Source organism: Xyrauchen texanus, chromosome 20 (genome assembly GCF_025860055.1).
Source record: "Xyrauchen texanus isolate HMW12.3.18 chromosome 20, RBS_HiC_50CHRs, whole genome shotgun sequence".
Taxonomy (NCBI): domain Eukaryota; kingdom Metazoa; phylum Chordata; class Actinopteri; order Cypriniformes; family Catostomidae; genus Xyrauchen; species Xyrauchen texanus.
This window is the reverse complement of record NC_068295.1, coordinates 27,089,666-27,334,912: the sequence shown is the minus strand read 5'-3', so window position 1 is coordinate 27,334,912 and position 245,247 is coordinate 27,089,666. Positions and strand designations below refer to the sequence as shown.

Below are 245,247 nucleotides of genomic sequence, written 5' to 3'. Positions count from 1 at the left end.
TATGACATCATATTTTTAAACTGTTAAATTATCAGGAACTATGTGTTTTTTCTTCTTCTTCTGGAATGTAGTGGACTAAAAAGTAAAAGTTTATACCTGGAGTGGTGGTGGTGTAGTGGTCTAAGCACATAACTGGTAATCTGGTAATCAGAAGGACGCTGGTTCGAACACCACAGCCACCACCATTGTGTCCTTGAGCAAGGCACTTAACTCAAGGTTGCTCCAGGTGGATTGTCCCTGTAATAAGGGCTCTGTAAGTCGCTTTGGATAAAAGCGTCTGCCAAATGCATAAATGTAAATGTAAATACCAAACTTAAAATACTAATATAATTATGATGAATTACATATACTTGAAAATTTTATTTAAATTCAATTATGGAGTAAAATGAGCCTGATTTATTGTCTGTCCACCAACGTTTTTCCTCATAAAAGCTAAACAATGATCCCATAATATTTTCGAATTTCAGTTTTTATTTTAAAATTTTATATGAAAATTTGACAAATGTAAATGGCATCATTCACATTTAAAAATCCATGGAATGCTCTACTGTTCCTGAAAGCAAAACATTTTCTGCTTGAAAGCTCATCTTTTCTGACTTTTTCTGACAATAACACATGCACAAACTTAGCTCTCTCTAAGCTGTCCCCACTGCAAGTCAGGATATAACTGTGTTCATTCAAATAAACAAATCTGACTTGTTCTTCTGTGGAAATCAATGAGCATTAAATGCCAGGCAGAGGCAGAGGTGCCCTAGTGCATGCTCCTGAAAGAGGCCGCATGGCATCATTAAATGAATTTTTCTGGCTGAACTGCTTCTGAGAAATACTGTACTCTGAGGAATGGGACACAAGAATGAAGGGTTCACGTCATGATGCTCTGTTCCTATAGGGGTCTCCTTGACGTAGTTGCAAATATACAGTATAGCATTCCTACAAGTATGAAAACTCACACACAATATATTATGCATGCAAGAATGCTTATTGAACTTTGAATACTCTAAAAGCAAAAGATGTGAGAGAACATATGAGAGTTTTCCATTAAAACTCATTGCGTTCTGATAGTAAATAGTACTATTGATAACCACTAGATGGTGCTAAAAGTATCTGAAATGAAAAATAAACTCCTCAAGTGGTCTATGGATTGACTGCATCATGTAAAGACATAAAATTGAGAGATTAGGTTAAGTGGAGCCAGTGGGTAAGTTGAGCTACCCCCTGTCTATAAAACTGAACTTAAAAGAAATTATAAAAATATTTTAGTTTTTAGGAAGTGTCAATCATATCTACCTCTCTGATTGAAAGGAGCCCATAGGAAAGGAAATTGTTATGCTAAAATAGATGTTTATGCATGCCAAATAACATTTTTATTACAGTAGTTTAATGATTGTTTTGGCATTACCATGTAAATGACCATAGTCAATCATATTATTATATATTACTTTTATACATGCTTAATTTCTAAAATAAATAAATACATTTAGAAATAGGCCTATATGGAAAAAATATGGAAATGTAATTTGCATGTAGTACTTCATAACTGATATATATTTTTTATAAAGCATAAACATTTAACTAAAAACAAAATGCCTTTATTTCATTTAGTATGTTAAAGGAACATTTTCTACATTATAGTTAAAATGAGTTTTGTCAAACCTATTTTACCCTGATCAAAACTTATGTGACATATATATTGCTGGCTGGTAAACATATGTTATACCATGTAAGTGATTCAGCCAAAGGTTATACTTGAATTATTTAACAAGAAATGTATTTTTATGGATATCCTTAAGAAAATATTAATAATAACTAAAACAAAATATTTGGTATGGAACAATGTATTATTAAATCATTGTAAATTATTTATTAGTAATTATGTTCATATTTTTACATGAAAATTTAATTATGCATATGTTTTAGATCATATAGCCTATGTTGGTTTATATGCAGGGGTTTGTAGGACCATATTCTGGTTTATCACATGGGCACTTGAACAGTAAGGGAATCTCTCTGTACAGCTGGGGCAGTTCCTATTATCTCTCCACCACCCTGCATGTGTCCTTTGCTGCTTGTCAGAGATAAAAATAAAAAAATGACCAGAATGTCAGTTAGAAATTAATAGACATCTCTGAGAGACAGCTGTCAGATGAGAGTGATTTAAGGGATTACACAGGGCAACAGTCTGACATAAATGTAGGCCATATATGAATATTGTGTATATTTTGCATATGCGCATGTGTAAATATAGAAATAAAAATGTTCAGAACAATAACATTTTCCTTAATAGGTTTTATGCTCTTTAAATGTATTAGAAATATATGGCCAGATGTACATGTCCTTATTTCTTCAAGTCCTGTAAGCCTACATTGCACATTTAACCTATAATAATTAGATTTATTTAGTTGTGTGGTAAAAAAAATAACAGATTTAAAAACTGCACGATTGTTTGTTGATCAAATCATATTATTAATGTAATGAACTTATTACTTTATACTTATTACTTATTACTTTAACGCATAAGTAGAAATGTCATGCTCTTTAAATATTAATTAAAGGTGAATGTTAAATGTTTTGTGTTTGCTTTTTTTTGTATCTGTTCTACAATCTGGATCAATCAAAGACCTATCATGAATGTGAAAGAACAATTTAGAACTTACCCTCATGTCCTCAAAATTCTTTTGTCTGTCCTATGGCACTGTATTGAGTGGTATATTTTAAAGCATAAAATTTGTAGTCAGAGGTTAAACTGCTCACCAAATTTTTATATTTACCCCATGAGTCAAGTGCTATAAAATAATTATCATTTGTAAAGCTTCTGACATTAAGGTAAATGCTCAAGTAATTTGCCTATTGTGGTGCTTGACCTTTTTCCAGTAGGCCTACTCTGTAACAATTTCCAACAATCTACTCAATCTGATCTCCAGGTCATGGCATTTAACGACACCTGAAGTCTTAATTAGTCCATTTTCAATTATTTGTAAGAGTGTGAAACTAATTTGACAGTGTTATCACAAAGGCAGGTGTAACGTTTGAAGGAAGTCATGAGAGCGGGATCTAGATGCAGCTTGACTTTAATAACAAATAAATAAAATACAAAAACAGGGAAAACACTGGAACAGGGTAAGACTAGGAACTGGAAAATAAAACAAACGTTACAAACAAGATAGCAACCGGAACATAAACTGGAGAAATTATATACACAAGGCATTATATACACAAGGATTAATGAGGTAATGAAAAACAGGTGAGAACAATTGGGAACAGCTGGCAGCGATGAGGGCAGTGAATTATGGGGAATGTAGTTCGGGAAAAACAGAAGACAGAGGCTAAACAACAGTGAATCATGACAGAACCCCCCTCAAATGGGCGGCTCCTGATGCCCAAGGAAGGCTGATTGGGGATGAAGGGCTAAGATGGAACCAGAGATCAAAGAGGCCAGAGCAGATCAGGTGGATGGTCAGGAGATCAAGGAGAAGAGAACAGATCAGGCAGACAGTCAGGAGACCAAGGAGACCAGAGCAGATCAGGCGGATGACCAGGAGACCCAGGAGACCAGAACAGATCAGACGGATGGCCAGGAGACTAGAGCAGGTAGATGGCCAGGAGACCAGAGCAGATCAGGCGGATGGCCAGTAGACCAGAGCAGATCAGGTGGACAGCTGGGAGACCAGAGTGGATCAGGTGGATGGCTAGAATACCAGAGTGGATCAGGTGGATGGCTAGGAGACCAGAGCAGATCAGGTGGATGGATAGGAGACCAAGGAGTCCAGAGCAGATCAGGTGGATGGCCAGGAGACCAAGGAGACCAATGCAGATCAGGCGGATGGCCAGTAGACCAGAGCAGATCAGGTGGACGGCTAGGAGGCCAGAGTAGATCAGGTGGATGACTAGGAGACCAGAGTAGATCAGGTGGATGGCTAGGAGACCAAGGAGTCCAGAGCAAATCAGGTGGATTGCCAGGAGACCAAGGAGACCAGTGCAGAACAGACTGTTGGCCTGGAGACCCAGGAGACCAGAACAGATCAGGCGGACGGCCAGAAGATCAAGGAGACCAAAGCACATCAGGCAGATTTCCAGGAGACCAAGAAGACCAGAGCAGATCAGGCGGATGGCCAGGATACCAAGGACACAATAGCATATCAGGTGGATATCCAGGAGGCCTGGGAAGTGGCCACGGACTAGGGACTAGGTCTAGAGGCCTGGGAGGCAGCTGCAGACTTGTGACTGGAACCGTGGAAGACTCTGGGGGAGGAGCCGTGGAAGACTCTGTGGGCAGAGCCGTGGGAAGCTCATGGGGCGGAGCTGTAGAAGGCTCAAGGGGCGGAGCTGTGGAAGGCAGAGCTGTTGGAAGCTTGAGGGGCGGAGACATGGAAGGTGGAGACGTGGAAGGCTCAAGGGGTGGAGACATGGAAGACAGAGAAGTGGGAGTCTAGAGGGGCAAAGCCGTGGAAGGTCGAGGAGTGGAGATGTGTAAGGCAGAGCCGTGGGAGGTACGAGGAGAGGAGCCGTGGAAGATGGAGCCATGGGAGGCTCGTGGGGCCAAGCCGTGGAAGGCAGAGCCATGGGGGGCTCAAGGGGCGAAGCCTTGGAAGGTGGAGCTGTGGAAGGCTCGAGTCTAAGAGTCCTGGATGACTGGGGAATTACCTCCTTGGTCGTGAGCATGGGCAGAAACTTGGGAACATCCTCTATGTTCGTGAGCACTGGTAGAGACTCGGGAATGACCTTTGTGGTCATGAACATGGGCAGAGACTTGAGAGCGACCTCCGTGCTCATGAGTACTGGCTGAAACTAGGGAATGACCTCCGTGGTCATAAACACTGGCAGAGACTCTGGAACAACCTCTGTGGTTGTGAACATGTGCAGAGACTCGGGAAGACCTCCGTGGTCGTGAACATGGGCAGAGACTTGGGAAAGACCACTGTGGTCGTGAACATGGACAGAGACTTGGGAACAACCTCTATGGTCGTGAACATGAGCAGAGACTTGGGAACGACTGATTGGTTATGACATGCATGGAGCAGACTCAGGCATGGCTGTGACCTGGCGTGGAGCAGACACAGGCATGGCTTTGACCTGGCGTGGATCAGACTCAGGCTGTGACTTGGCGTGGAGCAGACTCAGGCATGGCTGTGACATGGCATGGAGCAGAATCAGGCATGGCTGTGACCTGGCGTGGAGCAGACTCAGGCATGGCTGTGACCTGTCGTGGAGCAGACTCAGGCATGACTGTGAACTGGCATGGAGCAGACTCAGGCATGGCTGTGACCTGGCATGGAGCAGGCTCAGGCTGTGACCTGGCATGGAGCAGACTCAGGCATGGCTTTGACATGGCATGGAGCAGACTCAGGCATGAATGTGACCTGGCGTGGAGTAGACTCAGGCATTGCTGTGACCTGGCGTGGAGCAGACTCAGGCTGTGACCTGGCATGGAGCAGATTCAGACTGTGACCTGGTGTGGAGCAGACTCAGGCATGGCTGTGACATGGCATGGAGCAGAATCAGGCATGGCTGTGACCTGTCGTGGAGCAGACTCAGGCATAGCTGTAACCTGGCATGGAGCAGACTCAGGCTGTGACCTGGCATGGAGCAGATTCAGGCTGTGACCTGGCATGGAGCAGACTCAGGCATGGCTGTGACATGGCATGGAGCAGAATCAGGCATGGCTGTGACCTGGCGTGGAGCAGACTCAGGCATGGCTGTGACCTGTCGTGGAGCAGACTCAGGCATGACTGTGAACTGGCATGGAGCAGACTCAGGCATGGCTGTGACCTGGCGTGGAGCAGACTCAGGCTGTGACCTGGCCTGGAGCAGACTCAGTTATGGCTGTGACCTGGCGTGGAGCAGACTCAGGCATGGCTGTGACCTGGCGTGGAGCAGACTCAGGCATGGCTGTGACCTGGCGTGGAGCAGACTCAGGCATGGCTGTGATCTGGCATGGAGCAGACTATTAACTCAGCTCTACTGACGTGTTTTATCCCTCAAGGATCGATTCTTGCTCCAATTCTGTTCTCCCTGTAAATGTTGCCACTGAGGTCAATTTTTAAGGAACATAATATTTCATATCATTGTTATACTGATGACACCAAAATTAGTGTCATCAGTACTTAAGCTGAACAAACAGGTTAATCATGTTGTTAAGTCTATTGTTTCCCATCATAGATCACTGGCCAAAGTAAAACCCTTTCTTTCATTTACAAACCTGGAAAAGGCTATCCATGATGTGATTACGACTAGGATCGATTACTGTAACGCCATATACAGGGGAATCAGCCAAGCATCTCTTTCCCGCCTACAGACGGTGCAAAATGCATCTGCTAGGTTTTTAACTGGAGTTAGGAAACTGGAACGCAGTACACCAGTTTTAATATCATTGCATTGGCTGCCAGTTCATCAATTAATTGACTTTAAGATCCTACTTCTGGTTTATAAATCTTTAAATTTTTTAGCACCAGGTTATATATCAGAACTACTTTTATGGTTGGGTGTTCGCTGTCCTTTTCTGCATATCGTGGTCCCATTTTGTGGTCCATTCTGCCCATTTCGCAGCCGACAAACCGGCCCACTCGGGTTTCCAGATGGCTGGTCCTCCCCTGATTGCCTCCAAATTTCGTCAGTCCACCGGGAACAATGGAGCTGAATCTCCCGGTATGCCAGATTACCAGTCTAGCCATGAAGGGAGCGTATCCCCATAGATACTTTGCCAGATTAAGGGAAGAAAAATGGTTAATACACAATATTACACATACACATTTTTACAGTTACACATGTCATATATGCAACCTTAAAGATAAACTTTTCTCAGTTTTGTTACACACACACACACACACACGTTAGTGCGGCCATACTTATGATGACTCTCCATAGACATAATGAGTTTTATACTGTACGATAGATAGATTCTATGAGTATGTTTTTTAAGCTATTTGAATTATGGGGACACTAGAAATGTCCTCATTTATTAAGCCACAATGTTAAGCCACATTTAAAACATAGTACCCTTGTAATTATCAGATTGCAACCTGAAAAAATGTCCTCGTAAACCACCCAAACCCACCCACACACTCTCTCAATCTCGCTCTCTCTCTTTCACTCACACACACACACACACACACACACACTCTCAGAAGTCCAGTCAAGAATTCAAGAATTTCCATATCAACCTAGAGTAGCTACTAGAAAAGTTTCGGGGAAAAAGCATCTCATAATCGATCTCTCAGCCCCCCACAAAGGATCTCATCCGAGCTTCAACAGTCTCATCTCTATTAACGAATAGTTCCTCCGCTATCACAATGTTGATTAAGCAATTTTATTGATCAAAACAGTAAGTAGGGAGGTGTGGCTTGATAAAGTCAACATAACATTGGCATTCAAAATGATGCCCCTGCAACCTGACTGCTGGCACCTCTTCATCATCCGCTGTGTTTACTATATGTACTATTCTATTTAGAATATGTTCTGTTCTGATTTTCAGCAAATGCAACCTTTGGAAATGTATGTATGTATTGACTGATTTTAATATGTGGAGAGAAATAAATACTTTCATCAGTGTGCAGTACTGGACATGTGTGTTGTGTTTGGTCAATATATTCATGCACTTTACTCTAACAATAACTCTGAAAAAATCAAACCCATATCATATATCATGAAAGGAGAAGTGTTTTAGATTGTAACTGGTTCAAACAGAATCAGATCTTATGAAACATGTGTGTGCCATACAGTGTCAAAATTGGGGTTTATACAGTTTTACCAATTATTTACACGCGTTTGCTGAATCTCTAGCAAAAGAAAACACTGCATTCAAAACTATTTTATCTCTTTCCAAAATTATTTTACTATTTTTTTGGCATCAAAATGACACACACTGATATGAAGATTCCATCAGTAGGTTTATCCCTTTTGCATTGTTAGAGTTACATTGTAGCCGGTTGTAAAAGATTATTATAGTAATGTATACCTACTCAAATATACATAAATAAACACATAAATGTAAAACAGTAACAAAAACATTGTTAATTATTTCCAAAATGCAGTATTTTTGAACACTTGTGTTTCGTATGTAACACTTTCCATTCCCAACAGGAAAAACATTCAGTAAGATAAAGGGGTTTCTGTACGAAAAAAAAAATGAAAGTGGTTCATTCTTTCAAAACTCTAAACACAAAAACACATGCAAAATGTAAAAAAAAAGAAATTAGGCTGCATCTTGCCTCCTATTTTGGTCACAGCACCTCATCTACATCACAAGCAATGTTCTTCCTTGCTAACAGTGGGTAAAGAATCTTTTGGAGTGACGAATCCAGCTGCCGAAAGCCCCCACATCAACTTCACCACATTGCCTGGAGATGAGGCGCGCGTGCGAGGGGATGGTGGTCATACACCTTCCATTGCTATGCCAAAAAAAAAACAACTCTTCAATTGGGTTTAGGAATGGGTAATATGGTCGGAGGTATAGAACAATAAATTGTGGGTGGTCGATGAACCAGTTGCGGACCAGAGCAGCCCAGTGGAAACTCACGTTGTCCCAGATGACAACATACCTGGGCTGCTGTGGTTCACCCCTCTGCTTGGCTGGAATTAGGATGCCATGTAGTGTGACCAGGAATGTGATGAGAAGGGCGGTGTTGTAGGGACCATGGTTGGGATGGTGATGGAGGATGCCTTGCTGGATAATGGCTGCGCATATGGTGATATTTCCTCCACGCTGTCCAGGGACAGCCACAATGGCACGTTGGCCAATAAAGTTCCGTCCCCATCCCTTTCTTTTGGCTAGGTTGAAGCCACCCTCATCAATGTAAATATAAACGTTCTAAATTGCAGTGGCCAAGACTCTCTGAAACAGACAACAAGACAATGTGAAATAGACCTAAAGCATTCAATATGGTGAGGCACAATACACTGGATTACAGTTCTGTAATGTGTCTAGACAGTGCTAATAGGATAGTCAATTCACAGTACAGCACTTACTTGACAGCACGTCTGGGAGCCGGCGAGCAAGTTTTCTCTCTCTCTCTCTCTCTCTCTCTCTCTCAGTGTGTCTCTGCTCACCATTTCACTATCCCCACGCCTCCCCTCGTCTCTCCCCCAGGTTCACCGGAGGTGGGGTAGAGATTAGCATCCATTGGTATTAGCTGCACTTCTCTTGCTTTGTTTAAATCTTATCTCTCTGATCGCACTCAGTTCGTTAAATTGAAAAAGTTTTGTTCTCCAGTTACTACTGGTGTTCCACAGGGATCTGTCTTGGGCCCTTTATTATTTATAAAATATCTTCTACCTATTGGCTATATTTTTAGGAAATTTGGAATCCACTTTCTCTGCTATGCAGATGACACCCAGCTCTATCTGTCCACCAAAACAAGTTCTTCTCTCCCACCGTCTTCCCTTCATAACTTTTTACTTAAAATGCAATCATGGTTTTCTTGTAATTCTCTCAAACTCAATAGTAATAAAACTGAGGTTCTTCTTGTAGGTACTGAGTCTACTTCCCTGTTTGAAAGTTAAGAGTCTGGGTGTCATTCTGGATAGCACTCTTTCTTTTGAAGCACATGTAAATAATATTACCCGGTCTGCTTATTTCCATTTGCGGAACATAAACCCTCTTCGCCCCTCCCTCTCAATTCACAGCACTGCCACTCTCGTACATGGTCACGTCCCGCTTGGATTATTATAATTCCCTTCTATTTGGTCTACCACAAAAACTTCAGCATAAATTACAGCTGGTACAAAACTCAATGCACAGATTATTTCACAAACTTCTAACTCTGTCCATATAACTCCTATTCTTCAACAACTTCACTGGCTCCCTGTTAATCTTCGTATTGATTACAAGATTCTGTTATTGAGCTTCAAGGCTCTTCATTTTCTAGCACCTTCCTATCTTCTCGATCTTCTTCATGTATATTCTCCTACCCACACTCTTAGATTCTGTTCCTCTCTCTCTCTTGTGATACCTTCGGTTCATCTGACTTCTATGGGGTCCAGATCTTTTAGCAGTGCTGCTCAACGACCACTGTGATCGTCTTTCCACTTTCAGGTCCCTCCTCAAAACCCACCTTTTTAAATGAGCTTACTACAAATAACTCTTTTTATGATGGTATATATTCCTATGATAATGCACATTTTTATATGTGATTTTAGGTTTTTTATCTTTTATGTTTTCTTATTGTAAACATGATTATATCTGTAAGGTGTCCTTGAGAGTCTTGGAAGGCGCCTATAAATAAATAAAAAAATATTATTATTTTTATTATTATTAAGACATCCTCATTTCTCCTTGCCTAGAGGACAACTCACCTGACATAACAGTGTATAAGCAGAAGGATGGCTCTTTAATGCTTTTAGTGTCATCCAGTTATATTCAGACTACAGCTAAAATTATGAGATCACATATATCTTGGTTTATATTGTTGGTTTAGTAGTAAATCATCAAATCAAGGAAGGCACTTAACCCTCAACTGACCCACAGACAAAATTCCCACAATGATTTTTCTTTAATGCTTTGGAACTGACATGCATAACAAAATCCTCCAGAGAAGTTATTCATGTATGTAAACAGCTGAAGTTGTCACAACTAGGCTATATTATGGCTAAGATTACCACTATCCACCCAGATGCTGTTACCAATACATCACTAATCCATAATTGATAGGGACATGTATCTAAAAGATATGCCTTGCTGTCAGCAATAAACTCTGAAATTAGTTTTAAAATTCATAAATTAACAAATTTACATTTAAAGCATACAGTGTCACGAATAATAAAATTACCTTCAGATGTATTTCAGTAGCCTTTAAACACTTTCTCCAAAGTCTGCTCAATTCCATGACCATTGAAACACTGAAGAAAGCTAAGGGGCTGAAACATTTGCTTGCTAGTCTGTTTTTTAACGTTGCGGTACTTTTTTCAAATAACATTTTTTTTGGACTTTTTTTCAGGCTGATTAAGGCCATTTCTGAGCCCCGTTTCTGGTGTGTGTGTGCACGTTTATGTTGAGCTGAAAAGCTACCAGTTTGTGTTATACTGAAAAGTATAAAAAATAAAAAGCTTACGTTGGATTGTTCACCTGGCCCCCGCTTCCTCCTTCAGTAGAGAACTAGTGATCTGTCACAATTATCTTAAAATGTACCTATATTTACATAAACCACAAAAAATAAACAATAAATAAACTAAAAATTAACAATTTATTAAAAATATTTTACCAATAAATAACTATAACAATAAACACCTAAATATTATTTTTGTAATAAAATAAAATAAAAACTGACCTTGCTTTGCAGGGTGTCAGGGGCCCCAAGCGGCCACTTCTACAGCTTATTTCTGCCCTGAAGCTGATTCTAATCAATCCCAGTTGCAGACAGCAACTTTTGTGATTTGTGATTCAAAAATGAAACTTTGGACCTTCATGTAGATAATATTAACTAACACGCAGAGCATTATGCAAGGTATACAAATAATGACAAGACATTAGCTTTGAAGCCAAAATCATTCTGAAATGCAAAGTCTGATTGTCTGATCCAACACAAATGTATTTAATTCTCGGCCTTGATAGGAGACCAGCCTTTTCTTTTATTGAAAAACCTTAAGCAATCAAACAAAAGACATCCATATTACACAATGTATATGGTCCATGGTTAATGATATAATAAAATAAGGATTTCTTTACATTTCTCAACATATTTAAATAAACTATTTAAACTATAAAAGGTTTATGTTACCCAAATTTGTGTAGACGAAATTTACAATGCATATGTATAGTTTTATGTTTATGGAATTTAATGGAATAATAAATGACTAGAAACTATTTTGTAACCATTTATATGAGACACAATACACAAAAATAAAATCTTATAATAAAATATTTAAGTACGGTATAGATTTTCCATATATATATATATATATATATATATGAAATTTACCAAATGAAATAAAAAGGGACCAGCCACTGTTATCGGCCAATGATGTAAATTGTAGAAGCACTGGCTCCTCCCATCACAGAGAAGCCTAACGCGCGGCCGTCAATGGCAATGAGTTGTGCACGTCACCTGTCTCTAACATGTAGCGAGGAACGCAAACACGGCTCGAATTTCTCCTCAGATTTGGCCCTTTTACCCAACAATCGGATCTCACTTATCTTTTCATTGAGCCGAATTGAAACGGGATGTCAAAAATGTTCGCTAAAGCTCGCAAACCCAACCGAGAGCCATTGAGGGCAGAAGTGACCGTATGAATTAAACGGCATTAGCTAGCCATATAGCTGGGGTTACCTTCGAAACGAGCTAATATCATCCACGGTCAAAATATTTAGACGTTCAGCGATTGGCCTCTCTATAAGAAAGCCAAACCCGACAGTCGCCTGGAACGTGGCGTATTCTGGAGGACAAATTTCAACCTGAGAATCGTAAGTAACACCACATTTATCAGACTAACTAACTAGCAAGTTAGCGTTATCTGCCGGGCTGGACGTGTTTTGTTTTCCACAGCACCGAGGGCCAGTCAGCCTGCAGCTAGAAGTCTTAAAATCTTGTCAGCTGCCTAACTTGATAGCATTTTTGATAGCATCATAAGCCTTCTTGTGAACATTTCAATCATGCAAATTATGCCCAAAATACTAGCTGTCTAGTAGCTCACTAGGTTTTGAGACTGAGCCAATCATTCCCACAGTAAACACTAACCAAGACAAAACAGTCCTCTCATTTAATTGCACATGCGCAATATTTGTTATTTTTATCATTGTAAAATCTACACCAAAATCTGCAACCAGTGGATGAAACGGTCCATGTTAGGTGAATTAGTCGAATAATCAAACAGAAACATCACTATCATTCTGCTCCCACAGTGCACAGTCATAGCACCAGCTTAGAGATGAACAGATTCCTGATTCCGATACCTGAACTCTCTGTATCGGCTTATCCCGATCCGATACCAGTGTTTTTTCCTTAATCTTTTTTTTAAGAGTATCTAGGCAATACCTCACTGAGTGCATTTAAATACACATTAGAAGTTTGATTTCAGTCAACTTAAACAATAATTTGTCTTTTTAAAATGTCATGTAAACTGTTTAGTCTGACTGTAATCATACCAGTCCGTTTTTTGCTAAATGTAACTAACAGACATAGATAATGTGATTGTAGCTCAGGTTCGTCCAGCATGTATCAAGTTAATCGGACCACAATTGTTTTTGCCGTTGTGTGTATGCTCCAAAATATAGGTACTGCATGAAGTGTACACCGCATTGACTTCTATAATCCACACAGAGCCGAGCCATCGCTATTATAATCAAAACCAGCGGGCTGGCCCAGTCAATGTGGCATTCCTCTGTTACCTCCATACCCAGCATGGCCTTTAATTCTTCCCAAACCACTTCTTTTTTTTGCTTGGGTAATTCTAACAAAACACAAAGCAGGGAAGAAGAGCAACAACATGGGTAACATGGTGAATGCTAGAAATATTGTTTTTGGAGAAATCAGGGTCTTTAAAGACCAAAGCATACTTTAGTTGTCCGTGTTGCTGATCGTTCCGCACACGGTTTGCGTGACGCAAATTGCCTGATCAGCACGGAAATAAAAAACTCTAACATAAAATTGGGATTGAATGATTAATCAAAATAAAATTAAAATCTCAATATATGTTGAGTTGCAAGTTAATTAAATAGCAAAGCTCTGTTCTCTGTACACATACTCTAAGCACGCATGAGGCTAATGGGATGAACATGTTAAAATGGCATTGCTCTAGGTTAACTAATAGCACATTTTCTGTTTCCAAAAAATAGTGAAAAGTGGTCTTGGACCCCATCACGTACAGGACAATAACAGGTACTACTTAAAGAGATGCAATGTATAGGTTATGTGAATTTTTTTTTTTTTTAAATATATATATTACTATAGTTCTCATAGTTCAGTGTTTCCCCTTGGATTCCCCTTTCAGCAGCAGGGCCGTTGCGCGCGCGTCCACAAGCCCACAACGCCGGACCCATATTAACGCATATTGGTCGAGGAATAGCTTACAACAGTGGTGTCAAACTCAATTTCAGCTTAGGCCACATCAGGGTTTATTTGTGCCCTAAAAGGGCCCATTGAAAACATGGCACCAGCACCTGCTTTGGTAGCACTAGGACTGTCACGATTATGACCGTTGCCCGATCTGGTTAAAATAGTCAGTATCGGGGCTGATACCGATCCAGGTATCGGATGTGCATCCTGCTTGATCTGTGGTATGGGTGCTTAGCCACAAAATTCACTCTAGCTTGGGAATGTTCAGGTTACATAATTTTGTCTAATTTCCCAAGACCTCATATGTTTAATTGTGGGAGTGCATGCCACATCTGGTTATATCTGAATGTCTTAAACTGCTTTGTTTTTTGTGAGGAGTAAGTTGCCAAGCATTTTGATGGTAAACATTTAGATATTATAAAGACATGTGGCAATGTCTGTCCTTCCAAATATTATTGAATTGAACTTAATCTTTTATTTCCAATTTTTCTGCTATTGACTGATCCCACAACTAGTCCCAACGCTTACGAAGCCTTAGGTTGCCTTGAAATCAGGAACAAATAAATTGTGCAAAAGACTCTGTGCTTGAAAATAGTGTTGTGGCAAAAAATTATCAACCAACCATTATCACTGCGTAAGAGACACTCTGACTCAAACAGTCTTTTAAAATGATTTATTCTTGCAAGAAGGACCCGGTCATTACACAGGAGTTAATCTGTGCCATGAGTGGGACCCAGAAAGGGAGGGCTGACTTGTATTTTATACTCTTTTTTTTTTTTCCCAAGGTTTTCTGACAGAAGCAGATCCTCCCCCTCTGCATCCCTCAGACACAGAGGCATTCCCCTGTATTGACTATTACTGATCAATGAGTATCAAAATTTGTACAACAATAGCTTGAGGGCTTGTGCAGCTTGGATGTATTTAAAGGGACATGGTCATGCTATCAAACTATTTTTAAATTATGTTTTGATTAAAAGTCTATTTGTTTTACTTAGTTGTAATGTTATAATGATTTTACTAAGTCCCTATATGATATGTGCCAAATGTATTGTTTTCCATCTTCATGAAACCGCAAGTGAAAGTTAATTCTGTTGAACCTGGAAAACGCGTCTTGAAACCGAACTCAACACTCAACAACCAGACCCTAGTCATAAAACTGATTTTAATTTAAAAAAGTGAAATCTCAGATTATTAGAAAAATGAATTCTCTTGCAATCGATAACCTACCAACTGAGTTCTGGGAACACAAACATTTTAAACTTGAGTCTGTAACTGAACATGCACCACTGGAACCCATAATAAAAACTGTATTATGGCCAAGGTTAGCATGCTAGTATTGTCTTAGATGCCCAGAACAAAATATGGGGTCCAGTAGAAATGGCAAGTAATTTTTTTATTCATTTTGTTTATGAGAAAAATTGTTTGTCCATGCTCTTGATAAATGGACATACATGCCTTTCATCAGACAAAGATATACTAAATAAAGTATACAGTAAAGATATACTAAAGCCAAGCGCACACTACAACACTGATCTCAGACTGGATGTATCAACCACACACCATTCGTCTCCTAATGAATCTACGATCCAGAAATTCATTCATAAACTTAACACTCGCATAGCAACAGGAGAATTTATTTGTGATTGTGATGTCAACAAACAATTTGAAAGACGATATTGCGCCCATTTATAATGATTTGATTAGCACAGAATGCGGGAAAAAAAACACTGAAAATAATGAGACAGCGGTTCGGGAGATGCGGGTGATGTTTTTATTTTCTAATAATTGTTTGTCTGCTGTTTCCCAATGTCTTTCACTCCTTGTGCTCTCTAGTATTTCTTTGGCTGTTGCTCATTGCAGGTCTCTTGCTCGTCTGCACGAGAGCTCACTCCTTACGATGATGACTCGTTAGAAATATTTCAATCAGGGGATACTTCTTGCAGAGCAAACAGGTGGAAAAGCACATATGAGATGCTTGATAGATTTTTTTTAAATAATAATCCTGCTATTTGTGCTGCTTTACCATCACCTGTGGTGAGGAAAGGAGAAGCTGACATCTGCACTCTCACAGAAGCAGCAACATCTAGTTATAGTTAAAATGAAAAATTAGAAGGCTTGAGATAGACTAATTAATAATTTAATACTAATAATTAAAAATGATTAACAATGCTTTAAACATTTAAAAGTTAATTCATATAATCAATTGAATTATTTAATTTCTTGTGTATTTTCTTGTGGTCAGTGTTTGTCACTTTATTTCACAATACTGCCATATAAAGGCTGTAAATACACAGTACTCCAACAAAACAGCTACTTGATTTAAGTGTCGATGTTTTAGTTTCAGAAATGTCCACAAAACTGGGTTATAGTTGAGCCAGAGCTGTTCATGTGTTTAGCCTTTGCACAGCCGAATAATCGATAAGAAGAGATGTTGATGTATCAGGAATCGATTTGGAATTCGAACGTGTCTCCCAGAATCGTATTGAATTAGGAATAATCAGGATAACTTCCACTCTACAAGTTACAGGATAAAATATTGCAGTCCTGTAGGCTTTCATGAAGAACTTGGACCTGGTCAGTGTGAATGTAGAGAGTGATGTGATGCAACGCAACAAAGGCAGTATGAAACTCAGCTGCCGCCTCAACCTTAGTGCCTTCAACCTCAAGACTTCCTAGTTGAGCTTGGACTATTTACAGTCTCTGAACAATTTTGTGTTTGTTTGAAATAGGCCAATTACAAGTCAGACAAGATACTAATAGAAAACAGATGACAGCCTGTTATATTAATGGACCGGAAATGCCGTAATAGGCATGATTATGTTAGGAATCAATTAAGCATGTGAATACATTTATAATAGCATATTGTTTAATTGCTGATGATAGTTTGCAAAACTTTCATTGAAGTGGCTTTATTAACCGAATACTAGTTTGCCATATAAGCAACATGTGTTAAGCTGGCTCTACACTAGCTGATTTTTCCAAGAATTTTCAGGTGTTAGCTTTATTAACATAATCACTGGCTAGGCAGAGGGAGACAGAGGGTGCTTCTCAATCAGTTCCCTAGTTCAGTAGTCAGGGCACTGATCAGTGAGTCAGCCATTCACAGTCTCATTTGCAAAATTGTTCCAGTGCACCTGAAATCCCACAATGCACCATAAAAACCAGGGAGCTTTGTTGTTCACCATGTTCCCTTACTGGAATTGTTGCCATGTCTCAAGTGGTTAGATGACGAGCACAAGTGTAAAACTATGAAGTCCAAGCCTTTTTTCCTCTTTAAAAAAAGATGCTGTTTGTAATGTCTTCCATTCATAATTACCATGAAAGTGAAACAATCTTTTAAATATTTGAGTTTTAAAAGGTTTAATATACACTTCTATATATTTTTATTTCTTTATATATGCCATTTATCTGTTATAACACTGTATGTTTGAATATCTTCAAGGAAAATAAACGAGATTGTCATTTATACAGCGATGGTGCTGATAACAGCTGCACTTCAATGCGCAAGCTCGTTAAAGTGTCGCAGGTAATTCAGTCACCAGCGACATAAGTGTCCCAATGTTCAGTGGATCAGTACCCTTACCAGTGCCCGAATTCGTTGTTACAATACTGATCTATGATGTAGGGAGCTAGGAAGCTGATTGAAACACAGGAAGAGTGTCCTTTAACATCTCTCAGCAGGAGGTGTTAATCACTTGACCGTCACGACTCCCTGCTGAGTTAATGACTTCAAACACTAAAAAAAACACATTTGTTTAAAAAAAAAAAAAAATCACTCTTTCACTGAGAAGAACTGACAAGATGACAAGGTTATTGGAACTTTTTTTTTTTATCACACTCTGCTGCATATCATCACAAACCCTGATTAAAATCCATAGTGAAAAATAATGCAGAAGCAACAAATGACTGATGAAAATAAAATTGACCGACTCAACTACAGTTTTGGTGGATTTTAAAATATAACCTTGCAACATTGGAACTATTTTAGCCCCTGTTTTGGAGCAATCAAGCAAGCTTCAGGTCTGAAAATGCCCCCAAATCACTATTGCAATTGCAATTTGGCAAGCTTCATTGGACAGGGATCAGAGAGAGATATTTGAGTTGAGTCATTATGTGCGTCACCCCTCCACAATTTTTAATCGGCAAGTGTGTCATACCTCTGACTGAAGAGAGCGAGATTTCAGCAAAACAGTCTGCATGTGTGACACTCTTGGCCAAAACTAGTTGTTTTGAGTCCGCTAATGTAGAGCCAGCTTTAGTGAAGGTATGAGAAATGTAACCAATACCTTGCACTTAAAAAATGCTAGATATATGCCATGATAGCAGGTGCTTCAAGATGCAATTTTAACAAAGATCTTTTAACTTCACAGGGTGTCTAAAAAAACATAGCACTTCAGTCTGAGACACTGAGGGAAAAAAATTAAAAATACGAGATGCAGCACAATGGTAAAAGTCCATCTATTGCAACACTAAAATGTGTTCAATGTGAACGACCCCATATCTATCGAAAAAATGCTGAGTAGATTGTTCTGCATTCTGGACAACACTCCTCCCACCCCAAAATGTAGTTTTGTCCACGGGATCTTGGATACTTTGAGAATATGAAAGAGTCAGTTCAGGTCTGTTGCTATTAGATAATAGATTTTGTCGGTGCTTAATTTGCAACATACAGTACAACTCTTTCCTTCACTGTCTTTGCCTGCCTGTGAATCAACCAATAATACAGCTGCTCCTGTGTATTGACATAAGGACGTTTGTGTCTCATTTGGGTTCAGTAAGTAAGGCCAGTGCAGCAGTTAAACCACAACTCACTGCCTAGTTTAGGGGATCTGACATTTTGATATACTGGCCTTTAAGAGTTCACGTAAGGAGCACTTGGTGTGCGTGGATCTTAGCAATGCAAGTTCACACATCATTGTATTGCTTTCACACTGCACTTCAGCTGCTCCTTTTGTTTAAATTTAATCAATGAACTTTGGTTGCAGTGTTAGTTTTGTTTGACAGCTATCTTGCAGCACTTGCAATTCCAAGAGACTGATCACAGGAAAGATGCACTGAAGTGCCCTGTTGAAGCTCTCTGTTGCCATAGAAACCACTCTTAGCTGCCACTCCAGGCACTGTAGGCATGGAAACGGGAACATTTGACAGTGGTCCAATGGTTAAATCATTTCAGTGCCATAGATATCAGGAGCATGTTGAACTCCTCTTCGTTTCATTGGAATGTGGAAATCTTGTACGAGCAACCTGTGTAGTCTGGATGTGTAACTGTTGAATGCAAGCCAGGTCATGTAAGTATAATTTTTATGGCCATAAAATGACTCCTGGAAATGCAATATAATAATAGAATTCCTGGAGTTAGTGTAGGACTGTTGTCAGGTTTTAGACTAGTGCTTGCTTGATAAGAGACATTTGAAATAAAAATGTGCTCTGGGTGACAGCTTGGACTGCAGCCGACTCTTAGCAACACACCACTGAAGCAATGTCTACATTCAGAGCTAGAAAGAAGTTTTAAACGGTTGAGAAGTGGTATGCTGTTTGCAAACATTCAGACACCAGCACGCCACTGGTGAAGGCGTTTAGAAGAGCATTTAAAAATGAGATTTCCAAGATCACATCTAAAACATTAACTAATGCAACATTAAAACATGTTATCAGTGACTACATGCCTCATTTTATCAGAATTCAAATTAAATCTGTAAAATATGCTGTTTTTATCACTTGATAATGATTTAAAATTATATAGGCCTAGCCTATATGCAGTATATAATGTGTTATGTCATGTTTACATTCTGTATTCATGACGCTAATCTGTTAAAACGCTATGTGACCATAATATACAAAAGGTTAAACAAATCAATATAGTGCCATAGTACTACACAGCTTTATTATACCGATGGTACTACAGTGTTTTTTTTTATTAATTATAGTTGTATGTCTGTACTCAATGCTTATGTAGTGAGATGCTGATAAGAGAGCAAGGCATAGTCAAGACACAACCGCCAATGACCTTCACCTCTGGGTTCTGTTAGTATTCCGATTTAGATTTTTTTATTTAAAAACTATATTAATATATATATATATATATATATATATATATATATATATATATATATATATATATATATATATATATATATAAATTCATTTTTCTCAGAAAGTTATGTCTAATGTCACATTTGTGTCTGAAATTAATAACATATATTACCATCGGCTATTACTATTATCATAATAATTTTGCAACAACAAATTTACGCTAAAGAGTAAACTTGTTCAAGAACCATTTCTGGGGCTGTACTGAATTATGATACGCATGACAATTCACATGTAGTCCTATGACATTGCATGTTATTTGCATATGCATCCTGAGAGAGTCTGAGCAGCATTCTCATAGACAACAATTTTCTTACAAACCACTCCCAGATGACTGACAGAAAAAAGTTAGAACTCACCATTTGCATGTGTTCCAAAGCGCAAATGAACTTCTGACCAAAAAAGCAAATCAGACACGTGCATCGCCGGGATGTCTTTCATCTTTTCTCGTTTCCTCAAGCACATTTCTTTGTGGGTAGCGGCATTTCTTGTCGAGAGTGGCGAGTAAATGTGCAAAATTGCCCGCCACTGTGCATGTTAAATTTTAAATATTGCAGGGGCACGAAATGTAGTTCACGGCATCCAACAGTTCGATAATCCTTTTTAAAGCTAAACTATTTATTAAAGCGATGTCAGACAGAAGTTGCAGAATGACTTCTGACATACTCTGCACAACACCTCTCAAATAAATGTCTGGATTATGAATAATAACAGGAACATTTATCATAGCAGAGGATTTTGACATCTGACAGTGAACAAACAGCAATTGATGGCTGGAGCAGCGGTGCATTAAAGAACTAAATGTAAAGAATCAAAGAGACAAAACTTCTCAGTGAGAACCTGTCAATGTGGAACTCTGCACAAATACAAATAAAAAATATTTTTGTTCATCAGGGAGACTATTTTAAAATTAGTTGGCTCAAGAATCATGATTTTCTCCTGACTCATATCCTCCTATCTGTCTGCCATAACACTCATGTAAGCCATTTAAATGTCTATCACCCAACACTAATCTCTGCTCATGATCTTACAATTTTCACAAATTTCATAATAAAATATATACCTTATATATTTGTATTATATCTTTCGATTAGCATTGAGTGGTTGTAACAGCTTTTGTTTTTACTGATCTCATGTGGATTCCATTTATAGAATGAAGCAGAAAACATGATTTTTATAAAGTATGCAGCCTAAAGCAAATGACAGTACAGATGATCTTCAATAGATCACTGGAGCAGTGTGAAGTTCCCTTCTGCTTCAAATGCTCCATCATCTTTCCGGTCCCCAAAACAAAATCACAGGACTTAATATCTATGCTCCTGTAAGCGTCTGTGGTCGTAGTCATTTGAGAGATTGGTTTTGGCCTACCTGAAGGACATTACTGGACCCCTGCTAGACCCTCTTCAGTTTGCTTTCAGTACCATCATGCCTGATCTTCTCTCAACCAAACTGACCCAGCTCTCTGTGCCAACCACAGTCTGTTGGTGGATCAACAGCTTCAAGCCACAGTCCAAATCAATGAGATCAAATATTTTTATTTAATAAATATTTTAGTGAACATGAACTGAAGCTCCTGACCTGTAATGGCATGATTTTTGGCACTGCTCTGCTGCCAAAAAATTGGCTGATTAGATAATCGCATAGATGATTGTTGGTGCCAGACAGGCTGGTTTGAGTATTTCTGTAACTGCTGATCTCCTGGGATTTTCACACACAGCAGTCTCTAGAATTACTCCAAATGGTGCCAAAAACAAAAAACATCCAGTGAGTGGCAGTTCTGTGGGCGGGAATGCCAGACTGGTTTGAACTGACAAGGTCTACGGTAACTCAGATAACCGCTCTGTACTATTGTGATGAGAAGAATAGCATCTCGGAATGCTATTCTGAGATGCGGGTTAGCACTGTTTTGGCGGCATGAGGAGGAACTACACAATATTAGGGAGGTGGTTTTAATGTTGTGGCTGATCGGTGTATATTATTTAGTGTTTATACAACATAGTATTACTCGATTGGCATTGCCTTTCATATTCGCAAATTTTAATTTAAAAAAATTATTGTACAACAGTCCCTTTTTACTGTAATGCACTGTAACAAGAATCATTGAAAACAATGGGAATAATCAAATAGACATTTCTGGATGTATTACAGTAATCTGAATTGAGGGTAAAATGTCCTTAAGTGTCCTGAAGATAATGTCAAATAAAGATAAAGGCCAAAAACTTATTGGAGGTAAATATATGGTTTAATTTCTTATGCAACACGTTTTATAGTGATTTTGGGTTAAAAATGACCAGGACATGAGAATTACCCAAGAGAGTGAGTAAATAAATACATCATTTTCATTTTTGGCTGATCTATCCTTTTTAAAATTAAAGTTAATTGGAAACTTTTTTTTTCTGTATAGACTGAAGATATCATGATTCATAATGGTGAGGGAATCGTGGGTGATGTGGATGAAAGTCAATGCAATTCGATGAGGACCAGGCTCTATAAATTCTAATGTTTTTTTTTCTTTTGTTAGGTCCCAATATTGAAACACTCTTCAAATGTGTAGTCCACTTCCTGTCTCTACTGGATCTTTTATTTGTTGTTTTAGTGCTTTGGCACACTGTGCCCTCTGCATCCACACACATTTATAGGCAATGAGTAATTATCTGGGCTTTTTTATTTTACTGTGATGCTAAACAGAAATCATGATCAAGGCACAGGTGCTTGAGCTGTTTCCAGCGAAACTGTAGCATTTATATAAGAGTGGGCAAGGATGCCAATTTTTAAGCAATGGTGTATACATTACAGCTGTACAGATAGCATTCAAATATTTTTTATGTATATGTTAAAGTTACACGTGAGCGCTCATGATAAATATGGCCCTGGCTTTAGGTGCTTTAGAGGTCTGAGGAACTGCAACTTCCCATTGATGAAAACTGAGAGGTGGACTATTCGCTGAATGCTGTGGATCTTGTTAAATGTATGGGGGGTTGTATGCAATCCTATCTGGTTTTATTTATAGAGCAATAGGCGTGAGGTGTGGCAAGCTCAGATGCTCAGACATGCTGTTCAGTGACATCATAGCATACCACATGACTGGATTGCAGCTTGCTGAGCAATAGCGGGGTATTCATGGTACAAACTAGGGTCCCTCTATGTGTCATCTAGACCCTTTTGCACCATGTAAGGTCCACATGTAATAGAATAATTCTTCATCAACTTTTAGTGAAATCCTGTAAACACTTTCTTAAATATGAAGTCCATTCCCTCATTTCATAAAAAAAAAAAAAATATCCTTTTCAGCTCCTTTAAATTGGTTCACTTTAAGGTGAAAACACTCATAGAATTGAACTTGTGCATTTTTATCTGTTGACCGGTTGTCAGAGCTTTCTCAGGTGTATACACAACCATAAAGGGCATAATTTTTGGTCTCACTAGCTTTTCTACATTCTGCCTTTGTGTTAAGGCCCTGACACATCAAACAAATGGTCGTTCGTTGGCCAATGTCGGACCATCTTTGAGAGTCTCCCGGGCTAGTTTTTGCGGTGTGTTCCACACCGTCGGCTGAAGTTGGTCCCCGTCTGCTTTTTTCGGCCGATTGAGCATGTTGAATTGGGGCAGAGCTCATCGGTGTGTCGGATCATTCTGACCTGTTCATCTTACCAAACCTGTGCGCAAGAAGTAAAACGGAAGTGATGAAGCAAGCAAACAACAAAGTCAAGTGGGAACACACAGAAGGCTCTTCTCATTTCTCTACATTTCTCATTCCAATATGCAAATATTTTTTATAATGCGGCAAGTGAAGACTAATTAATCAGCATGATTCAGGAGAGGCCAGCTCTGTATGACATTAAGGAAAAAAGTTGTCAACTGTGTGGTGAAAGCTGAACTCTGTCATGAGATCGAAAAAAACTTGTCATCAGGTAAGATTGACTTTTTTGCCACTGAGAACTTTAGCAGAAACTTGTTTGTGTTATTATTTGATTTTACAGAACAGGCAATATTATGTGCTAGCATCAAGAATCCATCTTGTTAAAAACAGTACAGCAAAAATAAAAAAAATTTTGGCATTTCAAATAGACGTGAAATTGACATACTAACTAGGCATAATGCTTTTTACTAAATTTTGCTTTGTCTCTCAGAGAAAGAGCTCAAGAAGAGGTGGTATTCATCCTTTTCATGGTGAATTTATTTCTTTAAGAAACCTTCAGCTGATTGTGATTCCTATTCACCCTCAGATGGCAACAACACTGATACTTGGACCAGCACCCATGAAGAGCCCAGCTTCTTTGAGGCTGAGCCATGGACCAGTACTCCCCTAGCTGAATCCACCATCTGTGGAGCAGAGTCCACAGCGCTGAGAGAGGAGCCTTTGCCAAGTACCTTCAGACAGTCAACTACTCCAAGGCCTAAGGAGAAGCACAGAAGGAAGATGCTGGATGAATCCTCCAGTGAGGAGGTAACCCTGGAAAAGTTAGCATCACAGGAAAACCCCAATGATGCCATCTCTGCCTATTGCAAAAACCTTGAGCACAAAATGCGGAAATTGCCCCCACATTTCCAGATTGAGGTTGACAACTGCATTTTCAAGTATTCAGTTTGCCAGAACCATGCATTAGAATGGACAGTTTACACACCTGTAATGTTTTTTGGCAAAAGAAATTGGTAAGCAGATGTGCATATTGTATTGTAAATATTTCATGCACCCTTGTATTTTATATAATATTTCTATAATTAATTTTTTTATATATATCATTGCCTATTGTACTGCACATTGGGAAAATAAAACATTTTGACTTTGGGTAAAAGAAACTTGCACTCATTTATTTTTCAAAAAGGATCTCACAACTATATATTGGAAGTTTTATGACCGTAGTCATAAAACTGAAACTAAGGCCAAGTACTGGAAACGAACAAGTTTGTCAGTGTACTATATTCACACTTTTCCTATACTATGCATACATCTGCACATGCTATATTTTGCCCAACTGTAAGGGCACTGCACCAATGTCTGAATTAAAGTACTGGCATAGTTTATCCCTGAACTGTTTGGCTTGTGTTGTACTGTTGGTTGTGTGTGGCAGGGAGGCCTGCTGTAGGTCAGGGTCTTGTCTCCAACTTCCTGGGACAGTGTCATGATCTGGTCCTTCCTGGTGTTTCCCATCCAAGAGCACCCATGCAGTTTGGGACTTCCACTGAGCCTGGAACCCAATGGCTACTTGCTGCCACTCTTCCATTGTGTCTAGATACTGAAAAACAAGAAAATAAAATGTAAAACAAAAGCTAGTTTCATATGTCAGACCCTTTAACTCGTAGTCATTTGGTCATGTTTCACTGCCCGAATGCGTACAAACTACACTATAAACATCAGACTATAAAAAACATTTATAAAACTGATATAACATGCTTACCTTCAGGTATTTCTCTTTAAGACCTGGTAGATTTCTTCACAAGTTTCAGGAATTCCCTTACAGAGATACAATCCTGGTAGTTTGTGTTTTGCTTCTGGATGATTGGACTGATAAGTTCCTTCAGCATGTGGAACTGAACAGGAAAAAGCAGAGCGGAATTTTTTAAATCTGAGGTTTCAGTTAACTCCAGCTCTCGACACCGGTTCGGGAAAGCCCCTTGAGCCTGTCTTTGGAGTATCCACGATTTCACCCATTTAGTGCGGTGTCTCCATACCAAGGGCCAGTGCCATTTGCAACTTATATATCATAAATCTGTCTGTGGTGAGTGAGATTTGTGTGAAAATGGTGAGCAAGCACTGCTTTGGTTATGTTTTGTATCCCAGCAGTCACTAGCTCTTCCGGTTTCCCGTTTTAAGTAAGGAATACAGACTACTGCCACTTGCTGGTACCAAAAGTAATTTCCTCTCATGCAGGCACAGAACGGACATGCAAGTTGGCCGTCAGGTGTCGTCTTTGCAGTGTGTTCAAGAGCTAATTTTTGACCTAGACACAGGTGACGTAAGCTGACCCCACCGTCTGCTTTAGTGGGCACTAGTTCTTTGACGTCGGTTTGGGGTGTCACAGTCTTTAGAAGCCAAGAAATTAGGCAGCATTAATCTTCTTTTTATTGATCTACTGTAACTGATTTAATACTCCTTGTATCTGGATTATACTTGGATTAGATGACTAAATTTAATTATGGTTTGTTACATTGTTTCCCAGAAAGCCACTGGTAAAATGTCCATTATACAACTCTGCACAGTCTATTCTTGGGTGTTGGTTATGTTCTTATTGGGGCATGTTAGCCAAAGCAGCTTACTGCTCTTCTGAATGAGGTTTGTAATCTATCAGCATTTACAGGGTCCGTCTGTTGACCATTACATACAGTACTGGCATAATTGTGAAGTTCATTTGATTACATTTGACTTGAATACTAAGTATTTTGGTTGCTTTGCAAAACAGTAGTCAAATTGTCACCATTATGGTGTGATACTTTATCCTGTTTCATTTAAAATGGACCTAGAATTGGTATTCATATACTAAACTGTGGACAAAAAGAACTGTCATGTGATCTGCTCTGAGAGTCTGACCTCCTTTCACTGTTGGCTGACTGCAAGCTGTAGGTTTCAGAACTCTGCAAGCACTGTTGGATTAAACCTGTGTTACTGACGTCACATGTGCCATGAGGAAATGGTGTCACTTTTAGTCAACCCTGTAAAAAGATCCTCCATTTGTCTCCTTTGCATTGAATCTCGATATTATCTTAACATGTGAATTTGAGGTGCATGGCAGCATTCTGGATAATGCCATGCTTTTTTTTGATTGGCCTAGATTATCATCTGAGTAGAACTCTGTTAACTAGTTTTGCAAACTTTCAGTATTGAGGAAAAAAAAAAAGTAATGTCATATCACAATTGAATGTGTTCGTGGATGCGTGTCTTAGGGTGCTTTCACACTAGCACTTTTGGTGCACACCCGGGTTCGAATTACATCAAAGTTTGATTATTTTGGGTGATACATTTTTTTTCAAAGTCCAAATAAATCCCCTTCTGAGAGCAGTTCACATTCTTCACATCTCTTGTAAAAAGCTCAAGGCAGACAAATGCTAACATTTATCACATCATTGCACATTCAATGCATCAATGGTAGACAAACTCGTGTTATTCTGTACTGTACATGTACAGTTTTGTGGTAAATCTGAAGAGTTGAATACTTTGATAACACTGGTAAGCTGATGTGTTTTTGAGTTGTTACATAGTGGTAACAGGTGCTTGTACACATGTTGATGATGGAATCGGACCATGGTTCGGACCCAAATAATATGATGTGTACAGAGACTTTCGGGGCGAAGAGGAGGGGGAGGAAATAAAGTCCAAGCAATCGAACCAAGTGTGAAATCACCCTTAGGGATATATGGATGCTAAGCACAGCCCTAGAATATAGGAAAACAGAAAATACACCACACAATAAATAGGAGTTAAAATAAGAGATGCTCCAACATGGAGCACAATACCACCTGCCTGCTTCCTGGGTGCAGAATGATGTGCTTCTTTGTAACAGGAGTGCTTGGAGTCATTTCAAAAGCGCATATCTGTAAGATTATTATGTGTGCACAACATGTAGTTCACAGCATCCAACAGTTTTTTTTTTTCTTCAACCATTTTTTAAAGCAGAACGTTGTCTGTCAGACACCTCACCATAAAGAGTTGGCAACAGACTTCATGGTCGATCTTTTTTTTTTTTTCTGCACACAGAGAATCACGCATGCTCAGCCCTTGAAGCATACAGTGCCTCTGGAGGGTGAGTTGTTGGCATTTCTTAGCATTTGCAAATTTGAACTTTCAGACATGCTGTAATTAAGATGAATATGCTGTGTATGAATATTAAGTTGCCCATTTTCCAGAGTCATTACGGTAGCAATTCTTACTCACTGCACAGTGAGCACGGAGAGGATAAAGATAATGCAAACGGGTATACAAAATGAATTAAACAACAAATAAACAAGCAAATACAAATTTGAGTATATGTGATGTAACGTGAGTCGTGACTATCAGACAGTGTGTGTGGAACGATCATGAGCGCTTCTCATACACGCTCTTTGTGTCAATTAAACATGCGCCCTCTGATGGTGCTCTCAATATCTCCTCAAATACAAACTGATATTAATGATTTCTTATCTGAGCAGTTTTGGAGCGTGTAATGGATATATCTTATTTTTGAATGTGTCTCTGCTGTGTGTGATGTTCTCATTGTACTTTAAAAAATCTGTATGACATGTCTTTTATTTTATACTGCCTCACTCTTAAAATCTGCCTATTAAACATTGCTCAGCTCTGTATGAGTATCCTGACCAGCTCAACATTAGGGATGTGTGGAATAACTAATTTCACAGATGTTTAAACTAAAATTTTGGAATTGACTAGTCTAAAAAGTAAAAAAATCTCAGAACACAGTAAAAAAAAAAAACATTGTGTTTATGTGGCCCATTTAAAATACTTATTCTATTCCTACAGCCAAATTTGACTGTAAATCTCAGTCTCCGCTTTCTTTTATTATGGTTATATTTTTTACTTTTTGCTTAGTTTTTTTGTATGATTAATGTTTTCTTGTTGTTACAAAACCCTAACCAGGAACTGTGGCTGCAAATGCCTTTGACATGAAGCCTGTATGTGCAGCATAGGCTGCTTGAAATTGTAGCAATGTTTCTGCATTGTCCCTGTTCAATAAACTAATAAATAAAATAAAAAAAAATAAAAAAATAAGCTGAAAAGGGGCAATTATCTGCAACATGCTTGCCTTGCATTATGATAATTATACATTAAATATAGAGCATGATACTCAATCATTGAATCGACGTTAGAGAATGAAGGCATATTTATTGAAAACAATTAAATTAATAATTGTGGACCAATAGAGCAACCCAAATAGCCTGTTCTAAATGGAAGTCACAAAGTAAAAGTTACTTAGCATATTAAAACAGTCAAGACATTGTTGAAAATATTTAACAGGTAAGCAAAATTGAAGAGAGAAATAAATGTGCATAAAAGTTGTGCCCATTTCACAACATGCATTAACCTATGACAGCTGTTCAGTTAAGAATGATGACCAATAACGGTTAAGGTGTAAAAAAACAAAAAAGAAATTGCTAGGATTGAAAAAATAGGCCTGTGAGAAATGTACAATAAACCTAATGTATTTTTCTAAACATTATTTGAATAAAAGATAGTTTAACCAATTAAGCAGTCAGCATATCGTTGAAAATACCCTTCTTGATCAGCAGAGTAATCAAAACATTTCACACCTAGCCTAAAATTTTCTGCATACATTTTTGATGAGCAAAATTTACGTCAACATGGTTTGGTGAAAGACGGGACCTGACATACCTGAGGTGATTATCCTATACTTGAAGAAGCCTGCCCAGCGGGAAAATAACTTGCAAGCATGCACAGATTTAGAGAAGACTCAAATGTGAAAACATCCATTGCCAACGTTTTGGAAATATGCTTTCTGCACCACCACGGATGCGATTTCTGTAGCTAATTTGCTCATCTTGCAAAAGGATATTTTTCTGCGCATGCCACGAGTGAGAGAGGGGAAAAAACATACACAGCCTATATTATTAATTATATTAAAAATATGTAACATTAACATGCCAGTAATTTAAGCGCAGCCTTATTTTATAATATAAAACCAAACGTAAATGTGAAATAATGGAAAAATATTGACCGACACGTAATTCCAGTGTGGATTAGCAGCATAAACACCGTTCAGTCAACTAGTCTCGCACATCCCTTCTCAAAATAGCATCTCTGGCTCAACCAATGTTGTGAGTTTGAGGTTGGACAATCTGTTTGGTCGACCAGAGAGGGGGAGTGATTAAGAATTTGTTTGAAAATGGTCAATATTTGTTTTTTAGAGTGCAACAGTGTCCGCCCACTTTTTTAGCCATCTTGATTTCTGTAAGTATTTTTACCATAATTTTTTTTCCCAAATGGATTCCAAGTATTTGTAAATCGGACAAAAAGACAAGCACTCAAGACTGTGTAGTTCATTCCCTCATTAAATTCGGTTAGTACAATCACATGAGGCATTGCGAATGGCGGAAATACATTAACTACTGATTTTAAAAGTTGTTGATTACTTTGTTTAGAAAATATTTTTTATTTAGTAGTTTGAGTGTAGGGAGACTGACTCTATTGCGTCATGGGAGTGTGCAGTTTCGTTTGGTATGATCTGTTGTCTGCAATTATCTGATTGGTGGATCTTTCTGTTGGATCATGGAAGTGTGGTTCTGCACTAGGAATTCCACCATTTAACTTTTTTGAATTGTTGAAACAAATCAGTGATTGCTTCAATAGAAGCTTATATTTCTATGTTATCATTAAAGGGGTCATGACATGGTTTTTTTATTGTATTATTATGTTCCCTTAGGTGCAATTATAGTATTAATATATTTTTTTAAGAAAAACTTTTAAAATCTAGTGATTTATGACCTTTTCCCACCCTGTTTCTCATCCTCTGATTCAAACAGTCTGTTTTGGGGGCGTTTTCCATTTAAGACTTCAGTGTTAACGCCCACTGTTATGATTGGCTAGCGTCAGTGCCTATGTATCAATTATTGACGCCCCCAGCCAGAACAATATGCAAGTAAACTAAGTAAAAACACTGTGATTATTCATAATGAATGAAATTGCGCTTTAAAAAGTAGTTTAAAGTTTAAAATAGATTAGGCCTACTTACAGTTTGCGTCGTCGTTGTTCCCAGAATAGTCGGCACGGACTTATCTTTGAGCAACAGTTTTCTGGCAAAGAAAGCATCATATTGAGATTTGTTCTCAAAACAGTCATCCTTAAAATGTACAGAACAAACGCTTAAGTTAACACTGCCGTGACTGGAGCGTCCGCAAAAAATAAACTGCATCCATTTTTCCCTGGCGTCTGGATCTTTCGGCAGCTTATTCAGAGGTTTTGTTTGACCACAGCCAGGAACAGCACATCTGTGTGGCATCGTAATTTTCCTGTGCACAAGTAGTCTCTGTCAGAGCTCGCTGTCCATCGACTGAACACTTGTGAGGCGCACGGCGATACTGAAATGAGCGTAGCTGTCTTGCGCTTAAAGCGTGAGTTATCTTGTGCTGGAGGCGGTCATATGCAAACGCTGTTACGTCACTTCTAACCGACACGTCACTTCTAACCATGAATCCAGAACGAGCTGTATTTTGAGCTTGATTAAATAAATGATTCGTTTAGAATGGGGAGGACGTCTTAAAATATTAAACTTGCAGGACGTTTTAATGATACAAAGACCTCTTATATACCAAAAGATCAAGGCAAATTTGGTTTCTCGTGTCATGACCCCTTTAATAATAATTTCGCACATTGGAAAAATGAATAGGGTTTTCACATCCGGAACCAGACTATTGCGTTGTATTCCATTTGGCGGCACAAATTATACACCTCACCTTTAGATGGTTGTTTCTTTGTCTCCATATACAGTGGCCTGAGCCATGGGGGCATTTTTGGACAAGCCCAAAACGGAGAAGCACAATGCTCATGGGGAAGGGAACGGCCTGCGTTTTGGCATCAGCAGCATGCAGGGCTGGAGAGTGGAGATGGAGGATGCGCACACTGCATTTGTAGGCCTGCCACATGGTCTGGATGACTGGTCCTTCTTCGCCGTCTATGACGGTCATGCCGGCTCACGTGTTGCTAACTACTGCTCCAAGCACCTGTTGGAAAATATCATTGCCGCAGGGTCGGCAGATGAACTACGGAGGGCTGGAGCTCCAGCACCCGAGACGGCAACAATAGAGGCAGTGAAAAGGGGGATCCGCACTGGCTTCCTGAGGATCGATGAGCACATGCGCAGCTTTACTGATCTGCGGAATGGCATGGACCGCAGCGGCTCCACCGCAGTAGCTGTGCTGCTTTCTCCAGAACATCTCTATTTCATTAACTGCGGGGACTCACGGGCCCTTCTCTGCCGCAATGCGAACATCTGCTTCTCCACAATGGACCACAAGCCCTGTGACCCACGGGAGAAAGAACGCATCCAGAACGCTGGTGGCTCGGTGATGATTCAGAGGGTGAATGGGTCGCTGGCTGTATCCAGAGCACTAGGTGATTATGACTACAAGTGTGTAGAGGGCAAAGGCCCTACAGAGCAGCTTGTATCACCAGAGCCTGAAGTATTCGAGATTGCTCGGTCAGACGTGGAGGATGAATTTGTGGTGCTGGCATGCGATGGTATCTGGGATGTGATGAGCAATGAGGAGCTGTGTGCCTTTGTGCGATCGAGGCTGGAGGTGATTGATGACCTGGAGAGTGTGTGCAATGAGGTTGTTGATACTTGTCTACATAAGGTACAGTTTCTTACTCTCTTATTAATTCACTTGTGTGACAGTTGTGCTGGAATATAAGCATCTATGCATTATTTCTAGGTGAGATTATTTTCTGTTTTCTTCCTGTTTCCCCCCTTTAGGGAAGTCGAGATAATATGAGTATTGTATTAGTCTGTTTGCAAAGTGCACCCCAGGTGTCAGAGGAGGCGGTAAAGAGAGATGCTGATTTGGACAATTACCTTGAGTCACGTGTAGAAGGTGAGAAATAGAACTGGTTCTGTTCCTGTGACGCACATGCACACGTGCAAATATACTGATACCTAGTTTGTTCACAATGGGTTGGTAAGCATTAATGCAATGACATGCTACAGGTGTGAATTAAATTGAGTTATAAACATCAGGGTTGTGGGAAATCTATGGTATATTTAACCCTATGGTTTTTATAGCCCTAGCCTGGACACATACATAAATTCTGGACTGCCTAATCTTATAAAAATGATGTGAATGGGGGGACATTTTTCAAAATGACATTACTTTGTTCATTACAGTCATCACTGCAGTTTGTTGGGGTTTTTTTATCCTCTGTGTGGCGCTAAAAGAGAGGTAAATGGTCTTCCACACAAATTAGGTTTTTAAAGGATAATGTTCTATGGAGTTTTAAATCAATAATGCCTACCTCTCTCTTCCTTAAACCTATACCTATCTAATATTGTCATAAAAAGCTAATGAGATGAAAAATGCAAGTGTTGAAGTGACCACTAAAATTTGTGGTGCTTCAATTACACTTTTTATTAGCTCACGTGTCATCTCGCATGCATCTCTGGACACATACCACGATCCTTCGCATTGTAGCACTTTCAGTGGAGCTATTGCGCAACTTGACCAAGCTTGAATTAGGGCTGTGCAATATATATTGAATATTCATGATATTACTGCGATTTTTGCTAGCGATATAAAATTTAACAATATTGTTAAGTATTGCAATGATTTTAATGTGATTTTTATTGTGCCGCTATGTTTTCTAATGAGTGCGTAATTAGACTAATTTCAGTATCCTTCATGGCTGCACAATTAAAGAAATAACACCATATTTGCTAAGTGGTCTTATTTGATTATTAAACTGCAAACTCTGCAATTAGCAATTTATTGGGCAGAACAATGTAGATGTGTAGAGATGCATACTTTCAACTGTAATGGCAAATCCCGCCAAGCTGCATCATGACGCACATGCCCAGCCCTCTAATTAGAGTGTGTGAATGTCAATTGAAGTGGTCCGCGAATGATTTGGTGAATAAAACTGAACAAATAGTTAAATATTTTGTTATTCTTAAAAATCCTAATTTTCCAGTTATGTAATTACACCTGTGATATCTTAAAGTGTATAACTTGATTTTTGAGGAGTCTCAGTAGCCTGTCAATAGCTTGAGACTTTTTCATTTTCTTTCAGTCTCCTTTTCCGCAAGCCTTCATTTCTCTGTATTGGATATTTGAATATACTCTGGCAAATGCTTGTTAGTTTTATTTGTGGCGTTTTCTGGGAAATGTAAACCTGTGGCCCTAAGCATTGGGCAAAGGTTGAAGTAACGTAATGCTTGGCTGGGTGCTGAGAGGGCCTGAGGGAGATGTCACCAGAGCAGACTGCTGCTCTGGTGAGGAATGTCCTGGCTGAACATCTAAATGGCAACAGGCCCAGATCGACCCAGAACAGCCCAACTGGGCCACAGACTTTCCTTCTAGAGTCTCGTACTCTCTTGTCTCTATATGTTTTTGTGCCACTATTACCTTAACTCCCATTTTCCTGTTGACACAAATGTTTTTCTCTATCGCTCTTTTTAAAATGATATGAATTAACACCAGTGAGCTACGCTAGTATTCGCAAAGCATTGCTTTAACGCTTTTCTCAATATCGTCTATAGATGTTTGGAGTAATATAAAGTCCTCTTTAAGACAGGAGTTCATATATACCCAAGTCTTGACTGGACCATTGAAATAAATATTTAACAGGCTTTAACCTTTGGTTTATCCTTTCTGTTTTCTCATCAGAAATCATGGCGAAAGCAGGGCAAGAAGGCGTGCCTGAGCTGGCACATGTAATGAGCAGCCTTTCCCAAGAGAGTATCCCTAACCTTCCACCAGGGGGTGGCCTTGCCAGCAAGTAAGAAAATGTCATAATTAAAAGCCACATGGAGGTTTACACCTGCATTGACACATTTGTAGGTAGATGTGTCATGGTGGTAGAAGCTTAATTGTTAAGGATCTAGAATGCAAACTCAAAGTTTCAGGTTCAATCCCAAGTAGGCCCAAAAACAAGAACAGAATAGCTCTATAACCTGTACGCCCTTGAGCAAGGCACTTTAAGCCAGTTTTCTCACAATTAGAATTAAATGTATCAGCTGGTTGGCATTAATTTACCGGTTCATGGGTAGTACACACCCACTATATAGACAAATTTACATTCTTTTTTTTTAAATCTCATCTTGACCTGTAATCTCCCTGCTCTGTGCAGTGTTTGCTACACAGTAACAGGGTGACTGGAAAAGGGCAGTCATGTCCAATTTAGTTTATTTACATATTCATGGGACAAAATAGTGTGACTTTTTGTCATTCTTGTATATATTTTATTCAGTTGCTAGAAAAATTATGTGAACCCGTTGGAATTACATGCATTTATGTAAAGTGTCTTAAACCTCGTTTGATCTTCATTTAAGTTGCAATAATGTATAAATACAATCTGTTTTAATCAAATGATTGTATTGCTATTGTACGTAATGAATACATTATTCAAACATTCACAGTGTTGGTTGGAAAAAGTATGTGAATCCCTAGGCTAATGACATCAACAAAAGCTAATTAGAGTCAGGTGTTGGCAAACCTGGCATCCTGTTAATGAAATTAGATACCAGGAGTGGGTTAGATCTACTTTAACTTATAAAAAGCACTCAAACATTTTAAGTTTGCTTTTAAGAAACATCTACTGACGTGGAACATGCCACGCAAAAAAGAGATTTTAGAAGACCTATGATAAAATTTTTTTGCTTTGCATAAAGCTGGGAAGGGTTAAAAATATATCTCGAAGAGCTTCGATATTCATCTGTCCACAGTTAGACAAATTGTCTATAAATGGAGACAATTGCAGCTACTCTCATTAGAAGTGGCCGTCCAGCCATGATGAATCAAAGGGCACACCGCTGAATGCTCAATGAGGTAAAAAAAAAAAAAAAAACCTAGAGTGACAGCTAAAGATTTTAAGGAATCATTGGAACTGGTTAACATCTCTGTACATGAGTCTACTATACGGAAGACATTAAACAGACATGGTGTCCATGGCAGGACTTCATAAAGGAAGCTGCTGCTTTCCAACAAAAAACATTGCTGCACACCTGAAGTTTGCCAAAGACCAACTTGACACTGTACAATGCTACTGGGAAAATGTTTTGTGGACTGATGAAACTCTGGTTGAATTGTTTGAGAAGATCACACAGCACTACGTATGGCTTAAAAACAGTGCAACGTACCACCATGAAAACATAATCCCAATGGTGATGTACTTTGGAGGGAGCATCATGATTTGGGGCTGCTTTGGGGCCTTGACCGCTTGCAATCATCGAGGGAAAATGAATTCCCAAGTTTATCCTACAGGATAATGTCAGGGTGGCTGTGCACTATCTGAAGCTCAGTAGAAGTTGGGTGATTCATCAGGCCAATGTCCCTTAACATTGAAGATGATCCATTACAGAATGGCTTCAAAAAAAGAAAATCCACGTTTTGGAGTGGCCCAGTCAGAGCCCAGACCGTAACCCAATAGTGATGCTGTGGTAGACATCCTAGATTATTGATGAGCTGAAGAAGTTCTGTAAGCAAGAATGGTCAAACTCCTTTTGAACGTTGTGCAGGTCTTATCCGCAGCTATTATAATTGTTTGTGTGTAGTTTGCTTAAGCATGTTGTGATTGTCTATACTTGTGACTTTGATGAAGATGAGCTCACATTTTATGGCCAATTAATGCAAAAAACAGCTTATTACAAAGGGTTCACATACTTTTTTCTTGCACTGTATAAGAGGGAGGAGGGCTATAATGACTTAAACATCATGTCCTGGAAATTTGTGTTGACGTGTGGTGAGCAGGGCATGGCCAAGTGGAGAGAGGAGAGAGAGACAGGCTCGCCGGCCCCCGAACATGCCGCCAAATGGTCCTCAGCCTGCTGCACTGCCTCCGTCAGCTACGCCGGGTGATGACACTGGACACACTCAGCTGTCATTTTTGTTTGCTGGCTGATGAACTGTTACTGCACCACCGGATCGATATTCTCCTCAGCGTCGCTGATGAAGGCGGGCTTGTCAACCCCTCTCTCTGTTCGCTCTCTCTCTCCCCTCGCTCCACTCAGCAACGCCCTGCTCGCCACAAAGTGTTTTAATTTTCTAATACAGTTTGACTGTTTTCTGAAATTGCAGGCACAGTGTTATTGAAACAGTGTATAACCGGTTGAAACCCCAAAGAGAAGAGGATGGTGTAAGTATGAAAGTCCTAGAACCTCCCAGACTGATGGCAGACGTATAGTTGCCTTGATCCTCACCTTACTCACTTAGAGTATTTGTTCTCTCCACCCCACAACCCTGATTAATTTGTTTATTTACTGCTGAAAGTAAAACATCCTGCGTTAAACTCAGCAGCTGTAATGAGGTCATTCAAATGGTCCCAAAGCACAGTTGTTAAAATCACATAAGTACTTGAAATTCATCCCATCAAGGTGGTAAACTTAGTTTTATCAGTGTGCAAGCAGGTGAAGAATGTTAAGTTAATTGTTACCAAACAAGTACTTTTTTTAAATAGCTTATAATAAAGCAACAAGCCACAAGAAGTGAGTGGTGTGCATTGATTTTACAATGAGAAAAGTGTCTTCTTGGGCACAATGAGGGAAGCATGAAGCGTTACCATTGTAAAATCACTAACACACATCTTGATTTTACAAAATGGCTGCAATTTATTAAAGGAATAGTTCCCCAAAAAAGAAAACTCTCTCATATTTTACTCCTCATCCAATCCCAGATGTGTATGACTTCAGCAGAACACAAAGATTTTTTGAACTAGGTGTGTGTGTAAGAAATAGATCAATATTTAATACGTCTTTGAAAAATAAATTTCGGCCAGCTGAGGTGTGATTTTTAGTAAAAAAAAGTTTTAAATATTTAGCTATTTCTTATACACACCTAGTGTTTCACTTCAGAAGACGTTAATTAATCATATTAAGTCATATGGATTGCTTTTATCCTGCCTTGTATATGCTTTTTGGAGCTTACATTTTTGGCACCCATTCACTTGCATTGTATGGATCTACAGAGCTGAAATATGTATCCAAAAATCTTTTGTGTTCTGCTGAAGAAAGACAGTAATACACATCTTGGATGGAATGAGGGTGAGTAAATCATGAGAGAATTATCATTGTTGGGTAAACTGTTTAATAATCAGAATAAACAATTAGCCAAGTAATATAGTTCATTACTTGGTCTGCACAAGATAGGCTAATGTAGAAACTTGGTGCATTAAAGGAATACGGCACTAAAATTGCTTACAGTAATGTCGCCCTAAACTCGTATTACTTTTTTTTAGTTTATTTGCAATGTAATGAAAGTGAATAGTGACTTCCATCTGTCAAGATTCAAAGGGCAAAAAGCACCATAAAACCACACTAATTCACCTTTTTTGTTCCCCTTAAGAAAGTCATATGGTTCTGTAATGACATAGGGGTGAGTAAAGAATTAAATAATTTTAATTTTTAGGTGAAATATTCCTTTAATGTACAGTGTGTAGATACAGGTGTGCATTTATTGGAGTTTTATGACAACTTCGAACTCTTTATAACAGTTTTTTTAGTGTTCAGCCATGCCCGTCTCATGATGATGAATATGTCACTACTCAATGTGTGGTCCGGAGAAATTTCACAGTGCATTGCATGTTGGAAAGCCTGCAGTTGTATACCTTCCTTGTCATTGCACCTCTGAACATGAAAGTTTGTGTGTGCGGCAAACACCTCAGGAGAATGTATCGGAGGTAGTTTTGGTGTGTTTTAATTAGTATGGCACATTCTTAATTGTTGGTCTGGACACTAGTTGGACATAGCTGGACTTTTGATCCATGTGTTTCCCTCTCCCCAATTGGACATCCAAGATATCTGATGTGTGTGAGATATAGATCACATTTTTCTTTGGACTGTCCGCAATGCTGAAGATGATGTTTTGTTGATTTGTTTTGAGAAGTAGACTAGATATTTGTGTTTCTCTGTGATAGCCAGTGTTAATGTGTACTAGCAGTCTAAGCTTTATAATCTGTCTACCCCTACCTTTTGTCAATTAATTCATTTTATATTAGAAATTTGTAATGTTTTGTAATGGCTGTGGTAATTGGCTACAGTATTGTTGATTTACCTAAGACAGGCAGTGATCAGCATGTGCAGGTATACTGTTGAGGTCAATGCATGTAGCACTCAAACATAAAAGACGGTATTCTCATTAAGAACACGTTCGCTTAAATAATTCAAAACACATAAAAAGTATAAATGCACATTACTAGAACTAATTATGTATGTGTGTTCACCCTTTGATTAATGCAGCCCAGCTGTTTCATTTGGTAAGTTGATACTCATGTTTTCTGCAGAAAGAACGAATTTTGTGCATCTGAACATAGTGTAAACAAAATGACACTTAATCAACCTAAATGTACTTATGAATCTTATAAATGCATAAAAGGTTGATGGAATTTTCCATTTATCTGTTGGATGAATTGCTGGCTTGTTTTATGCACAGTTTTGTATTTTAGACATAACCTGTTAAATATAATTCAAGCCCAGTAGATTATTCACTACTGTATTCATGTTTTATATTACCAAAGCTACAGTGTTGCGGTCAATGAATGCAGATGGCTTGTTTAACTTGGATTTAATTATACGTCCTATGTGTGTAGGACACTATGAAATGGCTTTCCAAGATGCTTCTTTGAATAAATAAATTATACTTTGGATCGGGAACCGAAATATTATCCAGTGTCTGAATCTAGGAGCAAAAATATTTCTTTGAGCCAATGAAAACTTAATTGCAACATTTTACAGAACCTTGCACATTGATGCTTTGCAGATGCATTTTTTTCTTGTGAAGTATATGAGGGTAAACATGTCTCCAGAAAAGTGAGAGGAGGAAGCAACATCACAGTGGTGTTATTGAGAAGAAACCTCATAATTATAGTGGAAAAATGATCCTATTTACTTTTGCACTCAAAATCATGTCTGGGTTTTATAAAGCACATGTAAAGGGACAGTTCACCCAAAATGTTTCTAATTCTATCATTTACTCACTCATGTTATTCCAAACCCATATAACTTTCTTCTGTGGAACACAAAAAAGAGATGATGGCCTCAGGCACCATTTACTTTCAAAGAAAAAAGTGCAGTGAAGGCTGATAAACTAAATAATTCAAATAATATTTTAGTTTAAATTATTTTAGGTAGGGGGAAAATCATCAGAAGACATCTGATTTTTTTAAATGTCTACAAGAGGGCACAACTAATCAATATAGACCAGTTATACCACTGTGCTGTGACGATCATATTATTGCAAAGAGCATATTTGGCTGTTAACAAATGGCCATACATTTTAAAGTTTTATTTAGCCAGTTAATTTTCTCAAATATTAAATTTTATGTAACTTTTTTCTCCCCAATTTGGCATGCCCAATTTCCAATGTGCTCTAGTTCCTCGTGGTGGGGCAGTGACTCGCCTCGATTTGGGTGGTGGAGGATGAATCTCATGGTGCATTCAGACCAGAGGCGTGGAGAGTATCAAATCGACCGGAAGTCATTCATTTTCTATGGCAGCCAGTGTCTCTCGGTGGCAAGAAGTGCTGCAGCGCGTCTTGGGCGGTGTGGGCATCAGAGGAAAGTTAAAGTGCGGGCAACGTTATGGTAATGAGCTTTGACGCGGTTCGGCGGCAACCTATTGGAATATAGAAGTGCTCCACTCTAGCAAAGAACACAACAGTGTAAACATGGTTCCCACCAAACATTATTTCCGAAGACAAAATGGGGGAGAAACTGATTATTTCAGTGGCGGGTTTTCCCTTAATACATGATATGTCCCTGTTTGCTTACAGGGATATAAATAAAAAAAATAAAAAAATGATGCATGGACAAAGGTGTCTGAAATTGTTGGTGTGCCAGGTGAGAAGTGGATATTATGGTTTCTATAATAATATATTAAAAGATTTATTTATTTTTTGCGGCCCCTTTAAATATAGTTTACAAAACCAAACATTCTGAACGAACGTTGCCGCCTATCTCAACTACGTCAGAGCGTCCACGAATCTTCCATAGCGTTGTTGGTAGGGCAGCGTGAATTTTGACGTTCTCGCCGCCTCTGGTCTGAACGCACGGTCAGTTGCTTCCGCATCTTAGACAGTCAGCCCGCGCATCTTGCCATGCGGCTTGCTGAGCGCAGAGACCTAGCGCGTGTGGAGGTTCACGCTGTTCACTGCATCCATGCACAACTCACCACGAGCCCCACCGAGAGCAAGAACAACTTTATAGCGACCACGGGTAAGGTAACCGATGTGACTACCCATCCTAGCAACCGGGACAACTGGTTTCTTTGGAAGCCTGGCTGGAGTCACTCAGCATGCCCTGGATTCAAACTCACAATTCCAAGGGTGTTAGTGTCTTACTGAGCTACCCAGGCCCCAATATTGTCAAATCATCAGTGCTTTGCACAACTCTAAAATTCAACTGCTTAATGTGCATTTTTTTTTTATCTTAAATTCGAAAAATATTCCAATTTTAAATTGTATTTAGAGAAACTTTTAATACAGGTTTGGAACAATCAAAGGGTAAGTAAATTATGAGTTATCTATCCAATTAATGCTTTGATTTTGCAGTATAGAATTTATATAATCACAGGTACTCCATTCATATAAATAAAAAGAATGACAATTCTAGTTTTGAAAGGTCATGTAATGGCTATCTATAATGTACCAAGAAATGCTGATTTTATACCTTATTCTCTCTCTCTCTCTCTCTCTCTCTCTCTCTCTGTCTGTGTGTGTGTGTGCGTGCAGAGTGGTGCTGACCTTGAGGACCCATGGTAGTTGTCGCACCTAAGGGAAGAGTCCTTTTCTACACAAGACCTCGGTCATGTTTCTGCCGTTCCAATGAAACCAAGAGACTCAATGGACAGTCTTTCAAGAGTCACATCACAAGGGACAAACAGTACAACCAAAAGCATAACAAACATTTTTTTGCCAGTACATGAGGGAAAGAATAGAGTTCCAGTTTTAAAAACTCACAAAATGAATAACAAAATACACATCATACAATAAAAAAAAATCTTACTTTTTTCGTGGTGGCTGTGGGTGTTCATTTTGAAACCGAGGATGTTATTTTGCGTGATGGACACATGTACGTGCTGTGGTGCCCTTCCCATTTGGCTGCTAATTGGTATGACTTTTGCCCTGAGTTCAGGATACAGTGCATAAACTTGGCTATGTAAGACCATTGCAGCTCCCTGGTACAAGGATACGGATCATCTCTGGGTTTAAATAATGACATATTTGACTCATGAATGCATGTGGAACATGTTATAAGGATTGCTTGAAACTTGTTGGATTTTTGCACCTTTCTCCCCAGCCCCATGTGCGCTGACAGACCTTTAGGTAAAATCTTGGACTGAACTCTTCTTCATTTTGCAGGTGATCACTTGATTGGTTTTCGAAAGCTTTTTAATCCTGCTGTTTCAGAGAATATAGAATATATAAAGATTAATATATATAAATTCATATACATATATATTTTTTATTTTTTCAAGTTAGATGTTCTTTGTGGCTTAACGTTTGAGAAGCAATAGAGTTGTGTTGGTGGTGACCTGTGAGTGTGCCACATTGTGTGAATTTTAGACACTGAGATTGTTCAAGTTATGTACTTATGTAACCTAGCCACCCAGGAATTGTTGGTGTTTTTGGCTAAAAGGGATTGTAACTACCCACCAAAGCAATGCAGCTTTTCTCAGCTCCCCTGTGTATTATATCTCTCAATCTACTTATTATCAGCCTTCACTTCCACAATGTAGATATGCAGATTTTAACTTGCAGCAAACTTTTTTTTGTCACAGACTTGGAATAAAGTGGGATATACAGTTCTACTGGTGGATCTCTAGTTGTGTGTGACTAAGAAACCCAAACAAAACTCTTGGTTCAGTATCTTTTAAAGATTTGATGGCCCTAACCTGGCAAACTGTTTTTATTCAGGTGGACCTTGGTGCCCTTAATATCAGAGGTTATGTGAAACCAGCTAATCAAAGTCCATTTTCAATCAGTGAACAGATGGCGCAGGGTGGCTCAATGGTTGGCACTGTCGCCTCACAGTAAGAAGGGTTTGAATCCTGGCTCAACTGGGCCTTTCTGTGTGGAGTTTGCATTTTCACCCCGTGTTTGTGTGGGTTTCCTCAGGGTGCTCCGGTTTCCCCCACAAGTCCAAAACATGCAGATTAGGTTAATTTGAGACTCTAAAATTGCCCCGTAGGTGTGAGTGAGAGTCCCCCAGCCACTGGTTGCAGCAGGAAGGGCATCTTGCATAAAACCTGTGCCAAGTAAAAAATGTGGATCACGGATGGTCTGCTGTGGCGACCTCTAACGGGAGCAGCCGAAAGAAGATGCATCAGTGTGAACACACATTGGATGTACCATTTAAGGCTCAAATATATTTTATATAAGTAAATGAGTGCAATGCTCTCTACACTTATATAAATGCTTAACTATTAATGTCACAGAACAAGGCATAGTATTTGCATTTTTGAGATGCAGTAAGGAAAAGTAAAAAAATGTTCTGCTGTGTCTGTAACAAAGAATGAATTGTGTCATTCAAGTGGCCAAAACTTTTAGAAACAGAAGAGTTGTGAGTTTAAATAAAACTTGTCAGCTGATAAATGAAAGGCATGCTTATAAGACTAATATAGGTTTGTCAGCCATTTTGCCAAACATATTTGTTTATGCAAGTTTGTTCAGGTCCATAGAACACTGCTCCACTGTGTTCGTGGCTTTTTAAATAGTGGTGGGGATTTTGACTCATTGCTCATTTTGATTTAATTCACGATTTGTTTACTGATGTTTTCTGGTGATTGCATATTTTCGTGGTTAGGTAATGACAAATGAATGTCTTATGAGTGAGTCATTCCATCATTGACTCATTTGAGTTGTTCACCACCGAAACAATGCAAGTGAATTAGAAAGATTCTGGTGGAGAAGAACAGCACAAATAACTTGCCAATTCTTTCTCTGAAACGCAAGTTATTTGCTGGTATTATGATTAAAGGGATAATTCACACAAAAATAAAAATTCTCTCATCATTTACTCATTCTCATGCCATCCCAGATTGTATATGGAAGCATATAAAGGTACCATAAAAGTAATCTAGACTCCAGTGGTTATATCTATGTCTTCAGAAACAGTATGATAGGTGTGGGTGAGAAACACTTAAGTTATATTTATTTACCATTAAAAATTCTCCTTCTGAAAAATCTAACTATTTGCTTACATGACTGTCAGAGAATATGCAATTTCTCTCCGACTTTTCTCTTTTTCCACCCGGTTGTGGTACAATTCAGAGGAAACATCAAATAGGCACTGGTGCTCCTGCCAATTTTCTACAAATTCTCCCTAAATTTCTTCGGTCCAATGAGACTTTTTTGATACTGCAGCCAATGCTAGTTGATGTTATGTTGCAGGTACATCAGGACTCCTCCCACTGATCTAGGATAGAATCTAGTATAGGCCTATAGAGTATAAATGATAGCTGCACCAATGCGTGGAGGTGTGGGCGGTTGTGGGTGTGTGAGGGATGGAGAGTGAATTGCCGTTGTGTACTATGGACTTGTGAAGTCTCTATTTAACAGGGCTCTGTGTTGGTTCTCACAAGAGTCGTTACTGTCCTCAGGGATTTATTGAAGCAGATAACATAGGCTACAACAAAACAACTCTGGTCAACAACTGCTAAATGAGTTCAATCAAAATCACAGACATTGACACAATGGAGCTGCAAGACGGCGTCCAGAACAATGCCTTTCAAGAGGATGATGATGAGAAAGATACATCTGGTGCATCAAATTCTCGAGAGCACGACACCACAAGCATCTCCGTTAGAGAGAGGCTGGAAGAGAGCGCGTACACTCAAATCAAACCGTATGCTGGGATGCCCAAGGAAGTGTTGAAGTTATACTCAAGCCAAGCTTGCTACCGGGTACCTCGTGAGATTTTGTTCTGGCTGGTCATTGCATGCACCCTGGCCCTTATCGCCGTGACCATTGCGATCGTGGCAATGTCACCCCGATGCCTTAGCTGGTGGCAACTGTCTCCAGTCTATCAGGTTTACCCGCGATCATTCAAGGATTCAAACGCCGATGGCGTTGGAGACCTTAAAGGTAATTGTTGACCCTTCTGTAGGTATCAATAAAGTGTTCCTATGAAATATTGCACAGTTATTACTCTCATTGCTACAGTATTGTGTTGAATTGCTTATTTTGCAGTACCATTTGCACCACTACACGTTGATGTGAAAATGAAGCACTGTTTAAATAAATATGTGCACATTTTATATGCAACATTAGGCCCCAAAATAGATTTTATTTATTTTTAATTTTTTGCAGATTTAAAAAAAGGTTTTTATCTTAACCCTTTCATGTTTCATACATTTAATAATACTATGGGTCACTTTACAATAAGGTTCCATTTGTTGACATTAGTTAATGCATTAGGTATCATGAAATAAAAATTAACAATATCTTTTTTTACATCTGTTTATCTTTGTTAATGTTATTTAATAAAAATAAAATCGTTCATTGTTAGTTCATGTTAGTTCATACTGCATTAATGTTAGCATATACAACTTTTTATTTAAAAATGTTCTTAGAATTACTATAAAACAGAGAGGACCCCTCTAGACCCTCAAGACTGAGTGTGAGATTTAAGAAAAAAATCCAACATTTTTATATTTTAATTAAAAGGCACAAGTTGTTCGGGACTGTAGGTTCTGCCTTAAAATTCAAGTTGCCTTGAAAAAGAAATCTCTCTTAGAATAGCTGTAAGTTCACTGCTGCTGTAGTCTAGTTCTCTTTGCAAAGCAGGTGTATTGATGGCCAGGACAGTCATGCAAAAAGCCATGCTTTTCCCTCATAATGGCTCTGTATAGCACCATAGTTTCATGCAAGAGTAAGAAGTTTAATTGCTCTTACATAATGCTCAAAATTGAGTCTACATATGCCATAAAGTATACCAAACTGACTTTACAACAATGCAAACAGGGTCATTATTGTTTTACTTTGAAACATATTCAAACAAAGCAAACATCGTGGAAGATAAGACGGCTTATCTTACGTGAAACATGCTAATTACTTCAGTGACCCTTGAAAATGACAGGAATATTAACATCAAAGATTAAAATGATTATTACAATTGAGTTGTAAGGATACATTAGAAGAATGTTGAACATCTCAGTACAGATCAAAGGTACAGCACTGTGCAGATAGCAATTCTATAATTCAAAACATTTTGTCATGTTTGACCTCAGGAATCAAGGAGAAACTGAGTCATTTCGAGTACTTGAACATTAAAGCAATCTGGATAAGCCCTTTTTACAAGTCTCCTATGAGGGACTTTGGATATGACGTGGAGGACTTCAGGCAAGTTGACCCTCTCTTTGGAACCATGGAAGACTTTGAAGACCTCTTGGAAAGCATGCATGGCAAAGGTGGGAGTGAATTATAATTATAGCCTAGATGTAAAAGGTTAAAAAGTTATCAAGTTCACTTGTTGTTGTAAAGCTTCAGTCATAACTTTTGCTGTGTTTATTGCTGTGGTAAAGTGCAGAGTCTGCAGACTATGGGAGTAATTTAAGCATGTTATGGGCTTCATGAGTAACACAATGTTCAATGAATAACAATTTCAAACTTATGACATCAATCAATTACAATGTGAAATCAATCAGTATACAGTTTTGGGGTTTCATAACAGCATATAACCTGATTCTCTGGCTCAGGTCTAAAGCTGATCATGGACTACATCCCTAATCATACCAGCGACAAGCACATCTGGTTTCAACTTAGTCGGAATGGCACTGAGCCCTACAAAGACTACTATATCTGGGTTAACTGCACAAATGACAAACCTCCTAACAACTGGGTATGAATGTCCATCTTTAGATTACAAACAAATCTGAATAGTGACAGCTGTCATTAAATGAGAACATCTTTATGAGTTTATTTGCACGATCTTTAAGAGCTATCCAGAATGTTTGTCCAAGCACCAAGCTTTGCTATATGGGTATTTTCTTTGTTAGAATTAAGACTGAAATAATGGAAATTAAAGTGATTGCACAACTTAATTGCATAATAGTGGCAATAGATGGATGACAATAGTGTCACTTGTGTTTGATGTGTTTCATCAGGTAAGTGTATTTGGGAATTCCTCCTGGGAGTATGACGAAATGAGAAAACAGTGCTATTTCCACCAGTTCCTCAAGGAACAGCCAGACCTCAACTACCGTAACCCCCTAGTTATACAGGAGATGACGGTAAGACAGACATAAAGGAATCCTAAAGACTTTTTCACAAAAGCAGTGGTTTTCAACTAATTTTGTTTCAGGACCCAGATTTTATATCTGACATCATGTGGCAACCCAACACCGCACCAAAATTGTTTATCGTACAAAAGTAAACAAACATGAGCTTAAAATTAAACTTTGAAAAATGTATTAAAATTACCATGATCTGCAAAGGCCAAAAAACATGCAATCTACAATTGTGCAATATGCAAATCAGGAAAATAATGTTGAAAAGTGTTTATTTCACATGTATTGATAACAAATAGTTTAACCGTTATCAGTTAAATCTGGTTAATCAGTAGTTTAACCTTTAGTTAAGCAACCATTTGTTAAACTAATTAGCTATATATTCAGTAACAAATCTTGTTGTTTATAATTACAAAAAAATTTGTCTGAAACGTTTTTTTTTTTTGCATAATAGCAGGACCTATTAGTCTACATAATGTGTTTATAAAGGAGTATTAACCTAAGGTATTTAACAAAAAGGCTATTCATCTAGACCTTTGAATACATCTGCAATTCACTGTACCATATCATGTTTCACTACAAACGTGGGCCCTCTTTTATTTTTGTGTCTCTGTAATAGGATATAATCCATTTCTGGCTGCAGAAGGGGGTGGATGGGTTCCGCATGGATGCTGTGAAACACATGCTTGAAGCCACACATTTGAGAAACGAACCCCAGGTTGATCCAGACCAAGATCCAGTATGTAAAATAATGTTCTACTGTATAAACCAAAGTCATTTATGTGATGCAACAGGAATATGTCTCACTGATTAAGTGGTAGATCTGAAATTTTTATTTTTTTCTGCCCCATCAAGAAACATACATGCTGAGGAATTTACACTCTTAGCAATTCATTGTTTGCTATATTAAAGCACTTCTGTAAAAATCCAAAAATATTCTCACAAAGTGTTCAGGGGTTGTGCCATTGTCAGAAGCAGCTTTGTTGTCACAATGTCATCTGAAGATTACTTGTGTATATTTCTCTGGATTTATTGTCAAGTCATTCCAATTATCCCAATTCATGACAATTAAAAACCACCAAAGGCCTAGAGAAGGCATGACTGATTGGCATGACTCAATGGTCTTAGCCATCATCTTTAATGCCTTTTTCCTGTTACTCCTGCACTTGTTAGCGCCAATGCAGAGGAATGTTCAAAACAAGTTCAGATCTAACAATACCATCTGTAGCATGCTGTCCATTATCATGACATCCCTTAGAATGGTAGTCAATGGGGCAAGTCATTCTGGTAGGTATAAAAAGCAGAAATGTGCTGCTCAAATTCTTCTTAAAGTGTTTATATTAATTTGTCCATACAGAAATGTGTGTTATGTGTGCTGTAAAGTTGTCTCTTTAGATGTGGGACTACTTTTCTAAGCTGATGAACTTTCTAGTTCTAGTTTTACAAACGTAATTCCTGTTGGTGGTGTTTTCTCCTTGTAAACAGTCCCTTTCTTTCTTTAATGTACGTATCATGCAAAGCCACAGGGTTTTTTTGGCTTTACATGGTCATGACATGAGTTGAAAGATTGAATATACATTTGCACAGACAAGATCAGTAGTGATTTTGTAACACTAGTATCATCTTAACACTAATTCTGTGGCTGTACCTTCAAGACCTATTTTAATGTTTATTTCTGTATTATTCCTTCTGATGTTCTTCAGTCAGCTGTAGACACAGAGTTTGAGCTGTACCATGACTACACCTACTCTCAACTCGGGCTACATGAGATCCTGACAAACTGGAGGGTAGAGATGGATACCTACAGCAGAGAGCCTGGCCGTCACAGGTATCCTTAATACCTCTAATTTGTCCAAAAACAACCATGTTTCTCTCTTGTAAATGGCTCTTTGGTGTTTTCTCTCTTTGTCCTAATCCAAATCAGGTTCATGGTAATGGAGAGTTATGACTATGAAGAAATACAAAAAACCATGAGGTACTATGGCACACGATATGCCACAGAGAGCGACTTCCCCTTTAACTTCTATCTGCTATATCTTCCTGAAGACTTGTCTGGAAATAAAGCCAAAGAACTGGTTGATTTTTGGATGTCAAACATGCCAGAGGGAAAATGGCCAAACTGGGTGGTGAGTGACCAGATGTCTGCTTGTTATTTAAGCATCACATCATTTTACTTATTAACTTTAAAAGTGAAGTGTGTGGTTTCTGTGTAACTATCAGTGCCAAATGTAATTTCAGTCTGTTTGCTTGGGTTTGAGTGACCCAACTGGGCCAGCCATAAAAACATTGGCTCAACCAATGCTCTAAATTTGGGGTGGGATTCCTGTTTAACCAAACAATGGAATACAAGGGGTGATTGAAAAAAGTCATACTTTTCAAAATCGCTAAACAGGGACAACAATTTCTAAAACTCCTTGATATTTTTATACATTTGAAATGTGTAAATCTTAAAATGAATTAATTAAATAATTAATGCAGACAATTGTTTCACCCCTCACATAGTCTTATCTGTGTTTTGTTTTTGTATTTTCTGAATTTTTTAGCTTTGAAGTACCAGCATTACAGCTCAAGTAACAAAACTCCTATTAGTTTACGTTTCCATGATAAGTAGTAGATTTCAAAGTACATTTTTCTTATGTTATTTATGATTCTGGTTGAGAGCACAGAGCACGTCTGTTGACATTTTGCCTACACACATACAGTGCATGGCTGCGTGTGCTGCAAGCGGGCGAGCAAGAGAGAGAGAGAGAGAGATTTTTTGTATTTTTTAAAGACTGCACAGGGTAGGGTGTTTCTCAAACGGAAGGCTGCAGCCTAGTAAGGCTGTGTCCTTCCTAGACCAGTCCTTCTGTGGCTGTAGGCTAGACTCCTCCTCAGCACTCAATGCTAGAATGAGACGATGATATCAAACCATAAGATTAGAACAATGTGATATTTTACTTTGTTTAGAAAACACATATACTTCAGAAAATGAGAAATATGTCCTTAATCCCTTTATTATTTTAGCAAAATGTTTTATTCACAAAGCTAGTCACTCAAAAAAAACTTAATATAATAAATTTTGCAATACTTATCTTAAAATGTATATATAACCCTTTCAAATATGAAAATAAAAACAGAAGCCTAGACTTGTAAAAACTATAAAACTTTTAAAGCTTTTCAAATTCATGTAATTGCCCTTTTCTTTATTATTTTATTTATTTGTTTGCGCTTTGTATCTTCTAATTTGTTGTATTGCCTAAACTACTGCTTTTTTTATTTTTCTACATATTGTCTTGGTGCAAATGTGAATAAAAACTTGAAGAGAGAAAGAAAAAATTAAGCAGCGTCATAAAGGTTTCTGCCACAGCAGTCACACAACTCGTTTTCTACCCTTTTTAAAAATAATTTGGAACATTTGCAAAGGATTGTGGGTGACTGAATGCCACAAAGGATACACCCAATGCATCCTCCAAAATATGGCAAAGAAGGCTGTGAAATGAGGCTGCATTCCAAGTGTCCTCACAATTGACACGGCCTTTGATGTTGCTTGATGACGTCGCAGCCGAGATATCCTGCCTAATGAGGCTGCAGCCAAGCACCCTTAGTCTGCCGCTCTGTCAGAATAACCATGTAAGGACACGTGAACACGAAGAGTATCAAATACATAGAATGCATGACAGTCCTAACTGCACGTCAATATGAAGAATCCAAATCCTGGATATTTATAGCCAATTTTTAAATCCTCAGAGGCTTTTTTCAGGTCCAAAATAGAGGATATGTCCTGTAAAAAGAGGACGTATGGTCACCCTAATAAAGTAACATCCACAAAACCTTGTAAAGACCTTCAAAACGGATTGAACTTACAGTTTTTCTACAGCAGACGATCAAAATGGGCCAAAAAAATGCTTGTTTATTCAATCTCTAACTGTCAAAAATGTAAATGTAAATTAAACCAATAAGGGCCTTTAATCTGCTTTAAGTTTGCTCTCGCTCTCTCTTTGTCTATCTGAAGTTTTATCTGACTATCTATGTGAAAGTATGTCTGATTAGCTAGCTAGCTGTTTGCAAAGACTTTCTAGTAAGTCAGTCCACTAACAGCTTTGGAATGGCAGCTATCTTTTTATGTAAACAAGCGGCATACAAGAGCCTATCTCCAAAAAGCTTGGTCAAGATTACAATCAAAGAATATATTGCAGCAGTAAAATCAGACAATATTGGTATCATAAATTGTGCATCTTTACATCAGATTACACAAAAATATACACACAATTGTCCGGGTTTACATGGCTAATGCACATACTTGAGTTGATTGCAGGTGATATTTGTATCTAAAATGTGATTGCCTCTTTTACCTGTAAGGCGGGACTTCCTTTTCTACATCCATTGACCAATGGGCTTTCCAATTTCTACTATTCATTTTAATTGAATTGGCTCATCTCTGCAAAATAGTCTCTGCTGTTTGTCTTACTATGTTTGTATAGCTATCAAGCTTAAAACTTTTAAAACTAGTTTTAAACTTTCAGACAAGGCTTTGTCAAGCCAAGATCATGTAACCTACATGTATCTTGTTATTTAAAAAATGTTGTATAGTGCCACTCGTGTTATAGAAATGAAAGGTTTTACACCTATAAAACAAATATAAGGTTTGTTACATGTGGAGAGCAGAATTTGCTCACAGTATAATCTCCTATATTTACTAAACCCAGTTGTTTGTATGTATTTATAGGTGGGAAACCACGATAAGCCACGCATAGGCTCAAGTGCTGGTACGGAATATACATGTGCTATAAACATGCTGTTGTTAACGCTTCCTGGAACTCCCACAACATACTATGGAGAAGAGATTGGCATGAAGAATGTAAATGTATCTGTCATTCAGGATCCTTTTGGAAAGTTCAATCCAGTAAGTGAAAGAAAATGACAGTTTTTTTTATTTTAAAAAGTAATTAGCTGCAACATATAAAATATTATCACATTTGTACAATGATAATATTTTAACTACCTAGAACAACAGTCGGGACCCACAGCGTACTCCAATGCAATGGAGTGATAAACTCAATGCTGGCTTTAGTGAAAATGAAACTGGCACATGGCTTGACATCGCTCCAGACTACACAGCTGTCAACGTGGAGGTACATCACTTCCAAAATTGTGTTACAAGAAATTATAGCCCTGTTTACAACTGGCATAAACAACTAATGCTATACCATCCTTTTTGCTCCAGGTTCTACAGGCCGATCCCAATTCCATAATTTCACAATATCGTACTCTGAGTTTGCTCAGAGGGGCTGAGCTTGCCCTGAACCGAGGCTGGTTCTGCTACATCCGGAGTGATGCTAATGTATTCATTTATTTGCGTGAGATGGATGGATACAAGAAAGCCTTCTTGGTTGTTCTAAACTTTGGCAAGGATACTGAGACAGACCTGTCTTCGGTTAGTGAGCTGCCAGATGTTCTTACTGTGCATTTAAGTACAATACCGATTAGCCAGAAGACTTTCTCCAAATCCAGAATTCCAACATCTAAAGGACAAGGATTGCTCCTGGAATATTCCACCAATAGCCGATTCCATCCTAACCATGCATCCGAGTGTTATGTTTCTGAGAAAGCCTGCTACATGGATGTACTAGATATTCTGTACAAGTGCTAAAGATACTTTAAGTTTTTTATCAGTCAGGTTTCTTTCTTAAATAAACATCATCTATAAAAAAAACAACAAATAACATGTTTCGTTTATATAAAAATACAAACTTTTTATCTGGTATTTTCAGCACAAACAAATACACTCTGTTTCAGTTTAGGGGTTAATGGGACTTGCAAGTCAGATCATTTGAACTTCCCTTTTGTCTCTGTTGAGATTTTCAGTGGTCTAGTCCAAGTTCTGTGTAAAGAAATGCCATCTGTTGGGTAGTCTAAAAAAGAGAAGGGAAAGGAAAGTTTTATATAATGTAATGATCATTATATAACCTGCAAAAATAAACCATTACATGACACTGTAAACACGTAAGCCATTTCTTAGGACAACTAACAGCATTCTAACCAGAGAAGACTTCAATCCACATGGTATAAGTTAATATACAGTATAACACTAAACAGCAATTTAATTTCACTGCTGCCAAGATGCATACAGGACAGATTAGTGTTTACACCTCAAATCGATGTGGACACATGCATTTTTCACCACATTTCTACGTGGATTCTGCAATCCTGAAATGCATATTAATACCAGGTGGGAACAGGGCCATAAAGACAAACTCTGAGCACTGAGTTGTCAAACAAACAGCTGCAAAATATTGCCCTCAACTGACAACTGTTATAAGCAACATGTCATAAAAATGGCATTAAGCCTCAATAATTCGCTGCAACTACAATACTACGATGTGCAAAATGTTTGATAGGCAGAAATGTCAGAGACTGCAACCCACGGACACATATTTGATTGCTGTTTAAAGAGTCTAAAGCTGTCACAGAGACAGGTGAGAAATCTCAGAACATTTATTCATTAATATCTTTCAAGGAGTAGGACATTTATTTTTCCATACCCATGAAAAAAAAAGTTCCCGAATTCTGTATTTGGCGCATTAAGCTACAGTGGATGAAGTTAAAAAATTCCATCTAGTGTATGTTTACTAAGTAAAATGTGTTCAGTGTGAACAGTCCATAGTTTGTCGTAGTTCTAAATGGATTGGATAGGTAAGACTACACTAGACTGACAATATCCAAAAATAATCTGGTACACTGGCTCTCCATCATAACGCCTGCACTTTCAAGTCAATGCTCTTGAAACAGAGTGGCTGATGAGAGGCTGCCAGGTTGGCCCACTCCTTTGCCTGGCTGGCTTATTTTTCCACAGCGATGGGATCTCTCTGAAGTGAAGCTGAGTGCAAAAATCATATACCTAATCCTTAAAACTCAGTCATCTGCCTCTTATCTGCAGCTCGGTCGCCGATGTCTCTCTCTACCCCTCTCCTTCTCTGAGCCACATGTTTCACAAGCCTTCTCCTGACCTTTGCTCAGCCTTGTGTATTGTTTCTTATCTCTCTGCCTGGTACAATATCTCATAAACATGTTAATCGTCCAAGTTGGCAGCATTTCTGATCAGCATTTTATCTCTCAGAGAGGAAAGGGAGAGATTAGGAGAATTGTTTTTTTCGCTCGGTGTATCTGTGTGTGGTGTTAGCATAGGTGTGCGTGAGCTTGTGACTTAGCTTTGCATGTGTCTCTGTGTGTATCATAAAGATAATTGATGGCACACAGATGGAGAGGGATTCTGCCTAAGGGAGTCTGGACTAAGAAGTGCTGACAGCATATCTCACGGAGCAGCTCACACACAAGGTGACCTCAGGTTGGTACGGAGTGGAATCTTTCCACAAATCACCTGTTTCCAGATCAGTGCACTGTTCTCCTGAGGAGCGTGTAAGTGCTTCTGCTGAGCCCAGGGGTATATTTGAGAGTCTGGATTACAGACTGTTTGGTTTATTTCAATCATACTTAACTTATTTCCCTTCTTGGTTTAATAGCATAATGTTTTGATAACAGTCTTCAATCCTTGAGCTAATGATATTTCCAGATTCCAGTAGTAATACATTTAGTGTTACCAATTTGTCCCTTTAATTTCATTTAAATAGCTCAGCAAAAAAAAATAAAATAAAAAATAAGGCATAAGCAATAAGTCACATGAGGTTGTGCTCTACAATGATTTTACCACAATGAGAAGCACAATGCCCTAAAACCACACCCAAAAATAAAACGTCTGTCATAATTTACTCACCTTCATGTATTTCCAAACCCCACTTATTTATGTTTACTGGACTTTGTATGATGTTAATTGATAAAATAAAACTAGTTATGGCAATATTTTTGAAGACATCCTCACTAAGCAACATTCTTCACAAGTGCAAAATGCCCCGATAATATGATATTTTCAAGGCAATTTTAAAGTAATATAATAGAATGTATTCTGATATATTTTTATGTTTATTTGACATATATCAAAGAGAGGATGCAGCATATATAGAAAATGATTCATTACTTCCAAACTAAAATTTCATGACACAATTCTGGTTGTCAAACACATATTGAGCTACACATAACACATAAGCTACACATACACTGGTGGCCAAAAGTTTGGAATAATGTACAGATTTTGCTCTTATGGAAAGAAATTGGTACTTTTACTCACCAAAGGGACATTCAACTGAACACAATGTATAGTTAGGTCATTAATTACGGGAAAAAGCTCAATGGGTTTAAGATCCAGAACACTCATTTCCAATTATCCGTTGTTCAATCTGTTTCTTTGCCCACTCTAACCTTTTCTTTTAGATTTTCTGTTTCAAAAGTGGCTTTTCCTTTCCCATTCTTCCCATAAGGCTGCACCCCTGAGTCTTCTCTTTACTGTTGTACATGAAACTGGTGTTGAGCAGGTAGAATTCAATGAAGCTGTCAGCTGAGGACATGTGAGGTGTCTATTTCTCAAACTTGTGACTCTGATGTACATATCCTTTTGTTCAGTTGTACATCTGGGCCTTCCACATCTCTTTCTGTCCTTGTTAGAGCCAGTTGTGCTTTGTCTTTGAAGACTGTAGTGTACACCTTTGTATGAAACCTTCATTTATTTATTTTTTTTGGCAATTTCAAGCCTTGTCTAGCCTTCATTCCTCAAAATAATCATTGACTGACAAGTTTTTTTCTAGAAAAAGTTGTTTCTTTTTGCCATTTTTGACCTAATATTGACCAGAAGACATGACAGTCTGTTGCATACTGTGGTAACTCAAAAACAAACACAAAGACCATGTTAAGCTTCCTTTAACGAACCACATAGCTTTCAACTGTATTTGATTTTCTAGAACCAAATAAGGAATTTAGCATGATTACACAAGGATAAGGTGTTGGAGTGATGGCTGCTGGAAATGGGGCCTGTCTAGATTTGAACAAAAATGACTTTTTCAAATAGTGATGGTGCTGGGGTTTTTTTTTTTTACATCAGTAATGCCCTGACTGTACTTTTTATTCAATATTTATTATTTTTAATTATTATCTATATCTTGTTGCTGTTTTGTATTGTTGTGCACTGGAAGCTCCTGTCACCCAGACAAATTCCTTGTATGTGTTTCTGATTATACATTGTGATCAGTTGAATGACACTTTGGTGAAGTACCAATTTCCTTCCGAAACAGCTAAATCTGTACATTATTCCAAACTATTGGCAGCCAGTGTAATTTTACAAAATGTACATAATTTCAGCAGTACTCCCAAATGACAATATCCAAATCATAAGGTTCATGTGTTTTTTTTTTTATTGTTTACTTTCACATTGCTTCCTCATCAAATAGCAATGTCAAATGTAAATCAAGTCAATGACTGACACATCAGAGCCACCTTGAGTAAGAAATAGCATGTATAATATGTATGTGTACACATATGGAATACTGATTATATCATACACCATCATTGATAATTTGTTGTCACAGAGAAAATCAACATGATATAGCAGTGATTTGTATGATATATTCACTAATTTCTCTTGTAATAAACAAAGAAATATATATCCTGTTATAGTAAACTTATATAGATATGAAATCATCATAAAAATATGATTAATGGAAGTGAAGAAAAAACAAAAACAATATTACATACAGAATTTAGGGTCTTTAATGATCCTATACACTTTTATTAACTAAGCAGTTCTAAAAAAAAAAAAAAAAATGTTTTACAATTTTTCTTTTTTTTACACTATGCAGAAGAGAAAGGTTGAGGAATAAAGAGCTGTGGTCATAACTTAAAAAAATTGATGAGGTACAGGGGGTGGAATGAGGTCCCGACTCCCGAGGTATTTTTATGTGAGAGCAGGCCGTCTTTTTGGTCTGTTCAAATCATTTTACCAAATGGCAGATCCCGTTTAATATTAAAAAACTAATAAGGCTCTCGAAGTTGTGCACATTAAAGTGAATTTATGCATTCTGCTTTGTGTTGTACACTTCTCATGACTTACTGCTCTCATAAAATAGCCCTTATTTTTCATGTTCAACTAAAGTGAAGATAACAAATGAAGCTAAGTGTGGCTAATCTACACTCATCATTAACACTGACACAATTGGTATATGTTTGTATGGCCTTCCTCAGTCTTTCCACATACTTCAGCACCCCTGATAAAGGAACTCTCCGGTCCTCCGAGTATGCTGTGATCATCATAGATGGGTAAAGCTGGAAGAAAAAACAATTGTTATTTAGCCCCTGAATTATAACACACATAGTGTATGTGACGTTTGAGTGATTTACCTGTGTTATGTACTAATGTTGAGACAGGGACAGTAGGAGGCAATGTTGTCCCTGTTTTCTGGGCTTATAAGGGGGTAACTCTCCTATATAGTAAGCGGTAGGGATGGATCTTGCATAGTGCCAAGCATCCAGAAAAGGTGCCTGCCAAGAAAATAAAACTATAGGCTGAGAGGTTCAGAGAACATTGGATAGTGTTTATTTTTTCATGGTTTTCAAAGATGAGGGCATGGGTCTAATTTGACTAGCTTTTACCAACACATTAATTTGCGCCAAATAACCAGTGTTTTACTGAAAACCCAGCCTTTGAAGTCAACTACTAAAGGTGTGGCAAGAGTTTTCTCCTCCTGATAATATTTTTATTTTGCCATCTTAACAATGCAGATTTATATGGTTAGTTGCATTTTATTATTTGAATTTGACATAGTTATTTCCCTGCTTTCTGCAGATCTGACCATTTCTGTGTTGTGACCCATCAGTTGAGAACCACTACTGTATGATTTATTAAGAGATCCAACTGTAAAATTACAGCTCTTAGAAGCTGTGGGTTTTGGTTGCACAGCGCCCCTGCTAGGACAGCACCAGCACTGCAAGCTGTGAGAGCAGTTAGCACATTGAGATGGGATGAGAACGCTAACACATAACTTTCTCCAGGTAATATACAGTAGTCATTCTTGGTATTAATATTCAAGGACTACAACATTAAGGACCAAACATTTCCTTTTACTGCACATACCTATAAAGAAGGGTGTTGTGAGTTGTCGTTCAGTACCTGCTGTGGCAGTAGGCCAGAGCCCAGCCGTCCTCCAGCAGCAGTCTCTTCTCAGCACTTGAGGTCAACACCATGATCTCCATATACACGCAGAAGCAACAGGGCCTTACTTAGACCAGCTAATGCAGGTATGTGGAGGACAGTCAAAGGCACTATTGTACCATCCTAAAAACAAAGACTTTGCCATATTAAAGATGCTATAATCTACATTTTTGTAGCATTTTATTACTTATAATCTTAGTCAAAGTTTCTTGCAACAAAGGCAGATGTTTCCAACTCGTTCTTTAAGGGAGAATGCTTGTGGGTTTGGGGATTGACAACAGAGAGATAAATGGTGGGCAGCAGACAATCTCTGTGAGCTGAAGACAAGCCAAAGTTGTGACGTGGCTGTGAAAGTTGACACATGTAATAACAATTAAACAGGCTGTTTTTGTAACCTTTCGGTCCCCACAGTACCTTTAAAACGTCTATATATATCTGTTATGAGTGGCTTTGTGTACTGGTGAAATTTAAACTGCTGACTAATGACATTGATTGGACAAGTTCCTGAATACCGAATAGGTGCTGATATGTGAAAGTGGGAGGTAATATGTTAATGAACTCATGGTTGACATCAATGCAAAGACTTGACCCAATTATGCAACTTTTTTCATACATAAATGGGTTGAGTGGATTTAAAGGGATAGTTCACCCAAAAATGGAAATTCACTTATAATTTACTCACACTCATGCCATCCCAGATTTGTATGACTTTCTTCTGCTAAACACAAACAGAGATTTTTAGAAGAATATCTCAGCTTTGTAGGTCCATCATTGTATGTGATTGATGAGCAGAACTTTGAAGGTTCAAAAAGCACAAAGGCAGCACAAAAATAATCCATACATTTCAAGTGGTTAAATCCATATTTTCAGAAATGATATGATGTGTGGGTGAAAAATAAATCTATATTTAAATTAAATCAGTAGGCGACATGCACAAACAATGCGAATTGCCAAAAACAAAAAGAAGAATGTGAAAGTGGAGATTTATTGTAAAAAAGGACTTAAATATTGATCTTTTTCTCACCCAGACCTATTATATTGGATTACTTTTAGGCTGCCTTTATGCTCTTTTTGAACATTCAAAGTTCTGGCCACCATTCACTTGCATTGTACAGACCTACAGAGCTGAAATATCTTCAGCAGAAGAAAGAAAGTCATACACATTTGGGATGGCATGAGGGTGAGTAAATGATGAGAATTTGACATTTTATTATACACAAATATATACATATATATATTTAATAAAATGTAAAATTCTCTCATCATTTACTATATATATCTATCTATCTATCTATCTATCTATCTATCTATCTATCTATCATATCTATCTATCTATCTATCTATCTATCTATCTATCTATCTACAAGTAAAATCCTGTTTTCCATGATGCCTTTTCCATCATATAGACTCAGTAGTGCACATGTGATGGCTATTCTGAGCCCTTATACCTGCATGTGAGAGTGTTATGTGCTTAATAGCAGTGGGGAAAGAGTACAGATTGTTTTTTTATTTAAGTAAAAGTACTGCTACTGAAGAAATAATTCACTTTTTATTTATTATTAGAATTATTATGACTCAATTAAGAGTAAATAAGTAGTTTACCGAAAAACTACTGAAGTAATTACGTTACAAGCTACTTTATGAACATTATATTATATATAGTATATATGCTTCCATTTTAGTTCTTAAAAGAAACATATGCTTCCTTTCACCAATGATGCATTAAATTGATCAAAAATACTCTCAAAATCATTAATTGCAAATATTATTAAAGTTTGAAATAATTGTTTTAAGTAATATTTATAAATTGTATTAATTTATTTTACCCATGATGGCAAACATATACTGTATCACCTATTCCTTACAAAAGCATTCTAAAGTGCTAATTTGATACTCAATATGTTCTTATTATTAGAATTTAAAATGGTTGCACTACCATGCGGAGTTCACAATACAGTGAATTTGCTGAGTTTTTACAAGTTGATTTACACTTACAAGTAAAATTTTGGGTCTAAAAATTGGCAAAAATAAACACATTTCTCCCAAAATTCTATTTTCTCCTGAAGTCTATTGTTTTAGAGAGATGAAGGCTATTCCTAGCATTACTGTTTTGAAAACGAATCTCTAACCCAGATAGAGATTGAAGTGGATGGCCAGATGCACAACAAAAAGACAAGTAAATCCCAGTCTCTAGTTTTGGGGATGGGCTAGCAAGTAATGGGCGTTTTGGTCATTTTGTCTACTCCAATACTCAGACTAAGTACTCATCAAGTCCTCGAGGGGCAAAGACATGTACATAACTGTATATATAGTAACATGTCTGACAAACGTATTTGGCTGATGCATTGTGTCTTGTTGTTCCAGTGTATCCTATATTTATTATTATAGGCTGTTAAGAAATAATCTGTTACAAAATGTACAAATGATTGCAAAATCAAACTATAATGTCTCATATTTTGTCATAATGTGAAGATTCGCTGCCCAACTCAATGAAGAATGGGCACAATGCGAGTCTGTCTGTTCTTCCTTCAGGGTACCGTGGTAATCTTAGTGAGCAAGCACCAGTTTTTTTAGTGATTGTCTGAACCGTCTATTTTCAAATAGCAGGAGATGCCATAACCATTGCGTTTTTAATATGCGTGTTAAGTTGAAGTTCCGTTTTAAAGGTGCTGCATTCTGTTCCATTTAGCTGCACTCTGTCTAGCGGTTTCAAACACTCGCCTGCTCTATATGCGTAGCTTCAGCATGTTGAGTCCACTGCCACACGCCTGGTGTTTGTGTGTGTCTCCCCAAGTGCTCGCTTCTGTGGGGAAAGCAGCGATGCTCTGTATTGTTGCAGTGATGATTCATGGAGGGTTCCATTCAACTGGAACCCCCTGTTGTGCTGGGGAAAGTGCAAGTGAAGGACACTTTATGTCAGACTTCTAACTTGGAAACTCATGCAGAAATCTTCAACTCCCATTTGTCGAAATGCAGGTGAGTGTGTAACGTCACGCAAACATTTTGGCACCCAGGACAGGGAGGTATGCAGTCAGTGACAAACATTCACATTTATGAAATAATATCCATTAATGAGTCAAAGTTCTTATATTAAATGATAATAAAACGTGTTTAGCAAACTTTTTGCAAAGACAGGTGTCGTATATCAGTTTGGTTGCTATGAGATGTTTCTGACAATCAATGTACCTCTAAAAATCACAAAGTAGTCAATCTCAAAATAAAAAATAAGCTCCCTCTTTGACACGTTTGTGTTTAGTTACCAGATAATTGTCACTGAATTTAGAATTAAGTGAAAAGTCACATCATGCGTGATATCACCATCGATCATCGTTTTCATGATCGATCATTGCTGCCACGTCTGAGTACCCGAGTACTCGTGCCCATCCCTAAACTAGCAGCTTCTAAATGCCAAAGACCTGCATTGCTTCAAGAGGATTCTTGGACAAACAGAACATTTTAAGAATACAATTATTTAAATAGAATAACCATTTGTAACACTCTAAATGTCTCTAAATCGTCTCGAAACTACATAATGTGCATTGTGAATGAAACACATTCCTATTTCAGGTTTATTCTCATTCACGTATGTCCAGGTATTCTGGCTATTAAGTTAACATACTATATAAACAAATCTAATGCAATATCATAGAGGAGGAAATGTATCCTCTATTATATTGCAGCAATTATCCAGATATGGAATGAGATTATTAAGCAAACTGTTATCAACTCCTACATGCCAACTGAATAAAGGCAAAAATAAACATTTTACATAGTGTTTCTTGAGAGATATGATTGATTCAAACACTAAAAGTGTCTGTTCTGTATATGTAATACAGTTGTAATAATAAAGTCTTAATTAACATTATGGTTATTTAACATATTGAGATATTATTATTAAATAAATTGTAGCATGTGGTTACATTATATTTTGTGACTTCTCATACCTTCTTTATATAACATTCATCCCTTGCACACTTTTAGCCTCTAGCAGGTGAGACAGGGCAAGTAAATACAGTACAGCACCGTGAGGGAGTGTTACCTGCTAGAACAGTTTATTTTGAACGAGAGGGGTGAACGGTTATGGAATTTAACGTGGGAGCACAATATCGAACTGATGCAGATTTATAGAAGAGAGAGCCCTGTCTGTGCGCTCGATGGTGCGTGGAACTGGACGGCGGGAAAAAAATGATGTTCAGTGAAAAGTCAAAAGAAGATTGCAATGTATGTAATTGTAACTATTCATTAATGTCACATTTCATCAGTTTATTGATACAAATATTAAAACTGTATCTGAATATTAAAAAAACTGAAAAATTCAGTACAAAGGCAATTTGATTTTAGGGCATTTTTAGTCACTTAACCCCTTTTCATTTCTGACTCTGCCATTACATTGCAGGTTCAACAATTAGTAACTTACCTCTGCATTTTCAGGTACATTAACAAATCTCTCATGAACCGAATGCAATAATTTTTTTTAAATGCTCCTCTTGACTTCTGAGTTTCCATAGTTGGGCATTAGAGAGCTCCACTTTAGTCTTTGAGGATCCCTGTAAGAATGCATAGAAGTCCATTATGTAAATGACTGCTTATCATGTTTCAGAAACTTTTTAGATACATTTTAAACAGATAGTTCACCCAAAAAGGGAAAAAAAATCTCTCATGTTTACTCACTCTCGTGCCATCCCAGATGTGTATGCCTTTCTTTCTTCTGCTGAACACAAAGATTTTTAGAAGACTATCTCCACTCTATAGGTCCATACGATGCAAGTGAATGGTGACCAGACCTTTGAAGCACCAAAAATCACATAAAGGCAATATAAAAGTGATCCATATGACTCCAGTGGTTAAATTCCTGCCATCAGAAGTGATACAATAGATATGGGAGAGAAACAGATCAATATGTATGTCCTTTTTTAAAAATTATTTTACTATTTGCCACATTCACTTTAAAATTCTGAAAGTGGGATTTATTTGTTCATTTATTGATCTGTTTCTTACCTAAAATGTCTGCATCGCTTCAGAAGACATATATTTAACCACTGGAGTCATATGGATAACTTGTATGCTGCCTTTATATGATTTTTGGAGCTTCAAAGTTCTGGTCACAATACATTTGCATTGTATGGACATACAGAGCTGAGAAATTTTTCTAAAAAGCTTCATTTGCACTCTGCAGAAGAAAGTCATACACATCTAGGATGGCATTAAAGTGAGTTAACGATGAGTGAATATTCATTTTTGAGTGAACAATCCCTTTAACTCTGTAGACCTAGGTTTTCTAGTATAAACACAAAAATAGTAACAAAATACGTTATGCACGTTTTGTAAAATAAATAACTAAAAAATCCAAAGGACTGATGCTGACAACACACAAATGCATTGATTCAATGCATCCAGAGTCACTGGTCGTTAAGCCTTCTTAGCCGTTATTTTTGAACTATCATATACAGTATTTCTGCATCCTATTCTTAACTTTGATTGTAACACTACTTTTGTAAGTAACATAATGCTCAAAGCAACTCAGAAGATTAGAATGTGTAACTATGCAATTCATCTTACACCAGTGTAAAGCCGAAAATGATAATCAATACATGAACTCCGGTGTACAATGCGTGAAACAGACCGTGACAGCAGACATGAGGTGTTCAGATTTATTTAATGCAGCAGGACTTCACTGTCTGCTCAGATTCTGTTTATGAATGAATGACATACCAACTGTTGCCTTAAATGTTACAATATCGCTCTATATAACTGTGACAAAATATTGAAACTTACTTCCTATTCTTATGTTTAGTAAGAAGAATTGCCGCGCATTGACATTTACAGAGTGGCGCGAGAATATGACATCTAGTTCAGGCACAATCAATCGAGTGAGAAATCATAGATGATAGCCGAAAGAGCGGAATGTTCGATGATCCTCTCAGTGTATTACATTTGCTTTACTCCTGCAGCCGGGGGATGTGGTGTACGGAAGTAGCATGGAATTGAATTATTACTAAGCAACAGAGACCGTCGCATACCGGCGAATTGGTAAAAACGGCATTAAATGGAAAGATCGAGTCTAGCCACATCCAGAGAACAAATGCCAAACAAGCCTTAGCTTTGAGTCTTCAGGGCATCGATTTAGTTATACGGTGATACGTTATAGTTTTTTTTTTATTTTTTTACATTGAATAGGATTGAAGCAAGCTGCTCTGGCATGAATAAATGTAAAGATCCCCCGACAGAAATGCACGCGAATAATCAGCAAAATCACGATTCTGACTGTGGAACTGATGTCGCGCGGGCACGGTGGGCACTTCTGCGACAGGTGAGGGGTCAAATGCGTCTTCAGTGAGACCCTTTGCGCTGCTGTTTACATGTCATTTGGTGTAGATACTAGTTAATGTATTGATATAGTCTGCATTGATAACGCTATATCATTATGAATGCACATAGGTGGAAGTGTCTTACTGGTCTCTCACAATTCAGGTTCTGAAACAGAAGCAGTTGGACAGTTCTGATGTTCAGCAGGTGTCAGTGCGAAGATTCTCCTCCTTTGACCTGTTCTCCAGAAGCAGGGTCAATCCCACAGACACAGATGACCCATCTGACGAGCAGTGGGTGGAGTACAAAAGTGCCATCTTTCCCCAGTACAGTGCCTTACTTAGGTAAGAAAAAGTGTAGATTACTGTAGATTAGAACAATCTTAGTTTTGAAGGATTATTTTGGGTTCAATACAAGTTAAGCTTAATTGATAGTATTTGTGGTATAATATTGATTACCACAAACATTCATGTTGACTTGCCCCTCCTTTTCTTTAAAAAAAAAAAAAAGCACAAATCTGGGTTCCAGTGAGGCACTTACAATGAATGGGGCCAATCTGTAAACAATTAAATACTTTCTTCAAATATATATCCACAAGACGTAAACAATATGCATTTTAACGTGTTTTTAGTGTCATAAAATCGCTAACTAACCTTTTCGGTGTAAAGTTCTAGCCATTTTTACAACTTTTTTGCCATCACAATGTAATGCCAACAAACCCTAAAATGACTGAAAAAACTTACGATTTAAACTTTTCAGCACAAATAATAAATGATTTGTAACAGAATAGTTAATGTAATTAATTGCTTTTGTAAAACAATAAGCTTTACATTTCTCTCTTTAAGGCCTCCAAAAATTGGCCCATTCACTTTCATTGTAAGTACCTCAATGTAACCTCTATAAAACGTATTGTGAACACATACTTTGCAAACACATTACCACATTCAGGCAATTGGGAAACTGTTAAATTAGCCTTCTGAACAGAATCTTCCACAGTCAAAAAAATAAACAAAGTATTCTCAACAGCCCTATTACCAAAGAGCCAACAAAATCAGACAGAACGAAATCAGCATAATGGACAGCTCTATTTTCTGGTCGCTGAACAGATAACCCTCGATGGTCAAATAACTAAGCTGGAAACATGTTCATTAACAGCCGCAGGCTACTAACATTATATCATTTAATAAGAGCTAATTCAACTTTGAAAACATCAACATCAGACATCAAACAATGTCAGCTATGGACAGCGCTGTTTTGTCACAGTATCAAATGATAAAAATCACTTCCATATAGGCCTATGTTAAGCAAAAAAAAAAAAAAAAGATAAGAAAAAAATCTGATTGCTGATTTTGCCTCTTCATTTTCCTCACCCCTACATCAGTGGGAACAATGTGTCCAAGTTTTTGATGTTCACCTGCAGCCTTGATCGGTATTTGCTTTTAAGGGAAAACCCGCACTCACATAAGTAAGTGGAGGTGAAGGGGATGAGAACTTTCATAGCCTTTCGAGAGAGGTTAGGAAACTCAGTCCTATACATAAAGCAATGCGTTATGATGCTTCAGTCGCATTAATATTAAAAGAGCTAAAAGTCTGGATTAGTCTCTTTTGTGTTTGCAATTCTTTCAGCTTTCTGTCAAAAAATTTAAGTGGCTTGACCACCAGACTAGAGCCACCTGCCTCATATTGTGTAGGTCCCCCTCATGCCGCCAAAACAGCACCAACCCGCATCTCAGAATAGCATTCTGAGATTATGTTCTTCTCTCCACAATTGTAGAGGGGGGTTATCTGAGTTACTGTAGACTTTGTCAGTTCAAACCAGTCTGGCCATTTTCGTTGACCTCTCTCATCAACAAGACGTTTCCGTCCACAGAACTGCAGCTCACTGGATGTTTTTGACACCATTCTGATTAAATTCTAGAGACTGTTGTATGTGAGTATTTCTGTAACTGCTGATCTCCTGGGATTTTCACACACAACAGTCTCTAGAATTTACTCTGAATGCTGCCAAAAACAAAAAACATCCAGTGAGTGGCAGTTCTGTGGACAGAAATGCCTTTTTGATGAGAGAGGTCAACAGAGAATGGCCAGACTGGTTAGAACTGACAAAGATACTCAGATAACCACTCTGTACAGTCTATGTCAACTGTTGATCACACTTTTGTAGCAAGCATTCATATTTGTATCAGTGTCTTTAGCCTCAGTATACTGTATTTGCAATCTATATCATGCTTATTAATGCATTTCAGAGACAATCTTGGCCCCATTAGAGTGGATGAGGTGCTCAACAGCTTTGACAACACAGGAAATGTCTGTAAGTACCTTTTCTGTTTTTCTTTTTTTAGATACTTATTGCACTCCCTCCCTGTTAATTCTGAAACTGCTCACATAGAGGTGATGATGTTCATTTTACATAGAAGGCTTTCACTGTATGTTTTCACATTTCACATGTTAAACCGAACATCTCCTATGTCAGACAAAGGAGATTAGATCTAGCTGCAGCTCCATGAAACACCAGAGACAGGCACACTTGAGCCTCTTAAACACCTTATTATAAGCACTTTATTAACTTGCTGTGTAAGAGATCAAATGAGTGGTCCATGAAGAGTATGTTCTGATTATGTCTAAACTAATATACCGTATCATATGTCATATCCATGGTTTGGATAATAAGTAATTTATTAATCATGTAAAATTGTCTTCCTTCATTTCCTTGTGTTTTCTTAAAACTTTTATTATGAAATAACTTTGGGCAAATGTGTGGACTGTTCATACCCTGTAATTAATGTACATTGTTGGTTACACTTCTCTCAGTGTTATAACACTGTTTTCTTGCAATTCTTATAATACTGTTTATTCTCTGCATTACATTTTTGTCAAAAAGACCCACCAAATATACTTTACTGGTACTATTATTGGCTAAATAATAGACACTAAAGCCCCATTTCCACCTGGTATTACTATGGGTCTTGTGTGATCCGATCACATGTGGTCAGGTGAGACACATGACTGTTTACACCTGGTCATATAAATGCGTCTCCAGTGACCACTTGTGTGCAGATTCGGAGGGGAGGGTCCCTGATTCATAAAGACATACTACATCAATCACTATGTCAGTGTGATACTGCATGATATTAAAGCACAACAATGTCAGAAAAGACAAAGAAAGTGGCAAAAAACAGCACACTGTTTCTCCCAGATGTGGTTGAAATTGAATCTAAGTACAAACACAACTTGTCAAGCAGAATTATCTGTTATTTTAGTGGATTTTCCAGTATTAACAGAGCTTCAGGTGTTCGTGCTTGTCATCCGTGTTGCTATTAGACACACTAAAGGAGATCGGTGAAGCTCTCGTGTATGTATCTGCTTTTTAAAATTTTCCGATCTAACTGTTTTTTCCTTTTAAAGTCCCTCGTAAACGGCAAAGTTAAAATTCTCGTTTTAGCGCAGCGGTTGATGGACAGGTGAGGTGCGGTTCTTCACTGCTTCCAGGACATAAACAGGACAGATTAGCGTTAACACCACAAATGCAATGTGGTCACATGCGTTTTTTTACCACATTTGTATGTGGTTTCTGTGATATGATAACAAAACTGTTTAAACCCCGTTTAAAGCTGTATTTAGGGCTGACCACATGTGATCGGATCACCCGAAACACATCTTAATACCAGGTGGAAACAAGGCCTTACACATTGTCATGATAAGGTAATTGCGTTGTTGTATGTAGTTTGTCTAGTCTAGTTACTGCTCTTTATGCAACAACTAGTTCTAGTCCGGTCCGATCTGATTGGACAAGCAGTGTTCTAAGAGTGCTGAAATTTCAGATAACAACATTGTATGGCTTCACCGTTTTTATTGCTATGCTTGACTGTGTTTGTACCTTTCCAGTCAGACGGTCAGTCTGTGACACACATTGATTGATCCTGTTTTGAGTTTGTTCAGAATAATTTTTTATTAGCAGAGTAAACATATACAAAATAACTGGTCATATTATTTTATTCTTTATAGAACTGTTGTATAAAAGCAATATCATATTAGATAAGATACTGATTTTACAATATCATACTATATATAGATAGATATTGCTTTATTATGTCTAGGATGGAAGAATGGCTCATTGTTTTAACTTTAAAAAATGTCTGAAAGTTTCTGATGCAGATTACAGTATGTGTTTTGATAACGGAAGGAGCCCGGCCCTGTGCTGGATTTCAGGACCTTGTTGGCTGATATGTTTTTAAATATTTGGTTCTTTTACTGGATTAGTGAAAAGGGTCAGCATGGCTCTCTTCAGCGGTAGGGTCAGCACTTCTCCTTTCATGTGTTCCTCTCAACCACCCTTAATTGATCTTCTGCATTGGTAAGCCCAAACATCTCCCCTTATGTCCTTGTTTGCTCAGCTGGGAAGGCTCATTGTCTGAAAATGGGGGATGCCCCTTTTAATACCTACCCCACATACCCAGTTTAAAATCCCAGTCTAAGGATTTGACAAGCTGAAAAGTCTCTATGTCCTCTGAGGCGCTGAACGAAGATTAGCTATCCAAATGTATGGATTACGGTGATCCAACTTGTCAGAGTTTGGAAGGGTCGATGCTGCTGTGGGTTTAAGTGCTGTTGTTTCCAGCAGGGATCAAGAGGGACACTAAAGGTCTTATCTGAACATGCTGGATGGACATGAAGAGGTTTAGAGAGGCTTGTTGACCACTGGTTTAGATTCAAACATCAGGTCTTCCACTGTCATGTATTTGGGACATATATTTGTTAATAATAATTATTTTTTTTAAAATGATGTTGCAATCCCAAATCAATATAATTTATCTAAACATCCGGTTACACATTTTTTTATGGAGGACCAAGTCTGCCAATATGAAAAATATATAAACAAATAAGATATTTGCAAATAAATGCAAAACATAAATTAATTCATAAATTAATTATTTTTCAAATGTGAGTATTTATAATTGTATTTCTTTATTTGTGTATTTATTAGGGATGCACCGAAATTTCGGCCGCCGAAAATTTTCGGCCAAAAATGGCACTTTCGGTTTTCGGGCGAAAGACAAAAAAAGGCCGAAAATATGAGCAGAAAATATATACCTCCTCGCCTCACCCCGCCCCTCGGTGCTCTGATTTCAATCTGGATCGACGTAGCCCTTATCACGGCGCTACCAAACAAAGGCCGATCGTGTCAGCGGTGTGGAAATTCTTCAGAGTTTCTGATAAGGACATCACATTTGCGATTCTGTTTGTTCAGAAGAACTTTCAAGAGATATATATACAGAGTACAGCAAGAGATTCTACAGGAAAGCGCCCCGATCCACAGCAGTGCCGCAACTAGCGCAGTTACACCACAACTTGAGACGTATCTAGCTGAACTACGCCAGAAGCGGCAATCCCCTTGACTACTGGCGCATAAACAAAGACCGCTTTCCTTTGCTTGCGCGGATTGCGCACAGGTATTTGTCTGCCCAAGCACCAGCACAGAGAGTGAGAGTCTATTCAGTGCAGCATCTCATATTCTTGATGAGCTTTCTGACAGGAGAGACTGTCAGAAAGTTTAGCAACTTTTGTTCTTGAAGAGAAACCTGTCGCTTGTACTTAAATAGAAAGCGGTCCAATTTGATGTGTATAGCAATTACATTACACTTGTTCTTCACTTGAGGATACATCTGTCGTTTACAGTTGCGGTTGGATTTAGTTCAATTACTGCTGTTTTGCACTGTTGTTTTGCACAATAATTTTCACTTAAAGTGCACATACGTTTACATAAACAGAATAGAGCACTGATCTATATATATAATTATATATTATAGTTATATATAGATCAGTGGAATAGAGGCCCTCTGACATTCTGTGTTCTGCCTTTTGTTTTAATTAAAATTACTGTTGCATATTTAAACTTTTTGACAGATGTTAGCTAAGTTCATTGCTTGACTGTTGTTTTGCATATAATAGTTTTCTAAAACTTTATTTGGAGAATTGTTAATAAAATCTGTAAAATTAGATTTTTACAGAACTGAAAGAAGAAGAATATTTAATATAGTTTTAATATATTTTTTGTCCAATTTTGGTGTTACTTTCAATAAAAGTGTGATTTATTTTATTGGTTTGTAGTTTTTCAATTCAGATTAATTAAATTCATGAAATTAATGAAAAAGTATAAAATTAATACAATTATACACAACATGTATTTATTTCTACATACATTTATCTAAATGTGTATACATTTCCACATTTATTTATTTTCACCTTTATTTATTTCATTTCTTTGTCTGTATTTTAATGAAGGGGTGTGTTTTCCACTTCAGGCGTAGCATTCGAGTTCTTAGTGATCCAGAGTGAAGTTTGGAGGTCCCAGTGACAACTTGTGGTTAAACAAATTAAATATGAGTCTACAGACTTAAAATATAGCCATAGATGGGTGTTGATGTGCATTTAGAAGTTGTAAAATATTCCTATGAACACATAAAGTCAAGTCAGTTTTATTTGTATAGTGCCTTTCACAACACACATCATTTCAAAGTAGCTTTACAGAAGATCAGTCATTAACAGAAGATAAAACTATAATGTCGATGAGTCATCATTGTGTAATTAGATAAAATACGATTGTGAAGTGTGTTTAAAAATAAGTAATTAATCATAATTGTATTATAACCCCAGTGAGCAAGCCGAAGGTGACTGTGGCAAGGAACACAAAACTCCATAAGATGTTGGTTAATGGGAGAAAAATAACCTTGGGTGAAACCAGGCTCTCTGTGGGGGCCAGTTCCCCTCTGGCTAACATCATGAATATAATGCCAATATTACTTATGTATAGTGCAAGTCATGGTTTAAAATGATTAAACTAAGTAAGTGTTAAGGGACAGTGTTTAAAAAAGATTTTGTATGAAATGTAAGATTAATGACCAATGTCTTTGAAGTCCATCCTGGATTAACTGCAGAAGTTCACATAGATGTAATTGTCCTTGTTTATTTGCTGATGAAGGCTTTTGTTGGCAATTGATAGTCTATGTATTCCATTTCAAGAGTGTAGTCCATCAATAGACCGAGGTGATGCAGGCAGAGATTAGTGAGGTGCATCGCAGTTCAACCTGGCCAGTAATTTCGTTGAGGTCCAAGGTTCAGACTATGGCATATGATGTATCCCGTTGAAGTTGGCATCAGTTCATCCTCTGAAGTCCATCATAATAGACTGAAGTGATGTTTGGTTGGCACCGGTTGCATTTAGTCATCATCACACAGCGACACATAGCAGTGGAGTCCAACACAAAGCAGGAATGGAGCTGGATCCAGCCAGTTCTGGTGACGTCAGGATAGGAGTCCTGAGGTTGAGACTGGGAAACAAATAAAATAATATAAGCATATATGCCATTACATTTTTTGCAGAGTTATAGATCATGATCAATGTTTCTGGTTCCGGCAGACCAAACTAAAGCAGCCTTATTGTGGGTTGAAGGATAAATTAGGTGTATGCCTGGCTAAATAGATGAGTCTTTAGTCTAGACTTAAACTTAGGGAGTGTGTCTGCATCTCGAACAGTGTTAGGGAGACTATTCCATAGTTTAGGAGACAAATATGAAAAGGATCTACCTCCTTTTGTGGATTTTGATATTCTAGGAACTATTAACAGGCTAGAATTTTGCGATCATAATGAAAGTGGTGGAATATAGCGTGGTAGAAGGTCACTTAAGTACTGCAGAGCTAGACCATTCAAAGCTTTGTATGTAGTTAACAGAATTTTTTAATGAATACAAAAGTTAACAGGTAGCCAAAGTAACAATGATAAAACGGGGCTAATAGGATCATATTTCTTGGTTCTCGTTAACATTCTGGCTGCTGCATTTTTAACAAATTGAAGTTTATTTATTGATCTTGCTGGACATCCTCCCAGTAATGCATTACAATAATATAGTCTTGAGGTCATGAATGAATGAATTTGTTGCTGATGCCGAAAAACTGAGAGCATGTGTCGTAATTTAGCAATATCTCTTAGGTGGAAGAATGCTGTTCTACAAACATTGGTAATTTGATTTTCAAAGGACAGATTGGTATCAAATATAACACCTAAGTTCTTTGCTGTTGAAGATGATGTAACAGTACATCCATCGAGAGTCAAATGATATTTTAGCAGCTTATTTTTTTAGTACCTCTGATTTGTCGGAATTGAGTAGAAGGAAATTTCTGGCCATCCAATCTTTTATTTCATTGATACACTCTGCTAATTTGGAGAATGGTGAAATCTCATCAGGTTTTGAAGAAATATAAAGTTTGGTATCGTCGACATAGCAGTGGAAACTTATTCCACGATTCCTGATAATATCTCCCAGGGGATGCATGTACAAGGAGAAAATCAGAGGCGCTAGAATTGATCCTGTGGCACTCCATTACCAATGGTCTGCTAAACAGGACATAAACCATGCTAATGCAACTCCACAAATGCCAACATAATTCTCTAGCCTATTCAAGAGAATGTTGTGATCTATCGTGTCGAATGCAGCACTAAGATCTAAAAGCACTAGAAGTGAAATGCAGCTGCGATCAGATGATGAGAGCAAGTCATTTGTAACTCTGATAAGTGCAGTCTCTGTACTGTTATGAGGCCTAAATCCTGACTGAAATTCTTCATATATACTATTTCTCTGTAGAAATGAACATATTTGGGAGGATACTACCTTTTCTAGTATTTTCGACATAAACGGGAGATTTGAAATTGTCTATAATTAGCCAGTTCTCCAGGATCAAGTTGTGGCTTCTTAATAAGCGTTTGATAACTGCCATTTTAAAGTTTCTTGGGACATGTCCTAAGGATACCGAGAAGTTAATAATATTAAAAAGAGGTTCTGAAATTGCAGGAGATAACTCTTTTAAGAGCTTAGTTGGTATTGGATCTAACAAACATGTTGTGGCTTTTGATGTTTCGCTAAGTTTTGTTAGCGCTTCATGACCTATGACAGTGAAGAATTGAAGTTGCATATGAGGAAAATTATTAGACACTGTTTTCTAAGGTGCTATGACAGATGATTGCATAATTACAATTTTATTTCTGATTATTTCATTTTTATCTGTAAAGAAATCCATGACGTTATTACTCTTGTGCTGTGATGTAATATCTGGTTCTGTTGAGGCTTTATTCCTAACCAATTTAGCCACAGTACTGAATAAACACCTAGGAATATTGTGATTGTTTACTAAAATATGCTGACCTTTCAGCTTTTAGTTTGTACTTTTTAGTCTGTAGCTACAGACACTATCCTTCCATGCACCACGAAATACTTCTAATTTTGCATTCTTCCACATGCGCACCATTTTCTGAGCTGCTCTCTTGAGAGCATGAGTGTGATCATTGTACCATGGTGCAGGGCTTATTTCTTTAATTTTCTTTACTCGAAGGGGGGCGACACTATCAAGAGTGCTAGAGAAGACTGCATTTATATTTTTTGTTATTTCATCAAGTTCTTCTGGGCTTTGAGGTTTATTGAGTGTATGAGATAGATCTGGAAGTTTATTAGTGAAGCTATCTTTAGTGTTCGAAAGAATAGTTCTACCTGAACGATAGCATGGTGTAGATTGAGTAACATTAGCTGATCGCAGCATACAAAAGACGAGGTAATGTTCCAAGATGTCATCGCTCTGCTGCAGAATTTCTGTATTATCAACATCAACTCCATATGAAAGAATTAAATGATGAGTTGGTCCTGTTACATTTTGTCTGACTCCAAGAGAGTTGAGAATATCGCTAAATACTAATCCCAATGTGTCATTTTCATTATCTTTGTGAATGTTGAAGTCACCAACAATTAAAGCTACAGTAACTACAATATCTGATAAAAAATTTACAAATTCACGAAGGAAATCAGAATAAGGCCCGGGTGATCTATACACTGTAGCAAGGGTAAAAGACGACATAATTTTTTTATTTATATCTGACTGTGTCACATTAAGCATTATTAGTTCAAAAGGCTTACATTTAAATTATATACATTTAATTAATTAAGTGTGTGAAATAGGGAATGAATGATCTCTGTTGAATGAATATTCAATATTATATGCTTATGTAATTTTATATCACTGTAACTGTATGTACCTAGAGAGACCATACCTGTACAGACTTCAAATTTTTTAAATGTCCGGTATTCCACTGAAAATCTTGGCAGACAATCTGAATATAAACAGCAACTTGAACAGGTCTGATAACAGACACATTTACATTGACAAAAAGCATGATGTGCATGTGAAATTATCTGGTATTAATCATATTTAATGCAAACGTGCCAGGTGATGGTAATAAGAGCTTGTGTTTATTCATGGTTGATGCGTATAAATAGTAGAACAAGGTAGTTGCCTAGGGCGGCAGCTCAAAATTCATTTAAAATTATCACTGCCAGATCAACACGCAATTAACCCTTTTCTATCCAAACTACTCCCCTGTCTACCCAGTACCCGCCCTCTATGATTACTTTCAGTACATGGTCAAAAAAATCATCAAATGTTTAAAAACATGTGGAAATAAATACATGTGGAAATAATTAAGTGTATCAATACTAATTTATGTCACATTTGAAAATAATTTTTAAATTGAATTTCTATGAACACTTTCATTTTTTACATTTATTTGCATATTTATTTATTTATTATTTTGGCAGGCAAGGTCCTCAATGGTTTTAGACTCCAGCACAGACATTAACTGAAGGCCAAACCCATACATGTTGACCACACTCAACCGGTGCTCTCAAATTTGAAAACTGAACCATATCAGAACCCACAATCCCTTACTCTTTTTTTGCATAGTCAAAATGCAAAAAAAATTAAATAAAATATTAATGGCACAAAACTAGGATTAATTTTCTATATGCGAAAAATTATTATATTTGTTTCCATTTTTTTTGGGAGTAAAATTGGACCAGGATATTTTCTTGACAGGTTTTGTGAGAATCATCCTCTTAATCATTTTTGGTATTAGTACAGTATTCTTCGCATGTCCAGCTAGTGTCTTCATGTCCTGCGTTTGTGTGTGGATTTAAAAAAAAAAATCTTCAGAGGGGTCACATGACAATCTGTATGAACTAATTATTACTAACACAGTGTTTCCCAACCTTTTTTCAGAATTTCAGATTTCAATTTAAAAGAAATTCGATGGCATACCACTATCCGACATAGGCTAACCATCATCAATATTTATCCTTTTCAAAAACTTGTCCATGTTTTCTGTCCGTCTTAGTAGCATGTTTACTTGTAATATTTGAAATTTGGTTATGCAGTAAATAAAAAACAACAAAAAACAAATCGCATACGTAGGCTACGCTGTGTGAGTTCACAGGTGGCAAGAGTGCTAAATGGGTAATGAAAAAACAAAAAATTTATTATTTTCTAATTTGTAGATTTGTTCTTGCTATGCCACAACAAATTACAGGTATGCAAACTCATGAGGGGCACAAAAGGTAAGACAATCACTGGTCCACAAACATTTTCAGAGTCAGAGTCAGTGAATCATTTTAAGTTGTTCATGACCGAAATCTATAGTCTCATTCAGTCTGAGCATTATTTTTCATTAAAAAAAAAAGCCATAATAGTCTAAGTTTCAATAACGTCCTTACCTTTTCCTTTATTTAAACATGAATGGCTACAAATCTACTGACTTCAGTATAAGAATTATAAACACAAAGCAGATCTGTGGTATAATTTTCCTACAGTAGCCTATTTAAACTGCTAATCATGACTTTAATCAGAAAAGACCATAATAATAGACAAATAATAATAATTTTGAGTTTCAATAATGTTCTTTCGTCATTGTAAAGTGCATTTCACATGAGTCAAGTCAAGTCAAGTGGTTTTTATTGTCGTTCAACCATATACAGTTAGTACAGTACAAAGCGAAACAAGACAATGTTCATCCAGGACCATTGTGCTACATAAAACAACATAGGACACACACAGAACCACATGAGACTACACAGACTAAATAATATTTCTACATAATATTTCTATATAAAGTGCACGTGCAAACGTGTGCAAGAAGTATTGGAAAGTACAATACATTATTAAAAGGAACAGGACAATAGACACAGTAAGAGACAGTGCAGCACCGAACCAGTACACATTTGTAATCGAGTAATGCAAAAAGATGACACTTTCTAAAATGCTAAATAGTGTTCTATGGACATAGCTGTTATTGAGGTAGCAGCCAGGTATAAAGTGACAATGAATTAAAGTGCAACTCTGGACATGTGCAAAAGTTGGATGTGTACAGGGGTGTATGTGTCAGTCCAGTCTCTGAGTGTTGAGGAGTCTGATGCTTGGGGGAAGAAGCTGTTACACAGTCTGGCCGTGAGGGCCCGAATGCTTCGGTACCTTTTGCCAGATGGCAGAAGGGAGAAGGGTTTGTGTGAGGGGTGTGTGCTTGTTGCTTTGTGGATGCAGCGTTTTGTGTAAATGTCTTTGATGGAGGGAAGAGAGACCCCGATGATCTTCTCAGCTGTCCTCACTATCCTCTGCAGGGCTTTGCTGTCCGTAACGGTGCAATTCCCAAACCAGTCAGTGATGCAGCTGCTCAGGATGCTCTCAATAGTCCCTCTATATAATGTAGTGAGGATGGGGGTGGAAGATGTGATTTTCTCAGCCTTTGAAGAAAGTAGAGAAGCTGCTGGGCTTTCTTGGTAATAGAGCTGGTGTTGAGGGACCAGGTGAGGTTCTCCGCCAGGTAAACACAAAGGAATTTGGTGCTCTTTACAATCTCCACAGAGGAGCCGTCGATGTTCAGCGGAGAGTGGTCACTCTGTGCTCTCCTAAAGTCAACAACCATCTCTTTTGTTTTGTCCACATTCAGAGACAGGTTGTTGGCTCTACACCAGTCCGTTAGTCGCTGCACCTCCTCTATGTATGCTGACTCGTCGTTCTTGCTGATGAGATACACCACGGTTGTGTCATCAGGCGACGCAGAGGACTGGAGGCCTGGTCTCCGCAGCAAGCCGAGGTCACATAGCTTCTCCTGCAGATAATCATGCAGCTTGGTTGTTGCATGATTCTTATATTTTAGCAGTGTCTGGCGATGGTGAACACGAACACCGGTTGCTCCGATGTCCATGTGCCGTAAAAGTCGGCTAAGTAACAAAAATAGCACCATTTTGGATCCGGAGTGGCCGCTGCGTGCTACTGCGCCACCATCTGGGATCTAAAATCCAAGATATATAGTCGAGGCGTCAACGCTCCATTCAACACCAGAGTCAAGCGCCACATTGCCCTCCACATGACAAGTTGCAGAAAGTGTCACAGAGCGGCGATTTTACGAGTTTGCCACTTAAAAATGTGGGAGGTGTGCACAATAATCATTGAAAACATGTATTTGGAAGACAGAAAAAAAGCTTGCAGTTGCTTTTAACGCAGAAAGTAATAAAATGACTCGTTTATTATTAGGTCGAAGCTTTTTCTTGGTGAATTTAAATTAGTTTAATAACTGGGGTCTCTGATATTTGTGAACGATAAGGTAATAATTAATTAAAAGAAATTATGAGACATTCAATGTCTCTTCACAAATTTTTACCGTTTTTAAATATTTCTTGTTGCGTAGTACTCTCAAAGACATTATTGGTGAAGCAGAAACGTGTGTGAAAAACACTTTGGTGTAATGTTACGTCACTTCATAGACTTCAATGTGTTCTGTAGCGCTGACGCAAGTCATATGAAAGACCGTTAATGCATATAAATATCAGTCACTTTTGCACATTAATAATTGTTCTTCACAATCACAAAAGTGACAGATTATGGTTTCAAAATGGTGAATTTCCCCGAAAGGTGTGGTGTTTGGATCCCTGAAATAATTTTTTTTGTTCATACATTTATTTGTTGTGTGGAATTTTTCCACAGCACACCTGACAATCACACTAGTGTGCCATGGCACAGTGGTTGGGAAACACTGTACTAACAGACAGTGCTAAGCCCCAGCAGGGATTCTACAGAATGCCCCATCAATATAGTTATCATGAATCCATGTGTGATGTTGACTTTTAGAGCATTTTCAACATTTAATGAGTGTTATTAGAGTGTGTGTTTCTTTCCTTTCATTTGCATCATGTGTTTATTTGTGTGTGTCCAATGGTCTCCACTCACATCCCTGTCTGTCCTACCCCCTGCTTGGGCAATTATGCAGATTGAGAGACCCGGTATAATAATTGCTCAGATTTGAGGCTGCCCAGTGAGGCCTTGGTAGGCCTGTGGAGGTCAGAGGTCTGCCTCTCCATCTCTGCTTTATTTTGCTCTCCTGTGTTGGTGAGTTAATTAACACGGCTCTCAGACTGTTTACAGGACTAGTCTCAAGCCTTAATTACTTCAAAACGGCCTGTTGAACATGTGCCCCTTTAAAACACAAAAACCCAGCTTACCATACTAGCTATCTTCAAAACGAGTGCCATTTGTGCCCCTCATATGCATGTGTAAAAAAGATTACTTTAAATATTGATAACTTTTCCATATGGTAATATGGATTTTTTTTCTAAATGGCTAAAGTGGTAAGGCTCGTCACCTGGTTCACAATGATATTTAACACCTGTCTCTCGTTATAGTGACGGTGGAGGGACACTTAAGAACCACACCCCCCATGCCACATACATGAACAACATTTGTATTATTTTATTTTTATATGTAATTGCTTGTTTTGATTATTGGGGGTTTACCTCCCCCTCATTCCCCCTGGAATCTACGCCCTTGAATTCATGTCTTTTCAAGTGACGATTACTTTGGGTGAAAAACAGGTAAAAACATTTAGCTTGAGATGGCTAAATGCAACTTGACGTATTATTTATCTTTTATCTTTTTATTTTTTTGTAAGATTTCTAAAACCTTACAAAAAATTTAATGAAAGTGATCTTTATCAAACTGTTAATGGACCCATTTCATAGAATGGTCTCCAATCAATAGTGTCTGAAAAGCCATGAACTACTTTTATGATAAAGCTACCTATAGGAAATATTGTCTATGTTTGAGTGACCCAGAAGTGACCGTAACTCTGAGCTGAATGATAAATGACTGACCCAGATTAAAGTCATTATATGAAGCAGTATTATGCGATAAAACAGGAATGTCCTTTTGTTGGCTTTGTGCAAAATGTCATTATAGAATGATTTTCTTTTCAATGTAAGCATTACAGAAGTATAAAAGTGAATGTTTTTAATCACGGCCACAGGGATCAGCAGTGGGGCTAGCTGTATTGAAGCTGAGGGTGTGATAAGGATGTGATAAAGGGAACCCTGAAGGAAAAAATTTACAATTCTTGATTTTGCGGGGACATTGCGCTGAGGTAATGCCATAGTAATTACCAACATACCTTAGCCACCACATAACACTTTTTCTTTTGTTGCAAAGGTCCCTTCTAGTCTGGAATTATAGTGTGAATGAAGAGAAAGCAATAATACCCTAGAAATTCACTCACCAGACTTGTGTAATTATTAGAATTTTTCTCGCCATTTTTTTTTAAGTTTTCTTATAATTCCTCAGGCATTACATTTTTAACTTGGCATTCACTTACCTCTGAACTAACCAGCCTCAAAAGCAAAGCTAGGTTTTTAAAAGGTTAAGTCTTGATTTTTTATTTCATCTTGTGTAGGGGTTTGCACAAACTCCTAAACTCATCTTATGATTTTATAATGCAATAAGCCAGGAAATGTTGTTCATTACAGCAATTTTACCACAACTGTATTGGCACGATGCAAAGCAGAGTGGCTAAAACCCCAATAATCACTGTAAAATCAATGTAACGCATGGCTTTGTGCTTTTATAAAACAGCGGCAATATCAGTATGAGAAATGAGACAAATGAGTGTTTAAGGCTGTTGATTTAATGTGTTATATCAGTGCTTATAAATAGTTATTATGTATAATGTTTGTTATTATGTGTAGAAACTACAGTCATTCAATAATTTTTGTGGTTAATCTTTTTATTTATTTGTAAAGGTTAATTTTTAAAAAGTAATTAGTCTATATTTATAAAAGCTATGGATGTTATGTATTAAGTATTATGGTACAGTGATGGTACCAGATGGTAATACTATGGTATTTGGAGGATTACTATAGTCATGTTCAAAGATGCTTACATGATACTCCATACTTCAAAGAATACCCTAGAACCACGACGGTACATGTAAAAAAATTAAATAAAAAACATGGAAGTACAATGATAAGTGTACTTACAAAAATCAGTACAATTGTACTTTTAGGCACTTTTTTTTTAGTGTAGAGAAGAACAGTTTGTCCACTGGCCTTTGTACTTATGTGAAACAGAGTGTAATAGAGAGAATATGTGTTGAATGTGCATCCATTGGACATGTACATAAAGTGTTTAATGCTGTGTAGTTAATTTGTCTCCCATTTCCCCTTGTTTACCAGAGTGCACTTCTCTGCCATCCTACCCCCCCCCCCAATGTACGTGATGATGTTTTAAAACAAATAGAGCATTTATCTGATTAACGTCTTGGTAGAGAACAAGGCACGTGAATGGCCATCTCTTACTCAAGAGCTGGGGCAGCACTCCAAAAAAACCTGTGTGTGTTGGTCTGTTTTTGTGTTTGTCTGTGTGTGCTGTCTGAATGTATGTTTGTCTGCAAAGCACTTAATGTATTGACTCTCACACACTTATTTTTGTATGTACTGTCTCTTGGTTTGTGTGTGTCACATAATTAACAGAACAATGGGCCTCTGTTTTTTAGATTTTTTTCAAATGTCTTTTATTTAAGGTACACAAAAACCCTGTGACACATGAATTTACCAACATTTATTCTAAATTCTGCAGTATATAAATTCTATATTAGGAGTCTTCATATTCTATTTATTATATTATTAGTCTTTTATATTAGGGTCTGCTAATTATTGTTTGATCTCAAACAAAGTTTTGAAATGAAAAAAGAAAATGTGGTTTACATAACAAAACTATGTAAAGTTAACTACAACCAAAGCTAAAGTTAAGAAGTTTAGCTAAATGCTTTACCCACCAACATTTAAATGTAGAAAGTTAAATTTTAAATGTAATAGTTAAAGTAAATTACTTTGCATGTTAAAGATAATAAAAGATTAATTTATTGGCTTTGCAATGTAAGCATTATTAAAAAGTATATCAATGCATTAATATGGCAATATTCGCATGCTATTATAGACCATGGCCCGTATTCACAAAACATCAATAAAAGTAGCTCCAAAGTGGAAATTTAGGAGCAACTCTTGAAAATGATGGGTGTGTAACTCTAAGAGTAATTAATGAAGCATTTTAATGCTAAAATTAGACCCTAAAGCCATGACAGTTTCCTAAAAGAGTGACTCATAAACGATTCGAAGCATGCATACTGTCGAAAATCCAAATTAAAAACAGAATTTTACAACATTATTATGACATTGACAGTTTACAAAGGTATCGCCTGATTCACAATTGAGTCAATGTATTTAAATAATATAATATTATAATATTTTAAATATTATAATGTTGACATTGACCTTTAAAAAAAGGTATCGCCTGAACCGCAAGGGTGTTTTCATTATTGTAAACTTTGTTAGAGATGCAGTTACCTCTCCCGTAAACTGAAACAACCCAATTACACTGAAAATAAAAGTTTTGACAACTCTGCACTCCCCGGCCACATAAAATAAAACGTTTCGATTACGTATGTAACCTCGGTTCTCTAAAATGAAGGGAACGAGACATTGCTTCATGCTGACGCAAATGGGAAATCCTTTTCAGATGACCTAGTTGAAACCCTTCTACAATACCGGCAATCCTAATATTGGCTGTGGTGATTAAGCCCTGCCGTTTTAGGCATGAATCTGTCTGGTATATAAGCTGGCCGTGCAAACATCATTCCTCAGAATTTTCTGACTGAGGGACAAAGAGCGCATCGCTTGCACCTCAAAAAGTCTGTAGTGCAGCCATCTTATGCAATGTCTCGTTCCCTTCATCTCAGAGAACCAAGGTTACATACGTAAGCAAGACATTCCCTTACTATTCAGTTGACTCGGCATGTGTCCTGCAGACGTATGTGGGAAAAGGAGTCCCATCGTGCCGCACTATACGACATAACCCTCCCAGAGAGGGATACTGTAGCATAATATTCCAAAGAACATGTCGCCTCAGTCCTGCATGACGGCAACCGACATGAGTATGCCGAAAGTGAATATCCCTCCTTGTGAGCCAGGAGGGGAACACTTAGAATGTATACATGAACTATAGTCATATAGTAAGAATGAACCCCTTCAGGAACCCAGTTGGGAAGGAAGTTTTATTAATAATGAAAAATTCTAACGGTCTAAATGCAGACATTTGTGTAAATTGACGGGGGAGCCCGTACTTAATAAGGGCAGAAATAATGTTCGGCCAAGAAATAGAAAGCGCTCTAGACAGAGAGGACTTGCAAAGAGAGAGACGTTACGTCTAGGTTGTAAAACCTTGCGAATGTGTTTTGAAAAGATCAACCTGCTGCAAAACATATTTTTTGTAAGGACACACCATTCATCCATGCCCATGAAGAGGCCATGCTTCTAGTTGAGTGTGCTCTAGCCTGTAAAATGTTGTTCATAACTGACTGGGTCAGTTCTGGGACGTTTTGTGTGCTCTGTCCAGGGGCCACACATGCAGGTTCCACAGCTTGGGCTGGGGATGCCAGATAGTGCCCTGCGCTTGAAAGAGTAGATCCATCCTCAGTGGTATTTGCCATGCTTTTTGAATCCGCTTCAGTGGAAGTGTTCTCCCACTATTGAACTGAGACAAACACTGGAGAATGGCCTGAACTCGCTCACTTGTGAGATGCACACACTTGCACATGTAGTCAAGACGGACTCCCAAAAAGGAGATTTATTGGCTGGAGGGGATCGTGCTCTTCGCCCAGCTGACATTGAGGCCCAGGTTGTTCAGATGGTGGAGCAATAAGTCCATGAGCTAGAATAACAGAGCCTCTGATTGGGCCAGTAATAGCCAATCATCGAGGTAGTTCAAAATGCACATGCAGCTCAGTTTCAGAGGGGTGAGTACCGCATTGATGCACTTTGTGAACATGTGTGGAGCTAGGGACAGATCATAGGGTATTACAGTTCTAAACAATCTCTATCGCATTTTCTGTGAGGAGATTGTGAATTTTCTCCACACCGCACCATCACACCTCATTAAAATGGGACTGTGGATGACAGGACACCATTGGTGAAATATGACCCAATTAGCATTCCATATTTTAGAGTGTAGCATTGCATTTCTAAACAATTCCTAGAGAGAAGATTTATTTCAAACTGAATCGTGTAGCTGCGTGGACTGTCACACATCCGCAGATTGGCATAATGGGCACTACGGTTCGCTCGCTGGATGAGACCGAGCGCCGTTCATCACTGGGAGGGAAGATTAATTTCAAACTGGGAGTTGGCCGGTGTACGAACTGAATTGTTTAGACCCCCACACATCTGTGGAGCGGGATAACTGGCACGTCAGATTGCTCACTATATGAGACTAAGACTCGCCACCTGGAAGTGGTTCTGCATAGTACTCATCATTTTAGGAGGGAATCACTTGACAACATTGGACCATTCACAGTCTCTGATGCTGCAAGTAACATGGCATCATCTTCATCGTCAGAACCACCAAACGTTACAAGGTTTCACACTCCAACGGAGGACCTGAGATTGTCTCGCATATAATATTTAGGCGAAGCCGCTTCAAGAGAATATTGAGGGGCTCACAGGGCTTGCGCTAGCATGAGATTCACCTCTGATTCATCTAGCTCAGCCTCTCGGCCCCACTGTGCCCCCTTGTGTGATCCCTCGGGAGTCACAGAAAAGGCAAGTGGGAGAGATATATATATACATACACACACAATATCAACAATAAGTTTATAAGGATACAAAACTCCTGCCGAAGCGCTGCAGGGACACAGGATTCTGAAGCGGCCTGTTTACCAGCGAAGCGTCGAGTGGCGAGGCGGTGTGAATGTTCGCTGGACCACTGCAGGGGAGTGGAGAATCTTCTCGTTACCATTAAGATCCCGCCTGCGGACTCATGCATGTTGACAGTGAAGTTGTAGAGGGCTTCTAGACAAGAGAGATGCTCGCAGTCTTGAAGGAAGAAAATTCTGAGGAATGGTGTTTGCTCACCCGCTTAGATAGCTTCACGCCTAAAAAGGATTTTACATATGTGTCAACATGATGCAATGTCGAATGAACTGAATTGTTTAGGAACAGTGTAACGTGAATGTTTTGGGGAGAAAAACTCTCACTATTTGGAGAATCTTTGAGAATACTGGCCCAGGCTTCAAATGTAAAACTCAATATTGATATAAAATTCAACAAGGGGTCCGAGGTCTGTCTCTCTATTATATCACAATTTATGCTATTTACAAATGATAATAATATTAATAAAAATATTACATGTGTCTTGGCTAATGCAGTCAGAAGTCAGAACCCTTATTGTTTTAACTTGGCATCACAGATAGCATACATTATTTGTACATATCTGCCTATGTCAAATCAAACAACTTTGATTACTGTAAAGGTCAGTTCTATAAGGTTAAAGACATAGTGAACAGTGATGAGTCGCTCTCAGTGTCTCAGTGACAGCTGATCGGATGGTTTTGGATCCTGAACCCCCCCGCCCCAGCTGGTCACAGTGCAGCCTGCCTTTTGTATTTGCCCAGTCAGCCTGAAAGCTGGGGGCCGGTATTGCATGGAGGGAGAGCCAGTGTGGAGAAAGGGAGTGAAGAAAAGAAGTAATTACGTTCAGTCATTGAGTTCTGAAGATCTCCCCCAGGTTCATTACGGGGACCCTGCACTGGCGACAAAACGTCGGCCATTTGGAGCGAAAGGAGCAGAAATGTTTTGGAGGAATATGACACTTCCAGATCTCTCTGCCAGCAAGAGAAGCAAGATTAAGGAGCCCTGCTTTTGGGTCTTGGCATAGAGGAGTTGCTTGAAAAGGGCTGATTGCTTGGCTTGCCCATTGTCTGCACTTTTTCATATGCACCACAATCCGCTTCAAATCATTGGCTTTTCAGGACAGGATAGAGAATCCACATTTTGCTTATTGTCCACTCTTATCTTTCGTTTCAAAATACTCACGTAGTAGTATTTTCAGCATGATCTCATGAAAGCTACGTGAATTTGGCGAACATCATGTAGTTCATTACAGCTATTGCTGCAGTTCCAATGTGAAATGTCTACAATGTCCTGTTTTTTCAAACAGATGAGGATTTGATTGTTAATACTATATAGTGTTTTAAATCAACAAAACCTAGGTACCTCCCTACCCTAATCTTTAAACCAATCCCAACCGATAATGTCATAAAAAGCAAATGTGACCTGAAAAACAGATGAGCCTTTTAAACTCCTTAGACCCTGGCGTGACTGCTATGTGCATTTTACATTGATTTGTAACTTGTTGCTCATAATAAACAAACAAATAAATAAATCAATAATCAAATACAAATCTTAAAGATTGATGTCCACAAACTGTATGTGGACAGTGGGACTAAGTTGTGAATTTTAAATAATACCAAGCTATAGAAAGTCTGATTTTATTATAAAATTTGTATGTTTCCAGGAGTGTTGTTTATTCATGTTTTCGAGACATTATAGACATTACATAATACAATTAGCATAATTAATCCTGATTCAAAGGAATGGCCAACATCATCCAGTTACTACCAACTATGTTAAAATAAATTATACATTATAAATTCTGAATCTATGTACTAATTATTATGAGTTGTCCTATGTCTGCCAAAAATATTGTGTGATCCAAACATCATTTGCAGCCTGAAACTGAACTTTTGGTAGAAAGTTTGGAATGAAAGCACTTAGCTGCATAGAGAGCTATAGGATGCTCCCTGTTTAGTGATTGACTTAACCTCCAGTGTGCTGTCTGTCTGCACTGGTCTCTGAACAGTTTGAAATGTACATTATTTTCATCCAAACTCCATATAAAGACTCTAAAACCAGTATGTTTTAGCTTTTGCATGAACGCATTGATTCTTCTCAGTGTGATAATGTACAGTAAATATAGGATTTATGTGGAGAAAATGTGCTTAAGTACACATTAGTGTACATTGTTTTTAGCAGCGTGGTGTTTCCAGATGTAGTTTTGTTGGCGTTTCTCCCAGAGATAAACTCGGCGCCATGTCGTTTGGTCACATAACAAAGTTAAACCCTTTACTGACAGCACAGAGTCTCCTGAACTGAGATCAGTCAGTTTAAATGAATTTAAATAATGTGTTGCATATAACGAAGCCAAAATACAACATCCATGCATCAACAAAACCTACCTCCCTACCGTGAACCTTAAACCTAAACTTTACTGATAGTGTCATAAAAGCAAATCTGAGATGAAAAAGCAATTGCTGAAGCAACCACGTTATGTCGTGGTGCTTTTATGACACATTTGGCTAGCATGTCGACTTGCATGCTCTTCTGGACTCTTGCCCCGGTCCTTTGCACTACTGTGCAACTTGATGGCACTTAAAATGTATCACCTTACAAGTCATGCACTATAGTAAAAGTGGTTTGATGTCATAAGCTAGCATTGTGTGAGAAACAGTCATTGTTGTTGCAGCGCTTTTAGTGTTTATTCCACCAGAAAACTTCAACATGCCATGTATCGTCCAGCCTAGTTGTGAATGAAAGCTGTGAATGGATATTAAATACTGGGTTAGCCACTGAGTCTTACTCCATTTCTACCTTCTCACCCATAGAGTAGGCAGCCCTGAGCGGCCCACCGCTTTTCCAGCAGGTTGGTTCCTGTCTGATAGTCTTAGTGGAGCCATGAGGGGACATAATCTTCACCATAAAGAAGTCATTTATTAGTCCCAGCCCAGGGGTTCATGCTTCACAAAACGTATTGAGGAAAGGCTGACCAATCAGGAAACAGAGTTAGGGGAGTGAGGTGGGGGTGATGTTACTCGATGTTTCACCCACCTCTCCCTGCCCATCCGGCCCGTAGGATTATGGGGGACTGATGTAGTGCCGGTCCAGTGACCAGATGATGCCAAGCCTCCCCACTGAGCTTTTTAGGTGTGTGTCTGTAAAGCACATAGACCCAAGGAGCACGCATCAGTGCCTTAAAGGGATAATTTGCCTAAAAAGGAAAATCATAATTTACTCACCCTTATGTCGTTCCAAACCTTTCTTCAGTTTTTTCAAAAGGCAGAATGGCAGCCTCAGTCACCATTTATTTTCAATGTATGGAAAAAGATACTATGAAAGTAAGTAGTTACATAGGCTGTCATTCTGCGTAAAATCCTATTGTCTCTTATGGAGGAAAGAAAGTCATACGGGTTTGGAACAACATGAGGGTGAGTAAATAGCAGCAGAATTGTCGTTTTTAGCTTTTAAAGGCATTGCAAATTATACACAAAAGTGTATAACTGAATATTTCATTAGCAAATGTACTCATACATGCAAGTAGTGGGCTCATTTGTGCATCTTCACATATCTGACCACTGTTTGAGAGATGCGCTATTGTTTTATTTCCACTTGCTTGTAAGTACACCAGTTAAAGAGCCTGCCAACACCTACAATCACATCACTCTCTATATAACAGTTTGATATTAAACACAAAGATGCACACAATGATACTTATACACACACACCCACATTCCCTCGAAACAATCCAGTCGATGCTTTTTCGCTGCTTTGCCGAGTGGCTTTTTACAACTGTTCCACAATGGAGAAGCTAATTACTGTAGATTTAGAGAGCTGGTTAATTGATCGTGCTAGCGTCCTAATTGCATCTCTCTTACCTGGGGCCTCTGAAATGGCAGTGAATGCCTCTCAAATGACCTCTGTGTTTTGACACAGTGAGAAAAACACATTGCTGAAACTCTTCACAGGGATACTTGTTAAGAGAAGGCATGTTTATTGTGATGTTTTTGGGATTAGCTGTTTTTAAAACTCTTAGCGTGATGGTTATATTTCAGTCGCTCTCACTGCCTCCACCGTTTAAAAAATAAATACAAAATTCTCCTCAGTTTGTGTTAGCGACCTAACATGTGTCCATGTGGGGGCACTCTCATACTTTTCAAAACAGTTTGACTCGTTTGTTTTTTCTTATCTAGCAAATTTCTCTCACGCCAGCCCTTAATGTTCCCCTGTTATTCTTTCAATTTTTTAAAGGTCTAAAACACCCACATAAAACTTTATGCATCCCTTTTTATTTTCCCTCACTTTCTAGAAGTTCTTGTTGTTGTATTTTACAATAAACAAGTGAGTTAGTGTGGCTACACTGATGCTTAATTTAATTTGTGATAAAGATATTAATTGAAAAGTGTCACATTACATTTAGTGAAGAGCTAATTCAGTCTGTCTGAACTCTGAACTTGATATGTCACTCACTCACTCACTCACTCTCAATTTAACACACACACACCCTGATGATGTGTTGTCGCTCTCGCTGAGAGTGTGAGCTGAAACCCATAGTGTGCACCAAAGTGGGGCATCACTAATCAATGGGAATCATTTAAGTCCATTCTCTCCTCGGACACAAAACCCAGCGTTTTAGTAATCAATTCAAAACAAGTGTCATTGGCTTTTCCAGTCTGCAGTGAACATAACTATAGGAGTGTTTGTGTGTCGGGTTAATGTATTTTGTAAGTACGCGTACGGATGCAACTGAGCTTGAACTCAGTAGGGGTGTGTATGTATAAGTGCGAGTGTGTACATCTTTCGCCTTTTTTTCTCTTCAGTTAAATGCCGTGTACGTTTGTGTGTACTCTTGTGTGTACACAAGAGCTCTGCATCAGATTGAATTAGCCAGTATTGTCCTGTTCACTAAAAGGGGGCTATGCTATTAGCAACCTTTCTAAGGACCACCACATCCTACACCAGGCAATCAGATCACTCGAGAGCCTCTTTCCCCTGCCGTGACCTGGACTCCGGGCCTGCGTCTGGTAAAGACCGTTTCTCTAATGTCCCTCACCAGCTTCTTCGAAGCCCCCACTAGCCATTGGCAAGCCCCCTGCATCCTTCACCCTCACACAGGGGAAGAAAGACAAGGTCATGCACATGGAGAAATAAAGGAGAAATGATTCCCATTCAATTGAGGTGAAGCATTCCATTTAGCAGCTAGCCCCAGGCTGCCACCGAGAGAGAGCTCTAACTGGTCAGTGCATGCACCATGCACATTGCCCAACTGTGGGTGTACGTTATTTAGAGAGAGTGAATGCATGGCTTTGACAGGCTATTACTGTAAATAATGAAGAGATGGGCTGCAGATATGAAGCAATCAGACACAGGTTTGTGGCCATAAGAGAGAAAGTGAGAGGTTGTGGCACAGAAGGAGTGTTTTATTGTTCTCTCTACTGCCAGTGCCTGCATGATGTAAGATGCTTTCTTTTACACCATCTGTTATTGATGGACTTTTTTGATGTTGCCATTAGTGGCCTAGAACCCTTACAAAAGGTACAAAGGCAAATATATCATGGTACAGTGATGGTGTCTGATGGTAATATCATGGAATGCACATAATATTATGCACAGTAATACATTGATATTTGATAACTATCAAAAATCCCCTCAAGAAAACCATGTTTACTGTACATGACAAATGAAAGTTTTCTCCAATTTGAACATACATTTTTTACAGACATGCACACATTGAACAAACTGCCAGAAAGCTGGTAAAATTGTTTATGTGCAACATGATATGCAAAAAATCAAGGTGTGCCAATTTGCTTTTGTTTAAACCTTGATAAAAGAAAACCATTTACATGACATTTACATTATCAATTTGTCGGCTTATTGAGCTTAATCTTTGTAAGATTGTGCATGTAAAAATGTATTTTTTTATTCAACACAACACACAAATTAACAAGAAATAGCAGCATATACAAGAGACCATTGACACATATATATACACACACACACACATTATATAGAAAAAAGAACATGCCAGACGGGCTGGTTTGATTATTTCTGTAACCACTGATCTCCTGGGATTTTCAAACACAACAGTCTCTAGAATTTACTCAGAATGGGGCCAAAAAACATAATGAGTGGCATTTCTGTGACAGAAATGCCTTGTAGATGAGAGAGGTTAACAGAGAATGCCCAGACTGGTTCGAACTGACAAAGTCTACGATAACTCCGATAATAACTCTGTACAATTGTGGTAAGAAAAATAGCATTCTGAGATGCGGGTTGGCGTTGTTTTGGCGGCACGAGTGGGACCTACACAATATTAGGCAGGTGGTTTTAATGTATTATATATATGTACACACACACACACACACACACATACATATACAGTGCATCCGAAAAGTATTCACAGCGCTTCACTATTTCCACATTTTGTTCCAAAATGGATTCAGTTCATTATTTTCCTAAATATTCTACACACAATACCCCATAATGACAACGTGAAAGAAGTTTGTTGAAATCTTTGCAAATTTATTTTAAAAAAAATCACATGTACATAAGTATTCACAGCCTTTACTCAATAGTTTGTTGAAGCATCTTTGGCACCAATTACGGCCTCAAGTCTTTTTGTGTATGATGCTACAAGCTTGGCACACCTATTTTTGGGCAGTTTCTCACATGCTTCTTTGCAGGACCTCTCAAACTCTATCAAGTTGGATAGGGAGCATTGGTGCACAGCCATTTTCAGATCTCTCCAGAGATGTTCAATCGGGTTCAAGTCTGCGCTCTGGCTGGGCCACTCTAGGACATTCACAGAGTTGTCCCGTAGCCACTCCTTTGTTATCTTTGCTGTGTGCTAAGGGTCGTTGTCCTGTTGGAAGATGAACCTTCACCTGGAGCAGGTTTTCATCAAGGATGTCTCTGTACATTACTGCATTCATCTTTCCCTCGATCCTGACTAGTCTCCCAGTTCCTTCCACTGAAAAACATCCCCACAGCATGATGCTGCCACCACCATGCTTCACTGTAGGGATGGTATTGGCCAGGTGATGAGGTTTCCTCCAGACATGACGCTTGCCATTCAGGCCAAAGAGATCAATCTTTGTTTCATCAGACCAGAGAATTTTGTTTCTGGTGCCTTTTGGAAAACTCCAGGCATTCTGTCATGTGCCTTTTACTGAGGAGTGGCTTCCGTCTGGCCACTCTACCATACAGACCTGATTGGTGGAGTGCTGCAGAGATGGTTGTTCTTCTGGAAGTTTCTCCTCTCGCCACTGAGAAACGCTGGAGCTCTGTCAGAGTGACCATCGGGTTCTTGGTCACCTCCCTGAACTTCGTCCTTCTCACCCGATCGCTCAGTTTGGCCGAGCGGCCAGCTCTAGGAAGAGTCCCAGTGGTTCCAAACTTCTTCCATTTATGGATGATGGAGGCCACTGTGCTCATTGGGACCTTCAATGCTGCAGAAATTTTTATGTACCCTTCCCCAGATCTGTGCTTCGATACAATCCTGTCTCGGAGGTCTACAGACAATTCCTTGGACTTCATGGCTCGGTTTGTGCTCTGACATGCACTGTTAACTGTGGAACCTTATATAGACAGGTGTGTGCCTGTCCAAATCATGTCCAATCAACTGAATTTACCACAGGTGGACTTCAATCAAGTTGTAGAAACATCTCAAGGATTATTAGTGGAAACAGGATGCACCCAAGCTCAATTTTGAGTGTCATGGCAAAGGCTGTGAATACTTATGTACATGAAGATATCAAACAAACTTCTTTCACGTTGTCATTATGGGGTATTGTTTGTAGAATTTGTGGGAAAATAATGAATTTAATAAATTTTCGAATAAGGCTGTAACATCACAAAATGTGGAAAAAGTGAATACTTTCCGGATGCACTGTATATATATATACATATATCTACTATTTACTATACTATCACTATTTCTATTTCTATATACTGTAAGGTTGCTCCGATATACAAATTTTGGCTTCAGTACGATATCAGCCCTAGTACCCTGTATTGATACTCACTCGAAAAACTCACTCTATTTCTTTTTTTTTAATTACACAGAATATTATTGACAAAAAGAACTTCATAAAGTCTAAAGATAAAAATGATACTATTTCTGTTTTATATATTTTCTTTCAATTCACTTTTTTATTGATTTCTAAATATGTAACAAAATAAAAAACACAACATATATACACTCACCTAAAGGATTATTAGGAACACCATACTAATACTGTGTTTGACCCCCTTTCGCCTTCAGAACTGCCTTAATTCTACGTGGCATTGATTCAACAAGGTGCTGAAAGCATTCTTTAGAAATGTTGGCTCATATTGATAGGATAGCATCTTGCAGTTGATGGAGATTTGTGGGATGCACATCCAGGGCACGAAGCTCCCGTTCCACCACATCCCAAAGATGCTCTATTGGGTTGAGATCTGGTGACTGTGGGGGCCATTTTAGTACAATGAACTCATTGTCATGTTCAAGAAACCAATTTGAAATTATTCGAGCTTTGTGACATGGTGCATTATCCTGCTGGAAGTAACCATCAGAGGATGGGTACATGGTGGCCATAAAGGGATGGACATGGTCAGAAACAATGCTCAGGTAGGCCGTGGCATTAAACGATGCCCAATTGGCACTAAGGGGCCTAAAGTGTGCCAAGAAAACATCTCCCACACCATTACACCACCACCAGCCTGCACAGTGGTAACAAGGCATGATGGATCAATGTTCTCATTCTGTTTACGCCAAATTCTGACCCTACCATCTGAATGTCTCAACAGAAATCGAGACTCATCAGACCAGGCAACATTTTTCCAGTCTTCAACTGTCCAATTTTGGTGAGCTCTTGCAAATTTTAGCCTCTTTTTCCTATTTGTAGTGGAGATGAGTGGTACCCGGTGGGGTCTTCCGCTGTTGTAGCCCATCCGCCTCAAGGCTGTGCGTGTTGTGGCTTCACAAATGCTTTGCTGCATACCTCGGTTGTAATGAGTGGTTATTTCAGGCAAAGTTGCTCTTCTATCAGCTTGAATCAGTCAGCCCATTCTCCTCTGACCTCTAGCATCAACAAGGCATTTTCGCCCACAGGACTGCCACATACTGGATGTTTTTCCCTTTTCACACCATTCTTTGTAAACCCTAGAAATGGTTGTGCGTGAAAATCCAAGTAACTGAGCAGATTGTGAAATACTCAGACCGGCCCGTCTGGCACCAACAACCATGCCACGCTCAAAATTGCTTAAATCACCTTTCTTTCCCATTCTGACATTCAGTTTGGAGTTCAGGAGATTGTCTTGACCAGGACCACACCCCTAAATGCATTGAAGCAACTGCCATGTGATTGGTTGATTAGATAATTGCATTAATGAGAAATTGAACACATGTTCCTAATAATCCTTTAGGTGAGTGTATGTACCCTGTATCAACATTTAACCCTCAGGCGCCGGCGCGTCCTGCTGGATATTTTCGCCATTACATCATTTTTGGGTATACAGATATCATTAGAAACTATAAAGGGTCTACTTTTATTTGTGTACACTCACAATAACAACAAAATCTTATTTTAAAATAAAATAAAAAGGGTGAGCTGTAAGCAGTCTCTGGGTTTGCGAGCATATATCTGAAACACGTCACAAAAAAGAACTGAAACTCTGCGAATACTTATCACACAAACATGAAACATATGTCTAAAGAAAGCTTAAAATGTCTACTTTTAAATAAAACTATTCAAATTGAAAACAAATATTCTCCTGCAATGTAATCTGTATGAAACAAAGTGAAACTATGAAACTTGCTCAGCGAATTATCTCTAATGTGTTCACACCCACCAGCAGAGTGCGCCATTCATACGGTAATGTGCTGAGACGATCAAATCAAATGGTACACGCCCCCGACTGTGCCTTAAAAACAAAGTCATTCACTTTTCTGCGTGTTTGAAAGACAGCACGATAAACAAGCAAGAAAACTCCTGGATAGTGATGAAGAGTGGGACTCCGATGAGCATTTGTATTTTGAAGAGAGACATGATCCAGCTGAGGATACAATTTCGGACGAGTAAGTCATTTAGTTTTCATTAGTTGACATGCTATTTTATATAAACATGTTCATATTTTACTAGTGGGACTGTTTCCAGACTTGCCAGCCAGGATTCAGAGTATTGAAATTTGAAATATGTCCTAATAGGCAAGTTTTAGTTACATTTAAATGTTGTTTCTGCTAAAGCAGGTATTTAAATTGTATGCTGTATGATATAAATATGATATGTAATATGATATACAAATAATATGAATTATTATATGATTTTTATGCTTATATTTTAACTAGTGTTTATGCTGCCTCATTATCATCAGCAAAGCTTGTGCTTTTAAATATGTGTTCAGGTTAATGAGTAAAATGCCCTTTAAAAATGCCCATATTAGAAAATCAGCATATTATTATGATTTCTGAAGGATCATGTGACACTGAAGACTGCAGTAATGATGCTGAAAATTCAGCTTTGATCACAAATGCATTTTACAAATATATTCAAATAGGAAACTGTTCAAAATAGACAAATAGTTCAAAATATCACTGTTTTTACTGTATTTTGGATCAAATAAATGCAGCCTTGGTGAACAGAAGAGAGTCTAAAATTAAGTCTTTATGTAAAGAAAATGTATAGTCAGATTACTTTTTTTAACTTAAAACTTGATTTTGATCATTAAGTCTCCTCACATTCATTCTCTTTCTGTCACATTCCTCATTGGTAGGCCTAGGGGAGGGGTCTTTTGTCTCCTCAGGTGTGACAATCAATATTCATCCCATTCGCCTCCTCGCATATGACCTTTCTAACACTAAAAGTGTCTTACAAAAGTTTAATTACTCTATTGTTTTGTATGAATGAGTGATCAGGATGGTTTTCACATCATTTTGTAGCAAAAATCCTGGCTACAAGATCCAGTTCTCAAAAGACAAATATTTAGTATGTGTTATATGGCCTTATTTCAATGACTTAAAATTTTTGTTTTTTCAAAAACCATGCATAAACGTTATTTTCTCAAAAATATACACATGTTGCTCACATATTATTTTAGCCCAGTTTGTGCTGATTACAGTGTTATCAGACTTTAGCCATTAATGTGTTTTTAAGCAACTGAAAAATGCACAAATGTCAAGGCATGTCAAAACTTCTTCAGGGCCCAAAACACCCTCAGATCCCAGAGGGTCAAATATTAGTCAAAAACAACCTTTTCCACTGAATTTCTGCTAAGACAATAATGACTATTCCTAATTTATATTTACTCTGTTTAAGACATTTGAATTGTAGATGTTTACTTATCAATGTAATGACTCCCCTGCTCTTAATTGAGCCATCACTAAAGAAAACATGTCCACCCCATATCTTCCCAAATTTTTCAGCTTCCTACAGGGAAAGATGTGTTTCTTGAAGACACGCTATATCATATTTCTTACTTTTAAGAAAATAAATAACCTTCATTCTTTTTATAGGATGCCACAACCCATTCACATTCCACGTGGAGAGAGACAATCTACTAATTTTAACATTTGACCTTTTGACATATTAGAAAAAATAAATTGTGTGTCAAAAATAAAATTATAAAAACCACATTCCAAAATTAGTGCCACAGTCAGACCCCGAACTTCCCCCCAAACCAAATATTACCAAAAAAATATAAATGTGCGCATTAACCTCATGCATGACTGTGCCAACCACCGTCCATCCATCTAAATGCAAACAGTCCATATACGCCTACGAGAGTCCGGAAGTCCGGTGTTCCTGTACAAATTTTGTGAGACAGAATTACATAACAGAAAATAATCTACAAAACAAACTCCAGCCAACAGGCAGAATAAACACAAATAATGTGTAGATTCATTCACAAAACTGTCTTGAAGGTGTGTTCCTCCACAAAAAAATTTCCAGCCGTTAACAGAACCAGCAAAAAAATTATAATAAAGCCATTCATTTTCCTCAGACACTCCATCCAATAGGAGGCATAAGCACAAAGAACGAGCAGATTCATCCACAACAGTCCCGGAGGAATGTTATTCCACATAACAATCTCCAGTTGTTAGCCAGAACCAGCACATAAAGAAACCAAAAAGGCAACCAGCTTCCTCAGATGGTCAAGTGTATGTTCAGTAAGTCAGTTCACTTGGAGGCACGTGAGAAACACACCATGACTTATGACTCAGTCCATTGATTTTTTGAAAGACATCGCTTGTGGTGGGCATGTAAATATTTTGTGGCCATCCTTAGTATCTATTCTCAATTTGGCCAGGAACATCAGTGCAAAAGCAAACCTTCGTTGATGCAAAAGTTTCTTGAAGGAGTGTCATTCCATAAAACATACTCCAGCTGCCAGGCGGAACCAAAACAAAAAGAAACAAAAAGGCTCCCAGCTACCTCAGATTGTAGAGTGTATGCTCCAGTTCACTTTGGGGCCACATGAAAATCACCAATTGGTTTACTCACCCAATTGTCTCTATGGAAACATCAGTGCAAAAGCGATCTTCCGTTGATGTAATAGTTTCTTGTATTCCTTGAATAGATCACGTTTCTCTCTTGTCAAATTTACAAAGTCTGGGAACAAGAAAATGCTGTGATTCTTTCAAGAAAGCTTTTCTTTGCTCCTCGCCTCGCACAGCACAAGATATTTATTGGATGATCTCAGAAATTTGGCCAGAATTGATCGGGATCTGTCTCCCTCCGATCTGCCTATGCTTATTGCCTGTTATGTCGAGCAGACTCGGGAAGAACTCGATTAGGAATTTCACCATATCTCGACCTTCTTCATGCTCAGGAATTCCAACAACTTGGACATTGTTTCGCCGGTTACGATTCTCAATGTCTTCCAGTTTTTCCAAACCATGTTCCAAATCTACTTAGTTCGCTAACGGATTAACATACAAATTCCCACTCCAATGACTCTAGATAATCGATCCGTCTCTCGACGTCACCGATTCTTGTAACCAACTCCAAGAATTTTGTTTCCATTGCAGTAATTAATCTACATATTACAGCAAGACCCTCTATGTCAGCAATAACTTTCGTCAGCATCACAGACATGCTTGCCAGTTGGCGTTGAATTTCTCCCGCTGCACTGTCCAAACCAAGTCCCTTGTCTGCTGCCTTGTCAGAAGTTTCAGCTTGAGCATGTAAGTGTCTTTTAATATCCTGAGGATTTTGAATTCTTTGCCATGTTGACTTCAAAGAACAGATATGTAGCAGATTGTATTGAATGTCACCGGTTTATGACATAAAAATAATTCAAAACTAGCAATGTGCGCAGAGCTCGCCGTTTACATGTCCTACTCTCACATGGCGTCACGTGACTCAGCTAAATATTTTAATTAAATGTTATGATCAAATTGTATTTAATCAAATACATACTGTACAGCTTTGATCAAATAAAAATATTATAATTTATAAATAATTATTTTTGGTAAAAAGATGCACAACAGAGCATTACAGTATTCATGAAAACATTAAATGAAAACAATCTGATTACCTGAGGATGCCATGGCTGAATCATGCTGATATTCATTACTGGTATTCAGCTTTTGTGATATTGCTTACAGATAATAGTACTAATAATATGACCATTTAGTATTATATTATTGTTATTGTGAGTATTATTGCTGCTACTTTGAATATTACACTTTTATACAGTAGTAATATTTTGTTGTTTTCAATCGCATCCAGTTAAATAAAGCTCTCATTTAAGCAGGACTTTTATTTTGAAAGACATTTTAAGTTCTTCCTGTTTCTGAAGGGTTTGTTATATCAAACTTCTGCGATTCGTGAGTTGAAATCTCTGTTGCAAAAGGTCATTTGAGAGTTCACAGCTGATTTAACATTAAATACACTGCTCTGTGGCTCTGCAAATGGATACTATTGCACACGTTGCATGAAAATCAAGCTGTAGTAGTGTGTGTTGCATGTGTGTGTGTGTGTTTGCACATGCCTGTGTGCCTGTATGTGTGAAGGAGATGACAGAGCGGAGCCTCTCATTCATTCTGTGGCACACAGTGCATGTGACTATATTATTTAATTAAATGACATCCTTTTGCTGTTACCTGATCACACTTGGCCATATTGAGACTTTTTTTATAATTATTTTCAAATAGTTTTTAATTTCATCTCAAACCTCTCACATTACATTACATGTTGCTAATGGCTGCATACTTTAATATGGTACCAAAATTAACAACAAGTTTTTATATCAAATATAATATCTTATTTTATTCTTTTGATTTTGGGGTAAAATATGTCATGGGTGTGTTCTTGACAGGTCTTGACTTTAGGAATTGTATATAAAAATATTAAAATGAAGAGAATGAGCTGGCTGAAGGGAGATAATGAAGATGTATGAGGGGAAGATGAGAGTAATATATCTCTTTAATCTCTTGTATATGCAACACTGCTTCTCGTCTGTATAAATAGAATTGCTTTATTAATATTTATAGAGATGGACAGTGAGAGACAGGCACAGTGAGAGGTTGAGAGATACGTACACAGTATTGGACACACACACACACACACACACACACACACACACACAGGGTCAGTAATAACAGCGGGCAGGCTCCATTACTCCCACAGTCGGAGTGTTAAGTGCTGTCTTGGTGTCAGTGGAGGATCAATGGCCAGTACTGTGTTGCAGTCAACGCAGCCCTGCCAAACAGCCCCAGGGTCAGAGGTCACTCAGCCAGACTGTCCAGAGGGCGTGGCGGCCCTTAGGGGGTGGCAACACCACAGCGGCCCATCGATACCCAGGCGGGGCAACAGAGGGCTAATGCCCTGCTGATGGAGGAGCTCCCTGCCCCCAGGGACCATTAGAGAGACACACACATACACACACACACACACACACACACACACACACACACACACACACACACACACACACACACACACACACACACACACGCATGTCACGATGCATTTACACCTTACAGTCCTTTTATAGTGGCATACGTGCCATTGCACATTAAAAAAAGTGACGAAGCACACGATCACTCGAGTACTGAATATGTCACCATCAAAGATTTGTGCAGTGTATTAATTTACCTTACAGTCTGTCTCAGTGACAAGTACATTACAGATACTCACATATATTGATCAGAAGCCCATGAACACAGACATACCCAATCATTCCCTCAACATCGCACATTTATATAGACGTATGATCAATTATGATGTCTCACACACTTACCCTTAATATTAAACACAAATAGGGGCAGTGTGGCTTTATATTAAGACATTGTAACTAGGACTTATGATGTAACACATTCATTCGGTGCGATTAAATTTATGCAATTAATTATGTCCCCAGACCCTAATAAGATATATACCATATATTTGAGCAATTCAAGCTATATCAGCTCAAGCTTATCTCAAGGCATGTTTCAAACTTAATTTAACTTTACACAGAGACCTTAAAATGATACGTGTATGAACGCAACGCAACCAAGGTGCTCCAAAAGTGTCTGTCTGTCGCAGGTGTACATTGACACATCCTTAAACAAGCCCTTTTAATAAATCTCGAACTGACTGACAAATTCAGTTGCAAAATGGATTGCTTTGAGTTTGAACTGTAGGCCAATAATAGGCTTATGTTTAATAATTTGGAAATAAACAATATATTTAATTCTAAAGCCTTGTTTTGTATTGTATTTTTTTTATGCTTTACTTGTGTGCCAAAATAATTTAATGCATTTAAATGATCAGTATTTTTTATATATATTTTATTTATAATTTAAATATAACTATTTATTATTATTAAGTCATTATATATTGAATTATTGTTATTTGAGGTGCTTTCTCAGCAAATATTTATGTATGCGATTAGTTACAATTAATTAGATTAATTAATTGGCATACTAAGTAATTTATTCGATTAATAATTTTAATTGATTGACAACCCAAATTTTAACAGATACTTCTGAAATCTGAGATCGCCTAAATAAGGGATTCAAAATCTGATTTAAACAAGGACATAAACAGAAAGTTTAAGTATTTTTAAAAAAGGGAAATTTTAGGAATTGAAATAAAGATACCAATTTTCAGATTCTGCACTTAGATTTCGATTTCACTAATCAAAGTTATTAGAGTCCTTTCCAGCTCGATGTTATTAAAGCAAAAATGGGGTCATAAAAAAACTTTGAAATTGTTAAATTCATGTTCCGTTTTCAGTTACACTTTCCCCTAAATTGCTGATAATGTTATTTGTAATGGAAAAAATCTGTCAATGTAATACAGTAAATCGGAAATATGAAAAATAACCATTTTCACCAGTGATCTCAGACTTTTAATCCCCTGTATGTCTTCCCCTTTGACAGTAACACGATAAATTATGCTTACTTTTTCACACTTTGCACTGACATTACTTTGAATTTGCTTATGAAATTGATATTTAATCTGAGGGATTTTGTGCAAGCTGTCTCTTTCTTTACACCTTTATCTCACACTAAAACTGACCAGCATTACAGTGAGATTTGATCTAATCCCAACCATAAGAGCGTTTTCGTTTGAGTGTTTTTACTTGGGTGAAAAGAATAGCTCCTGGTCAATATAGAGACTCCAGTTGTTCTCCTGGAGGTCATTTTTGCTGCTAGAGATGTAATGGCACTCTAGTGTTTCATCTCCACTCTCAGCCTCCACCTACCCACAATCGAGTGACCCCTTCCACTCTACCTCATCTACTTCTGTCATCTCTTTCTCTCTATTTTATATTTCAGGTAGCATTTTATTACTTTACTGCACTTTCTGGTGATGACCTTGGGCTCGAAATCTTCAAAATCGCTTGGATTGCTCTCTTTTTAAAGGACACAAACATGCGTAGAATAACAGGTTTTGTATGTGCTTAGGTCTAATGTTGTAGATATATTTTGGTCAGGAATCTACTAGATACAGGAAAACATGATTTTATATGCAGCTAGGTTGTTTTTACATGTTGATTGATGGTGAGTTTTTATGTTTTATCCAATTTTTATGAAACACACATCTCTGTAGGCCACTGAAGCTTCATGATGAGAGAAATACTTAAAGGTTGTGAGTTCAAGTCCTAGTAATGATAAAATCACTCTCTACTGCCATTTACCCTGAGAGCAAATCTCTTAACCCCTATCTGTGCCTGTGGGATTACAGTATGGCTAAACTTGTACTCATGTACCTCTATTTGAATGAATGTCATGTGTCTATGTGGTTGTACTCATTGTAAATGTTTTGTGAAAAAGAGATTTGACTGTCCTCGTCTAATAAACCATTTGATATTTTGTGTATTCCATACAGGCTATTTTATTTTTGTTCTTTTGAATTCTAATCATCAAAAATAGTCAAATATGGGAACAAAAGATACAGTTTTGGTGCATTTACATATTTGTGAGTGGTGAAAGCAATCAACGTTGAGTAGGACTGGAGCTGACAGAGATCTGTTTTAAACAATCACAGTTTTTGGCATGTCTTAAAGGTTTGCTGTGTGGAGTTATATGTGTGAATGAGGGAGATACTGGCCTCAGTTTGTCAAAATGCCTAACTTAAAGTATTAAACTTCAGAACCTAACTCGTCCTGCATTATTTATTGTACAAATATGAATGATTCTTCAAATTGTATGGCTTGTTTAGGATATTTTTATCTGGAAGGTGATAAAATGAGTGGAAAGGATTCAAGCAATATTTGAGGAAGAGAATATCATAGAAACTTGAGGGTGGGTCATTAAGTTACTGCTTAGCAACCACCTAACAATCTTTTTATTTATTTATTTTTTTTGGAGCCAATGGCCCAGCAGTAGCACACATGTTGGTGCTCACTTGGGTTTGAGTTCAGTCTTCAACATGTACCCATCCCATTTCCACTTTTTCTCCCCCCAATAGTTACTGACAATCAACAGTGAGCAAAAGTCAATTGCAGTTTACACTACAATCTGTTGTACATTTCAATATGGCAAAAAGTCATAGACATTATCTTGCTTACAATACTTCAATTTATTTCTATAGTGATATACAATAATGCACAAAATCCACAAACTGATTTTTCTACAGCTGTTTGATGGTGAATATTCCTGCCCTTCAAAAGCACTTCACATACAGCATACTCACTGATTGTCCTCTTAAGGCCTCTGTAGTGAGAGCCCATTCAGTCTAGTACATAAACAAATCAATCAACAGATACTCTGTGTGTGTGTGTGTGTGTGTGTGTGTGTGTGTGTGTGTGTGTGTGTGTGTGTGTGTGTGTGTGTGTGTGTGTGTGTGTGTGTGTGTGTGAGCGCGCTTGTGCGAGTGCCTGATGCTATTGCAGATGTTTACACAATGCAAAGCAATAGTACTTAATACACATACTGTACATGTGCTCCTAAATATCGATATAAGTGATACTCAACTAAGGATCTGAGTCTAAATAGTCATTGCTGTAAACACTATACAGGTTTCCTACCAACTAATTGTGCAATATATACAAGTATGCTATGAAAACTGAGCATCCTTGACATCCAAGACACAACAAGATATTGAACTTCAGTAACAAGTTCAAATTTATCTTTTGGGACAAAGAGGAAGGATTTTGGTTTTCATTAAACTTTTGAAAAAATGACAAAGGCTTTTTTTGAAGACGGGGTTACTGCGAGACTTTATTTTTACAGACTGACCCTCAGCCACTGTTCGACTCTTTGTTTTGTCGTTTATTTTGAAATCTGACAGGATTTTGGTTATGTTGTGAAGCTGAGGTGGGTTTCCTGTGTGAGGACTGAGTTTAGACAAACAGCCTGTTCCCCATCCGCTTCAACACAACCGCTGTGAATCTGAGACTCACTTGTTTCACATAATACATCAGAATCCTCTGTAATGGTTTATTATCTTTATGTATCCAAAAAAACTGTAGCAGTTCATTTAAATGTTAATTGGGTGCATCAATTCAAAACAAAAAAATAAAAAGCAGAAGGTTGTAAATAAAAAAACTAAACATGGACAAGAAGCTATGAGCTATGAAACAGATCTGCATTATATATATATATATATATATATATATATATATATATATATATATATATATATATATATATATATATATATATATATATATATATATAATATAATATAATGCAAATCTGATTCATAGTTCATAGCTTCTTGTCCATGTTATATATATATATATATATATATATATATATATATATATATGTCTTTATATAATATAATATAATATTTCTACACTTTAAAATAAAACTCACTGGCTGTTCATTTCTCCAGTTTGGCTGTTTGCTGTACTCTGTCTCACCTGTAGGTGGCAGCAGCTGCAACATTTTAATTAAACAGAAAATAGAAAAATGTACCCAAAAACAGAGTGCAGAAAAGAGGGCAGCTATTTTCTTGCTTCAGTTTCCTTTTTGAAAGTCTCTGGCTACTCTTTTTTTTTTTTTTCTCTCTCTGTGGCCTAACATCATCATCTGGTAACTTGAGATCAGGACCGTTTGTGAAGCCATTTCCTTTACGTGAATGTGAATAAAAGTGGTTTTCTAGGGAACTTGCCTAATCTTACTTTATTTTACAGTTGCCTAATTATTCAGCCATTCCTAAAATTGACTTTCTGTTGTTGATCATAGTCAGTCTGAGAATTGTTAGATTTCTGAAGTGAAGCGTGTTAATATTTTTAAAACCAACTGGAGGGGAAGGGAGGAAGAAATGGAGTGAATGGATTGCATTAGTCCTCTTCTACTAGAATTAACTTGACCGAATGATACACAAGAGGGCCTGTTACAATCATCAGGTCCTTTTCTGCATACTTGGACTGTAGTATTTATGTATGTGTGTGTGCTTACCTGATTGTTTGTTTGTTTATGTCCATGCAGTCTTAAATATGGCACTTTGACTCATGACAGCCTTAAAGATTCCATTTAAGAACAAGCCCTGTAGCGTCTCTCTCTCTCTCTCTCTCTCTCTCTCTCTCTCTCCTCTCTTTCTAACACACACACACACATACACCTTTGTTTTTTTCTCCCCTTGTAAATTTCATTGGCAACGTGAGTAAATTATTTTAATTGGAAGTCAGAGTAAGTATTAATCTAGGTAATGAATGGTGCTATTTGTTTAGCAATAAAAAAAAAACAAAACACATAGCTTTTTCGTCTTAATGCTGTCTGTTCCACCATATTTTTTATGTTGGGTTTTTAATAGCAAATTTATTTCTAAGTTAAAGTGTGGGGACAATTTTAGTCAGGGATTAAATTTAGGTAATGTGAAAAGCAGTTATTTATGAAGCGGGTGGGAGTTGTTGAACAATCTTTATAGAGTGTGTAATTAGGTTTTATAATTGAAATGCCATTTATCAAACAAGTGAATTAGTTTTTACAGTAAAAAAAAAAAGGGAAGTGAATGTTCATATAAAGCTTTGAATGCATCTGACAAAACAAAGGCTTTTGGCAAATCTTAGATAAAACGGGGTGGACATTAACAATACCATTATCTGGCCATTCTGAAAATGGATTTTGGAAGTAATATTGGTATTTTTTCATCACTTTTAGAAGATAATCATATTATGTGTATATATAGACATATTTATATCTATCTATCTATCTATCTATCTATCTATCTATATATATATATATATATATATATATATATATATATATATATATATATATATATATATATATATATATATTTTAAACATGGATTGGACTGCGTACTAATGCCATACAATTATGCAAATGCAAAGGGGCACCACAACTGTACAGCAGTTACGTGCACAGCCTGTCAGCCGGGGATTGTGCTGCAGCGCGTGCTCTTAAAGGCAGCTCTGCTTAAATCTCCCCTCGACCAAAAGTGTACCTTCAGATTTTTGAAGGGCACCTTTAGATTTGTGAACGAAAGGGGCAGGGGCTTGCACCACTGTAGCCCCCATTCTGTGCACATCATTGCCACACACACACACACACACACACACACACACATTTCAGGAATGAACCTCAGGATAGATAAATGAAAATAGTGCTATTGTAATTCGTTAGATGCTTGGGACAAGATAATCCTGAACAGATGATCATTTTGCTGGCAAATTTGATTGATAGAGAGAGAGAGAGAGAGAGAGAGAGAGAGAGAGAGAAGGTGGCTTGGGATTTTCAGGAAGATTTAAAAGCCACATCTGTAGACTGGAGACTACATGTCATCTCTCTGCTGTCGCTACACTCTCTCCATCTCCCCCATTTCTTGTTACCTGTCATACCCCTCTTCCCCTGTCTCATGACCCCCCCCGCCCGCCCTCGGTACCCTTTTACTTGTTTCATTTTCACTCATCCTCTTCTTTTTGCTCTTTCTTTTTCTCTCCCAAGAGTGTTGGCAGTATAATCCTCAGCCTCAGACCGTGTTGCCACAGAAACATCAATAATATTCCTGCTCAACAACATCTTAGTGCATTAAAGTGGTCATATGGAGTATACCTCTTTCCCTCACCCTCTCTAACCCTCTGGCGCTCTTATTTTTGTTCTCTTTCTCTTTCCCTGTAATGCATTTCCTGTAAATCCTGGGCAAAAATAGCATAGTGCATGTGTACTCAGAAATGAAAATGAGACTGAAGGATTGTTTGCGTATTCCTTTCCCCATGCCTGTCTTATCGTACCCTTAATTATCCAGAGACATCAGGTTTAAGCTGAAGTGTGTTTGTGCCACTAGTTTTAACAAACAGAATTTCAAAAATAACCACTGTTTTTAAATGGGTTCCCTGAGCACTCTTGTCTTCCATTGTTTGGTCAACAGATAGTTCCATTGGGTGCACCAATATTGCTTTTTGCAGGTTGGTTGTGCCACTCAAACAACAGAGCAATGTTTTGATAATGCTACAGAGCCAAAAACAAAACAGTGTTTGTTTTTTCTGGAAACTTTTCAGGGAAATCAACCCACATGCATATTTATGTTGTCTCTGCATATTAAGCTGGGATAGAAGAAATTAATTTAACAGAAAACATTACACAACAAGACAAGACATGGACAGATTTTCACACCCAATTTATCTCAGGAAGCTAATTCAGTTTAATTTAATAGAGAGTCTCCTTTTCAGAAATAAAGTGATTCTAGTGCAAAGTAGATTTCTTGGTGGACTGCAACTTAGACCTACAAAGTAAGTTTATACTAAGATTTGCTTCAAAGACATTCACTAATAAATGCTTACAAGTTCTGTATTTATGGGTGCAGAAAACAACAGGTGCGTACAAACATATATTTGTTCTTACCTTTATTCTAATGTTTAGGAATTGTGTGTATTCTTCTCTTTTACATCATTTTGTTGCTCTAAACTAAGTTAAACTTATTGTTGGGTCACTTAGTAATTCCATTTTATATAACAAAAACATATAAAAACATTTAGTTTTAACTCATTCCATGTATTTGCTGTATGTTTTGGGAGTTATATATGGTTTTACTTGGTTCTAAATGTTATAATTTAGGATAAATTGCAGTGTGAATGTTTAAATAAATCATGATTTCTGTGTGAAAACGTTCACACACAGGTTTTATGCACAAAAACTTAATGTATGCATGGTTAGTGAATGAGGCCCATTGTAGGCGTATGGGGATATGTTAGGAATATCACACTACCATGCTGCTCTTACTACAGAATTTTGGTAGTATGGAGTATGTATTATAAGTATTTTGGTCTTATTTTCTGGTAAAAAATATCTAAACATCTTTAAAAGAAGAAGAAAACATATGAGCATAGGGCTGGGCGATAAAACGCTATCAATATTTATCGTGATAAAAAACGCATGATATCTACGATAAGATTGAGTAATTTTCGATATTTAGCCTGTGTTCTACATCTAGTGTTGCTAAAAACACTAGCAGTTTGGCTTTCTTGTCGTATGTTTCCACTGGCGCTGCTGAGCTAATGTGAGCGAACGCTTTCAGTTCCTTCCTATATAAGCCGAGTGTCAAGCTGGCAAGGTGGATTGTAAAACTGACAGTAGCACCGGGCAAGCGGTTCCCTAGCGTTGGGAGTGGCTGTGTGCGGATTTCTTCCGCTTCAGTGGAAACACAGCCTCGGACTGTATGAAGTTGCTATTGCCCCCGTTCTGGATCCGGACCCCAGATTGATTCCATCTTGACTCCAAGACATGACGATGGTTACGCCCTCTCATCGTCTCTAGTGAGCAGCGCTACAAAACAATAGTTCCGGTTACATTATATCTGATCTTTCTGTGCTGTATTCTTGAATATTTTTCTCTAGCACTGAAACACGCTTCACTGATGCCCTGTCCCTGGCCGCATCTGCATCCTCTTTTCCCCACATGTGAGTAAACATGAGGTGCGTGTTTCCAGAGCGCCTTTGGACCCTAATGTTTTTTTATTTCTAAATTTAGTTTTATTAATCAGAATGTTCCAAGCCTTTAATAATAAACAAATAGATTTCAGTTCTAATTTTGTGAAATTATTCAGCTGTCATCATCTCTGACAAGGATGAAAGACAAAACAATTACTAGTTTGTAGCCTAGTCTTTCTCACATCTCTGACAAGGATGAAAGACAAAACAATTACTAGTTTTTAGCCTGGTCTTTCTCACTTTAATGAAAATAGAAAAATGGTCCATTCAGACTTTTACATTTTCAAAAGTTTCTCTCTGGAGATATCCCTGAACCCCCATACGGTATCATTCCTCAGTCACAAGGGCTTCTATGCCCCCATACTTGGATATCTGTATGTAAAGAAATATATATTTATACATACTTTCATTATGATTCAAAATGAACAGATCATCTTATAACATTCATATCCAACATTTTTACTCCAAAACAAGACAAAAATATGATTTTTTGTAACGTATGCATATTTTCTGTGTGCATGGAATTCCTAGACAACCTACCACATTTGTCCAAATGTGTGGTATACTCCACAGTGGGGGTCGGGAACCTTTTTTCACTAAGGAGCCAATATTTAAATTTTTGGTTGATGCATTTTTTAAAAAGAGCCATAGCACAAACAAATAATTTACTATTATAAAATAAAATGTTTATATTGCCCATAGACTACTCAAAAACAAACAAATATGCAAACATTAATAGGTAACATGTTACAGTGTGGAATTGAGTGCAAGTGTTTGTGCGGGTCTCCATAAAATTGCTTCATTTTACAATTGTTCATGAAAAATGTAACTTCCCTTTTGGGCTGGATGATATGTCAAAAATATTTGAATGATAATCACATTTAAAACGTTCAACTTTTTTTTGTTTCAACTTGCACGTAAAAAACATTCATAAAATCGCTCGTAGAAAATGCTCTTAACAGCTAAGATCAGTAGTTATTGGCAAGCAATGCCCGGAACTCTATGCATGTGCGTGTCTTGGAGAAGCGCGTTCATTACACTTGTGAATAGCGGAGCTCACTGTGCACATATAAAATCAGATGCGCATCTGCGGCTTTTGTTTCGTCTGGTCTTTAAAATATAATCACGTTTCGTCAAACGCATGTCTTTGTGTCTAATTTCGTGTAATATATCACTCCGAGAAGTCTTACAGGTCGCCTTCCACAGTGGCTGGTAGATCAGCAAAATACTTTGCATGAAAAATCTGCATTTGGCGGGTGTTCATTTCAAACCTTGTTCACAAGGAGTAGGCTGTACAACAAATTCGGAAGAAAGGAAATCAAAACAGTGTCATTGACTTCAAGCTTTGCAATTGCAAAAGCACCCACACTTTCTGCTGGAAAATTATCTCTAGAAAGTTTTAAACGATCATGTGTTGATGAATTGTGAGACACCTGGCGAGCCACTTGATTTTTAACAAAGAGCCACTTGTGGCTTGCGAGTTTTCAACCCTTGCTCCAGTGTATACTTCATGGAATACTGTATCCCACAATGCAAATCATGCAACCTTCCAATTCCAGTGTTATAGGCAGGGACTGAAAATGTTCAAAGGAATGAATACAAAAAAACAAAATGGAATGAAATGAAATGTTTTGCCGAACATTAATCAAAAACGGGAACTAAGTCCCTTTCAGTTGTTCCGGAGTGAAAACTTTATTTTTATTTTTTGGTAACCGGTTAATAACTGGTTAATTTCATGCAGGTAATCTGTTTTTTATGAAAACAAAGTCTACATTTATTATTACATTAAACTTTCAGAATTACACCACTTCCGGTTGACTAAAAAGGAAACTGCTGCATTACGCATTTCTTTTGCCTTAATGCATGTTGTGGATGTAGCCTTCCTTTACATGCTGAAGGCCTTTTTAACAACTGTATATAATTACTACATATACATGCACGGTTAATCCAAATATGTAAGGCAAATATTGAGCTAAAAACTTCTCAGATTTTTCCAAGACTGAATTATTTTTAGATATGATGCATTAATACAGATTTGATTCTGCTGGGTTCTGACTGAGAAGCAGATCTGTTATAAAAAAACAAAACAAATTAAAATGAAATAATTAAATAAGGATTAAAAAATTATTGTTTAAAAAAAAAATTTGGCCTGCATTAGTCCAAACATGCCCTAGCAGTGTGTGCATGCATGCAGTAGAGAGAGATTTTAGCTATTAATTGAATTGAGATGGCCACTACTGTACTTTGGCTACTGTATACATTGCTTGTTATGATTTCTATGATTCCCCACATGGGAACATTTTTTAAAACCTTATTTTGTTCCCTTATTTTCAGTGTTTTTCCAGACCAGGTCTCTTTTGTTTCTTGAGAGATCTGGTAAAACTGGTGCATCACCCACCCTTAGCACAAAGTCCTGTCATTTAAAAAAAGAACTGTATTAATAGTTCTTTAATTTCACTGGTTACTAATTAGCAAGGATCTTCATGCAGTGGAGGCAGCAGAACGTTGGAACTGGAACTGGAACAAATTTGTTTTGTTTCTGCTCAGAACGAACAGAAATTAAAAACATTTAGTTTTTAGTCCCTGTTTACGAGTAGATTGTAAGCATGATCAAACAGGATTTTTACACATCAGTCTCTTGACTCAAAGCTAAAAGTTAAAATTACTCCAAAAACTTTTGTGTGTGTGTGTGTGCCTATACACACCATATCACACAAGTCAGCCTTATTGGAGCACTGTTATAGTAACTACAGTATCCTCAGACACATTGGCCTGTTCAATCATGCCTTTGTCTCTGCGTGGGGTGAATTGTGTGTGTTCCCTCTCACAACAATTTCACTATTTACACCCTGGAATTCAGGATATACTTGAGGATCACGCACATTTGTTGTCCTACTCAGACTCTAAATCACCATTCACAGAAATCCACACACACCCTCCCTCCAGATCACTCCTCTTCAACATTCAGCACCAAGAGAGTATGTGTTTGCATAACATTTGTCTGGAAAGCGCACACACACACACACACACACACAGTTGGGGGTATGTTCAGGCTGGATATATCATCAACACAGCAGCCAAATTATTCTGATTGACCGTCTGATTTCCTGATAGAAGGGCTTCAGTCATTAACAGAGGCAGGGGTCCCGCACTTCTGTTTCAACTTTAATCAAATGATTTGATTTTGCCTTTTATTATCTCTCCCGAGTTCTAAAATATCACCGGTGGTGGGCTTTTCAGCTGCTGATGAGACCAGCCCCTCTGTGTTAGTCTGTAGGAAGTGCAGAAGAGGGGGTCCAGAGTGCACTTTGACTGTAGCATGAACCTACTGAAGCCTCAGATCCCCCTGGACCAAACACTGTCTGTATATTTACTAGGGCTGGGCGATAGGATGATGTAATCGGATGTCGACGATGTCTTACAAAGATGCCAATTGCGAACAGATGATTATCGACAATATCGGGAAATGGCAAAACCATGGATCTGGGAAGTCGGCAAATATATTAAACTGTGGCCAGGGTGTGAAACTAGCACCCGCCTCCCGCAAAATACGACAAGGCTGAATCCAGTTCACAAGCTCCTCGTCCAAATGTTTTTCATACGCGGGTAATTATCCTCATCTGCACGCAATAGGCGGGCGACCTGTAAGACGTCTCGGAGTGACACATCACACATGACAAGAAATTATGTTAGTCAAAAAGACACGCTTGAAGAAACGCACTTTATTATATTTTGAAGAACAGACAACAGAAAAGCCGTCAATACTTGTGTCTGGTTCGCTGTTTGTTCAGAGGCGTGCAGCACAAGGCATGGAATCAGCATATGTAAAGAGTTTTCACTATTTTTTCTGTTTCATTCATCTGAAAACTGTTTGCAAGATTAATATCATCTATGAGAATGCTGCAAATAATCTCCGATCATCTCAAGAGGTGCTGTGAGTTTAGCTCACTTTATTTCCACATGGGTAACATGCACTGTGAATGCAACTCTGCTGGTTCATTATATGTCTTTGTATTAAATAAACAAAGAACAAAGTGATTATATCATGAAGTAATGCAAGACACGTTCACACACAGTTCGGTTATGTATTTAACTGAACTGACACCTGTAAATAGTTTTAGCACCCATAACCGCATTGTCAGCAAATTGTCAGTTTGTGGACAGAACAGGACAATTGTCTGTCATGTCATAAAATGTGGTGAAGTGACTCACCTCGATCCGGGTGGCTGAAGACCAATCTCAGTTGCCTCCGAGTCTGAGACCGTCAATCCGTGCATCTTATCACATGGCTAGTTGAGCGAGTTACTGCAGAGACATATCGCTTGTGGAGGCTTCATGCTATTCTCCGTGGCATCCACGCTCAACTCACCACCCGCCCCACCAAGAGCAAGAACCACATTATAGCGGCCACGATGAGGTTACCCCATGTGACTCTACCCTCCCTAGCAAACAGGCTAATTTGGTTGCTTTGGAGACCTGGCTGGAGTCTCTCAGCATGCCCTGGATTCAGACTCGAACTTCAGGGGTGGTAGTCAGTGTCTTTACTCGCTGAGCTACCCAGGCCCCCTTGGGTGCTTGTTTAAGCTTTCAAGTGAGTCACTATCAACTGCCATTCTATTGAATAGATGGACCGGGATATTCAAATACTTCTTTTGTGTTCTACATAACAGCATAATGCAGGTTTAGTTGACAAAACTCACTATGAGTGTCAAAATTCCCAGGAAGGTTAGTTAGCATCTAAATTCACTTGGCCTTCGATATTTCCTTATCATGGCACTAAACCAGCTCAGCTGGTAAGAGTTGCCTGCGTGGCATAATAAAACATACAGCAGAATACAAGCAAGAAAAGGTTAAATGGACACTCCCACACTTGCAGCAAACACACTGTCATCATCTTGCATTTTTTCATATTTACTGTGTAAAGCCAAGCACCGTGGCGAGCATCGACTCTTTGCGAGTGTCTTCAAATGCCAAAAATCTTCCCTGCATTCTAGTCTTTTCTAGTCATCTCCAAGCAATTTTAAGTTATTTTCTTGTCTGAGTGCCATTTTCAATGAGGGTGGGTTTGGTATGGACACACACACACGCACACACACACACACACACACACACACACACACACACACACACACACACACACACACACACACACACACACACACACACACACACACATACAAAATCACCTTGCCTTAAAGCCGGCACTGGCTGCCCCATGTTTGGCTGGCCGGATAGGAAAGACTGCAATGAACTAAACATGCCATGGGTCGTGCAGATGTCACTTCCTATTAACAAGCACTGATTGCTACTCGTGTCACACAGGTCACACACCTCCTCCCTGCTTTTGTGTTTGTCTGTGCACATGTGTGAGACTGTTAAAAAGAAATCAGCAGTGACCTGAAGATAAGATATTATATCGATATCTGGGTTGTGATTATGGTTATTTTATGATTAAAATGTTGCGATTCAACAATGACTTCAACACTGTTTTCGACTTGTTTATCATCAATTTTGATTGAATTTCAGTGCTTTGCACGACAAGTGCTGAACTTCCCTCTTTAATGCATGGTATAGCCATGGGAGTAGCGTAGAGCATAGCTTCATCAGTGTCGAAAAAGATTGTGAGGGAATAGCATACCTTGGTTTCAATGTGTTTATCATTACATGAAAACCCTTGCAGTCCAGCTATATGAAGGATAACCTTACAGATTAAACAAGTTATAGAATTATAGGCTCATTCTGAGTTAGTAGTCAAAACGATTTACAGTAATCAAGTGTGTGTTGAGATAATGCCATGCACGTTTTGTCACACGCTTGCTCTGAGTAGTGCTCAATCTACAGTATTTTTATCACAATATACTACAATTGTTAGGTAAAATATTGCACAGATTTGAAATATTAGCCACTGCTAAAGCTTATTTTCAAGACCAGATTTTTGTCTTGTTTTCCTGTAAAATTATCTAAACATTCTTAAAACAGGATTTATTTACTTGTCAAGCAAAATGGGATATTAAGTCTTAATTTCAAGGGAAACATTTATTTTGCTTACCCCATTGGCAGATTTTGTTTTTCTTGTTTTAAGTCTAAAGTTCACAAATTTTATCAGATTTATCTTAAAACAAGACTTAATATCTTATCCCATTTTGCTTGACAAGTAAATAAGTCAAGTTTAAGAATGTTTAGATAATTTTACAGGAAAACGAGACAAAAATACTTTTTTTTTTGCAGTAAGCTCTTAATCACACATCACTGTTACAAAGCCTAGTGAGCTGCCTACCTAGACAATATTTTAAGGCATCATAGGCAAATGCTCAGACTGTGATAAAAGGTGGGTAATGTTATGTTGCCTTCTAAGACACCTCTTTTTGACCAAACTACAAGGCAAAGTTGATGTAATCCTTGCAGATAAGGCAATCCCAGGATACACTGTGATAAGCTCAGTTAAATGATGAGAGAAATTTTGACTATAAATATGTTTTAATCAGTACTGCAAGCTATCAATAATATAGAGCAATCTAATAAAAACATTTCAATTTTGCCCAATATTTGGGTTTGCTGTAATTTAGTTTAATTTGTGTAAAATGTAATTTTATGCTTATTAGTGTATCACACTTTTACGTTAGCAACAAGCTACATTTTGTGAGTGGAGTCATGCACTTCACGTCAGGAGCACTGTTTAGGATTTTCAATTGAGTCACTTAAAGCTGAATTACACAACACAGTTTATAATCTGAACAGATTTAAAAACTACTTGGTATCACACACTTGCCGACTACTTTGTAAATGGCCACATATAAAGACTGGGCATCACACAACAAATGATTAAGGATCACACACTACCCGACTCCGACTGTCAAATCGATTTAATTACAACAATCTTACGCAGAAACACATGCCCTCACGTTCTACAAACATGCTGTTGCTGTTATTGTTGTCACTACTTTGTGTTCATATTCGTGAAAGGCAAAGCACATTTGGGTGGGAATATGGGACCAGTACGGCTTCTAGAGACTGCAAAAAGTTAAACTCCTCTCTTGAGTGCTTCTCTACCATCTCCATTTCTTGAGCTGCATCGCCCGTGTGCTCTATTTCCAATGGCTGCTCACTGTCTGATTTCAGATTTGAGTCATGAAGCATCATACTGTACACTATGACATTTTCCCTGTAGTCATGGATAGTTGGCTTTAAAATATCACAACTTGTGTTTGACATGTTTGATGTTCTCCGACTAGATGAAATTGTAGTCTGAGGGTTGCAGTTTTCATTAAAATCTCCAACTGGCCCATAATCACAAGTCAGGGGCTAAAATCAGTGTTGCGTAGTGAAATACAGCCTTTAGTTGGTTCCATTTTGGTTAGGATGCTGCCACTAGGTTTTGTAACAGAGCAGTTGTGTGCGTGTGCATGTGTGTGTGTGTGTGTGAGTGCTAGTCAGTCTATTTCCCCCTTCTCCAGCTCTTTTTTTTAAAAACAGATCTCAGATAGCAAAAGCAGGGGAGAGCTTTGAATTAGTCATGAATGTGGACTTTTAGAGAGCTACCGTTTTAGGAATGTGTGTATGTGTTTGTGTGTCTCTGTGTGTAAGTGACCTGCACAGTAATCCTCTTCTCTCTGCTCCCTCTCTTTCTCTCCTCCTTGTTCTGTATCATTGTAGCTTGCTTGCTGAATAATTGCAGTGAGGGACTTTTCAATGCATTCATGATTGGCTCTCTGGGCGCTGTGCACTTCACCCGGGTGAGAGCACATCCTCTGCTCTCCTTCCTTGAACCGTTTCTCTTACTTAAATCCTGTCATGTTTGCCTCCAGTCTCCTGCAAACATTAACACGTGAATGTGGACAGACATCTGCTTTCTCAAATAAAATTAATCAGGTTGGACTTAACATTAAAACATTGTATTACATTGTACAAAACAGATTTAAAAATGTAACACAATGATATAACTTGGAATGTGTGGCCTTGAGATTAAATATCTGGGCTTATTTGCATGTGAGTAATAATGCTATAACTTGGAATGTGTGGCCTTGAGATTAAATATCTGGGCTTATTTGCATGTGAGTAACAATGCTTACGTAAAGGTTGCGGGTTTGCTGTCTGGTAAAATATAGTTTGAGTCGGCCTATCCTTCAATAACAGCTTCATTGCAATGCCACAACACATTGTGACACGTTCATAAAACAATTTGCACTGAAATGTGCCGCACAAATTGTTAAAGGAATTCACCCAAAAATGAAAATTCTCTCATCATTTACTCTCCCTCATGCCATCCGAGATGTGTAAGACTTTCTTTCTTTTGCAGAACACAAATAAAGATTTTTAGAGGAATAAATGTAGCTCCAAAAAGCACTTAAAGTCAGCATAAAAGTAATCCATGTCCAGTCCAAAGACTTTTGGTTTTGGGTGTGAACAAACCTAAATATAACGTCTTTTTACTGTACATCTTGCCATTGCAGTCTCTAGGCATGATCATGATTACACTTCCTAGTGCTTAGTGTTTGACACATGTGCAGAGTGCTAGATGGCGTTTAGAAGTGTAATCGAGCTTTAAATCATGATCACCAATGAGACTGCTGATGTCAAGATTTATGAGGAATTACTTATTTTGCAACGGTAATTACTCTTTATTTATTAGTAATCCAAATATAGTTTCTGTTCTGTTGTTACTTGTGTTACGAATACAATTTTAATTTGATCAAAATAATTGCACTCTTTATTCATTTGGTTGAGGCGCATGGGCGAGACACAGATACAGATGTGCAAGTAGGCTATATTGAGTAATCTCTCTAATGTCCTCACTCTCAAGTGTCACTGGGAGCCCTTAAATAATTTTTCTTGTTTCAATGAAACATCAAAACAAACGAATTCACAACAATTAAAGAAACTTCCCAGCACTGCAGAGGTCATTCTGGGAGAAGTGCTCGGCTCACGCATCTCCGTGCACACTTCATAAACTCATGCTGCACAATGACAGTTGCCCTAGATGGACATATTTGACCATTGAGCCGCATCTCGCTTTGTTTTTTTGTGTATGGTGCTGGAGCGCTGTAGATGCTGTATCAAGTTAATATAGCTTGACCTCGAGACACATGCACTTTGTTCTATTAGTTGCACTGCATCTAGATAAAAACAAAACAAACAAGAAAAACTAACTTGTATCCTAACTGCACAATTTTGTGATACATGCTTGTTTCCTATACTTTTCAATTTACAGTATGTCTGATTTGTATATGGATCCTGTCCCCCCACCAGTGCATTATGCAGAGTGGTGTGACATAAACACTAGTGGGCCCTCTGTTAATCAAGTGGGAGGAATCAGTAACATTTTTCAATTGTACCAGATCCTACACATCATCAAAAACACTGACAAACACACTTACAGATTCTCATCCACCCTCATCCACTCACCAGAAAACACAACTCACACACTTCAACCTCCCACAGAGGCCGCTATGCAAATGTGTCCTCTTGCAGCAATCATTTTATATCAATATTATTCTATGTCGTCATTCCTTAGTGGGATAGATCACCCAAAAATGTAACACTGTCATGATTTACTCACCCTAAAAACATGTATGACTTTCTTTCCTCCGTGGAGCTCCAAAGGAGATGTTAAGTGGAATGTTAGCCTCAATCATCAACTTTTATTGCATCTTTTTTTCCCATACAATGAAAGTGAATGGTGACTAACATACTGCCAAGCATCTCCTTTATATTCCACAGAGGAAAAAAATAATAATGCAGGTTTGGAAAAACACGTGGGTGAGTAGATGATGACAGAATTTACATTTATGGATGAAGTATCCCTTCAAAACAAAACAAATATCAGATAGCGTTGTAGATGGTGTTGTAACTGAATGGACCCCTCCATAGGAACAAAAACAATTAAACTTGGGGGATCCATCCTGTTTCATTGAATAAAAAAATGTGAATTATTGCCCAGACATTATGTGATTGTCTTTCGTTTACCCAACTTCTTTTTATCAGTGATGTAAGTTTCATTTTATGTCAGAAAATTCTAAACATGCCCAATAGTGTCCCATGCAGTTTTCGAAGTGTTTACAGAGTTTGACTGACAACTGCAAATCCACATAAGAGTAAAGTTAATAATCGACTTTAATTTATGACTGTTAATACAATTAATATAAGTTACTACCTACATGTTGTCCTTTGTGCTGAACAGTGCTTAAACCCCCCAAGAGCTCTTACACAATTCCAACACTGGTTGTAGATTGTTTTTATTAAGGTTAACTTGTATTAGAGCTAGATTTTGCAGACTACCAGATTTAGTCACCCTCCAAAAGGTATGTCATTAATCTAATGCTCCACCTTGCCTGACGTCCCACTAATGTGTGTGAGTGAACCTGAGTGTTAAAGGGTGTTCGACACCTGCCCAGTGCACCAGCCCACACCAGCTGGTGTCTTTGTTAGGACTAAGTACAGTCAATTAGATAGCCACTGAATGAGCACAAATGTGTTTCTTAGTGTTAGTAGTGTCGGAAGGAATCTGTATTCAATAGATATAGGGGAGCCCTGAATATCTTTTACAAGGTGCTGTGTTTAAAATACATTACTTTATAAATGTAATAATATAGTATTAAAATGTGTAATCTAAAACTTTTCATAGTTAATTGCGCTTAATTGCAGATTTTGAAAGTGCTGAAATTACTCTCTCTCTCTCTCTCTCTCTCTCTCTCTCTCTATATATATATATATATATACTTCTTTTCCTGTTGAAATTTATTTATTTCCTTCTTAGAAAAGAAAACAATATGTAAGAATAATCTTTTATTAACATTTTTCCAAACAAAGCTTTCCACAGTATAAAGATAGAAATGGACCAAAATATTACTAATTCAAGTAACAATAAATGTTTAATTAAAAATAAAGTAGATTAACTAATTGAAAGAACTAGTCCCCATAGGTTTTGTATTCTTTGCAATGCACATTAAATCTCTTAAAGTCTCATCCTCCACAATATTAATCAGCCTGCATGCTGTGGCTATACACTTTCGATATGGACTTCACATGATTCGCGTCAGGGTGTCAAGTGCCACCTTGAATTCCACATGAAAAGCTCTGCAGACCGTGGCAGTGTTTGGAATGGCATACTACCAATACTACTCTTACTGCTTCTGCCATTACCTATGTATAACAGAGTAGTAAGAGCAGAATGGTAGTATGGTAGAATGGTAGGAATGTCTTGTTCTGCTTTAAGCGCTGACACTGCCCATGTAGCGATACTTGATCTGAATATTCTTGTCATCATTAGCCGACGCTTCGAAAGATCAGCGGCAAAGGTATCAAAGTTGAAATTATATTAACTTTAAGCTGAGCATCGCTAGAAGCTCCATGGGAGAACTTCAACAAGCTGCACAGTTGTGTTTAGCTTGTATGTGATAATTAAGATTTATTTTAATTAATTAAATAAGATAATTTAGATTTGACGTGCTTATGTGGTACATTTCCGACTTACAAAGGACACAAAATATTTTATATACACAAAATAAGTCCCATCTGGGTTTGTTTCGTATGAGATCCTTTCTAAATCACTTGATCATTGGCACAGAATCGCAGTTGTGTTTTTCTGGTGTGCACACCAGTGTAATGTCCCCGCTGGAAAACATCGCAAAGGTTCCAACCTATTCCAACCAGTGTTTAGAACTCACACAGACCTGAATAAAATGTCAGAATCTAATGTGAACATTGGTAAATGTGTTAATCATGATTAAGAAAAATTTACACATTAAACATTTTAAATTAATCATATGCTAGAGAGTTTTATTTAAAAATATTTTCATATAAGGAATAGTTCACCAAAAAAATTACAATTCTGTCATCATTTACTCACCCTTATATTGTTCCAAACCTGTATGACTTTCTTTCTTCAGTGGAGCACATAAGGTGTATTTTTGAAGAATATCCTGGCCACTCTTTTCGATATAATGAAAGTGACTGGGGACTAGGGTTGCCCTGGTCCAAAATGACAAAAAAGCACCATAAACGTTCCTTAATAGTAGTCCAAATGACTTCTGCGCTGTATTTCAAGTGTTCTGAAGAAATACGCAAAGCTTTCCATAAAAAACATTTAAGTCCTTATTCATTGAAAATCTTGATGCATTAATCAGAGAATTATCCATTTATCCAATATCTATTTCATGAAAGGATGATTCTTTTGAATCGGGTCTTTTCAATTAATAATTTTATTCTGTTAAAAAAACAGCTGTAAATGATTTGCTCATGAATTGGACTAATTTGGTTTTTGAGGTTAACTCACTGATTAAACTATCCAGTCACCATGTGCAATATTTGTTTGAACAAATTTTATGGTGTTTTTATGTAATTTTGGAGATGGACAGCCCTAGTCCTCCTTCACTTTCATTATGAAAAGAGTGGCCAAGGACATTCTTCAGAAAATCTCCTTTTATGTTCTATGGAAGAAAAGATGTCATACAAGTTTGGAATGACATGAGGGTGAGAGAAGATAACAAAAGTTACATTTTTCTGTGTACTTTTCCTAAAGAGTCATACTCCGCACATGCTCCGGTGTCTTGATTTTTCCTTTTTAATATCTGTCCTTTTGTTCTCATTCATACACACTCTATTGTGAGTACACTTCCATCAGAAGACATTAGGGGTGCAAATATTTGCTCTGACAACGATTCAGTGCAGTGCATCCTAAAATATATAATTTTGTCATGATTCTGTTTGATTTGGTTATTTACATCCAATTCAAATTTAAAAGACTCAATTTTAAATGGAAGGACAATTTACACTGTATTGGAATATTGACAGAAACTAACCATCAGGTTTTACAGTGGGATTCAAACGTCAACTTTGAAAATCCGGGATTCAAAATCGTATTTAAACCTGAAAATAAATGTAGTTTAAAAGAGTTTGAAGTTTAAGGATTTTTTTTTAGACATGTCCCATCCCTCCTTTTCTTAAAAAAAAAAGCAAAAATTGAAGTTACAGTGAGGCACTTACAATGGAAGTAAATGGGGCCAATTTTTTTGAGGTTTTAAAGGTGCACTCTTTTATTTTTTTTCCTTATTAAAAAAGTTTTACTCCAAAAAATCTTTTTAAACATATGTATTTAATGATGACCACTCACAAGAAATGAGGACTCCAGTTATATCAGTAACTTTATAAAAGCTTTTTTATTCTACATGGAGTGGGTCTCCTCATGGGGGCTGCCATGTTAGAATCACATGACCATCTGAATACTACTCGCTTAATCTCAGTAACCATCCTGTTATTGGACACTTTCACTCATGGATTAAATTAATCATGGCTGACTGTGTATAGTACATTTCTTCAATGGCATCTCTGACTGAAAACTGCTGATTTTGAATGATACTGCTCCCTTTTATAGAATTTTATAAAAGCACAAACATTGATTATATTGTAAAAACCCATGTATTTGAGCTGTAATTTTTTGGTTTTAGAGTTTGTTGACATTATATTGTCATGGCAACGAAGTTGTAAAATTGGCAATAACTTTACACAGAAAGGGTTAATAAGCGATTCTGTCACATTAAAATCATGTTAACATGCATATTGTTTATGGCTATAATTTTTAAATAGTATTTTAACATTTATGGAGTGGCCCCCAACTTATATTTTAGAATCTGCGGCCTCATGCGAGGACTCACTTTATTGGATTCCCTATATGCAGCACGTAATTGATATGAATTTAAACCCATTGCATACTGTTCAGAACACTCTAAGGAGTAATTTAAGGGTTAAACTTTTGATGCATGGAAATGACAAAACACCATTGCGTTGATTTCCGTGAACTGCTTCTTTGGGCCCAGCGCCAACAAAAGTGCCTCTGGTAAGAAACCTCTTCAAATTATTTCACTGAAACCTGTTTGGTTGTAAAGAGTGGCATCTCAATTTTCGTTTATTATGCTGCTTTAAATATTTAGTTCATTTTTCGTGCTTTGCCGCTCTGATAAACATGAAGTACACAGTTGATTGCTTTGGAGCGGTTTTCTGACTGATTTTTAATAACTTTTCACTGTAACAAATCTGTGGCTCATTTAGCTTCATCTAAATTTTGTTATATTTTTGTTTGTTAACACTGTACAATAAAGTTATATATTTACTCTGGATTTTCACATTGAGAATAAATGTATTCACCCAAAAGCTGAAAAATTTTTGCTTTCAGTGGCTTTATATGGAATTAAGATGAAGATAAGATGCATTTCAAACTGGTCTGAGACCAGTGGAGACAGAAAGCACACTGGAGGTTAAGTCATTCACTTAATAGGGAGCAAAGGTGCACCCTATAGCTTTCCTATGCACCTACTGTAAGTGCATTCACTCCTAAAATCTGACCAAAAGTTCGGTTTCAGGCTGCAGATGATGCAGATAGACACTGTAGATGTTTTGCAGTCATGGGACAATGATAATCAGTACAAAGATTAAAAATTGTATAATTCAGAATTTTATTTTAACATGATTGGTAGTGATTTGATGTTGCTGGCCATTACTTTTATTCAGAATTATATATTCATCTTTTTAGAAAATCAGCTATGATGTCTATAACGCCTTGTAAAGGAGTTCAATGGGAAGGAGGAGGTGAGAACTGGCTTGGCAATATAAATAATATTTTAATGAATAACTTAAACAAAAATACAAACACACACACATGTAGTTTACATCTCTCTCTCGTCTCACCACCGTCTGCAGTCGGCCTTTATCCCTCTCGGAGGCTTAATTAGCCTGATAAGGGACCGGGTGTGTATGATCACGACCCGGCTCCGCCCTCCGCCCTGCCACACGCCTCAAAAACATTAATAAACTGTTTGATGAAAAAACATTTGACTATCATTAGTTTTGTATTTCTTAAAATTTCACAACTTAGTCCCACTGTCCACATACTGTATGTGGACATCAATTTTAAGGGATACTATTTTTCTTTGCTTGTTTATAAGATGCTACTTGTTACAAATCAAAAAATTAAATGGAAAATGCACACAGAAGTGAAGGGGAAGAAAAGGAGGGACAAATCAAAATACATTTTTGTAGTAATCAATATTATGCCACAAAAACTATTTTAAAAAAGGCCAGATTTCCTTGCTTCCATTGAAGCATACAAGATGCTCTTTGGAACATTACTTTTTATAGACTTAGGAACACATATTTCAATTAGAAAAATATGCAATAAAAAGCATTTTCACAAGAGTTCAGAATGGCAGATTGCATTTGTTAATTGTTAGTGACCTTAGTGTTGGGAAGAGGTGCCTTGTGTTTCATGTGTTACAATGTTATTCCAGGTTGTATCACAGTGTGCATTTGCGTGTCTCCCTTTACAAAAAAATAAATAATCGAAATCCCACTTTTTTTTTTACCTGATAGAATAATTAACTTCCTCTAGATTGGGGGGAAGGGTGGTGGTGGTTAATCTCTGTGCATTAGTAGAGACAAATTAATGAAATATTATAACAGTGAGGAAATCTGAAAATATGCTTTGCGAATTTAAAAGCCTGCCCTACTAACCTCTCCCCAAACGACCCTGAAGAAGGTGTAACAATAGCTGGCAGTTTGGAGACAAAGCATTTCATCAGTGGGGTTACATCAGACAATCAGACAAGGCCCGTGGGTAAAACCACAATAAGGAGCTAATCTCCTAATCCACCCAAATTACGGCCAACACCTTTCAATGATGATTGCACAGAAGGGGGGGAATTATAATCTCTTGATGGGGTTTGACCAGGGAAACAATATATGGTAAAATTTGAGTGGGAACATGGAGCCCTTTTTGATTTTTGAAAAACCTGGCTAATTTTATAACATGTTAAGTTTTCAAGTCTATGTCAAGACGAAGTCAGTTTTAGAAACCTTGAAAGCTTGTTCCAAATATTCGTCATTTAAGGAAAGAGAATAAATGATGTCACTTCCCTAGAGAATCTTGATATTATTAGATAAAATATATGCCTTTCCATGCTATGAAGCGAACTTTCTGAATTGGCATACAATTTAATGCGGTAAGAGGAGGTGGATTTTCTAGAGTTTCGCTTTAGTTAAAATGCGCATTAAGGTGATGGAAATGGTTTATTTGCTAAACGATTCCGATTTAAGTGGAATTTTTTGAAATGCACTTAAATAATACTAAACATATTGGATGGAAACCCAGCAAATGTGTGTTTTGCTGTTTTCTCCATGCTGCATACTTACACTATTGTCAAGAGAACACTTCCTCCCTGTTCTCTAAACATATCCTGTGTCACACACCCTTATTGTTATACAGACATGTTTACAAGGCCTACTCTCCCACACTTCACACGACCTTCCACTGTCTGGCTTTATTTGCCTGGTCAAAGAAGCATTGTCTCCACTTCCAATGCCAGACAATAGACACCATAGGACACAGACCCCTCAAAGACTGATCTGAGCATCTCACCCTTCTTCATGTCACCCAAACATGAATTAACGGAGGCCTATGAAAGTCAGTGAGAATACACTTGAGTTGGTGTGTGAACTCATACACTTTTCCACTGTCACGGTGCTGGTAATGGAACTAGAGCTGTTATTGAACATATGTGCACGTAAGCTCCAGTTTGTGTATGAAATATCCACAAGGTGGCACAAAAGCAAGTTGTATATTTAGTTTTAAATGATGTAATGCAGTCAACATGAATGCATATTTTATTAAGTCTATCCCCAAACGCCAATCCTATACCTAACCATCAGTGGAGTATAACTGTCTTAAAGGGAAAAGGCAATCTCTGAATTGTGCTCATTATTGATTATGTGATTACGATTTCGTCCTGATTTCCATTGAACAAGAACCTGTGTATTTGAGGCTGCTCAACACGTTATCAGTAGCACCACATGAAAAGGTAAACTTATTTGACTTTGACCAAAATGTCTGATATGGGATGAACTTTTCAGTAAAATTTCAGGGTAGCGGAACATACGGTAGCAATGATTGATGTTTTCGCTTGTCATCATGGTGTCCTGAAACCTGCTGGTTTTTGTTGCAAACTCTGTCAGTTGCACAGCAAAGCTTCTCCATCCTCTTTATTTTCCCTTTTCATTCAAAAGAAAATTAGTTTATTTACAAATATAATATTTGTTAATTTATTCCTATGAATTTGGTATTCCGAACACTCCCCTCTTCTGCCATTGGTAGCATATACAGATTGTAGTACAGATGAATAAATGTGTGACAATTATTTTATTTAATCCTGAATTTTAATTCCAGAGATATAACAAGGTTGAAAAAAGAGGTGTATTTTATTTGGTCAATATAATTTTATAATTTTTTTTCCATTGATTTTGTTTCAATATATATGTGGGGAAAAAAGTGATGCAAAAAACATTTACACTGACGGCCAAAAGTTTGGAATAATGTACAGATTTTGCTGTTTCGGAAGGACATTTTTACTTTAATTCACCAAAGTGGCATTCAACTGATCACAAAGTATAGTCAGCACATTACTGTTGTAAAAAACCACCATCACTATTTGAAAAGTCATTTTTGATCAAATCTAGACAGGCCCCATTTCCAGCAGCCATCAATCCAACACCTTATCCTTGTGTAATCATGCTAAATTTCTAATTTGGTTCAATAAAATCCCTTGCCATTATATCAAACACAGTTGAAAGCTATTTGGTTTGTTAAATGAAGCTGAACATTGTCTTTGTGTTTGTTTTTGAGTTGCTTGCCACAGTATGCAACAGACTGGCATGTCTTAAGGTCAATATTAGGCCAAAAATGGCAACAGCTTTCTCTAGAAACTAATCAGTCAATCATTGCTTTGAGGAATGAAGGCTATACAATGCTTGAAATGACAAAAAAACTGAAGATTTCATACAAAGGTGTACACTACAGTCTTCAGAGTCACTAGTTTCAGAAATAGATGCCTCACATGTCCTCAGCTGACAGCTTCATTGAATTCTACCCCCTCAACACCAGTTTCATGTACAACAGTAAAGAGAAGACTCAGGGGTGCAGCCTTATGGGAAGAATTGCAAAGAAAACGCCACTTTTGAAACAGAAAATCTAAAAGAAAATGTTAGAGTGGGCAAAGAAACACAGACATTAGACAACAAATAATTGGAAAAGAGTGTTATGGATCTTAACCCCATTGAGCTTTTGTGGGATCAGCTAGACTGTAAGGTGTATTTTTATGTTTAAACAGTATATTGCCAAACGTAAGCAATGTTTTGATTGGATTAAATACCTATGATTGATTAAGACTCATTATGTGTCTTTATTAGTTTATTTCATGATTTAAAGAAAAAGTAAATTGACATTGTTGTTTTGTCTAAAAGAGGTCTGGTTTTTGAGTAAGGATGAATAGGATCGGTGTGTAAAATGATGCAGAGCCCCCACAGATCTGGATTCTGACACTCTGAAGTGTGTGGGTCCATTTTGGATAGAGCAAAGTTTTGATAGTGCCACAGTGTTTACACATTTTTTTTCCATACATTTGAGTTTCAAATATTTTAAATAGTCTTGTGTTTTAAGTATTTTTATGGAAACTTGTGTTTTAAAAATTTTTATGTACTCTTGTGTTTTAAATTTTTTTATGAACATGTGTTTTAGGATTTTAACGTAAACTTGTATCAGATTTTTGACATACAGTACACTTGTGTTTACATTTTTTTTAATCTACACTTAAGAGTTTTACACACACTTCTGTTTTACATTTTTCACATTGTCAAGTGTATTACAAATGCTTGTGTTTTATGTTTTTTTAGGTACTTGTTTTTTTAAATGTTATGTACGCTTGTATTTGACGGTTTTCACATTCTCTTGTGTTTTAAATGTTGTACCTACACTTGTGTTTTAAGTTTCTTCTGTACACTTTTGTTTTTAGTTTTTACATATTATTGTGTTTTACTTTTGTTTACATACATTTGTATTTAAAAAATTGTATGTACACTTGTGTATTACGTTTTCTACGTACAAATCTGTTTTTTTTGTTTTTGTTTTTTTTACATAAAAAATGAAAAAAGACACATTGCACCTTTAAATATTTTTTGCCTGTTACACCAAAGTCAGCTTGTGATGGCATATTAAATTACTTTGGGTGTTAAAATATGTTCCTAGTTAAACTTGCATGATATCAATCATGTAGCTTGTTTGTTTGCAGGCAGGTTAAGGATTAATGTAGTCCAATACTGTATTTAAGTCAAAGAGTGTCAGTTCTGAGAGAGGTCTGCATATCCCTTTGCTGGGCACTATTTACATGCTGCATCTCATCCTTTTAATTTGTGACTAACTGATGAGGTATAGTATTATGTAAATTAAAATGGAATCTTTTAAAGGATTTGTGTTTCGCAGTAGCGCACCAATCCCTTATGCTTTTCTACTTTGAGGACAATCCATTAGTCTTGTGATTAAGCTACAAGCTACACTCTGATATTGTGATCAAAGAGTGGGGTTTTAAGGGTGACGTTGCTATCACGGCTCTCTCAAAGCAAAATGCCTCTTGGTTCAAACTGCCACAGTTGAAGAAGAGTGTACTACTTCAAAGAGTTCACAGGGATGTTAATTTGCAGTGTATGTATATCTCAGTGTGTATGTGTGTGTATTGGTTTGTGTGCATACGCACTCTCATCCATAGGTGGAATATGCGTGTTCAGTGCATTTGCTGTGCGCTGTCAGCCCATTTAGGTGTATACAATAGAGAGCTGAAATGTTTTCAGTGTGTTAGCTTGACCCAGACCAGCCCTGCATCATAGCCTCTATCTCCAGCCCTGATTGGACTGCTTTGACAGCTGCATGCTCCTGCGCTTGTATGGACTTCTCTCTTTTTGGAGCTTCCAAACGCTGCTTTATCTGTGCAAAATGAGCAGGGGCAAAGCGAGAGACCCCATCCATTCTGCTGATGCCCTCTGCCAGAGTCCGAGTCAGCCCCTTGGACCCACATCTATTTGAAACAACCATGCTTCTATTCATTTGGCTGTGATTGACCACTGCTGGTTAGCCTTCCCTGTGGCACAGGAACAAAAAGGGTTACAAGGTGTCCAAGGAGCAAATATATTTATCTTCCACAATGTGCTGCCTTTTTTGTCTGACTAGGCACACAAACACATGCTCAATGGGCCTTTTTTTGGAGTTCTGTCTGTGCCACACACACCTTGCATCTGTTAGATGTGTGTAGCCAGAACTTTGTGGCTAAAGGTCTGGTCAATACTGCACATTTTTTAGCCCAAGAATCGTGCACTTAGACAGGTAGATCTATCTGATTGACATGTAAAGCGATCAATCACAGGCCTGGTTTACATTTATTTGTGAGATGTGTTTTGGGAGATCCCCTTAAACTGGGACGGTGCAAAATATGCTAAAGGTGTAAACAGGGCCCAAATGTTTTTGAGATTTGTCCACTTCAACCACATTCAGAGATACTTGAATGTGTTCGAAAATTCCTGTGACCACATTTGCCTAGTGATTTGATGTCACTAACCTGGCAAACTTTGGTAAATCCAGCGATGATAATCTTTAAATGCGCTTGTTGTGTCCACTTGGTAATTTGTAAACCAAACTTTTTTTCAAGGCAGACTTAAATAAAAAGCCTATGCGCCCTTTCTCTTGGAAGTTGCATTAAGATAGCTAATCAGATTAGTGCTTACTAGATCGAGAAGGTGTTTTCGGTGCTCAGACTAAGCACCTGCCTACAGTTTTGGGTATTGGGTATTGCAGTTGATGATTTATATGTGTGCCTGCTAGTGGCATTGGATGAGAGTCGAGAACAGTATCTGTTTGTGTGTGTGTGTGTGTGTGTGTGTGTGTGTGTGTGTGTGTGTGTGTAAAGTAACTCCTGCAGGGTGCTATGTGCTTTTCCAGCCTCATAGCGTGTCATTGGGTTGCACGCCACACGCCCTCTCTGTGGTTCTAATGACTCTGCAACTGCAGTGAGGGGTGAGGTGCTAAAACCCCAAACTATCTCTTTACCCTCCCGAGGCCTTGTGCCCTCCTGCCCATCTACTCCAATTCTCTCTTTCCCTCCCCTCCTTCTTCCAATGAAACCCACTCCTCTCATTACTGTGTTAATGATGTGTTTACACCCCTGTATGTTATTAAAGGCTAACCTCAGAGCACTAATAATTGGGGCTCTCTTTCACACTTTCTCATCAGCCCTCCTGTTTTGATGCACACACATGCTTGCACACACATAAATAAATATACCCCTACTGCTCCTTTGGGAGGAAATACAGGTACGAAAGATGTATTTCACTCGAAAAGATGTGATACCACTACATACAATGCCCACAGTCTGTTCACTGACCATCTGATGCTTATTTCACATAAAAAATTTTAATATATTTCTGATGCATCGCCATGTTCATTTGACTGATCTCAATATCGATTTACAATTTCACAATTTAAAATACTTTATCGGCATGATTGTGTACATACATTGGCTTATTGCCAAAGCATTAATACAAAAAACAGATAATGACAAGACAAATAATAATAATAAAATAGTAACAAATAACAATAAAAATAGAATTAAAATAAGGTTCCAGGTAATGAATAAAATAAAAAAACTATAATAACGATATACACTATGCAATATAAAATAAAATAAGCATTTAACATGACATTATGAACATAAGAAAATAAAAGGACTGTTACTGAAGTACATTAAGGCAGTGATTGGTTTCTGAGGGTGTGCATCTCAAAAATGAATTTTGCTGCAACTGATGCATGATGGTCCTCCCCCAGTAACACCAGCATCTGATCTGTTTCTGCTGAACTTGACAACTGTGGCATGAGGTTTGAGAGTTTGTGGAGGTATTTCTCTCTCACCTCCTGTAAATTTCTCACAGTGAAGGCGAAAGTGTGTCTCTGTCTCGACCTCACCCGTGTCACAGTGAGCACAGACTCGTTCTTCCTTTGGAAGCCACATTTGTCTGTGTCGGCCTTTTTCTATGTTCAGACTGTGATTGCTGAGTCTGTATTTGGTGAAGATCAGTCTCTGTTGTGGATCTCTTACAGTGTGGAGATATTCTGCCAGATTATACGTTCTGTTTAGGGTCCGATAACATTCCAGTATGCTTTGGTTTTTACTTTCATTTTCCCAATGGTCCAAATATGAATTTTTGCTTTTTTTAATGATTTGGTTTATTGTGATTTGGTTTAGTTCAGCAGTGCTGGTCTGAAACTGGTGTTTTGTTAGTTATTAGTGGGTTTGTGAGTTTCAGAGCCAGCTTACAAAGGGGACTGGTTTTAGGCTTTAGCTCTTGGGTTTTAAGGGCTTCTTGTTGCAGTGTGTTAGGGGAACTTGAATATAGGTGTTTCCAAAATTTGAGGGATCCTTTTTCAATGTCTATAATTAGGAGATATCTGCCTAGTTCGGCCCGGCATGCATTAGTAGGTGTTCTTCTCTGAACTCTTAGAATGTTTTTACAGAATTCTTCATGCAGGGATTCTATGGGGAGTTTTTCCCATCTAGAGTAATCTGCCAGACAGAGTGGACCCCAAACCTCACATCCATACAGAGCAATAGGCATTATAAAGCTATCAAAGATTTTTCACCAGATTGTTACAGGAATGTCAACTTGGGTAAATTTGCCCTTAATAGCATAGAATGCTCTTCTAGCTTTCTCTTTTAGTGCATTCACTGCCAGCCCAAAACCCCCTGAAGCACTGATTTTTAGACCGAGGTAGTCGTAGTGTAGGGTGTGTTCTATTGCTGTGTTCTCCAGAGTGAATGTGTATCTGGTGTCCTGTAATCTGGCTTTTTTCTGGACAGTAGTTCTCCAGCAGGTCCAGGTGTTACTGTAGCCCTTGTGCAGTAGCATAAGATCCAAGATCAGTCTTTTACTCTACATGCTCTTTAAAATGCTTCCAAATCACTCGCAAATGAGACCAAATTTTGCACTATGCAACTGTGTGTGATTATCCACTGGCCAGTAAATATTCAGTTTTCACTCACCAGTGCTTTAGTAGTATAGGGGAGAAGTTCAGTATCATAGTCCTTTCACTGTATATTGAGAGTTAAAGTTTGATTTGAGTAGTTCCTTGTCATTTCTGACCAAAGACAAGATTTACGCAATCCATTTGTCATTCAATACTGCCTCTTTTAATATCCTTTCTGTTCTATACAGTCAATCGTTGATCAAAAACAACAAAGCATAAAAATGTACTTCTATTCACGAATAGCATGGATGAGGTGAGAAGCCATTCAAGTCCTCTCTCATTAATATGCCCTCATTTACAGATGCTCTTTACAGAACTACCGAGACTGTACTGATTTTTAGCACCTGTTCTACAAACCTGTAAATAGTATCAATTATGCATTCAATAATAAGAATGTAACAAAAATTATGTAATATATTCAATATATTATCATATTTATTGATAGAATAAATGGATTTGTAAATTTTTTAAAAGTTAAAATGTACCAAAATGATGAAAAACAAATTAAGTATAACTTAACTTGTAAAATTTATATTTTTGTAATTTACCTAGATAGAAGGTCTCTTGTATTACCAGCATATTCTTGGAGAGAATTTCTTTCATATGTAAGCAAAATTGACATTATAACCGAAATATACCCCATCGATGTTGAATGGAATCGAAATCATAATATAATTTAATCAAGAGCTTGTGAATCGGAATCGGATCGAATCCAGAAATCATGTTCAATACCCAGCCCTATCTGAGAATAAGGGCACGCAGGTTTCTTTTGTCAGTCTGCCTGGAAACAAAATCATGTTCACAAAGTACCAGGTTGAAGATGATTTCTTTTGAGGAATCACTGGGCTTGCCAAAGTTGTCAGGTAAAAAACAAGAAAGAAAACAAAAGAAAAAGATTCTCAGAGATTAGGGCTGGGCGATATGGCCAAAAAATCATATCTCGGTATTTTTTGGTGAAATGGCGATATACGATATATATCTCGGTACTTTCTACGTTTTTCCTATTTGGATAAAGAAAATCTGTATTTTTTTATTTATTATTATTTCACATCCTGCCCAATGATATCCTGCAAAACAATGTTGATATTCAAGGATATGGAAACAAATATAGTGAATGTAATGGCTGCTATGCAATATATTATGTGCAAAAAGGTAGTTAAAATCACAATACATTCTAAAAGTCAAAGCCTTATGTGAGATTTCACAATCACCTTTATTAAAGCAGTGATGATCAAAATAACATACAAAACAAAGTTTTCTACTTGTTTGAAACTTTACAGCTGCACAACTCTGATGTGCAAATAATGTAAACAGAACAGTAGAACACTTAACTACTTTATCAGAACAAGTAGGTTATTTGAGGTAGAACATTCTTTAATAAACAAAGTATTTTATAGTGTATATTACTTACAGATTTTGTGCAAGGAAAACTAGCCTATCAACAGCTTCAGGCTTTAGAGATGCCCTGTGGCAGGCAACAATGTTACCACTGCAACTGAAAACCCTTTCAGAAGGGGAACTAGTGGCTGGTACCAAAAGATACTTCTTTGCCAGGTGGGTCAGTGCTGGAAAGAGTGTTTCATGTTCCTTCCACCATTTGAGAGGATCGGTGTCACTCTCTGCATTAACTGACTGCAAGTAGCTTGAAAGTTCTGCTTCAATTGCCTCCCTTCTTGTCAGTGCTGTGCTGATTATGGTTGCTGTGCTCTGCTTGAAGAAGCAAGCCAGTGACGACTTCTTCTTCTTTGCTGGTGGTGGCATTATTTCTACTTGGTCTGTAGGCATAGCCACAGTGGGCACCACTGGGTCAGGCTGACAGCTGCCCTGATCAGCCAGCAGAGATTCTGCCTCTAAGACAGCTTGTTTTTTCACTGCATCAATCTTATCAGTTGGTATGTATTTGTCCCTGAACCGTGGATCCACAAGTGAGGCCATGTCCAACAGGTCACTAGTTGCTGGGTCAGCATACTTGGCATTAAGATAATCAACAATGCAGGTCTTGATCGATTTGCACATCTCGCTGTCACCCTCTTCATGTGCTAGCAGACTCGTGTTGAAAAGGTGAAGAACAGGTCTGACATATGATATGGTGACATACTCCTCACCTGACAGAGCATCTGTGAAGTCCTGGAGGGGTTTCAGAGCCTTTTGGATTGACTCCAGGACCTCAATGTCCTGCCAAGTAGGAGCAAGATGTCTGAACTTTTTGTCAGCAGACAAGATTTTTGTGATTGCTCCCTGCTGCTCCAGGAACCTCTCAATCATTTGCTGCCATGATCCCCAGCGTGTGGCTGATTCAGTGATGAGATGGTGAGCTGGCAGACCCAGCTGAATCTGGACTTCAGCAAGCTCTCTTCTCTTCCTCCAGCTATAGGAGAAGCTGCTGACAACTTTTTTACACAGAGAAATGGCCATGGTGAAATAAAGTTGTAACTAATTGAGCTATACAGCAGTATATAAACAACAATTACATCAGTTGTATTGTATTCACACATTTACATTTATATATTGTACATCTGATTTAACTAAGTAATGCAAACATCAGAGATATGCAAGTGAGTGGTTATACATGTCTTTTTCTTTACTTTAAAAAACTAAATCATCACCTGTTTAATATAGATTTGTGTGATAAAACTACTACATGTTTAAATGTTGCTTTAACATTTCAAATATTTTCCCAGTCTTCAATAAAATGTATTGTCAAATTCATATATGGCTCGCATGTCCTGCTTGACCATAAATCAGTTGTCAGCGCAAAATAAGTCACTTTTGCAAGCCGGTCGGAAAGCATTCGTCTGACCTCTGTGTACATTTCTGGCAGAGCTTTAGTTGAAAAGTACTTGCGACTGGGTAACTGATATCTGGGGTCAATGGTTTTAAGCAGCGTTTTAAAGCCGTCCTGTTCAACTGTTGCAACAGGAACCATATCTTTTGCAATGTGGAAAGCTACCGCCTTAGAAATATCGCACCATCTGGAACTTTTCTTTTCGTAAGGCACGCTGCGGGTAAAAGAAGCTTCCAACGAGCTTTGTTTTGGGACAGAAAACTTTTCGGGCTGCTTATTCTTCGTGGCTGAGGTTGTAGCAGATGAAGCGCGAAGTTTTAAACACTCATCGTACTGCACTTTATGGTGACGTTGTAAGTGGTGGAAGAGATTTGATGTGCTTCCACTTTTTGACACGACCGTTTTATGGCAATCTTTGCAGATAGCTTGGTTTTTCTGCTCATCGGATCTTTTAAATCCAAACCATCTCCAAATAAACGAACCAGTGTTTTTCTTTTTACAAACCAGATCGTCTTCGGATGGTCTGATCGTCACTGTGTTTTCCTCCATGTTGTCAGGCGAACTTGTGTGATGGAGTGGGAGTGGTCCGGTTCGGCTGCTAACTGAAGCTTGAGCGGGAGAGGTTTGCATCAAACCATATCGATATACACGATATTGTCTCATCCTGTATCGCGTTGAGAAAAAATATCGATAAATTGTCAAAACTCGGTATACCGCCCAGCCCTATCAGAGATCAACATGCCAGTTGTAGGAAAGGAAGTCCCACCTTTCAAATAACAAATACTTTTTTAGCCTGATATGGAAGCAAAATATGATGCAAATTTTTCAAAATTTTATTTATACAAGTTTAAAAGTGTAATATATAGTGTAAAAAAGTGTTAAAAAATTGTCAAATATACATATATATATTTATTCACAACCGTTAGTTCCGGTCTTGGAATCTGATTGGACGAGAGACATTACATGACTACTGATGGTCTCACACCATAATCACTCGGACGGTTCACTGTGTGTGTATCACTCGGCTTGTGTTTGCCGTTCTAAACTAAAGTGTATCAGCAGTGCAGATGTGTTTACTTTACCTTTAATTTTGTGACATTACATATTTTAGTCAGCAGGTGGAGGCAAAAAAACATTTTTGTGTGTAATATGAGCCAGTGGATGATGTGAAGTGAGTCAGCATCTGTCAGTGTTTATATTCAACAGCACATCCGTGATCGTTCCTATAACTACTACACTACTAAAGCTAGGAAATAGCTTTAAATGGCTTTAAACTAACAACTGCAGCATTATGGCTCATCACAGCTGAGAGACACAACCGACTGATTAATTACACAAACTCAAGGAGATTACCTCTTACCAGACTTTCCACATTGGAGAGGACAAGATGGCAGAAGACATTGCGGTTTCTATCCTCCTTTTTCCTGACTTCTCCATGGGCAGCATCATTGCGGCAAGATACTTCCTCTCAGATGCACCACACTTCCGCATACAGTAGTTGTTGTTATCAGCTAGACTAACGTTACTGGTGATGGTTAGCAGCTAAGGGTCCGGATAATTATGCGCTGTTATAGGGTGTTATAACAAAAACACCCTATAAAAACCACTGGAAAATGAATGTCACAACGATAAGCCCCCCAAAAGCTGCCAATGCTGAAACTGTCGAACCAGATTTAATAAATCAGAGGTTCCATTAAACGTATTCTCTGTCACTTTACTATTTTTTAAAACATTGACTGATAATTCCAAATACTGTCTGTCATTTTAGAAGATAACAAAGATGAAAATCATTTAATCCAAGCCTTTGTTTAATTAATCATCTTTACAGGGTTCATATCTCATGTCGCACTGTAAGTGTATGTGAATGAGGGAGAGACCAAGTTGTTCTTGAGTGTGTGAGAAGTCGGCACTTGTTAATGCAGAATTAATCCAAAGGTAAGTGCCTCAAATCTGATGGTTTTTAAATGGTCATCATGTCACGGATGTTTCCTCTTTTTTCGAACCTTAAAAAGTGACCAGCGACGTGAATTCTCTCTATCTCTGTGTGATGTATGTCTGTCTCTCCCTTTCTCACACACACACACACATGCGCACGCACATACACGCACACACACATACAGGGAGTGTGGAGAGAGCGCTAGAGCCGAGTAACTTTACTGTGTAAAGTGCATTTCAGTGCACCTACAGTATGTGTGTGTATGTGTCATTTCACGGTCCTATGGACTATGTGTGTGTGTTTTTATTTGATTATGTCAGCGTGGATTGTTTGAGAACATAATACAATACAAGCTTTGCAAAAGGAACTGTTATTGAAGAATGGGGCTGTTAAAAACACTTGGACCCAATCAAAAATGTAAGTAAATGGTTTAATTCATGAATATTTTAAAAGTCATGACTGTTTGATAATTTATGATGCTGAGTGATAACAGTTGTGCTTAAGATGAACAGTTTAATATATTCAGATGCAATGTGTTGGGTGTGCATTATTTGTAACCCTGAAATGTTGTTTTATAAGGTTGAGGGGCTTATTCATTCTCTTCCGATTGAGTTTGCTGAATTTAAGGGCCTGCATGATGTTAGCCAATAACAACAGTGGGCGTTTACATTTAAGTTTTGAGGAGGCACTTAGTCCAAAACCGAGCGTTTCAGACAGAGGGCCAAAAACAGGGTGAAAATTATCATATATTACTAAATCGTGTTTCTTTTTTAACATTATCAGTGGACTTCGGGAAAGATAATACAACTATGATAAATTGCACTTCATGACCACTTTAATAATAATGCTATAGTTTTTGTTAAAAGAAAAAAATTCTGATAGGGCTTTGAGAGCACATAAGACAAAAAAATGTTGGGAAACACAGCAATAGTATATCAACACTCAAAAAAATTACATTCAAAAGGTGTAATTTATAAGAATACCCTATCTCCATCAGTCTATCAGAGGGTGGTTTGTTTGAGAATAACACAGAGGCCAGTGTGACCTAAGCAAATGCACTCTTTTTCCACACACATACACGCACAGTATCATGGAGTGTTTGAGCTGAGATGCTTTATTTGTCTATCCTCAAGATGCTTCGAGCTCTCTGTAGCTTTGTTTACAGCAATCTTTCAAAAGGTTTTTGCAGGAATATTTTTGGATTCTCATGATTTGTATAGTAGGGACCCAACAAGTGTGTGTGTGCGTGTTTGATTCAGTCCATGTTGATGGTCACGTCTCACTCTTTCCTAATCCCCTGATGACTGCACCTTAGTGCTATCTCACTCAGTCTATAAAAGCCTTTCAACTGACTGCTATAAAACCAACCCAGCACCCAAGAGCAGTTCAACAAGAGAGTGAATGATCAGACTGCTGTCATCTGGGAGAGAAAGAGGAATTGAGAGAGATAGAAAGGAAGAGGGGAGGGTAGAGAGAGCTAGAGAATATGTCTCAGAGATTTTTCTAGCAGATTACTCTAGATTGGACAAACACCCCAGAATCCCTGGATGCAGAATTCTGTAGAAACAGTACTGTTGACTTGTGGGAACTGAAGTATGTAAATGATTTGTGATGGCTAGCCTCTTATTAAAGCCATTAACCTTGAGGCTAGATCATTATTGAAACTACAGAATGGTTTAAAAGGATTTGTGGATTGGAGTGTGCACGGCCACAGGTGTTTAAGAGGCTTGTGGATGGTATTGGTCCAACAGCATCTGGTTGGACTTAGAGATGCAGATTTGAACTTGTCAGAGCAGATGATTGTATAGCAATCTTAGACTGGGATCCATTAGGCTGATATTTATCAAGGTGCTCCTCTTACCTTAAAAATAGGATTGGTTTTTCCTTAGTGCCAAAAGGAGTTAATCTGCCTAATTGACCCAGTCACCAGAACGTGGTTCGCTCAGAGGTTGTAGCGTCTGCATATTTAGGCATCTCTGAGAAATCTTGTAAAGAAATGGCTGCCCTTTTTGCCTCTTGATACTGAGATTAGGCTCTGAGCTTGTATCATCTTTCTCACCTGCACATAGATCACCTGACCTGCACTTCATACTGAGGGATCAGCTCTCAAAGAAGAACCCACAACTATCTGTTATGGCTGCCAGTAATCATACTTATCAAAGTCTTGTTGCCTGAGGCCCTACTGTCGTCAATGAGTACCCAAACCCATTCTAGAAGGAGTCCAAGTAGATAGTAAGCAAAACTGTATTTGCAGTACTAATAAGTGGTCATTTAGCAGATGCTTTCATACAAAGCAACTTACAGTGCACTAATTACAGGGTTAATCAACTTGAAGCAACCTTAGCATGGTAAGAACCTTGCTTAAGGTCATGATTGTGTTTGATCATGGATTTGTCCTTGCTGAGATCGAACCAGCAGTTTTCAGTTATCAGATTTGGGCTATATTATAGGAATAGTTCACCCAAAAATGAAAATGATGTCATCATTTACTCACCTTGTTCTAAACCCATATGACTTTCTTCTGCATAACTCAAAAGGATATATTTTACAGAATGTTGTCATTAAATCAAAGCATTGATCAACTCCTGTAAATATAGGACAAATCAAATGTGGTGTAGGGAATTAGTGACTTTGTTACAGGGTATATTAACAACTGCCAGCATTCATCACCAACTATATGTAGCACATTTGCATAATGGTTATCTCATGGCTCTAAGTTTATGCCTGCATCATTTTCCATCCACTAATGCAAGGAATTTAGCTCAATAAGGGATTAAATAATTATTTGGGGATTATTAAAATAATGAATGTTTCTGATCAAAGTCTTCTGCCAGTGACGAATTGATTGGCATGTAAGATTAATTCTTACAATAATACTACTTTCATGGCCATTGAAAATAATATCACAAATAGATTTAAATACGGTGCCAATACAGTTTTAAGATCGACAGATTCTAGGGACCGATATGATTTGATAATATACACAGTCAAATTCTCTTTGAATACAAACAAGACTTTATTAACTAATCTATAACATACAACTACACTAACACACAGACAAACATAAACACGGGTTGGTAACTGAGCTTTGACAGAAGATGAATTGGAAATAATCTGTAACAGAAAAATGAACTTTATGGAGTCTACAGACCATGCCTTGAGCACCAACATTACTTAATTTAGTACGTGTCGATTTGTAATGGGTATGAAATTATTTAATTTAATTTAAATTATTTAAAATTATTTAGTTTGGAGGTTTGTACTTGCGTAAGTTGCATTGCTTTGCGTTGATGGATGTATGATGGAAGGAGCAGGCCGAGCCTTGGAAGCGAGGGCTCTCGCAAGTGAGACTCGGGACATCCCGTCACATGTGTACAAGAAGAATGAAGAACAGATAGCATTTGTCCTAGGCGGGGAGGTTTTGTTGACACCCCAAAGGTGTCTTGAGAAAATCAGAAGTGTCTTTTGCTAGGTCACATGATCATTTCTGTCCTCCCCTCAAGACAATTTATTTATGACCTATTGAATTTCCCGCTCAAAAAGTAAAACAAATGTAGCTTTTAAAAAATGTGTTATGAATTTCATAAGAAAACTATAACTGCAAACAACCCAAAAATACTTCACAACATCACTCTGGAATTTAAAATACAATAAATTACATACCAAACAATTTTACTTTCTTATTAGATTACATGTTATATACATATTATAATTCAGTTATAATGCATGATAAAACTTCCTAATATTTATTTTGTTAGTTTTAAACATATATAATACATTACACGTTATGTGAAATATAATTGTTGGGGTTATCATCTGCATTGGATACATTTGTCCATATTTTAAGTATAATACACATGGCTGTGTATTTTTCTAGTAGTAAAATAAGCAAGACCAATGTCCATGCCAAATGATCATGAATTAAGCTTCATGTGAGCTGGTGAGCCGGAAACATGCCTCATGATAAGTATAATAATTTTAAGCGTAGAGAGTTGGTTATATTGAAGAACAATGGAGGTTTCCACGGTGGTCATAGAACAGTCCTTCAACTTATCAGTCATGTGATAAGTTGTGGGTTTATCTGATTAACATCAAAGACAGGGGAGTTTCACTGTGCTTCTCCTGCAGTTAAGATTTGCCAGATGCGACAAACTCAGTCTTGCTTGCACCAGTCCAAATTTATTTATAGCTCAGAGGAATGTCAGTGTAGATTCTGCATGGAATTGTTACATTTCTCTACGTTTTCTTCTGTGTCGATGCACTACAGTGGCGACATGTCAATAATATCAAACCTCATTGGTTCTTTCGTATCTTGTGACCAAACGTCGTGACAGTATGACACAAAAACCAATGTGGTTTGATGTTATTGACGTGTCGCCATATTTGATTTGGGCTCTGTATACAGAGTTGATCAATGATTTGATTTGAGATTGAATAACAACTTAAGTTTTGGTCTGTTCATCATTCACAGGGATGCCTTTAGACTTGGAAATAATTACAGGATTTTGGAAGAACTATCCCTTTAATCACTATGGCACACCACCCAATTACCGTACCCATTTTATGTAATGTGGTGGTTTTACATAAGGTTATACAGTATAGACTGCACTGCTGAATCACTGTCAGTATGAATGCAACCGTAAGAGGGAGGGATGACAGAGGGAGTGCTATGCTGTGTGCTTATTTCGATTTATACCAGAATAACAGGTGTGTATGAGTGAGTGAGAGAGAGAGAACATACAGCAATTCTGTTTGAGTGTTTTTTATTTGCTTTTTTGATGGAAAAAAGAGAGCAACTGGAGGAGTGTATTTGAGCTGGATAATAGAGGCGATCTGAAGGTCTTGGGCAGCAGGTGTCATGGATATTTTGTGATAGTCAGACTGTCTTTTAGAGCATTTAAATCCACACCAAACGACCCTCTCTCTTCCTGACCCTTCACCTGCACTCCAGCTCCTGACTGACGGATGCAGCACTTTAATGAGAGGAAATCAGCACAAAATAGGCTCAATTAAACATCCATTTGTGTCTCTGTCTGCTCTTCTGCCAGCCTGGTGAATATTCAGGCATATCAGATGGAGGAATTAGGGGTTTTATTATGAAGGCAGCTGAAATTGTGTCACACTTTCTTGTTTCAGTTATGTTGATGAAATTATTTTATGCATGTTGTCTGGTCACAACCACTTTGGCTTTTGGCTGTGAACAAGAGTTAAGCAGTGAGTTCTGAGTTCAAAAGCCGAACGTGACTGGTAAATGAGACTCTGTGACCAGACCAGGCTGGTACCGAACATGAAAAAGTCATTTAAAAGTAATTTTGTTTGTGCAATCTCTGTCAAATTATTTTTAAATAAATAAATAAAATATTCATAGAAATGAACTGGTCAAAAGATGTGGGAACCCTGTTGTAGATTTTCCTTTGACCTTTCAACCATGCTCAACAGCTCGCTAAATTCTGATGCTGTGTGTATGTGCATGCACAAAATGAGTTAAAAAAAAAACAACCCCAGGTATGTATCTAAATGTATCTAAACCTGGTCCAAAACATGGATTTGTGTCTCTTGGGTTGTGTAGCAGACCTCTGCTTTGGCTGGAAAAAAATCCAGCAACCTTCAACAAATTCCTTATGATGATGTCTTCTACTGGGGTGATGTCACAGCAGTGTTCAGCCTGTCGATCAAGACTCATGACCTCGGTGAAGTTCAGTGTATCTGCTAAAGCAGCCACATCCTTCCTTGTGTCAATGTGCTATTACTGAGGGTGGTGTTCATGTCAATAGGGAAGTGTGTGTGTGTGTGTGTGTGTGTGTGAGAGAGAGAGAGAGAGAGAGAGAGTGTGAGAGCAAGATAATGTGTGGGGGTTGAAGTGTTGTCTGTGATTGGTATGTGACAGGCAGGGTGAAAGGTCAGATGTAATCAGTTAGACAGTGATTCAGGTAGGAAGTGAATTCTTCTTGTTTGTTTGTTTGTTTTTAATATTTCGCAATGTGTTAGTAATTCTCCAGAGAGGAGTGGGAGGAGAGAAGAGAAGAGTGAAAGACAGCATCTAAATTACATATTTGGAGTGGTGTTTGTGTGTGTGTTTAAACATATAGCGTGGTTCAAGAATCCATATTGAAAATCATGTATTTAAATATACCCGGAAATAAGCAGATCATTTATAAACTATAGAGGTAGCACTTTATAATAAGGTTCTATTTGTTAATATTAATTAACAACATAAATTAACAAATTAACAATGAACAATACTTTTATTGCATCTCAGTTAATGTTATACTAATAAATTCTTTAAAATCACAAGTTGTATTACTTAACATTAGTTAATAATAGTTAATGTATTATAAACTAAAAATGAACAATTGTATTTTTATTAACTAACATTAACAATGATTAATAACTGCTGAAAACAAATATTCTGTGAATTGTTTGTTCATGATGCTTAATGCATTAACTAATGTTAACTAATGGAGTATTAACACCATAGCAGAGTAAACTAGCAGGAGACAAATACTGTACACAAATTTCTATATTTTTTTAAATTACTGCCAGAATAACATAAAAAAAGTATAATGTTATACATTTACAATAAATTATAATAAAAAAAATTATATAAAAAGTATATTTATTTGCAAGATTTATGCTGATAAATAAGGTAGAAATGTGTCATCACATTCTGTGAAAAGAGCCATTAAACACAAAGAAAGGTGATGATGTAAAATGAATAAGAAATATTTAAGGTTCTGTACTATTTCAAGGTGACTAATGAAATAAGAAATAAATTTGTAACTTTGACAATGTAAACTACTACAAAAGGTTATATTTCTTTGCTTCCAGTTAGGCACACAAGATGCGCTTTGGAACTTTCTGAAATCATGCACTGTAAAAAAAAAAATCTGTAATTTTAACTGTAAAAGACAGTAAAATAAACTTTAATTGTTTAAAGGTTAGTTACCTTATAACATACTGTAAGTTTTTAAAATATATTTAAAAAGATAATACATGTAGTTTACGGTAAAAGTTTGTAATAATATATATATATATATATTTTTATGTAAAAGTATTATTTAATGTATTATTAACATAACAAATTTATATTACGTTTAACAAGAGAGTACATGTGCTTTTTACTGTACATTATTGTTCAAATTATGGTAAAAAAAAATAAAAATATTGGGCGTTCCCAAAATTCCCTGCATGACCCAGTTAATTTCATTATATTTTATGGGAATAGTTATGTTTCTTCTTATTTTTAATATCAGTTATGTACATTGAGGTGTTCTGAGAAATATGTTATGTAGTTTAGTTAATGTTTACTGCATTATTTCAATTTCAGGTGTTACCATGATGGTGTTTAGTGTTTGTATGAGTGACAATGAGCAATGTCTCTACATGTTTATTGGTCATTGCTCCAGGAAGGGCCTCTATTGATGAAATTCATGTCATTATGTGCTCTTCTGTAATTGTTACGGTGATTAACAATACCTTATAAAGTGAAAAGTAGATTTTTACAGTTTCAGAAGGTTAATATATCAAGTTTATTATTTAATAATATAAACGACGGTAATGCACTGTAAAATATACGGCCATAAAATTTACATCACTTAAAGCCTGAAACGTGGTTACTGTATTTTGTTCGGTGAATTTCTGGCTACCACAGTTTTTAACCGAAAATTTAACAGGAGTGTGTGGAACGCTCTCGCTCTGAGAGAGGGAAAACACAAGAAAACTTCTTCAGGTAACAGGGTTTTTATTCTTTTTACAGGGTACACAATGATGTCTTTCGTGGGAACACTGGGTTCCCTTGTCATTCTCTCTCTCCGCGAGGCTCTGTCGCTGCTGCTCTTTTATGCCGCTCTCCCCATGCTTACTGAAATTAGACACAGGTGTTAGACATAATTTAGCTCAGGTGTAAGCGCCCTTACCACTTTTCTCTCCCGGACGGGCGCTTGACCACGCCCCCGCTGCCACATACCCCCACCGCCCGACTCAGGCCGGGGCGTCATCCGGCCTGCCTACCACTTCCCCCCCCCATTTCTGGAGAGGAAGTCAGCGGCAGCCATCTGCACCCCCGGTCTGTGGACCACCTTGAACTTAAAAGGCTGGAGGGCCAGATACCAACAGGTGATCCGGGCATTAGTATCCTTCATGCGGTGAAGCCACTGGAGTGGGGCGTGATCCGAGCAGAGGGTGAAGGCCCGCCCCAGCAGGTAGTATCGGAGCGTGAGGACCGCCCACTTGATGGCCAGACATTCTTTCTCTACGGTGCTGTACTTGGTCTCCCTCAAGGAGAGCTTCTGGCTGATGTACAGCACCGGGCGCTCCTCCCCCTCCAACACCTGTGAGAGTACGGCCCCCAGCCCTCTGTCTGAAGCGTCCGTCTGCAATACAAAAGGGAGAGAGAAGTCAGGTGCATGCAGAAGCGGCCCCCCACAAAGTGCAGCTTTAATCTGTATAAATGCCTGTTGGCACTACTCCGACCATTGGAACGGATCTGGAGCCCCCTTTTTAGTGAGGTCAGTCAGCGGGCTGGTGACATCCGAATAATTAGGCACAAACCTCCTATAATAGCCAGCCAGCCCCAGGAACTGCCTCACCCCCTTTTTGGTCTTGGGTCTAGGGAAAGTCGCAATCGCCGCGGTTTTGTCAATTTGGGGACGCACCTGGCCATGACCCAAGTGGAACCCCAGATACCGTACCTCCACACGGCCAATCGCGCACTTCTTAGGATTTGCTGTGAGCCCCGCCCGCCGCAGCGATCTCAGGATGGCCCTCAGATGTTGCATGTGCCGCTGCCAGTCATTGCTATAAATGATGATATCATCTAAATAGGCAGCAGCATACGCGGTGTGAGGTCTGAGGATCCTATCCATGAGATGCTGAAACGTGGCTGGTGCTCCAAACAAACCGAAAGGAAGCGTCACAAATTGGTGTAATCCAAACGGCGTGGTGAAGGCGGTTTTCTCACGGGACATTGGTGTCAAGGGGATCTGCCAATAACCCTTCGTTAAATCCAAGGTGGAATAAAAACGAGCAGTACCTAACCGATTGAGCAGTTAATCAACACGGGGCATTGGGTATGAGTCAAATTTAGACACCGCGTTGATTTTTCTATAATCCACACAGAATCGAACAGACCCATCGCTCTTGGGAACAAGAACCACCGGGCTGGACCAATCACTGTGGGACTCTTCTATTACTCCCAATTCAAGCACTGCATCCAATTCTTCCCGAACTATTTTTTTTTATGTTCCGGTAAGTGATACGAACCACCACCCCCGGCTCGGTCTCGACGTGGTGCTGTATGAGATCTGTACGGCCCGGCAGAGGGGAAAACACATTTGCAAATTCTTTTTGTAATTCTGAAACCTCCGCGAGTTGGCGCAGTGAGAGGTGATCACCACAAGTAGCCGGGATGTTAAGATTGGGGTTTTTGTTTACCTCCGGCCCGAGCTCCGCCCTCTCCGGAACTACCGTGGCCAATGTCACAGAGGCCGCTCCTTCCCTCCACAATTTCAGGAGGTTAAGGTGGTAAATTTGACGTGCGCCCCCTCTATCGGTACGTTTAACCTCATAATCGAGTTCACCTACTCGTCGTGTGACCTCAAAGGGTCTTGCCACTTGGCAAGTAATTTAGAGCTCGATGTTGGGAGCAATACAAGTACCTTATCTCCCGGTGCAAACTCCCTTAGCTGAGTACCCCTGTCATACATACGGCGTTGGCGTTCTTGAGCTTGGAGCAGATTCTCCTGTGTTAATTGCCCCAGTGTGTGGAGTTTTGCTCGAAAATCAAGAGCGTATTGAATTTCATTTTTACTAGCTGAAGGTCCTTCCTCCCATGCTTCTCGGATGACGTCAAGCACCCCGCGCGGGCGCCGCCCATACAGCAGCTCAAATGGGGAAAATCCCGTAGAGGCTTGCGGGACCTCGCATACTGCAAATAACAGCGGGTCGAGCCATCTATCCCAATTCCTAGCGTCTTCGTGCACGAATTTACGAATCATATTTTTGAGTGTTTTATTAAATCGTTCCACTAGGCCATCCGTCTGCGGATGGTAAACGCTAGTGCGAATCGATTTAATGCCCAACAGTCCGTAAAGCTCGCGAAGTGTACGTGACATAAATGTCGTGCCCTGATCGGTGAGGATTTCTTTCGGAATCCCCACCCGGGAGATTATTTTGAAGAGTGCCCCTGCAACACTACATGCTGAGATGTTGCTCAGGGGCACTGCTTCCGGATATCGCGTTGCATAATCCACCAGGACTAATACAAAGCGATGTCCGCGTGCTGTCCATTCTAATGGCCCGATGAGGTCCATTCCAATTCTCTCAAAGGGGACCTCGATCAGTGGAAGGGGGCGCAATGGCGCTTTTGGGGTGGCTGGCGGATTTACCAGCTGACATTCGCGGCACGCCGCACACCACCTGCGGACGTCGCCGTCAATGCCCGGCCAATAGAAACGGGCTATTAGACGGAGCAGTGTTTTCCTTTCCCCTAGGTGGCCTGCCATGGGATTATAATGAGCCGCCTGGAAAACCATTTCCCGGCGGCTCTGTGGAATCAACAATTGTGACACATTCTCTATTGTTTGAGTGTCCTGCGTCACTCTATATAACCGGTCATTTATAATGGACAAATAAGGGTATGAAATGGCGATGCCCGGCCGGAGTTTTTGACCATCAATTACTCTCACTTGGTCAAAGGCGTGCTTGAGGGTTTCGTCCCGCGACTGCTCCAAAGGGAAGTCCCCCTCCGGGAATTCCCTGAGAGGAGGGGCGATAACCTCACCCCTTCCCTCGTCATTCTGACTGGAAGCCGTCGAGGACGGCCCCGGCTCCGCCTCCCCTGCCAACGCATCGCACATCGCACACCTCGGCGGTTGGAAGTCTCTAGCCTCATGCTTCGGAAGAGCTGGCGATTCTCCTCCGGGCTCCGACCAACCCGTTGCAGGATGGCTCTCTTCAGATCCGCATAGGCCAGGAGGTTCGCCGCCGGCAGTTGTTGCGCCACGAGCTGGGCTTCCCCGGACAGAAGAGGAATGAGGCGAGCTGCCCATTGATCGTGCGGCCAGCCCCAGATCTCGGCGGTCCGCTCGACGAGATCCAGGAATGCTTCCGGATCGTCTGCCTCCCCCATCTTTTGTAATGCTGGCGGGGGCAACAAGGCACGGGGGTCCGGGGTCGTGGCTGCAGCCGGGGCGGCCTCCTGGCTCAGAAGACTCCGGATCGCGTGTCGGTCCTCTGCTTGAGCCCGCATGATCTCAAAGAATCGGCGATCCTGGTCCTGCCGGAGCTCAAGCAGGGATTGTTGGTGGCTCTGAAGTAATGCAGCGAGGGACTGGAGGACCCCTGCCAACTGGGAGGACTCTACGGGGCGATCACCTTCCATCATCTCGGGAACGAACAGAGCGGAAAAACAACAACAACAAAAAAAAAAATATATATATATATATATATATATTGACTCCCGGGTTTCGGTACCAGTGTGGAACGCTCTCGCTCAGAGAGGGAAAACACAGGAAAACTTCTTCAGGTAACAGGGTTTTTATTCTTTTTACAGGGTACACAATGATGTCTTTCGTGGGAACACTGGGTTCCCTTGTCATTCTCTCTCTCCCCGAGGCTCTGTCGCTGCTGCTCTTTTATGCCGCTCTCACCATGCTTACTGAAATTAGACACAGGTGTTAGACATAATTTAGCTCAGGTGTAAGTGCCCTTACCGCTTTTCTCTCCCGGATGGGTGCTTGACCACGCCCCTGCTGCCACAGAGTGTTTAAAAGTTTACAGTGTGCTGGAATGTCTTGGATCATCATGTTTTGGAAAATGGAAATTGATAGGTTAAAATCAGTTTATGGGGAAACAAAAAAACAGAATTATATTTAAGCAATATCACAAGAGTGCGATATAGCCCTACATCAGCACAGCTGTGATTCGGCCACAGGCCAAGTTCCATAGGTAATCACAGCAGAGCTGATAGCACGATTGCAAGTGTGATATTGTTTATGTACTACAGCTTAATGAACAAGTAAATAATGCATTTGTGCATGGAGCTACTTTATTATGTGGCGGATCAGAATCTGCCATTGCTGATTCAAACCAAATGATGCATCCAAGCCTTCATTAGCAATTCAAAAATGTCACTTCAGAAATTGTATCATGGCTTGTGCTGTTTATAACAAGTTATTGGATAAACAAGAATGGATGTGTGTGTGTGTGTGCGTGTGTGTGTGTGTGTGTGTGTGTGTGAGAGAGAGAGAGAGAGAGAGAGAGAGAGAGAGATGGAGCATGTGCGATCACCTGTTGCCACACCCAAGCAGAGATATTGTCAGCTTTCTGAAGATCAGCTTTCTCAGTGGTAAAATAGCTGTCCTAGAGGGGGTATTCCTCTCTATTTCACGTTAGCCGGTGCGCAAGAATCTTTCACTGTATGTCCTCCGCCATTTTAAACAGTAAAATATAAACACGTCACCAACTGGCTCATATTACACACAAAAAATATTTTTTGCCACCACCTGCTGGCTAACATATATAATGTAAAAAATAAAAAAAAGATTTAAAAAGAGAAACATAGCCTACATTAGCTCTTAATACATATGCACTGCTCTTACACTTTAGTTTAGGATGACGATCACAAACGGAGTGATTCACACGATGAAGCGTCCGAGTGCTGATGGTGTCAGACTATCAGTTCTCATGGAACATCTCTCGTCCAATCAGATTTGAGGACCGGAACTAACTGTTTTGTGTGTGTGTATGTATATATATATATATATATATATATATATATATATATATATATATATATATATATATATATAAAATGTATTTATTATTAGACCTTTTTGGTCCATTTTCTATGTGGTGTTTTCACAATTCAGCATCCCCCATTAGTGGAAGTGTCATACTTTTTGTCTTCCCTGTATATTTTTTATATTTTTTCCTGACACTCTCAAACCATCTTCTGCCTATCCTGCTCTATTTGCCTGGTCTTAACTGCTGTCCAGATTAGGCCATAAGTTTGTGTTCCCCTCAGATGTAATAGTCTTTAATTATTTCTGATTGTTATTCAGGATGGATGTCTTATTCAAATGTCACTGTCTCCCATTCTCTTTCACTCCCTCACTCTTCCTTTTGCTTTGCTTCCTTCGGCTTCCCTTTATCAGTCACATCAGGTCTTTGACAGACGATAGGATGGCAGAGCGGGTGTTAGGCAAATTACTTTTAATGATAACAGAGCTGTGTTTAATAAAATGCATTGCTGTGTCAGCAGCCCTACTGTTCTGAAGCAGAGGAATCAGCTGTCAATCATTCCTTTCATGGAGAGTGGGCGACGGCTTTCAAAGAGCAATGAATTAATTTCCCTATGTCCAAATAGTATGCAAGATGAATTATTGTTTTTTAAATCAAAGTGTGTTGACAATAGTAAGCAAAATGTGCCTGGATGGTACACTACTTAGGTGGATTTTCAAAGTGTGCATCAGCGAATGCTTTTTTAAGCTAATATCAATCACAGCCTCTTGAACAATTGAAACGGAGGAATTTGTGACTATTCTTTTTTTTTTTAATTGGTGAAAAAAGTGATGATAAATGTCAGGCTGAAGCTGCAAATTAAGATTTAAGTTTGAGAACCTTAAAGGGATAGTTCACCCAAAAATGAAATTTCTGTCATTGTTTGATCACCCTTGTGTTGTACCAAACCTGTAATTACTTTCAGTACTTTCTTTTGTGGAGCACAAAAGAAGATGTTAGCAGAATGATAGGAACTGACAACCTCCATTCCTATTCACTTTCTTTGCATATATATATATATATATAAAAAAACATAAACAGTCTTTGTAATGATCCCTCTTATGTTTCATGGAAGAAAGAAAGTCATAAAGGTTTGAAACAACATGAGGTTGAGTAAATTATGACATAACAACTTTTAAGGTAATGAATTTAGCTGGACCGCACAAGCACCAAAAGTTTAGTGTGAACGTGCCCTTCTTTTCAGTCAGGTCTTATGTCTGTTGCCTTTTTTCCCCTGCTGTGCTAAGGTTAAACTTGTGTTTTTGTATCATATGATGCCCTTTAATGGAACTCCGACACAGACTGCCCAGGCTATATGCAATAAAAATAATGAACAAGTGTTATTGTAATGATAATGGCTGGATTTTACAGATTATCCGATTACCTGTAGTGATCCTAAAGGGCTTAGAATTGTGATACCACATAAAGTAAAGCTAACAGCCTCATCATGTAGACCCAGCTCTTATTGTGTTTTCATTTTTATAAGTAATGTAATTTCCATAGAGGGCCAGGAGAGACCAGATGGTTCAAAGTATGATGAATGAATTTAATTTGTGTAGACATTACAGCTCCCTATGCTAATGTGCTTAGAAATGGAATCCTAGATGTACTTTTCATTACGGAGAAAGCAGGAATGGTTAAAACCCTACAATACGGCTGATAATCCAGAGGAAGAAAGACTGTGGGATGAATCAACTTAACAGTTTTGCAATTTCTGCGATATTTCAGTGCAAAAACCTGTATTTTATTCACTAACCACCCTCTATCCAGTTCAAACAGGTGCAATCAGCGCTGAAATAGTGCCACACCTTGAGAAAGTCATTGTCTTTCTCTTTAGTGCAAACACACCTACTTTCTATGTAAATTAGGCTCATTATTGATTGCACTTTATTCACAAAACTGTGCCACTGCCCGGCATGATTAACATTGTGCTATTCTCACATTCAGAAAGTAGGGGTAAAAAAAATTATATTTAATTTCTTTGAGAAACAACCTGCAATTGTTTTTTAAAATCTTGACGTCCATTGCATGTTAATGAGGGCTATGAGAGAAGCTTGTTCACAGTGTCTAGTATTCATGCAAGATCTTGCATCTTTTAGCACAATGCAAGTTCTCGTGTGAACATGAAAGCAACTGTGAACAAGCATCTCTTTTAGCGCTCTTGTGTGCGCAGCAGACTTTAAGATTTTCACTGCAAAATTACTTATTTTGTAGGTTGTTTCTCAGCAAAATCAAATGTCACCAAAATATGACGCAAATTACATTGACTACTTTTATTATATTTTTGGTCCTTTTTAAGCTTTAAAGCGGGGCATTACAGTATGCCCTGCCATTGTTATGAAAAGCCCAGCTCGAAATATTCATTAAAATGTCTCCTTTTTGTTGCACAAAAAAAGTTTGGGACGACATGAGAGTGAGTTAATTATGACAGAATTAACATTTTTGGCTGAACTGTTCCTTTAAACCAAATGTTTGTGTAAATTTTCAATTGATACTGGCAGCAGCAACTCAACAAATAATGATCAGATGATGGAGAAGAGTGTTATAATGGGGGAGATACCCAAACGCAGTATAGGTGAATGTTTCAAGGCATTTCAAAGAGTCAGTTCAGGCCTTGTCCTTTGTATAGTGTGGTGAAGATGAATTACCTGTGCAGTGTTTCAGAGCTGTGCCCCTCTACATCCTTACCACTTCAAGTAACTGCCTGGGAATTTTCATTACACAGAGTGACCTCAATTTGTGCCTCTTTAGTGTTGCAGCATAGAGCATCTGAAATGACGACGCTACATCACATCCTCTGACAGTGAGGGGTGTAGGATGTTCAGAGAGGAAGAAGATGAGGTAGCGAAGATGTGGACAGGCATGTTGTCACAATGCAGCAGGGGCTGATAATTGGTCACGTCCTCCCCCCATCCACACCGAAGATCTATAAAAATGTAAATGAGCATAGAGTTGGCTGGTGATAGCAGATGAATCTGAAACAGCAATGAAGACCGTTTAACAGGCAAGTGCAGTAGTCAGCCCCTTTGCAGGAACTTGTTGAACGGAGTGAAATGGTTGGTATGGGCTACCCATACGGTGTTCTCACAGTGTTTTCGCAATTGCAAATCCACTTGACACCAACCCTTATATTACCATCAAAGTCTCTAAATCATTTTTCAAAGCAAGAATCGATTTTTTTATTGATGCACCAATATAATGTAGCTGTTTGTTGTTCTAAAAACAACACAAAATGTTACAATTAACCCTGTCTTACCAAAATCACACCTCTAAACTCTATTCCTCTATTACTTTAACTGTTTTGAGCAGCAACCAACTTGCTGACTTCAACGCTCGCTACATTACCCACAATGCTCCATTGAGAAAACCTCACCCATTTCCTGCCCTAAAACCCAGGCTGGAAAACCTGCTATTTCCACTCATGCAGTCAATATTCTCCTCCCTTTATGCCTATCCCTATACCTAAGGCACAATTGCCTGTAATAATGGCACTGTCTTTAACAGTGGTAGAGATACGCCGGTATGTCGATGCCAAGAAAAGGCCTCAATCAGTATCCATAGAGCACCTCCAATTGTGTGATCTATGGGGCAACGTAAAAGGCAATTTGAGCAAAAGAAAATGACACCGGCACAAAAAAACATGGTGATTTACGCAAAGTCAAATCACACCATTCCATCGACACCTGGCTGTGTTATTATCTCAGGAGTTGGACCGCCGGGTTCTTCTGTTGGGTATCATGTGGAGAAGAAAGAAAAGCGAGGGAAAACATTTGTACACAAATGATAGAAAAAAAAAGCATGAAGATGCTAAACAAAAAGGCTTTCTCTTGTCATCCGTGGCTATCAATTCTCCCTCCTCTGGTTCTGAAAGCACTGCTCCTGGCTCAATTGTTCAGACATTGTTCCTGCAAGGGCAGGCGGAGTCAGAGAAGAGGGTAACAGAAGAAAAGGGACAATTTGTTGTTGTTTGTTGATATCTAGACCACTATAGCTTGATTGCCTAGCATTAAACTGGCAATAACAGCCCCAATCATCACACTTACACCACAAGATGCAGAACAACTGAATTGGATCAAACTTGTCGCTCCAGTTGGCCCGCGCTCCTTCGCTCTATTTCTCTCTCTCTCCTCCATGAAATGCTTATTAGCCAGTATTGATCCAACTTGGTCAATTGTCAACTCTTCTCATCCGCAGAGTATTGACAGCATAATCAGTGGATGGAGGTGGTAGACAGATGAAATATGATGTCAGTGGGTAAATTACTGGCTGCTTGCCTGTTGACCTGGGGTGAGGGATTCGCACCTCCTTGAAACACACGCACAAAAGCCCAAATCTTCCTTGAACGTATTTACAAGTGTGCACATTCTCCCAATCATATAGATTCTAACCCTCAAAATGGACAGAGTGATTTATGGAAACAAGCACTAAGTAGTATGATCACCTATTAATTTGGCATCCCAAGTATGAATTGGCTTTAAATTCATTTGAATTATTGAAGGACGGAGTAAAGGAAGCATTTGGTTGTATTTTTATGCACACAATCTACTCGCACTCGCCTTGCATTTCCATTGACTGTAAATTAAAGGGTGCTTATTTTACTCTCCCAGCTTAGGAGTCAAGTGTCCATGCATCTCCTCCTGCTGGGAAATGAGAAGAGAGTTTATTGTCTACATGATGTTTTCCTGTATGGAGTGCTCCACAAATACATTTCCACTGCAAGGCCAGCCTTGAACTTTCTACAGCTTCTTGATAAATGTAACCCTCCTACTAAAGATGTGAACACCACTCCAGTCCCCAGAAAAGGGAAACTAATTGAAAACATCTCACCTTTAAACCATACTTAAGGACTGGATGACATACAGGACATCTAGACAAAATGAAGTTTGCAAAAGGGAAATGTGTTTAAAGAGTGAATGTAAGCGAAATGGAGTGCAGGATTACATGGTACTCTGCCACAGCTTGATAGAAATGTAGCATTTGTGTATGGCTACTAGGGATGTGCAAAACTATATCTTCAAAATTAGACTAGCTGGTGGGTTGCCTAAATAATTACTCAGTTAATCAGTCTTAAGGAAGCTCTGTATCATCGGGTTCATCTGACTCCAATTGGAAGTGCTACTTAGGGGCGTTTACACAAAGCACATTTTTTCGTTAAACAGCTAGATGTAGTGCAATGGACTGGAAAGATTGAACTATTTTTAAGGACACGGCATCATAAAATACAACACTCTTGGCAGGAAGCTAAAAAATATTTGATATTTGAAAAAAAATTAAATAATAATAATAATAATAATAACGCCAGACGGGCTGGTTTGAGTATTTCTGTATCTCTTGGGATTTGCATGCACAACAGTCTCTAAATGTATTTGGAATGGTGCCAAAAACAAAAAACATCCAGTGAGCAGCAGTTCTGTGGACGGAAACACCTTGTTGATGAGAGAGATCAGAGAATGGCCAGACTGGTTCGAACTGACAAAGTCTATGGTAACTCAGATAACCACTCTGTACTATTGTGGTTAGAAGAATATCATCTCAGAATGCTATTCTGAGATGTGGGTTGGCGCTGTTTTGGTGGCAGGAGGGGGGCCTACACAATATTAGGCAGGTGGTTATAAAAGTTGTGGCTGATCGGTGTATATACAGTATTTGAGAGGAATTGTTTTCAAACTTCTAGTATTCTTTTTGATGGTCCACAGGAGCTGGGGTCTGATCTCCACATCAAAGACTTGTGCCATCCAGTTGGTGTCTGATGCCCTGCTCTCCTGCTGAGTGGCAAAGTTCCGGGGACTTCTTAGTAGGGAGAGGAGCAGCTGGCAGGGCCCCAGTCTTGCTGAAAGCTGGTGCTCACATTGTCGTCTGCTGATTAACTTTTTATCAGGCACTTAGCAAGGCATCTGTTTCCATCTCTTTTGCTCTGTATGCAGTCGACCCTCCATGACGGGATCAGTGCCAGGTGGATTCATGTGTTGATGTGTGTTTGTGATTAATGTCAAAGAAATTCACTGCACTTCACTGTCCTTTGCATTGCCCTTTGTCTGACTTCTTTTTGTGAGATATTTGGTACACATTTGAAAGGACAGAAAACAAACTCAGATTAAAGACTAGTCAAAGTGCTTAGGTTAAAGGGACCTCACCCAAACATTAAAATACTGTCATCATTTACTGACTTTGTTTCTTCTGAAAGAAAAATACATGTTTTCCACAAAAGGAGATGTTTGGTCAGCTCCACACCAACAGCTCTTGTGTTTAAGTGCCCAAAGAACACAAATAATTAATAAATCATTGAAATTTTATACCATCTGAAATATTGTCTAAAATTGTTCTTCGCTGAGAAGTTCATGAACCATTTTTCTTGTTTCAATGAAACATCAAAACGAACCAATACACAATAATTAATAAACATCTCAGCACTGCAGAAGACATTCTAGGAGAGTTTGCTTGGGTCACACATGTGCGTGCTCAATAAACTTTATCGAAAGACATTTTAATGAGAATGAGTACAAATGTGGCTGTACGTGATTAACACCCAGTTTTCAAAATAAGAATTGGACACCTCTGAAAAAGAGGCTTTAAAATAATACCAATTCAATGTAAAATTGTACAGCTGATTTAAGGATATAAAGGGATGATCTGACAATGGTTGGGAGCAGGTGAAAACAAAGACTTGTTCCGAGTTTAATGAAAGTGTTAGTGTGGGAGTTGCTCACATCTGAGTGTTTAAGGCTGTGCTGCATGAAATGTGAAGACATAAAGGAAGAAGTATATTAAATATTTTTGGATATTATTTGTATTATTACTATTATAATTTGCTTACTGCCCCAGTGGCCGAAGCTGGAAGTGTTGTTGAACATTTGGCTGCGTGTGAGCTCCAGTTTCCAGATGAAATGTCTAAAGAGTGGCAAAGGAAAGTTGTTTTTAGTAATACATCATGTAATACAGTCAACAGGACTGCATATTTTATTAACCTACCCCCAAACCCCAACCCTAAACCTAACTGTCAATGTAGTAAAAATAAAACTTTAGCGGGAAAATGCAATCTCCAAATTACGGTCATCATACAGGTAAACGCGATAATTTCCTGGCTTCCATGGGACCAGAACCATATCTCTGAAGCTACTCTCGCAATACGCTGTAAGTGGCGCCACAAGAAAAGGTAAACACATTTGAATTGATACAAAAATGTCTAATGCCGCTTGTCAGCAACTCGGCAGAATGGGGTCGATGTCAGGATACTGGAATATTCCGTAGCAACATGTCAACTTTGCATGTGATTTGCTGTATTTGATTAAGCACGTACTTCTCAGCCATTAACAAAGTAGGTTCTTTAGGATATGTATGTGAGTAGTATGACTATATTTCTAAACACGCTTCATCCGGAAACGTGTGCATTGTCCAGTGACCCGAAAATATCATGTAGTAACAACAACCATGAAAATTATTTACTCTGGTTTTGTCAAACAAGTACAATATAACCACAAGAAACAATTTTCTTGATATATCTAGCACTTGCTGTTGAAAAGAGAAGCACGACTTGCAGTTATAATTCAGCATTTTCATTCTGACAGCTTCTGAGCTCCTATGGCATTACGGGATAGTAAAATGTCCAGTGGATGCGCTGTGGATCTCGACAAATGTAGTAGGTCATCCGGGTATTTCTCACCTACTTTTTTATGAATACTGAGGAATCAGACATACTACTCAATTGACATACTGCTATTGCCATACTATATAGCAGGGAAGTATGAATATTTGGACACAGGATTGTTTCCAAAAGGGTTTCCCAAACAGGAGTGCCATCCACTATTGAGCCAGACTGGTAGTCCCACTCCTTACTCACATCATTAGCATAATTTCTCAAGTTGTCAGACTACTCAAACAAACAGAAAACATTTTTAAAAGCATCACAGAGCCACAGTGATGACACTCTTTGGGAAGTCAACATATGACTTGCCTACTTACTGTTTAGTTGTTTCTGCACATTAAACTTGGATAAGACACTCTGCTGAGTGTTGGCAGAGACCCCACCCTGCTCAACAATTTTTTAGCTAGTTTCTATGTAAAATCCAGGGACGATTTCTCTTCCCAGTTCGCCCCTGCCTTCGTACATTCAGTTTCGTCAACACACCTGGTTTTTACCATTATTTTAGGTTATAAACCAGCTTCATCCCTCAGCTCACATTAGCATACAGACATACACAAGCACACCTGTGCCTGTCGACTTGCATCACCTCCGCATCTCCTGTCGGACCTGTTGAAACATTGAACTTGCTTTCTTTTCTTTCCCTTTTCTCAAGACTGCTAAATTAGCAGTCTGGTGGTGATGCCCCACCGTCTGCTGACTTTCCTGTGTTGCCACACCGCACAGTGACTGTCAGTGAGAGCCTGACGGCTTAATAGTCTCTCCTAAGTGGATTTGGGCACTTTGCCTGCCTCTGTTTACATGCGCATGTCAAACCTAAAATATTCCGATGGAGATGTGAAATATTCATTTGAGGTCTCCACCAGGCCTGGCAGGATCCACACACACACACACATACACACACATGTTGGTCTACCTGTCATTATGAGGACTTTCCATAGACATAATGATTTTTATACTGAACAAACTACAGATTATATCCCCTAAACCTAACCCTCACAAAAAACATTCTGCATTTTTACATTTTCAATAAAACATTGTTTAACATGTTTTATAAGCTTTTGAATTATGGGGACACTAGAAATGTCCTCATAAACCACATTTATTGCATAATACCCATGTAATTACCAGTTTGTAACCTAAAAAAGTGTCCTCGTAAACCACATAAACATGCCCACACACACACACACACACACACATTGGTGTCGCTATTCTTATGAGGACTCTCCATAGACATAATGATTTTTATACTGTATGAACTATAGATTCTAACCCTATCCCTAAACCTAACCCTCACAGAAACCTTTTGGCATTTTTACATTAAAAGAAAATATAGTTTAGTATGTTTTTAAACCATTTGAATTACAGGGACACCAGGGGAGTGCCCCAGAACCAAGTTTATAGCATAATACCCTCGTAATTACTAGTTGTAAACCTAAAAATAGAAGGAACGAGATGTGAGGCTTTTAAACTGGCTCAACCAACAAACCTCCCTTGGTCAACCAGCTTCATAACACCACTTTCTTTCTTGGTGTTGAGCAGCATGGCGATGTTGGTCCACTAGCTAGACCAGCTCCAATCCAGCACTGATCATGCAGGCTTTAGCTGATATTTTCCATCCATCCATCCATCCATCCATCCATCCATCCATCCATCCATCCAACTGAATTATACTACAATGATTTCTACTTTATTGTGGCAATAGTTGCTTTTTGAACTATTGTTAATTAACAGAAATAGTTTATTTCTAAACATATGCACACACATGCACATTAATAATAATCTGCATCTGGGATTTCACTCAATTTGAACTCTTGCAGCTTTTATGTCCGGCTCGCCCCATCACAGGATTTTTTTTTTAACACGTTCAATATATTGACTTTAAAAACTATATGCAGATTAATCCATTATTGCTTTCTTTACAAAACATTAGTTACCAATTTTTTTTGCCAATTGACAAAATCCAACCTATCTACATTATATAGATATTTGCTACTACGTGGCTTCAGTCAATGTGCACTAGAGCTCTAGCATTCTGTGTTAGAGAGAGAGATGGAGAGGTGAAAGGAAGGGGGAAGTTGGTATATTAGAAAAGGAGAGAAAAGAGTGTGACATTGGGGCGATTGTTGGCAGCCCTGGTTTCATTGGCGCTTCCTTGCATGGCTGCCATATGTCCTTGCTTATCTTGACATTTTAATCTCAACGCTGGCCCAGAGATGGTGGTGGATTTATTTAGTCTGCTCTTTGGAATGAATGCAAACATTGGAATGGCTGGGCCCACCGCAGATTTCACCCTGTTTCAATCACACTGGTTAGAATAACTGTTTGATATGGCTTGCACTCTCGCTTTCTTGCTGTGGCCCATTCTCTGGCTCTCTTTCTTTTCATATCTCTCCCCTGCCTCCTTTTTTTCACTGTCACTTGCAATGCTTCTGTTTATCTCAGAGCTCCTTCCCTTTGTGTGATATCAAACTGTGGAATACCACATGCCAATGCATTATATTCTAGTGTATGGTCTTTTCATTTCATCCTGTCAATAAGAGATTCTGTGGGTGTGTATATGATGTTTGTGTGTTGGTTTGTGTTTTTCCTTAGCATTTTTATGTTGAGATGCAGAAGGACCACTTTGACTAGTATGTGTATATGGATTGGAGAGAGCAAAAGTGTGAGTGTGTGTGTATCTGTGTGTGTGTGTGTGTGTGTGTGTGTGTAAAAGGGTTGTGGATAGTGGCTGGCTGAGCAGGCTGTTCTATATATAAATGCCTTACTAGTTCATAAGTGACGTTAATGATAGAGCCAGACAGACAATGGCAAGCTGTCAGGGTCAGTAATTGAGTGGGAGGGATGAGCTCTCTTCATTTTAGTCCATCGGTGTCACGGCGACAAGAGCACCACGGCAACTCATCACCCAGAGATACCAGCCCGCCCGAACAATAGCTCCTGTCCGTCACAGTGTGTGGCCGTCTAGTACTGGTGGGGTTATTGAGATGATGCTCTCCCCAGAGAAGAGAGAGCACTCATTACTGCTGTACTCTTCAGTACTGCAACGCACACACATCTACATACAACAAATCTCTATCAACCTTAGCAAGAAGTTTTTTATTTTGTCAGTAAAGAAACAGGTTACTTTGGGAAAACTTTGATACGGCGACACTTTAACACATTTTATTGCTGATGTTATCTCCTATAGTGTTCAGTGTTCCGTTTTTCACCAATCCAACCTGCCACTTATCTGAAGACATTGTGTGCGCCTGTGCCTAGAATGGCTGTTTACTTGGCAAGAGCGTGGTCCTATTACTTAGCCTAATTAAAGCAAGGTACATAATTATGCTTAATCACACACAGACAGCAGCCCCCCCCCCCCCTCCCCATTTTAACATTTCCACTGTGTGCTTTGTATCATTGCATATCAAATAGGTTTACAGTTGTGTGTATAGTAACTGTTTAAGTGTACAGATATAGAAGTGTATGTTTGTGTGTGTATAGATTAGTGAGAGCCATGGAGTAAGATCAAAACAAGACTTTGAGTCTTTTGATTGCATTTAAACCAGCTGGGTCTTCAAAAAGAGAGAGAGATGGAAGTGGAAGGATGCTTGAGGGAAACATTTGAAAACATGGCTTTTCTAGATATGAAATATTTAAACAAATCAGTATCTCCAATTACAGCGCATGTCTTCTGCTCACTCTGATTAATATCTAAACTGCAGAGTGATTTTATCCACCCCTTCCAAGGAAATGAATGGCTGTCTTTCTTTGGTTTCTGCTTTCAGAGTCTTTGGTGGCTTAGTATGGACATATCTTGATACAGTATTTCTCATACGTTTGTGCCGTCAAAATATGTTACATTGATCTAATTTGTATGAATACACAGAACTTGGATCACTCAAAAATTATAATTCTGTCCTAATTTTCTCACTTTTATGCCTTCTCGAACTCGTATGACGTTCCTTATTCCTTTGAACATAAACAAAGATATATTTTGAAGGATATAGATATACACTCACTGAGTTCTTTATTAGGAATACCTGTATACCTACATATTCATGTGATTATCATATCAGCCAATCCTGTGGCAGCAGTGCAATGCATAAAATCACACAGATATGGGTCAGAAGCATCAGTTAATGTTCACATTAACCATCATAATGGGGAAAAATGTGATCTTAGTGAATTTTACCGTGGCATGATTTTTGGTGTGAGTATTTCTGTAACTGCTGATGACCTGGGATTTTCACACACAACAGTTTCTAGAGTTTACTCAGAATGGTGCCAGAAACAAAAAACATCCAGTGAGCAGCAGTTCTGCGGACGGAATCGCATTGTTGATGAGAGAGTTCAATGGAGAATGGCCAGACTGGTTTGAGCTGACAGAAAGGCTACAATAACTCAGATAACCACTCTGTACAACTGTAGTGAGCAGAATAGCATCTCAGAATGCACAAAATGTCAAACCTTGAGACAGGGGCTACAATGGATTAGGACCATTGTGTTCCTAATAAAGTGCTCAGTAAGCGTATGATGTGTTTTTGTCCATACAATGTGGGTCAGGGGGCTCCATATTTTGTTTGGTTCATAACCAAACAAAATTTATGTCTGTTTTCACTATATATATATATACAGTATATATATATATACACTCACCTAAAGGATTATTAGGAACACCATACTAATACTGTGTTTGACCCCCTTTCGCCTTCAGAACTGCCTTAATTCTATGTGGCATTGATTCAACAAGGTGCTGAAAGCATTCTTTAGAAATGTTGGCCCATATTGATAGGATAGCATCTTGCAGTTGATGGAGATTTGTGGGATGCACATCCAGGGCACGAAGCTCCCGTTCCACCACATCCCAAAGATGCTCTATTGGGTTGAGATCTGGTGACAGTGGGGGCCATTTTAGTACAGTGAACTCATTGTCATGTTCAAGAAACCAATTTGAAATGATTCGAGCTTTGTGACATGGTGCATTATCCTGCTGGAAGTAGCCATCAGAGGATGGGTACATGGTGGCCAGAAAGGGATGGACATGGTCAGAAACAATGCTCAGGTAGGCCGTGGCATTTAAACGATGCCCAATTGGCACTAAGGGGCCTAAAGTGTGCCAAGAAAACATCCCCCACACCATTACACCACCACCACCAGCCTGCACAGTGGTAACAAGGCATGATGGATCCATGTTCTCATTCTGTTTACGCCAAATTCTGACTCTACCATCTGAATGTCTCAACAAAAATCGAGACACATCAGACCAGGCAACATTTTTCCAGTTTTCAACTGTCCAATTTTGATGAGCTCTTGCAAATTGTAGCCTCTTTTTCCTATTTGTAGTGGAGATGAGTGGTACCCGGTGGGGTCTTCTGCTGTTGTAGCCCATCCGCCTCAAGGTTGTGCGTATTGTGGCTTCACAAATGCTTTGCTGCATACCTCGGTTGTAACGAGTGGTTATTTCAGGCAAAGTTGCTCTTCTATCAGCTTGAATCAGTCGGCCCATTCTCCTCTGACCTCTAGCATCAACAAGGCATTTTCGCCCACAGGACTGCCGCATACTGGATGTTTTTCCCTTTTCACACCATTCTTTGTAAACCCTAGAAATGGTTGTGCGTGAAAATCCCAGTAACTGAGCAGATTGTGAAATACTCAGACCGGCCCGTCTGGCACCAACAAACATGCCACGCTCAAAATTGCTTAAATCACCTTTCTTTCCCATTCCGACATTCAGTTTGGAGTTCAGGAGATTGTCTTGACCAGGACCACACCCCTAAATGCATTGAAGCAACTGCCATGTGATTGGTTGATTAGATAATTGCATTAATGAGAAATTTAACAGGTGTTCCTAATAATCCTTTAGGTGAGTGTATATATATATATAGTTATCCGCAGTCTTTTTGCTGTGTTAATGAGAGAAGCCTGTTCACACTTCCTCGTACTTGACAGAAAGTATCAATAAAATGTTTTCTTTCTAATTAAACATTTACCTAATATTTGTGTATGCTATGCATTTCTTATGCTTATTAGAGTATTATGTTATCAGATTGGCAACATGCAAAATTTTAGCTCTATTGAAATCAATGGTAAAGCGAACCGTGCACTTTGTGCGAGGAGTGCTATTTGTGGTGCCCTCGTGCAGTGCTAAGATGCTGCCTGCATATCATATTTCAGTCCATTTCCATTGTCTTAGATGGTAGAGGCCTATGTAGGCAGTAGACAACAAGGCAGCTCACTAGGTTTTGGAAAAGCACTATGATGTTCAAGATAACTGTCTCAATAACTGACCACTACATGGTCACAAACATGGCTGTACCTTAATGTGATAACTCTGTGCCCTGTATTGCTGGGGGTATTGCCGGACTCACGCCTCAACCTTCCTCCTCATTCTTAGCCTCTGGAGGTGTCTTAACAAGGAACTTCATTGGAGTAATAAGGATCTGTTTTAGGGCCGCCCAAAGCTTGTCTGTCCCTCACCAGTAGGCATATCACTGGTCACCTCTTCTTAGGGTTTCTATTTTAGTATGTGGCTGGCAGCAAAAACCTTCTCATAAGAATACTCCTCAATAGGTCTCTATTCCTTTAATTGCTTTAATGAACGAGCACAATACTCACCTATTAATAAAATTAGACACCATAAGAGATATTTGTTTTCCAAGGGACAACTTATGCCTACAGTATATTCATAGTGAAACTCGTATGTCTTTCTTTCTTGTTTTCTTTCTTTCTTTATTTCTTTCTTTCTTGTTTTCTTTCTTCACTGCTGTGCAGTTGCAATGCTGTACAGATGCGAGCCTATTATTCCTCTCATGCCACATCAGTGACCATGGTTCACTGGAATACAATAGTTTTCTGCTGTAAGAGATGAGTATGGAGCTTACAATAGACCCCAGACCAGAGAGGCTCTACAATTGTACTTTGGTATGTTGGGAGATTAGTCGTTTTGCTGTGCAGTGTAACAGGTTGACTTTCAGTGGAAGGAAGGTTAAAGCTTTAAGTTTTTCTCATGTGTGTCTCTCTTTTCACATCTAAAATGCCCTGTATGTTTTTGCTGTTGCACATGCCTCGGTGTGCCATACCATGGTGTTGGTAAAAATGATTTAGCACCCTGCACACAGGCAACACCCAGGCCCATTCAGTGCTGCTGTTAGCTTTACCGAACTCCTCCTTCATCCTGCTGAAATAGCTCATCCACAGCAGCAGGGTCTGTGGAACCTGTGGGTTTAGCTGGCCTGCTAATTTGCTTGGACAGTGGGAACTGAAGAAGCCTTTCCTTTGGCCCATAGCCTGGCAATAGACCAATGCTGCTCAGGTATAGTCACGTGATTGCATCACTTAAAAGAAACCACTCTGTAGATACAACTCTGATTGAATCACAAGAAACCACTCTGTAGATTCAATTCTGGATATAGAGCACCTGATCTCTTTTAGGGGTCTAATGGTTCTCAGTAAAAAAAAACTAACCGTATGGTTCACTACCCAAGGTTCGATAAGCATTTGCACCGCGGTTCATCTCAAGTCCAAAGACACATATGGTTTGGTGAATAAAACACTGCTAATGCACCTGTATTGCTCTGTAGAAAGATATGCTCCACCTGTGTCTAACCTGGGCCAACTTTCTACAGAGAGGCTGTCCAATTTACTTTTAGTATGCTAAATTAGTTAATGCACAGTACTGCACGGGTTTGTGTGTAGTTGAAAATGGCAAGCGGAGAAGATAAGCCGCATATAGAGAAGCCCCTTGCTTCATTCAAGTCTTCTGTCTAAAAACATTTTTGATTTGCAGTCAATTACAATAGTGTTGTTAAAAAAATGTTGACGACAACATTCACTGTTTGCCGAGGGTGCCGTAAACTCATGGTAATACATTGAATACGATGATCACTCTGGTATAAATAGCGCAGCATGCAGAGAAGTGCAGGTGAGCCCGAAATACACATACCACCATTTTTTAAGGAAGGCACTCAGTGTTAATTCGGACAGAAATATAACAATAACTAAAGTGATTAGGGTGCTCATTTCCAAAGATATGTTAGCATAATCCGTTGATGAAGATATACATTTCAGTGTATGATTAAATCACAGTAGACATGTTACGACAGCCCTTCCCATTTCCATTTTAATAGCAAGGTTGTTTATTCGATAGTGATGTTTAGCTTCCGAATGTAAACATATGTTTAAGTAATAAGTAATTCGAGAATTTGTTTTTGTTTAATTTAAGGAACTTAGCAAAAATTAACTATGGTATAACTAGTACTGTTGTAGTATTGTAGTAACCATGACTGTATGAACAATGCTTCATTTTGAGATTTCTATGATTCTACTAAAAATACGCCATTGTTTAATGAAGTAAAACCATGGTGATTTTTCATGAGGGAAAACCTGTTGAATTGTTTTTTGTTTTTTTTTACCAAATTGAGTATTCTTACATCGATTTAGCTGTAGTATTTATTTTTTTGGAACATAGCAAGCACCGAACCGTACCGAAACTTGGATAAAAACTGAACCATGAGAAAATTGAGCCGTTACACTTCCTATCCTGTCTAAAAGGCGGTCATACGTCATTAGACATGATGTTATGGTGTATTGGAAGCCAGTTTCCTTATTAAGTATCACCAGCACAAAATGCTGCTTCATTGAATGGCTGGGCAGTGAGGCAGTGAGAGGTTTTGGACATAGCCAGTCTTTTTTTTCTTTTTTTATTTGCACTTCTTAACTACCTCACTATTGTTTTTTTCTCAGTTACCAGCCTTGTCACTGTTACACAGCATGAGGCAATTAGAGCTGTGTCAAATGCATTTATTTGGGTCAACTTCTCACATAAATACTGCCACTTAGTTGCAGTGTATTTAGCTCTCAGCTCATCTTATCTGTAACTTGCATCAAAACTATCTCCCAACAACAGTTATCTCAGAAACTCCCTGATGGCGTAATATCTGCCTGCTCCTAGTTCATCTAGAGTGACAGATTGAAAGTGTGTATCTTTGCCTCCCAAGGCTAAGTCTTTAAAATAATAACTCTAATTTGCTAATGCCTGAAGTGGTCAGAGGAGAGAAAGGCGCAGAGAGAATGCCATATTCAATCTCTTAGTTTTTATCTAAATGCTTTGAGTCGTCCAATGTAGGAAAAGCATTTGGACTTGTCTTGATCCACTGCAATGTAACTTGAGGTGTCGTTCTCACGTAACATGTTAATGTCTTGGCTTTCCCAACCAAATGTTTTTTTTCTGCCGCTATTAGCGTCTGTCTTTTGAGATATTGTCATATGTCACACTTTGGTTGTGTAGTGAAGCAATGCCTTAGACTTTTGTAATTGTATTGCACCTAACCTGAACCCCAACCCTAAAGATGTGACATCTGTTAAATCAACATATACACTTATATTCTCTAAAACAAAATAGCTTGCTAGTAGCTAAATAGCTGGTACTTTGTTCCAGAGAACTAAGAACAAGTAAAAGAAAAAATTAAGATTTATGTCAGCAAAAATCAACTTAAAGAATGCTCAGAAAAAGGGACTGAACAATATTGAAAACTATATCATGAAAAAATATGATAAAACAATTATCACACATACAGTGGGGTTGAAACGTCTGAGACAACACTGGACATCTGGGATTGCAAATCTCGTTTTAGGATTTAGCAAAATGTTAATATGTTATGATGTAATTTGAATAATCAATATTTAAGATCCTGCACTGTTTCTAGGTCACTTATCAAATAAGTTAATGTGTGGCATTGACTATATGAACTTGTTTCCTTGAAGGGAATTACTGACAAATTGTAATAAATTAATGTTTATTTTTCCAATAAAACTTTTCACTCAAATTGTTATAGGGATAATTTTTTTCACACATGTACTTTTGAATGCCACCATACATGAGCCAGACATCTATTAGACTTGTGGGTTTTATTTTGAAGAGTGTTTGGTCATCTGCTAACGTCTCTAAAATGTTCTCTGTTAGTTCTTACAAGGGCATTCAGTAGACGTTTTTGAGATATTTATGATGTGGACTGTATGTAAATATGCTCTTTATAAGATGTTAATCAGATGTTTGTACACATTAGTTAATGTAGATGGCAATGCTTTCTAGATTATACACTGTTTAGCAGATATCTTGGAACATATTCAGTGTGCTTAGTTGGCTTTTTTCCCTAGCTCAAGAACACAGAATTTTGTATGCTTTATGTCATTCCTCTTGTCTTTAGATATATATATATATTTGACATAAAACCATGTTATCAAGAATTGAAATATATGTATTTATATGTAACATATCGATTTACTGAAAGAGAGGAAGGGGAGGAAGAAAAGATATCCACTCAAGATCATGTGAGCATACATAGGTTAAGTATTGCACATGCCAAGAAAAGTGTGTGTGTGTGTGTGTGTGTGTGTGTGTGTGTGTGTGTGTGTGTGTGTGTGTGTGTGTGTGTGTGTGTAAGTGCGTGCAGTGCGTGCGTGCGCAAGCATGCACACAGGTGGCTCTAAATGGCTTGGCTCTCCCCTGGAGGGCCAGGGTTTACTGTTTCCGGAGCTTTGTGTTGTCCAGGGCTTTCTCTCTGATTAGGCCCTGGTGAGGTCTCACTTAAGGCCGACAGAGAGTAGCGCTCTACCTGCACTGCCCATGCTGTTCCAATCACAGCCACTTCCCCCATAATGCCACTTAATTCCCTGAGAAGTGGCACACTGCAGCAGTGGCCAGCCGGAGGAACGGTGTCGTAATGCATCTGGACCCTACATCACCCCACAGGGATAATAGCCCTGATTGCTACTGATTCCCTGTCTCTACAAAGTACCTCATGTAAAATAAGTGACATTTAAAAGGCATCAAGATGTGAAAGAAAGCCAGGGTTTGCATCAGAGAAAACGAGAGAGAAAGAGAGAGAGAGAGAGAAAGAGAGAGAGAGAAGAGGGGGAGAGAGTGCAGGGGTAGTAGTAAGCTTTTCACCTGAATGAGGAAGAGAAAAAATAGGTCCCTTCTTTTGCTGGCGGGGGAGCGACAGAAAAACGATAAGGACTTTTTTCGAGCTGACCCTCGCTGCTAAGCTTTTTAACTTCCCCTGTCTGTACTGCTTTTTATCTGTCCTCACATGCACATACACACACACAGTAAGAAAGAAAACAAGGCAGAGAAGAGGAGACTGTGGCAGTGGTTTGACATTGCTTCTGGGAAGTGCTTGAGTAGGCTTGCTAAAAATCATTTTGGGTTAGATTGAGGCCCCCTGAGCTGGCCCGGGGATATCACCATGCTCATCTCCGTTTAGAGTGAAAAGCGGCAACACATAGCATAGCCTGCAGGCGCCCTGCTTGTCCGCTCTCTCTAAGAAAGGGAGAGAGAGTGAGAGAGAGAGAGAGAGACTGAGAGATATATGGAGGGAATGCAATGGCCCTTGCTGTATGCTGTAGTGATGGTACAGGCAGCATATGTGCCTTATGGAATGCTCTGTGACCTTAATGCCCCACCACAGAGAGTGAAAGGCAAATCAATTACTCATTTAACTGAATCGTGCACTGTAGCCTTTTATCTTTTAGCCTTTTTTATTGATTCTTATTTTTCATTTTTCATTAAGCAATGTTATGTAATGTGCTAATGATACTACTCCTTCTGTTCATTTTCTCTTTCTCCATATCTTTCTCTCTGTTCTCCTCTGACATGGACCAAAAATTAGGGATGTTGAATGTGGTGAACTTTTCCTAAAGGCTGAAAAGGTTTGTGTCTGGACTGTAACAGTTCAACCTTACTTTACTGCATTGATTGTGACTTGACACCTGAATCAGCTATTTTAAATTCTGAAAGTGTGCTTGACTACACCACACATCTGGATATATACTCTGTTATGATGCTTTTTCCTATTATTTTATCATCATTTGATGAAATACTGTTGCCATGAGTGCTAGAAAATTTATAAAGGGTAGTTGACCAATAATGTGTTGTAACAGTATAAGGATGGGCAAGGAGGAGGCATGAACCAGCTGAACAATCAACATAAACATTTAATGCATAAATGAACTTAAACAATTAACTTAAATAAACACAAACACATGCAACAGGGCCACGTGCATCTCTCTCTCTTGAACCTGCATCTCTGGCCGCCCCTTATCTCGCCTCCACTGATCAGCTGATTCAGTGCCGGCCCACGCCGGTCACACTCCTCCCCCGCTAGATTCAGGCTGGGCCGCAACCCACCCAGATGCTGCCTTTCCGGCCGTTCTGTCAGTCCACCCCTCCACCTGTGAACCTGGGGGAGAGACGAGGGGAGGTGTGGGGAGAGGGAAAGTGCGAGCGGATACACAAAAAGAGTGAGAGAGAAGAACTTGCTTGCCGGCTCCCGGACTTGCTGTCGCCTGGCCCTCAACCACTCCTCCACCCTCTGGTGGATGCCACCTCGTTCCTCCCCAGGCGGATGGCAGCGAGTCCTCCAGCCCCTGGGGATCCACTCCTCCCCTTCTCGGCAGATGGCCACGGTTCCTCTGGCTCTCTGCAACCGGCAGCGTCCCCTCCATCCCCAGGCAGATGGCCGCGACTGCTCTTTTGACGGATGGACGCAGCGAGGACTCCGCAACAGTGCATCCCTCCTCCCTCCTGGGTTTCGGCACCACTGTAACAGTATAAGGATGGGCAAGGAGAAGGCGGGAACTAGCTGAACAATCAACATAAACTTTTAATGCATAAATGAAGTTAAACAATGAACTTAAACAAATATAAACAGACACACATGCAATGCAATGCGGCCACGTGCATCTCTCGAACCACCACCCCTTATCTCGCTCTCCCACTGATCAGCTGATTCAGCGCAGGCCGTGGTCCATCCTGGCCTGGCCACACCCTCCTCCTCGTCACATGTGTCCATGGACTTTTTTTAAATTAACATCAAGACTTTAGGTTACAATTTGTATGAATGTATAAGCGTGACTGTGGCAACATTGCTGAAATTGTAGGGAATTCACAAAGAATGAATTGCATCCAGTAAAAGTGCTGTTTTTTTGTACTGTGCTCGTTTAGTGCCCTGATTCTCTAAAAGAACTATGCAGATCAGACAAAGACACAAACGCGGCCACAGAATCGCTGCTGAATGCAATTTGCATGCGCAATTCTGATCTTGTAGGCCGATTATGGCTGCTATACAGTGGAGGATGCAGCGAACCAATGTGATATGAAACACTCTGCCGGGACTGTACAGCATCACTTGCACTTCTGTGATCCAGACACCTGATTCATCACTTTAACATGCTGAAAGTGTGCTTTACTACAACGCACATCTGGATAATATGCCTGGTTATAACGCTGTTCTACATCATTTGAGAATTATTTGCAGGGTAGCAAATTACAAATACTCTTATTACTGTAATTAAGTAGTTTATCCCAGGAATTGTACTAATTTAAAAATTTAACACTTTTTCTTGAGTACATTTTAAGTGCTGTAACTATTTTTACTGTGCTTTTTTCCCTCCATCTGTGTTCGCTACTTCCCTATTCTGATTTTATTTGTATCCATCAATGTTGGCTGCACTGGTCTTGTGACTCCTGTCAAATCAAAACACGCATAGAAAGCTTGAACGGCAGCTAGATTTGCCATAGATCGGTAGACGGTAGATCTGGCCTCAACATCTATGGATACAGAGGATACTTCAAGCAGTTCAGCATCAACACCTGAATTTCCATGTCCGCACCTGAAATGGCTTTTTGCAGTGAAGAAGACGAAATGCTTGGTCGTGTCATGTGAGTTTAGCTTGCCCAAGCCATTCGAGATTTCAGCATTAATTCTGCCTCTAATTTGAAGAAACATGTGGAGGTAAATTTCATATTTCTGCTTACTAGATTCTCTGTATCTATAACATTGCCTGTAAATTAGCTGTCTATCACTGAGATTATTGGGTTGCTGTAAGAGATTTATGTAATGTTAGAAATAAGGCTGTGCGACAAAACCTAATTTCTATATTTAGCCTTTGTTCTACACCTAGACCAGGTGTGCTCATTACATCAATCGCGATAGCAAGACAACAACTGGTTGATCTAGATAAAGTCTAAAAGATTGACACAGGGGTGCCATCCACAACCCAAATTTTTACCCTTTTTTTTTTTTTTTTACTTTTCTTTTCTTTTTCTTTTTTTGCCAGCAACATAAAATCATATATTAATATAGATAATTGAACAGTTCAACATGTTTCTTTTTTCTTTTTGAGGGATCATAAAAGTGACATTTTTGTCTGCTGCATTTGTTTTAAGGTGTTTTTAGGTATAATGATTCTAATCATCACTTAACTTACTTGTTTTTAACATTTACTTTATCTAACGTACTAAACTATTTATTAACTTGTTCAAACTCTCACTGCTGGGTGATGAGGTAGCAGCTGTCTCCTTTTGTTGCATATATTTGTTTACAAAAACACCAATTACTCATATATAGTTACTATCAAGGACCTAATATGTTCACTCACTAGGTTTAATCATTCTAATCATCACTTACTTGTTTTGTTTACAAAAACACCACTTACTCATTTTGACCAGACATCTTACTACACTCATTAAATTTGATGTTTGTAATTGCCACTTTTAGGGGTGGGCGATATAAGCAAATATCTATTATGCCCAATGAAAGGATTTAAATAAAACATTGTTTTTAATAATTAGTTAGCAAGCTACCAATACTATCAATGTCTGCTTTCATTTTAAAATGGTGGTGGTGGTGTAGTGGTTTAAGCACATTTACTGTGCCACTGGAGTGGTGGTGGTGTAGTGGTCTAAGCACATAACTGGTAATCTGGTAATCAGAAGGACGCTGGTTCGAGCCCCACAGCCACCACCATTGTGTCCTTGAGCAAGGCACTTAACTCCAGGTTGCTCCAGGGGGATTGTCCCTGTAATAAGGGCTCTGTAAGTTGCTTTGGATAAAAGCGTCTGCCAAATGCATAAATGTAAATGTAAAATCTAAAATTTCAGTCAGTTTTAATTTTAAGCATCTTTAGATGCTTTTACTCTCCTCATGCTATATGCAGAGAAAAGTGCACATTTAAATGAAAAATAGCGCACAACTAACTAACGATGGCTACGAATGCACATTCCCTACCAAACGTTGGCACTTTGCATCACCCCAAGTATTTAGTTTAATACTAAAAGTAGTATTGCATTGCTATACTGGCGGCAGCAGCCATTGATTGATATTTTATTCCTTCGCTTCACTAGGTGTGCATGCTAACTGACAGGCGGCTTATGTATTTGTGCTCTGCTTTACATACGTGTGCTCGTGCTAAAGCACATATGCACCTGAACGGTCAAATACACTTCCACAAAATGGCAATTTTGACGAGGTATTAATGTAAACACAGTCAGTTATGTCTTAAGTGAATGTAATAAAAAATAAAAACATTTATTTGTATCAAAATGTCGGACTTGAAGTGTACATGTAACCGAATAGACCACTGTCTAGTACATGTCATTTAACAGTAACAAGAAAATTAGAAAACCACTCACTGCTTATGGCTGAATAACTTTAGGAGCTTTAAAAGTATTAATGTAATATAATAAAACAGTGACATTTTAATAATATTTTTTTAGAATACCAACCCCTAATGTAGAGATTGTGTTAATTTGAATAATAATTTACCATGAAAGTAGAGATGTTAAAATTATTTATAATTATGCTCAGCCTTTACCAAGTTTTTCTATTGCCTGAAAAGTAGAGCAATACTTCAGGCAGAATATTCTACTTGTCACAAATACACATCAGAAAATTGTGCATCAGTATTAGAATGTGTCAGGGTTCAGAAAGAAGAGGATTCAATTTGCAGGGTAATACACAGTTTATTGGGAAAGCGGGGGTTCAAGGGGTAACAAACAGAAGCACGGGCTGGACTGGATAAGGATCAGAGTCAATGACGGCCTCAGATAGCGTAGACAAGGTCCATGGAATGGTAACCCCCAGCCAAGAGCAGTCTGCACAGGAGGTCAAGGATGATGGCAAATTAGACAGGGGGAGCAACGGGCAGTGGTGGCAGGTGAAGCGGGCGAAGGGGAAGGGAGATGGCAGCAGGGAGGCTGGAGGTGGCAGGAGAATAGGCACTGTCCAGTAGCCTGGGAGATGGGGAGACTTGAGAGAAAAAATTTTTTATAAAAAGTTAAAAATAAGACTAAACTGGTCTGAATGCAAGCCAAAGGAGATAAAGATAAATAAACAAATAAACAAAAAACCTTTTAACTATGCCAAGTATGGAAAAAGGAAAGAGTAAAATACTAGGTAAAACTACAAATCAAAATAAGGCTGGATAACAAGCTGAGCACAAGACACAGAAAAAGAAAAGGAAAATAGAAATAACTTGGAATCCAAAGCAAAATCAAACTGAAGAAAATAAAGCTTGACTAGATAACTAGACTACCATTAACGGCAAGATGAAAAGCAAGATGTGAATAACAAGACGCAAAAACACGATCTGGTACGGAACAAAAAACACAAAGGGAATATAAAGAGAAGCTAATGAGGGGTAACATGTGAGAGTAATGTTGAACTAACAGGGTAACGAGGGCGGGGCGACAACTGACAGTTGAACGCATGGCAAACACAACAGAACAACACGTGCAGAAACACATAGCAAAGGAACACAAACACAAAACTCCAGACAAACAATGGCACCAACACAAACGCAACTAGGCTGATCAAACCGGCGTCCTGACAGAAAACAGAGGAGGCTGATAACCAAGAGACTTGACTTACAACTGGTTCTCCAGAAGACGTTGCAGCACCTGCTGTATGTGCTGAATGTGTACCTGTAACGAAGGAGAAAAAATTTGGATATCGTCAAGTTACACACACACAAATCTTTTGATCATGTCTCTCAACACATCATTAACCAGGGCCTCAAAGACAGCCGGGGCATTAGTAAGCCCGAAGGGCATCCCCCTATATTCATAGTGCCCAGTGGGGGTGTTGAATGCTGTCTTCCACTCATCACCCTCCCTGATCCGAATCAGGTGGTAGGCGTTGCGGAGATCCAACTTTGTGAGAAGTCGACATCAATGGGAGGGGGTACCAATTCTTTATGGTGATGTCATTCAGCCCACGATAATTGATGCAGGGTGGAGTGAGCCATCCTTTTTCCCTGTGCCTGCAGGAGAAGAGGAGTGTTGGATGAGGCCAGCCACCAATGAATCATGGATATACTTATCCTCTTTGGTTCAGAGAGGGAGTACAGGCGGCCCTTGGGTGGAGAAGTAACAAACATTCAGCCACAAAATAAAATCACATTATGTCCTTGTTTAATTATTACACTGCAATGGTAGCGATTTAATGAGATTTAAAGTCTATATTTATTAGGGATGTTCGGGTCTGATACTGTGCTCATGTACTTGTGCTCATGCTCATAAAAATGCTCAAATACCAAAAACCAATAGCATCTGACCAGGGGCAAATCTATAAATTTTTCATGGGGTGGCAAGGGGGTGGCATGCAGACTGTGAGGGGTGGCAACACCAAAGCAAGCACCCATGCATAGTTCTTATGGATCAAGGTACCAAGCTTCATTGCAACAAATACTAGTTCATTAATTGGAGTCACTATCAAATTATAAATATCCATGAATTTGCAATACAACTTCATTTCCACAGGAACCACACATAGTAGCCATATTGCTACTGATTTGCCCCCAAAAAATTATCTAGTTATTTTGTCATACAAGTGTTAAATGTATCGTCTTTTAAAGCATGTGTGATAGTTAAAGTGTTTTGATGTATTAAAATTAAAATAGCATTATATACTCGTGATTTGTATGAAAATGAATAAAACTCTTGTTGTTGTAGCGCCTCCAGTGTTGCTGTTACAGTAATGTGATTTAATGAGACTGTAACAGACTTAATTTTGGATTTAGTTAATTGTTGTAACATTGAGTGCCTATACGCCTATGGTGTATATATGTGTGTGCAGTACATTATCCCCTCGGAGCTTACCGTAAATGGTGAGTGGGCATGCGCACAGGGGCTGGTTGTTCTGTTGTGCTTATGTCCGGTTTGTTCCACTACTGGTGTGTAAGCTAATAAAGAGAGAAGCACGGATTAAAACTCTGGCCGCAGTCGTTTGTTATTTTCTTATTTCTATTTATCTAGGCAAACTCCACGCGAATGCTCGGTTACAAGACCATGGTTGCTTAATCTATATACTGTAGGTCTGATCACCATCTATTTTAAGTTGTTCACCATTTTTAATGGTACAAGCCCAAAATTCTTCTATTTGCAATTTCATGTTGCTCAGAGATCCTCTCTTGCTTAGCATAGAGTGCGCACACCTGATCACTGGTCAGCTAGATTTTAAACAAGTTTAATTCGACATAGTGTCTACGACTACTTGGAGCACATACTGTATGTACAAGTGTGCACACTAGAAGAGCTGCAAGTTGACAATGATCTGGGGCTTTTTGTTACACACTAGTTACAGACTTTATACATGAAAGGTGACAGGCTTCTGTCTTGCAGTGTGCGCTTGACTTAAGGAGCAGTGCATGCTTTGTGAAATTTCTAAATTACATTAATAAAATCTCAATAAAACAATTTAATATTCAGCAGTAGGGACAAAAACTGGTTTCAGTACATGTCAGAAAGATGGCACCATGATGACATGTCGTCATGTTTACAGTTCAGAAGTGAGCTCTGTCTTAAAGGCTACAGTGTCACCCTTGAGATGTGTCTGTGTTTGTTTGTACAAGTGTGCGTGTGTCAAGCTCTGACCTGTCTATTGTTCTAACTGTTAACACACTTGCACATGTACACATTAAATCACACACACACACACACATACACACCTGCAGCAGTGGATAACTGTTCGCACATTATCACCCACTGAGCACACACATTTTCTCACAGTGCAGTTCTTGTATCCCCTACAGGGCCGTGAAGTAGTGCAGGTTAAGACTGCTGCCAACAAGAGTGCTGTGATTCTATATAGTGAAGAGATTGAGCAGCACGGACACTGTTTTCATCAGACAAATGTCTGTCTTTTTTAATAGGTTTGCGGTGGGAAATATTTATAATTGGCTTTTTGCCTTTATTATTTAGGACATAACTAACGGAAAGGCAGAGGGAGAGAGAGGGAGAATCGGATCAGGACATGGCCAGGCCAGATTCGAACTCTGGTCCCAGTGAGCAGAACAGCTTCCTACGTATGCATTACCAATGACATTATAGAATGAGTCACTGGTATACTTATGAAAAGGACAAATTGTAGCATGTCAGTTTTCATAGAACGTGCATATGCATTAGCTAGAGCAGCCTGAAGAGAGAATTTGAATTTGAAGCTCTATTTGTTATATGAATGTTGTTAGATTTTATTGCTGATGTTATTTGCTTGTAATCTTGACCAGCCATTTTGGAGAATAATGATCTTTCCCAATTAAAGTATCGAAGATTGGAGCTGTACTTAGCTTCTTGTAAATAGCAGAAGGGTTACGAACAGTGTTTGTTAAGTTACTCAAAAAGGTAATTCATTACAAATTACAAGTAATTACTACTCCAATTTTTTTATCACATTAATTACTTTACTGATTACTTATTTGGACAAGTAATCACATTACTAATTACTTTTAAGTGACTTTTTAAAACCCTTTCACAGAAAAGCTTTTGTTTTTTCACTAAATTAATTCAAAATAATGTCTATATTTATTAGGGATGTTCGGGTCTGAAACGTGCTCATGTACTTGTGCTCGTGCTCATAAAAATGCCCCTATACCATCTGACATGCAACTGTCATTCGGTAAATATTCAGCACAAAATAAAATCACTTTATGTTTAATTATTACACTGCAATTGCAGTTGTTTAATGAGATAAATACATAGTTTATATTATATAATGTCTATATTTATTGATACCGTGCTCATGTACTTGTGCTCATTCTCATAAAAAATGCTCCAATACCAAAAACCAATAGCATCTGACCAGGGGCAAATCTAGAAATTTTTCATGGGGTGGCATGCAGACTATGAGGGGTGGCAAAACCAAAGCAAGCGCCCATGCATAGTTCTTATGGATCAAGGTACCAAGCTTCATTGCAACAAATACTAGTTAATTAATTTGAGTCACTGTCAAATTATAAATATCCATGAATTTGAAATACAATTGCATGCTGCATTGCATGTGTGTACTTATATTTATGTTTGTTTTATGTTGAGTTTCTGATTTACTGTTCAGCCGCGGGCATCTGACTGGGAACTGAGGGGTCGCTCGTCTTTCCACCGGCTGACAGTATCTCCCCTCCAGAGGTGGGGGTAGAGTTAGTCAGACCGGTGGGGCCTGGCCTGAATCGGGCGGGGGAGGAATGTGATGAGGAGGAGGGCATGGCCGGGCTGTGATGGTGCACGGCCGGCACTGAATCAGCGAGAGAGAGCGAGATAAAGGGGAAACGGTGGCACCAGTTTTAGAGAGAGAGAGAGACGCACGTGTCCGCGTTGCATGTGTGTCCTTATGTTTGTTTATGTTTCTGATTAAACTTTATGTTTACTGTTCAGCCGGTTCCCCCTTCCTCCTTGCCCGACCTTGAACTGTTACAACACCATTTTGATAATAAATTGAAAATAAACTGCTGATATGGTATTCAGATAATAAACCAAAAATAAAAGCAGGTATCATATTGGCAAGTACCAAAAAGGAAGTATCGGTACTCGTACTCATTCTCAAATCTTAAATTATAAAAATTATACCTAATACTTATTGACTCTTTAGGGGGCGCACACCCTTTAGCTGTCATAAAATGCAAACAGATGTACATATTATCATAATATCATTCGTGTTAAAAATGTAAGCTATTCTATATGTATATTATTATTTTAGAAATATGTGTAATAAACCGATGGAGTGCGTACTCCAGGTAGGGAAGGAGGTATTGCCCCAAGTGAAGGAGTTCAAGTACCTTGGGGTTCTTGTTCACGAGTGAGGGGTTGGCCGGAGAATCGGGGCAGCGGGGGCGGTATTGCACTCGCTCTATCGCACTGTTGTCACGAAAAGAGAGCTGAGCCGAAAGGCAAAGCTCTCGATCTACCGGTCAATTTTTGTTCCTACCCTCACCTATGGTCATTAAGGCTGGGTCATGACCGAAAGAACTAGGTCGCGAGTACAAGCAGCCGAAATGGGCTTCCTCAGAAGGGTGGCGGGCTTCTCCCTTAGAGATAGGGTGAGGAGCTCAGTCATCCGTGAGGAGCTCAGAGTAGAGCCGCTGCTCCTTTGCGTCGAAAGGAGTCAGTTGAGGTGGTTTGGGCATCTGGTAAGGATGCCCCCTGGCCGCCTCCCTAGGGAGGTGTTTCAGGCACGTCCAGCTGGGAGGAGGCCTCGGGGAAGACCCAGGATTAGGTGGAGAGATTACATCTCCAAACTGGCCTGGGAACGCTTCGGGGTCCCCCAGTCAGAGCTGGTTAATGTGGCTCGGGATAGGGAAGTTTGGGGCCCCCTGCTGGAGCAGCTGCCCCTGCGACCCGACTTCGGATAAGCGGTTGAAGATGGATGGATGGATGGATGGATAATTAACTTAACTGAAAGTCATTAACTTTGATCAGATTTTGCTAATTATATTACAGTAATTGATTACTTTGTAATTAAATTACATCCAAAGCTGGTTACAAACTTGTTAGACTAGTGACATGAATTGCCTTAAAGGGATTGGGATACCATCTGTGCGGTTGAGAGGACGTTTTTCAGACTTTTGATGAATTCATATATATTTTCACTAGTGTTTACAGATGTGATCATTCTTGTTCAAAGGCCTTTTGTCCCTGGCACTGGTCATTATACCTCAGAAAACACTCAATGGTAATTACCCACATGAACTAAAACAATTAATTTTCACAAAGGAAAGGTCTGCGCTTGTGCGTTGTCACAATGAGAGATGTTTTCGTCAGCAAGCACATTTACAATATCTCATCACTTGCCTCTTCACCTCCTTTTTCCTCATCTAACTGTTCCTCTCTCTCTCTCTCTCTCTCTCTCTCTCTCTCTCTCTCTCTCTTTCTCTCTCTCTATATATATATTCATCCCTATCATTTCTCTCCCTATCGCTTTAATTGTTTATATGCATTAACATTCTCCAAACAGACCTTGTTCAGGTGACAGGGCTGTAATTTGGCAGGCCCCTGTTCCCTCGGTGCAGCAGAGAGAGGTAAGCAATTTAGGCTTGCGTGGCGGCTGTAATCTGGGGTTTTCAACGGCCTGTGTCATTCCAGCCTATGCTAATCAATCAGCTGCGGCCTGCACCCACTCATCTGACCGGCTTAGCCTCGCACCCGCGTGCTGATATATCTATTAGTCTGCCATCAGCCCCGCACCGCTGCGAAGATGAGATTCCACCAGCTTTGGCATTTTCTTTCACAGATAAGTAAGCTATCAGGCCACCGGATAAATAGCAGAGCAAAGAGTTGCCCTGTCCCCTGCACGCCGGTGACAATGCAGCGACAGCTCTCCTCCCCTCATTATACACCGTCACCCCCTAATCCAAAAAACTTGTTTACCAAGAGAGGAGGGTGGCCTTATCTACCCGAGGCACAATGTTGCAGCTTTGAAAACACACTCGTGTTTGCAGCCGGGCAAGACGGAAAGGATTTTTTCCCTTCTATTCTGTCATTTTGGTGTGGAGTTGTGTGGTTACTTAGAAGCTTCCTTTTTTTGTTGGTTGCAGTGCGCAGTGAAAATTGTTGGTGGGCGATGGGGGGGTGTCTATGAATGTGTGTGTAGGCGAAGAAGTAAGGGGCTGTTCACACAGACTTGACTTCCAACAATGTTCACAGTTGTCCATCCCTGGCAATGGCCCTGACACAGACAACAATTAAATTATTGCACATAAAGACACAAGAACACACCCTGAATAGCCCCTAAGAAAGACTGTACTCTGTGTTCGAGACAAGATTACACCTCTGATTGCTTTGCACCCCAACCTTCCTCGTCCTCTCTGAGATGCCTTGCAGTGACTTTGGTTATCTACGGATGTACGGAAAGTGAGTGAGTGAGTCTGTGTGTGTGTGTGTGTGTGTGTGTGTGTGTGTGTTCAGTAATCCTGAGTGAGAGTAAAGTAGCGGTTTGAGGGAACAGATTGCAGTTGATCATGCTGAAATTCATTCTTATCCATTATTGGATCTGAAATGGAGGAGGCTTAGGAATTATCAGAGTCTGGTGGTAATGTGGAGATCATCTGGAGAAAGCTCAGAGCTGGCTGGGATCCTAAGAGGGAGGAGGGAATGCACAAATATAAACATGCTCACGACTTTCACTCTTTTGTTTCTTGGAGGCTGACTGCGTCCGGATACCTGTATTGATTTCTTCATCCCCTACTTCTCAACCATTGATGAAGAATGTTCTGTATGTATGCAGGTGTGGCGTAAATACATTTCCACATTCTACATCTGCCATGTTGACAATGTCCTTTGACCAGTTTTTTTTTTTTTTTTTTGGCCCTGTTGAGATAGCAAAGAATCCACTGGAAGCACACCTCACAATCTCAGCACATGCAGTGTATCGTCCTGATATTGTTCACTTATGTATTATGAATACTGAGTGTGGTGAGCAGGGCAGAGCCGAGCGGTGTCTAGGCAGAGCGAGGCCAGGAAGATAAGGGGTGAATGTCTTCCACCTGGGCACCACACCAGACTCGCATTCCAGAGAGGGGAGGCGGGAGTATTTAAGGAAAAGATACAGTGGCAGATGGGAGAGAGATGTACGAATCTTGTCTGCATGTCTGAATGTTTTTCTGATTTGATGCAGCTGGCTGAAAATCAGTGCCTTTTTTGTTTCTTTGTATACTGAAAAGTGTCATTAAATGTCTATGTGTTTGTCATGTCGGTCCCAGCTTCCTCCTTACCTTCTTAATTGTTACACTGAGTTTCCGGACATTCTACTTATTTGCTGCTTATGTAACGGGAACCAGCTGGTAGATAGCTGTGCAATGTGTAAACCTCACTCTCCTGACCTCAAGAGGTGCACTAGCGACTGACGCTAGAGGCTATAGCCTTTAGCCTCCTTGTTAGAGCACCGGCCTCCCATGCCGGAGACCTAGGTTCGAGTCCCGTACGGAGCGGGTAGAACAAGAGCGTCACATTGGTGCCGTGACCCGGATGGGAGTGAGGTTTAGGGGGGTGAGTGTAACGGGAGCCAGCTGGTAGATAGCTGTGCAATGTGTAAACCTCACTCTCCTGACCTCAAGAGGTGCACTAGCGACTGACGCTAGAGGCTGTAGCCTTTAGCCTCCTTGTTAGAGCACCCGCCTCCCATGCCGGAGACCTAGGTTTGAGTCCCGTATGGAGCGGGTAGAACAAGAGCATCACACTTACTGCTTTTTGCATATAGTGTCAGGGAAGTATGCATATGTGTATCTGTTTGTATCTTATTTATTTATTTTTTGTGTTATTATCTATGATTAATTTATTATAGGTCATCAATTTATAGATGAGTGTATATGTCATGGGAGCATATGATATGGGACCGATCACAACCTCAGTATCTAATAACACAGAGTGCTGTCATAAGCTGCCTGGTTGTTAGTTGCTTCATAAGCTTTTGTTCTTTGCTCCTGTTTAAACCCATAGCGTCAAGGGTTTTATAACCATGCTTACAAGTTAGAGTACTCCGAGTAGTATGTGAGTGAGTAAGTGCCAGGCGGCATCTGCGCGTCTCATCCCAGCTCATATAATTAGTGCCTGGCCTTGCCACTGGGATTAGCCAGGCGCTGCACTTTTCCAAAATTCACAAGGTCAAGAGTTCACCTACACTCAGGCTGTTTGGAGGAGGACAACAAACGATTTCTGTACTTCTTACAACACCAATCAGAATTGCAAAAATAATTACAGTTTTTACAAATTTCAACCACAGTCTTCTGAAGTTTGATCAAACAGGTAGTCCTGCCCCAAACTAATCCCATCGTTCAGGTCTCTCAAACAAAGTGATTGCAATTCCCTTTGGTGCTGCTAGTGATATAGAAATTACACACTTTACCTTTAAATCTAAAAGTATGTGGGGGATACCAACATTTCAGAGGCTGAGACTAGGAGCAATGATTGAATGGGCCAAAATATTTAAAAGTTGGTCCATGCACATACTGTGGTCATGTGACTTTGTGTAAAAAAATTTCATCAATATGCATTCTTTTTCTAAAAGTTACATGGCAGCATTTTTTGAATAAAAAAATTCTGTCAGAAAGCCTTGCAGACTTAAGTAAAGTTGGCATAACATTTATTTGATGAATAATATGAAACAGCAATGTAATGTTTATTTTTTTGTGCATAAACCCCATCTGGCATTCCAATAAAATTGCTACTCAAAACATCAGATTCTGTCGGAGATAGGAGGAAGGGGCGAGGAGCCTACCCCTGTGCAGGACAGGACACAACTGGTGGCAGTAGAGAGGAGGAGGTTGCCCACTGAAAACACACTGAAACAGCAATGTTATCGATTTGTTTAGGAGCTACCTAGATAATGGCGTGATGATAGACATCTGCAAGTCTTCCTGCTAGAACTACGCTACACTTTTATTTGGGTCATAATGTTTTGGAAAATGGCAATAAATGCATTTTCTGCTGTGTATTTATGTCCTTGTCCTTTTTATGATTAAGTTCAGATGAGAGCAGTGTAGCCAAAACTAAATGCCTAGTATGTTTCTGTATTGAGCTAGCATTATGAGGTGCTATCCAGTGCTGCGTATCATTTTTGTTTAACAGCACTATTTAGATCAAAATTTGAGGGAAGAAGTGAAACAGAAAGAAAGAAGGTTTGAAGATAGAGAGAGTGGCAGAGACGGTTCTGTGTCTCATTTGGAAATTGATGGTGAGAAGTGATTGCATTATCCCCAGGAAGAGCTTTAATCTGCTATCACCGTATGTGTTCCTCATATCCTCAAGTGCATCTTGACCCCTGTACATAGAAAAACACACTGATACACACTTGGCTGTCTCTTCTGAACAATCTAGGTTTTTCACTTAAGCGGTTAATGACGTTTCCTCAATAATAGAACCTAGTTTAAAGGGTGAGGTTCATCCATTATTTCGTCATTATTTACTCACCTTCATGACACTCTAAAACCACATGAATGACTTTCTTCTGTGGAACACAAAAGGAGAAATATTGCAGTGTATTATTTTCAGTACAATGAAAGAGACCATGGGCTGTCAAGCTCCAAAAAGTACAAAAAGGCACAAAACATTTTGCAAATGAGATTTCAGGGTGGAGAGCAAGATTCTCAAATGACTTATATGTATTTATTGTACACACATACAAAGCAACCATATGGATGCTTCAGAAGATTTGGACTTTATAGCAAGAGTCATGTTGACTACTTTAATGGTACTTTAATGGTGATTTATTTGTAATATTTTTTGCCTTTCTGATCTTTACAGCCGCTAAACTATATGGTTTTATTGTACAGAAAGGTTTATACGACCTTGTGTGCATGTAAACAGTGAAGTCTTTTCTTATTCGTTATTAGCTTATATGTTTCAACAAGAGATAAAATACTCTGAGGAATTAGCAGTATGCATTATGTAGAATTTACAACAATATAGGAACCTTTGCTGCAAATTGCTGCACATTTGCCACAAATAAACAGTTTTTGCAGTGGTATAGTGTATGTAATTATATTGAATAACACTGAGGAATGGTTTTAAAGGAATGGTCTATTTCTTCATGGTCTACCCATGGAGAAAGAAGCGGAAGAAATCCACCTATTGCCTTAATTATATCTCAGGGTATCGTTATTGAAAAAACCCTCTAAAAGCAGAAAACAGCCTGCCCTTATGAAGCAGCGCCTATGTTATCTCACCATTTCATACAATTGCTGAATCTATCCATTTAAAATGTCATTTTTAAAAACGTCTGATTTATGAGAATGTCATTAAGCCATTTGCATCTAAATGGAGTGTATTTGAGAAACCTCAGACACTTCCTCCAAAAATGATCTTTGATGTTTGTAATGCTAATGTACAATGCACGTTTCTATAGTTAATGCTTGAGGAAGCTGAGAAACACATGCAGTATCTAGTTGTATAAAATAAAGCTTCAAAACTTAAGAAACCACAAGCCTCTGTTACAATTTACTTAAGTAAAGTTTTAGTTTATTACTACAAGGCAATAATATTTAGCCCATCATTCAAAGTCATAGATATTGGATTTTTTCTCATTCATAGAGAAAACATAAACTTCAGAGATTACAGAGAATCGAGTGAAATGGTCAGTGGGGCCACCTAGATGAGCCTAGAAGTTGTTGTGACGACCTCTAAGTGTCATTCTTTTCTGTGTAGCTAAAATCCTTATGTGATAAATCTTACACTAGCCTCTAAAAATGTCAGATGCTTCATCTGCAAGTGGAATACCAAGCAGGTGCTGCCTCTTTTTTTAATAGCAGAGGCATATGTTGACGTTTTATCAATAGACATTATTAAATCTTGCTTGGGTGAGTTAATCTTAAACTGATGGTGCAGAGAGGTTGAGAGAGACAGGCCTAAACAGGCCTTCCTGAAAGGCAGGTCATAAGCTGCTTATTATATCGACTCGTCTTACAAATGCACATGCACACACACCCCCCCTCCATCTTTTACTAACTCTGTATTTCCGTAGTTCTTGTATGCAAACATATACTGACAGAAAACATAACCACACAACAGTACCAAATCATAATTTTCTCTCTTCTCAGTTCTAAAACTTAAAAATAAATGAAAACACTTCACAAATGTTTATACATGTAGATATGTTAAAAAGTGAAGTTACGCACACAAATCCAAACACATAAGAGCTCCCATCAAAGACAGATGGCTCTGGGGCCTACATTTATTGAAATGACTATTTTCCTCAGCTGCACGTGTGCATGTTTGTGTCTGAGAGACAATAGCAGCTTTATGGTTCTTGCTGGAGCTAGCAGAAGGAGCAGAGGCTGACAGTGGGTGATAAGACCACCAGCCTGCTTCTTGTGATAATCGTTCGCTGGACCCCCACTCACTCTGTGCACAGCTTACAAGTCTAAGTAGCCAGAATCTTGTGTGTGTCTGTGTGTGTGTTGGACGCAAGTTCTAGTGAGCAGACGCTGCTCTTTCTCTGAACAGAGAGAAACCGCCTGTGTAAAAGAGAGTGAGAAATTGTCTTTATGTTGCATCATACTGGATGAAGGTTACCAAGTAGGTTTGCAGCATCGTTGTGTGGGTAAAAAAGCAGTGGTTTTTACAAGATTTTACATTGAACATCAAGTAGCGACCCAACATTGTACCAAAATTGTGCAGAAGTAAACAAAAATATCTGCAGTAATTAATCAAACATTGTGATCGGGACAAACTATGTTTATCCTTGCCACAAGTGAACCCGTATATAATCTGTGCTGCATTCTATTTTGTTTTCATTAGTGTATATTTGTTCATGGTTTTTGAGGATGAGAGCATGTCATGCAACCTGCCCATGTTGGCATCTGCCTAATTTAGGCTAGCTTCTATTAAGTAACGGATGAATTTGTAGAGTTTGATTGGACGGAAGACCTTTGACATCATCAATAATAGATACTGTAGATATAGGAGTTGTTTTCTCCACCTTTGCAAAAGTTGATAAGGCTGTTTATTATGCTATTCTAACTATGCATGATTTTTTAGGACTAGTTATTGATACAGATTTCCCAATTCGATTCAATTCCTATTTACAAGCTTTTGATTCAATATCGATTCATATGTGTACATTTCTGTTACAATGTCCATTTTGCTTACATATTAATCTTAATTATAAATGAACATTCTAGGTATAAATCGAAAATATAAATTTTACAAATCATATTTTATGAATAGTTTTTCATCAAATTGGTAACTTTTTAGCTTCTGAAAAATGTTCAATGTCAGTATATTCTGTCATGTCTTGAAATCGCATTTATTATGTTGCGTGTACATTTTTGTAAATGTTTTATTGTTTACTTGCATAATTTGTACTATTTACAAGTATGTTGAACACGGTGCTTAATCTGTCTCTTTAAGACTAACGGGATTGGCTAGTAAGGGCATATAAAGAGAAAAATATGTGGTTTCTTTAGCGTATCCATGTGTGGTTAGAATTAAATGTTTATTTATTTAAAAAAAAATTAACTGATTGTAAAAACAGAAATGGTATTAAGAGACATTATTCAATGACATATGGATCCGTGTATCTCGTCTTTTGATGCACAGAACGAGCTAAACCAAACTTTTACTCTCAACACCCAGTGAAACAGTCTCAAAACAGACCTGCAACCCATTTTTTAGTCGCAACCCACCAGTTGAGAACCACTGTAATAATGTGAATCAGTTGTTCTTAGTTTTCATAATTCATAATGTTATGGAACTATTATTCATATTCTTGAAGTCTCATTTGCATGTTCATGTATCTATCAAAACATTCCTGTCACTCTTTATGCTAGGAAGTGTGGGATGAAATGTGCATGACTAACTAGCTGAATGTTGACCTCTATCTACTTTCTTTCTCTTTCAGGTGTTTGGCCCTCTGAAGAGGTGATGGCCTACTATTGCCTGAAGAAACGTCACATGTTTACGTGAGCCCTCCCTCTCTCTCTCTCTCTCTCTCTCTCTCTCTCTCTCTCTTTAGCTCTCTCACTCTCTCTCTAGCTCTCTTTCAATTTGGCCATATGACAGAGAGGCAAGGGGCACTTTTTGATTTGCACTCAAGGCGGTATACAAGCCTTTGATTTCCTGTTTTTACATTCAAGAGGCAAAAGAGGGAAGAGAGACTTATCGATCACACAGCACCAAGCTGAAGGTCAACTGGACATATAGATACAGAACAGGGTTTAGCGCCCTTGGGCCAGTGTTTATGCTGGAGTGTGTTTGTGTGTGTGTGTGTTTGTAAGGAGGATTTTAAAGGAATAGTCCACCCAAAAATTTCAAATATTTACTCACACCCATGTCTTTCAAGACCTGTATGAATTTCTTCAACAGAAAAAGACTTATTTATAGCAGAATGTCCAAAATGCTATTTTCCAGACAATGAAAGTGAATCGTGATCATGGGTGTCAAGCAAGAACATTCAGAGGATATCAGAGAATAACAACTTTTTTTCTATTCCTCACACAAAGCTATCAAATGGCTTCAGAACACTTGTGGTTATATGCACTACTTTTATAATAATTTTATAGTGCTTTTTTGTCCTTTTTAGAACCCATTCACTTAATTATATGGAAGAACAGCTTGTACTCAACATGAGGGTTACTCAAATAGCGAGAGTGTGACATGGTGAATTATCACTTTAAGACCTGTGAATGGTTTGGTTTGTGTATTGCTTTTGTCCATATTCATACCTCTAAATAAAAAAATCTAAAGTTAATTTGCATGTAGCGTGCATGAAGTATGTATGTTTGTGCTTGGGTGTATGTGTATCGATGCATGCACTTGTTCCTGTATGTCATCAAGGACTGTCACCCTCTCGCTATCTTCCAAACCTGTTATCAGGCACTCACCAAAAAGAGAAGGATAAAGGAGAACAAAAAAAGTCAATTTGCAGTGAGCGCCTATCTTTTCTCTTCATCCCTCTGGTTTTTTGCCTTTTTTTCCACTAGCCAAATGTACAGCCAAATAGCTACCTGTCACTGGGGCTTTGTCCCCTCCGCGGCTCATACTAGCAGTTTTGTGCGCATTAATTTTTAATTGCACTCCCTCATACAACAATCGCTCTCTCTTCATGTTCCACTCCGTTTCTCTGTCAATGGAAGGTGTCGGCAGACAAACACATGGAGACTGTTATCACGGAGCAAAGAAATGACAGGCAAAATGATGAAGTCAAACTGCCAACGTGTGTGTGTGTATGTTAGAGAGAGGGGGCAGTTCTGGTGTGTGGGTCTGGATTGCTTTTCATATAAGGACTCTCTACTGTATATTTTGTGTATTACAAACACCAATAAATTCTATGCAAATTATAGACTTTTGTAAATGCTCTCTTATTCTATTCCTTACTGTGTGAACTATATGAATTACGTTTCATATGAATTATTCCATTCTGTTGGTGTAGGTCTATCTATATAATGTGTGCGTGTCTGTGTGTGTTTTAGACACACATATCCAAGGCCCTGCTCACTGACCTCTGGGGGGTGGGTGGGGGTTTGTGCTACCATTATAATACCATAATATTTTTTGAAAATCCCTGGAATGCCATGGAAATACCATGGTATATGATTATGGTAATCATTCTGTACCATGACACAGTGGGGTTCCATTAGAGGTGACTAATATTGGGTTTTGTCCATACTTATACTGATAAGGTGGGAAACAGGCCAATAGCCAATTAATCGGCCAATAGTTTTTTAAATCCATAGAATGAAAGAAAACTTTCCACTCAGTGTAAATGGTGCTTAACTTTATAAAACAAATTAGCATGTCCCCATGTTGATTATTTCGTAAAAGATTTGACTTTTGTGCTTTCCCTGGTGATACTTCCAAAAAGTACTCCCACACAGTAGTAGTGTTACGAATGGAGGCAGCGAAGCAGACGAGGAGATGCGGATCCAATCGCAGTTCAACTTTATTAAGTAAACAAACAGGCAAAACACGGGAACAAAGGAAAAACCCTCAATGGGGAAATAAAACATAAAACTAGAAAACACGGGCAGGGAACACATACCAGGCTAACAACAACATTCAACGAACGACAAGGGGTGAACAAAAAGCAGGGCTTAAATACACAGTGAGTGATGACTGAATGAGATACAGGTGAAAACAATGAACAAAATGGCAGTGAAGATGGCAGGTGGATTCTGGGAAGTGTAGTTCTAAACAATGACAAGTGAACACGAAGGCTAACCAAAAGACAAAAGTGAAAACTAAGGAATGCAAAGGTGGCAGACAAAGGGCAACAGTGAAACAAGACAAGGAATTCCTAACAAGTTGCTTGCAGTAGTATGTTTTTTTTTATTGTATTGTCATTTAAAATGTATGAATGATTTACAAGAAAGGGAGAGAGAAAAGGGATAGAAATAAAATCATTTAATTTAAATAGAATTTTAGAATTTTTAGTAAACAAAACATACAAATTATATATATATATATATATATATATATATATATATATATATATATATATATATATATACAGATATTTTTCCATTTTATATATATATACATATTTATAAAAATATCTGTTCCTGTGCGGGTGCATGTACTGTGCTCGCACTTTGTCTTCTGAAGCAAGCGATTGGCCAAGCAAAAGCAACTATTTCAGTGTCATATAACATATTTATCTACTTAGTAATGGAACTTCTTTGGAGCGCTCATGTTTATAACCTGACTGCCCCTCAACCACCTAAAATTTTAAAGTCATCGGATCTGCACAAATTCATAAGTAAATTTTTTTATTAAAAACGGCAAATTAAGATGAAAGAAAAGAAGCTTCCATCCTTCTCTTTGTAGCATTGTTCTGATCATTTGAACAGCAAACGTTAGGATCCTCTCCATCTTTTTAGCAAGGTAGTTCTCCAGTGCAGCAATTAGATGAATGAATTATCAAACCACCTACTATTACATTTTGGTTGTCTTAAAAGACTAATTTATTATACTGCCCTACAAAACAAAAAGGCAGTAACTGTCCTCTGCATTTCTGGTCAAAAATGAGTTATTATCATTTTCATGACATTCAAGGCATCCTTTGTTATGTGACAAAACATCTTATCTCAAATGTGTGTCGTTTTGGAGAAAAATGGTAGTCGTTTGTACAGTAACTGCAAAAAGCCCTAGTGAAACAAAGCAAGAGTACAGTAACATCCATTACTGTATTCTTGTTATGTTTTACCTAACAAAAAATAACCCTGTTGCTGCGCAATGAAGTTACTGTTTCCATGGTGAACACACACAGCTGACTTCGCGGCATCCTCACGGGATGGTTTTAACATTTGCGATTTCACACTTCTAACCTCACACAAATTTTGTTTGAGATGGCACAAAGCCGGGGAAAGAAGATGGTCTAAATGGCATTGAAAAGAAAATACCCGGAGAATGGTAAGTAACAGTGACAGATTAAACATTTAGAGGCTAGGCTATCACAATATAAACACCTGTCAGCCACCAGGGCGGGACTTCCTCTCAGAGGTCCATTCAGATAGCATTATGCTAATTGACAGGCGTATGTTTTAAATAGCTTTGCTTACCTGCCCCTGATCCTCCCTGCTCCTAGCTGTAACTTTATCCTCTGTAACTTCACATCATCGCCGATGCCATGTCATCATTTTGTTGTTCATGTCACAAAGTTATAATCCAACCAGCGGTGGAAAAATATTCAATAACTAGAAAAGCATGTGGTCCTATTCAAAACAAATTTTCCCAATTTGGGCCTTGACACAGCTTAGCAATGTGAGACTTTAAGCAGCCGTTTCAGCATCAGAACAGCTTCTGGTGGAAAATATTGACCTAAAATGGTCAAATTAGTTTGGGTTTGGTATATCCATGTTCAGGAAAACAAATGGTTCCAATTATTTCAAATACAGTGTATCTAACACACCCAGAGCCCAAGTTGTGGCAAAATAGTTTTTGGAGAATCTGTAGTTACCGCCTTTTTCCTTGGTATGGTGACACGTTTTTGGTAAGTAATACAAAGCAAGAATACAGTAACTGCAAAATAGGGGTAAAATATCAAATTAAATATGAGGATTGATATGTACAAAGAATAAGCTAATATAAAGTAACAAAACAGCCACATGTCCAATAATCTACCTACAACTACTTAGGCTGGATGACAGGATAACTTTAAAGTCATTTTTCTCAGTTCTGCACTCTGCGTAGTTACTGCCTTTTTGCTTTGTAGGGCAGTATAGCATGGCTCTCTGTAATAATAATCTGTCCTATATACACACCTTGGCTTTCCTGAAGTGTCCATCTCTCTGCATACCCTAGTCACATGAAACAACAAACACCACAATTTACACTGTAGAACCCTCCAGAGCAGGCCACGGTGGAATTAAAAATACAAATATTTGGAACTGTAGCGTTGATTATTTCCGATTGCCAATAGTTAAAAAAGTGCAATTATTGGTGCTGATTAATCTGTAAAACCTGAGACCACACTGAATATCTGTGATTCAAAAACAAATTTAAAACTGGAAAAAAATTTAGGATTCTGAAAAGTAAAAAATACTTTTGAGGTAAAACAAATGTAGTCATTCACACCAAACATATTTTTGCATCCAGCTCTGCTGATTTTCAGTTGTTATTCAATGTAACATGCACGAGATGGACATTTTTGACCATTGCACATCTCGCTATTTTTCTACACATCGCGCCATTTTGTTTTAAGGTGCATGGGCCTGATTTGCAAGAACATGGTCTTTAGCTGTTGTAGCCCATCCACCTCAAGGTTCGACATGTTTTGCATTCTGAGATGTTTATCTGCTTACTACAATTTTACAGAGTGATTATCGGAGTTACCATAGCCTTTCTGTTAGCTCGAACCACTCTGGTCATTCTCTGTTGATCTCTCTAATTAACAAGGTGTTCCCATCCGCAGAACTGCAGCTCACTGGATGTTTTTTGTTTTTGGCACCATTTTGAGTAAACTCTAAATCCCAGGAGATCAGCAGTACAGAAATACTTTACAGAAAAACCAGCCTGTCTGGCACCAACAAACATAGCATAGTTGAAATCACTAAGATCCCATTTTCCCCATTCTGGTGGTTGATGTAAACATTAACTGAAGCTCCTGACCCATATCTGCATTGCTCTGCTGCCACATGATTGGATGATAAGATAATCACATGAATAAGTAAGTGTACAGATGTTCCTAATAAAGTGCTCAATGAGTGTATATTAAAGGTAATATATTAAGTGTTTTTTTTTACTTAAAGGTGGAGTAAGTCCAATACAATCCAATCCAATACACTTTTTGTCAAATTCCATGAATATCTCTTTGCAGTCCGCTAGCTGTCCATTCTGTGTGTGCGCTGAAAAAAAATCAGGTGTTTGTACAGAGCCCTCGCTCTGTAAATGGGAAAATAACCAAAGTGGATCGCACTGATCCACACAACACTATTGCTATCGTACCGCATTGGCAATTCGCATGCATGAATTTTGGGTGCGGAGCTTCTGAAGGAGCACTGAAGGGAGGGGTGTGTTTGTTTGGCTGTTGAGTTACATTTTACATTTATGCATTTGGCAGACGCTTTTATCCAAAGCGACTTACAGAGCCCTTATTACAGGGACAATCGCCCCGGAGCAACCTGGAGTTAAGTGCCTTGCTCAAGGACACAATGGTGGTGGCTGTGGGGATAGAACCAGCGACCTTCTGATTACCAGTTTACCAGTTATGTGCTTTAGACCACTACACCACCACTCCATTGAAATATCAACAGTCTTTCTCAGGAATCGCTTACTCCGCCTGTAAGGGGTTTATTTCAACCTTGGCTTAGGTCAAGTAAAAAATTACTTCCAGAGACACCACACTAATACTCTTTGTATTGTTTGAAAACTCTGTTTTAAGTTGCCTAACATCGTTTTTTTTCTCCAAAGTATGCATTAATGAAAGCGTTTAAGAAACCCTTGAGGAAAATGCCATTCAAGTGTGGCTGAGAGTTGCAAACATTTTCTTGCTTCTTGGATTTCTTTAGCACAAAAACTTGTTCAGTCTAAATGCTCCCTAAGAAATATTTGAAATTCTGGAATATTTCTGACACTTACAATGACCATTTTAACTCCTTTGTACAAAAGGTCAGATTTACTTCCTTCCATTGAAGCACTCAAGCTGTTCTTTAACATTCTCAAATTATGCTGGGTAACATGGATCATCAGGTTTTGTGCAAGCTTGTATTCAACAGTCTGAGTCTGTTCAGCCCAAGCGCATTAAGACATAGTTCAAATTCGCTCAAATTGTTATGCTGATAATATCATTTGTAATGATAAAAAAATAGAAAATTGTAAAATAGAAGCATTTTCCCAAGTGGACTCTTGAGCCCCACTTAAAATACCACAATATTACCATTGGATACCATCACTGTACTATGCTAAATCAGAACAGTGATCAGTGTAAAAGAAGTTTAATTAACTTCCTGTCCCTGCTGCACCACAAATCCACATTTCCAGCAGGAAAACTGACAATTGCGCTTCCTTAAATGAATGCATATCCACCATCACATGCAGAGAGAAAGAGGGAGAGGAAGGTTGAGATCAATGAGCCCAGTGGAATTGCATTCAAATCAATGGCATCCCCCTACACAGGCAACTTAATTAGCATTATTGTGAAGACACAACAGCAATCTCTCTCTGTGTCCCACTTTAACTCTCTCTTGTCTCTCCTAATCTCTCACATTGTCCTCTTTTTTTTCTTATTTCAGCATGTACTTCAGTTTAAACTGGCAAATGCTAAACATTATGAAACACATAAATTAGTTCCAGCTCTAAATTCTGATTTGGCCTTGTGGAAAGTCGAAAAATTACAAGTACAGCAAATGCACACCACTGACCTACATTTTTTATGTAAATACAGCAAGTTGCTACATTGTTTGACTAATGAATAGTATTACTTGGCCAATTCTTCTAAATTGTTTATTTCAATAATTTTTTCATTAATAAATACAATGCTTCATCATATTATTCATCATATACAACAATCTTATTGCGGTTGCCTCCATTATATAAAAGCAATAATCCATGAAAATCCTTGCATTACTCTGATTTTACCACAGGTAAAGGGGGTTTTAAGCACTGTGCTTATTGCTGTAATGTCAAACTCTCTTTCTCTCTGTCTAACAGGGGCTCCTCGGTGTGTGAACTGGGTGGAGGGATGACATGTCTTGCTGGGCTTATGGTAAGTCAAAAGTGAACACAAAAATGCCAAACAGTATGCTCACACAGACAGATAATCACAGGCAAATGGGCAATTTCCATCGGCATGGGTAATCTAACATGGGCATATTGTAAGCAACATGAAATCGGCCAGCACACATTGACATTTCTACCTCAGTGGCCATAAACACATGCTGCCCAATAGGCTAACTTCATCAAAAGCATTCAAACACACGGGCATGCATATGCAAGCACTTTCTTTCTCTTGTCACACACACACACACACACACACACACACACACACACACACACACACACACACACACACACACACACACACACACCAGTGGCTTAGGCTCTGGCTGTGTGTAGTGTATAGTAGTTTGTAGTAGCCTCTCCAGATGGACAGGCTTAACATGTTATCGATTTCGCCTTCACAAGACCAGCCTGGCCGTATCTCCCCACACAATACCCCTGTGTTGTGACATTACGGACCTCCAGTGGATCGCCTTCCTTGCCCCCAACCCCCCATCCCCCCACTCCCCACTCAATCTCTTGTCTTTTTTTTACTTGCATTCCTCTCTCCTTTTCTCACATTTGCCTTAGTGCTTCTGAAAGATATCATTCATCGTGCCTCACGATAAAGAAAAGCTCCTCCCCTCTCCTCTGTCCTGTGCCCTACAGGATTGTGGTTTTGGCATTGCCACTCATGTTTTTCTTGGGTGACTGGTTGGCTGCCTACTGGTCTTGATGCCCATATGGTAAGCTGGTGGTGCAGGCCCCGTGAACTGACACTTGGCCACAGGGCAAAAAACACTGCATCACTCTGGAACAAGATGGATATTTTTGCTGAATGGTCTTATTTTTTCAATGCCTGTCCTCTTCTTATTGTTTGTTTATAACAATGAAATAATACCTTTTTTATTTTATTAAAATATGTAAAAACTACATATATCAGTAGCTGAAACTTTGAACTGTATCAAAACAAAAGTCTTGGTAAAAAAAAATGCATATTGAATGTCACAGCTTGCTAAAGTCACACAAAATTCATCACAAAGAAAAGTCTATGTTTAAAAATCTATATTTAACCCATTGTCTGCCATTGTTTGCCAAGTCAAAAAAAATTAACCCCACAACAAAACATTTTTATAATCATTTACTTCCTAAAAACACTTTCAATGAGGAAAAAATAAAAATAAATAATAAATGCTTAGGTCTCTGGGGGTTAAAGGGACAGTTTACCCAAAAATGAAAATCCTGTTATAATTCACTCAGCCTCATCCCATTCCAAATGCATATAACCTTCTTTTGTATGTGGAACACAAAATAAGATTTTAGGCAGAATATTAGTCTCAGTCACCATTCACATTCATTGTTTGGAAATAGGATGCAATGAATGTGATGGTGAGTCTGGTGACTGAGACAAACATTTAGCCTAACATCTTCTTTTGTGTTCCACAGAAGAAAGAAAGTAATACGTGTTTGGAACAACATGAGGGTGGGTAAATTATGACAGAATTGTAATTTTTGAGTGAAATGTCCCTTTAAATAAAGCAGGATTCACACCAATAAATCAGAACAAAGTAGTCGACTAGTCAATTAATACATTAGTTATGTTACTAGTTTACACGTTGATACACTCTCTGTTAACACAGCATTGTCAGACTTGCCAGAAACAGGAAAGAACGGCTTATTGTCCACAAAGTGGAGACATTGATCTGCTGACAAGCTGGTTATTTTTCTGGACGACTAGTCAATTAATAAAAATTAGTAGTCATGCAAGCCCAAGCTCAAATATATACATACACATACACAAAATACTTAACTGTACCTTAAAAGGATGGTATACCTCAAGGGGACCTTTGTCCCTCTTGATAGGCTAGTTATAACTCATTTAGAAAGAATGTTTATAACTCATTTTGGGTACATAATTGAAACCTAAGAACCTATTGTGTGACTGTAACCTTGTGCAACCCCATGTACACATGCGTGGAAGTTGTAATTTGGCTTCGATATATGCAATGCATAATTTAAATTAATTTAAACCAACTGATCTCAGTTCAGAAGACTCTGGGATGTCAGTAAAAGGGTTAAACTTTAGATGCACCAAATCATGTGACAAAACATGAGCATGGCACGATCACAGTGGAGTTTGTCTTTGGGAGAAATGCCAACAAAACTAAATTTGGTAAGAAACATAATTAAGTTTTTAAATCGAACTCTGTTTGAGTCAAATGATTAGTCTCTAGTTTCATAAGAAATGCCATTTTTTTATTGCAAATGCCACACAGCTAAAGACAATGTACACTAATGTGTGCTTTAGCACATATTTTCAAGAGAAATTCTATATTTGCTGTGCATTATCACATTGAGAATCAATGGGTTCTTCGAAAAGCTGAAAATGTTTGCTTTTAGAGACTTCATATTGAGTTAGGATGAAAATAAGGTGCATTTTGAACTGTTCTGAGACCAGTGCAGACAGTCAGCAGCACACTGGAGGTCAAGTCATTCACTAAATAGGGAGCAAACTCTCGCTTTCCTATGCATCCTAAACACTTAGAATCCGACCAAATTTACTCCTAAAATCCAACCAAGTTAATTTGGGCTGCAGATGATGTTTGGACCATTCAACATGTTTGGCAGACATGGGACAATGTTAATCAGTACAGAAATTCAGCATTTATAATGTACACTTTTATTTTAACATGGCTGACAGTGACTTGATGATTCTGGCCATTACTTTGAATCAGAATTAATTATGCTAATTTCTGATTTACTGTCTGTTATGTCCCAAAAACATGAATAACCACCACTCCTGGAAACATAATCAAAATGTTATTTAAAAAAAAAAAATCTTTCTATAGCATGATATTATTAAAAATGTCACAATTTAGTCCCACTGTCCACATATGTTGACATAGATTTTTAAGAAAACTATTTGCTCTAGAAGTCTTTTTTTGTTTAGTTTTGTTTTGCATTTTTATTTGGTCCTACTAGTTACAAATCAAAAATGGGAAATGCTAAATTTACACAGAAGTCATGCTTGGGTCTCAGGAGGCTAAATGTACATTTATATGTTTTGTTCCTGTGTACTTTTATTTCTGACAGTGTATCTGCTTTCAAAACCAAAAAATAACAAATCTCACAACCGCTTTTTACTGTCTCTACCCACTGCGCATCTCCAAACAACTGTTACACCAGCTCTCTGATAAAGATGACTACTTGAATAAAAAGACTGTATAAAAAGAGGCGAGAAAGAGCTGACAGTGGAGCAACACAAAAGGCAGAGGCTTCGCAGTGCAAAGTTATATGAAGGGCATCAGGCAGGCCTGGCGAGCCGAGTAAGGAGTGACAGCAGAGCGCGATGGCCCCGCCTGATAAACGGCACACTGCAAATGAAAGGCTCGGTGCTCACCATCATCCCCTGTCACAATGCAATTACCCAACAGAGTGATAGCAAGATAGAGTGCTCCCAGCCACCGGGAATGATAAAAGTATTGACTGATTTGATTGCATGATTAAAATAATGCAGACGTAAAATGAAAAAAGCGGCACCAAGAAAGAGATGGATGAGAAGGAGCAGAGAGTAAGAGGGAAAGAGAGGGTGGTCGTTTGATGAAGCAGGGGTTTAAAAACATACGGTGTATGGCGTACGGTGTGGTGAGGATGTCTTGCTTTTGGTTTTATTTATTTGTTTGTTTATTTCTCATCCTTCTCTTTTTTTCTGCAGATTGCGGTTTGTGCTGATGTCAAGGAAGTGCTGCTATCTGATGGGAACGAGAAGGCAATTCAAAGTATCTTTTTGTATCAGAATAACTATTCCAAATATCAATTTATTTTTAAGGGATACAGTATTGGTGCCCTTTAACGATATATTTGGTGTGTATAGTCACATTAATGGTTGTCTTTGAGAGCTTAGCACAAAAAATAGGTCTATTTCTAGATTCTATATTTCCCCCGAAATATTCTTATTCTGTCATCATTTACTCAACCTCATGTTGTTGCAAACCCGTATAACATTCTTCTGTAGAACACAAAAGGAGATGTTAGGCAGGATGTTAGTCTCATTCTCTTTGAATGGTGACTGAGGGTGTCATTCTGCCTTACTGTACATCTCCATAAAAATTAATACAGGTTTGAAACAACATGAGGGTAAGTAAATGATGATGGAATTTTATCTTTTGTTGAACGAACCACTATTTACCTCAGATTTCTCTCCACATTCCTCACACTTTCACATCTCACACATTTAGTCAGCCATTCTTAACATGCGCTCCCTCAAAGACAACCATCACACACACCTCGACATATCTGAGTGTGAGGCACATCATCCAGCTGACACCCGAAACCTGCATTTAGCATGTTTAATACATATTCATGTCACTGAAGGCTACCACTGTGTGTGTTGACTCACCTGCTCCTTGTCTCCCACCCTCTCTCCCCTCTTCCATTCCTCTATTGACTTTCCCTTTTGCCAGGAGCATAGATGAAGCTTAAACAGGTGACAGGGCCCAGCTCAAACCTTATTTCTTCAATCCTTTTCTTCTATTTTTTGTATTCCTGCTCTCCATTGCAAACACTCAATTAGAAAGCCATGTTGATCGACTTACAAAGGCAGGAAAAACGGAGACGATAGAAGTGACAGCAAAACGCCACAAAATTACTGTGTCTACTTTCATTAGTACAACAGCCAATGCTGCCACTACAATGAGCTTTTATTGAATATCTCAAAGACTCAAAGAACAATGGCCGTGGCATAAAATTAACACAATTCCTCATTGAGAGGAGATAGGTTTAAAAGAAAATCTAGGAGAAGGGAGCAGAGCAAGATAATCACAATAGACATACGGAAAACATTCGGATGCTGTCTCTAAAGCATTTCCTGTAATAGAGAGTGAAAAGACTTGCAGTAGGCTGATAGAGCATAACTTGTTAGTGCTTTGTTTGAGAGATGTGTCTGCCATAATAGAATGCTGAGAGATCTGATGATCAGACAGGGCAAGGAAAGGACCATTTTTGCTTGGGAGAACCGTATACTGGTGGTGTTTTCATTTTTGTGGTTGTTAAAAATATGAATATTAGAATAATAGTGAAGGATTGCTCCAAACCTGATTTAACTCATCAGCTCATTACTGGAGACTTCAAGACCGGAATTGGTGTGTCAGAAAAGGGAGCTATGCAAAATGTGTAGTGTTGGGGGGCCTCCAGGAACAGTGTTGAGAACGTTTGGTTACGTATGTAACCTCCGTTCCCCGAGGGAGGGAACGACACGTTGTGTCGGAGAAGCGACACTAGGGGTCTCTCTTGAGCGCCGATATTCACCTCTGATCTTATTGAAAAGGGCCAATGGGAGTTGGCAGTCGGTATTTGCATATCCCGCCCCCGGACATACGGGTATTTAAGCGGCGCAAATACGGGAGTTCATTCAGGATTTTTCTGAGGAGCCAGAAATGGTCCGGCCACAACAGTGGCTCGGTTCAGTGACATGGCGGAGGAAAGACACGTGTCGTTCCCTCCCTTGGGGAACGGAGGTTACATACGTAACCAAACGTTCCCCTTCTGTCGCTCTCTCCACGTTGTGTTGGAGAAGCGACACTAGGGGACCTATTCCAATCTTGCCATGCGCTGAACCTTGTACGTGGACCGCCGATACAGAGGCGGGCAGGGATTTCATCCAGTGCCACGTATAGTCTGTACCTGGCTGCACGTACCCTTCCCCAATGCCCCATAAGAACATCGGAGTCCTTCTAGTTACCCTGGGAGGGGAACAAGGCGATGTTTGCCAACATGGGAACGGGCCAGCCTGGCTGGGCCTCTGTTCTCTCTATGTTTCTCGCGATAGAGCAATCACGGCCGGGCCCTTACACGCATATAGGGAAGGGGTCTTACCCAGACCCTGCGGAGACCACACCTGCCCTTTTTCTTGGGGAGGAAAAGTGGTAGACACGTCACACGGCCATCTTAGGGCTCGTGTGGAAAGTATGGTGCGGTGGTAGATCCAGCCTTGAAAGGGGGGAGTTGCTACAGCACAGCGACCGAGGCAGCTGTAACTGCCTAAGTGAGACACGGGGGTCCGCTCGTAAGGGGACAGAACCGTGGAATTACACACAGGGGGAGTCCAAACAAGAGGCCTTCTTATTTTACCTGTGGAGTCGGACTCGGAGTGGGGCGCCCTGGGAAGAAGGCGCACTACTTTACCTTGACGTCAGGAAAAGGGCGCTGGGCGCAAGCGATCCACCCGGCCGGTCGGTCTACGTGTTACCGAGTTCTACGGGCTCGGACCTGAGAAAACACGAGACGCAACCGACTCAACGCGGAGGTTGTAAAACCTTGCGAAGGTGTTGGGTGTTGCCCAACCCGCGGCTCTACAGATGTCTGCTAGGGAGGTGCCCTTGGCCAGTGCCCACGAGGACGCAACACCCCTTGTTGAGTGAGCTCGGACCCATAAGGGTAGGGGCACGGCCTGGGTGTGATAAGCCAGTGTGATGGCATCGACAACCCAGTGGGCGAGCCTCTGTTTGGAGATGGCATTCCCTTTCTGCCGTCCCCCAAAGCAGACAAAGAGCTGCTCAGAGCGTCTGGTGCTCTGTGTGCGGTCCAGGTAAATGTGCAGGGCGCGCACTGGACACAGCAACGAAAGGGCTGGGTCTGCCTCCTCCCAGGGCAGCGCTTGCAGGTTCACTACCTGATCTCGGAATGGTGTGGTAGGAACCTTGGGCACATAGCCCGGTCGTGGTCTTAGGATCACAGACGTATCTGCCGGACCGAACTCCAGGCAAGTGTCGCTGACAGAGAACGCTTGCAGGTCCCCGACCCTCTTAATGGAGGCGAAGCGATCAGCAGGGCCGCCTTAAGAGAGAGGGCCCTGAGTCCAACTGATTCGAGCGGCTCAAGGGAGGTCTCTGGAGTCCTGCCAAGACTACCGAGAGATCCCAGGAGGGAACTAGGCCTGGCCGGGAGGGATTCAACCTCCGGCGCCTCTCAGGAACCTGAGGATCAGGTCGTGCTTACCCAAAGACTTGCCGTCTACAGGATCGTGGTGGGCAGCGATAGCGGCAACATACACCTTGAGGGTGGACGGGGACAGCCTCCTGTCCAGCCTCTCCTGTAGGAACAGAAGCACTGACCTAATCGCAGCATCTCTGCGGGTCTTCGGCTCGGAAGAACACCAATCTGCGAACAAGCGCCACTTTAGGGAGTAAAGGTGCCTGGTAGAGGGGCTCTGGCTTGGTTGATGGTATTCACAACGGTCGCCGGTAAGCCGGCTAGCTCTTCCGCGTCCCGGCCCAGGGACCAGACGTGGAGGTTCCAGAGGTCTGGGCGCGGGTGCCAGAGCGTGCCCCGTCCCTGAGAGAGGAGGTCCTTTCTCAGGGGAATTCGCCAGGGAGGAGCTGTCGCGAGGAGCCTGAGTTCCGAGAACCAAGTCCGATTGGGCCAGTAGGGGGCCACCAACGTGACTTGCTCCTCGTCCTCCCTGACCTTGCACAGCACCGGTGCAAGAAGGCTCACTGGGGGAAATGCGTACTTGCGCAGCCCTGAGGGCCAGCTGTGTGCCAGCGCGTCCGTCCCGAGGGGAGCCTCTGTTAGGGCGTACCAGAGCGGGCAGTGGGAGGTTTCCTGGGCGGCGAACAGGTCTACATGGGCCTTGCCAAACCGTTCCCAAATCAGCTGGACCGACTGGGGGTGAAGCCTCCACTCCCCGCCGGGCAGGCATTGTCGTGATAGCGCGTCCGCTACGATGTTGAGCTTGCCAGGGATGTGAGTGGCACGCAGCGACTTGAGTCGCTTGAGGCGAGTTGTGACATGTGGCGGGAGCGTACGCCGCCTTGGCGATTTATGTACGCCACCACCGTGGTGCTGTCCGATCTCACGAGGACATGTTTGTCCCGAACTAACGGGAGGAACTTCCTGAGAGCGAGAAGGACGGTCAGCAACTCCAGGCAATTGATGTGCCAACGCAGCGGGGCCCCTTTCCAACGGCCCGCTGCTGCGTGCCCGCTGCACACGGCACCCCACCCGGACCGGGAGGCGTTGGTTGTGACCAGGACGTGTCGGGACACCTGCTGCAGGGGCACTCCTGCCCGTAAAAAGCAGAGGTCTGTCCAGGGTCGGAGTGTTTTGAGGCAGGCAGGGGTGATCCTTACCCGATGCGTGCCGCGGTGCCATGCTTGTCTCGGGACTCGAGTCTGGAGCCAGTGCTGGAGTGGTCTCATATGCATCAACCCCAGCGGCACGACCGCCGCAGAGGACGCCATATGCCTCAGGAGCCTCTGGAAAAGTTTTAGAGGGACCACTGTGCCTGGCTTGAAGGAAGCAAGGCAGTCCAGCACCGACTGAGCATGCTCGCTCGTGAGACGTGCTGTCATTGAGACTGAGTCTAACTCCAACCCGAGAAAAGAGATGCTCTGAACCGGAGTGAACTTGCTCTTTTCCCAGTTGACCTGAAGCCCCAAGCGGCTGAGGTGCCGGAGCACCTGGTCTCTGTGTGTGCATAGTAACACTCGAGAGTGTGCTAGGATGAGCCAGTCGTCGAGGTAGTTGAGAATGCGGATGCCGGCTACTCGTAGCGGGGCAAGGGCCGCCTCTGCGACTTTCGTGAAGACGCGAGGGGACAGAGACAGGCTGAAGGGGAGGACTTTGTACTGAAACGCCTGGCCGTCGAACGCGAACCGTAGGAAGGGTCGGTGTCATGGCAAAATTGAGACGTGGAAGTACGTCTCAACAGGTCCACCGCTGCGAAACAATCTAGATGTTGAACACAGCCAGAATATTTCTCTCCGTAAGCATTTTGAACGGGAGTTTTAACAAGGCCCGATTGAAAACTCGCAAGTCCAGGATTGGTCGTAAGCCGCCGCCTTTCTTGGGTACAATGAAGTAAGGGCTGTACAAACCCTTCCTCATTTCGGTTGGAGGGACGGGCTCTACCGCGCCCTTGGCTAAGAGGGTCGCAATTTCTGTGCGCAGGGAACTGGCGTGCTCGCTGTGTACTGCGGAAAGCGGACGCTCCTGAAGGGGGCGGAGCCGGGCAAACTGAATTGCGTAACCGAAGTCGAATGGTCCGGTGCAGCCAGCGTGATGCGTTGGGAAGCGAAAGCCACGCTTCCCAGCTCTGCGCTAGGGGCACCAAAGGGACGAGTATTTTGGACGTACCCGGCGGGCCTAGCAGCTGGGCGGAACAGGTAATGCAGCGTCGGGCGGCTTCGTTGCGGCCTGAGGCTGAGGTGCTGAGAATAGACTCAAAGCACTTACCTTGCTCGCGCGCCTGGCAGGGGCGGGTTCTTGACTGAGGAGGAGGTCTGATGTTGGCGCCCTCTGGACTCGCCTGAACCGGCCAGCCGGGGACAGTCGTGGGCAGACGGAAGGCGGGATCGCCGCGTCCGGTGTACCGGGACTGTTGTGATCTGAAAGCACATTGCCTTGAGAACGGCATTTGCGGGCCAGGTGACCCAGAGGCAAAGGAAATAGCTCTTTTATTGAGAATATGGGTACCACAGCCGCCGTTAGGGGGTGTGGCAAATGAAAAAACAAAGGATTCTCCTCCCGGCCCTCCACCGGGGGACGGAGCGGTCTTACCACCTCAGGAGCTAACGTCTTCGGCTCTGGGTCGGCTGTCTCAGGAACGCTTGGGAGCCTTCCGGGTCCTGGAGGGGGTTCGTGAGACAGGGGGCATGCGCCGCCTGCAGAGTGCTTGACGCTGGGGCTGAGAGCTGGGCCCGGGTTGAGGCGGAGCAGGAGCTGGTTTCCTCGCAGGGGGACGCCCTCGGCGGGCAGATGGGGCAGGGCCCGTAGCGGCAGGTCTGCGGCGGGCATGATGTGCGAAATGGCCTCCGCCTGCTTCTTCACCGCGGAGAACTGTTGGGCGAAGTCCTCGACGGTGTCACCGAAAAGGCCAATCTGGGAGACAGGTGCGCCCAGGAAGCGGTTTTGTCAGCCTCACGCATCTCGACCAGGTTGAGCCAAAGATGGCGCTCCTGGACCACTAAGGTGGCCATCGTCTGTCCGAGTGCCTGCGCTGTGGCCTTCGCCGCTCTCAGGGCGAGGTCGGTCGCTGAGCGCAGTTCCTGCAGCCCATCAGGATCAGGTCCACCCCGTGCATGTTTCTGAGAGCTTTGGCCTGGTGGACTTGCAGGAGGGCCATTGCATGCAGGGCAGAGGCAGCGGTCCAGCCAGTAGTGTAGGCCTTCGCGTTAGCGAGGATGTTGTCCTACAGGGCTTGGATGAGAGTACGGGCTGACCCCGCCAGGAGGTAGGGCTACCGGGGCATAGATGGTGCGCAACTGCCCTATCAACCTGGGGAATCGCGTCGCACTCGGGCGCTCGCCGTCGAGGGTGGAGAGAGTGGAGCGGGTGGCACCTAGACGAGTGGAGAGCAGGGCTCTCCACGTAGACGTCAGCTCATCATGCACCTCCGGGAAGAAAGGGACCGTGGGGATGCGAGGCCGCGAACGGCGCGCTGCCCCCAGGAACCAATCATCCAACCGAGAAGGCTGTGGGGAGGATGGAGGGTTCCAGTCCAACCCCACGCTCAAGGCGGCCCGGGCAAGCATGTCGGACATCTGAGCGTCGGCCTCAGCCTGGGCCTGCTGGCCGGAAGGCGGCAGTCCAGGGGAGTCCTCAGCATCAGACACCACACTCTCCGATGCAGCGGCGAGCTCATCTGCTTCGGACTCGGGAGGATAGACAGCCGGGCCGTGAGGCGAGCCGCTATCGGCGTGAGCGTGGACGGAGACCAGCAAGCGTGTCGGGGAACGGGAGGTTCGCGGGGGGCTACCCGGCGAAACTGCACCCGCTGCCGCCCCCAAATCGCCACCAGCGCCAACCGCACCGTCCTTAATCCCGTGGGAAGAAGGAGCAATGCGGGTGCAGCTGGGGTGGCTTGCTTTCTGTTGAAAGCGAGCCGCGACCGCAACGTGGTCATGGTCATGTTCTCGCAGTGAGAACATGAACCATCCACAAACGCCGCCTGGTATGATCACGGCCCAAACACACGAGACAGCGCCTGTGGCCGTCTGAAGCAGAGAGCACTCTACCGCGATCCAGGAACGACACAGGGGCGGAAAGGCATCTTGAAAAGACGCCGTCCTTAAAAGGACGCTCAACGCCGCTGTGTTTGCTCTTTTAGAGAAAATTACTCTTTTAGTAAAAACTCTTTTAATACACAGTGTGTGTGTGTGTACGTGTTCGCGCTGTCGAAGTGCTCAGGGGCAACAGTGCACGCCGTGCACTGAGAAGGAGAAAGCCGCTGTTGTGCGCCGTCAAGATCCAACAGCATGCAGATCGCCAGAGGAAAACAGGAACGTTTAAGTGGCGTGTAACTCGCAGCAAACTGCAGACAGACCATCGGCTCCGAAGAAATTTTCTGAATGAACTCCCGTATTTGCGCCGCTTAAATACCCGTATGTCCGGGGGCGGGATATGCAAATACCGACTGCCAACTCCCATTGGCCCTTTTCAATAAGATCAGAGGTGAATATCGGCGCTCAAGAGAGACCCCTAGTGTCGCTTCTCCGACACAACGTGGAGAGAGCGACAGAAGGGGAACTACTGATGTAATTGAAATCCATTATTTTATTGAATCACTTTCTCATTTTGTTCCTTATGTTTAAATTAATAATTTAAATAATCAATAGTTTTGCAATTCCACACAATCTACATGCTTAATAAAGAAATAATTCCTTATAAAGGGGAGACTGGGGCTAGTTGTCAAACTTTTTACACCAGTGAATATTTATCAGGGTAGGTTTTATTTTTGAAAGTAAATTATGCATAGCAACATACTGTGTTGTCACACAATAAGGGGTAAGTTGTCACAGTGAAACCTGCCATTAAACTAGTGGAGTAGGTTTCATGTGAAAACATTTTTCCCCATCACTACTAGCAAATCAAAATATAAATATTATACTGCTTATTTAATGATTTTCAGATTTTTTTAAATACATTATGAGGCACAAAACGATTCATGAATCAGCAAAAATGTAAAAACATTGTTTTTGCCAGTGTGGTTTTATTATGTTTATGTTTATCCCAGACAAAGATTATTGCAATATAAGATGGTTTTGAGGTAGTTGTTTAATACCAACATACAAAACCTCTGCTAGAGAAAACACACACAGTTGGACTCTTATCATTACAGAGGTATAGCCCTTGTGACTACTGGCCCCTGTCTCATTCATTATACAGTGAATGGGAAGTCTCACAAAATGCTGAAAGTGTGCATGAATCAGCTCTGATCTCTGACTGCTTGTTAAAAAGACTGGCTGGACTGGCTGGCTGGAATAATGCCCTGCATCTGTAATTGAGAGACCCTACTGTTAATGGCTAAATTTCACTTCTCACAGACTGATAAGTTCTAATGATTTCTGCACTCAGGATCTTTAGATGCTGCTAATAAGCAGCATTGTTTCTTCCTACCTGTGTATGTAAGACAATATATAGTGGCCCCTGTAAAAACTTTTTTTGGACACTAAAGCTGCAAGGGGGGCTTACACTAAAGCTGTACCATAAAATTTATGGTAAATGGTCTGCACTTATATAGCGCTTTTTTTTAACCTTAGAAGTTGCCAAAGTAAAAATGAACATACATTAGATAACAAAATTTCCAACCAAGTAGCATCTGCACACAAATGATTCTAGACCTTTTCTCAAAATAAACACTCGTCATTTTGTCATTGACTGAAAACCAACAGGTCTCAATGTGATTTTTTTTTTGAGAATTTCTGAAGTCAAATTCACATAGGTCTCCTAGTAGAGTAGCCATAGGTGTAGTTCATCACATTTACTATGAACATTTTCCACAAATGTTTAACCAGAAAGTTTACAAATAGTTTTGTCTTGATTTTGAACACTATATCTATAGTTTTATCACATAAAACCTAACAAACGTCTTTTTGTGAAATTCTTTGCTTGAAACATGTTTGTGTACTGAAAACCCTAATAAGTTGACAATGATGTCTCCAAAACTTGTGTAATCAAGTTCAGTTTACTTGGTGACCATTTAGAATGAACTTAATTATTTAAGTTGAAGTAGCAAGATGCAAGTAGACAACTCAGATTTGCTATTTAAATGTTCTTTCTACTTGATGATTTTATTTGAATTGAAGTCACACACAGCTCAAATAAAGTAGATTATAACTGATTCTAGGTGAATCATAAAATAAACTTGCAGAGACGCCTGTACTTCAGTTGCACATGCACAATGAGAACAGAGATGTTATCAGAACTGAGATGTTATCAGTGTTATCAGAGTCTAATTTGACCAAAGTGGACACAGATCACCCTAATGCTGACATTGCACAAAACAACTATTTGGAAAAAAAAATACATAATACGACAAAAGAGCAAAAACATCTATGAATCCATAATATACTATTTATATGACTCTATACGTTCCCACTGCACAAGGAAACATACGTAATTAAAATGCAAGACACTATGGGTATTCCCCAAATGTTTGAGTTATCAACACTTAAAATCTTAAGTCTATGGATTTTTAAGAAACGTAATTTTTTAGTTATGAGCCCAAAACATGACATTGTTTATTTAAGACAACTTGATTTTTCCAGTAATGACAACTTTTAGGGTTCACTGTGTCCTATATTTCTTTAACAAAAAGTAACTTGAAATGTTTAAGTATGGCTTAAGTGTCCAGATACTTTTTGGGCTGTATGCACAGGTATTACACAAATAGTGTGTAGTATTATAATAGTGTAGTGTGCATTGTTGGTCATATTTTATCAGAGACAGAGGCAGACAGGAAGAGACATTAGCAGACCTCTCCCCTAGTGGTCTTTCCCTGATAGGATTACACTGTAAGCTTTCCACTCTGTCTCTTCTTAGTAGCAGATCGCAACAGTGTAACATGCACACCAAGCCACCTCCCCTCCTGCCCTCTTTCATTGAGGGATTTGCCCTCCATCCCAGCACTATAGATTGGATTTGCTACGGCTGTTTTTCATGGAGTGAGAGAGAGAAAGTGGGAGGAAAAAGCGAGAAATCGTAATTTAATTAGTATTAAACTGTTGAAGGGTCTATTCATAGATGCGCTGACATTAATCCCGCAGTATAACCACAATGGGTGGAGGCCCATCTAAGGAGATGACCACAGGTAAAAGCCTCCCTATTGATTACCTATGGCAATGCTTTGCATGAGTTGGTTTTGAGCTCAGAGGTAATCTAAGGATGAGGTGTGAAGAGAAAAGGGTTGGGAGGGTTTACGGAAGGAAACAGACTATGTAGGTTGACATCATATGTGAGGATTTGTAATGATAGAGAAACATAACATGGTCAAACAGGAAATTCAACTCTGTGTAAAGATCAAAAGGATCAAGAATAAGTTCTCTGATGGATTACCAATGAACCATACATTATTCAACACATGTATACAGTAGCCATAAAAAGTATTACACTTAAGTTGCACTTTAACAAAAAAAATATAAAAAATAATAATAATCTAAATATTTTTTGCATTAGGAAAAAAATAACAAAGTAAAGTGCATCTGCAAACAAATTATGCTAGCATTTTCTCAGACCAAACTTCACTTCAGAGATGTTTTTGTCTTCATTTCGACCAGTATATTGTTTTAGCTTTTTCTGAACAAATGTCTTTTTGATAATTTTTTGCTTGCAGTGTGTGCTTGTTCTTTCTTTCTTCAAAATAAATTTTGATTTCTAATGCAATGGCAGTGAGCCCTCCTTAAAGGGATAGTTCACACAAAAATGAAAATTCTCTCATCATTTACTCACCCTCATGCCTTCCCAGATGTGTATGACTTTCTTCTGCTGAAGGAAAACGAAGATTTTTAGAAGAATATTTTAGTTCTGTAGGTCCATACAATGCAAGTTAATGGTGACCAGACCTTTCAAGCTCCAAAATCACAGAAAGGCAGCATAAAAGTAATACTTGGTTAAATACATGTCTTCAGACACAATATAATTGGTGTGAGAGAGAAACAGATTAATAATTAAGTCCTTTTTTACTATAAATCTACACTTTCAGTTTCACTTTTACATTCTGAAAGTGAAAGTAAAAGTGAAACTGAAAGTGTAGATTTATAGAGTGAAATATTGATCTGTTTCTCATCCATTGCATCACTTCAGAAGGCATATATTAAACCACTGAAGTCGTATGAATTACATTTTTGGGTGAACCAACCCTTTAAGTGTCCAAAAACTTTTTGGGGCCCATTGTATTTTTTTTTTTTCTTTTCTCCTCTTTTCTCCCCAATTTGGAATGCCCAATTCCCAATGCGCTCTAAGTCCTCGTGGTGGCGTAGTGACTTGCCTCAATCCGGGTGGTGGGGGACGAATCTCAGTTGCCTCCACATCTGAGACTGTCAATCCACACGTCTTATTATGTAGCTTGTTGAGCGTGTTACTTGCTGAGACCTAGCACATGTGGAGGCTTCACGCTATTCTCCGTGGCATCCATGCACAACTCACCATGCATCCCACGAGAGCGAGAACCACATTATAGTGACCACGAGGAGGTTACCCCAACGTGACCCTACCCACCCTAGCAACCGGGCCAATTGGTTTCTTAGGCCTGACTGGAGTCACTCAGCACGCCCCTGGATTCAAACTTGCGACTCCAGGTGTGGTAGTCAGCGTCTTCACTTGCAGAGCTACCCAGGCCCCTACTGTATTTCTTCTTAAGAAAATATTGATTTGCCTTTGTACGGTTTTTAGTTGTGAAACATTGTTTTTGTCTTGACTAATGCATCAGATGTGCACAGTGTAATAGAGAGGAACAGACAAGATGGGCTTTTCCTCTCTGCCAACGTGTCCAGCAGGTAAGAGCTCTCTCACATACACCTACAAACATATCTGACACATTGAACTCTCGATCACTCATAACAAAAAATCTGAGAACTAATATTGCAGATCTCTTACGTCAATACAGTTTCAAGTGTTGTTTTTCACTGACTACATGAAGTATAGGAAAATAGGAAAGTGTGTTTGGGTAAAGTGGCATTTATGACACTTGTGTTTGGGACATAATAGTGTCAATAAATAGGCAAAAATGAGGTCGAAGGCTTCATGTCACTCCCTGAACCCGGTAACGAGGTATCTGCGAGTGCTAGAATCACTACACGCTGAGACGCATCCAGGCAGAGCAATGACGAGCCACTCTCCATGATTGAATGCCCTCATCTAGAAAAATCTAACACACACACAAACATTTGCCTCTCACATTTGCCAAAACACAGCTCATCCACTGTGCACACCATCATGCAAATGCATTATCACCTAAAAACTAATTTTGGCACTCAGTGATCTAACCACACTCTCCCCTCTCCTCTTCACTCTGTTTCTCGTCACACTTCCCCCTCCCTGATTATTTACACTGGGCTGATGAAGTGAAAGAGTAAACGTATAATTAGCCTGCATTACGTTGATTGTTTTCTTTAGAGATTAGGCTTCCTGTCAGAGCGCGCGGTTTGAGTGGGGTGAAGGTTGTGCGTGATTGGTTGAGGGAGGGTGGGGGGGAGAGATTTGCTTTCTCAAGTCAGTGAATAAGCAGTGTGGACCCCTGCTGAGAGAGGAGATTGTATTTCCACAAGACATAATTTTTGTTTACTGACTGTTAATAATGGCTAATTAATAATCAGATTTGCTTGCCTGAAAACTGGCCCTAGCACTTAAAGAAAAGAGAGAAGATGTCTGCCGGAAGACAGCAGTGCAAATAATAAAAAAGTTTCAGGTGTGTGAAATGTCTAAACCCTATTTTGGGTCGAGGATGTAACTAAATATTCAAGATTGGGGCTCACCAGACGGCCAGAATAGCCCATATGGTCAATCATTAATCTTAATTTTGGGGGCGATGTGCCCTCTTAATAGTCAGGTTTCCATCCAAGTTGTGAAGTATTACTGATGCGATAATTCTGAACATTGCAAAACAACAATTTGCGAATAAAGCAGCATTTGTTGCATTTGTTTATTGTAGTTTATGCACATGTTATGCACACAGCAAACTACTACATACATGTTTCTGCGCATTTTTGGAAACTTTATTTGCATCTTGGTGTTTCCATTTAGCTTTTTTATGCAGTATCCCAAAATTTGCAAAAAATTGTGTGGTTGGAAACCCAGTTAGTCTCAAAAGTGATTACAGCCCTGTTCAGGACACTTCATTGTTAGTGTTTGAGGGATTGTGGGGGTCTTGGATGAACGATAAAGTGTGCAACAGGGTTTATGACACTGAGTGCTATCATCTTGATTCTTCATAAACACATAGACAACCATCACTGTTCTGTCCTCTTTCAGGGTGTTGAGATGGGACAATGAGGCTGATGTGTCTGCTCTGGAGGGTCGCTTTGACGTGGTGATGTGCGCTGACTGGTAGGTTGACCCTTTTGTTGAACTGTCAACTCTTCAGAGATCCACTGTTGGCTGGCATACCATCACCTTAAGCATGACACCCATACAGTCCTAACAGAATTGTGCATGGCACCTCCACAACAAACCTTTCAGAACTTTTTCCTTACAATTTCAATGACAGACTTTCTATTATTGAGAAATACCACGTGTTTCTGAAGCACTATTTACATCAGTGTGTTTTCGTAAACAGTTCATGTCTACTGGCACAGAGAATTTGTGCATCTCTTCAAACCAGCCTTTCTTTTACAGCTATTATAAAATAAATATTTGATCTCACCCTTTACTATCATCTCTAGACACAATATGTCTACACCCTCAATAAGAGTGTGCACCTTGTTGTCCCAGTGATGTGGCATTAATATTCCTGCGCCTGTAACGCTTATCAGATGGCAGCCATCAGCTCGAGGATGGCATTACGTTATTTCCCCTCCGCCAACTCCGCCAGGCATTTCCATTTTTCAGAAATTGCCTCTTTTTCATGCTTGGCGTCCCAGCAAATGGAAGTCTTAGGCAAATTGCAAATAATTATGCCTGTGCAAGGAGAGAGGGAGAAAAAGAGAGAAAGACAAATTGTGAAGCAATACAAACATTTCAATTAGCCAGGTCCTGAACATGTGGAACCATTGTTTTTTCTTCTTTAGTGTATCTGTGTGCATTGTTGCATGTGCATTACACAAGCCTTTTAGGCTCATTTGGAATGAAATTGTATTACTGGTACATTCAGACTTCATTATGTAATGCAAAATAATTTAATGTTCCTCCAAATGGCAATGTCAATGTTTGGAAATGCAACTTAGAATCCTGTGTTCAAAGATAAACAGTATTCAGTTGTCTTGAAAATTGGCTAAAAACACTTTCCTGGACCAGATTAATTCATCTGAAATTATGTAGTACGTTGTCCAGCATGTTAAACCAATCATATTAGGATTCAGATCGCTGCAACCAGAAGTGGAAGTCATCCAAATATGGGCAGAGAGGATCGTTCTCTCTAATTACAAATAGCCACAGGGACCAAAATTAACTTTTTAGCCCACCAGCCAAGGTAGCTGGTAGATGAACATTTTTACCAGCCAGTCAAATTTCTTTCCAGCCATTTTCTTTTTTATTACATTTTACAAGTGGATTTTACAGACATGAGAGACAAATAAACAATACTAAAAGCATGTTTAAAAGTGAACTGCTTTTTTAAAGAAACGTATTGTTCTTTGTTTATTATTATTTATGAAATATTTAATTGCCAGGTAGTCTCTCATGAGTCTCATGAGCACATGACACAGTAACAGTTCTTGGTTTATTTGGAGTGAGTCAATTAATTCAGTCAGCTCCAGTTTTTTTGATTCGCTAAAAAGAGTTACTGCTAACTAGAGATGTCCTCATACTTTTTTTTTGAATGAATACCGATACTTCCTTTTCAGTTCTTGCCAATACTGATACCTGAAATCCATATCAACAGTTCTTTTTCAATACAGTAGTGAAATATTTTATGTAGTATTTAAATTGAGAATTATTTTGAAACCCTTTACGTTTTTGTATGTTTTAACTGAAGTTTTCACCAACGGAAAAGCCGGCCGCTGCATGACTGAGTGATTATTAAACTGCAAACTGCTGCTATCTAATTAAATAAATATAAAGTCTTTATGAAGTGAATTAGCACTCTGATCTGTCAATTAGCACACTGCTCATGGTCATATGCTACAAACAGAGCACACAAGTGTAAGCCAAGATGCTTGTAAGAGCAGCCGGCATCATCACAACACCGGCTCCACAGATTCACAGGCTCTTACATTTGAAGAGCACACAGCACATGGAAAGTATATATATATTTTTCTCATTAAATCTCTTTGTGGTTTAAGATCACGAGTATACATATGTACATCAGATTGTATCGCAGCATTTTTAAGATCACGACTAGAGCACGGAGTCCCCTTGACGACAAAACTGGAACATGTTACACTCTTTTACAAGCTGACACAAACTGACAAAAAGTGCACACCAGAGTGGCGTATGACACCGCAAAATTCATCAGCCAAATAGAAAATTTGCCAGCATTTGGCACTTGCCGGGTGTTCATTTTGGACCCCGTATGGCCACCAGGAGATGGCACCAAGTACATGACAGACACAGTAATGGCTCAAATGACACAAAATGGAACTTGTGGGCAGTGGTGGCTCAGTGGTTGAGGCTCAGGGTTACTGACCAGAAGGTCGGGGGTTCAAGCCCCAGCACCACCAAGATGCCACTGTTGGGCCCTTGAGCAAGGCACTTAACTCCAGGTTGCTCCGGGGGGATTGTCCCTGTAATAAGTGCACTGTAAGTCGCTTTGGATAAAAGCGTCTGCCAAATGCATAAATGTAAATGTAAATGTAACTTAATGAGATCTCTTTACTCATGCTTGCATGCTTTGGAGAGAGAGCATATCTCTAGTCATTGTTGTGTAATTAGTTCTTGTGTGCAATTATTACATTTTATTTGTTTAGAGAGGCCTTTGGACACATGTAGACATTTTTGAACACTAGGATCATTAGGTTTTTTTTATATACTATAACTTTTGATTGCTTTGTCATATCAACACAAAACTTTACTCAGTTACAGTTGATATGATTGGGAACAAAACAGTACAGAGCTACCTTATCTACACCCTGATATATATAATGCCAAATCAGAAAAATAAGAAAAAAAGTAAAACAAATTAAAAGTAATGTTTTGCAGTGTTTTAAGTTTTTATAATAAATCTGTTAATTCACACAAAAATGGCCACAGAATATGAGAGATACCATGCAGATCTTATCTGTCAGTTGTGATCTTTCTAAAGATCCCTGGTCTCATTACAAGAGTTATAATAACCCTTATTTTACTTTCATTGTATATATTTCCTAATCATATAAATTTCTCCAAATCAAACTTCAAAAAAAAAAAAAAATCTATTATAGTTTATTACATTATTACTACAATGTAATAAACAGATCCCAAGAACAGCTTTAAACAGGATGTTCTTTGGCATTGTCTCTATCTAGAACAAAGTGTTGAGGCTGATGGGGGTGGGGTATAATGATACCTGTGTGTTCTCTGGCAATGATCAGTAAAGCCTGGTACAGCCTACTATTATTCTAATGTCAGACAAATGGCAGCTAATATGCAGGTAAAATGTGCAGCAGAGGGCCAGCATGAAATTGATTTGTGTGTAATAAGGAGATACTGTGTGTGTGAATGTCTGTGTGAGAGAGAGTGGAAGAACGTACATGAGGATGAATCATGCCGCGTTGGCTGTCCCCCCGTTGCTTGCGCTGGCAACTCATCTGTAATTGCCGTCGTCAGGAGAGTGATCGCTCGGCGATTAATGAACATAGCCATGCTGATGATCACCTGCGAAAAGGTCAACAGCCACACTTCTGCTCCAATTAATTATAGTCTTTCAGACAATCGTCAAGAAAGACAGGACATAATGCGCCAATGCTCACATTAGGAGAAGGGAGAGAGATAGAGACGTAGTCTTGGCTATGATAGTAAAAGGTTTTGCAAAAGACAGACCTTTCTTTTACCTTGTTTTTGTCATCACAGGCTTGTTCTATTCTAGACTGTGAACAATGTTTTGTAGCTATACTAAAGGTTTGCAAAGGGATGAAATTAGAACTCAAGGCCCACAGTTCTTTCTTGCAATTGAAAAAACTAAAATGCTGCATCAATCAGAAGCTTAGATGATTAAAGTTTTCATGTGTTATTAATCAACTTTGCAGTTTGCAGAAATAACAATCTAGGCCAATAGAGTACAACAGTGCCAGCTCACTTTTTTACCTGTCTTGGTTCTGGAAGCATTTTTCTCATATCCATAGGGATTTCATTACCAATCAGCTCCAAAGTGAATCACAACATAAAAAATTTGAAGCAGAAATATTTGCATATCAGACAAAAAGACAAAGATCGAAGACCGTGTACTTTTTTGTATACACAATTTTCATGAGAGAATGAACTATGAAACACTGCGAATGATGTAATCAAATAAATAAAATGGGAAAATATCCATCTATTGATTTGAAGTTGTTGATTAAGTTTAGAGACTATATATTTTAAGTTTATTGCAAAATATTCAAATATATGCAAATATATAAGTAATTCAAGGGTGTAGGGAGAAAATGAATGGTGGATCTTTCTCAACTGTATAATGGGAAATGTAGTATGATTCAAACGTTGATTTAACACGGAGTCAACAGAAGTACATTTGGTTAACAACATTTGGTTAACAACCTCAGAGCTCACTGCAGGTCTGTCATTAAAAATTTATAAATTATCGTTAAAAATTGGATTTTTTTCTTCCAGAACCAGACTGTTGCACTCTATAAAGACTGCCAGAGTGTAAATGAAGAAAACATAAACTTTAATGAAAAGTAATAAGCGCACTAATTAAAAATGTTATGAGGTTTAATCTTCCTGATATCTACCAGCCTACAGCTGTGAATTCCCCACTTTAAAACCAAATATAACAAAGACCAAGAGATGTACCATTTCTGACAAAAAGATTGTTTGAACCTTATATACTGTATGAAACACATTTCTCTACATAAAAGCTGCACTGAGCGATTTTTTTCTTCTCATAATCTGCCAGCACATCATGAAAAGATAATTACTGAGTACACCTTTTGATTTTACCCCATGTAACCATTTCAGGTAGCCTATAGAAAAGTCCATATGATATTATTGTGTTCATGAAATAGTTTCCACTGTGTATAAAACAAGGGAACAAGACTAATTTAGATATTGATAAAGAAAAAATATATAATTTGTATTTATAATACACTTTTTTTATAAATAGCTTACAATGATACAGCACAGAAGCAATGTCAACAATTATTTTGCATTGGTCAAAAGGTCAATTTCCTCCACATATGTTTTGAAGCAATAATGTTTTAATGATTTGAGACCCTTGGAAGCACAACCCTTTAAGACTCGCCTGTAGTCCAGCTAAATTTAGCAATTTAGCATTATATAATGAATGTTATGAGATCTTATGAAAGTTATTATAAAGTGTTGCCTATATCTGTTCATCTGCACTTCTGTAGTCATAACATGTAAACATGCACACCCAGGGAGCCTGTTTTAAAGTGCTATTTAATGGCATGCTGGAAATACATGCTGCATCCCATCGCTTAGATCCTTAGTTTAAATCGTAACAGCACCAGGCCAGGGTCAAGCATCTGAAGAAGTAGTCAGCCATGTGCCATGATAAGTGAGTCAGTCATCAGTATCCTCCACTTGATCCCTCTGGCAGTTCCCATGGCGATGAGCCTGTGAGTTGAGTGCCTGACTTCATGTGCTTTGGAAGAAACTGACACATCAGTGAATTTTGTAAACTTTGATATCAGACTTCGGAGTTTACTATAAACTTTTTAAGTGATGCTGCCATGTTCTCATGTAATCATGCATGTTTAATTTACTAGACAACTGTTAATAATATATGTGTGGCAATGTCAATGTTAATATCGGTACCATATTACAGTAGGCTGTCATTAGCTAAATGATATGAGATGTGACAGTTTTGAGATTAAAATAATGACAAAAAGCCTCTGGATATAGCTAAGTGTGATCATTAAACAGCAGAAGGATGTAATTTAATTAAATAATATACAGTCACATGCAACTGGATGCATGAAACTGAAAACAGAAAAATATAACAACTGTATAAAAATGTAATAGCAATAATACTCCTAATAACAATTATATAATATTAAATGGTTGTTGTTTAATTATTATTATTATTATTATTATTACTATTATTATCACCATCTGTAAGCAATATCACAAACGCAAGTGTATTACCAGCATGTTGTGATTTTCATTAATACTGTGAAGCTTATTTCTGCAGCATTTTATTCAACCAAAAAATAAAATGGCCTTTTATTTGTTGTGTATATATATATATATATATATATATATATATATATATATATATATATATATATATATATTAAATCAAAGTATATTATAGTGAAGTATATTAAAGAAATTATTATATATTTTTTATTAAAGCTGTATGCATCAATTTGATTAAACACCATTTGATCGTAAAATTTAACCAAATGGAAATAACAGTAAATAGAGTGAAAAAAATAAATACACAAATAGCACATAAATATAAAAAACCCTAAAAATAGGACTGGTCAATTTTTTTTGTAATAGATCTGAAAAAACTAATTATAATTTGCTAGTTCACGTGTAGTTTCCATAATTATTAATTCTAATTTAATTGATATTAAAACTAAATCTTCTGGTATAAAGTGTTTTCTCTCTAATCATTAATAATGTCCATCATCTCAGCGTAAGCTTCTTAACGAAACATTGTGATTTTTAGGAGTCATTTATCTAATACCTTCCGAATCCTTGAGGTTTCATTGTAGGTATGAAGTTAATGCACACTGGATTAGGTCAGATTAAGTATTAAAATCTAGTCAGAGTAGCAACCCATCCATATTTAATCTTACTACGGCCACCTTCAGATTAACATGGTCAGAAATATTGCAAGGCAAGACGCTCTCCCAAATGGTTCCAAAAGCTTTTTCCTCTGGTATCATTAGACTTTTTTTGTACTTAAGATCTGAAGGATTTAGCTGACAGTGTTTAGAGTTATGTACTTCTGTAATATAACACCCCACTTCTATTCATAGAACTATAAATGTACTGTTCACACAGGGCGTCAGTTAACTTCTAACAAGAATGACGTCAACAATACCAACACCCTTGAATACTAATACTGTTAAATCTAATACTGTAGATGTCTCTCATAACTGACACAAAAATTCTAAACATTTCTGAAAAAAATCCTTGAACAATTCTTAAGAAATAAATGGCCTCATTCATGAAACATGAGCAGGATGAATTTCTGGGTAAATCATTCATAAATCCTTTTTTAAGTAAATAGTCCCATTGAAGTTTATGACCATTTATGTATGAATTTGTTTACAAACAGTTTAGGTGTCACAACCCAATATTTTTATGAATAAGGCACAAAAGCTCTAAGTTACTGCATGTGTATTAGCTTGTTAATACACAGAGAATACTTTCTTTCAATGAAAAAGAAAGAAAGGCAAGTATTACATAACTGACAGGCCTATATAAGGAAGTTAATGAGGAAGTACCATTGGTAAAGTGGAGGGGAGGGGGGTGTTTTAATTTTGTGTGTTTTTTTTATGTACGCTCTCAAGATCAACATAACCAGTAGAACATTCCTTGCACTCTTACCTCTAAACACACCTTCTATTGTCCAGGGCTGACCTACTCCACCCAAAAAACAGGGTCAAAAGTTGAGCTGCTAATGAAACGCTTCAAGCCATCAAACTTGTGACCACTAGACATGGCCAGTGAGATCATACCATTATGGTTTAATCAACACATCTTTGACCTTTGACTCCAAACAAAGAAGAGCAATGTTTTTGGTAGGATCAGGGGTGATAGGAATGTTTTACTATTAAAAAGTTCATACAAAGCTCAGTCCAGACACGGAAAAGTAGAATCTCATAAGTACCCATTACAAAGCTTGCAGGACTATACATAAAAGTATAATATACAAAAAGTGTTTTTGACTATTTAACTTTGTTATATCTTATATGTTTGAGAAGACCATGGGCAATATTAACACATTTGACATTTTCCTTTATTAATTCATTAAATAATTCACAGACTGCTGAAAATCAACCTGCCATGCTTTGGCATTAGAAACATGTACTGTGCAAAAGTTTTTAAACACAATTGACACGAAAGGCGAGGGAGATTTTTTTATTATAAAATGTTATTTTCTGTTCTGTTGATGTAGTTTGTATAATAAGCACACCACCTGATAGTCCCATTATTGTTTATCTCCGTTAGCATGTTGGTTTTTACCTTTGATGTTTTGAATGCTGTCACACCACTGAAACAAGAAAAGATTTGTTCATATCTAATGGAAAAAAGATCGTACATCTACAAATTGTTTTTTCGCTGTGCTGGTGGATTTATTTGTATACAAAGAAAATAAATAACCTACCGATTTGTCTCAAACCATTATCGTTGCAATGCATTCTAATCTTTCTACCATTCCTTGTTTCTCTCTTATTCTCTCAGCCTGTTTCTTGACCAGTACAGAGCCAGTCTGGTTGATGCACTAAGAAGATTACTGCGACCTGATGTAAGTGACTTTGTGTGTGAACTCGCAGTAATTAGTTGGCATGCAGTGATTGAGAGAGTAATGGAATGGCAGGATTAATATCATGTAATACTTTAATACTTTTTATGTGCAACTTAGATTGGGTCATCTCATTTATTTTATGCTCTGCACTAATCACAAGACCCGCAAGTCCTCTTTCATGGCCCTTTGATAAGACCCTGTATGAAAATGAAAAACACTTCAAAGATAACAGCGGATTTGTATTTATCTTTAAGGTGTTCATGTGTTGACTTTGATAGTCAATGTCTTTATGTTAAGTTGTGCTGTGGGTGTGAGAGAGAGAAAGATAAATAGAGATCCTATATATGTGCGTCTTAAATTTATATTTCTTTCTCTCTGATCTCATTCTCTCAATATCTCAGTATAATACCAACCAGACTTCAAAATTCACAAAAGAGCCTACAGTTTGTTTGTTTTTTATTACAGAGGATTACATATTAGCTTTATTTTACACTATACAAAGCAGGCTAGTCCTAATTGATTGTTAATTGTTAAAACTTTTTAATAATATACTGAACCTCCCAGTCCTCTAATACTAGCAGTCCAAACAATTACTCATTCAGTAAATTAAAATGTTGATTTTCATGACAGACAAGAAGGGGGTAAAAAATGATTCATGTTTGTGACTTTCGCCATAGCAGAAGTGACCAAATGTTTAAGCAGATTTATAAAAATCAATTAATTTTCCTTCTAATGACTCTAATTTGTTATTATTAAATGGAAGTGGACCATCCGGCCAGCAGACACAGCTGATTAACACATCTGTATATGTTGTGCTTGTGTATGTGTGTGCTTTCAATGTGTAGAGCTTATGAAAAAATAAAAAACATCTGTTGGATTGAGATGATCCTGTTGTTCTCATATTAGTTCTTGTTTGTTTCATTTGAATTTGGTGCCCATTTAATTAAAGCAATAATGTGAACAAAAATATGAAATAATATTTAAAACCGAAGGATTTCAAAGAAACTTTGAACCTTTGGGTAATCCTCTTAGCTTGCCTGGTTGGTCTGGGCTTGTTGATCTATAAAGAGAGGGGATGCGCTTTCAGCCATTGATTGGATTAGGTGAGCTTTAATCTTTTTGTTTATTATCTAATATAATACCTGGGAGAAATCAAATAGAATGTAATGATGCAAACTGCTATGTACGGTGAGTGGGCTTTGAGACACAGCGGAGAGGAGCTGGGATGGATGGAGAAAAGAGGGCTACATCATCAGCGCCCACACTATAAGCCTACCAGTGTACCACAGTTTTCATTTGAAGGATTAAGTCCACCTGCTAAAATGTTATTTATTTAGCTATTTACTCTTGCCATCGCATAAGGTAATTTATAGTAGTTAGCATAAACAAGATATTTTGCCATTTGATTTAAATGTAAAGTGTAATGTCTGTGCCAAACAGAAGTGTAAAAATAAGAATTTTCAAATCAAGTTTTCCAAACACTCATATCACCCCTTCTGCTCTGCCCCATCTGCCGTTGTTCAACTAACAAGTAGTCCCACCCCAAACTAATGTCAGTTGAGTTTACAATCTTCTAGAAGTCAACTTGTGACTGCATATTCAACTGTGATAATTTAATAAAGTATTTTAACAGGAAAAATTACACTGTACACCTAAAGGATTTATTATATCATTTGTTATAAAAGTGTAATGTTTATTAAGTACTTCCGGTCTGCATTACAAATACATGATGTGTGCTTAAGAACAATGGCAAAATATTGAATAAATTGTCAATTATTTGAAAGGAAATGTAACATGATTAGTATTTTGTTGTAGTAAAAAAAAATTATGTCATGAGAAATCATTACGGTCTGTCTCATAATTACAATTCTATGAGACATACAATTTGTTTATTGTAATAGGAAAATAGGAACACTAGAAAAGTATGTATAAACTGTGTTTGTATGTATTTGTCTCTTTAGGGAACAGCTCTAGTATTTGCCCCTACTAGGGGAGACACACTGGCAGAGTTCTGCAGACTGGCAGAGAGAGCAGGCCTGTGTGTGTGTCGTTATGAAAACTACGACTCGCATCTGTGGGACCTACACCTGAAGGTTTGTATGTGTGTATGTGAAGGTGTACAAACCAAAAGGGTTCTATTGTATGTGTGTGTGTAAATGTTTCAAAGTGTCAAAAAGTTAACTTGAGAAACTAAGTATTCTGTTTTACTGCATTTGCTACATCCTTTGTGCGTGGAGGTAGCAAATGTGTGTAGTTTAAATTATTGACTGAAATTCATTCAAAGAAATACATCGTGTACCTGCAACTGTAAGTCAGCAGGCACAGTAAGGGGGAGTCTGTTTCTTAAGCTTTAAGTGGACTCTTAAAACTCAAAAGCTGTATTTCTCTGAGACAAACTCTAAATCAGTGGACCAAGCTGTAACTCCTTTCCCTCTGTCTGAAACCACAAATAATCGAGGTCAAGGCAGCAGTGGTGTCCAGCTGGTTAACCGACAGCACAACCATGGCTGCCATTTTTGGTTACTGTGGAAGCTGTGAGGACCCATTAGGCCCCACAGGCCTGACAGTGGCGGCCCTGCCTATGCCTGAGGAAAATGGACCTAGCAGCGGGACTCTAGAATAGAATGATTGAAACTTGATTTCATAGGTGATGGACATAGCTGGGCAGCGAAACACCAAGTGGTCATTGTGGCCACCAAGGAAAGTGTGTTTGTATTTAGAGGCGTCAATTGAGAGAGAATAAAGGAATGAGAGAGAAAGAGCCCTAGAATGAAAGAAAAAGAGTAAATTTATTGTAAATTTCACCTTAACCATGAACAGTCTTAATGCAGCAACTAAAGTACAAAGTTTTTAAGCCCTCAACTCTTACTCTAAGTCAAGCGAAACAATTGGTTGGACAAGGTTACGATGTCAGATCCATTTTCACAAAAGAAACCACATAAACCTTTGCTACTTGCATCCTAACAAAGAGTTCTGTCTAAATAAAGGTACTGTAGGTGATTTTTTGTGTGTGCGTGGGGGGGGTGGGGGGTCTATGAATAAAACGTCCCTGCTTCCTGACATACAGTATACTTTGAAAATGTACTTCCTATGTTTAGGCTACAAGATACTCATAAAGGGGCAGGATTACGATTACCGAGGCCCTAAGCAACTGTCCAGCCGGGGTGCCCCCAGTCCGGGGCGATATGGCAAAACAATTATTTCTTGATATTTTTCTGGCTGTTGATAATATTCAAAACATATCTTGATAATTGATTATTTCCTCAGAAATGACATAAATGTTATTTGAAAACATATTTTTTTATGCATCCTAACAGCCATTGTAGCCAAGTAGATAAAAAATGTTTGACATAAAGATGTCGTTTTTCATTTAATGAACAAAAGGAAGAATGTTATTTAATTTCTAATATAATACATATAATTTGTATGCACCATTACAGTTATGCAGTAATAACATTTTTTGTAATAAATACTATGTACAAAAACTATAACTTTACTCTCTAATATTTTAATATTATGTATTTTTGTCCAGTCAAGTCTGTAATTATAATATGAGGCTGAATTAGTATTTGTGACGAGGAGGAGGGCAGCGGCTCCACCACTCAAGGTGGCCGGCAGAGTAATATTTAATAAAACAAAAAGACACAAAACACACAAGGCAGCTGCGTGTGGCTCTCTCTCACTCGAACTGCTGCATCCAGCTCGGCCTTATCCCTCTCCTCGGCTTATTAGCGCGATTGGGTCTGGCCGTGCAGACTCACGGCCCAGCCCTACCCTCCTTCTCATCACAGTATTATTATTTTGAGGATTTGTTTCATACAAAAGTAATATATTATGTCATATTTACTTAATCTTCACATCAGGCATTTATTTTGAAATGCACTAGAGTGTCAGTATGTATTTCACAGCTTACAATGTTCCTCATTTCAAGTCTGGTGAAAGGCCTCCTCCATTTTTCTGATACTGCATTGCCTATTTAGATTTGTATAATAACTTTAAACTGCTTCAAATGTTTGGAATTGCCTGAATGGGTGAACCTGCTGCACTTTGCCTAACATTGCGCGTGAGCCTCTCTGCAGCATATTGCTGCATAAACACAGAACAGCACCCCTTAAGTGTTTGTTTTTCCATCCAATTGCGTGGTTTGTGTGGTGGCTAATACCCCTACTGTACTCATAACTTAAAGTAGCTAAACTATAGTCAAGCTGCTTTTTAAAAAAGTAAGAGTAAACTACACTACAAGCTATTTAAAAAGAAAATATTTTTACATATATAAAAAATCAGATTATTTTATTTCATTGTTATTTCATCAGAAGTTCCGATGACCTGATAGCTACTTAATTAAATGCATTACATTCCAGTGGTTCAAATCACTGTTCCTGGAGGCCCCCCAACACTACAATTTTGTATATCTACCTTATCAAACACACCTGATTCAACTCATCTGCTCATTAGTGGAGACTCCAAGACCTGAATTGTGTGTGTCAGAAAAGGGAGATGTATGGAGTTGTATAATGTATAGTGTTGGGAGGCCTCCAAGAAAAGGGTTGGGAATCACTGTATTATACAATTAAGGTGACAACTTATACATTTATACTAAAAATAAACGAATAACTTTAAAACACCCTATTTTATAAGTCCAATCAACTAAATATTTTGCTTCTAAAAAGAAGTGAAGTGCTTTTTGCCAAAGTCCGTTTAAGTCTGTCGAGGGAGTGCTAACTGATGACCGTACGTATGAACGAACCAACTACAATTAATTTCTTCCCATGCTATATATAGGTGAATAATTGTTTTGAACCCGTTCTTAAGAAGAACTGTCCGAAAGAACCAATTTGCTTATATGACTTGGATTACTCAGCACTACAAATATAGATGGTTTAGGTGAGTGTGTTTGATTCCTCACTCTGCTTTATTGCTGCATGTGTGCGCAATACAGTGTGACAAATGTAACATTTATGGGACGCTACTGTGAAGAATGAAGATGTCTTTTAGTTTCGTTCTACTTTTAGTTAGTTAGTCCCCAGCATTGGACATAAATTACTGATACTTATTGTCTTGAGATATTACACCTGTCTCTGTGACAAAACAAAATAGTCTTTTAACATTTTGCATGTTTATTGACATCAGGTTGGCAGACATGTCTTTGGAGAGTGAGGTTTTGGAGAGACACCTAATTCGAATTATTTTCCAGATTTTTGTCAGTCAAAACTGTTCCATGCATGCTCATTTGCACTCACACTCAACTAGTTAATACATTCACCTTGTCACAGTGTTGCCCTGATGCACTAGATGCAGGTCTAGCAGGATCCTTAAGTTCTAGACCACCTACTGTGTTTCTGTGTGGATAATGACAAGGGTAGTAAGGGGCCAAGATAGCTGAGTCAAGAGTCCTACTGTTCGCACCCCCGCGTGTGCGTGTGTGTGTGTGTGTGCGCGTGCGTGTGTGTGTGTGTGTGTGTGTGTGTGTGATATAAGGGGCAAACTGAAGTGCCCTCATCATATCTCAAAGTGATTAATTTCTCTTTCTTATCTTCTGATGAACACCCTGCCCCCTGTGAGAGTTTGTGTGTCTGTGTGTGTTGGGTGAGAACATACAGACCAAAGTGCACAAAGAAACACACGGCAGACTATAGATCACATTCCCCACCTCCTTCAGAATACCAAATCACAGTCTTCTATTATAATACTGTCTACGGGTCCCTCCCAGACACCCACGTATGCAAGTACACATATGGTCGTCTGTCACTTCTTACCTCCGCCAGCCTCTGATGTCTTGGAGATTGAAGTGTTTCCTTTAAGACCTAAATCTCCTCCTCCCTGCATGTGCTGGGGGAAAGGCTGGCCATGGATGAGGCTCTCAGCAGTTTGGGGATGTGGCGAGGGGGCTGTGTGTTATCCGCTTATCCCCACTGTTTTGGAATAGAGCACCAGCAGCTGGAGGAGCTGCAAGCTGCCTGATAATGCAGCTATTTTCTGCTCACCCATCTTAATCTTGTTACTCAAATGGTTGTGAAGAGAGTCATGAATTTTAATTCTGACTTCCCCTGTCCACACCCACAGCAACACCCTCATGCGCACACATATACATGCACATATTAGCTTAATCTCTCTACAGCCGACCCAACTTCCAGCTGCCCATCTGCCTGCTTTCCTCTCCATATTGGCGCTCCACTCATTTAAAGGAATTGTTCACCCAAAAATGAAAATTCGTCACCATTTACTCACCCTCGACAAATCTGTATGACTTTCTTTCTTCCATGAAACACAAAGGAGAACTTTTAAATAATGTATTTTTCTCTACATTATGAAATTTAATGAGGACTAGGGCTGTCAAGCTCAAAAAATGACTAATTAAAGTACCATATAATAATCCATGTAACTTAAAGTAAGATAGCTTTATGAAATACAATAGCTTTGTATGAGTATCTGACTGAAATTTAAGGCATTATTCACCACTGATATTCACCTCCTGTGGGCTGTGATTGCTGTGACTGGATCATCAAGTAATTTACATTAAGTCATTTAGCAGATGACTTTACAAAGGAGGAACATAGCAAGTAATTTGTCATACAAATTTCAACAACATCTGGAGTGTTGTACTGACAAGCTCTCGAGGTGGCTGGAGTAGTATAGGTGCTAGCTTAGAAGAAAGAGACAGGGAAGTATACACTCACCTAAAGGATTATTAGGAACACCATACTAATACTGTGTTTGACCCCCTTTCGCCTTCAGAACTGCCTTAATTCTACGTGGCATTGATTCAACAAGGTGCTGAAAGCATTCTTTAGAAATGTTGGCCCATATTGATAGGATAGCATCTTGCAGTTGATGGAGATTTGTGGGATGCACATCCAGGGCACGAAGCTCCCGTTCCACCACATCCCAAAGATGCTCTATTGGGTTGAGATCTGGTGACTGTGGGGGCCATTTTAGTACAGTGAACTCATTGTCATGTTCAAGAAACCAATTTGAAATGATTCGAGCTTTGTGACATGGTGCATTATCCTGCTGGAAGTAGCCATCAGAGGATGGGTACATGGTGGCCATAAAGGGATGGACATGGTCAGAAACAATGCTCAGGTAGGCCGTGGCATTTAAACAATGCCCAATTGGCACTAAGGGGCCTAAAGTGTGCCAAGAAAACATCCCCCACACCATTACACTACCACCACCAGCCTGCACAGTGGTAACAAGGCATGATGGATCCATGTTCTCATTCTGTTTATGCCAAATTCTGACCCTACCATCTGAATGTCTCAACAGAAATCGAGACTCATCAGACCAGGCAACATTTTTCCAGTCTTCAACTGTTCAATTTTGGTGAGCTCTTGCAAATTGTAGCCTCTTTTTCCTATTTGTAGTGGAGATGAGTGGTACCCGGTGGGGTCTTCTGCTGTTGTAGCCCATCCGCCTCAAGGCTGTGCGTGTTGTGGCTTCACAAATGCTTTGCTGCATACCTCGGTTGTAACGAGTGGTTATTTCAGGCAAAGTTGCTCTTCTATCAGCTTGAATCAGTCAGCCCATTCTCCTCTGACCTCTAGCATCAACAAGGCATTTTCAGCCCACAGGACTGCCGCATACTGGATGTTTTTCCTTTTCACACCATTCTTTGTAAACCCTAGAAATGATTGTGCGTGAAAATCCCAGTAACTGAGCAGATTGTGAAATACTCAGACCGGCCCGTCTGGCACCAACAACCATGCCACGCTCAAAATTGCTTAAATCACCTTTCTTTCCCATTCTGACATTCAGTTTGGAGTTCAGGAGATTGTCTTGACCAGGACCACACCCCTAAATGCATTGAAGTAACTGCCATGTGATTGGTTGATTGGATAATTGCATTAATGAGAAATTGAACAGGTGTTCCTAATAATCCTTTAGGTGAGTGTATATAAGTATATATTAAGTATTTGTGTATAATAAGTGCAAGTTAAGTTCAATAGTAATTGCAATTAGTTTAGATTGGTTAAGTGCTTGTGGAACAGATGTTTTTTCAGCTGGTTCTTAAATGTAGAGATGGTATCAGCAGATAGTGTTAAGGTTGGAAGCTCATTCTACCACAGTGGAACAAAGAAAGTGAATGATTGTGAAATAGACTTTGAGCCTCTTTGTGATGGGACCACCTGGCGCTGCTCGTTCATAGACCACAGAGAGCGAGTTGGAGCATATAGACCTGGAGAAATGAATTGAAGTAAGATGGTTTCCATTGGCTTTCCTGAAGGCCAGATTCAAAGCCTTGAATTTGATGTGGGCAGCTACAGGTAGCCAGTGAAGTGAAATCAAGAGTGGACATTTATAATTCAGTACATTTATATGTGCTGTTATAGTCAAGCAACAGCCTGTTTTTGAGCAGTCAAGCTACAGTCTTTATCTGTCTTCAAGTATACATGACACAAATGCATAATCGTATATTTGAAGAAAGGACATCAGCTGAGGAAGTCTTAATTAAACCAATCAGCCACAACATTAAAACCACCTGCCTGATATTGTGTAGGTCCCCCTCATTCCACCAAAACAGTGACAACCCTACTTTGTCAGTTTAAACCAGTCTGGCCATTCTCTGTTGACCTCTCTCATCAACGAGGCATTTCTGTCCACAGAACTGCAGCTCACTGGATGTTTTTTTGCACCATTCTGAGTAAATTCTAGAGACTGTTGTGTGTGAAAATCCCAGGAGATACAGAAATACTCAAACCAGCCCGTCTGGCACCAACAATCATGCCACGGTCCAAATCACTGAGATAAAAAAAAATTCCCCATTCTGATGGTTGATGTGAAAATTAACTGAAGCTCCTTACCCGTATATTTTATGCACTGCACTGCTGCCATATGATTGGCTGATTAGATAATCCAATGGATGATTGTTGGTGCCAGATGGGCTGGTTTTAGTCTTTCTGTAAGTGCTGATCTACTGGGATTTTATGCACAACTGTCTGTAGAATTTGGTGCCGAAAACAAAAAACATCCAGTGAGTGGCAGTTCTGTGTTGTTGATGAGAGAGGTCAACAGAGAATGGCCAGACTGGTTCGAACTGACCAAGTCTATGGTAACTCAGATAACCACTCTGTAAAATTGTGATGAGAAGAATATCATCTCAGAATGCTATTCTGAGATGCGGGTTGGTGCTGTTTTGGCGGCATGAGGGGGACCTACACAATATTAGGCAGGTGGTTTTAGTGTTGTGGTTGATCAGTGTATATACTGCATGTCACTCCATGTGTACATTGCTGAGAACAATTGTGGTCCAATTAATGTGTATACATGCTGGACAAAGTTGAGATACAATCACATTATCTACTGTAGGTCTCCATTTCAACTTCACAAAAACTGACTGGTATGATTTTAGTCAAACTAAGTGATTTAAAAAAGACATTTTAAAAAGACAAATTATTGTTTTAGTCTGACCTGAAATCAAGCATTTAAAGTGCTAATATTACAAATATATTTTCTACAAATATTTGTAGTAGAAACATAATAACATAAATATTATTATTTTTATTTACATTGTTCTTGTTTTCCTGTATTATTACTATGGGTTCTCCATTAATATAAAGCTTAAAATATGGTTACTGTAGTATTACCATGGCATGCAAAACTTAAATTCCCACCCTGTCCTCTAAGGATCCATACTTTAACAGCCTGAATATATCAATATCTGCTCTCCGCACATTTAATATCTGAATATGTCAATAACTGGAGCCTGTAGTGCGAGCGTTCAGACTTCTAGTTCACCCTGCACTTTCTAAGGATCGCCTCTCTCACTCACTCTCAAAAATGCTGTAAGAGAAACAGGAGAGTGGGGGAAAAGCAGCAATAAAATAAATTACTTGCATCTTGCCAGCAGCGTGATTAAAAAGTAGGAGACGATTTATCCAGCCACCCATGAAGCTTATTAGCAGGCTGTGATCAGGAGGAACAGCTTTGCTTGTTAAACTTTTCACCTTTACAAGCTCGCTGCCTTTTTCCTCCTTTCTTCTCTCTCTCACTCTCTCTCTGTCTAAGCTTATTTGCTATATCACTCTCTAACACTTGTATTGCTCTCTCTCTCTCTCTCTCTCTCTCTATCTCTCTGTCATTCCATCTCTCCTTCCCTACACACTCACTCTATCTCTCAATCCTCCCTTCCATATACACACACTCTCACTTTCTGTTGTCTGGGTTGGTGTAATATTTGAATGTGAATGTATCGGCTCTCGCGTTGGGCTTAGTGTTGGTCGGCTGGCTGCCCGATTATGAGGGGTCGTGGGTTCAAACATCGGCTGCTGTGTCGAAGGGTGGAGAGAAAGAGATAACGCACATCAAGGGCAATAGAGCGGCCTTTTATCTGTTTTTATTTTATCTCAAGCCACAGAGAGGATGGGGTGAATGTTAGAGAAAGACAGAAAGAGAGAGGGAATGTGTGTATGTTTGCATCTTAATGATGTTTATATAGATTTAAAATTGATTAGAAATGGGGCATTCTCTCTTTTTGTAGCCATTGTGTTACAGAGTCGGTGTAGATACATGAGAACTCAATGATGCATCATTTTCCTTTTGGAAATTCTACCTGGAAAGGCTTTTAAACTGTATATTACCTGGCTGGAATTCTGGGAGTGATATAACTTTAGCATACCATGGATGAACTGATAATCAACATAAAACATGCTGGTACCCGAGATGTGGTCTAGCACAGTGGTTTTCAACTGGCGGGTCGGGACCTAAAAAGATCTGTTCTGATAGGGCTTTGGACAGAAAAGCGTTTTTAAATACAAATAGTAAATAAGAACCATATAATCTTGCATAGTTAGGATAGCTATATAAATGTGCTTATCTGTGTAACAAAGGTTCGGATTGGGCAGATAAAGAGGAAGTGGGAACCAGTTTCCAATGTTCTCATGAGTCTGTTTTATTTCTCAAATAACTGCAATCGCTGTACAGCTTCACTTCAAAACTCAAGACAGCTTGGGTCACTTCAGAATCACTCAAATAAACAGCCCGCTATTCAGCTTCACACAACACAAGGCTCTCTCTCTCTCTCTCTCTCTCTCTCTCATGGGACAGACACGAAGACACTGGTCTGAATTTCTCTTTCCTTTCTCTTTGAATGGGCTGTCTTTTTACCTCCCCCAACTCTCACTGTGAACATAGAGATGGTAATTAGTCACAATTCATCTCAGGTGGATGTCCTTACCGCTTTCTCTCTCCCCAAACGGGCGCTGAACCATGCCCAATGGGTGTTCCGGGCATTGGCATCTTTCATGCAGTGGAGCCATTGGAGTGGGGAGTGGTCCGAACAGAGGGTGAATGCTCGTCCCAACAAATAGTAGCGGAGAGTGAGGATCGCCCACTTCATGGCCAAACACTCCTTCTCTATGGTGCTGTATGCCGTCTCTCTCATAGAGAGCTTTCGACAAATGTACAGCACCAGGCATCCCCCCCCTCCACTTCTTTGGACAGAACATCACCCAGCCTCCTGTCCTCTGTTTCTGTCTATAAAACAAAAGGGAGAGAGAAATCAGGGGAATCCAGAAGCGTCCCGCCACAAAGTGCAGCTTTTACCTGCTTATAAGGTAAGACAACGGGTCTGGGACTCCCTTTTTAGTGAGATCAGTCAGCGGGCTGGTGACATCTTAAAAATTTGGCACTAACCTTCGATAGTAGCCAGTCAGCCCCAGAAACTGTCTCACCTCCTTTTTGGTCTTGGGTCTCGGGCAGGTCGCGATCGCTGCGGTTTCATCAATTTGAGGTCGCACCTACCCGTGACACAAGATACCGTACCTCCACCCGTTCAACTGTGCACTTCTTCGGGTTTGCTGTGAGCCTCGCTCTTCGCAGGGACCTCAGAATATGCCATTTCCTATCACTAATGTAAATAATGATATCATCCAAATAAGCAGCTGCATATGCTGCGTGTAGTCTGAGGACCCTGTCCATAAGACGCTGAAACATAGCTGGGGCCCCAATCAAACCGAATGGAAGGGTCAAAAATTGGTGTAATTCAAACGGTGTGGAGTAGGACGTTTTCTCATGGGAAATCGGCGTTAAGTGGATCTGCCAATATCCCTTTGTCAAATCCATTGTCAAATAAATTCGAGACAAGCCAAACCGATCGAGCAGTTCTTCAATACGAGGCATTGGATTAGCATCAAATTTCAACACCGCATTGACCTTTCTATAATCCACACAGAACCAGACAGAGCCATCGCTCTTAGGTACCAGACCCACCGGGCTGGCCCAATCACTGTGGGATTATTCTGTTACACCCATATCGAGCATGGCCTTTATTTCGTCCCATACTACTTGTTTCTTTTGTTCGGGTAAGCGGTAGGGAGGACTACGTACCACTACCCCTGGGGTTGTCTCGATGTGGTGTTTTATGAGATTATTGTGGCCAGGGAAAGACATCAGAGAAATTATTTCGAACCCTCCGTATGTTGTGACAGTGAGAGGTGGTCTCCGCAAGGGACTGAGGTGAACTGATTGGCTTTTAGACTCACCTCCGGGCTGAGATCCTCCCTCTCCAGAACTACTGTCATGAAGGATACAGGGACCGCCACTCTCCATATTTTTTGAAGGTTGAGGTGGTAAATTTATTGAACCGTGCCCGTATCCATATGCACTACCTCATAATCGACTTTCCCAACTCACCATGTGACCTCAAAGGGGTCTTGCGACTTTGATAGTAACGTGGAGTCCTTTGTGGGCACAAAATGTGGGCTGTTATACAGCCGAGACTGATGTTCTTGTGCCAGTAGCAAATTGTCCTGTGATAGATGCCCCAGTGTGTGGGGTTTTGCTCTCAGGTCAAGCACATATTGAATTTCATTTTTGCTTTGTGAAGGTCCCTGTAAAGGGGGTTAAGGGAGAGGAGGAGGTGAGTACCGGCTTGACGATATAAATAAACCGAATCAAAAAACACAGAGCAGCTGCCTGTAATTCTCTCTCTCTTGAACGTCATCCAGGCTGCCTTTATCCCTCATGCGCCCCCATCAGGCTGATTGGGGACCGGGCATTCATTGTTCCAGCCCGGCCCTGTCCTCCTCCGCTCTTGTGTAACATGCCACGGGGCTTACGCCTAAATAATAATTCAAATGGGGAAAACCCAGTGGAGGCTTACATGAAAGTAGTAGTTTCAGAATCCCCACTCGAGAGATTATTCTGAAGTGTGTTCACAACACTACGTGCTAAGATGTTGCGAAGAGGCACTGCTTCTGGGTATCGCGTTACATAGTCCACCATAACCAACACAAAGGGATGCCTATGTGCTGACCATTCTAATGGCTCGACAAGGTCCATGCCAACTCTGTCAAAGGGAACCTCAATCATGGAAGAGGGTGCAATGATGCTTTTGGAGTCAGATTTTGGCTAACATCCAAATGCCTGGCAAATAGAAACAGGCCATGAGATGGCTTAGTGTTTCCCCTGTCCCAAGTGACCTGCCATCAGCCTAAGATGAGCCGCCTCAAACAAAAGTTCCTGATGGCTCCTCGGTACTAACAACTAGATTGCATCTTCTTTTTTTCTGAGTGTCCTCAGTCACTCGATACAACCGATCGTTTATAATGGAGAAATTTACATTTTACATTTATGCATTTGGCAGATGCTTTTATCCAAAGCGACTTACAGTGCACTTATTACAGGGATCCCCCCGGAGCAACCTGGAGTTAAGTGCCTTGCTCAAGGACACAATGATGTGGCTGTGGGGATCGAACCAGCGACCTTCTGATTACCAGTTATGTGCTCTAGCCCACTACGCCACCACCACTCCAGAAATGGGTATGTGAGTGCAGTGCATGGCTGAAGGCATCATCAATTACTTTCACTTGGTGAAATGTGTGCTTAAGAGTCTCGTCTTGCGTCTGCTTCAGAGGGAAATCCCAGCGGGAATTCCCCTAAGGGCTGAGGAAGCGGAGGCTTCCCCCTCCCTTACCTCATCCTGATGCGGAGCTGACGTAGATGGCCCCGGCTCCGCCTCCCCGTCAGTGCATTGCACACCCCACACTGTCCCACTTACTACAGGGTCCATCCACACACAACTCCTATAACAATTCGGGAAAAGCTGGCCAATAAGTACCCAAAATTAGTGGATGGATGAGGTGGGGAAATAACCATGGCCACAATTCTATGCTTTGACCCCAAAATAGAATAGTTCACTTCAGGATAATCATAAATATCCCCATGCACACACCTCACCAATTTTGAACCAAACATTCATGAATATAAGTTTGGTTACAACCTGAATCCACCAAGGCTTGGTATGCACAACACACACACACACACACACACAATACTCACGGGTATTTGGTATGTCCCGGATTGATCGGGGGTTGCCTGTGGACCCGAATCACCATCCCCACCTCCATCACCGCGCACTGTTCGCAGACGTGTCCTAGCTCCCCGCAACTCCAACAGACCGGCCCAAACCTCATGCCAACACCCGTGGCAGCAGATTCCCCCACCTGAGAGAGGAGTGTTAGCACATTGTGGGATTGTTCCACCATTTTCAGGGGAACGGGATAGGTCGGAAAGAAGGAGGGGAGAGGGAGGGACAACAGGGAGAAAGAGAGGCTCGCTGGGTAAATGGTCTTCCACCAACTGCACTGTTTCATCGAGCGATGCCAGTCGGTGGCACTGGACCCACTCCACAGTTCCTTTCGGTAGTTTGGCATCTAATTGTTTCAGTACCACGAGACCAATGAGTTGGGCCTCCCCGGTCAGCAGCAGTAGGAGGTGGACCGCCCATTGTGCCTGCGGCCATTCCAGTACTTGGGCCGTGTGCTCAAAGAGTTCCAGAAATCTTGCTCCCCCATCTTCGCCAGCGTCACATAGAGGTTGGCTGCTGCCGGGGTTGCGCCGTAACACCCCCAACATAGATATGGTAATTAGTCACAATTCATCTCAGGTGGATGTCCTTACTGCTTTCTCTCTCCCCAGACTGGCGCTCGACCACGCCTTTTTCTCCACAATCAGCTTTTAAAAAAAGAGTAGAAAACACTTCCAATATCTTTTGTTGTTGACATCAAAGGATGCATGTCCAATCAAACTGTATGGCCACTTGATAGAAGCTTGTCAATTAAGCAGATGCCAACATGGAAAGGTTGCATGACATACCTGTATCCTCAAATACCATGAACAAAACTATGCAAGGCATAATAAAATGCAACCCTGACTACATTAAATGTGTTACATTTGGTACTGTGTTCGGTCGCCGCTTGAGGTCCTGGATTAAAATTGGCCTAGCGGTTCATGCACGTATGCCTGACACAGGACATTGAAATATTTTGTTTGTGTAAACACACACAAGTGCTGAATCTTCCCGTTTGAGTTGATGTCTTTTAAGTCCTATTCTGCATCTATTGTCCAGCATATTTTAGTCACTCTGAAGTGTAAAACAAGTCAGCTGTTTTTGCTGTTTGGAGGGGGTTTATTTTCATAAACAAATTGCAGGTTTTCCCCTTAGTCTTGGTGAAGTGTGTGGGACTTCAGGCAAGCTGATTGGCTTCGACAGAGCTGAGCTTCAGGGCAGAACAGACTGGCAGTTCACTGAGTGTACTGCCACAACTCTAGAGCTCAGAGAGTGGCAGAAAAGTGGACCCACAGGTCATATTTTACAGCAAGGCTGCGTGACATTCTCTCTGCCGACACCTCAAATTTAAGTGAGCCATTATGAAGCAGTTAGTGGCATTCTTGCTGCTTGTCCTTGTCTGTTAGTTTTTGTAGTGGTTATCCGAAAAATGTAAGGCATATCAAAGGAAAAAAAATGCAACAGAGCAGAAATCTGCTAAGGCCTGTTTCATACATCCTGTGTCTGTGGCCATATGAACAGATAGCAGTATTCATGCTGCCCACATTCCAGATGCAGTCGTGCGTTGCAAGCTGAACTCAGCATTAAAAAAAAATGCTGAAATTTCACTATAAACTACATTTTTTGAAGCAACTTGGAGCAATCGACTTTGAAAAAATAGTCTGTCGGTCTGATGAAGGTTACACATACAGTGACAAACAGCGTACAAACAACATTTTCTGTTCAGTAAATCTGATGGAATCCAAATGATTAAACAAATGTTTTGTGTTCAATACAAGTTATATTTGTGGCATAACAAATAAAATATGTACATTTCAACTCATACCTTGTTTATTAAAAGAAAAAGCAAATTTGACAGTTACAGTAAGGCACTTACAACTGAAGTTAATAGAGCCAGCCCATAAATGTTAAAATACAACTTTTTTTAATATAGCCATAAGATGTAAAAAATTATTTGTGTTATTATGATTTTTGGGTATAAAATTACTTACTAACCTTATCTGTATAAAGTAATATCCAATATTATAACTTGCCATGGCAACATAATGCAGGTAAAACCTGTAATAAATTTTATCACAATAAAATCATGTTGAACATTATTTAATAAGACAAAAACATATTAAATTTTTTTAGGCAAAAATAAAGTGAGGCACTTTGGAAGTCAATGGGGTTAATCTGTGAACATTAAAATACACAGTTTTAAACATATTAGCACCAAATGTAAACAAGATGCATGTTAACATAATTTTAGTGTTATAAAATCACTTACTAACCTGTTCCGTGTTAAGTTATATCCAGTTTTACAACTTTGTTGCCATGACAATGTAAAGCATGATGTAAAGCCCTAAAACGATGTAAAAACTATGATTTAAAGAGAACATATTATGCAAAATCCACTTTAAAAATGTTTTTTAACAAAATTATGTGTCCCCAGTGTGTGTAGACAACCACAAAATATCATCCCTTCATTTCTTTCCTTTCCTCATCAATAACAAAACAGTGTCTCCGAATGAGCCATTCAGGTTTGCAGCCCCTTATGATGTCAAAAAGGGAAAGGTACCACCCACGGCTGGCAAAGAGATCTGCCCGATTAGTTTAGATCTGCCCTCATTAAAACCTGAGCGAGCAGCGCACAGTCCACCATATTTTTCTCCTCGCTAGAGCCACTTGCGCTAGCTCAGACTGCTTCATCAATGATGGTCAACATAAGGCTGGATTTGCTCCAACCCTCCGTGACCCAACTTCAGATTTGCAAGTTTACACTTTAGCACTTTATACTTTTTTAATGTTTGCAATTTGGCTTTCTGAATTTGCTTGTTTACACTTTGCACAAAAAACACTTGTTTTGAAAACATTGAGCTTGTGTAATGCAGCAACTAGTGCCTAACTACCTTATTCCATAACAATGAAGCTGTAGCTCTGTTTCGGTTACAATATAAACTGATTGGCGTCCTTCACCGCTTGCAATGAAGATCTTCCGTGTAATAAAACCGGTCATTATTTCAAAAATGATTATGAAACTATAGTAGTATTTTAGACAACTATAGCTGTTTTTCATATTTCATAGCTCAACCTTTGTTATGCACAATAGAGTAAGATGACTGACTTTGTGTTCTCTGTGTTATTTTTTAGTTGTTTAAGTTCTCCTGCATTGTTGTTGCTGGGGTATCCATGGCACCAGCAGGAAAGGCACAGCCCACTTCCAGAAAGGGGTGTGGGGAGCAGCAGCTCCTTTGCATTTAAAGCTACAGACACTAAAATAGCCCGTTTGGAGCAGGGCAACAAAACAGGGGTATAAAGGCATGGTAGAATAAACAGTCTGTAAGGTATTTTGATCTGGAAATTGACAGACACATTCTGGGGTCACCTGAAACTTATATTACATCATGTAAAAAGGGGCATAATATATCCCCTTTAAACAATTTTACTGCTCAAATAACACTTGAGTTTTAACAGAAGAATTAATGTACTGTAAGTGTTTTTATAAAATATAAGCTTCACAATTCTGCCTTTAAACCCTCCAAAAATCAGCTGCTCATTGTAAGTGCCTCGCTGTAACCTCGATTTTTGCTTTTTTAAAAGAAAAGAAGAAATGAGTCCAAATAAATGTTTGTTGTAATCAACATTATGGCACAAATACAGTCAACTGAGCTTAATTTGTATTGAACCTGGAATATTCCTTTAACCAGTTATTTTATGCACTTTGGGGTTTGGATATTGTTTCATGTACGTTAAAGGAAGCGTTCAACCAAAAATGAAAACCTATATGACTTTCTTTCATGGAACACAAAAGGTGAATTTTTAAAAGGTCTTTACAGGATTTCTTTGCCATATAATGCAAGTGAATAGCGACTGCAGTCTGTGAACCTTGAAAAAGGACTAAAAAACAAAACATAACTGTAAAACCACAGTAAAATAAATCACTACAACTCATGCACTATATTCCAAGTCTTTCGAAGCCATAAAATCACTTTGTTTGATGAACAGAACAGAATTCTTATTCTGTCTCAAATCATCAAAAAGCAAATGTATCAAATGTAGCGGTTACGTCGATAACATCAAACCATATTGGTATTCATTGTGTTTTCTGAACAAACTTTAAATGCCTGTCACTGTTCTACGTTATCAACATAGCTGCCATAATTAATTTTAGCACTTTATTAATAATCATACATTTTAAAGGAAAAATTCTATGTACTGTAGGAACCCAGAAATCACTTTATTTTCTATATAGAGCCACTGCAGAACCATTGATTGTTGTTGAAGTTATGCTCACACTCTGCACATACATTAGGATGTGTGAAACAGGCCTAACGTATCAGTATTTAATCAGTATTAGATAAAAAAAAAATAGTCATGAAAGTGTCATTGTTTTTCAGATGCAGACAGAGGGCAAGGAGGTGTATGATAGAAACATCCACTATCCTCTCCTCCTCACCCTCACCCATGGGTCTAGTCCAGCCCTGATCTGAGCTGGGCAAAACCATCTCCTGCCAGGCTGCCTTCCTGCACCGCCACCCCCTGTGTCCCTGTCCGGCTGGCCTAAAATGGGCCCTCCTCAATTCTGATAACTTTTTTAACTACTGAGTTCAATGAGTGTGTGTGAAAACAGAGTGTGTAGGTGTGTGTTTGAGTTGCCGTGCGTGTGCTTGACCCGTTTACTGTGCAATACAAGTGTGAAATGTGCTAAACAGAGAGGTGGAGAACACATCACTCCCTCTCATCCTACCAGTACTTCAAACGTTGCAGATGCAAAGATCAGACATGAAATCATTCGATACCCTGTGAGGATGCATGATATCAGAGAATGGTGTTTCAGGGCAGAACATTGTGAGATCATTAAAGGGACAGTTCATCTAAAAATGTAAATTCTGTCATAATTTACTCTTCCTCATATTTTTTTCAAAAGCATTTGGCTCTGTTCCATGATGACAGAATTTTCATTTTTGGGTGGACTATTCCTTTAAGTTCATGATTTTGACTCTGGAGGTTAGTATAGCTAATCAGGTTTGCCTGACTATCTATGCTTCTTCACAAAGACATAAATGAGACTGTAGTGTGGTCTCGATCATATGATACCAGCTATCAGTTCACTACTACGTTCTGATTCTTTATCTATACACTCAAAGGTTAATTTTGGCACCAAAGGTTTCAAGTGTTTTCAAGTGGTTGAGATGCTGCTGCGCTGAATGTTATTCGCTTCACTGTGAAATGCTCTCAGTTCTTATTTTTATCAAAGTAATGACAAGATATGTTAAACTAGAAAAGACTAAGAATTAATTTCTTCATTGTTTCAAACGACCAACAGTAAGACCTGCAGCACTGTTCTCCACCACCTTGAGTTCTGCAATGTGCACTCACTGTGCAAGCTGGACCTGGCCTCATTTAAGGGATAGTTCACCCAAAATGACAATTCTGTCATCATTTACTCACCCTAATGTCTTTCCAAACCTGTCTTACTTTTTTTGTACGAGTTATTTATAGCAGAATGTCCAAGCTTGATCTTGCTCTTTTCCACACAATGCATGGGAATGATGTCCACGGCTGTCATGCCAGATTTTTAAAGCATAAGTTTGAGTGAATAACGACTTAAATTACAAGTTATCATATGGCTTAAAAATAATTTACAGAATATAGTTCCAAATTTAACGGAGTACTTTTATGATACAAATGGTGAATTTTTTTTTACTTTTTGGTGGTCGACAGCCTCTGGTCCCCATCCAGTTTCATGCTATGGAACATTCTAACTTCTCCTTTTGTGTTCCACAGAAAAAGTGATATGTTTGGAATTACAATTAGTAAATTATGAGAGTTAACTTTCCCATTAAGTACATTACATTTTTTTGATTATTTGAAAAAAATTATACAAAATAAAAATGATTTTTTTATGTATGTATGTGTGTGTGTGTGTGTGTGTGTGTGTGTGTGTGTGTGTGTGTGTGTGTGTGTGTGTGTGTGTGAGAGAGACGAAGAGGAGGGCGTGGCCCGGCCGTAACGATGGACACCCAGCGCTGAATCAGCCCGGAGAGGGATAAAGAGGAGCCTGGGACACCAGTTAGAGAGAGAGAGAGAGAGAGAGAGAGAGAGAGACGCACGCAGCAGTCTTGTGTGTTATAAGTTTAGTTGACTGCTCAGCCGGATCCTGGCTCCTCCTTGCCCATCGTGTGAATCCTTTACATTGGTGCCGAAACCCAGGAAGGCATGTAACAGGGTTCAAGATGGGCAAGGAGAAGGCGAGAATCAGCTGAGCAGTCAACGTAAACTTTTAATAAACAAATGTTCATAGCACAAAATAAAACTGCTTTTCTCTCCAGAACTGGCGTGCATCCCTGGCTCCTCTTTATCCCTCTCCCGGCTGATTGGGCTGATTCAGCGCCAGGCATCCAATGTTACGGCCCAGTCACACCCTCCTCCTCCTCGTCACAATATATTAACCCAGGGCTGTCCTAAATTTTAAACCACTTTCACTTTTGTTTTCTTCTGGTATCGAGCTGGTGATGCCTCATTCAGAGCTCTTTGTTTTCATTGTGAATTGTTCAGGGCTGTGTGCTTCTGCACTGTGATTACGTTTGTACAAAACACAGATGAGTCCAAAGTGATTGTTTCACACTGACACTGCAGGTGCTTGTAACAACTGTGATTAAATCATTGTTATGTATCCTCCTGTGTCCTGGTCATTTTTTCCCACTTGGTGAAATGTCTCTTTATGTTTCATTGATTTGAGCAACAAACCACTTGTGGTTATAATTAATAACAAATGTGTTTAATTATATTTAATACATTAATTATATGTCCTTGTTCCAGATACACTGGAGTTCAAATGTCTGTGACCACAATGAAAATCAAGGATTTTTTTATTTTAACCTCAGAAATAGATCCAGTTTTACCATTTGTGACATTTGTGACACTAAATTTTACAAAAGGTCAGATTTCCTTGCTTCCATTGAAGCACACAAGATGCTTTTTGGGAAAAACTTTTATCATACTGGGATAATGTTGATTGTCAGTTTTTATGCCAGCTTGAGTGCATGCTGAAAATAAAACAAAAATCAAATACTAATAAATTCTGTAATTCTTGTAAAAATTGTAATTCACCTTTACACTGAAATTGTTATGTTCATAATATAAGTTGTGATTAAAAAGTTTTTGTTAAATTAGAAAAATGAGAAATAGAAGCTTTTTCAGTAGACTTTGAATGTTCTTCAAAGTCACTTTACTAGCGGATGGTCTTAAATGTGGTTTAGTTCACACTTTGACTGTGTCCCTCTAGGCCTCTTCACTTCCTGTGCTCTGAGATCCGAATTGAAGCTCAGCAGTAGAGAGTAGCTACGCAGCTAATCCTGTCAGTCACTCAATGGAAAAGAGAGAGGGTGATGAGGAGGGGTAAAAAGGAACCCAGCTCTCTCTTTTGAGATTTGAAAGAGGTCCGTTGTCCCCTCCCTATGTCCCAGCAGAGGGAGTGAGCTCCCCGTTCACTACAAGGGCTCCATTAACTTGACCACTTGCCCTTTGCACACAATGCCTGGGCTGGCCCACTGTACCACCCACCCAATTATGTGCGATTAAGCTCAGTGTGCTGTGTCAAGATGCAGAGAGACAGAGAAAGAGAGATATAGCCTGTAAAGGGAGGCAGAGAGTGAAGTTGAGGAAGAGGGCAGTTATTAAAAGGCACTGCATGGCTATTACCTGTAGTTTGGCTTATTGTCTACCAGCAGCACAGACAGTTAAAAATAATTGTATGTTGTTGTAGACTGGATAAAGTTGTTCGCTGTTTTTTAGTGCAAAGATGTGTTGCTTTAGGGATCAATTTGATCTTTTAGAGTAGTATTGACATCCTGAGTCTCAAGCTTGACTGCTGTGTATATTTTCACATTATAAACATTATATTATTTGCCATTTCCCTTTTTGATTTGTAACAAATTAGTAGCACCTAATAAACAGGACATTTTAAATTTAAGCTATAGAAAGTCATATTATTATTATTATTTACCAAATTGTTTAATACATTTCCATGAGTGTTGTTTATTCTTGTTTTTAGAAGTTACAGACATAACGTCATAAAATTAGCATCAGTAATTCTGTTTCAAAGTAATGGCCAGCATCATCCAATCACTGCCAACCATGTTAAAATACACTCACCTAAAGGATTATTAGGAACACCATACTAATACTGTGTTTGACCCCTTTCGCCTTCAGAACTGCCTTAATTCTACGTGGCATTGATTCAACAATGTGCTGAAAGCATTCTTTAGAAATGTTGGCCCATATTGATAGGATAGCATCTTGCAGTTGATGGAGATTTGTGGGATGCACATCCAGGGCACGAAGCTCCCGTTCCACCACATCCCACAGATGCTCTATTGGGTTGAGATCTGGTGACTGTGGGGGCCATTTTAGTACAGTGAACTCATTGTCATGTTCAAGAAACCAATTTGAAATGATTCAAGCTTAGTGACATGGTGCATTATTCTGCTGGAAGTAGCCATCAGAGGATGGGTACATGGTGGCCATAAAGGGATGAACATGGTCAGAAACAATGCTCAGGTAGGCCGTGGCATTTAAACGATGCCCAATTGGCACTAAGGGGCCTAAAGTGTGCCAAGAAAACATCCCCCACACCATTACACCACCACCACCAGCCTGCACAGTGGTAACAAGGCATGATGGATCCATGTTCTCATTCTGTTTATGCCAAATTCTGACTCTACCATCTGAATGTCTCAACAGAAATCGAGACTCATCAGACCAGGCAACATTTTTCCAGTCTTCAACTGTCTAATTTTGGTGAGCTCTTGCAAATTGTAGCCTCTTTTTCCTATTTGTAGTGGAGATGAGTGGTACCCGGTGGGGTCTTCTGCTGTTGTAGCCCATCCGCCTCAAGGTTGTGCGTGTTGTGGCTTCACAAATGCTTTGCTGCATACCTCGGTTGTAACGAGTGGTTATTTCAGGCAAAGTTGCTCTTCTATCAGCTTGAATCAGTCGGCCCATTCTTCTCTGACCTCTAGCATCAACAAGGCATTTTCGCCCACAGGACTGCCGCATACTGGATGTTTTTCCCTTTTCACCCCATTCTTTGTAAACCCTAGAAATGGTTGTGCGTGAAAATCCCAGTAACTGAGCAGATTGTGAAATACTCAGACCGGCCCGTCTGGCACCAACAACCATGCCACGCACAAAATGGCTTAAATCACCTTTCTTTCCCATTCTGACATTCAGTTTGGAGTTCAGGAGATTGTCTTGACCAGGACCACACCCCTAAATGCATTGAAGCAACTGCCATGTGATTGGTTGATTAGATAATTGCATTAATGAGAAATTGAACAGGTGTTCCTAATAATCCTTTAGGTGAGTGTAAAATTATACAACATAAATGCTGAATCTCTGTACTGATTAACATTGTCCAATGTCTGCCAAACATGTGATACAAACATCATCTGCAACCTCAAACTGAACTTTTGGTTGGATTTTAGGAGTTAATGCACTGATATATAGAGAGATATAGGATGCTCCCTTGGTCCCGATTTGGTGAATGACTTAACCTCCAGTCTGCTGACTGTCTGCACTGGCTTCAGAACAGTTAAAAATGCAAAAAAGTTTCTCGGACCTCACGCTCCTCGTGTCTACCACCTCTCTGGTTCAGGTGGTAGAACGGTTTGTCCACTAATAGCAGGGTTGGTGGTTCGATTACCAGCCCACACAACTCCACATGCCGAAGTGTCCTCGGGCAAGACACTGAACCCCAGGTTGCTCCTTGCACCTTGCATGGCAGCTCTGCCACCATTGGTGTGTGAATGTGTGTGTGAATGGGTGAATGAGATGCAGTGTAAAGCACTTTGAATAAGGTTCAAAGCTAAGGTTAAAAAGGCGCTATATAAGTGCAGACCATTTATCATTTACCATTCAGTGTGATAATGCACAGTAAATATTGGATTTCTGAGGAACAAATGTGCTGATGTAGTGTTTTTTTTTTTTTTTTAGCAGTGTGGCAATTCATGAGAAATCACTCACATTTTTAAAATGGCATTTTGGATGAAACTAGATTCTCTAATCTTTAGACTCAAACATGCAGATTTCAATGTAAAAACATAATTAGGTTTCTTACTAGATTTAATTTTGTTTGTGTTTCTCACAAAGACAATGTGACCGGGTGGAGGGTCATGATTTTACACACCTGGTCCCTTATCAGGCTAATCAAGCTTCCGAGAGGGATAAAAGCTGACTGCGGACGGTGGTGCGACAGAGAGAGAATGTTTACGGGCAGCTGTCCGTCCTATGTGTTTGTTTGTGTCTTTTGGTTTATTTCTTTATTAAACTATTATTTATATTGTCAAGCCGGTTCTTGCCTCCTCCTTTCCATTGAACTCCTTTACAGAAAAACTCTGCAAGTTGTTTTGTCACATGACTCGTGTGTGGAAAGTTTAAAGCCTTACTGACAGCACAGAGTCTCCTGAAGTAAGATCAGCTGGTTTTAAATTAAGTTAAAGCCAAAATACAATGTCCACGTATGTGTATGTGGGGTCGCACAAGGTTAAAGCCGAAGTGTGTCATTTTTCCAATGTTACAATTTTTCTCATGCCCAGTTAAATATGTAGTGACAACTATAAATAAGACAATTGTAGCTGTATTTCTTAAAGAAGTGTAAAGGCTAGGGAATACATTGTTTTTCTACAATAACAAGTCTTGCCCACAGTTGAACGCTCAAGTCTAGCCTTTCAAAGTATACTCTTTTGACCGTGAGCCTGTAAAGATGTGCTTGCCACATGCACTCTACGTCTAATTTGTGACACTCTTTAGTAAGTTCACGGCAGGTGCATATGCAGATGACATGCACAGACTGTCTGCGTATCTAGAAAAACTGCAGACAGTTCAACTATACTGTGCTGATGGCGGAATTAGCAGCATACTGAGAGCAAAATTATACTTTGGCTTCACGTGTAAACAGTGTCTTTTGGCACTTTTTTTTGTTTGAGCAGCCTTACCAGTCCAATATAACATTTGTTTAACCAATGGTTTGAGATTGGGGTGGGACTATCTGGTTGTCAGACCAATGGCAGACACATTATTAACTTGCATTTCAAACTCATATACACCCACAAACAAAAATAAAGGCCAGTAAACTGTTTTTGAACACACCATCCATGAGGCAGGGTGGCCGTGTCGGGCAAAAGCAAGTGAATGCTGATGGCATGTACTGAGTTGATTCAGGTGTGCATGTGTTCTCTATATTTGCAGTGTGAAGACTGGGATGTGTGTGTGTGTGTGTGTGTGTGTGTGTGTGTGTGTGTGTGTGTGTGTGTGTGTGTGTGTGTGTGTGTGTGTGTGTGTGTGTGTTTCAGTTGGATTCCATTAATGACAAACTCTCAAATATACCCGTTGCACTTTGCAGGAATTATATAGCAGCTTTCACATCCCAAAATCTGACTAGCACGCACACCTCAGCATTTGACTTTGATTTTAAAACCAATAAAAGCTCTACTCCTAAAATTCCTCTCCTTCAAAAGGATTTTGAAAATGTTTTAGTTCGTTGCTTTTATTGAGGGACTAGATTGTAAAGTCTCTGTCCTTAATTTCGCAGTTGGGTTTTAAAAATGTTTCCTTCTAAGGGGCAGAGTAAATCAAGGAAAGTGAGTGCACATTTCCTGAAAGCATTTTCTCCACTGAGAGCCATTGAGCATGTTAGCAGCAGGAGCTGGAATGCTTTCCTTTCCAACACCTGCTACCGGCTCTGTGGGGCCTGGATTACCTTTTCATTTCCATCCTCTCTGCAGAGAAAGAGAGAGCTGAAATACTAAGTGAACTCAAGATAAATGTGGACCCTTTGGGCTGTTTCTGAGCACTGGCATCTCTGGTGTGTGGTGCCACTTTAAATGTTGTATCTCTGAGAATGTTTCAGGAACATTTTGAGCAGTGCTTGAAATGAGATTTAATGGTACAGTTTTGGTATTGTTCACCTGAATAAACCTGAATAGTTTTTGTGATGAATTTACTGACACTGACATAAATGAAAGTCAGTCAGTTAGTATTATACCTTTTCCGCCTGCCCTCTGGAGAGGAAATTGTACTTTTCAGACTCCTACATACCATGACTGTGTAATTAGAAGTTATGACTCAGACTGCTATAAAAAATTAAATGGACATACTAGAGCTTATAAAAATGTAAATAACATAGGTGCCGTCTGTAACTGTTCACAGACTGTAGATTTTAAATATGTTGCCAAGATGCATGACTAAATCTGAACTGGACCTTTATGCAACACAATAAATGAGACCTCTTGGCTCAGTGTATTGGGAAAGTAGCTATTTGAAAAAGCAGTCTCAGAAAGCCAGCTCTCCATCAAACTGACTTATCCTAGCCTACACATGGATTTGACATTAAGCCTTTTGGAAAAGATCCAAACTCAAGCTCAAGAGGTAGAGAGGGCTTTGTAAAACTGAATGCACTCATTGGAGCTGATTGGTGGCACATAATGTTGAATTAACATGCAGTCTACATGAAGAAGAGGGTGGGCAGTTTTGATGGAGCTTCTTGTGTTAGGTGTTGCCATGCGTGTTTGTGTGTGTGTGTGTGTGTGTGTGTGTGTGTGTGTGTGTGTGTGTGTGTGTGTGTGTGTGTGTGTGTGTGTGTGTGTGTGTGTGTGTCCCAAATGGCCAATTTTTTTCCTTCTGTACAACCCAAACTCGATCTGGTGCTATTAACTTCTTTTGGGTTCTCTTGGTTGTCAAGGTGACTATGTGTACGCCTACAAAGCTCTCATTACTCTAAACCACAGTGATTGACAAATGCCTTGGTTACTTTTGTAACCTCCGTGCCCTGATGGAGGGAACGAGACAGTGTGTTGATGTAGTGACCCTAGGGGTCTCTCTTGAGAGCCTTGGTTATCTCTATCTTTGAGAAAAGGCCAATGAGAATTGGCAAACAGAATTTGCATTCCCTTCCCTGGACATACAGGTATAAATGGTGGGAAGCATGTATCTGTTCAGACAGATTTTGAGCTGAGTAGCCGAGAGTAAGGTCCCGGCCATTTCAGCGGCTACAGTGTTGAGGCAAGAGGGACACAAAGTCTCGTTCCCTCCATCAGGGAACAGAGGTTATGACAGTAACCGAGATGTTCCCCTTCTGTCACTCACTCAACGATATGTTGATGTAGTGCCACTGGTGTTCCCTATCTAAAAACGCCACAACACTGAACATGTTATGTAGACTGCTGAT

General features: G+C 39.2%; 3 protein-coding genes and 2 long non-coding RNA genes across 8 annotated transcripts; 3 read left to right on the top strand and 2 right to left on the bottom strand.

Moving 5' to 3' along the window:
- Window positions 1–5,584: 5,584 nt before the first annotated feature.
- LOC127660409 (uncharacterized) lies at window positions 5,585–11,338 on the bottom strand. The gene is made up of 4 exons (XR_007972638.1): window positions 11,259–11,338; window positions 11,043–11,119; window positions 8,962–10,207; window positions 5,585–8,827 (listed from the first exon to the last, which is right to left on the bottom strand). It is a non-coding gene; the product is annotated as an uncharacterized LOC127660409 (long non-coding RNA).
- A 663-nt stretch (window positions 11,339–12,001) lies between these two features.
- Window positions 12,002–42,526, top strand: LOC127660630 (protein phosphatase 1B-like). Of its 3 annotated transcripts, XM_052150974.1 has the most exons (7): window positions 12,002–12,391; window positions 27,766–27,811; window positions 31,507–32,372; window positions 32,492–32,609; window positions 34,395–34,506; window positions 36,804–36,861; window positions 41,448–42,526. In XM_052150974.1, exons 3-7 carry the CDS (start codon window positions 31,518–31,520, stop codon window positions 41,475–41,477), a joined length of 1,173 nt encoding a protein of 390 aa, XP_052006934.1. In that variant the 5' UTR covers window positions 12,002–12,391; window positions 27,766–27,811; window positions 31,507–31,517; the 3' UTR covers window positions 41,478–42,526. The 3 variants fall into 3 exon arrangements, with proteins under 3 accessions (XP_052006934.1, XP_052006933.1, XP_052006935.1); XM_052150973.1 differs by lacking the exon at window positions 27,766–27,811; XM_052150975.1 differs by lacking the exons at window positions 12,002–12,391; window positions 27,766–27,811 and adding an exon at window positions 19,183–19,270.
- Window positions 42,527–42,656: 130 nt separating this feature from the next.
- Window positions 42,657–52,635, top strand: LOC127660629 (neutral and basic amino acid transport protein rBAT-like). The gene is made up of 10 exons (XM_052150972.1): window positions 42,657–44,801; window positions 45,947–46,126; window positions 46,415–46,557; window positions 46,823–46,948; window positions 47,565–47,684; window positions 48,649–48,773; window positions 48,870–49,071; window positions 51,654–51,830; window positions 51,934–52,059; window positions 52,152–52,635. The coding sequence occupies exons 1-10, from the start codon at window positions 44,378–44,380 to the stop codon at window positions 52,575–52,577; spliced, it is 2,049 nt and encodes a 682-aa protein (XP_052006932.1). The 5' UTR covers window positions 42,657–44,377; the 3' UTR covers window positions 52,578–52,635.
- A 4,037-nt stretch (window positions 52,636–56,672) lies between these two features.
- On the bottom strand, window positions 56,673–63,843 carry LOC127660666 (uncharacterized). Of its 2 annotated transcripts, XR_007972668.1 has the most exons (5): window positions 63,795–63,843; window positions 62,437–62,566; window positions 57,978–58,142; window positions 57,209–57,349; window positions 56,673–57,133 (listed from the first exon to the last, which is right to left on the bottom strand). It is a non-coding gene; the product is annotated as an uncharacterized LOC127660666 (long non-coding RNA). The 2 variants fall into 2 exon arrangements; XR_007972667.1 differs by having other exon boundaries at window positions 56,673–57,349.
- Window positions 60,944–238,655, top strand: camkmt (calmodulin-lysine N-methyltransferase). Its single transcript, XM_052151011.1, has 12 exons — window positions 60,944–60,995; window positions 64,197–64,329; window positions 64,491–64,669; window positions 66,572–66,636; window positions 184,943–185,003; window positions 192,190–192,244; window positions 195,953–196,016; window positions 207,944–208,010; window positions 209,485–209,559; window positions 217,687–217,750; window positions 219,712–219,843; window positions 236,417–238,655. Exons 2-12 carry the CDS (start codon window positions 64,219–64,221, stop codon window positions 236,507–236,509), a joined length of 966 nt encoding a protein of 321 aa, XP_052006971.1. The 5' UTR covers window positions 60,944–60,995; window positions 64,197–64,218; the 3' UTR covers window positions 236,510–238,655.
- The last annotated feature ends 6,592 nt before the right edge of the window (window positions 238,656–245,247 follow it).

Coding starts and splice junctions, on each gene's coding strand:
- LOC127660629 (XM_052150972.1), top strand. CDS start 44,378: ATGAGTTCAATCAAAATCACAGACATTGACACAATGGAGCTGCAAGAC. Junction 44,802..45,946: donor TGGCGTTGGAGACCTTAAAG/GTAATTGTTGAC, acceptor GTTTGACCTCAG/GAATCAAGGAGAAACTGAGT. Junction 46,127..46,414: donor GGAAAGCATGCATGGCAAAG/GTGGGAGTGAAT, acceptor TCTCTGGCTCAG/GTCTAAAGCTGATCATGGAC.
- LOC127660630 (XM_052150973.1), top strand. CDS start 31,518: ATGGGGGCATTTTTGGACAAGCCCAAAACGGAGAAGCACAATGCTCAT. Junction 32,373..32,491: donor TTGATACTTGTCTACATAAG/GTACAGTTTCTT, acceptor TCCCCCCTTTAG/GGAAGTCGAGATAATATGAG. Junction 34,507..36,803: donor GGGGGTGGCCTTGCCAGCAA/GTAAGAAAATGT, acceptor CTGAAATTGCAG/GCACAGTGTTATTGAAACAG.
- camkmt (XM_052151011.1), top strand. CDS start 64,219: ATGAATAAATGTAAAGATCCCCCGACAGAAATGCACGCGAATAATCAG. Junction 64,670..66,571: donor CAGTACAGTGCCTTACTTAG/GTAAGAAAAAGT, acceptor AATGCATTTCAG/AGACAATCTTGGCCCCATTA. Junction 208,011..209,484: donor TCTGCCAACGTGTCCAGCAG/GTAAGAGCTCTC, acceptor GTCCTCTTTCAG/GGTGTTGAGATGGGACAATG.